The sequence below is a fragment of the Chlorocebus sabaeus genome, chromosome 21 (assembly GCF_047675955.1).
Source record: "Chlorocebus sabaeus isolate Y175 chromosome 21, mChlSab1.0.hap1, whole genome shotgun sequence".
NCBI lineage: Eukaryota > Metazoa > Chordata > Mammalia > Primates > Cercopithecidae > Chlorocebus > Chlorocebus sabaeus.
The window spans coordinates 82,383,729-82,672,086 of NC_132924.1; the positions used below are offsets into that span (position 1 = coordinate 82,383,729).

The 288,358-nt window shown below is 34.6% G+C and overlaps 1 non-coding gene and 1 pseudogene across 1 annotated transcript; both read right to left on the minus strand.

The window, feature by feature from the left end:
* Positions 1-56,580: 56,580 nt before the first annotated feature.
* Positions 56,581-234,639, minus strand: LOC140709594 (small ribosomal subunit protein eS26 pseudogene; annotated as a pseudogene).
* On the minus strand, positions 106,226-106,332 carry LOC119626368 (U6 spliceosomal RNA). Its single transcript, XR_005242538.2, has one exon. It is a non-coding gene; the product is annotated as a U6 spliceosomal RNA (small nuclear RNA).
* Positions 234,640-288,358: the final 53,719 nt, after the last annotated feature.

Genomic DNA, 288,358 nt, shown 5'->3' on the forward strand with positions numbered 1-288,358 from the left:
CAAACTCCTGACCTCAGGTGATCTGCCTGCCTCAGCCTCTCAAAGTTCTGGGATTACAAGTGTGAGCCCCATGCCCAGCCTAACAGCTTTATTATCATCACCTCTAACTATAAGCTCATATAAACATTTGAATGTAGGACATTATTTTTTAAATTGGGTAAATACCTAGGAGCACAATTGCTGGATTATAAATAAAGATTATGTTTAATTGTTTAAGAAACTAACTGTTTTCCTAAGTGGGTGTATTATTTTGCATTCCCACCAACTACAAACAATCATTCCTGTTACTCCATATACTCACTAGCAGTGACATGGTCAGTTTTTAAAATCTCTGTCATTCTGACACATGTGAAGTTATATCTCGTTATTGTTTTAATTTATAGCTTGCTAACAGCAAATACTGTCGAACATATTTTATATGCTTATTTGTTATCTGCACATTTTCTTTGGAGAGGTTTAGGTTCTGGTATTATGCCCATTTAAAAATTGTGTTTCTGTTTTCTTTTTGTGAATTTTAAGATGTCTTGGGCTTGGTGTAATGGCACATGCCTATAATCCCAGCTACTTGAGTGGCAGGAGCAGAAGGATCACTTCCCAGGAGTTTGAGGCCAGCCTGGGCAATGTAGCAGGACCTCATCTCAAAAACAAAAACAATAAAATGAATAAATAAACAAAAACCAGTTCTTGGTATATTTTGGTTACAACTCCATATCAGACATGTGTTTAACAAATACATTTTTCCAGTCTGTGGGTTGTCTTTTCATTCACTAATACTGTTTGATAACGAAGAATTTTTAATTTTAATAAAGTCTACTTTATTTGCATGGAGTAATGTCTTATTTTAAAACTCATCACCAAAACCAAGGTCATGTAGATTTCCTTTATGTCTTCCTCCATAAGTTTTATAGTTTTGCACTTTACATTTAGGTCTATTTTTCATGTTGAGTTAATTGTTAGGTAAAATGGCTAGATCAGGGTTCTTTTTTTCTTTTATATAGGCATCCAGTTGTTCTAGCACCATTTATTGGAAAGACACATATTGGATTTGCTTTAATCTGTTATCAAATATCAGTTGATTATATACCTGTGGGTCTATATCTGGTGTCTTAGTCCATTTGGGGTGCTATAGCAAAGTACCACAGACTGGGTGGTTTATAAACAATAGGAATGTATTATTTACAGCTCAGTAGGCTGTGAATTTAAAGATCAAGGTGCCAGCAGATTGGGTGTCCAGTGAGGGCCCACTTTTCTAACTCATCTATGGTGCCTTCTTGCTATCACTTTACATGGTGGAAGGAGCAAACGAGTTCCCTCAGGCCTCTTTTTTGGGGACACAAATCCAATGATCTAATTACCTCCCAAAACTCTACCTCTTAATAGCATCACAGTGGGCGGTAGGACTTCAAAATACAAATTTTGCAGTGACACAAACATTTGAAAACACAATCTTGGTTCTTTATTCTATTTCACTGATGGATGTGACTATTTTTTCCACCAGGAAAATCTTAAATAATGTAGCATTACTTAATGTAGCACTAAATATCTTAAATAATGTAGCATTACAGTCGGACTTGAAATCAGGTAAAGGGAATTCTACAACTTCCTTTTTCTTCTCCCATGTTATATTAGCTCTTCTAGGAACTTTTCCTTTCTATATAAACACTATTATTAGTTTGTCAATATCTACAAAAGAGATTGCTCAGGTTTTGTCTGGGATTACATTTAATCTATAGATCAAGTTGGAAAAATTTGGCATCATAATGATACTGAGTCTTCTAAACCACAAACACAGAATATTTTTACATTTCTTAAAATTATTCATTTTTATCACTATTTTGCACTTTTGTTTATGAGTTCTGTGCATATTTTGTTGGATTTATGTGTATTTCAACTTTTGTGTGCTATTTTAAATATTATTTATTAAAATAAATACATTTTATATTCCAATTGTTCATTGCTGCTATATCAGAAAGCAGTTGACTTTTGTATATTAACCATGTATGCCACAATCTTGTTATTCCCATTTACTAGTTACAGGAATTTTTTTGACAATTATTTGGTACTTTCTACATAGACAATCATGTCATCTGTTAATAGTGACAGTTTTATTTCTTCCTGTCTAATCTGTGTAATTTTGTTTATTTTTATTGTCTTATTGTACTAGCTAAAACTTCCCATTTATTCCTTTTCTACTCAAGGACATTGAGTAGGAGCAGTGAAAGGAGGCATACTTGTCTTGTTCACAGAATTAGATAACCAACATCCAGTTTCTCGCCATTAAGTAGGGTATTCACAATAAGCAGTTAAATGAGTTACTGTATCAAATTAAGGAAATTAATTCTGTAGTGTTGCGATGGCTTCAGTGGTCACAGCCTTGTAGAAAATAACAGTCAGTTGGCATACAATCCCTGGAATGGCCTCTGAAGAAGTACAGGCACAAAGTCAACTGTGGAGACTAAAATAAATGCCTAATCCCTCAATGCACAGATATATACTTTCACAGGCACCAAGAACATTTAGGGAAATATTACCTTACAAAATAAAAAAAGGTGTCAGAATGACTGTAAAGTGATGGAGATTTATGATCTCTCAGGCAAATAATTAAAGGTGTCTGTTTTATGGAAGCTCAATGAGTGTCAATGAAAGACAGAGAATCAATCCAGAAATCAAATAAAAATGTAAAGCTATCCAGGGACTAGAAGGTCAAGTCACCAATCAGATTCAACTCAAATGAAACCACCCCACAGCACATTATAATCAAACTCTAAAAGACGAAAGACAAAGAGAGGGTCATGAAAACAGAAAAAACAAACAATATATAAATGGGATCAGATCATCCTGGTAGCATACATCTTAGCAGAAATTATACAGGCCAGGAGGTAGAGGAACAATATATTCAGAATGCTGAAGTGAAAAAAAATAAAGCCAAAGAGTAGTAATTTAACCAACAAAGTAAATCATCAGAAATGAAGGAAAGGTAAAGATTTTCCTAGACAAAAAACAAAGCTGAGGTAATTTATTCCTACGAGACCTGTTTTACAAGGAATGTTAAAGGGAGTTCTTTAAAACAAAAATAAAAAATGTTAATGTAATTGTATGATTGCTATACTAATATTGTAATCATAGTGTTTAAACCACTTCTATGTTTAGTAAGAAGTCTAGAAAATACATTAAAATAATAACTACAATAAATATTTAGGAGATAGGCAATGTAAAAATGTAAATCATGGCATCAAAAGTTCAAAATGTGGGAGGAGAAGGAAAATAATAGGTGCAGGGTGTTTTTTTTTTGTTGTTTTTTTTTTTTTTTTTTGTTTTGGTTTGGTTGTTTCATTTCTTGTGATAAAAAAGTTGGTATCAGTTTTAACTATTTGCTATAACTACCATATATTTTTCTCTAAGCTTCATGGTAACTGCGAAGCAAAAATCAATCATAGATGCACTGAAAAAGCAACAAATTTATACCAGTGAAAATAACCACAAAAAAAGACAATAAGAAAATAAGAGAGAAGTTAAGAAAAACAACTAGTAAACAAGTAATAAAATGGTAGTAGTAAGACATTACCTATCAGCAATAATATAAATGTAAATGGACTAAATTATCCAATAAATAGACATAGAATTGGTGAATGGATAAGAAAACAAGATTTAAAAATATGCTGCCTAGAGGAAACTCACTTCATCTTTAAAAATACATATAGTCAAAGTGAAGGAATGAAAGAAGATATTTTATGCAAATAGAAACTAAAAAAGATCAAGAGTAGCTATAATTGCATCAGATAAGATAGACTTTTGGTCAAAAAATATAAAAAGAGACAAGGTAATTATATAATAAATGAGTCAATTCAACAATGGGGTATAACAACAGTAAAATATATATATATTTAACCCTAATCCAATTATTTGCTCTCTCTATATATATAGCAAATATATATATATATATATATATATATATATATATATAGAGAGAGAGAGAGAGAGAGAGAGAGAGAGAGAGAGCAAATAATAATAAGTCTGGGATTTAGAGCCAAGATGACTAGACACAGCCAGGAAGTATATCTTCAATCAAGAGAGACAGGAACATCAGTAATACCAGCACACTGCAGACAGATCTTCAGAGGGAAGGTACTGACAGTGGATGGAGGGAGGATGTAGATCCTTGGATGAAGGGGAAAGAAGGTGGGAACTCTGTACAGGGCTGCTGATCACTGGAACTCATTCCTGGCCCCTCGAGGTTCCTGGGGAAAGGAGTGGCATGCTTGTACCACAGAGCTCCAGAATCCTAGCTGCAGGGAGCCCACAACTCCTCTGGTCACTTGTGCTGGCAAGGAGAGCTGCTTGGAGAGTTGATAGAGGGAGGACACAAGTCTGTGCATAGCCCAGAGGGTTTGGTGTGGAGCACAGCCAGGGACTCCTATCCCCCAAGGATCACTGTGCTTCTAAAGGTGGCTCTGGCCTTTGATGACCTTTCAACCTAGAAAGAACTGGAAGATTTTTCCTGTGAGATGAGGCGACTCTGATCTGAGAATACCCCTGTCTTCTGGCTTCTGGGGCCACAGTCTGGCCACACCTGCTTGCAGTGCATCCCCAGATGCCCAACCAGTGTGCTTCCTGAGCATCATCACATAGCTCCTTTACTGATATACTGCACCTAACCATCAGAGAGCTCCAGCAGACAGCCCTGGCTGACATGCACCCACCCACCTGCAGCCTCCCTCTGACACTTTGCCAGTGCGAACTTGGAGACAGCCCACCTCCACTACTTTGCTGGCCCACACTCACAGGTGGATCTTTGCTAACAGCCCCTGTCATGTTACTGCTAAGGTGCAAGCACACACATGGACACCACAGTACTCTCCTCACCAGCATGCCAACCCCCAAAATTTGTGAGCACCCTGCCATGCCACTGCTATTGCTGAAGTGTATGAACAAGCACAGATCCTGCTGCCACTGCCCTTATGAAGTGCATTGGCCAGTACCTCCCATTGAAGTGTTGTTGCCAATGAAACAGGAAAGGTCCTTCCAATGTAGCAGGTTCCTAACCTTGAGGGGCCAGAGAACAAAACTGGGGGCCTAGCACCAGCCTCCCAGTGTTAGAGCATGCAGCCCAGTAGTGCTGAGTTGAGGTTTGGTCCCCTAAAATCTTCCAGAAATGAAGCCAGTTTAGTGAACTCACCTTATACCACAATCAAACCCTCGAGGGCATCAAAGAGGATAAAAGCAAAAATACCCATTCAAAGGACAGCAGTGTCAAAGACTAAATGAATATCAGCCCACACAGTTAAGAAAGAACAAGTATCAGACCTCCAGCAGCTCAAAGTCAGAGTGTCTTCTTACCTCCAAATGACCACACTAGTTCCCCAGCAAATAGTTCTTAACCAGACTTAAATGGCTACAATTACAGAAATAGAATTCAGAATCTGGATTGGAATGAAAATCATCAAGATTCTGGAGAAAGTTGAAACCCAATCCAAGGAGTCTAAGGAATCCAATAAAATGAAATAAGAGCACAAAGATGAAATAGCCATTTTAAGAAAGAACCAAATTGATCCAATCAAGCCAAAAACTCATTACAAGAATTTTATAATACCGTTATAAGAATTAACAGCAGAATGGATCCAGCTGAGGAAAGAAACAGAGCTTGAAGACTAGTTCTTTGAATCAATGAAGTCACAAAGAAAGAAGAAAAACATATAGAAGAATAAACAAATCCCCCCAAGGAATAAGATATTATGTAAAGGGACTCAATCTATGACTCATTTGCATGCTTGAAAGAGGGGAAGAGCAAGCAACTAAGAAAAAATGTTTGAGGATATTGTCCAAGAAAATTTTCCCAACCTCACTAGAGAGGCCAACATCCAAATTTAGGAACTGTAGAGAACCCCTGAAAGATACTATACAAGACTACCACCCTTAAAACACATAGTCATCAGATATACCAATGTCAACATGAAAGAAAAAATATCGAAGGCAGCTAGGGATATGGGGCAGGTCACTTACAAAGGGAAACCCATCAGGCTAACAGCAGACATTGCAGCAGAAACCTTACAAGCCAGAAGAGATTAGAGGCCTATAATTCAGCATTCTTAAAGAAAAATTCCAACCAAGTGTTTAATGTACAACCAAACTAAGCTTCATAAGCAAATGAGAAACAAGATTCTTTTCAGACAGGCAAATGCTAAGGGAATTTATTACCACTAGATCTGCCTTACAAGAGGTCTCTGAAGGAATGTAAAATATGAAAAAGAATGATCATTACCAGTCATCACAACAAAAACAATAAACTAACAAAAACACTTAAATACATAGACCATTAATACTATAAAGCAACAACAAATCAAGTTTTTATAATACCCAGCTAACAACACAATGACAGAATCAAATCTGCATATATAAATATTAACCTTGAATGTAAATGGGCTAGATGCCCCAATTAAAAGACACGGGATGGCAAGTTGGATTAAAAAAAAAAAGCAAGACCTAATGGTATGCTGTCTTCAAGAGACCCATCTCAGATGCAATGGCATTCATAGTTTCAAAGTTAAGGGCTAGAGAAAAACCTACTAAGGAAAAGAAAAAGAAGAAAACAGCAGGGATTGTTCTCATAATTTCAAACAAAATAGAATTTAAACCAACAATGATCAAAAAAGCAAAAGAAGGCCATTACATAATGATAAAGTTTTCAATTCAACAAGAAGACCTAATTATCATAAATATATATGCACTCAACAAGGGAGCACCCAGGTTCATAAAGCAAGTTCTTGGAGACCTATGAAGAGACTTAGATAACAAAACAATCATAATAGGAGACTTCAACACCTCACTAACACTATTGACCTGATCTTCAAGACAGAGACTAATAAAGATTGTCAAGACCTTGACACTTAACAAAATAGGCCTAACAGAAATCTGCACAACTCTCCACACCAAAATAACAGAATGTACATTCTTCTCATCTGCAGATGACACATACTCCAAAATAGGCCTAAAAGAAATCTGCACATCTCTCCACACCAAAACAACAGAATGTACATTCTTCTCATCTGCAGATGACACATACTCTAAAATTGGGCACACATTTTGCCATAACAAAATTCTCAGAAAATTAAAAAAAAAAAAAACTGAAATAATACCAACCACATTCTCTGACCCCAATCCAAGAAAAATACAAATAAATACTAAGAGGATCACTCAAAACCATGCAATTAAATGGAAATTTAACAACATGATCTGGAATGACTTTTGGGTAAACAATGAAATTAATGCAAAAGTTAAAAAAAAATATTTCCAAGTAATAAAAACAGATACAACATACCAGAATCTCTAGAACACAGCTAAAGTAGTGTTGATAGGGAAGTTTACAGCACTAAACATCCACATCAAAAAGTTAGAAAGATCTCAAATTTACAACTTATCATCATGCCTAGAGGAACTAGATAAATAAGAGCAAACCAACCCCAAAACTAGCACCAAAATCAGAGCTGAGCTAAATGAAATTGACATGGTAAAAAACACACAAAACAGCAACAAAATCAGACTTTGGTTCTTTGAAAGAATAAATAAAATTAGTAGACCACTAGTTAGACTAATAAAAAAGAGAGAAGATAAACACAATCAGAAATAACAAAGATGATATATCCCTGAACCCACAGAAATACAAAAAACCCTCTGAGACTATTACAATCCTCTCTATGCACAGCACACAATATGGAATACCTACAAAAAAATGCATAATGCCTGGAAATACACAACCTTCCAAGATTGAACCAGGGAGAAATTTAAACCCTGGACAAACCAATAATGAATTCTAAAATTGAATTGATAGTAAAAAGCCTATCAATAAGAAAAAGCCCTGGACCAGACCGATTCACAGTTGAATTGTATAGATGTACAAAGATGTAGTACCATTGTGACTGAAATTACTCCAAAAATTGAGGACAGGGAATTCTCCTTAACCCATTCTATGAGGCCAGCATCATTCTAATACCAAAGCCTGGCAGAGACGCAATGAACAAAGAAAACTACAGGCCAATATCCTTGATGAACACAGATGCATAATTTCTCCACAAAATACTAGCAAACCAAATCCAGCAGAACATCAAAAAACTAATCCCCCATGATCAAGTAGGCTTTATCCCTGAGATGCCAGATTGGTTCAACATATGCAAATCAATAAATATGATTCACTGCATAAATAGAACTAAAAAACAATAACCACATGGTCATTTCAATACATACAGAAAAGGTTTTCAATACAATTTAACATCATTCATGTTAAAAACTCTCAAAAAACTAGGCATTGAAGAAATATACCCCAAAATAATAAGAAACATCTTTGACAAACCTACAACTAGCAACATACTGAATGGCAAAGGCTGGAAGCATTCCCCTTGAGAACTGGAACAAGACAAAAATGCCCACTCTCACCACTCCTATTCAACATAGTACTGGAAGTCCTACATGGAGCAATGAGGCAAGACAAAGAAATTGAAGGCATTCAAACAGACAGGGAGGAAGTTAAACTATCTCTGTTTACAGATGATATGATTGTATACCTAGAAAACCCGATAGTCTCTGCCCAAAAACTCCTAGGTTTGATAAAAAACTTTAGCTGAGTTTTAGGAAAGCAGTATTAATGTTTAAAAATCAGTAGCATTTCTATACAACGATAGCATCAAAGCTGAGAGCCAAATCAAGAACAGAATCACAATAACAATAGACATACACAAAAATATAATACCTAGAAATACAGCTAGCCAGGGAGGTGAAAGATCTCTACAATGATAATTAAAAAACACTGGTGAAAGAAAACAGAGATGACACAAACAAATGGAGAAACATTCCATGCTCGTGGATAGGAAGAATCAATATTGTTAAAATTGCCCTACCATTCAAAGCAATTTACAGATTCAGTGATGTTTCTATCAAACTACCTACAACATTTTTCACAAAATTAGAAAATCTGTTCTGGAATTCATATAGATTCCCCTGCCCCTGACAAAGCTCAAATAGCAAAAGCAATCCTAAGTAGAAAGGATACAGCTGGTGTCATCACATTCCCCAAATTCAACATATACTACAAGTCTACTGTAACCAAAACACCATGGTACTGCTACAAAAACATGCACATAGACCAATGGAACAGAATAGAGGCTCCAGAAATAATCCCACACACCTACAACCATCTGACCTCAGACAAAGTCAGCCAAAACAGGCAATGGGGAATAGACTCCTTATTCAATAAATGGTGCTGGGATAACTGGCTAGTCACATGAAAAATATTTAACTGGATCACTTCTTTTTACTAGGTACAAAAATAAACTCAAGATGGATGAAATAATTAAATGTAAAACTTAAAATTACAAAAACCCTAGAAGAAAACCTAAGAAATACCATTCTGGAGATTGGCCCTGGCAAAGACTTTATAATAAAGACTCAAAAAGCAATTGCACAGCAACAGAAATGATCAACAGAGTAAACAGACAACCTACAGAATTGCACAGAAAAAGAAACTATCAGCAAAGTAAACAACCTACAGAATGGGATAAAATACTTGCAAACTATGCAACTGACAGGGGTTCAGCAACCATGATCTCTAAGGACTTTAAATACATTAACAAGCAAAAAACAAATAACTACATTAAAAAGGGGGCAAAAACATGAACAGACACTTCTCAAAAGAAGATATACACATGGCCAACAAGGCCATGAAAAAATGCTCACCATTGCTAATCGTTAGAGAAATGCAAATCAAAATTACAGTGAGATGCCATCTCACATCAGTCAGAATGGCTACTATTAAAAGTCAAAAAGTAACAAATGCTGACAAGGTTTTAGAGTAAAAGTAATGCATATACACTGCTGGTAGGAATGTAAATTAATTCAGCCACTGTGAAAATAAGCTTGGCTATTTCTCAAATAAACACCATCTGAAGGAGCAATCCCTTTACTAGGTAAAAATTCAAAGGAATATAAATAATTCTATAATAAAAACAGATGCATACATATGTTCATCAAAGCACTATTCAAAATAGCAAAGACATGCAACCAACCTAAATGCCCATCAATGATAGACTGGATAAAGAAAATGTGGTACATATTCACCACGGAATACCACAGAGCCATAAATTGAATAAGACCATGTCCTTTGCAGCAACATTAATGGAACTGGAGTCCATTATCCTAAGTGAACTAATGTAGAAATAGAAAATAAAATACTACATGTTCTCACTTATAAATGGGAGCTAAATGTTAAGTATACATGGACACATAGAAGGGAACAATAGACACCAGGGCTTTCTTGAGGGTGGAGGTTGAGAGGAGGGTGAGACTTGAAAAGCTACCTGTTGGGTACTCTGCTTATTTCCTGGATAACAGAATAATCTGTACATCAAACCCCTGTCACACACAACTTACCTATATAACAAATGTGCATATGTACCCCTGAAGCTAAATAATACTAAAAACAATAATCACGATAAATCAAAGGAGAGAGAGAGAATCTACATTACAATAATAGAAGAGGACTTCAGCACTCCAGCTGCTAGCAATGGACAGATCATCCATGCAAAATATCAGCAAAGAAACATTGCAGTTAAACTGTACTATAGACAAAACAAACTAATTTTTTAAAAGAATATTCCATCCAACTGCTGCAGAATACAGTTTCTTCTCATCAGCACATTGTATATTCTTCAGGATAGACCATATGTTAGGCTACAAAACATGTCTGAAAAAATTCCAAAAAAGTCAAAATTGTATTAAACATATTATCTGAGCACAATGGAATAAAACTAGAAATTAATAACAAAATGCACTTTGGAAACTGTACAAACACATTTTAACAACATGTTCCTAAATGATTACTAGATCATTGACAAAATTAAGAATTAAAAAAATTTCTTAAAATAGAAATACAACAGAACCTCATACATCATAAGTGCTATTAAGAAGGACATTTATAGCAATAAATACATATATCAAAAAGTAGAAAGGCTATATAGAAATAATGATGCACTTTAAGAAAGTAGGAAAGCAAGAACAAACCAAAATCGAAATTAGTAGTATAAAGGAAATAATAAAGATCAGAGTATAAATAAATAACGTTGAAACTTAAAACGTAAAAAAAAAAAAAAAAAATAGAATTAAGTTGTTTTTTTTTTTAAAAAAAGGATAAACAAAATCGACAAACCTTTAGCTAGACTAAGGAAAAAAGAGAAAAGATCCAAATAAATAAAATTAGAGATGAAAAAGGATTCATTACAACTTATACCACAGAAATTCAAAGGATCATTAGAGACTATTATGGGTAACTATATGCCAATACATTGCAGAACTTAGAAAAAATAATACATTCCAGGAGGCGTAAAACCTGCCAAGGCTGAATCATGAGAAAATAGAAAACTTGAAAAGACCAATAATAAGATACAAAGCAGTAATAAGTCTCCCATCAAAGAAAAGCCCGTGACCTCATGGATTTATTGCTGAATTCTACTAATCATTTAAAGATGAATTAACACTAATTCTACTCAAACTATTTCAAAAAAGTAAAGAGGTGAAAGACTTCCAAATTTATTCTAGGAGGCTGGAATTACCCTGATAAGAAAACCAAAGACACACACACAAAAAGAAAACTACAGGTCAATATTCTGAAAGAACACGAATGCAAACATTCTCAACAAAATATTAGCAAACAGAATACAAGGGCACATTAAAAAGATAATTCACCATGATCAAGTGGGATTCATCCCAGGGGTGTAAGGATGGTTCAACAAATGTAAATCAATAAATATGAAACAGCATATAGGCAGAGTCAAAGAGGAACGTCATATGATCATTTTAATATGAGCTGAAAAAGCATTTGATAAAATTCAGCATCTCTTCATGAGAAAACCCTCAACAGATTGAGTACAGAAATAACATAACTCAGCAAGATTCAGGACACATGTGATAAGTCCACAGCTAATATCCTACTTAACAGGGAAAAATTGAAAGCCTTTATACTAAGATCTGCTACAAAATAAGAATGCCACTTTCCCCACTTTAATTCACCATAGTACTAAATATCCTCAACAGAGAAAGTAGGTGCGACAAAGAAATAACCAGCATCTAAATTGGAAAAGAAGAAGTCAAATTATCTCTGTTTTCAGACAACGTGCTCTTGTATTTACAGCAACCTAAAAACTCCATCGAAAAATTCTGAGATGAGGTCAGGTGTGGTGGTTTATGCCTATAATCCCAGCACTTTGGGAGGTGGAGGTGGGCGGATCACCTGAGGTCAGGAATTCAAGACCGGCATGGCCAACCTGGTGAATCCCTGTCTCTACTAAATAATACACGAATTAGCTGGGCGTGGTGGTGGGCACCTGTAATCCCAGGTACTTGGAAGGCTGAGGCAAGGAGAATTGCTTTAACCTCAGAGGCAGAGGTTGGAGTGAGCCAAGATCGTGCCACAGCACTCCAGCCTGGGAGACAGAGTGAGTCTCTGCCTCAAAAAAAAAAAAAAAAAAAAAAAAAAAAAAAAGAAAAAAGAAAAATTCTAAGATGAAAACAAATTTAGTAAAGTTACTTGATATAAATTAACATATGAAAACTTCCGTGTTTCTATGTGGTAACATCAATCTGTAAAAACAAATCAAGAAAGCAATCTCGTTTACATTAAGTACAAAAAACCTCTAGCGATCAATTTAACAAAGAAGTGAAAGACCTATAAAACCCTGATGAAATAATTGAAAGATGGCACAAAAAAATGAAATGATATCTCATGCCCATGGGTTGGAAGATTTACTTAATATTGTTACAATGTCTATACTTCCTAAAGTGGTCTAAAGCTACAATGCAATCTTTATGAAAATGCCAATGACATTTTCCACAGAAATAGAATAAAAATCTTAAAATTTACATAAAACCCCCAGAGATGCCAAATGGCTAAAGCAATCCTTAGCAAAAAGAAAAAAGCTGGAGGTATCACGCTATCTGATTTTAAATTGTACTGAAAAGCTATAGTAATCAAAACAGCCTGGTACTGCTCCAAAATAGACACCAATGGAACAGAATGGAGAATCCAGAAATAAATTCATACACTTGCAGCCAATTCAATTTTGACAAAGGTGACAAGAACACATACTGGGGAAAGGCCAGTTTTTAAAATAAATGGTGCTAAGACTGGATATCCATATGCAGAAGAATTGAACTAGATCCCTTTCTTTCACCATACACAAAAATTAACTCAAAATAGATTAAAGGCTTAAATGTAAGACCTGAAAGTATGAAACTGCCGGAAGAAAACCTTGGGAAAGCACAACAGGACATTGGTCTGAGAAAAGTTATTTTTGGTTAAGACCTCAAAAGCACAGACAACAAAAACAAAAATAGACAAATCAGATTGCACCCAGGTAAAGAGCTTCTGCAGAGAAGGGAAGCAATTAGCAAAGTACAGAGACAACCTATGGATTGAGAGAAAATACTTGTGTGCTATCTATATAAAAAGGGATTAATAACCAGCATATATAAAGAGCTCAAACAATAGCCAAAAAAACTAACATGATTTTAAAAATTGAGAAAAGTTATGAATAGATATTTCTCAAAAGAAGACATACAAATGGCCAATGGGCACATGAAAAAATGCTTAACATCACTAATAATCAGGGAAATCAAATAAAAACCACAATGAAATTTTGTCTCATCCTAGTTAGAATTATTTTTATCAAAAAAATGAAAAATAACAAATGTTAGTGAATATGTAGCGAGAGTGGAATATTTTGTACACTGTTGGTGAGAATGTAAAATAGTACAGTCACTGTGGAAAATAGTATGGAAGTTCCACAAAAACTAAAAATATAACTATTATATATATCCAGCAGTCCTCTGCTGAGTTTTTTTCCAAAGGAAAGGTAATCAGTATATCCAAGAGATATCTGCACACCCACATTTATTGCAGTATTACTCACAACAGCCAAGATATCAAATTAACCTAAGTATTCATCAGTGGATGAAAGGATAAGGAAAATATGGTATAAATACACAATAGAATATTATTCAGGTATAATAAAAAAATAAAATCCTGTCATTTGTAGCAACATGAATGGAGCTAGATGTCATGCTAAGTGAAATAAGACAGGCACAGAAAGACAAATATTGTACGGTCCTACTCATGTGGGAAACAAAAGTGGATCTCATGGAGGTAGGGAGTGTAATTGTGGTTATAAGAGGCTGGGAAGAAAAGTGGAAGGGAAGAATAAAGAAAGGTTAGTTAAAGCGTACAAAAATACAGTTAGATACAACAAATAAGTACTAGTGTTCTAGAGTACTGTAGAAAAATTATTGTTAATAATTCAATGTTTGTTTCAAAATAGCTAAAAGAGAATTGTAATGCTTCTAGCACAAGGAACAGATAAATGCGTAAGCAGTGGATATCCCAATGACATTGATTTGATCGTTAAAGATTGTATACAGGTATCAAAATATCACAGATACCACAAAAATATGTGTACTGTAACATACCCATAAAACAAAACAAAACAAAAATGTTTGACTTTTTTCTACAGCAATTAATAAGAAATGAGACTAGGGTCTTATTCCTTTTTTGCTTTTTTTATTTTTGATATCACATAAAAAGTACAAGGAATTTTCTACTCTACTTGAAGTTCCTACTCACCTGCTCATCCATTTTACAATATCAGTTGGCACATATTAAAGTGTCATGTTCAAAGTAGTGTGCTGCTGCTGACGTTTATAAGTGTGAGTTGATTGGAAAAAGTCATTATTCAGCTTCCTCTGAAAATCACCTATCAAGATGCAAGAAGCTAAAGCTTTCCCTCAGGGAAGTCATCTAAATTCCATCTTTGCCTGTCATTTTTTTCTCAGTTCCTGTCATTAAAATATATAGTACCTATTGATCATTCTGCCACATTTTTAGAGTGCTTTTGAAACTGGAAATCTGTGAACTTAATTTTATTATTTAGAGTATTTTGAAAAAGGTCTTCATTCAGCTTTGCTACATGTACATGGAAGTTACCTTCAAAGGCAGAACCAGCCACCCACTAGGTAAAGTAAGTGGATTAGGGATCACACACTTGGTATGATTTGAGGAGTTCTGGGAAGTCCTGTCTCCCCTAGTCAATAATGCAGTTTGCTTATACTTAGAATTTAATTCCTAGAGTTCCAAACTTTTGGGCTTTGTAGATAAGAATTTGTGAACAGTACTCCTGGGAGAAATAGCAGAATACCTAAAGGTCATTTATTCTTTATAGATACATGAAAATTCCTTTTCAGAGAGCAAATTTCCAGAGGAAAAAAGATGAGAAACTAAAAAGATCTTAAGACTAGAAAACAGGATAGAGAAAATGGTTTCCCCAAGGATATAAAGAATAAATATTTCTGGAATATTGAAATGTTACCAACTTTACCTACGTCACAGATTTGCTTTATACTAACCTCAGAAGAGGGCCACTTCCCTTGAAGTAGACCATTTCTTCTGAAGGGCTACATTTCTGAAAATGTTTGCAATGGTAAAAGTGTCTATTTTGAGAGAAGAGACATTCTTAGATGTTATTCTCTGATTTAATTAGCCAGCTGGAAGAAAAGCGATCTTTAGTTAATGCCTAAATTTCCATGCTAAGCGTCTTTAAGAACAGAAGAAATACCCTCAATGATAGAGTCAAGGCTATGTCTCATTCACCCAATGGTAGGAAACAACCAACCACAACTTCAAATTTACTCAACAACAGCGCTAAGCCTCACAAGACGAGTCATGCAAAACAATTTTCTCTTACCTTTATCTGGCTACTTGTTTAGGATTCTGTCAGGCTGCTGGAAAAATAAACCGAGTAGCTTATAAAAAACAGGGATTTATTTCTTATAGTTCTGGAGGTTGAAATTTCCAAGATATAGGAATTAGCAGATTCAGTGTCCGGTGATGGCCCACTTTCTGATTCATCAATGGTGGCTTATTGCTGTGTCCTCATGAGGTGGAAGGGGAAAACAAGCTCCCATTGCCTCTTTTATAAGGGCGAAGGCCTATCTCTAAATACCACTACCTGGGAGGTTAGGATATCAACATATGAATTTTTTGAGGAACCCAAACATTCAGACTATAACAGGTACCACTTCTGATCATGAATTGCTGAATGGAGTTGACACTGCTCTGTTTTTTCACTACTAAACTCAGCTAACTTCAACCATTTCATAACTTGATGCTGGCAATTACAAGATGAATAAAGAATTAAACAACAGAAACTAATAAGTAAAATGAGACTGCACACCTGAATTTTTCTATTAGACTATGACTAATGAGATGACTTTGAAAAAATCTTTCCATTTTTCCAGGTTTCAGCTGTTCTCTTGAGTAAAAGAATAGGGTTGCTCTCAATGATATCTATAATTAGGGTGAGGTATATCTTCCAAGGAAGTACTCTTTTGAGAGCAGAAGGAAGCAGTATTAATAACTACACCAAAAACACAGGCAGAAACAAGGTATACCTCAGGAAAACTAATATGTTATGATTACCCCACCTAAAATGTACAGAAACCTCTTGGAAGTTCTTATCCGTGTAGGGTCTAGGAACTTGTCTCCTCCTCATAACAGTGATGAGCACTCAAAAGACATTCTACACAAGTTACTCTTATGTGTAACCATAATTAGCTGCTTCAGTGGTAAACAATGGAGTTCTTCATCTGGCAAGCTAGAATTGGAACTTAAACATTATGGTTTCCATCTGCCTGTTAATTTTAAAGGAGAAGTTTTAATACTGGAAGTAAGTATTCAGAAATAAAAAAAAATAGTCATTCTGAATGTGAGAGTAGAGTGAAGCTGAAGCAGGTAGAACATTTATCTCTGTCACATTTACTTAGCATAGTGGCCATCATAAAATAGACACTCAGCAAAACTCTTTTAAATGAATCTTCTGTTTCTTAGCTGATCGTTAGTGTTTGACAGATCTCAAACCCTAATTTTCACTCTTTGATCATTATAAGTAATCCAGAATGGAAAACCTGTTTCCAATAAAGATTCAAGGTGACTCATAATATTAACATATTTATTAATTAAAGAAATAAAGTGCTATAAAACCTCGATGGTAAGAGAGAAATGTATAAAGAGCTTTGTTTCAATAACTTGTGGATTCTGAACATTAAATATTCTTTTTTTATTTTACTTTTTGTGGTTAGAGAAGGGAGGAGAGAGGCATTTCATGAAACAGAAAACAATTCTTGGAGAGAGATTTATTCAGTAGTGTTGCGAAAGCATCATAGAACAGAAGGAAAGACACTCAGCCTTGGGGAAAAAGAGAACAGGGACAGGTGTGGGGACCTCAGCAGAGGAGTTTATAGATCGTCTCTCTAGAACATGGCTATTAACATGCCTTAGCCCAGTCCGGTCCTGTGGCTCTTTCTTCAGATTTTTATTCCTTGGAAGAGATATAATTGACAGAATTTCATTCTATTGCTTTTATTTCTAGACCAATCATCTGTAGTGGGAAAAGAAGAATCAGTTTTCATAGATACAGCCATTGAAGGATTTACTGTGAGTCAAGTAGCTATCTAAATATATGTGCCAAATACAGTGTTGCATCTCAAATTAAAATACATTAAAATATGGGGGTGTTACAGCCAACTAAATATGGTCTGAGAAGGACTCCATACTTCTACATTTGAGTCTTTCTGGACGAGCTGCAACCTAACTTAGTAAGTAGACAAGATTGGGCTGGGCGCCATGGCTCAAGCCTGTAATTCCAGCACTTTGGGAGGCCAAGGCGGGCAGATCACCAGGTCGGGAGATCGAGTCCATCCTGGCTAACATGGTGAAACCCCGTCTCTAATAAAAATACAAAAAAAAAAAAAAAAAAAAGCCGGGCATAGTGGCAGGCACCTGTAGTCCCAGCTACTCCAGAGGCTGAGGCAGGAGAATGGTGTGAACCCGGGAGGCAGAGCTTGCAGTGAGCAGAGATCGCACCACTGCACTACAGCCTGGGCAACAGAGCGAGACTCTGTCTCAAAAATAAATAAATAAATAAATAAATAAATAAATAAATAAATAAATGAAATAAAATAAGTGACAAGATTGAAAACCTAACTAGGAGTATGCACCTGTAACAATAGCTGAGTCTTGGCCAATCCCAGCAGCCGTACTTCAACCACTCATACACTGCTGAGTGTTCAAATAAGGCAAATGCAAACCTCTAACCAAACCAGCTTGTTTCTGTACCTCACTTCCAATTTCTGTAGGTCACTTCTCTTTTTTTTTTCCTATCTATAAATCTTCTTCCATCACATGGCTGCACTGGAGCCTCTCTGAACCTGCTGTGATTCTGGGGGCTGCCTTATTCACAGATCATTCTTTGCTCAATTAAACTCCTTTAAATTTAATTTCTTTGGGTTTTACAAGGACAGACCCTGAGAAAAGTATTTTGAGTATAAGAAATTTATTTGGAGGACAATCCTTGAAAATGCCAGTAGAGAAATGTGGAAATGTTAACAGCAAAGTAAGAGAGGCCAATGAAGAATATTTTATCAAGCAAGTTACTGCTGTTGTGTCTGGAATTGGTGGGTTCTTGATCTTGGTGACTTCAAGAATGAAGCCGTGGACCCTCCGGGGGAGCATTACATATCTTAAAGGCAGCTCCTCTGGAGTTGCTTGTTCTTCCCGGTCTCGCTGGCTTCAGGAGTGAAGCTGCAGACCTTCACAGTGAGTGTTACAGCTCATAAACGGCAGCGTCGACCCAAAGAGTGAGCTACAGCAAGAGTTAGTGCAAAGAGTAAAAGAACAAACAGTGCAGCGGGGAACCTGAGCAGGTTTCCACTGCTGGCTGGGGCAACCTGCCTTCATTCCCTTATCTGACCCCACCCACATCCTGCTGATTGGCCCGTTTTACAGAGAGCTGATTGGTCTATTTTACAGAGAGCTGATTGGTCAGTTTTGACAGAGTGCTGATTGGTGTGTTTACAATCCTTGAGCTAGACACAGAGTGCTTGCTAGATGGAAAAGTTCTCCAAGTCCCCACTAGTTTAGCTAGACACAGAGTTAGCTAGATACAGAGTACCCATATGGTGTATTTACAAACCTTGAGCTAGACACAGAGTGCTGATTGGTGTATTTACAAACCCTGAGCTAGACACAGAGTACTGATTGGTGTATTTACAAACCCTGAGCTAGACACAGAATGCTGATTGGGGTATTTACCATCCTCTAGCTAGACATAAAAGTTCTCCAAGTCCCCATCTGGCTCAAGAGCCCAGCTGGCTTCACCTAGTGGATCCTGCATGCCTGTTGCAGGCGGAGCTGCCCGCCAGTCCTGACCTGAGCCTTCACTCCTCAGCCCTTGGGCGGTGGATGGGACATGCGCCAGGAAGCAGGGGGTGGCACCCATCTGGGAGGCTCAGGCCGCTCGGGAGCCCACCTCCAGTGGGGGAGCTCAGACCTGGCGGGCTGCAGGTCCCGAGCCCTGCCCCACGGGGAGGCAGCTAAGGCCCGGCCAGCGGGCCGGCACTGCTGGGGGACCCTGTGCAATGTCCGCAGCTGCTGGCCCAGGTGCTAAACCCCTCACTGCCCTGGGCTGGTGGTGCAGGCCGGCCGCTCTGTGTACGGGGCCCCCAGAGACCGCGCAAGCACCTGCCGGAACTGGCACTGGCCTGGGAGCATCGTGCAAGCAGCCCGGGTTCCGGCGGGCGCATCTCCCTCCACACCTCTGCGCAAGCAGAGGGAGGGGGCTCCGGCCTCAGGCAGCCCAGAGAAGGGCTCCCACAGTGCCGTGGCGGCCTGAAGGGCTCTTCAAGTGCTGCCAGAGTGGACGCCGAGGCCGAAGAGGTGCTGAGAGTGAGGGCTGCTACCACATTGTCACCTCTCACTGTGAGCAAACAGACTTTAATATCACTAAAAGGTTCTGAGAAACGATGTAGAACATACACCAACTCATCGGTGTTATCAGTGGAGCCATGCTTCTGGGGAGAATTCATTCTCTTATACTTCTGTGCTGATTGTGCAAAGACAGTAGGTATCAGCAGTCAGGGTAAACAGCTTGAGCAAAGAGAGATTGTGCTATTGGTTGTGAGTAGTCTTGCAAGCAAGTAAATAAACAACTGAGGAGGGAATATTGGTGCAATATAATAGCACAGTCTTTGGGACAGGTACTGGGAAAAATAAAGTTAGATCCTTAACCCAGGTATTTCATTGAAAAACATTATGTGGCTTAATGAGTAAATCATAAAAAATAAAGCTGTGATGATCTGGTAATAAGATATATCAGGTTATTTATTTAACATCAAATAAAATGTGATTGACAAAAACAGAAATAGAGCATGTGTATATGTAGCTCAAAGTAAATAAAGTTAAAGGCATGCTATGAACCAGGAAATATTTGTAGCTTATATGATGAACAAAAGCAACATTATGTTTAAAATTTTTTTTTTTTTTTGAGATGGAGTCTTGCTCTGTCGCCCAGGCTGGAGTGCAGTGGAGCCATCTTGGCTCACTGCAACCTCCACCTCCCAGGTTCAAGCAATTCTCCTGCATAAGCATCCCGAGTAGCTGGGACTACAGGTGCCCGCCACCACCCCTGGCTAATTTTTGTATTTTTAGTAGGGATGAGGTTTCACCGTATTGGCCAGGCTGGTCTCAAGCTCCTGACCTCGTAATCCACCCACCTTGGCCTCCCAAAATGCTGGGATTACAGGCGTGAGCCACCGCGCCCGGCCTAAAATTATGTCTTAATAAGAATACATTGATCACCCCAGTGGAAAAATAAACTGTGGACACTAAAACTGAAGTGCAAATGCCCAATAAAATTATGGAAGAAATGTTTAGTTTTTCTTATAATTAGACAGGTACACCAGTTTTTGCCTACTGAATTAGTAAATTTTAGAAAGTCAAATCTTAAATGGACCTATAAATCAGTCAGTTCTTTCTAGATTTACTTTGTAAATTTCACTCATCTTCTTTTGTGGTATCTAAAATAACTATTGTATTAATTATTCTGCCAGTTTTTCCATTTTTGATTCTCACAAAGATCCTTCCAAAGTAAGCATTCGAACTGACATAAATATGCATAGGATGTAAGTGTTGGCTCCCAAACACCATAGAATTTATTTTGTAAAGTTCTGCTTTCCCACATTTCCTAAAATTGCTTCTGCAACAAGCAAATAGCAAGGTCTGTATTTGAGGAGATAAATTTGATTGTGGAGGCTTTAGAAATCAAACAAAGGAAATTGTTTATCAGTTTATTATCAGGCTATTTATCTGTTTGTCGTCCCACTCCATGAAAAGGAGAAGTTATATAATGAAAATCATGTGAAGAAAAAAAATGTATTTTGGCAGGTTTTGAAGGATTATTTGGCATGGAAAGAACCAGAAATAACAAGGTAACCTGGGAGTGTGACTTAGAATGATGGAAGTGAGAATTGAGGGTGATAATGGTCAGAGAGGAAAAGATGTTTTACAAGCTATATATATATATTTTATATATATAAAATATATAGATATATTAATATGTATTTTTATTATCAATTTTATTATTTTATTAATTGGTTTCCCTTGTATATCCTACATCTTCAAGCAAATATATATATGTGTGTGTATATATATATATATAGAGAGAGAGAGAGAGAGAGAAAGTTGAATATTCAAACTGTGTTCAAATAAAGCAAATGCCAACCTTTAACCCAGCTGTTTCTGTACCTCACTTCCAATTTCTGTATATATATTTATATATATATACACACACACATATATACACACACACACACACACACACGTTAAACAAGGGAAATCAGTTGATAATAAAATGCCTATAATTAATCTACATTTAGAATATGTCAGTACATTGACAACATTAATGAGGATATGCATTATTCTGGAATGAACATGTTCCTCCCCAAATAGCTTCAAAAGAATGGAAAGCATAGCAAAGCTTTGGATGAACTAAATTTCAGAGACAAACTTTTTCTTTCCTTTTTTATATATAGAATTTTCTCAGAATGTAGGCTTAAAATCATAAGGATAGAATGGCTTGGCTTCTATATTCCTTCCACATATGAAAAGGCTGATATTAGTATTTCTAAAATACAATTTGCCAAGACACCCCAAATAAAGCTGAAAATACTAAAAGTAGGAAAAGTTTACTTAAGGGATACTTTTCAAAGATTTTATTTTTTATTAAATGTGCAATGTCCAAATTGTAATTTTTATAGTAATCTAGTTTTTAGTGTATTTTAGTGTATTCAACTCTGCTGAAGTATACATATTTATTGGGAAATTATGGTTATAATGCAAAATAAGAATGAAAATTTAATTTTACATGGCCTTAAGATTATTCATAATAATGAAGATGAAAGCTTATAAAACATAGGACATTGAAAATGCATTTTAACATTCATTGTGCAGTCATTAAATTTCTCTCTATACCTCTTTAAACTGTATTTTAATCAAGAAGTGTTAAAGCTTGAAATTACTGCTTCATATTCCAGAGCATCTGTATTTTTTAAGCAGGACTCTAATTTCCATCACATAAGAGGCAGACAGGATATATCAGCAATCCAGGAAGGACAGAAACAAGGAAGAGGAAGGGGCTCCACAGAATAACAGAACAGCACGAGGCACCAAGTATATATATGTTGCTCTGAAAAATTGAGTAGTTACCAATAAGATAATAAATAATATATTCATTAATATAGTTAAGAAGAAAATAAATGGTTTTACTTATATGTGACACAATTGGTACAGTAATCAAGTTATTGGCCATTCAACTTATAGTTTGCTTCAAATTAAAGACTAATTTCCAAAGTAGAAAGGATATTTTGTCAAATGGTGACCTTGTGACTAACTCATGTGTATTCTGTTCTTTTTTTTTTTTTTTTTTTTTTTTTTTTTGAGGCGGAGTCTTGCTCTGTCGCCCAGGCTGGAGTGCAGTGGCCGGATCTCGGCTCACTGCAAGCTCCACCTCCCGGGTTCACGCCATTCTCCTGCCTCAGCCTCCCGAGTAGCTGGGACTACAGGCGCCCGCCACCGCGCCCAGCTAGTTTTTTGTATTTTTAGTAGAGACGGGGTTTCACTGTGTTAGCCAGGATGGTCTCGATCTCCTGACCTCGTGATCCGCCCGTCTCGGCCTCCCAAAGTGCTGGGATTACAGGCTTGAGCCACCGCGCCCGGCATATTCTGTTCTTATAAATACTTTTTCTCTATGTTAAGAAAAGTGACAATTTTTTAGCTGGCTCACTTCACTCCCTTTGAAGGCAGCAAGAATAGAGCTGACATGACTGGTGTGTTCAAGTTGTATAATCTGCTTAGGGAAGTCAGGCATCTGGGATGGTTGTTTTTAAGAAGCCATCAATGAATGCAAAGTGTTTTTGTTTTGTTTTGTTTTGTGAGCTTTTTCATATATTCAAGGCAAGCCAATCCTGTTTCTGGTCTCCTCTGTGTTTGGAGCCATGGTTGTTTTTGTTGGGAGTGGCCATTTAGCTCTGGACATAAATATCCATTTGTCGAGCCCAGTTTGGTGTCACCCTTTCCTTTGTTTACTGACTGGACTTTTATTTGGGTAGGCCTTGGTGAAGTCCTGATGTGGTTGTCGGGTGATCTCTGTATGTCAGCTCAATCTTTGTTCAGAAAAATTCTTTTAAAATTACCCCCAGAGAGGAATCTAAATGAAGTCCTGCTCAATCCAAATGTGGGAAACTAAGTAGAGAGATACATAGGTAGATACAGGTAGAGACAAATAGGCAGATGAATGAAATTCAGCAAGTGAAGGTGGTAAAATATGAGCATACTTGTATGTCTGATAAATAAAGTTAGTAAGGAAAAATTTACTTGTCAGTTGTCTTTGTAAGAAGTATTTTATTAAATTAGGTAGTTTCTCTAATTATCTTACTCCTGTTTGTTTTTTTTGTTGACTGCAGGTCTATAATTTCCAAGTGCCTGTGGCTCAACCACAAGCATCCCAAGCACATATTAAAAAGTCTACAGATAATATCTCCGACACTAACAATGTATTTTAATGTCATTTATTAGGAGGTTAGTATTTACATATAAACTTACATACAAATTATTTCAATGTTAACAAAATCAGAGAAGGTAATTTACTAAATCCCTTATTCTACTTCTGCGTTGTCTAGGTGAGTTCATCTGTCTAGGGTAGTTATTTGTGTGAGTAGCCACCTTGAGTGAGGAGGGAAGGCTGACTAGACATCAGACATTACATAATATTTGGGGTTAGCAAACTCTTTTGGGAATTATTTAAATCTATTTTTATTCTGTAGATATTAGCTATGGTGAATGACTAATTTTTGTTTGTTTCTTCTTTATTTTTACTTGCTAAAAAGGAGATTTGGACAAAATGGAAATTTTGGAATGAAGGCTGGATCTGATTATCTTAGATAATGGAAAGTCTTTGTAGATAAGAAAGGGAAAGAATTACACTGTTGCTTGGGGGTGTAAATTAGCTCAACCATTATGGAAAACAATTTCTCAAAGACCTAAAAACCATTCGACCCAGCAATCCCAAGACTGAGTATATACCTAAAGGAATATAAATCATTCATGTATCATTCTGTCATAAAGATGCATGCATATGTATGTTCATTGCAGCACTGCTCACAATAGCGAAGATATGGAATCAACCAAAATGCCCATCAATGGTAGACTGGATAAAGAAAATGTGGTTCGTATTAACCATGGAATACTATGCAGCCATAAAAAAGAATGAGATCTTGTCTTTTGTGGGAACATGGATGGAGCTGGAGGTCATTATCCTTAGCAAACTAATGCAGGAACAGAAAACTAAATACTGCATGTTCTCTTTTATAAGTGGGAGCCAAATAGTAACTTACACAAAGAAGGAAACAACAGACACTGAGGTCTACTTAATGGAGGAGGGTGGGAGGAGTGAGAGAAGAATAAAAAATGACCTGGGTGAAGAAATGGTTTGTACAACAAAGCCCTGTGGCATGAGCTTACCTATATAACACATCTACACATATAACCCTTAACTTACAATAAAAGTTAAAAAAAAAAAGAAACTAAAGGAATTGGAGTATACTGAAAAAGGACTTTGCCTAAATTGCGTTATGACGCTGAAGTGGAAAAAAGAAAACTGTGTGCATAATTTTGATTTCTTGGAGTTAAAATGTCTGCACTTCTATGATGGCAATGCTCTATCAATTTTGGCTCATATTATTCTTTTATTCCCAGTTGTGTTTAGTGACTACAGTTCCTGTCTTATATTCCTTTCCCCTTTATGCCTCTCTATGTCACCTTCATCCTCACTCACTTCCTTCACAATCTCTCTCTTCTGTCTCTCTCTCTCTTTCACACACACACACACACACACACACAGAAGAAAAGGTGATGAAGAGCAGTGGCTCTCTCTGTCACACACACACACACACACACACAGCAGAAAAGGTGATGATGAAGAAAAATGAGGAGACAGATTTATAACAAAGAGCTATTTTTTAAAATGTAGTTCACTTCCTAGCAAAGTGCTGGGTAAAGCAGTATTTATAGTTATCTTATGCTTTGCATAATTTTCACTTTTTCCTTCTTTCTCATTAAATGTGTTTTTTCTTGCAAACAGGAATATCTGTAATCTCTCGCTCATAGATATCGATGGCTTCCTATATACATATAACCACAATAGATATGGTCGTCTCTTTTTACCTTAAATTTTTTGCTTCCTTCTTCCTTTCTTCTGGTTTTTTTTTTTTTTTTTTTTAACCATCCAATAGTCAAAACAGTATGCATATCTAGATACCTTGACAGGTGGCTTTTTTTTTTTTTTTTTACCTAGTCAAATAATTATTCTTTGGTTGTTACATAAATTGCTTCAATTAAGAGATTGTCCCTTGATCTATGTGAAATATTTTCAAATGATCATATTTCTAATAGTTTGGGGAGGGGCTAAGGAGAATATTGCAGAGGCCAGCCAAAAACTTGGGACTATAGCTATAGAGTCAGCTAGTAAGCTAATGGATAAGATTGACTTAAAAAGGGCATGAGAAAAACTGGTTTACATTGACCTATAGTACTGGATCAGGAATCCAGTTTTTCCTTTCTTTTTTGTTTTTGGAAGTCACATTGTATATAATAGCTAATGACTCATAAATGTTTAATATATTTGAAGTTATTATCAGCCCTTAAAATTTCTAGTAAAGAGGGAAAAGTTATTGTTGGTTTTACCTGTGATTGTTTTTGCTTCTTGAGAACAAACTTCATAGTAATAAATTATGACTATAATTATTACGAGCTATAAATTGAAACATTTTATAGATTAAAAATTTGCTAAAGGACTTTTTATCCTTATAAAATTTATGAATATGTTAATATTCTACTGAAAAATTGCTGAGAAGACAAATTCATAATTATAAATGACTTAATGTAATAAAAATGTTGGTTCAAGTAATTATTTACTTAAAGCTTAAGTTTGCCGAAGAGCTTCTAGCAAATTTTTTATTAATGTCACATAATAAAGTAATTGTGTTACTTTTAATTAAGTTCTCAGAGTAGTTGCAGTATACTAGTATGATTTTTCTTCCTTCTGGGCTTTTGGAAAAAAAACTGGCTTACCTAAGCTCTTCATTCAGGATGTCAGAGTGTGAAGCATTTAGAAATACAAGATATTTGCCTATTAATACTCAAGTTAGAAAAATATAGTTATGTTTTCAAGGTACTGGAGAGTACAGGGGAAGGTAATTAAGATATATCTCTTCAGTACTAAATTATTTCTGGATGATACATTTCTCAAAGAATAAGATTTACCTTTTGATTGAGAATTCTCTGGTGAGAACCAGGACAACTAATGACTTGGAAATATAATCATTAGATTGAAAATAGGAAGTTAGGAAAATATATTTTTAAAACATTAAATATCACACGTTCATATGACCTTAATGGATGTTTCCAATAATTTAAATTTACAGAGTATTACTGAAAATTCCTTTCCTTTGACATGATGAGATTTCTATTCAACCTTCTAAAGAAGAATGAAATACGTCCATTCTCTACACTATATCTGCATCCTTAGAAACTCATAAAACACACTATGGTGAAAACCTAACTAGATTCGACCCAGGATACTAATTTTCCTGAACCTCCTAAGTTTTCTCCAAATCACCATCAAAGAGTAAAGTTACAATGTGCCTTATGAAAAGTGGTGATTTTAAATGCCCTTGAGTTTAATAAATCTTTGTTTAAACAAAAATGCATAAAGAAAGTAAACATGAAACCAGAGTAACATTGAGCTGCCCTCCTTAGATCTGGCCCTCTCGCTCTGAATTTTTCTCTCTTCACACATGTAAGGAACTCTAAAGGAGCATGTGGAGCAAAGTTTATGTAAAACACTGGCCTACAGGACTGTTAAGAAATTATGTAGAAATTTTGCCATTTTAAAAGGCATTATTAATTTTCCTCTTAGAAAATAATCCATGAACAATAGCCCTCTCAGATTTTCCTCTCCCCTCTTCTCTCACTGCTCACCTTTGTCATTTATACTAGCATGATGTAAAGTAAAACAAATGGCAACCTAGGTAAATCGGTTTTCTTATTTATGCTTTGTTAATATTTCTAAAATTATCTTAGATCATAAAACAATTCATAACTCACAAGAATATTGCATAGGTTACATAAATTAATATTTGAGTGAATGCTTTTACAGTCATTTTAATAAAAGAGTATTATTTTTGTGATTTTAATTGCATAGGTGGGCCAGAACCCAGGCTTCTACCTCTTGATTTACTGTGCTTTCTTCTAGAGCAGTCTGCTGAGAATTCCACCAGCTTATTTAACAGTGTCCATGGAATACGTGAAAAGACCAAATCCAGTTCTGGGAGCAAATACAGCAATGTCTTGAAGCACTGACGCAATCACCATCTTGGGAATTAGAAACAAATGGCAGCGTTCTTTTCTATTTACTTATGTTCTTGTATATTCCATCATTTCCAGGAAGGCTTATAATCCAAGGATTCCCATATGGCTTTATTTTTGTTAGTTATGTTGTAATGCCATGCCAGAGTTTTAAATTTAAATTCTGGAGCCAACCACCAAATTTGAAAAAAAAAAGCTATTTTAAAAACACCATTTGGGCTTCTCCAACACTGCAGAGGCAGCTTGACAGCAGTTAGTCTTCCTCACCTTTCCTTTCTTCCTGCGTTCTCCTCAGAGAGCTGCATTGGACTGACGCTTCTGACTCACTTTCCTGGAACTGTTCGAAAGGCATCACATAAAAGCTTCAAGGAAAGTGTTTAAACTTGTAGAAAACTAAAATGAGTTTAAATATAGTTCTTTAATGTTGCTCTTAATAGTTGAAGAATTAATGGTATATAGATGTGATCGAATGCCACTCAGAAATTAAATAGGATGTTAGAGTTTAGAATGTATCAACAAGAAAAGATAATCAAGAAGAACTTCCAACTGAAAAACAGATTATTTTCTTTAACATTATGTATGCCTGTATGTATCTATTTACCTATCTATCAATCTATCATCTATTTATCTATCTAATCTATTTTAGTCTCAAATAACAAAAACTAATATTCCAGCAAGTAGGATAATTTTTTAATTTTCTTTTTTCTTAGAATTTTTATTTCTTTGCTTCTTCTTGCCTTCTTCTCCTCTTCCTTCCTTCTTTCTTCTCTTTTGTCCTTCCTTCTTCCCCTTCCTTCCTTCCTTTTTTCCTTCATTCTTTCCATCCTTCTCTTTCTTCTTTTATGATGACCTTTACCACTACACATTTTCTGCAATGAATTGGTGTCCCATGTATAGTAAAGCAGTATAACAAACATTTACATAGAAAAATAATATTTTAAACTTGTTCATAAGGTAACGTCAGTGAAATATGGATTAACCAGACTGCTCTTACATAGCCATTGATTGTTTGCTAGTCTCATTGGCCTTTATATTTCTTCTTCATTTATGAAAGAGATGGTGCTTCAGAGATTAATCAATATTAACAGCTGTATGACGGGTTATCTACTTGCCTGGCACTTTTACTAATTCTTAGGCCTGATAATAGCTTTTCTCCCTTATGACACAGAACAATTTCTAAATGATTGACACTAAATGTTATTACAGTATTAATGGACTCAGGATTAATTTTAATCAAATGTCAAAGCAAGGGCTTTAAGTATGAATCAAGAACAATGCTTAAATATTGAACCATGTTTTCTGTAATATAACAAACTAGTAACTTAAATTTTATTGTATTTTGATTATTGTGTTCAGTTATATATTCCACAGAGCAAGAGATAAATTTAGCTCATTGCATTTCAAAAAGCAGTTCACAAGATTGTTAACTATAAATGTTTAAGGACATCAAGTAACTTCAAATATACAATGAATGGATAATTTCAGAAAGTTTCTAACACTACCCTTCCTGTCCCTCTCCTCCTTCTCTGTTGTTTTATAATAATCATCAGAATAGGGGTTGTCTATGCTTAAGGAATATATTTCTACAATTTTAAGTTTATTTTCACTTTTGACATGTATTAAAACTCATGCACATATTTTTCATGCTTATTATGTTATACACTTCTCTTAGAAGTTAATTTTTTAATGGAAATACAGTATTTATTTGATTTGTCATTTTCTTTTCTTTTCTTTATTTATTTATTTATTTTTGGGACGAAGTCTCGCTCTTGTCCCCCAGGCTGGTGTGCAATGGCACGATCATGGCTCACTGCAACCTCCGCCTCTCAGGTTAAAGTGATTCTCCTGCCTCAGCCTCCCGAGTAGCTGGGATTACAGGTGCCTGACACCACGCCTGGCTAATTTTTGTATTTTTAGTAGAGACGGGATTTTGCCATGTTGGCCAGACTAGTCTAGATCTTCGGACCTCATAATCTGCCCTCCTTGGCCTCCCAAAGTGCTGGGATTACAGGCGTGAGCCACCGCGCCTGGCCTGTCATATTATTTTCTTCAGATTTTACAGAAGGTACATATAATTTTTTTTTTAAATACAGAAATCAGAATTTTCTGTCTTCTGTAAAATTCATTGTACTATAATTAGTGGATTTAGTAAGAAACACCAGAACAACAAATTTCACATTGTATAGCTAATAATAGATAGTGCTATTTATACAAAGTAAGTCACTATAGGAAAGCCCGGAGTCTCCTGGAATCCTAAAACGTTTTAAAGGAAATAACAAAGACTTCTCTTTATTTTAATGTTTTTTTATCTAAAACTCTTTATTTCCTGTATTTAGCTTATAGCACAGTAAGGGAAATTTAAGTATGTTTTTAGTATTTAAAAGGAAGTACAAATATTAAATATCAATTTATTGTATTTAAATAATTTCTATGTGGAAATCAAGTGAGTAATGAAATTTAATATTAAGGTTTCAACGTTCAATTTTAATCTTTAGCTCTTTCATCAGACAGTAGGAACACAACAGGCAACATATGCAATGTTTTCAAATTTAGAAAAAGCAAATTTACTTAAGCAAGATTTTTAAGATTATTTACTTTAGGTAATCAAATTTTATTCAGAAAAATTCTGACTCAAACTTAATGCCCTATGAAGTCCTACAAAAAATGAATTTTTATGTAAAATATATTTTCTTAAAATGAGCTTTTAAGTAGTTTACAATAAGTTTGTTTTCTGCAGATATGTTTCTATAGTACTATAACTTTGGGTTATTTTAATGTTAACTAAACTAGACTAAAGATTTGGATTATTTGCTTTAAGTTGTGTGCAAATATGACAAATCACTCTTTAGGATGTTACGATAATGCCAGTAAGTTAGACAAAAGGATTGTTTAAATCCTGCAAGTGAGTTAAAAGCTAAGGGGAAGTCAAAGTATACCAAAGCCTAATATGTCAAAGTTGAGGTGCACTGAACTCATTTCAGTGAACTCAGTCACACTATTCAGAATGGTAACACCAACAGGAGTACCCCATGCCTGCTGTTTGGGGACTGAAAATTGTTACTTTCCTTTTTAAAAACAATTTCTATGACTCTCAAAATACATTATTGACAGTTCCTTCTTCTATTTAAGAAACATAGAGCTTGACAAATATTTCACTTACTTTTAGTAAGTTCACTTACATGGCATAAAAAGAATAGGTGCAAATAGAACAGAAAGACAGAATCAAGCTCTGCCTAATCATACACAAGTAAAGTGCACACAAATTAAAATATCTGAAATACAAAGTAAATAACTCAATGCTATCAGTTTCCCAACTTGCTTTCAAAGTACCTTGATTCACTTTTAAATCAGTTATTGTAATTATAAATATGTTATCTTTTCTTTCTTGTTTTAGAACTGAATTGCAACATATTATTTCCATGTGATCCTCTAGTGCTTAGCACACTTGCACAAATAGGGAAATTTCAATACAGGCTTATTTAGTTAAGGTGATTAATGGCATATTCAGTCAAGAGCTTTTTAAAATGAATTTTGGGTGGTACAACTCCAGTGAAGTACTGGCTGAATTTCAATGGAGTTTGTTGATTGTTTGCAATGATGCACAGAGACACATACACACACAGAGAGAGAAACAGACAGAAGGAGACAGACAGAGATAGAGACAGAGGGAGGAAGAATATGTACAGGATTTCCTTTATTTTTCTCTATCAATTTTAAGATTCTCCAGGCAAATAAGAGCTTTGTTCATAAACTTTAAAAAAAGAGCATATATATTTTTATTACTTTGTGCTTAATGACTTGCTGAGTATTGCATAGTAATTATTGAGAAATATTGTGCTTTTTCTAATGGAACTTGAGCAGTCATGGGTTAGAGTTTGTGTATATTTTCTATGCATTGAAACAATATTAAATTATACCTGATAATATTTTTAAGCCTTGCCTTGAGAGCCATCTGCAACATCTGAATGGTAGGCCTCAGCTTTATACTTTCTAAATTCTATTGCATGAGACTATGTTAAAGCTGACATGTTTTTTAGAAAATAACTTTTTTTCTCTGGAGAGTAGGTGTCAAGTATGTCATCTATGGCTGGTTAATTTACCACTTCACTGATCTTATTAGCTAAGTTAATTAACTGTTTTAAGCATATCCTTCATAGTACTGGTAATCATTAGAAATGAATTTTTAAAGGTACACACAAACTCAAGACTTACCAATAACAACATACACAGACATAGACATAACTTTTCAAATCAGAGGCTTTAAATTAATTTGAGATGAACTTGAATATTTTCAAATACATTGCATTATACTTATCCCCTCATAGACATTAAGGTAAGTAAGCTAAATAGATACTCCAGGGTATAGAAAAAATCAGGGCACACTTAATCAGAGAACAAACTTTGTGAAAAAATTACCTAACCCAAAATGCTTCCTCAGATCTAGAAAATAGAAGCTTGAGATTGAGGAGAATACTGGTGGGGGATGGGGGGAGGAAAGAAGAGAACATTAAACTATTGTAGGTAAGAAAATATGAGGAAAGGAGTGTAGGACCTACACTAAAGACAAAGGAATAGAAAGATATTGAGAAAACAAGAGCAAGATTTGATCTTTCAGAGGAAAGAAATGAAATACTGCGAGCAGTTTACTTAGCTTTGCTCACTCTCACTTTACTCTTCTAAAAATGGAATTAATAATATCTAATTTCCAAGAAATGTTTTGAATGTTAAGAGGAATGTTCATAAAGCATCTATAATATTACTCGACACACAGTAACTGTTGACTGTATCTAGCTCACAAAAGCACATATTAATAATGTTGAGGCAAGCCTTGTGTTTGTAACATTTGTAAGCAAAATTACAACAAAATTATATTTCATAAAAACAATCTTGAAAATTTTCTACTTTAGCTGATCCAAAACTCAATGAAAACCTAAATTCCTTTTGCATTATTAAGAATTAATAATCTTAAGATAAAGAAATTTTAAAACTGGAGATGTCTACACAGGAATTTTACACATTAAGTAGTTTTCCAGGTTGTAATATCAATCCTGTACAATGTCTTGAATACTTAATACAAATCTAATATGTATGGATTTTGGCCAGAACTTTTTTTTTTTTTTAATTTGAAAGAATTCAATATGCAGTGACATAGTAGAAAAATAGGGCAGTAGAGTTGAAATGGCAAGATGATCTATGGGCAGACTTCTTATCAGTGAAAGAATAAATTAACTTAAAAATATACTACTGATATTACTTATGTAAGTGGTTACTCCTTGTTATGGTTAATATTAAGTGTCAACTTGATTGGATTGAAGGATGCAAAATATTGCTTCTGGGTGTAGCTGGATGTTTCTGAGTGTTGCCAGAAGAGATTAATATTTGAGTCAGTGGACTGGGAGAGAAAGACCCACCATCAGGAAGGCCAACCCACAATATGGGTGGGCAGCATCCGATAGGCTGCTAGCTTGGCTAGAAAAAGAAGTCAGAAGAAGGTGGAATGACTTGACTTGCTGAGTCTCCCAACTTTCATCTTTCTCTGGCACCAGGTGCTTCCTGTCCTCGAAAATCAGACTACAAGTTCTTCAGATTTTTGACTCTTGGACTTAACATCAGTGATTTGCCAAGGGCTCTCAGGCCTTCAGCCACAGACTGAAGGTGGCACTGTCGGTTTTCTAACTTTTGAGGTTTTAGGTCTGGGACTGAGCTACTACTGGCTTCCTTGCTCTTCAGCTTACAGATGGCCTATCGTGAGACTTCACTTCATGATTATGTGAGTCAATTCTCCTTAATAAACTCCCTTTCATATATACATGTACATATATATATATCTCCTATTTTAGCTCTGTTCCTCTAGAGAACCTTGACTAATACAATCCTCTTCTTGGCCCTATCAATAACTCTCAGAATTTTCACTTGGATGTACCTTGATGCAAATGGTTTACAAATCTATCTTCACCTTTTACTGTCTTCAGACACATCTCAGTTCTTTTGCTTTAATAGTCCTCTGAAGCCTGGATAATCTTGCCCAGGACATAGTTAAAGGACCACCAAAATAAGTATCTGAATTTTGCAATTTTAGATTCTAATCTCCCTAATTCACCTTCTCTTCTCTTTCTTTACAGTTGATTATGTTTCTATCTCCTGTCCCATCCTACTAGCTCCTGCCCAAATAGAAACCGAGACTTTATCTTTACTTTCTGTTTATACTCTCACTTATACACTCCAAAACATGGATTTGATATTTTCTGATTTCCAATTCCGGCGTGATTCGTGATTAATAATCAAATATTTCTCCATCTGGACAAGAATTAAAATTATTTGGCTAAGACTACTGTTTTGACAAAATCCTGAGACTTCCACTCAATCATATAGTATCCATATATACAGCTCATATATATCTTGCTGAGATTTGGACAGTTGTTTAAATGTCATTGCATCTATCTGCAAGTATTTTCTTCTCAATTTATAATTCTCTGCATTATGAGGAGCCTAGATAAGCTGTATTGGGAACTTCACTGAGTAGGCCTATTTTAGGAGTCACATCTCAGAAACAAAACCTAGGACAAGGAATCTTATCTGAGGCAACCAAAAATAGAGAAATGTGTAGAGTAGTCCCCCTTCATCCCCAGAGATATATTCCAGGACTCCAAGTGGATGCCTGAAATCGCAGATAGTACTGAACCCTACATATACCATCATTTTTTTCTATATATACAGCTACCTACAAGAAAGCTTAATTTAATAAATTAGACACAGTAAGAGATTAATAACAATAACTAATAAAAATAGAGTTAATATACTAAATAAGAGTTATGTGAATGGAAGCACGCTCTCTGCCTCTCTCTGACTGTCAGAATATCTCATTGTACTGCACGCACCTTCCTTCTTGTCATTTGTTGATCTGATAATCAAGATGGCTACTGAGTAACAAGTATGGGGGTATCATATTCAGCATGGGTATACTAGACAATGGAATGATTCATGTCCCAGGTGGGATGGTGCAGGATAGCACAATATTTTACCATGTTCCTCAGAAGTGTGCAATTTAAAATGTGTGAATTTTTTGTTTCTGAGTACCACACAATCTTGATTACTGTAACTTTATAGTAAGTCTTGAAGTCCAATAGTGCCAGTTTTCAAACTTTGTTCTTCTTTAATATTGTGTTGACTATTCGAGGTCTTTTGCCTCTCTATATAAACTTTAAGAATCAGTTTTTCAATCACACACACACACACACACACACACACACACACTTACTGGGATTTCTACTGGGATTTCATTGAATCTGTACATCAAGTTGGGAAAAACTGACATCTAGACAATATTGAAGCATCCTATTTATTAATGTGGAATATCCCTCCATTTACTTAGTTCTTCTTTGGTTTCTTTTGTCAAAGATTTATAGTTTTTTTCATATGGATCTTGTATATAATTTTGCTAGATTTATCCATAAGTATTTTATTATGGGGTAGGGGGTACTAATGTAAGTGATTTTTTTATTTTCAAATTCTATTAGTTCATTGTTCATGTGTAAGAAAACTATTGGTTTTTGTATATCAACTTTGTATCCTACAACCTTGCTATCATTGCTAATTAGTTCCAGGATTTTTTTTTTTTTTTTTTTTTTTTTGGTCAGTTCTTTTGGATTATCTACATAGATTATCATGTCCTCTGCAAATAAATACTGGTTTATTTCTTCTTTCCCAATTTGTGTATCTTTTATTTTATTTTTGAATTGTTGTTTTATTGTATTAGACATTTCCAGCATGATATTGAGAAGGTGAGAGTAGCATCCTTGCCTTGTTTCTGATCTTAGTGGGAATGCTTGCATTTCTTACCATTAAGTATACTAGCTGTAGGTTTTTTGTAGATATTCTTTATCAAGTTTGGGACATTTCCCCTTATTCCTAGTTTAGTAATTTTTTTTTTTTATCATGAATGGACATTGGATTTTGTCAAATACTTTTTCTACATGTATTGAACTCATCATTATTTTCTTAAGTCTGTTGACATGATGGATTATCTTAATTGATTTTAAACATTGAACCAGTCCTGCATATCTGGGATAAATCTCACTTGGTTGTGGTGCATAATTATTATTATACATTGTTGGATTTAATTTTTTAATATTTTGTGGGGGATTTTTACATCTATGTTCATGAGAGATATTAGTTTATACTTTTCCTGCAATATCTTCATCTGGTTTTGGTGTCAGAGTTATGCTGGCCTCACAGAATGAGTTAGAAAGTATTGCCTTTGCTTCTATCTTCTGAAAGAGATTGTATAGAACCAGTACAATTTCTTCCTTAAAAGTTCACTTTTAGAATTCACCAATGAACCCTTCTGTGCCTGGGGCTTTCTATTTTGGAAGGTTATTAATTATTGATTCAATTTCTTTAAAGGATCTAAAAAAGTATGTAGTGACAGTATTATAAACCAATTAGAAATATGGGTTTTTATGCTTATACAAACGTGGACCATTCTCAATTATTAGGCAGAAATGAAGTTTAAGTTATACTTTGAGATGCAGACTTACATTATATTGTGGAATTTCATTGATGTTCTGTCAGTATATTGTTTCAGCACTTAAAGAAACTTCTGAATGATTTAGTTAATGAATTTCATTAAACAATGTGATAGGTTACTGTATCTTCTTTACATTTGAAGAGTGATATTTAGCTCCCCTATTTTGATTATTGCTTATTTATGTCTTTTTCCAGCCGGAGTATCAGATGTGCACTTAAAACGTTTCATTTTAAAGGTGGCATGAAGACTTTCTCTAAGCTCAACTGTTGTATTCTTCCAGCTGGAGATTTTGTTGGTTCATGCAATGTTAGAATAGTTGGTAAACTTCCTTAAGTGCCTAAGTGTTAAGTGCTTATTTCTCATAGAACCTTAGCAGTTACAACCACCTATGTTTTAGAAAGTTATGGTTCAGTGAGGGAAAAAAAAAATGCAGTGTAATCATGAAAATAAGGAAAAAACATAGTTATGTGCTAAATTCTTAATGACTCCCTAAATATAAGATTTATATTTCAAGAAGATGCCTATGTATCCTAATAAATTCAACAGTGACACATGAGAATAATGTAAGAAAACAACTTGGGTTTTTGAGGGTAGGAGATAAAAATATCATTTAAGAAAATGTAAAATTTTTAAATTTTGTTATTAAGAATGATCTCAAAATATATAAATATAGGATGAAGTGAGACATTATTTTAAATATATCCCTCTATTATTTTGCTTCTATTTCTCAGGAAAGACAATGTTAAGCATTACAAAGAAAATGAATTAAACTTTAGACATAATTCCTATCTGTTGTGGGCATTACTTGGCAGTAAAACAACTTACTACTTTTATATTTTATGCATGAGATTGTTTTTATTTGATACAAAATGATATAAAAAATCAAAAGATCATAAACTGGTAGAATTGAAAGAAAATTTGCAGATTATTTAGTCATTATATTGTAGCCCAGTGTTACATTTTGTATTAATTTCATGAAAAGGATGACAACACCAAATAAAAACGTAGTAGATAAATTCCTTTTGCTTTTAGGTGGAAAATCAACTAATTCACTAATAAATGTGTTTTGTACTTTTTACTTTTCACATTTTCTTTCAGAATTGGAGTATAAAGAAGATGTAATAAAATACTTTTAAAATTATAAACTGTGAAATTGTTTGATCTAAGTTTCCAGACTAAATTCTGCTGTAATTGAAACTTCATTTTTATGCCTAATGATGTCTGTTTTAACTAAATGGAACTAGCAAATAATTCCCAAATACTCTGGAGACCATTAAAGTAGTCACTTTCTCCTTTAGAAAGATGAATCCCCAAGGCAAATGAATCATTCTTCCCACCTCCTTAGTCAACCTGCAGTGTACTTACCTCTTTCCTAGGCCTCAAGTTTGCCCAGTTATCTGTGCCACTGATTTTGCTTGGCCAGTTTTTATTTTTATTTTGTTGGGACTATTTGAATTTCTGCCTCTCTGAACTATCAGAAAGCCTGAAAATTGAAGCTATTCTCAAATAATGTTGAAAAAAAAATATGGAACTATGATTCTAAAAGTCTCTCAGTGAATGTAACTATAAAGCTACAGATTAGTTTTTTTAAAAAGAACAACAAAAACAACAAATCCATTGAGTTAAATTTATTCCTGATTGAAGAAATGCATTATTTTCTTTAAAAAATAGGAAAAATTTTAAAGCTAAAGTTGAAAATAATACAGGAGGTTTTAGGTATAATCATTTTTTATTATTATGTCTGTGGCTGATGAGCACAGTGGGTCTAAATTAATGGCCAGAAAAATGGTCACAGAATGCCTTAAAGCTGATAGCTGATGTTGGCCTAATATTGACCTTACAGTGTTCACTTATCATTATGTATGAAGAAATCACATAGAAGCAATTAAATTTGACAAAGCACTTTTTTTCTATCATTTTCTTTGTGAATACATAAAATTGTGAATACATACACATAGTGAATTTGAAAATGTATTTTTATAGACAATGATGACAATATTACATCTTTTAGTTTTCTTTGTCGATATTTAGCTGATGAAAAGTACAGGAAAAAGTATCCAGAAGGTTTTTAAGGCTATAGTTAGTCCAGTTCAGGGCAAATCAAAAGTACCACTAAATGACAAATATTTTCTTTTGATTTAATCCTTGTGAAATAAGTCAACTAAACTATACAATTGTGGTTTCAAATCATCCTTCCTCAAAGAAGTTTTCTCATTGCAGAACAAGGAAACATTAATAGATAAGGAATTTTAAGACCAATTTAGTTGTTTTTATATATGCACACATGCATATATGTGTATATATATGTATATACACACACATATATACACATATATGAATGTCATGCTTTAAAACATGCTGACTACTTGTTATTTCTGTTTTTCAAAATTTCCTATACACGTATAGATATAGAAAATTCATGTATGTTAAAATGAGTATCCGTGTTTCTTAAATGATTTTTGAAAGAATTGTAATCACTATAAAGAGAATGTCCCTGAATCTCTTTATAGAATTGCTCTTACATAATGTACTTCCAGTCCCTCCAAAATGGTTCTACTCCCATACACAGATGTTTTTCTTTCTTAAAGTAGGAAAAAATACATAGTATAAAATGCACACAGGCTTATTTTAGAAAAATTTTAGGATTAAATTTCTGAATTAAGCTTTATTTTTAGCTTGTCACAAATTCCAAACAGCACATGCTTTTACAGATTTTTAATGCTTCTATCAACAAACATGATAAATTATACTTTTAGCATTTCATAGAGAAAGTGGATCTTGATCTATCTGTCTCAGCCCTTCTTAGCTTCAAGGTAAACATTTGCTTTGTTGCCTTTCATTGGATGGTAATAGTCGACTATTTTAGAAGACAGCATCAAGTGTATCCTGGAAATTATGGATTCTGCCTACAAACCTTTGTTCATTTTTCATTAGATTTGGACCTCAGGTCCTGTCCTCGATCTGAAACATCTTGTATGTCCGTGGCTACATGCCCCGTACCTCTCTTAAGAAGGTAATTCTCTCACCATCTGACTTCAAGACTTTGCCTATCTTTTGCTGCCCCTATTAACTCTTGTTTTTCCTCATTGCCTTTCTAAAACTTCTTATTATTGAATGATTTTTTAAAACACTTAGAGACTTTGTCTATCTTTTGCTGCTTCTATTAACTATCTCTGTTTTTCCTCATTGCGTTTCTAAAATTTCTTTGTTATTGAATTACTTTTTAAAAAACACCTCCCTTGCCTCCTTTCCAACATCCACACAAAAGTTCTGTAGGTTCCAAAAACATTGCCATCTGCTTAGTAAGTGTCTTTTAATCCACATTGATGCCATACATTCCTGTGTTGTTCTCTCTTTAGTGCCACTATTAAGTATAACCAATTTAAGGCAAACTTTACCTCCTGTGATAAAGATAAGTCAAATTAGTATCATTCTAAATCTGTGTATTGCAAGATTATACAGGTTTCTGTAGCTGTAACACCAGTCACTTTCCACTGAAATTCCAACATGTGGATGTTCTAAGGTCCTTTAGGGTCTTAAATCTTCATGAGGATAGAAACCTGGAGGTTTTGTTTTGTTTGTTTGTTTTTCTGCTATATCATCATTGCTCATCAGATTTCTACTCTTAGTAATAGTTCAACAAATACCTTATAAAAGAATGACTGAGTGTTTGTATTTCTAGGGTCTCAGCTGCATGGGTGGTCTCCATAGCTGGAGAGCAGAACAAGCCTGTGTGCGTGAGCATTCCTTGGCTCCCTAAGCTACGTTGCCATCTACTACTCACATTTGTGGCCTTTCATGGTGGCAAACAGATGAAGCTCCCTCTCTCTCTCTCTCTCTCTGTGTGTGTGTGTGTGTGTGTGTGTGTGTGTATGTGGAGAGAGAGAGTGAAAGAGAGAGACCGACTTCGTTGGCTTTTATCTACACATTTTATCCACTTCTCTGTCTTTATGCTTTTATTTTGTTTAGTTTTTGTCTGATGAGAGTTCCTCCAGCCCCCACTACCATCCCACAGATTTCTTTCTCAGGACTTTGTTCTCCAGTGCTCGTATTGTGAAATATAAATGTTACTGTGTTTTTTTAACAAAAGTCTTTAATCGATATGGGTGGAGTGAAACATTGTTTAGAAATTTGAAAGTAAAACTGCCAACTAAAAATTAAACATTATTACTATTTTAATTTCTCACATTTGAATCCATCTTTTCTTCAAATGAAGGTGTTTTAAATTTCTATTAATTTTAGTGCCACTGTTCTGTCAGAAAGAGAAAAGATAAAATAAAATCACTTATGTGCTTATTTCAAAATCCCAATTTTCTTTTAAGTCAAAGTCTAAGTGAACGTAACTTGATTTTCTTTCCTAATAATTAGTTAACTAATAACTAGTTGTGATACTGTATTCTCTCCTTTATTTGCCCTATCTGTGGTCTTTTCAGATTCTCACAGCTATTTGTGTGATAATCTCCCCTTTGACACTCATGTCAAACAGAGATGTCTTCCATTCTGTTCTCTTTTTTTTTTTTTTTTTTTTGAGACGGAGTCTCGCTCTGTCGCCCAGGCTGGAGTGCAGTGGCCAGATCTCAGCTCACTGCAAGCTCCGCCTCCCGGGTTTACGCCATTCTCCTGCCTCAGCCTCCCGTATAGCTGGGACTACAGGGGCCCACCACCTCGCCTGGCTAATTTTTTGTATTTTTAGTAGAGACGGGGTTTCACTGTGTTAGTCAGGATGGTCTCGATCTCCTGACCTCGTGATCCGCCCGTCTCGGCCTCCCAAAGTGCTAGGATTACAGGCTTGAGCCACCGCGCCCGGCCTTTTTTTTTTTTTTTTTTTTTTTTTTTTTTTTTTTTTTTTTTTTTTTTAACAGTCACCCAGTCTAAGACAGTCACTAGAAAAAATATTTATCTGAAAGAGACTTTATTTGAAACATTGATATATGACTAAATAAGTGCTTAAATATTAAATTTTCAGTATATTCTATTTAGAGGACATATGTGTAGGTGTGGCTTTCCTTATTTAAAAAACACTGCTTAGAAAGAGGACAATAGAATCAATATTTATTATACACTACAATTTTGATGGCATACAAATACCTATTTTAGAAAGCAAATGAGTAATGAATAATTTTCATATTGGAATTTCATTCAAAGGGTGAAAACTTGTTTCATATCAATTATTCTACAATGAGTATATTTAAATGCAATTGTTCTGCTATCTATTAATTTTTTTACTTTTAAAACAATGTTTGTCATAGATGTGAGCAAAAGACAGAAGATTTGGAAAGAACACATCGATTTATATATAACAAAACAATTTAAAATATATTTGGAACTGTCTTATGTACAGTTTTAGTCACATATTAGATCTGTGTTACTGTCAAAAACAAAACCACACAAAATAACAAGAAGCTATACTCTATTCTGAAAATAGATCATAGGCTAAGGGAATCTGTCTCTGATATATTCTGTGTTGTAAAGTTAATTTCAGGGTTCCAAAGAATAAGTGGACTCTAAGAAATGTGTGAAGTAGTGATCCCCCTCTGCTAATGTTCCTATAGCATTGTTAAATATATGTGTGTGTGTGTGTGTGTGTGTGTGTGTATCTATGTACCTGTCTATATTAACTTCTTATAATCACATCACTTAAACCAGTAAACTTTGGCTACCCACTAGAATCACTTTTCAAAACACAAAGTTTGGGTCTCATCTTGGAAAAACTGAATCTAAACCACTAAATGTAGGATCCCGGCATTGGTATCTTAAAAATTCTCCATGATGATTCTAATGTAGAGGCAGAGTTGAGGACCAGTGAACAAATAAGTAGAGAAACAACCCCAGTGCACTCTGAAGTATGTTAGTTTCTAGATTTCTGTGGCTGCAGGATGGCAATCATTATACAACATGGAGAAACTACAGAAAAAGGGCATATTAGTAATTTTCAGCCCTAGAATTGGTTATCTTATTGTTCATCACATATGCACCCTTCATAAAAAGTACCATAAATACATTCCTTCAACAAGTGCAACAAAGGGAAGCAAATTCGGAAATCATTCTCTTGTTACTTCCAATATGTGTGTACACCTTAGGCAAATGTCTAGGTTTCCACGGTGGGTTCTAATACGACTATCCTGTGGCTTCACCCCATGGGGAAGCAAAAATTTTGTTTGCTGAGAGAGTTTACTTTTGGAGCAAATCAGAGAAGATGTTTCCCTCCATATGAAACCGGAGTCTAAACCTTAAGTGGACAACAGAGGTCTACCTTGAATAACCATGAAAGAGTTGTCTTAATTAGGAATGTTAATGCAGATGAATACAAAGATTCCTTATATAACTAAAGGACTAAATATCCTTTTACATACTTTCTTCTTTATATAGCTACTTATTTCCAAATAAGTCTGGGAAAGAATCATTTATATTCTCAACCACCATTCCCTAACCTCTGTAAGATCAGAGGGTGGCACAGAACAGTCTCATATTTAAGCAGATTCTCCTTCTTTAGCTTACTGTGAACAGTTTTACTCCCATTATCAGGACATGGATGTGGAAAGATCAAAAGGGAATTTTAATGAGAAAGTTTAATTTAAAGGTTTGAAATTACTTGTTTCATGAAATTACATAAAATGGGGGAATCCATAACTAGAGAAGACAGGGAATTTTCTAACTTTTAAAAACAATTTATTGTGAATTAATGATTATTTTTACATTAGGGTATGTTGTACTTTTTTTATAATATATACATCTTCTCTTTTCCCATAAATGTATGCCTTCCTATAATATATCTGAAAAGAAATATTTAATTGAATGCTAACTTTTGGTCAGGGCTCTACACAATAACTGTCAGCTTTGAGATAACTATGTGTAAGCATCTTACTTCAAGTTAGAAGGTAGGGGCACTTCAAAATTATTGAGATTTTCAGTTTTGATTTTAGCAAAAAAGAATGAGCAAATCAGTTTATTCGAATTAGATCCATAATATCACACTTATGCTTTCTTCTGGATTAATTTATCATTTCAGTTCAGCAGTACCTGCCTTTTATATAACTTAGCTCACTTTTAAGGAGAAATGGTATTACAATTAGTTTTGAATGACCTTTATATTTTCACCAAAAATGTATTAGACATCCCTGACATACCCTTTTTGAATCAATCCCTATTTGTGAATGAGATTGTTTGAAGATATGGGCTGTAACATTACACAAACAGAAAATAGAGGGAAAAACTTTTGCCTTCAGGGAGTTTACCTTCAGTAGGTGATTGTCATCTTGAAGCCATAGTAGGGTAAAATAGTTCTAACATTTTCCTTGATGATGACAGCTTCAAAAGAAAATGTTTAATTTTTGCTTAAAAATATTTAATATTTGTTTGAGTAAATTTTTTATTAAATTGTTTGTAAAATGCTGTCTCTTAATTTGCTATCAGAGTTATAGTCAGTGTAAAACAGTAATTATTAGAGATATGTGACTTAGGTAAGTTTAGGTTACAATTTTGACTAAAGCCCATCACAAAACTCTGTAAAGCAGGTAGACTGCATTCTCAGACAGGAAAAAGTTACGAGGGATAAAGAAGAGCAGAATTAGATGACTTTGTGAGTATATGAGTACATAAATTGGTTAAATTGGCATAGAGAGTGGATCAGTTTCAAAGTTTATATGTAGGGCACTTGTCTTAAATGTAAAGAATATTTTTTTGGTAGCTTTTGCTTTTAGATCCAGTAAAGAATGTAAAAAGCTAATGTTAAACACTATGATGACTAGCTTCCAAAGGAGATAAGCTGTTGAAATTAGAATTGATTTAAAAAATAGCTTAACCAATAGCAGATTTAGCATTAGAATGAACTGTTGGACCAAAGGAACAGCTACCATTGCTCCATCTTTAAAATCCAGTGTCTCAATCATTTACAAAACACGAATGCTCCTGACCTATTGTAATTTCCTGTAGGGGAAAACTAAGATTATATATGTGTATGTGTGTGTATGTGTGTGTATATATATATATATTTTTTTTTTTCTCAATTTTAAGTCATATTCTGATGTATTCAGTATTTGGAAAAATATTAAGATTATTCATTTTAACAGAGACAGAAATTGATGTCAAATCTTTATGATGGACCTATAATTTATTATGTGAGTTCTGAATGTTCCTAAGAAAAAATTGCTCCTGATATTTGAAGATCTACACAGTAAAGAATCATCCAAAGAAGAAGCAACAGTATAAATGAAGGCTGTATTTACAAGGGCTCTGGGCTAGTTTGCAAAAGTCACATTAATAATTTGTACTTTGTTTTCTGTCCCCTTTCATTTATATATCACGTTAAAAATGACCATTTTCCCGCTTTTAATTTATAGATTAGAATTCAGATATATTTGTAGGTATTATATTTCAAATAGAAATCCACTCATCAAGTCTTAAATGTATTCTGTGTATTTATAACCTGATTTATTTCTTAACAAATGTGTTTCTAATGCTATTCTTGTAACTAAAAACTTAATATATTTTGGGAATATGATTTATATTGCAGATTTTAATGTATTTTATAGACTATATAATATCAGTCTAGTTCTGGTGATAATCTGTTATTATGTTTTTATTGCATATTTATTAAAGTAATGTAGAAGTTATTCATTAAACATAATAGAAATACTTTTGAGAACATAATTATAATTAAACCTTACAACAAACTTCTAGGGGGGCTAATCCTTATTTTTCAGATGAAAACAACTGAGACTTAGAATTAGTTAAAAATCCTTCCAAGGTTACGTACACAAGGGGCAAGAGTTAGATTTAAATCCAAGTTTCCTTGACTTTTAAAATCAGTGGCTTTCAATACTATAGCATATGACTCTGTACTGTGTTGTATATAGGATACAAAGAAATATGACAATTGTATGTTTTCAGGGAACACAAAATATAGTTGAGAATTTAATTATTGAAGAAATATTTCTTCCATTTAAAAAATTGCCAACTTTCTTGATTACCGTGAAACCATCTTGTTTATCTAACGTGTTACATTTAATTTCTGTGTGCCAGATAAAGGAATAGCATTAGATGGTATGGTCTAAAAGTTTATGATTAAGTATTGAAAACAAATTCAATAATTCATTTAAAGTAAGTGTATGCTAATTAGAGTGTCATATAGGTTACTACTCAAATATAACCCTCTCAGAGGGGCTGTTTCAGCCCACACCTTCTGAAATTGCCACTTTCTAGGCAAAGAGACAACTTTCAGAAATGTTTCAGAAAGGAATGCATAAATAAGTTTAAAATTCTGAACAAAAAGTCACTAGTCACTATTATAATTTTAGTTTTTATGCCAATGAAAGAGTATTCATGTAGGTTAAAAATAAAATGTTTAGGCCAGGTGTGGTGGCTCATGCTTGTATTCTCAGCACTTTGGGAGGCTGAGGCAAGCTGAACACCTGAGGTCAGAAATTCGAGACCATCCTGACCAACATGGTGAAACTGTGTCTCTACTGAAAATACAAAATTAGCCGGGTGTAATGGTGTGTGCCTGTAATCCCAGCTACTTGGGAAGCTGAGGCAGGAGAATCCCTTAAACCCTAGAGGCAGAGGTTGCAGTGAGCTGAGATTGTGCCATTGCCCTCCAGCCTGGGAAGCAAGAGCAAAACTCAGTCTCAAGAATGAATGAATGAATGAATAAATAAATAAATAAATAAATAAATAAATAAATAAATAATTTTTTAAAATAACAAGTTTATCTGGAGCAGAAAGTATATATGGTTGCATATATTTTTTGTCACACTTGCAGTTTGTTACTTCCCTTAATAGTTACATTTAAACTAACTAGGATTTTCAAGATGCTATCCTTCAGTATCTTTAAAGCAGACCAAATATGGATGATTTTTCAGCTAATTTGGGTTTTGGGAAATCTTAATTTTAAAATTTATATGAAAATAATCATAATGGATTTTGCACAGATGTTCTGTTACCATAACTTGATAGTTTTAAAACATTTTTGTCTTTAGAGAATTGCTTTTTACTATAAGAGAATAATAAAATTGGCTATTTAAATTGGTAGTAAGGCAATTTTGTTCATAATCCTTAATAGAGAAATTTCTGCATTATACAAAATAATAAAATGCTTTCTTGGTTTTTGGACATTACTTAATGTTTATTTACTTTAAGACATAAAGTTGTTTATGCTTAATTGTCAATTTTTATAACATTTATGTTCTTTGGTTTCTTTTATTGTGCATATGGTCTATAAAACTTGCTTTATCTGTAGATCTTACATAACAAAGAACCAGAGTTTAAAGATAATAAATATTTAATTTTAAATAAGACGTAAATTATAATTATTTTGGAAATATATGTCATATTTTTAATATACAGTTTGTAAATTTCAAAGAAAATTTAAGAAATAGGAAAAGCAAAGAGAATGTTACCAATTATTTCATCACTTATGTAAGAATATTGTTAACATGCTAACACTAATATAAGCCCATTATGATTTTTTTCCTTCAGCTGTTTTTTATGCATAGTTTTCTGTGTTGTAATTTTTTAATAGCAATACCTGAACATGTGATTTTTCTAGCACAGTATTAAATTATAATAATTTTTTTGATATTTGAGCAACCATAATTTTATTAACATAATCATATCCAATGGATTTTGGCTATACCATCATCTACCTATGATTTATCCATTGAAATTATTAAACTCTTAGTTGAATATCTGTAGGTCTCAGACATTTTTCTTGGTTCCTGAAATTCTGCAAGAAAGATCATAAATTTCCTTATCTTACAAAGCTTACCTTCTATGGAATAAGATGGTCAAAAACTAATACTGCTATAATATACGTTAGATGATTATAAGGACTATAATGAAAACAATAAAACAGAATAGAATTTGGAGGGGGGTGATATGCATTTACAATATTCATGGCATGAGAAGATTTCTGTTTTTCTGGTTTTACTTTTGCTATTAGAAAAAAAGAATCAAGAAACCAAACTTAAGGCAAATGAGGGCCAAAAACAAAATAGATACATAAATATTTGATGAATAAATGAAAAATATATGAGTTTAGTAATTCTAAGGAGTTTGGACTTCATTCTAAAGGAGATGGAAAACAACTTGAATATATTTTCTTTATTGAATAATGTCATTAATGAATAGAAGCAGAATGAAGCTGGGAATAAGTAATTATTAAAGTAATTTTTTTTTTTTTTACGGAAGAAATAAATACAAGTAACGTCGTGAAAATAGGAACTGAGGCTAAGACAGAAAAGCAAGAACCATAAAATAGCAAAATCTAGTTATTGATTTGAAATAGAAAGAATTATAATCGTGAAATAATATTATTTTTTCCAGTTTTTAGAAGGATGTGATGTAAGAAATCTCTTATTCCTCTGTGGATTTTATTAATACATTAATAAGATGTATCAATATAGTTCTTAAAGTTGATCTGGACTTTCATTCTTGCAATGTGATTATACATTTATTAGTTTCAGAAGCACTAAGATTTTTTGTTAATATTTTCATATGTAATATAAATTTAAAATAATTTAGAACTTTTAATTTATGTATTTATTGTCACCATGTTTCATTTCTCATTCTAATTCACTTTATTTCCTATTTTGTTTTTAGCAGGCTTTAAAGGGTCTATACAATTATTCATTTCTTTCCTTGAATGTAAGTATTGATTGCATTATCTTTCTGTAATCTAATTCAAATATTTCTGCTTTCATCTTTTTTTAAAACTTTTTAAATTTTTTTTATTTATTTATTTTTTTGTTTTTTGAGATGGAGTCTCGCTCTGTCACCCAGGCTGGAGTGCAGTGGCGCTATCTCGGCTCACTGCAAGCTCCGCCTCCCGGGTTCCCGCCATTCTCCTGCCTCAGCCTCCCGAGTAGCTGGGACTACAGGCGCTGCCACCGTGCCCGGCTAATTTTTTTGTATATTTTTTTTTTTTTTAGTAGAGACGGGGTTCACTGTGGTCTCGATCTCCTGACCTTGTGATCCGCCCGCCTCGGCCTCCCAGAGTGCTGGGATTACAGGCGTGAGCCACCGCGCCTGGCCTCTGCTTTCATCTTTATTAGCTCATTATTCTGCTTTTCTTTGGATATGTTTGTTCTCCTTTTAAATTCTTAAGATGAATAGGTAGCTCAATTCTTTTCTTTCTGTTATTTAAAAACACCATATTAGGGTTTGGATATTGTTTGTTTGTCCCACCAAATCTCATATTGATATTTATCCCCACTCTGGTGGTATTGATAGGGAGGGCCGATTGGCAGGCATTTGGTTCATGGGGGAGGATCTGTTATTAATATATTAATACTCTTGCTCAGGCATGAGTGACTTCTCACTCTATTAGTTCCCAGGAGGCCCGGTTGTTAAATAGGGCCTGAATCCCCTCTTCTCTCCAGCTTGTTTCCTCCTTGCAGTATGATCTTTGCATATGCCCTCTCCGTTTCTCGTTCCACCAAGAGTGGAAGCAGCCTGAGGCCCTCACTGGATGCAGTTGCCAGTCGTGAACATTTTAACCATCAGAATAATAAGCCAAATAAACAACTTTTCTTTGTAAATTACCCACCCCCAGGTATTCCTTTATAGCAACACAAAACAAAGAAAGACGGGATATACGTTTGTGACTTAATGTAAACTTACGCATTTGTTCTATAATTATTTTATCACTATTTTCTAAGGAGTCAGTTTCATATTTTATTTACATATTAGTTGATAGTTGATAGTTATTAAGGACATAAGCAGTTCAATATGATTCCATTCTTTTAATTTTTTTCCTTTTAATTATAGAAAATGTTAACATTGACACAAAAGCAGAGAATTAATTCATCTACATGTCCTCAACTTCAAAAAGTATCTGCTTATGGCCAATCTTATTTTACCTATATCCTCTACTTCTCCAAAATAAGAATAATAATTATAAATATAATAAATATATAATATACATTATATTTAATAAATAAAATAAAATAATAATAAAAGTAATATAATAATCATAATAATTATTCTTTTTGAGGCAAAGTCTCACTCTGTCACCCAGGCTGGAGTACAGTGGTATGATCTCGGCTCACTGCAACCTCTGTCTCCTGGGTTCAAATTATTCTCTTGCTTCAGCCTCCCCAGTAGCTAGGACTACAGACATGTGCCACCACGCCTGGCTAATTTTTGTAATTTTAGTAGAGACAGGGTTTCACCCTGTTGGCCAGGCTGGTCACAGATTCCTGGCCGCAAGTGATTTACCCACCTCCAAAATTATTTTTAAGTGAATTTTGGAAATCATATTTTATTTATAAATTGACAATGTTTGATGTGTTTCTAATTCTGTATTAAAAGTTGTTCTTCCTCCATATCATTGTAAATTTTACATTTAATTTTACTGAAGAAACCAACCGGTAAATTGTTAGAAAATTTCAATCTAGATTATGCTGATTGCATTTCCAAGTGCCTATTAGCATATTTCTCTCTGCCCCCCGTTTTTTTTTTCTTAGAATTTGAGAGGTAGATCTGGAAGTTTGATTACAGCAAAGTTCAAGCTTTTGGCAAAATCACTTTATATATAGTGGTTCATAGTTATATTTGGAGGTAAACAATCTTCCTCTATCTGTGATGCAAGTAATCATTGATGATTATTGCCAATATCCATCACTTCATTGGGGTAGCAAAATGATAGTCTAATTTAATTATTCTTCCTAGCTGTGATGATTCTACAAAAAAGAATTCCTCATCAACAATTGAGTTACCTTCAGTAATAATTTTGTACAATTGATAGAAAAATACTAGATTATCTACTTTTGTCAGTTTTCAAAATACTCAGTTGGTACACTTACATCATCTAAATGTGACTGAGGATTTTGTTGTGGTTTTGTTTGTTTTTATCATTAAAAATTCATGTTTAAACATCTTTTGTTAAAATGGTTGTGATTGTTATTTCAGTTACATTTTAATTCTTATTTAATTTTATTGTGAGCAGATCAGATCAATATGTTGTGTTTTTGTTATTTTAAGAATAGAAAACAAGAAAAATAAAGCAACATGTTTGTAAAGTGAATCATAGATGGTAAGCAAGAAGATCCGGAAACATGTTAAATATAGATAAAATGAGTAGATCATTTATATGCAGACACAGACAAGAAGAGATAGTATTAACATGTATTAAATATTCATGAAGCATCAAATTTTTAGGACAGTTATATCTCCCTTAAATCAGTCACCCATTGGTAGCACCCATCTGGCACCATATCTTACCTATCTGAGGTATGTAGAAACAAGCTACGGTATTGCATAGCAAATTACAGAAAATCTAGCTACTGATCACGAATTTTTCCCCTGCATCTCTTCCATAAAATAACATGTGTATTGGTTACTGGCATCTTCATTCTCCTAAGCCAGTTTGACCACATTCAATTGTTGTTTCTTATAGCCATATTACAGCAGGGAAAGCTGATGCAGAAGAAAGTGAGATAGTAGTTCAGAAGGAAAGGAGGGAATGAGGAAGGGAGAGAAGGAGGGAGGGAGATACTGTGGTCCTTCTATCCACACTGCCATGGCTGTATAAACCTACATTGCTTTGCTGATGTTTTAAGTGGATTCAATAAACCATGTAGTTTGGGGACCTCTAGTTCATTTTTGAGACTTTCTATCCTGTGACTTTTTGGATAGAGTACCGAATAGTGCACTTGACAGGTAATAGCATTACCGTGATTTCCCACTGCAAGGGTAGCCCAAACCCAGAGATGAATTGTGACTTTCTTTGGTCCCTTTCTTCATAAAACATAAGCAAATAAAATTTATATTTTATGACTATACTGGTATAAATATGATTATATTATGTTATGTTAAAATATAAAAGTTCATTTTTTCTTGTTTTAAGAAGATTAAAATATGTTATGGACCCCCTAAAAGTATTGCAGGCCCTAGGCACTGTGCCTACTGTATTTTATGAATATGATGGCCCTACTCTATCCTTCCTTTTTGCTATTTTTTCATAGTGTTGTTTTTCTAATTTTTTAAAAAAACTTAGGTTATAGAAATATTGCAATAGAAAGTAAAGATTTATCCTATTTCAACACATGGCTATTTTTTTACAGTTATATATATATATACACACACACGTATATATACATGTATATACTTACAGGTTATGTTTTCTTTTTATACTGGCACACACCATACTCTATGATTTTATACTGTGATTCCTGTTCTTTACCTTGAACTTTTTATTAACAATGTATTATGGACATATATAGTGTAGAGATAATATCTTAGAGATCAGTTACAGTGGATATCATTTGTATTTGCAGGATTATTATAGAATATTCCATTGTGCTATAGATAATAAGAGGAATAAAACAATGAGGAAGAGATGAAATCATAGATAGCAGACAATTTGGTAGTGAGTTGTGTTGTCATAAAATTCAAATGAGGTGATGTCTATTAAACCACTTATTAGACAGAAAATGCAATTTATATTTATTTCTATATCTAACGGTAATCTAAATTCAACAATGTAAGATTTAGGGGTGCTATAGTTTGAATGCGTCCCTGCCAAAATTCAGATGTTGTCAAAGTGATAGTATTAAGAGGTGGGGCCTTTAAGAGGGATTAGGACATGAGGACTTCCTGTTTCTCCATTGTAAATGGTAGTAAGGCCTTTATAAAAGAGGCTTCATGCTGTTTTGGCTATCTCCTGTCCTTCTACCTTTGACTATATGAGGATGCAGCACGAAGGCCCTCATCAGATGCAGTACCTTGATTTTGGATTTCTCAGCCTCTAATGAATTTTTGTTTTCATACATTACCCACACTCAGGTATTCTACTATAGTAGCACAAATGGGCTAAGAGAGGGGAGGTCCTTTAGACAGTCCTACAACTAGCACCAAAACCCCTAGTTACTAACAAAAGGAGACAAAGCTTTATGAAGTATGAAAATTCTCTACAGGTTAGTTCTAGTTGATGGCAGATTGAAAATATCAACTGGGCGATGTTATTGCCAAAATTAAACACAAACTAGTCAGCCAGTAAACAAATAGATAATATTCATAAGCCTCTGCTCACAATGAAAATCTTAGTAATTAGAACATACCTCTGGCAATGGTCTAATTCAGGACACTGCGATATTTTTTTCTGTTACGATTATAGTAGGTTTTAAACTGATTTCACTTTATGACAGATATTGATCATCTAAGATGGTTCTGGAAAAGATCAATCAGGAATTTGGGCATAGTCTGATTCATATCAAGTCATAGATGTCTAAAATAATTTATAATATTAGTCTCAAGGTGACAAGATTTTTAAGAGATTTGAAGTAACATATCATAGAAGTATGAGAATACATGATCTCGAGAGTTAATGAATTCCCATCGCTGGATTTATCTAAATTTGGACTCAATCTTGGCTACATGTTAGACAAAACAAAAAGACTGAAAAAAATACCAAAGTTCAACCCCATACCAGAAAAAAAGTTAAATCAGAATTTCTATGGCTGAGAGCTGGTATTTTCTTAAAATATCTCAGACATTTTAACATATATCAAGGTTGATAATCCCTAATTGAATACATGAGTTTGATCAGTGTGCAAATGAGTAATAGAGTGTTTAAGAACTGGCTCTATAGTCTTTGAAGCCATATTTGAATCTGAGATTTTATGTAATAGTAACGCTATCCTTGTTATTTAAAATTATAATTCATTTTCCTCATTGCCAGCCGCAGCTGACATAATACAGTAGTCCCCTTTTTAGTCACAGTTTTGCTTTTTATGATTTCAGTTACCCATAGTAAAGTACAATAAGATACTTTGTGAGAGAGAAAAAGGAGTATATTCACATAGCTTTTGTTACAGTATATTGTTATAATTGTTCTATTTTATAATCAGTTATTGTCATTAATCTCTTACTGTGCTTAATTTGTAAACTAAACTATCATAGTTATGTATGTAAAGGAAAAAAAAAACATAATGAATATGGGCTTTGGTACTACACCATCTGCAGTTTTGGGCATCCACTGGGGGTCTTTGAACATATCCCCTGGCAATGGAGGGGACTGGTGTACATCATACACTTTCTTTACCTGTGTGCTTCACTGCACCATTGACTTGCTTCCCCTCTCTCTGGCTGGTTGCTCCTTCTTTCTCAGGATTCAATATCTACTCTTTTTTGTTTTTCTATTAGTAATAATCACACTAACTTTCTTAATGTTATTGAAGCATAGCAAGAGCATGCCCATGTCTGGGACTTTAAGTTTATTCTTCCCTCTGACTCTGTTTCACGTAGATTTCCCTGGATATCTTCATGGCTCCTTCCCTCAATGTCTTTAGATTTCTGCTAAAATGCTAATTACCAGAAAGCGTCTTCCTGATGATCCCATTTAGCACATTCCATTCCACTTTTTTGCTCTATTTTTCTTCACAGCACATATCACCACTCTGTAAGTGTTTATTTGTATGTATGTTTGCTATGTCTTGTCCATTAGATTGTGCATGCCAGGGTTCTATATCAAAGTGAGACTTTGTCCACTACCAAATTTACAGCATCTAGAACATTGCCTATATGTTGTAACATGGCTGATACAATGTCTGTTGAATGAAGGAGTGGATGAAGAAAAATTAAGACATATTTTATGTTTGCTTTTTCTTTGTGGTATTTTCTAAGTAAAAATAAAAAAGTATTTTTTTCTTTGCAACAGTCTGTATTTTAAGTATAATTACATCAAAAACTTTAATTAAATGTACCATTTTGACATTTCAACAGAGTTTTGACAACGGTATACACCTATGTAATCCATTAGGGTTACATCACCACTGAAAGTTCCCTTATGTTCCTTTCTATCGGGAGAACCCACTCCCAATGGTTAAGTGGGTTCTTTTCTATTTCCTGGGTGTCTCTGCTGGTTTGAGAAATAAAGGGAAAGAGCACAAGAGAGAGAAATTTAAAGCTGGGTGTCTGGGGGAGACATCACATATCAGCAGGATCCCAGATGTTTTCTGAGCCGTAAAACCAGCAAGTTTTTATTAGCAATTTTCAAAAGGGGAAGGAGTGCACAAATAGGGTGTGGGTCACAGAGATCACATACTTCACAAGGTAATAAAATATCGCAAAGCAAATGGAGGCAGGGCGAGATCACAGGACCACCGGATGAGGAGAAATTAAAATTGCTAATGAAGTTTCGGGCACACATTGTCATTGATAACATCTTGTCAGGAAACAGGGTTTGAGAGCAGACAACCCGTCTGACCAAAATTTATTAGGCGGGAATTTCCTCCTCCTAATAAGCCTGGGAGCGCTACAGGAGACGGAGGCTTATTTCATCCCTTCGGCTTCCACCATAAAAGATGGCACACTTCCAAGGGGGCCGTTCATAGGCCTGCCCTCAAGGCGCATTCTCTTTCTCAAGGATGTTTCTTGCTGAGAAAAAGAATTCAACGATATTTCTCCTATTTGCTTTTGAAAGAGGAGAAATATGGCTGTGTTCCGTCTGGCTCACAGGTGGCCAGTTCAAAGTTACCTCTCTTGTTCCCTGAACATCGCTGTTATCTTGTTCTTTTTTCAAGATGTCCAGATTTCATATTGTTCAAACACACATGCTCTACGAACAATTTGTGCAGTTGACACAATCATCACAGGGTCCTGAGGCGACATTCATCCTCAGTTTACAAAGAAGATGATGTGATTAAGAGATGAAAGTAAAGACAGGCATAGGAAATCACAAGAGTATTGATTGGGGAAGTGATAAGGGTCCATGAAATCTTCACAATCTATGTTCTTCTGCGGTGGCTTCAGCCAGTCCCTCCATTCGGGGTCCCTGACTTCCCGTAGCACCTTTCCACTCAATCCCTTCACTCACACTGAATTAAATGCTTCCACATTTCTTCCATAGGTTAGTTTTGCCTTTTCCATAGACTAATTCCATAGATCAGCTTTGACATTTTTTACTTATTGTTAATGGAATCATGCACTAGGTATTATATGTGTACAGTTTCTTTCAACATTGTATTTTTTAGATTAATATTTGTTGTTATATGTATCAGTAGTATATTCCTTTTAAATACTGAGTTTTATTTGGTATAACAATGCATCATAGTTTATTATTTTGTTAATATTTTAGCTGTTTCTGGTTTATGGCTATTATTTTTTTTTTATTTTTATTTTTTATAGAAACCAGTAACATAGTCATTTATTATCAATATCAAGTATTATGTATTGCACATAATAGTATGTGCTGTACTTTTATACAACTGGCAATGTAGTAGGTTTGTTTACACCAGTGTCAACACAAACATGTGAGTAATATGTTGTGCTACAACGTTACCATGGCTACTATGTCACTAGGCAATAGGAATTTTTCAGCTCCATTATAATCTTATGGGACCACCATTGTACATGTGGTCTGTCACTGACTGAAACGTTGTTATGCGGTTCATGATTGTACTTTTAAAATTTAAGTGATTTGCTAAATAATAACATACCATATATTCTAGTCTATACCTTCTGTGCATATGATATCAGCTATTACAGTATGCATAGAAGGTATAGACTAAAATGCATGGTATGTTATTTGTATATAAATAAAAAGTATAAATAGATCTCTTTGCTTATATATGCAAAGGCTATCTCTGAAGGATATATAAATTGATAACATGTATGCCTCTGGGGAGGGAAGCTGGATCAGGAATCAAAGATGGAAGCAAGAGTTACTTTTCAGTTTAAACCTTTAGGTTTCATATTACTTGTTTTTGATGCCAGGAATTAAGAAAATAATGCAGCTGGGTGCAGTGGCTCTTGCCTGTAATGCTAGCACTTTGGGAGGCCATGGAGGGCAGATCACTTGATCCCGGTTTGAGACCAGCCTGGACAACATGGTGAAACCCCATCTCTACAAAAAGTACAAAAATTAGCTGGGCATGGTGGCACATGCCTGTAGTCCCAGCTACTCGGGAAGCTGAGGTAAGAGGATCACTTGAGCCCAGGAGGTCAAGACTAGTAAGCCAAGATAGCGCCATTGCACTCCAGCCTGGGCGACAGAGTGAAACCCTGTCTCAAAAAATAAAATAAAATAAGAATTAAACTACAGCTGGTAAAAAAGGTAATACTTGCAAATAGGATATGCTTGAATTGTTTTCCATAAGTGTGTATTACCTTTTAAATTAACAAATAAAATATAATATTAAAATAGATGGCCTGTTTTTTAAGTACAATTTCCATTTTAGTTTTCTCCAGAGAATAGTCCATCTTCAGTCTTTAAGGACTCAGCTCCTTACATGGGCTTTGGTGGGAGCCGTACGGCAGCACCCGCAGGTCTAAATCCGGGTGGGGGTGTTTGGTCCTTGCAGACTTCATGAGGCCGATTCCTGACTACTTTGCTGTGAATTGCACAACTCACACAGTAATGTAGCTTCACATACTGCTTGGGAAGCACATAGGCATCAAAGACGCTTGCTTCAGAAATGTCCCTGACTGCTGTGGCCTCCACTATGTTTTGAATGACGAATTTCTTAATGGCCTTGTCCTTGTACACACATTGGGCACATTTCATGCAGTGAATAGGCTGCACGTGGTTGCGGGCCTTTTTTGGCACGACCGTTGTTCCTTCTTTTCTTTTTTTCTTTTTTTTTTTTTTAAATTTATTTATTATTATTAAACTTCAAGTTGTAGGGTACATGTGCACAACGTGCAGGTTTGTTACATATGTATACTTGTGCCATGTTGGTGTGCTGCACTCATCAACTCGTCATTTACATCAGGTATAACTCCCAATGCAATCCCACCCCCCTCCCCCGGTTTATGGCTATTATAAATAAGATTGCTATGAGTGTTGCTATTCAAGTCTTTTGATAGATCTATGTTTCCATTTCTTTTGAGTAAACACAAGTGGAATTGATGGATTTGAAATTAGGTGTATATTAAATTTCACAAAAAACTACTAAGCACTTATTCAAGTGATTTACCATTTTGTATTCTGGGCAAAAATATATAGTTTCAGGTGCTCCACATCAGCAAAATTTGGTTCTTTCTACTTTTAGCAGTTTTAGTAGGTGCAAAATTGTAATTGGTTATAGTTTTATTTTTCATTTCTCTGATAACTAATGATTTGGGGCACTTTATCATGTAATTATTGACATTTTTGATAAAGAGTTTGTTACAGTCTTTCTCCTCATTTTTAATTAGATTATTTGGCCTATTATGTACTTATTTGTATTTGTACATAATCTGTCAGTCATTTGTCAGTGTATAAGCTACAAACATGTATTTTGTAATCTGTGGACTTTCTTAATGCTATTTTTAATGAGAAAGTATTTTAAATATAGTAACACATAATTTATTATTATTTTTTACTTATGCTTTTTTGTATTGCATTGGAAAAGTTTTCCCGATCCAAACCACACCTATAAAGGTTGTTTTCTTCGTAAAACCATCCTGGGATGTTGACAGGGATCTCATTAAATGTATAGATTGGTTTGAGGAGAGTAGACAAATTAATAGTCTTGCATCTTTCAATTCAAGAATATGGTATATCTTTTCATTTATAACTTTTTATTTATCTATGTCTTTGAAAATTTGCCTCAAATATATATCATATTTTTAGTATGGAAGTCTGGTATAATCTTTATCAGACTTAACACTAAGCATGTGACATATTTTGGTACTCTCTTCAGTGGTATGTTTTAAATTCAGTTTTCTAATTGTTCATTGCTGATATGGAGAAATACAATTCATTTTTATAATACAGCATTTTTTTCATGTAACCTGGCTGGATTCACTTATTTGTTATAGAATGTTTTAGAAGATTCCATAGGGTTTCCATGTGCATGATTATTATGTGCGAAGAAAATGGCAGGCTTATTTTTAATTATTTTGCTTTTTGTTACCTTTCGTTACCTTAATTAACTGGCTAGTGTTTGTGTTATAATTTTGGATGTATATAATGGTAGACATCCTTCCCTTGCTCTTAATAAGAGGAGGAAAACTTTTAATTTTAGATCATTATGCATGATGATAACTATAGCCTTGTGTGTTTTGAGTTTGTTTGTTTTGTTTTACTGAAGGCCTTTATCAGCTGAAGGGACTTTTCTTTCATTCCTCATTTGTTGCAATTTTATATCATGAATTGGAGTTCAATCTTATTGAATTCCATTTCTGCCTTCATTTTTTCCTCCTTGTATTAATATGGTAAATTGCACTGACTGATTTTATTAAGTTAAGTTAGCCTTGTGTTCCTGGTATAAACATTGTCTCAGTTTTATATTGCTGTATTCAATTTGGTACTATAATATTAAGGATTTTTGTGTCTTAGCTCATAAGATATTGGAATGTAAACTTCTTTCCTCTTTTTATTTTCTTCTTCTTTTCTATTGTTTTATTTCTTTTAAAGGACTTTTGAGAATATCTCTTCTTTGAAGAATGATCTTAGTAAAATTGAATTTGATTGTTTAAACATAAACTCATTTTTGTGCATACTAGTATTGAAAATCCTCTCATGCCTTGGAGAATTGTAACCTTTAGCCAATTACTAAGCTTCAGGAAGTTAACTTAACTAAGCCTATTCTGGTAGAAATATTTTTCTTCTTTTTTAAAACATGATGAAAGGATTTAGAGATGCTGAGAGAAATTATTTGAGGAGATGTGTGTAGTGTGTTTGTGTGTGTGTGTGTGTGTGTGTGTGTGTAAGGCGGAATAAAATAAGCAAGCATGATTATTTAAGGAAAGTTAAGCTGTAGTTTTGTTCCTGACTTGGCCTTTATTCAGAAAACTCTCCAACATTGATATGAGAGTAAAGTTGAGGACTGCATTATGGAAACATTGGAGATAATTTCCTACACTTGCAAGAAAAGACATATGGGAATGAGTTGGTCAATTTCTGAAGGTATTCTGGAGTTTCCCCCACTCTACAACATATCACTGAAATCCTCAATTTTCCCCTAAAACCGGTAAGGGAAAATTAATCAGAAATGCTCTTTTTACAAATGGCATGGATTTGGGGTGGGAAAAATCAAGATTTGCTATTTTTTAGTTTTATGATCTTGGCATGGTGTTTTATTTCTGCATGCTGCTATTTCTAATATAAAAAGAGAATTATGATACTTATGAAAAGAGTAATGTAAAAGTAGATAACATTATGTATACAATTCCCTAAATAAAACCTGGAACCTGGCTTTTACTTTCAAGCAAAACCTGTTAAATAAATAAAAAAAATAAAGATGGCCAAAAGAACATTTAAAAACTATTTCTACATTTTTTGAAATTCTGCTTATTAGTCAGATGATATATTAACACCAAGGGATGATTTGGGTCGTGTGATTTATACCTAAATAACATAAATTTAAACAATGCCAGTCAAATACACTTAATTTCATATTCATAGGTTTAATAGTATGCTCTAGTGCACATTTCTACTCTTATACTATTAAACTTAATAGCTTCCAAAAGTTTTCTAGTTTCTCACAATGGTTTTGTTAAAGTTATATAAATATATTTAGTATCTAGAAGTAAATTTTAAATATCAATTCTAAGTTAATGGGACACCAAACATAACTTTCAAAAACAGTTTTAGTACCTTATGTTTTGCTTTTGATAAAACTAAGATATAATTATATTTTATATTATTTCTATGAAAATTATCAGCAACGCTTTTTTTTTAGCCTAATTGGTCAGCCACTGTAAGTTTTTCTTATGGTGGTCTTAGGAAATGTGTTTATCTTTAAGAGTGGGAAAAGTAAACTCTACAATATATTTTTTAAGCTCAAATTCAAGTAGCTATTGCTCTATGTACTTTCTTCTGATTATTACTCTCCAGGATTTCCACATAATCCTTAAAAACTGTTACTACTTACCTTTTTGTATTTATCAAAAATATTTTCTCTTTTCTATTGAACTCCAAAAAATACATTATTTCTAACTATGAAGGAAAGATAACTGTTTTGAAGATAAAACTAATCACATTAGGTCTTCAACAATCTGCTTTCCATTCCACAGTTATATTTATATCTTCAAAAGGTCTAATCCAGTTCAAGGAAAAGGAAAAGATGTATGAAATCAGTTTGATTCCCTAAGGCAAATCCAGGGAGAATCTTATATTTATTTCTTTTAGTAAACTTATGGCTGCTGTCTAAGCTGAAATTAAAAGCATAAATAACAAATAGAAATGGACCAAAAAGCTAGATAATTTGACTTCACAATTAGATTTACATGTTGAATCATCAAAAATTTCCCCATCCAAAGCCTTAATTTATGAATGCCATCTTCAGTTTGAGCCTTCCTATCCTTTCTTATTGTTCCCCAGTCTCTGCATTAAAGTGCCTTGAGTTTCCTCTGATATATAATTCTCCTCTGACAATAATATAATAAATAGAAAGGCAAAATTTATTACATTTCTTCTGCTAAAAATCTCTCATATGTACCTTTCCCACCCTTCTAAAGTACATTCTACAAAAACTATCCTAAGCATTAATGATAAGATAAAACAAAGAGCTATTTAGTCTCACATGCATCCTTATGAAAAACGAAATTTAACAATGTATTTCTGAAATTGACATGATGCCATAGCTTGAATGTATCTCCCCAAATGCATGTGTTATAAACTTAATCCCAAGTGCAACAGAGTTAAGAAGTGGCACCTTTAAAAGTTAATTAGGTCATGCTCTGCTTTCATAAATGGACTAATGCTATTTTCAAAGGAGTTGGTTCCTGCTAAAATGATGTTTGCTCCTCTTTCTTTTCTCTCTTGTGCACACTCTCTTGCCCTTCTGCCTTCTGACATGACACATATGACAGCATGAAGGCCCTCATCAGATGCCATCCCCTTGATCTTAGACTTTGTTGCCTCCATAACCATAAGAAATAGATTTTTGTTCACTACAAATTACCCAGCGTGTGTATTGTGTTATAGCAGCACACAAAAGACTATAATATATATTAAGCTTTTCCTATGAGTTTGGGACAATGATAAGTGCTTTAAATTGATTTAATCTTCACAGGCACCTATTTTAACTGTACACACCCACAATAATATGAATAGTTTATTGTAAAAATATTTGCTATGTACCTGTGTGTCTTATGAGGTTTATAAAGACTCATACAATCTTGTCAATGTCTAGTTTTCATCATGTTCTTTTTCCTAGTTTTTCAAAAAAAATCAATATTCTTTAGTAAGACACTGCTTTTTCTTCTTCCACAAAAATATCGACATTCTGTGTTAAAGTTCTAGCTGTTTCACACATCAGACTAGAAGGTTATTCTCTCTAAATATGTCCTTATTGCTAACAAAAATACCAAAATTAAAATTTGATAGACACTAAAATTAATTTCTTAAGCAATTAAAACATCTCTATACAATCTCTCTCACGTTTGTTGTTTATTTCATCCTTTCTGTTTCTCTCTCTTCTCATTTTCTTTCTTCTCATTTTCTTTTCTTGTTTTACCTTTTAGTTGGGCATTAGAACTTTTGAGTTCTAGTCTCTGCTAAATTGAGTTACAACACTACAACCTTTAACAAGTCACAAAATGTACTTGTGATTCTTAATTTCTGTGTTTTAAAATGACAACATAAAAATAGATAATGTATAATCTTACTTTTAGACTTAAAGTTCTATCATTCAAGAACATAATTAAATACCACCTGGGGTTATGTAACATGGGCAATGATAAGTTTCAAATGAAGATTCCTGAACGTACATTTACTTGAAAAGCAGCATTTTACTTTGAGCTAAAATGTTACATTAACCACGTGTCTTAGGTTTTCTTTGTTCTTGAGGATAGAGGACTAACGATACCAGGTTTAGAAAGGTTTAATTTTTTGTAAGGAGAAAAGTAAAAAATAATGGAAATCCAAGAAGGGTGGACTTTATAGGGCCAACCCTAATAAGGCTTAGATAGGATATTAATGCTAAACTCTCAGCTGTGCTAGAGACTCAGCCATAGCAATCTCAGTGTTGGTACCCTACCCTGGACATGTCTCAGGTATATACCACATGAGCTCTTCTTCATAGTTAATGTTTTTTCCTCTGCTTACATATACTTTCTGTTCTCTATGCCTTCAATGTGTACATGGCTTTGGCTCGCCGTGACCCTCAATCTACCATCTAGACACACTTAACACTGACTGCCATTGCCAATCATCTAATTTGTTTTCTCTCAGTCCAGATTAATGAGACTAAATCCGATAATGCTTCCTTATCTTTCCAAACTAAGCCTTTTTGGACAGGACCAAACCCTGCCCCAAATAGCAGTGGTAGAGGATGAAGTTATGTCCACATATTAAAAAATATGACAATGAAGGCCATAACTTTTATCAAGGAGTGTGGGTTGCATACTTCCTCTTGAAGTAGCTATAAGCAGGCAGGTAACATAAAACATACTTGGCACACTGTAATCTTGGCATAAGATTATGACAACAACTGCTACTGTTAGACATAGGCACTATTGTAAGAGACATTTACATACTTCTTAAAGGAAGAACATCTTATAGGAAGTTTAGAGCTACAGTAAATAGGAAATATTTGAGGTTATTAAATATGTATCTCTTATCTAAAAGAGGGTAGACATTGACTTACCTTAACTAAGGAAGCTACTGTAAAGGAAATGTTATAATATGATAAATTGTCAGGGCTTATATGAAAGCAAAGGCTAATTGTAATATTTAAGTCAAGAAATGTTTCAGTTATGTTTTCAGAATTTTTTTTGACTACCTCTCTATTTTCCACCCATAATAAAAGTACATGTTTAAAAATTGAAACCTATGAACTATGAATTTGACCGAGGAGAAAAGACCCATTTGAAGAGAAATATGAGTTTGTTGTAGTTGGGTTTCTATGCTAGTGGTGATAACTGTGTCAAAATTATCTTATATAAATAATGCAACAAATATATAAAGTGTTCTGAAACAGCTACTAACAGTAATTATTTTATGTTAATATTTTGTTTATAAATGGGGCCTTTTAACTGGTTTGAGACAATAACCAATTTTTATTATATATAAAATTATCCCATAAAGATATACTGTACCATAAAATACTGGAATTGAGCTAAAATTTATAACTCATTAATCTGAGGGATTTTTTTTAGTACATGCAGTGTATAAAGATATGTTTTATTCATCTAAGTTGCTAGCTTATTTGCATTTTCATTAAACTGTATAGACTATATCACTGTAATGTGAGTAGAATTTTAACCTTATTCTGCCTTGTACATGCATAGCCAATTGCTTGTGTTTAAAATCAGTGATTACTAGTAGGCATCTATAAATGAATGCAACCATGCACATTTAACCTGCATATACATGTGTATGCCCATAAGTAAGGACAAAATGCATGAAAATAAAACACCTAACATCTTATTTATCTGTTTTTATTTGAAGTAAGAAATTTTTCCATACAGGTGAATTTTCTAGATAAATGAAGCATTCTCTTAAGAGCTGAAACACTCTCAGAAATATTGTTTAAACTATATTACAACTTTTTTCTTTTGAAACCAAATATAATAAATATACTTTTTAATATTGATGAACCAAATAAATACATTTTAGAAGCTCTTAAAACGATAAGGATTTCTAAAAATAAAAGACCACTAATGCATATTTTTATGTAGATAATTTTATGGGCTCTAACCTGTTGTGAAGAGGAAAGAAGAGGAAATGGTTCCTTTTCCGTGCAGGTTGTCATCTTCTACTTTGTTTCTCCAAGTTTACTTAGTAAGCAAATATTTATTAATGTTTATGAATAGGCACTTGAATTATGGAGGTAAAGAAATAGGCAGAGGTTTGTTAAGGAAAGATATATAATAAACTGATGAAGATTAAAGTGAATAAAGATGATTTCCAGTATTACTAGGGATTGTATTATGCTGCTGATATGATTTGGCTTTGTCCCCACCCAAATCTCATCTTAAATTGTAGCTCCCGTTATCCCCATGTGTTATGGAAGGGACCTATTGAGAGGTAATTGAATCATGGGGCAGTTTTCCCCTGTTATTCTAGTGATAGTAAGTTCTTATAAGATCTGATGATTTTATCAGGGGCTTCTCCATTTGCTTGGCTCTCATTGTTCTCTCTCCTGCCACCATATGAAGGACATGTCTGCTTCCCCTTCAAAAGTTACAAAAATGATTGTAACTTTCCTGAGGCCTCCCCAGCCATGCAAATTTTGATCAATTAAACCTCTTTCCTTTATAAATGACCCAGTCTCAGGTATGTCTTTATTAGCAGCATGAGAACAGACTAATACAGCTGTTATAGTAACACTTAATAACTATCAAACACTTTCAGTGTACCAAGCACTGTTTTTTAATGGTTTAAATTCATTTGTCTCTCTAAAGAAACTTGAGTTTTTATTAGTACCAATTGCTCATATGAGGAAAATGAAATGTTACATAACTTGCTAGTGTGCAACTAGTCAGTGTTGGAAATATAATTAAAAATAAGATATTCTGCCAGTCTAGAAAACCTGTGCACAAAGTTAGAAGAGAAAGGGAAGAGTTTTATTATTGAATAAGCATTAAATCAGAATATGATACCCCTCACAAGTAATCTTCTAAGAGGTTACAAAGAAAGAAATCCCACCTTTATATATAGTCAAACAGATAGAACCTATTACATACATGCTCTCAGAATAAGCTAATCTTCATGTAAGAAAACTTGTCAGTACCATTTGTCACACAGAGTTCATTTTCAATTCACGTAGTAATTGTGGTGGCCGTCTGTGTGAGCTAATTGTCTTTATCCAAAGGAGCAGTAAGATTCCCGTATCTTTATGATAGGACGTAGTCTTCTAACTTGGAGTGAGGTAGTCACCAGAGTTAGTCTCTTACTGTCCCACCAAAACTGGGAGATACAGACGCTATCTTCCTTTGGTATGATTGCATATCAAAGAGATGGTTTCCAAGTTCTAGAAAACAACATTTCTGGGTTGTAAGTCTGGCAAGAGGTTTGACTTTGAAAATATTTACATATGTTTTAAAGAGGTAAAAAGAGCACATACAATTACAAGTTTTCTGAATAAATAAAATGAAAAGGTTTCATCCCTTATATGCAATCAGGAAAATTCAGTTTCTTATTTGTTATATAAGTAAATAACAATTAAAATTTAAGTTCAGGAGATGTTGGCAGAACTCACGCTGGTAATTACTGCCATAATGTGACATTCTCCTGTGTGCATGCTTGCCATGTGCTTCACTTGATTAGAGACTTACATAATAGAAGGATGCAGTCATGTAAACTCCAGGAGAAGAACATTCATAATAGAATAAATGACAAGTCAAAACCCCTTAAGATAAAAATAGGTTTCATGTTTTCAAAAGACAAAATTAAAAACAGTGTCCTGTGGGTCCGGAATTGGTGGGTTCTTGGTCTCACTAATTTCAAGAATGAAGAAGCTGTGAACCCTCATGGTGAGTGTTACAGTTTGTAAAGATGGTAGTCCCGAGTTTGTTCCTTCAGATGTTCAGATGCATCCACAGTTTCTTCCTTCTGGTGGGTTCCTGGTCTCACAGGCTTCAGGAGTGAAGCCACAAACCTTCACAGTGAGTGTTACAGCTCTTAAGCCTGCGCATCTGGAGTTGTTCATTCCTCCCAGTGGGTTCCTGGTCTTGCTGGCCTCAGGAGTAAAACTGCAGACCTTCGTCCTCAGTGTCATAGCTCAAGGTGCCACAGACCCAAAGAGTAAACACCACCAAAATTTACTGGCGCCACCATGCTTTCAAAGCAGACCAGAGTATGTTGCCGCGCCTGGCTCTGGCAGCCTGCTTTTATTCCCTTTTCTGGCCCCCCCCCACATCCTGCTGATTGGTCCATTTTATCGAGAGCTGATTGGTCTATTTTACAGAGAGCTGATTGGACCATTTTGACAGGGTGCTGATTGGTGCGTTTACAATCCCTGAGCTAGACACAGAGTGCTGATTGGTGCATTTACAATCCTCCAGCTAGACATAAAGATTCTTCAAGTCCCCCACTAAACTCAGGAGCTCAGCTGGCCTTTATCTAGTGGATTCCACACTGGGGCTGCAGGCGGAGCTGCCCACCAGTCCCTAGTCAGGCCAGCACTCCTCAACCCTTGGGTGGTGGATGGAAGGGGCCGCTGAGCACCGCGCAGTCTCGGTTCCCTCCCGTGTTTCTCCCGCCACACTTCCCTGCAAGCAGAGGGAGCCGGTTTGGTCCTCGGCCAGCCCAGAGAGCCTGAGGGGGTTTCCACAGTGCCCTGGCGGCAGAAGGGCCCCTAAAGTGCCACCAGAGTGGACGCCAAGGCAGAGAAGGCGCCGAGAGTGAGGGCTGCTAGCACGTTGTTGCCTCTCACCTGGACCCAGTGGATGGGGGAACAAAAGCGTGGGTATTAGTTAGGGGTCAAATACTATAGCCCTTCTGGGCCATAGTAAAAATTTGGAATTTATTTTGGTGGTAGTGGAGAGCCCTTTGAAAACTCTCTTAAGCAGAAAATAGTTACAATATCATTTCTGATTTAAAGAAATTATTTTCATTGTCTTGTGAAAAACTTGTGTTCTGTTGGGAATTAATGACGGAGGCAAAGTAATCCCTGAGAGGCTGTTGCAGTAGTCCAGGTCATTGATTACATCAATAGAGAGTTGGGTGAATTTTTTTCTATTTTTGGACATAAAGAGAAGGAGCTTTGCTAATGTTTGGGTGTGAAGTGTGAAAAAAGGGAAGACTCAAGGGTGATGTCAGGAGTTTTGTCTTAAGTAAAAATGATGGTGTAATAAACTGGGATAGGGAAGGCTTCAACTTAAGAGCAGATTTAAGGATGAGGTTGGAGATTAGTAACACTTTTAGCCATATTAGGGTTGTGATGACTCTTAAATGAAGGTTCAAGTGGAGATGTTTAATTAGCAGTTGAATATTGCAGTCTGTGGTTCAGGTTGAGTGGTCTGAGTGATAGATGCAAATTTGAGAGTCATTAGCATGTGAACAATATGCATATAACCATGGGGTCAGCACTGAATAAAACTACTTATCCTGTGAGGACAGACAGAGAAGAACACTGAGGTAATGAAGGTTTTTGGATGTATGTGTAAATTAAAGTAATAAAAGTATATGTAAACTAAAGTAATAAAGTAAGAACATTTGGCCTGAGAATTATTTGTTCACAAATTGTAGGGAAAAAAATTGCATAGTAAGATAAAAAGAGACTGGAAGAAAGCCACAAAACACTGTTATTAAAGAAATAAAGGAAGGTGATAAGACCTATAGAAAAGTAAAATTTGATAAAAGGAATCATCTCCAATGCGTTTAAAACTAAAATATATTGAGTGCTTGTTCTATTTCTGAGACCTGTCTAAATCCTTTACACATATTTATTCATTTAATCCTCACAACTTCTCTCCTCTCCTAGATATAGGAATAAGTAGTACTGAAATTTTTACAGATAAAACAGAATTAACTTCTTCAAGGTGTTAAAACAAAAACTGTAGACAAAGTAAATTTAACAGAGTTTATTTGAGCATTTAAATGATTCATGAATTGGGCGGTTTTGAAAACCAGAAGAGGTTCAGAGAACACTGAGACTGTGGACAGAGATTTTATAAGTTAAAAGCAGAAGTGAGATAAACAAAAGATATTTGAGTATTAAGAGTTGAAAGACCTTAGTTAAAAGTTAACTGGAGATTTCTGATTTGCGAAATCTCTAATTTCATTTTATTGTTTACATTGGGCTTCTGCTTGCTTACATAGGAACCTAAAATACTGGCGCCATTCCAAAATATCCTCCCAATTGAAAGTATTTTAGTAAAGGGTATACAATTTGAAAGTGATGTAGTGGCATTCAAATTCAGGAAGCGGGACTCAAGAGCCTCTGCTCCTAATAATTATGCTCACTGAAGACTTTTTGAATGCAGTTACACTGGGGGAGTAGAGAAATTTACTGTTGCCTGGAAAACTCTTCCCCAATATCTACACATGCCTCTCTTACTTCCTTAAGATCTCGGTATGATATCACATTATTAGAGATTCCTTCTCGAAAACTCAACGCATTGGCTGTCTGCTTATTCCACTTAATTTTTCTTTTTAGAACTTGACAATTCCTGAAATTATTGTATATTTGTTTGAAGAATAGTTATATCTGGAAGCAGGGACTTTATCTTCTCCACTATAATATAAGCAGTGACTAGTCTATTGTGTGATTCAATAAAAAGGTATTAACCAAAGAACCCAATGATGAGTTAATACATAAATGAATGAATAAACATACTCTTGGTTGGAGTGTGTAGCTGACATTAAACATTATGGGTCTTCAACTTCACCAATACTGAAGTTCATGTGATTTCCTCCAACAGATATCAGTCGCCAAAAGGGAAGAAGATTTTGAGAATGGATCAGAATTGGAGTAGCCAGAAAAGAAAACTGATTCAGGAATCTTAACTGAAGGGAAGAGAGTGGTTGGAATTACAAGCCTTAGGATAGCAGGTAAGTAGTGAATAAGTAAATCTTGGAGGTTGTTGAATTGAGAAAGAAAGGCTGGAGATGAAAACATGGGAAGATTTCAAAAAGAAGTTTGAGTAGGATAGGGGATATCAATAAGTGGAACAATGGAAAAGTGTAGTAACATTGTGGAATGTTAGAATTTTAGATGTTTGTAAATTGTTAAGATTATGGTAAAAAGGAGTATGAGTCCAAAACTCATAAAAATGTCTTAGCATTTCCCATCAATCTTTACATCAATAAGGTCTAATTTTATTAAAACCCTATCTCTGTAGGAACACATTAATAGCTATTTTAAAATTAAATGTCTTCTGAACTGAACAAAATATGCATATGTTTCTGTAATCTCAGACTTTTTCCAACTTAAATTTTATATTTTAATATTGTAGTAATCAGAATTCTTAATTAGAGCTATCAATCTGTCTACTTGCAGACTGATATGTAGAGGACAATAGTTTTGAATTTTTTTCATAACTGATTCTTTGAAAAATTTCTATTTACTATATCCCCTTCTAATCAGTAGAATTATTTTAACTAGCTAGCTGGAACTATGGCTAAAATCTAGCCTAATGATACCTGCTTTTCTCTGTGTGAATCTAAATAGGTTTTCTGAAAAACTGCAACAACCAACAACGTGAAAAACTAGAACAAAACAAATAAATGTCTTAAGCTTTAGTATCAATGTGAACAATTGTCCAATACAGCCCTACAAAGAGCTTTGAGGCATACATATTCATAATTTCAAAATAACTAATATAATTGTATGTGATGCATGGATTCAGAGACAATATAAGAAGAGGAACCGTCCTGGCAATGTTTAGTTTTTGTACTTGAGAAATAAATATTTTTTCTATAATATTTTTCTGTGATGGAAAAAGGGAGCAAAAGTTGTCTCCAATTTCTCAAATGGAGATGACCATTTAGAGGCAATTTTACAATCTTAATAAATAGGAAAACCCATTAACATCTGATTTACTGGAGTGGTCAGGATTTGTAGCATGGTTTATTGCAGTTCACTTAGCATATAAGACATGCATATTGTTTTCAATTTCCTTATACTCCCAGCTGAGTAGTAAAACTATTCTAAGTAGTATATTAGTAACAGTAATAGAGTAAAAGCTGGAGGGGCTTCTGAAATATCTTGAGAAATTTATTTCTACTTCTGTTGTAACAACCACTCAAGGCATAAAGTTCTTAATGTGGCACTTACACACTTCAAAGATCATTTAAAATAAAATCTAAAACAATAAAACATTAGCATCATTGCAAAGCAGAAAATCACATTAAAAATCTACATTGCTGCATATTTAGACATTTGTATGTATCACCCTCCCTGTCACAACCACCTTCCCCTTATCTTAAATGGGAATATTTTATTTGAATCAGAAGGAAGTCACAGTCAAAATACTAAGTGTTATTTTATATTTAAATTATATTTTGAAGGATTTAATTCAATAATGTTCAAGTGTAAACTGGCTCCTTACAAGAGCAATCTGAGAGCTTTATTCCATACTAAAAGAGGATATACTTACTATTTATCCTGTTAGCCTGACCTCTGAGCTCTCTACAGCTCCACATAGATCTAAGGAAACAACTGAACTTAACAGATATGGCAGTGGGTCAAGATAAAAAGATTATGTATTCTTCTACTGTCATAGAAAAATGTGGGAATATAGATTATTTACTTGGTTTATCCCTGATATAGATTCTGAAACCATTAATTCTGGGATGGGGAAGTCCTGAAATAATATGATTGAAGCATTCTAAGAGATAAAATGGAAAATTAAAGCTTTATTTATCTACTTAACTAGTTTTTATTGGTATCCATCTGAGCTAAGAACTGCTGGGCCCAGGATTGTCACTGCTGTACATGACCTGATTCTTTCATTTCTAATGCTGACATTGCAGTATGAAAAATGGACAGCATATAAGTGGAAACAAATATAAACTCTGTATTTTTATAAAGGAAGCAGATAGGAACCGAGGTAGTAACTAAAGGGAGTGCTACATTTGTTGCTACTGAGGACACAGAAGGAGTCTTAGAAGAGAGACATTGCATTTCAACTGAAATGTGAGAAGAAATATAGCCATTAAAATAACAGAGAAAAAGTGGTTAAAACAAACAAAAACCAATGCAAGAACAACAACAAAAAATGTTCTGAGGCAAGAAATATTTAGGTTCTAGAAATAAAAGCAATTTAACTGCAGTTAATTAGAGCAGTACACAGGGAATCATGTGCTGAGAAGTTAGAAAGGGAGACAAGGCAACCTCATGGAAGGACCTTCAGAATCTTTGATTTTAGAATAAATGCAGTGGGAAGATACTGGGGTGTTTTGACCAAATAAGTAATGTGATTTTATTCACATTTTTTGGTCAGTGAATTGTAGGAGGTAGCAGTGGACTCAGGAAGACCAACTAAGAGCTACTTGCAGCTTTTTGGGGGACTCTTAATAGTATCTCGGTCCAGATACTCTAGTAAAGATAAGTTAGAGAGAAGTAAACATTCAATGTGTATTTTGGAGATAAAACCTGTATGAGCAACTGGTTCATTTACTGGAGGATATGAATGTAAAGAGAAGAATCATGCGTGATTCCCTAAGTCTTTGGCTCAAACAACAGGGTAGATGGGGGCATGATGGTGCCCTTTATTTAGATGGAAAAAATGGACAAGGGGAAAATTATTGAGAGCCTAGTATGCTTTTTTCCCCCCATAGGTTATAGTGGAACAGGTGGTGTTTGGTTACATTAATAAGTTTTTTCGTGGTGATTTGTGAGATTTTGGCACAGCCATCACCTGAGTAGTATACACTACACCCAATCTGTAGCCTTTTGTCCTTCACTCCCTTCCCGCCCTTTCCCCCTGAGTACCCAAATTCCTTTGTGTCATTCTTATGCCTTTAGATCCTCATAACTTAGCTCCCAGTTATGGGTGAGAACATATAATGTTTAGTTTTCCATTTCTGAGTTACTTCACTTAGAATAATAGTCTACAATCTCAATCAGATTTCTAAAAATGCCATTAACTTATTCCTTTTTATAGCTGAGTAGTGTTCCATTATATATGTATACCACAGTTTCTTTATCCACTTGTTGACTGAGGGGCATTTAGGTTGGTTCCACATTTTTGCAATTATGAATTGAGCTATACTATAAACATGTGTGTGCAAGTATCATTTTTTATAATGACTTCGTTTCCTATGGGTAGATACCCAGTAGTGGGATTGTTGGATCAAATGGTAGTTCTACTTTTAGTTCTTTAAGGAAACTCCACACTGTTTCTCATAGTTGTTGTGCTAGTTTACATTCCCACCAGCAGTATAGAACTGTTCCCTGTTCATTGCATCCATGCCAATATCTGTTATTTTTTTAATTCATTTTTTGATTTTTTTGATTATGGCCATTCTTGCAGGAGTAAGGTAGTATCGCATTGTGGTTTTGATTTGCATTTCCCTGATCATTAGTGATGTTGAGCATTTTTTTCATATGTTTGTCGGCCATTTGTATATCTTTTGAGAATTGTCTATTCATGTTCTTAGCCCACTTTTTCATGGATACACAAATCAGTAGATCTCCTATACACTAATAGCGACCACGCTGAGAACCAAATCAAGAACTCAACCCCTTTAACAATAGCTGCAAAAAATTAAAATACTTAGGAATATATCTAACCAAGGAGGTGAGAGACCTCTAAAGGAAAACTACAAAACACTGCAGAAAGAAATCATAGATGGCACAAACAAATGGAAACACACCCCATGCTCATGGATGGGTAGAATCAATATTGTGACAATGAAAATGTCTGATAGTCTTTGACTCCGTGTCCTTGCCCAAATCTCATCTTGTAGCTCCCATAATTCTCATGTGTTGTGGGAGGGACTTGGTTGGAGGTAATTGTATCATGGGGAAAGTCTTTTCCAGTCTGTTCTGGTGATAGTGAATAAGTCTCCGGAGATCTGATAGTTTTAAAAAGAGGAGTTCCCCTGCGCAAGCTTTCTCTCTTTGCCTGCTTACTTTCATGTAGGATGTAACTTGCTCCTCCTTGCTTTCCATCATGATTTTGAGGCTTCCCCAGCCACATAGAACCGTAAGTCCAATTAAACCTATTTCTTTTGTAAATTGCCCAGTCTTGTGTATGTCTTCATCAGTAGCATGAAAACAGACTAATACAATGACCATACTGCCAAAAACAATCTACAAATTCAATGCAATTCCCACCAAAATATCACCATAATTCTTCACAGAACTAGAAAAAAAATCTGAAAATGTATATGGAACCCAAAAAGAGTCCGCAGAGCGAAAACAAGATTAAGCAAAAGGAACAAATCTGGAGGCAACACGTTACCTGATTTCAAACTATACTATAAGGCCATGGTCACCAAAACAACATGGTACTGTTATAAAAATAGGCACATAGACCAATGGAACAGAATAGATAACTCAGAAACAAACCTAAATACTTAGAGCTAACTGATCTTTGACAAAACCAACAAAAACATAAAATGGGGAAAAGACACCCTATTCAACAAATAGTGCTGGGGTAACTGGCAGGCCACATGTAGGAGAGTGAAACTGGTTCCTCATCTCTCACCTTATACAAAAATCTACTCAATATGGATCAATAACTTAAATCTAATATCTGAAACTATAAAAATTCTTTAAGGTAACATCAGAAAATCCCTTCTAGACATTGACTTAGTCAAGGATTTCATGACCAAAAACCCAAAAGTGAATGCAATAAATCAAAGATAAGTAGTTGGGACTTAATTAAACTAAAGAGCTTTTGCACAGCAAAAGGAACAGTCAGCAGAGTAAACAGACAACTCACAGAGTGCGTGAAAATTTTCATAAACTATACATCTGACAGAGGACTAATATCCAGAATCTAGTACATCTAGTTTTAAGGACTCTTTTTTTCTATCCCCAAACTTTCTCTGAAATATAAGTATAGCCATGTGGTTAAGAGTGGAGATACTGGGAGTCAGGAAAAAACTCCCACAATCCTCTTGTGACCTTCAACAATGTACTACATTTTCTGAGACTCAATTTTCTCATCTGTAACACAGGGAACATAATAATACACCTACTGACCTGGCATGGTGGCTCACACCAGTAATCCCAACACTTTGGAAGGCCGAGGCAGGCGGATCACAAGGTCAGGAGATCAAGACCATCCTGGCTAACAGGATGAAACCCGTCTCTACTAAAAAATACAAAAAATTAGCTGGGTGTGGTGGCAGGTGCCTGTAGTCCTAGCTACTCAGGAGGCTGAGGGAGGAGAATGGCGTGAACCCGGGAGGTGGAGCTTGCAGTGAGCCGAGATTGCGCCACTGCACTCCAGCCTAGGCGACAGAGCGAAACTTCATCTCAAAAAAAAAAAAAAAAAAAAAAGTAATAATAATACACCTACCTCCTGGGAGTTGTTTTTAGAAAGTACCTCTTAGATTAGATAATCTTATTAAATATTAGCTATTAGTGTCAGAGACAAACTATGGTGTCTGGAATTCCAAGGTCTTTTTTGTTTTTTTGTTTTTTGTTTTTTCTCCTTGCTTTAAGTCACTGGTTTGTACTGTGCAGTTTGTCTGCACGTACTGTGATATTTGCAAATTATTTCTATAGCAGGTGTGAAATCCTTTACATGTCTCTCCAGAAAGTGTGGCAGCTCTGCGAAGACCATGGGGAAGAAACAGAATGTTTATCTGTTCAAGTGTCATTAATACAAATTCACCTCAATGGTATATGTACCAGTGAAGTAATAGCTTCAGGAATGCTAGTGAACTTGACTTTGTATTTCCCTTATCATTAACTTATTCTGGAACTTGATCTAGTTTGGAAAAGCAAGAAATTCTATTTTCATATTTTTCTTAAAATGCATTTTAATCATTAGGGCTTTTATGAAATTTGCTAACATTTGTGTTTGCATTAAGCTAAACTCACTTCTTTTTACATACATAGCCTCTCAGTTTCAGACAAGTGAATTGTGTACGTGGCATGCTAGTCAAAAAATAGAATGTCATTGTTACCCCCAAAATTCCTTCATACTTACCCTTTCATACCACCAAACCCTGGCAACAATTGATTTGTTTTTTGTTCCAAAAATTTTGCCTTTCCCAGAATGTCATATAAATGGACTCATTCAGTAGCTACATATGATTCTGATTAACCCATGTTAATCTGATTGGCAAATGTATATTTAACTCTATAAGAGCCTGTCAAACTGTTTACCAAAGTGGCTGTACCATTTTGCATTCTCACCCAGCAATGTAGGACGATTCCAGTTCTTCCCTTTCTTCATCAGCTCTTGATATTGTCAGCTGTTTGTTTAGCCATCATAGTAAGGGTAAAGTGTCATCTTTTGTGCTTATAGCTAGCATTTCACTAACGACTAAAGTTATTGAGTCTTAATGTTCTTCTCTGCCATCTGTATAATTTCTTTGGTAAAGTCTTGGGTAATCTGTGTCAATCCAGACTTCTAGCTTTAGTTTTACACCCTTTCCCAACGCACACACCCCCCACACACCATACCTGACTACTGCTTACCACAATACTTAAATTTCTGCATTTTTCCGGTTTGCTGAACCAGTTACCACTTTTTCCATTTCAGTTTCCAAGAATATGTTGACATCTCCTATCCAAAAAGAGTTACAGATACACATGTGTGTTCAATCTGCTGAGTTTAACTGAAATCTCCAGTTTTTCTCTAATCATTTTGTTAGCAGGGCATAGAAATGACATAGAGAAGATACTGCACTGTAACCGACCCAGCCAGAGACACTGGAGAGCACACATCTGATACCTTCTTGGACATACAGACACAACTGGGAAGCACTTTGCAAGGAGATTTGGAACTTGCCATTTTGAGGGTGGCAGCTTAGTTCACTGTTTCTTGAACAATGAAAGTTAAGTAGAATGATGCATTAAAAATTTTAAACTCTAGAATTATGTGACTAGGCTCAATTCCATCTGTGCTATTTGCTAGGTGGCTGACATTGTGCAAGATTGTTAACTGCCAGAGTTTGGTTTACTCGGCCATAAAATAGGACTTAAAATAGTCCTAAATTGATAGAATTATTTTAAATATTAACAAAATGAGTATAAAAACCTTAGAAGAATGCCTGGGCAAGGTAAATAATTCAGTATTTATTAGTGATCATAATTATACTATTACCAATTATTATTTTTAATGTGTGTGTTCTGTGTTTGCTGGCTGGTGATAATAAGACAAATAGTACATAAGTTTAATTCAATACAATAGCGTTTAAAAACTTTAAAATTTGACCTTTTATATTAGTCAAAAAAAAATCTAGGTGATTACCTTAATGCTCAAAATGTATAAGAAGTAACATAAATTTCAACATCATTTTTTATTATTTTCATGAAAAAAGTTAAATATACACTTTTAAAATAAGACATAAAGATATGATTAAAATACCTATTTGAGAATAAGAATGAACATCATAATACAAAGTTAGAGCCATCTTAATTAAAATCAGGAACAAAAATTTTCTCTTAATTACCATATCTCAGAGTGTTCTGAAAATTTAGTTATTTAAATATCTAGGAGAAAGAAATAAGACTTGTAAGAACTGGAAGAAAGAAGATTAATTTGTTTTTGTCTTTCTTGTGAAAGAAACTTCAGGAATTCAATAATAAAATTAGTATAGCAGCCGGGCGCGGTGGCTCAAGCCTGTAATCCCAGCACTTTGGGAGGCCGAGACGGGTGGATCACAAGGTCAGGAGATCGAGACCATCCTGGCGAACACGGTGAAACCCCGTCTCCACTAAAAAATACAAAAAACTAGCCGGGCGTGGTGGCGGGCGCCTGTAGTCCCAGCTACTCGGGAGGCTGAGGCAGGAGAATGGCGTAAACCCGGGAGGCGGAGCTTGCAGTGAGCTGAGATCCAGCCACTGCACTCCAGCCTGGGTGACAGAATGAGACTCCATCTCAAAAAAAAAAAAAAAAAAAAAACCAAAAACAAAAATAAAACTAGTATAGCAATAGAATCCAAGAAGTTTGCTAATTGAAAAATACATGGATTTTCTAAATATGAGAAATAACTAGTTTAAACATTGAATTGTTAAAATTCAGATACTTTTCATAATGTCATTAAAATTTAAAACTAACCAGCATCTGAGTTTATAAAAGAAGAAATGTAATAGCAAGTGGTTAAGTAGAAGAAGTTGGCATTGTATGGAACTGGGATTGAATCTCAAATTATACCACCAAGAGTTCACATTTATTAATGTTCTCTCTGAGGCAGATGCTATTATAAACAATTACTAGGTAAATAATTTAATCTTCTAAACAACTCTGAGCTGGGTAATACAATGCCTATTTTACAGATAAGGAAATTTAATTCTATACAAATTAAAAATATTTTTTTCTAAAATCACAGCTAGTAACTTGTGGAACCTAGACACAAACATGGGCATATTTTCTTTTATTATGCTTCACTGTATTGCACTTCACAGCTATTTTACTTTTCATAAATGGAGAGTTCTTGGCAATCCTGCATCAAGTAAGTGTATTGGCGAAATGTTTCTAGCAGCATGTGCTCACTTGCTGTCTCTGTGTCACATTTTGGTAATTCTTAAACTATTTAAAAATTTTCATTATTTTTATATTGGTTTTGGTGATCTATTATCAATGATCTTTGATGTTACTAATGTAATTGTTTTGGGGTGTCATGAACCATGTCCACATAAGATGGCAAATTTAATTGATAAATGTCATACATGTTTTGACTGCCCCCAACCAGACATTACCCTGTCTCCCTCTCCTCAGGCCTCCTTTTTCCCTCTGAAATACTCATATTGAAATTAGGCAAATTAATAACCCTTCAATGGCCTCTAAGTGTCCACGTGAAAGAAAGAGGTGCACATCTCTCACTTTAAATGGAAAACTATAAATCATTAAGTTTAGTGAGGAAGGCAGGTCAAAAGGCAAATAGGTTGAAAGCCAGACCTCTTGTGCCATGTAGCAACATTGTGAATGCAAAGGAAAAGTTCTTGAAGAAAAGTAAAAGTGCTACTCCAGTAAACACATAAATAAGAAAGTGAAACAGCTTTACTGCTGATATGGAGAAAGCTTTAGTGGTTTGGCTAGATCACATTGGCCACAACATTCCTTTTAGCCAAAGCCAAATCCAGAGCAAGGACTTATCTCTTCAATCTATGAAGATTGAGAAAGGCAAGGAAGCTGCAGATGAAAAGTTTGAAGCTAGCAGAAGTTGGTTCATGAGGTTTAAGGAAAGCAGCCATCTCTGTAACGTAAAAGTATGTGGTGAAGCAGCAATTGCTAATGCAGTAGCTGCAGCAGGTTATCCAAGAAGATCTAGCTAAGATCACTAATGAATGTAGCTACACTGACAACAGATTTTCAATGTGTACAAAACAGCCTCATATTGGAAGAAGATCCTCCTTAGGACTTTTATAGTTAGAGAGAAGTCAATGTCTGGCTTCAAAGTTTCAAAGGACAGGCTGACTCTCTTGCTAGGGGCTAATGCAGCTCATGGCTTAAGTTAAAGTCAATGCTCATTTACCATTTCAGAAATCCTAGAGATCTCAAATATTATGCTAAATTTTTCTCTGGCTATGTTCTATAAATGGAACAGCAAAACTTAGATGATAGCACATTCATTTACAGCATGATTTACTGAATAAGGCCACTTTTAGCACCTACTTCTCAGAACAAAAAATATTTCAAAATATTACTTCTCATTGATAATATTCTTGGTCACCCAAGAACTCTGATGGAAATGTACAGGGAGATTAATGTTATATTCATACCTGCTAACACAAGATCCATTCTGCAGCTCATGGATCAAGGAGTAATTTTGACTTTCAAGTCTTATTTTAAAAATACATTTTGTAAAGCTATAGTTGCCATAGATAGTCATTCCTTTGATAAATCTGGGCAAAGTAAACTAAAGTAAACCGAAAACCTTCTTGAAAGGATTCATCATTCAAGATTCCAGTAAGAACATTTGGAATTCATAAGAGGAGGTCAAAATATCAATATTAACAGAAATTTGGAAGAAGTTGATTCCATCTCTGATGGACTTCCAGGGGCTCAAGACTTCGGTGGAGAAAGTACCTGCAGATATGGTAGAAATAGCAAGAAAACTCGAATTAGAAGTAGAGCATGAAGACATGACTGGATTGCAGCAACCTTGTGATAAAACATGAACAGATGAGTTGCTTCTTATGGATGAGCAAAAAATAAAGTGGTTTCTAAAGATGGCATCTACTCCTGGTGAAGATGCTAAGAACATTGTTGAAGCAATATTCACAGCAATGTTCACAGCAAAGGATTTATAATATTCCATAAACTTGGTTGATAAAGCAGCAGCAGAATTTGAAAAGACTGACCCAAATTTTGAAAGTTATACTTTGGGTAAAATGCTATCCAATAGCATCATATACTACAAGAAATATTTTGTGAAAGGAAAAGTCAATTGATGCAGCAAACTTGATTATTTTCTTATGTTAATAAATTACCAAAACGACTCCAACCTTTAGCAAACATCACCCTGATCTGTCAGCAGCCATCAACATGGAAGCAAAACCCTCAACCAGCAAAAAGAATATTGCTCCCTGCAGGCTCAGATGATTGTTAGCATTTTTTAGCAATAAAGTATTTTTAAATTAAGATTTGCATATTGTTTTGTACATAATGCTCTTGCACACTCAATAGACTACAATACAATATTAATATAACTTTTATATGTTCTGAAAAACCAACTATTTGTATAATTTTCTCTATTGCAATATTTGCTTTAATGGGGAGGTCTGGAACTGAATCTGCAATATCTCTGAGAAATGCCTATATTATGGTTGTAGAGCCCACGCTTTTAGAACTCTCAAATGTCTGGTGTGATTAGCTTTCTCATATATAAAGTGGAAATGATTACAGCATTGTTATGTGATTTGCAAACGTTGCCTTTAGTATACTGCATCATTTATGTCAAGTACATTAAGTGGTATCTCTAATTTTTATTAAAATATATATTTTATATTTTCCTGATATAAAGATATATAATAGCTCTTATTTTAATTAACAAATAAAAACTCTATTTGTCTGATGCAACATGTTTTGAAATATGTATTACATTGTAGAATAGCTCAATTGAGCTAATTAAATATGCATATTTGATAGCTCTTAATTATCTCCCAAGTTCAGGTACAATAGTTGTGCAATTTAAATTTAAAAATAGATGTAATGTTTACTTATAGGTATAAATGCCTTTTACTTCTGGTGATGACAGAATAATTAGTACTGGACTGACCAGTGCAATATAAAGAAATATAAAAGTAGATGAAATCTATAAGACCATAATTTTCAGGTTTTGAATGACAGCCTATTAATGTAATGTATGAGAGAGGGGAGGTGAATATAATGCACCCCGTGGTGCCCACAGCTCTTTGATTGAGGACATCGAGCTTACCTTGAAACAGTAAGTTGGAGCCCTGGTAGACAACAGCCACCCCACTGAGCTGGGGAGGCAGGCATGGCACTTTAGGCATCTGAAGCAGGTTGCAATCCACAGGATGAGGCAGAGTAGAAGAGGAATATATGCATGTGGAGGCGAGCAGAAGTCTCTGTGGGGGTCTTCTGTAAGAACTTAGCTAAGGATGAGCTGCATAGTATGCATAAAGACAAGACTCTCTGAAGCTTACCACAGAGCGATTGCTATGGCAGTGAAAGTTGAACTGAGCTTTGTGCAGTGCTTGGAGATTTGGAATTCTGGCCCAATGGGGTAAAGGAAATTCATAATTTACAAACTTGTCCAGCCAAATGTGTATCTCTAGTCTTAGTATCACACTATTTCCTTAGCAGAGCCCTGACTTTGACAGAATAGACCTCTTGAAGGGCCTGCACATTTAGTTCAGAGTAGGGCTGCAAAAACCATGCGGCCTGGAGCCTGTGTATGCACATGTTGGTCTGGTGCCAGACACCAAGGGTGCTGCTGACCTAGTGCCTGGGTGGGCCTGTAGCCTGGGGTTGTGTTGTCCAGTCTGGCTCTGGACTGGTCTGGAACCCGGGGTAGGACTGGAGGCTGAGTCTGTGGATCTTGGCCTAATAAGTAAAGTGATGGGGGCAAGACTAGTACCTGATGCAGTCCAGAGCCTGAGACTGTGGGGGCTGGCCTGGTGCTAGAGCAGGCCTATATGGCTCAGGGCCACTGGGCTGACCCATTTCTGGGGCTTGCCCACTGGGGTTGCACTGGCAGTGGGACAAGCCTGAAAGCTGAGTTGTTCAGGTTGACCTAGTCTTTGATGTTGTGGGATACTGCCTGGAACCAGGGCCAGCCAGGTGGCTCAGTCTGTGGGTGCTGGCCTGGAGTCAGAGACCATGGCGGGTATGCTCAGTCGCAGATTTTGCTATCGGGAACTCAATGTTGGTGTTCAAAACAAAGTCCTAATCTTATGTCCCTCTCTTTCCTCCAAGCAAAAGGTATCTTCTCCACACTGTGCTATTTGGGATGCTGGAGAGATGACATGGATAATGTGAAACTCCTTCCTCTTCTCTTCAATGTGTCTTTTCTTATTTCTGTGCTACATCCAGGTGTTATAATCTCTCATCTGGATCCTTAGCTCTTGTCAAAGTATTTCCATGCATCAGTGATTGTTCAAATTGATGTTTCTACAGGGAAACAAGCACTGGAAAGTCTTATTTCATCATCTTGCTGATGAGACTCTCCTTTGTATGGATTTTTTAAACTTAACATTTCTTGATTGATTATGTTTCAAAAATAAGGTTATTTGGATATTTTCTTAATTCTAAGGTTCTCATGCACTGTATATACAAACAATAACTGTATTGCATGAACTAATTATATGCATGTTAAACAACCTTATTATTTTTTAACTATATTAGTTTGTATTTGCTCTGTATTTTTTGTAATTTATAATTTCCTTACATATATATTTTGTTCATTCTCTCTTTAAATGTGTACAATTTCCTTAGTGTTTAATCTGAACAACTATAGCCCTCTCCACAGTCTAGTTTTGATTCATATTTTATGTTGTACTTTAAGAACTGTTTTTATTTTATTTTATTTTTTTGAGACAGGGTCTTTCTCCGTCACCCAGGCTGGAATGTTGTGGCATAACAGGTTACTATAGTCTTGAATTCCTAGGCTCAAGTGATCCTCCCACTTAAGCCTCCCAAGTAGCTGGGACCACAGGCATGTACCCCCACACCCAGCTATTTTTAATGTTTTTTTTTTTTTTTTTTTTTTTTGTAGACATTGAGTCTCCCTATGTTGTCCAGACTAGTCTTGACCTCGTGGGCCCTAGCAACTCTCCCACCTCGGCCTCCCAAAGTACTGGGATTACAGGCAAGAGCCAGCATATTCAGTCATTATTTTTGGTAGTATTTCCTCTGAAAATACTTCTAGATTAGGTATTTCCTTTCTGGATGCTCATAGCCTTGGTGTATACCTCTATATAGTAATTTAGTCATTACCTAATCAAATAAGGTGGAAATGCCTTTCTCTCCTATTATCTCTAATTCTTATAATCTTTAGGAAAACTTTAATCACTTAGTATTTCATACCTTGCTTCTTTATAAAGAGATGAGAAGGCTTATTACTACTCTTCTATAAATTGTGATTTTGTTAATCATAATTTAATGAAATGTTCTCATCCATCATTATATAGTGAAACAATCCTAAATCTGGTAATGTAAAAATAATGATTTATAATTATATCTCAGAATTTTATGAGTATCGCAGTCTTAGCTGGCGAGTTCTCACTTAGTGCCTTTCATGCATTTGTAGATAGTGACTGCGGCTAGAGTCCTTGAAACCTTTGATTAGTCTGAACATCCACAACGGCTCACTTACACTGCTGGCAGTTGATGCTAGCTGCTAGATAGTATCAGATATGGTTGCTGACCAGATCACCTATATGTGGCTTGGGTTTCTCAAAGCATAGTAGTTCGTTTCTGGTAGGAATCGTTCCAAAAATGAGCATTCAGAAAGACCCATGCGAGTATTGTGAAGCTTTTTACAGCTTCATTTCTACTGCATTCTGTTGGTCAAAAGTGAGTCACAGCACCTAAGACCAGGAGAGACTCAAGGGGAATGGGTTACACAAAGGTACAAATGTCATGAAGTTATGGTTTATTGAAGGGCATCTCAGGAGACCAGATACTACTGTTTTCTCCTCAGCCCCTCATCATATGCATTACAGATGCAATATATTCTCTCTCTTTCTTAAGAATCCCAAAGATATATTCCTTTATAGCATTAGTTTCAAGGTTGAAGTCCAGGATTTAACATTCAAGTGATAGCAAGGTGGTGATAAAATTCCTTAGGGGTAGGGTATTGACTTCTTGTTGCTGCTAGAATGCATCACGACAAATTTAGTGGTTTAAAACAACACAAATTAATTCTTTTATAGATCTGGAGGCCAGAAGTCTATAATCTAGGTTATAAATCTATAATCAGAAGCTTCAAATTGAGGATGACTGAAGTTATTCTCAAGTCTTTATGGAAAAATGAATTTCCTTGCCTTTCTAGGCTTCTAGAGATCATGTGTATTCCTTGGTTTCTGGCTCCTTACTCTATCTTCAAAGCCAGATGCTTAGCATCTTTTCTCTTGTCTGGCTTGTGGTCTCTTTTCTATAAAAACACTTGTGATTACCCTGGACCTACCCAGATAGTCCAGGATGATTTCCCCATGTCAATATGATGTACATCTATAAAGTCCCTTTTCGCATGTAAGGTAGCATATTCATAGGTTCTGGGGAGTAGGACATAAACATCTTTGGAGACATTTTCAGCCTAACACAAACAGTTTCTGGTATATTCTTTCTAGAATATGATTTTTCTCCATCTGAATTTTTCTCAATGACAAGGCTATACTTCCAATGTACAATGGTGATATAAGGATAAAATAAATGCAATAGTAATTATCATATAAGAATAGTAGAAACAATCACGCATACCAATAAGCTATTCATGACAATTCTCACATCTAACCAGACCCAGATCACTGTGTCCTTGGTTAGAACTCGGTACTATTACCTGCAAGTTGTTCTCCATGGCTCTTAGCCAGTTGTTATCTCTGTATAGACTCTTAGTTCCACCATCTGGACTCTTGGCTCTACTTTCCCATTCAAAGTTCCTCTTTTTTACAAGAAATGGACAACACTTGCCTTTTAGTAACTTCCTCAACCTGATGTCTACCCATACGTGGGGTTGGGCACAAAGAATTTGTTTCATTTTGAATTTTCTGTCCATTTTTACTACAACCTAAGAGTGTTTTCTTAAATATTATACTTTTAAAAATTATTGTGGTTTTCCTATGAATGTCATAGAATTCATTCATTAGATAAAAGTCATGGCTTTTCCAGGATGCAATGGTTTTAAAATTCTTAGAAACATTTTTGTTTATTTGAGTGTATAAAATGCTCCTTGAATCTTTCCCAAACCTTAACAAAGGGCTCTACAGTCACATTGTTGTAATGGCCCTTACTCTAAGGACATTTCTTTCTTTGATAGCCTTGTGATATTTAGGGAAGCTGAGAATATGACACAGGTTTTTATGGTTTGTTTGTTTTTGTTTTTTTTAAACACATGAACTTCTGACTTCTTTTTGTCTCTTGTATATTTTGCTTGGAAATAGAAGAGTTTGTTTTTAACTTATTTCATTCTGTCCATATCTTATCATATACTGCTATGGAAAACCAACTGGCATTTGCAACTTTTGTGTGGAAGTCTGGGTGGTCAAAAGTACCAGTTTAAAATGTCTGTTTTTCATGTTATCACGGGCAATGGTTTTCCTAAAATTTCCATCTTTATATAACAAGATAATCTTTCTTCCAGCCTCCAAGGAAATTTATTTTACTGTCTTTCTAGCTTCCACTACCAATCTTCTTGATGCTTCTGAGACCTCTAGTAGTCAACCAGTCTTACAGGTAATGTCATATAGTTTTTAAGATTTTTTTTCAATTGTAGCACCCCATTATGGGTACCAATTTCTCTTCCAGTTATTACTGCTTTATAATAAATCATCTGAAACTTTATTGCCAAAAATATTAACAAGAAAAATTTTCTCATGATTTTGTGGCTTAACTGTGGCAGTTGAGGAGTTCTCACTTGGGTTCTCTTCTGAAGTTGCCATCAGATAGCATTTGGAGACACTAAAGACTAAGTTGAATGTCCAAGATGTATAATTCCCATAGCTGACAGCTAATATTGATTGTTGGTTCTGGTCTCAGTAAATGTACATAAGCTATAGACCATGGGACCTCTCTATTGTCTGGGCTTTGCAGAGAATTGTGACTGGGTCCTGAGAAGCTGCATTACAAGTGACCCAGTTAGAAGTTACAAATCTTCTTATGATTCTTATGACATAGCTTCACTGTGTTCACTGTCCTCATTGTCGTCGTCCTCCTCCTCCTCTTCCTCCCCCTCCCCTTCCCCTCTCCCCCTCCCACTCCCTCTCCTCCTCCTCCTCCTTTTTTTTTTCGAGACAGAGTCTTGCTCTGTCACATAGACTGGAATGCAGTGTACAGTCTTGGCTCACTGCAATGTCCACTTCCCAGGTTCAAGCCATTCTTGTGCCTCAGCCTCCAAAGTAGCTGGGATTACAGGCATGTGCTACCATGCCCAGCTAACTTTTATATTTTTATTAGAGACAGTGTTTTTCCATGTTGGCCAGGCTAGTCTCAATCTCCTGGTCTCAAGTGATCTGCTGCTTATGCTTCACAAAGTGCTGGGATTACAGGCATGAGCCACCATACCTGGCCAGCTTCACTGTGTTTCAGTGTTCAAAAGCAAGTCACAAGAGCAGCCCATATTGTAGTGGACAATGCTACACAAGAACATAATAATTAAGTGTAGTCAACTGAAGAACCATATTGGGAAATTACCATAAGAAAATTACTAGTATCTTAATGTCCTTTATTACAAATATTCTTTATCAAGTGACTTAAAATTGTTCAGAGATAGATGTGTAAATTTTGATGTAATTTTATTGGGTGGTTTAAGTTTTCCAAAAATAAGAGCATACATTTTGTCATACCCTTTGTGTAAATATCATTAATATATTCATTGATCAGATGTACATGTCAACTTTTCCTTTATATTTTCAACCATAGTTTTAAAAATGATAATTTGTATCATTGATTTCAGAGTCTTCTTAAAATAATATAATCAATTTTCTTAAGATTATCTCAGTACATATGGCTATATTTTATTAAATAAAAGCATAGAAACAAAATAACATGAAAGCAAGTATCATGGTTAGGTAAGAATACTTCTTAAATTAAGTAAATGAACTTTTTTCTATTTTCTAAATGTTTTAAAATTTTTCTTCTTTTTATCTAACATTCACTATTCATTAAAATGCTGGAAAGATTAATAACTTAATTAACAAACAGATGGAGGGCATTTTTAAATTCTCAAAGAAAATGTGATTTAAATGGCAATGGTGTAATGATTATTTTCAAAGGGAATTAACCTTTTTTGAGGTAATTGATTAATTGTGCCTAAAATTAGTCAATTATTTTTTCTTCTGAAAAAGTAATTTCATTCTTTTTTTTTTTTTTTTTTAATTTATTTATTATTATTAAACTTCAAGTTGTAGGGTACATGTGCACAACGTGCAGGTTTGCTACATATGTATACTTGTGCCATGTTGGTGTGCTGCACCCATCAACTCGTCATTTACATCAGGTATAACTCCCAATGCAATCCCTCCCCCCTCCCCCCTCCCCATGATAGGCCCCGGTGTGTGATGTTCCCCTTCCCGAGTCCAAGTGATCTCATTGTTCAGTTCCCACCTACGAGTGAGAACATGCGGTGTTTGGTTTTCTGTTCTTGTGATAGTTTGCTAAGAATGATGGTTTCCAGCTGCATCCATGTCCCTACAAAGGACACAAACTCATCCTTTTTTATGGCTGCATAGTATTCCATGGTGTATATGTGCCACATTTTCTTAATCCAATCTGTCACTGATGGACATTTGGGTTGATTCCAAGTCTTTGCTATTGTGAATAGTGCTGCAATAAACATACGTGTGCATGTGTCCTTATAGCAGCATAATTTATAATCCTTTGGGTATATACCCAGTAATGGGATGGCTGGGTCATATGGTACATCTAGTTCTAGATCCTTGAGGAATCGCCATACTGTTTTCCATAATGGTTGAACTAGTTTACAATCCCACCAACAGTGTAAAAGTGTTCCTATTTCTCCACATCCTCTCCAGCACCTGTTGTTTCCTGACTTTTTAATGATCGCCATTCTAACTGGTGTGAGATGGTATCTCATTGTGGTTTTGATTTGCATTTCTCTGATGGCCCGTGATGATGAGCATCTTTTCATGTGTCTGTTGGCTGTATGAATGTCTTCTTTTGAGAAATGTCTGTTCATATCCTTTGCCCACTTTTGGATGGGGTTGTTTGTTTTTTTCTTGTAAATTTGTTTGAGTTCTTTGTAGGTTCTGGATATTAGCCCTTTGTCAGATGAGTAGATTGCAAAAATTTTCTCCCATTCTGTAGGTTGCCTGCTCACTCTGATGGTAGTTTCTTTTGCTGTGCAGAAGCTCTTTAGTTTGATGAGATCCCATTTGTCAATTTTGGCTTTTGTTGCCATTGCTTTTGGTGTTTTAGACATGAAGTCTTTGCCCATGCCTATGTCCTGAATGGTACTACCTAGGTTTTCCTCTAGGATTTTTATGGTATTAGGTCTAACATTTAAGTCTTTAATCCATCTTGAATTAATTTTCGTATAAGGAGTAAGGAAAGGATCCAGTTTCAGCTTTCTACTTATGGCTAGCCAGTTTTCCCAGCACCATTTATTAAATAGGGAATCCTTTCCCCATTTCTTGTTTCTCTCAGGTTTGTCAAAGATCAGATGGCTGTAGATGTGTGGTATTATTTCTGAGGACTCTGTTCTGTTCCATTGGTCTATATCTCTGTTTTGGTACCAGTACCATGCTGTTTTGGTTACTGTAGCCTTGGAGTATAGTTTGAAGTCAGGTAGCGTGATGCCTCCAGCTTTGTTCTTTTGACTTAGGATTGTCTTGGAGATGCGGGCTCTTTTTTGGTTCCATATGAACTTTAAAGCAGTTTTTTCCAATTCTGTGAAGAAGCTCATTGGTAGCTTGATGGGGATGGCATTGAATCTATAAATTACCTTGGGCAGTATGGCCATTTTCACGATATTGATTCTACCTATCCATGAGCATGGTATGTTCTTCCATTTGTTTGTGTCCTCTTTGATTTCACTGAGCAGTGGTTTGTAGTTCTCCTTGAAGAGGTCCTTTACATCCCTTGTAAGTTGGATTCCTAGGTATTTTATTCTCTTTGAAGCAATTGTGAATGGAAGTTCATTCCTGATTTGGCTCTCTGTTTGACTGTCACTGGTGTATAAGAATGCTTGTGATTTTTGCACATTAATTTTGTATCCTGAGACTTTGCTGAAGTTGCTGATCAGCTTAAGGGGATTTTGGGCTGAGACAATGGGGTTTTCTAAATATACAATCATGTCGTCTGCAAACAGGGACAATTTGACTTCTTCTTTTCCTAACTGAATCCCCTTGATTTCTTTCTCTTGCCTGATTGCCCTAGCCAGAACTTCCAACACTATGTTGAATAGGAGTGGTGAGAGAGGGCATCCCTGTCTTGTGCCAGTTTTCAAAGGGAATTTTTCCAGTTTTTGCCCATTCAGTATGATATTGGCTGTGGGTTTGTCATAAATAGCTCTTATTATTTTGAGGTACGTTCCATCAATACCGAATTTATTGAGCGTTTTTAGCATGAAGGGCTGTTGAATTTTGTCAAAAGCCTTTTCTGCATCTATTGAGATAATGATGTGGTTCTTGTCTTTGGTTCTGTTTATATGCTGGATTATGTTTATTGATTTGCGAATGTTGAACCAGCCTTGCATCCCAGGGATGAAGCCCACTTGATCATGGTGGATAAGCTTTTTGATGTGCTGCTGAATCCGGTTTGCCAGTATTTTATTGAGGATTTTTGCATCGATGTTCATCAGGGATATTGGTCTAAAATTCTCTTTTTTTGTTGTGTCTCTGCCAGGCTTTGGTATCAGGATGATGTTGGCCTCATAAGATGAGTTAGGGAGGATTCCCTCTTTTTCTATTGATTGGAATAGTTTCAGAAGGAATGGTACCAGCTCCTCCTTGTACCTCTGGTAGAATTTGGCTGTGAATCCATCTGGTCCTGGACTTTTTTTGGTTGGTAGGCTATTAATTATTGCCTCAATTTCAGAGCCTACTATTGGTCTATTCAGGGATTCAACTTCTTCCTGGTTTAGTCTTGGAAGAGTGTAAGTGTCCAGGAAATTATCCATTTCTTCTAGATTTTCCAGTTTATTTGTGTAGAGGTGTTTATAGTATTCTCTGATGGTAGTTTGTATTTCTGTGGGGTCGGTGGTGATATCCCCTTTATCATTTTTAATTGCGTCTATTTGATTCTTCTCTCTTTTCTTCTTTATTAGTCTTGCTAGTGGTCTGTCAATTTTGTTGATCTTTTCAAAAAACCAACTCCTGGATTCATTGATTTTTTGGAGGGTTTTTTGTGTCTCTATCTCCTTCAGTTCTGCTCTGATCTTAGTTATTTCTTGCCTTCTGCTAGCTATCGAATGTGTTTGCTCTTGCTTCTCTAGTTCTTTTAATTGCGATGTTAGAGTGTCAATTTTAGATCTTTCCTGCTTTCTCTTGTGGGCATTTAGTGCTATAAATTTCCCTCTACACACTGCTTTAAATGTGTCCCAGAGATTCTGGTATGTTGTTTCTTTGTTCTCATTGGTTTCAAAGAACATCTTTATTTCTGCCTTCATTTCGTTATGTACCCAGTAGTCATTCAGGAGCAGGTTGTTCAGTTTCCATGTAGTTGAGCAGTTTTGATTGAGTTTCTTAGTCCTGAGTTCTAATTTGATTGCACTGTGGTCTGAGAGACAGTTTGTTATAATTTCTGTTCTTGTACATTTGCTGAGGAGTGCTTTACTTCCAATTACGTGGTCAATTTTGGAGTAAGTACGATGTGGTGCTGAGAAGAATGTATATTCTGTTGATTTGGGGTGGAGAGTTCTATAGATGTCTATTAGGTCTGCTTGCTGCAGAGATGAGTTCAATTCCTGGATATCCTTGTTAACTTTCTGTCTCGTTGATCTGTCTAATGTTGACAGTGGAGTGTTGAAGTCTCCCATTATTATTGTATGGGAGTCTAAGTCTCTTTGTAAGTCTCTAAGGACTTGCTTTATGAATCTGGGTGCTCCTGTATTGGGTGCATATATATTTAGGATAGTTAGCTCTTCCTGTTGAATTGATCCCTTTACCATTATGTAATGGCCTTCTTTGTCTCTTTTGATCTTTGATGGTTTAAAGTCTGTTTTATCAGAGACTAGTATTGCAACCCCTGCTTTTTTGTGTTCTCCATTTGCTTGGTAAATCTTCCTCCATCCCTTTATTTTGAGCCTATGTATGTCTCTGCGTGTGAGATGGGTCTCCTGAATACAGCAGACTGATGGATCTTGACTCTTTATCCAGTTTGCCAGTCTGTGTCTTTTAATTGGAGCATTTAGTCCATTTACATTTAAGGTTAAGATTGTTATGTGTGAACTTGATCCTGCCATGATGATATTAACTGGTTATTTTGCTCGTTAGTTGATGCAGTTTCTTCCTAGCCTTGATGGTCTTTACATTTTGGCATGTTTTTGCAATGGCTGGTACCGGTTGTTCCTTTCCATGTTTAGTGCTTCCTTCAGGGTCTCTTGTAAGGCAGGCCTAGTGGTGACAAAATCTCTAAGCATTTGCTTATCTGTAAAGGATTTTATTTCTCCTTCACTTATGAAACTTAGTTTGGCTGGATATAAAATTCTGGGTTTAAAATTCTTTTCTTTAAGAATGTTGAATATTGGCCCCCACTCTCTTCTGGCTTGAAGAGTTTCTGCCGAGAGATCTGCTGTTAGTCTGATGGGCTTCCCTTTGTGGGTAACCCGACCTTTCTCTCTGGCTGCCCTTAAGATTTTTTCCTTCATTTCAACTTTGGTGAATCTGGCAATTATGTGTCTTGGAGTTGCTCTTCTCGAGGAATATCTTTGTGGCGTTCTCTGTATTTCCTGGATTTGAATGTTGGCCTGCCCTACTAGGTTGGGGAAGTTCTCCTGGATGATATCCTGAAGAGTGTTTTCCAACTTGGTTCCATTTTCCCCCTCACTTTCAGGCACCCCAATCAGACGTAGATTTGGTCTTTTTACATAATCCCATACTTCTTGCAGGCTTTGTTCATTTCTTTTTCTTCTTTTTTCTTTTGGTTTCTCTTCTCGCTTCATTTCATTCATTTGATCCTCCATCGCTGACATTCTTTCTTCCAGTTGATCGAGACGGTTACTGAAGCTTGTGCATTTGTCACGTATTTCTCGTGCCATGGTTTTCGTCTCTTTCATTTCGTTTGTGAGCTTCTCTGCATTAATTACTCTAGCCATCAATTCTTCCACTTTTTTTTCAAGATTTTTAGTTTCTTTGCGCTGGGTACGTATTTCCTCCTTTAGCTCTGAGAAATTTGATGGACTGAAGCCTTCTTCTCTCATCTCGTCGAAGTCATTCTCTGTCCAGCTTTGATCCGTTGCTGGCGATGAGCTGCGCTCCTTTGCCGGGGGAGATGCGCTCTTATTTTTTGAATTTCCAGCTTTTCTGCCCTGCTTTTTCCCCATCTTTGTGGTTTTATCTGCCTCTGGTCTTTGATGATGGTGATGTACTGATGGGGTTTTGGTGTAGGTGTCCTTCCTGTTTGATAGCTTTCCTTCTAACAGTCAGGATCCTCAGCTGTAGGTTGTAGCTGTAGGAGATTGCTTGAGGTCCACTCCAGACCCTGTTTGCCTGGGTATCAGCAGCAGAGGCTGCAGAAGATAGAATATTTCTGAACAGCGAGTGTACCTGTCTGATTCTTGCTTTGGAATCTTCCTCTCAGGGGTGTACTCCACCCTGTGAGGTGTGGTGTGTCAGACTGCCCCTAGTGGGGGATGTCTCCCAGTTAGGCTACTCAGGGGTCAGGGACCCACTTGAGCAGGGAGTCTGTCCCTTCTCAGATCTCAACCTCCGTGTTGGGAGATCCACTGCTCTCTTCAAAGCTGTCAGACAGAGTCGTTTGCGTCTGCAGAGCTGCTGCGTTTGTTATTATTTACTGTGCCCTGTCCCCAGAGGTGGAGTCTACAGAGACAGGCAGGTTTCCTTGAGCTGCTGTGAGCTCCACCCAGTTCGAGCTTCCCAGCAGCTTTGTTTACCTACTTAAGCCTCAGCAATGGCGGGCGCCCCTCCCCCAGCCTCGCTGCTGCCTTGCCGGTAGATCACAGACTGCTGTGCTAGCAATGAGGGAGGCTCCGTGGGTGTGGGACACTCCCGGCCAGGTGTGGGATATGATCTCCTGGTGTGCCTGTCTGCTTAAAGCGCAGTATTGGGGTGGGAGTTACCCGATTTTCCAGGTGTTGTGTGTCTCAGTTCCCCTGGCTAGGAAAAGGGATTCCCTTCCCCCTTGCGCTTTCCAGGTGAGGCAATGCCTCGCCCTGCTTCAGCTCTCGCTGGTCGGGCTGCAGCAGCTGACCAGCACCGATCGTCTGGCACTCCCCAGTGAGATGAACCCAGTACCTCAGTTGAAAATGCAGAAATCGCCGGTCTTCTGTGTCGCTCGCGCCGGGAGTTGGAGACTGGAGCTGTTCCTATTCGGCCATCTTGCTCCGCCCCGTAATTTCATTCTTAATGGTATACAGGTTCATCAGATCCATACCTTGGAAACTTTTACTTTACATGGTGTCTTAGTCTATTTGTGCTGCTGTAACAAAATACTTGAGATGGGGTAATTTATAATGAGCAGAAATTTAGTTTTCATAGTTGTGGAGGATAGAAGTCCAAAGTCAGTGTTTGGTGAGGCTGGTTCTATATGTTTTCAAGGTGGTACCTTGTTGCTGTATCCTCTGGAGGGGACAAATGTTATGTCCTCACAGAGCAGAAGGGACAGAGGGGAAAAAGGTCCTCGACTAGTTTCCTCCAGCTCTTTTATAACACACTAATTTATTCATGAGGGTTCTGCCTTCATTGCATAATTATTTCCTGAAAAGTCCCACCTCTTAACCCCACCACAATTGGGATTCATTTTCAACAAATGAATTTGGGGAGCATTCAAGTGAAAGCACTGAGTTTTTGATGAAATCTTGATGGTTTTCAAACCTTTCTTCATTTTTTTTTTTTTTTTTTTCTGAGACTCAAACTAAATGATTAAATAGGTTCAGGAATAATGCAAACGGAAAACAACGTATCTACTTTTAGAAAACAACATATCTACTTTTAGACCACATAATATTTTCACTCTTCACATATAAATTGAAATTACCCACCCATTTTTACATGCTTTTCACCTTGCTGATGAAGGATCTTTCATGGTAAAGTTACAAAATAAAGGAACAGAGAATGCCAGTGTCCTGAGTACAGATTCTCTAAAAGAAAGAAAAGTCTCGGCCACCATTTACTCAGATGTTTTTCTCTAAAATAAACAGCTAAGTCATAACTTTTTCCAAGGTCGTGAGTGAGTGAGTAAGTTTAGGAGCTAGAAGATATTCTTTCCAGTACTTGCAAAGGAGCTAATGTCCATGTAGGATAGGCAACATAGAAATAGTAGGAGAGGAAGAAAATGGTCTCTTCTGCTAGAATTATGCAGATAATTTCATATGATCTGCTTAATCTTTCTAGATATTTAATTTTTATTAATGTTTTAGGAGATAATAAAAAATATAAGGAAAAGACAACACATGTAAAACTAAAATATACTTTATATATACAAATTTTTAGGTTAAATACTATCTGTGAAGAAAAAAATTGATGTGTGTAGTAGATCAATTTAAATATTTAATGCTAAACACTCTAAGCCTATTATAGGATATTTGATAGTTTTATCAGAAGCATGTTGTTTTCATATTTCTGTATAAAGTGTTGACAAAATATTTTTGAACACAGTCAATTAATAATTTGAAAAACCAAAATTAAGTAAAATTCTCCCATGATTGTACTTGAAGAAGTAACATTTAGACTTTCTAAAACCATTTTCCTATGTAAATTGTCATGTTACTTATACGTTTAACTTGTATGTGAATTCCTGAAATGAATAACTGCAGAAGAATTTTACAACCATTTTAATTAAAATTATTTTATAACAAAGAAGAACATTTATTTTTTGCATGAGTTATGTTTTGATTAAAAGAAACAATTCAGAACCAAAGAGGCTTCATGGGAATGTCTTCATCCATAAATATTATTTTTGCTTATAGATGGATTTTTTCTTCAGTAATTTTTAAACAAAAAACAAAATATTAAAAGTAAGCTATGAATTTTTTTTCTTGCCATTGGCACACCTTGGCTGCAGATTTCTTTTTATTATGTGCATTTTATATCCCTTTGAAATAAGAGATTTTTGAAGAAAATATACAGCAAATGAACTGAATCAGAAAATAGTCATTTTCTTTTAGTTAATTTCTGCCTGGGAATTTAGATACAGGATATTTTTCTACATGGTTTCTCCCACAAAATATACTGGCTATAAGAGATGTAAATTCAATCTAATGGTTAAATGTTAACTTTGTGTATATTTACAAATCATTTGGATTTAGATCTTTGTATTATCGTATTTGGTATGATAAGTGTAATGATTTGACATAATAAATATAACGAAAGAGTAAATCACAATATTTTTAATATTGAAAGCATCTTAGAGATCATTAGGACACTTTATTCACTTTGCAAAACAAGTGATTTTTCCAATATCATGTGGGTATTTCCCAGGAGAATAAGGGTTCAAAACCAGATATTTCAGTCTAGGTTTATTTCCCACCTTTGTTCAGTGATTCTTTGACCAAGGCCCTGAGGATTAAGAACTTACCAAGTTTTAAATACCCATTACAGGAGAGGAGTTGTGGAGCTCAAGGCTGAAAGGGAAAATGTAATAATGGGAAAGATGAATTACTCATCTATGATTTAGGGAATATATGATCATCCAGTTTCTCATGGATCAGGGATGTTAATAGTTTCCAAAAGATGCATGTTAGGTTTTCATTAAGATTCTTCACATATTTTTGGTTATTGGGAGTTTGAAACTTGAGAACACAATTGAGAAAGAAAATCAGCTAAATTTCAGCTCAAATATCGTTTTCTCTAATTTGACCTTCATCACAAATATAAAGAACTTGTGATGCTCTGAGGATCTAGAAACCTGTACCTATGAGGGCAGATTTCAATTTAAAAGGATTATGCTCCCAAATGCCAGAGCTGCCAGCAGCTATCTATGGGAAGCTGTTTTGGGACATTGTTCCTAAAATTATTGCTTTTAGCAGATGGCTTATTCACAAGTGAGGATGATTCAATACTTAAAATGATGAAAAAGATAGGACTTTTGGGGGTGAAAGACACAACACTCATCTTGTTGGAAACCATACATTGATGTAAAACCTCAAGTTAAGACACTAATGGGAAAATACTTCTTCACCTCTTCTCACAAGATGCTTTTTTTCCCACAAGAATGGTATACATTGCAAATCATTGAGGGCACTGTGAACCATGATTGAAATAATTTTCTAATTTTTTCAAATGCTACACTTTATGTTCCCTTATGGGCACTAATTTATTAATTTCAGATTATAATATATTTCATGACAAGTGGTTTTGAGATAATGGTTTGTTCTCTCACGAATGCTGGGTAGCTTATTGAGACAGTATCACCCTAATTAAAATGCACCTAGGAAAGTTTCACTGTGGTCAGGACTTCAAAGATGGTTAAGATAAATTAATGTTGTTGAACCCAAGAGATATATTATAAATTCCTCTTTATGCTTCCTTTATTTCTTTCAAGGACAATTTACCCCCTACAGACATAACTAATCTTTTGTTTCTTATTGTCTCCTCCTGAAAAGTACTTGAATTTACTGCTTAAAAACTTCAGACTTTCTTTCTGCTGCATTATAATTTTTGAACCCAAACAACAATGACATAGCATCAATTTCCAAAATTATGTTGGGGATTAGAAATTGGAAATTTAAAAGGAGTTATATTTTTTTTTAAATGGGGTAAGCAAATCAAAATCATGACTTTTGATCACTATATTTGCCAAATGAATTTAAAATATATTACTCATGAATATAATTACTTACATTAGAAACAATGGAAGAAATGGCTATTAAAAGAGGGCAATTCAAGGATTTCTTATTTTTTCATAGTATTTTTGAACTATTCTATGTGTAATATAAGTAAGAGGAGCTTATACATTTGTAAATGAATGATTATTAATTTTTGGAGAAAATATAGCAGATAATAAATGTGTGCTTCTTACTCTCATAACTTGTCATACAGAGCAGTCCATATTACCAGAGTTGAAGAAAGTATATAAATGAGGAAGAAAAGATAATAAGTTAAGAATTGGGCTATGAAATAATATGCTTCAGTAATTGAAACAAGTAAGGCAGTGCTGTTAAACAGTTATGTAGTCAGTATCTGGAATCAGATTCCCTCGCTTTCTTTATCCTTTACAGATGGGCAACCACAGGCTTATGAGTTAATTTCTTTAAGACTCAGTTTCCTACTTGTAAAACAGTAAATATGAAAACAACTGACTTATGGGATTGTTTGGAGATTAAAGTAAAATCAGTTATATAAAAGGCTTAAATTCTTGGGACCAAGTAAAGGATTAATAAACATTCGTTTTATTACAAATAATTGAGTGATTTTTTGATTACTGATATTCTTCCATTTGGCCATGATAAATTTTCCTGAAGGACATATCTGGTTTAGTTATTCTCTTCAGAAAATTAATATTTAAGGCTTTTTATTAATTAAATTGAAGTTGAAAATCATGTATTAATAACCTGAAGACTAAATATTATCTTTTTCATATATAGTGAATTATAAATATGTAAGAGTGGAACACTACGAAAAGTCATTTTTGTCACAACTGGCACCTTAATGGGTGTACAGAAAAGAGCTATTATTGAAGGCTTGATTGTTAGAAGAGCCTACTTACAACATTGCCTGGGCTGGCTTTTGAGATGTTCCCTGAGTGATAAGGTTGTTCTGTGTGCCTGTGAATTCTGTTGTACAACCTGTCTAGACAGTACACACACACACTGTGATGAACAGTGAACACTTGCTTTCCTTCTGAGAGTCTAGGATTTCTATGATGGTTTATTACCCAGGCAGAATGTGTCTGAGTGATCAACCCACAACAAAAATCTTGGATTCTGAGTTTCAAATGGGCTTACCAGGGCAGAAACTGTCCAAGTACTGCAACGTTTTGTTCCTGGAGGAAGTAACACATAGGCCTGGGTTCCTCTAGACTGTACCTAGTAAGTCTTTTACCCTTTTTGGTTGCTTTAATAAACCATAGCTATGAATACAATTGCCTTTGAATCTTGGGACTCTTTCTAGCAAATCACCAAACCTGTGTTGGTCATGGAGACCCTGAAATAGATGTCCTCAATTACATTGTGTAAAATATCATTCAGTTGGGGATTGTGTTAGGAAAGATTATAACAATTTTTATAAAACAGGATCATAATTATTGGTTTGGAGTGTGCGAAGGTAGTAGTTTATCTGTGCTTAGGTCTAAAGAAGGGGCTCAGAGATAAACTAGATGTTGGATATAGAGTTGCACGTAAGAAAAGCACATTTCTTTTTCTCCTGTGTCATCCAGCATGGTGGCCCATATCCACAAGCAGATATAGGCGACTATATTGAGTAATGAAGATCTATAACTTTTTAATATTTTCTGGTTGACATATTAGGAGATAATTTATGTTTTAGCATTCGCTGCCAACTGAAAATGAGTTTTTCCTGTTATTCTGCTGGGTGACATCATGCCTAAATTTTTTTGTAAGTTAAAAACATCTTTGCCTTGTTAAAAAACTGTTCTACAACTTTTTTTTTTTTTTTTTTTTTTTTTGGTTAAGAACTTTGTAAGTCTTTTAACGTGATCTCCAATATATGTTTTGTTTTCCCATTATATGCATGCATCATTTTACTAATAATGTATTGTGTACATTAGAAATCTTATGCTAAAATAAATTTTTCAAGAATCAGTTAAAATAATACATCCTAATTGCATTCATCACCTTCCAATGGTTGCTTTGAGCATGACTGAGGTGTGTAAACTTCCCATTAGAGAACTTTACCCCTTGGAGATCTCGGTTTTTAAATCCTGTTCTCCTCTGAAAGGAACCAGATAGTATACTGGAGAAACATCTGACCCTGTTGATGGTACAGGGAAAATACAAGGTGATCTTCACCCCTTGGATAACTTTTCCCTTTGGAGATCAAGAATAAGTTAAGATAAATATGTTCTAATTTTAATTCTCCACTTTACCGTGGTTACTTTGAGCACCACTGAGATGTGTAAATGTTCCACTGGAGAACTTTTCTCTTTGCAGATCTTGGTTTTTAAATCTCCTCTTAAAGGAACCAAATAGTATGTTCGAGAAATATCTGACTCTATTGATGGTGTATGGAAAATGCAAGGTGACCTTGGAGCATGTTTTGGAACTAGAAAGTAAGATGTGTGTATGTATGTGTGTGTGTATATATATATGTTTTATATATAGAGACACAGACAGAGAGAGAGAGACATAATAAAGCAAATGGGAAGATTTGAATGAAGAGTATAGTGGATGGAGTTCCTTTTACTATTTTTGTACCATCTCTGAAAATTTAAAGTCATTTCAGAATAAAAAGTTCTAAAAAAGCCAAAGTATTCATCTTGAAATTTAGGGTATATGGCATTTGCCTCACTAAGAGGTTTTATTTTCTGGCTAGAAATTACAAACTTGTATCTCCAGTATTGAAAAAAAAATATAGATACGTTTTATCGGAGTGTTTTTTAAAAATAAGATAAGAGTTTAAATGTTTTTAAGTTGCACATACGTTCTGCAGTTCCAACAGGATCCATCTTTATTGTCTTAAAGTCAGCCTCAGCCATAGATAATAAAATCTAATGCGTAGTCCTTACTACATTCAAGCACTGTTCTAAGTACATGTGTTAGCTCATTGAATTTGTTAGCTCAACACATTCTGTAAGGCAGTTTGCAAGGCAGCCTTTAAAATGTCACCTGGTTATCCCCAGCTCCTACATTTACTCTCTTGTGTAATCCCCATTCTTTGAGTGTAGGCTGAATCTAGTGACTCAGTTATAACACATGCAATAGAAAAAAAGTGATGAGATGTTTGTTCCAAGATTAAGTTATATAAGACGGTGACTTCCTCCTTGTTCTCCTGCTCTCTTTCACCTGCTCATTGGAGAGAAGGCAGCTGCCATGTTGGAAGCTGTCCTGAGGAGAGACTCGTGTCAAGAAATTGAGGGCAGCCTGTTGCCAGTGAGCAAGGAGAAGCTGAAGCCCTCAATCCAGTAATCCCTGAGGAACTGAATTCTACCAACAACCACAAGAGTGAGCTCAGAAGCTTCCTCAGGGAAGCCCCAGCCCACACCTTGATTGCAGGTTTGGGTAACAAATAGAGACAGAGATTAGAGGATTTATCTAAGCCACACCGAGGTTCCAAATCCCCAGAAACTGTGAGATAATAAATTTTCTCATAAGCCACCAAGTCTTGGGGGTAATTTGTTATTCCACAGTAGATAACTATTAGAAGTAGATACTATTATAATTTCCATTTTAAAGATGAGGAAACTGAAATTAAGTTTCTAGCCCACGTTTTGGAAGATTCTTTGCCAACACTCAGATTAAGTATACTACTGCCTCTCTCCAGTTAGTTACCTGCCTGAGTCATGTAGGAATTTGTGTTTGTAATCTCCATAGTATCCATTCTTTAGCAAGTTTGCTTCTCCTTAAGAAGATTGCAAGCAATTCAGGATGCAACATATGTTTTTGTAGCTAGGAGTGTTTTTCAACATAACTGAAATTGGAAGATCAAGCTGTATTAAAACACATTTCGGAGAAGCAAAAGTTTCACTATTAAGAATATAACTTAAATAATGACAATGGAAAACATAGACATAGGTAAGTAGCTGGATAGTTTAGGTAGGTAGGTAGGTAGATAGACAGATAGATAGATAGATAGATAGATAGATAGATAGATTGATAGATAGGTAGATATAGATACACAAGCAGATAGATGAAGGACAGACAAAACAAGATTAAAGGAAAGAAGATATCTATATCCAAATATGGCCTTTACATTTGTGTGTCCTGAGTTGTTCACTTTGTTAACAATCTGCATGTGTCCTATGTGTTCAAATCAGTGCGATTCTGAGTCTTCCCTTATTCGTATGACAAATAAATCCTCACTGCTTGCTTATGAGACTCTTACCAACTTAAACAAAGGAAAATCACTGCTATCTCCTTTCTCTCCTTAGTGCACAGCTTAATTTGCATGTTATATATTTCTGCTTCATGGGACAATTTCTGTTCTAGGTCAGAAAATTTGCAATGGTACTGGCTCTAAAGAAAAGATTTTACTTTCTGAACATTTAGATATTTGCTTGTTTTTTATAACAACTTTATTGATACATAGTTTACGTGCCATAAAATTCACTCTCTTAAAGCAACTCGCTGGTTTTTAACATATTCACAGTATTGTGCAGTTGTCAGCACTATCTAATTTTGGAATATTTTTATCACCCCCAAAATAAACTCCATACCTATTAGCAGTTATTTCTATGTCTCTGCAACCAAAGTCCTGGCAAACAGTCATCTACTTCCTGCCTCTGTAGATTTCCATATACTGGCCATTTTATACAAACAGAAGCATATAAGATGTGCTCTTTTGTGACAGGCTTCTTTCACTTAGCATTATGTTTTCAAGGTTTATCTCTACTGTAACATGTATTAGTGCTTCATTTCTTTTTATTGTGCTTTATTCTTTTTATTTATCCATTATGCAGATATGCCACATTTTGTTCATTCATGAGTTGATAGACATTTAGATTGTTTCTACTTTTTGGCTATTATGAATAATGTTATTAGCATTTGTGTTTAAGTTTCTGTATTTTCAATTGTCTGGGGTACATATGCTAGGCCATATGGTAACTCTATGTTTAACATTTTGAGGAACTGCCAAACTGTTTTCCAAAGTGACTACACTATTTTACATTCCCACCTTGAAGGTTCCAATTTCTCGACATTCTCACCAACATGTGTTAATGTCTGTCTTTTTTATTTAGCAACCTTAGTGGGTGTGAAGAGATACCTCATTGTAATTTTGATTTGCATTTCCCTAATGACTAATGATGTTGGACTTCTTTTCTTATGCTGATGGCCATGTGTATATCTTCTTTGGAGAAATATCTGTTCAAATCCTTTGTTCGTTTTCGTGTAGTATTTTTATTATTGAATTATAAGAATTCTTTATATATTTTGGATGCAAGTCCCTTATCAAATGTAAAATTTTCAAATCTTTTCTCCAGTTCTTTGGGTTGCTTTTTCACTTTCTTGATGCCTGTTGAAACATAAAAGTTTTTAATTTTGTTTAAGTCATATTTAGATTTTTCTCGTGTGCTTATAGTTTTGGTCCTGTATCTAAGAAACCATTGCCTAATCTAAGATCATAAAGGTTTAGTCCTATGCTTTTTTATAAAGAACCATATAGTTTTACCTCTTGTATTTTTATCCATGATCCATTATGAATCCACTTTTGTGTATAGTATGAGGTCAGTATCCAGCTGAATATCCATGTGGGTAGTCATGAGAATTCAGTTCCCCAGCACCATTGAATAGATACTTGATTTTAATAAAATTGTTAAAATCATATGTAAATAATAAACTATCATTACTGACCTTTTAATAAGCACTACTTTTTTTTTTCTAATCTGATCTTAACAGCTCTATTGTCATCCCCTGAAATGTCTTTTGCTTATGTCAAGAAAACCCAAGAACAAAGGTTTTTAGGGATTTTGAGGTTACACTAATCAAACATTTTAGGAGAATTTTCTCTACATGACCTATTTGCATGTTAGTTGAGAATGTTACACTTTTGATAATAATGTTCCAGACTCAGACCTTCTAGTTTGGACCTCAGACAATTTCTAAGATTTCATAGAAATAATTCCTTGGTGAAACTATACTAGTTTATATTATTTTAACTGGATTTACATTCCTCTGAATTCTTTGTATTGTACACTTTTGATTAGAGGTTCTTATTAGAGTAGTCTTAAGCAATTAAAAGTCACAAGGGAGTGCTCAATATTAATATCTTTATTTACATAGATACCAATAAAAGTCTCTGTGTGTGTGTGTGTGTGTTTGTGTGCATGTTGCTTTCTAAACCAGATGATTTTATAGTTTTCTTTCCATTGCTTGTAATGTCTGTTGAAATTTGTATAAGTAAACGTATTTGCAGATTTCATTATTTGTTACAAGTAAAAATACAAGATAGAGAAAAAGAATAAAATTGCAATAATGTGTGCTCAGTAAAACGTTATTTATGTAAGATTTATAGGCCTACTCTACAACCACCTGAATTGTCACTACCAGTTATGATTAGTTTTGCCCAAAATCCCAGTCAGCAAAGTTTACCATTGTATGGAGTCTTCTCCCAACTAAAGGCAATGGCAGTTTAGTCATCTCTTTATTAACATACCTTTGTTCTCATGACACTGCCTCCCATCTTGCTTTTTCTCTCTCTATTTTATTCAGTGACAAATATGTTAAGCAGGGATCTAAATTTAAAGAATAAATTAGCTGAGGCCAATACTAGAAGAAAAGTAGTTTAGAAAATTATAAAACAAATTTAGCAAATAGACACAGAAATCTCTGGGAGATCTGGAGAGTCAGGATATAAGACTAATCAAAAAGATACAACTTTCAATTTTATTATGCACTAGGACTGACTGATCTCACAGCTGTATACAGATACCATAGTCTACATCAACAACACCACTGATATCACTAATGCCATTTATCCCTAGGTTCTTAATTGTGTGTCAAGGACTGCTCACCTCTTGCATAGAGAAGGAGGATGTACCTGCCATTGTGACCATCTCCCCTAGCATGTATGCCCTATGATTCTCACTTCTTCATATCACTAGCTTCCAATGAAGGCTTAGGAGCAGGTGCTCGATCCAAGCTTCAAGATAGACTAGGCACATAAGTGTCTCCAGTATTCTGTGTGGGAGGAGTTTTTGCTTCTGAGATAGGAAACTCTACACATATAGGAGTCTTGTTTACATGCAGAGCAACCTGAAACGATGACAAATGTTGCTGTAATCAACAACTTCCATGAATCTATTCAATAAAACAGCCAAAAATGAGTCATTTCGGAATGAGTTTAAATTATAGAAAATAACAAAAATGTATTTAGAAGTTTTTTCTGAAGATGATCACGAAGTGCTCAGACATTTAAGTAAAATGTATTCTGTTTTAAAGTCAACCTTCGGAACTAAGTTCCGTTAGTTCTAAATTTGAAATGACACAAGTAGGATTTTTAATTGTGGGAGTTATTTGCTATTATAGGGTTACTATTGGTGATGTTTCATATTTGATCTCACAATAGGAAGAAAATCAAAGTGAATTAAATGAGTGAAATTAAATAAGACGTTTCCTCTCTTTGCTTTGTTTATATTTTTAGTCATACATTTGTCTATAAATTATTGTTTTGTTTACAATAGATTAACAAAGGAGTTCAATTTTAGCCATTTAATTTACAGATCTTCTAAAAGAATGTGATGAAGAATTTGACTTTCATATCTGAATAATTAAATGCTTATGCCCTAGAAAAGGTTACCATTCCCACACCTTCAGAGCAACGTATAGTAATAGGTTAAAAACTTTTTTGGGGGGCCGGGCGCGGTGGCTCAAGCCTGTAATCCCAGCACTGTGGGAGGCCGAGACGGGAGGATCACGAGGTCAGGAGATCGAGACCATCCTGGCTAACACGGTGAAACCCCGTCTCTACTAAAAATACAAAAAACTAGCCAGGCGAGGTGGCGGGCGCCTGTAGTCCCAGCTACTCGGGAGGCTGAGGCAGGAGAATGGCGTAAACCCGGGAGGCGGAGCTTGCAGTGAGCTGAGATCTGGCCACTGCACTCCAGCCTGGGCGACAGAGCGAGACTCCGTCTCAAAAAAAAAAAAAAAAAAAAAAAAAAAAAAAAAAACTTTTTTGGGGGAGAGAGGAGGGGATGTACATTATGAGATAGCAGAATTATATAGAAATGCTTAACTCCTGTCATCAGTGCATTCTAAATTGAGTGATTCAACTAATGAGCCATGGAGCTTCCCCATAATCTGAGCTCTTAAGTGTGGCTGAATGTATCCTAGGCTATAGCCCTATTCTAGTGTATCAGGCTGCCAAAATCTGCTTAAGAACTCTGTCTTCCATTCAGTGATTACTTTGAAAAACTCCACAGTGAAATATTCTAAACTTATCTTTCAACATTTCACTCTACCCTACCTGGACCGTGTGTGTGTGTGCACGCGCACACACACATGTATACACACACACACATCAACTGGGACCAAAAAGAGTGAAACCTGTGTTTTACTATTGAATTTCAAAAGAAAATAAGTCCAAACAAAACACAATTCTGGAGCTGAACTCAAGTGCTGAGCAGTAGATGGGTGAGTTTATAATAATTTTCATCAGTATTTGTCACTAGCCAATACAATTACAAGACCTGGATATATAAGAAACAATGTGTGGCAGGTAGGTAATGGGTGAGTAGTGAGGAGCAGTCAGTGAAAGCAATAAACTTGTAAATGATATAATTTATTTCTTTTATTTGGTTTTAATAAAATATTTTAGGATCTATTCTGATACAGAAATATTGGCCCTTGTCCCCTGAAAATTCATTCAAGGCATTGTTATTTTATTTGTGCCAATACTCCTCCTGCTCTTAAGGCATGTATAATCTGAAACAGTGCTGGCAGTTGTGCACCTTGGGGATATAAAGATAATAGAATAAAAATCTAATTAATACAGAAGTACCTAGTATGCTGTACCTGCTAAGGCAAAAAAAAAAAAAAATATATATTTCTCTCCCCTAATTAGAATCCTTTTCCTGTGGGCTGGGTATTACTGTAAAGAAACAGAATATTTTATAACAGTAGTTATCCCTTTTTCAATTTTAAGAGAAGAAAGCTAAATTATTAGATAACAGTTATCAAAAAAGTTGTCTTCTTTTGTCTTTCTACACACTAAAAATGTATTTGGTAATCATTTAATATTCTTCTGAATTATCCTCATGAGACAAAGTGTGACACTCTGTTGTGAGCATGTGTGACATAGAATTGGTGGCTATTAACACAATGACGGGAAGGTTAGAGTGATTAATGAGGAGTGGGGGTAGGAGGCACTTACAGAATGTAACATTTTCTTAAATTGTATGTTCTCCAAGGAGCTGCTTATTATGATTCCTTCAGTACCAATCCTATCATTTCTCGTGGAACATGCCACACTCTAAATTAGCGCCCTATTCCCAAGGCAACTCTCTTCATTGCAGCTGTTTTCTGTGCCATGGATTCTTCAGACAAACTATTTCATCAAATGACAGTTGTCCTCTAATTCCTCCTTCATCTCATCATAGTTTTGCTCATAAATTTCAAGTTCATGTTCTCTTACTTTGGGGGAGAAATTCTGGAAGTGTTAGATCACTGCTTACTGGACAAGTGCTTAATTTCAACTCTGTCATCCAACAAGTCTTTCCGGGTTTTAATAGTTTTGTTTTTCTACTTCCACCTTCCTTCACATTGTTATACTCAAGCCAATGTTATTTCTAAGATTTTACCTAAGCACTACTGAAATAGTCATAACACAAATAACTCTGTTCTTGAAACCTTTATGAAAAGCAGTTGCATATAAATTAATATTGTCAGACCTCCACTTCTGGAGATGTGGTTTTCCAGAGAGGAGTCTGGACGGGAGAGGCTGCAACAGGGAGAGAGTGTACATGTGGACTATTGTATATGTTGATAAGGTAAGGGTGACAGAATTAACATTTTGTTGAGAAAATGAAATTGAATTCCAAGGAGAACAAATAACAGGAAAAACATGAATACCATCAAAGAAATAAATGGATAATTCTTTTTCAAAAAATTTATAAAGAAAAAGAGTTTTTTTTTTTATTATTATACTTTAAGTTCTAGGGTACGTGTGCATAATGTGCAGGTTTGTTACATATGTATACCTGTGCCATGTTGGTGTGCTGCACCCATCAAATCATCATTTACATTTGGTATATCTCCTAATGCTATCCCTCCCCACTCCCTCCACCCTACGACAGGCCCCCGTGTGTGATGTTCCCCTTCTTGTGTCCAGGTGTTCTCATTGTTCAATGCCCACCTATGAGTGAGAACATGCGGTGTTTGATTTTTTGTTCTTGCGATAATTTGCTGAGAATGATGGTTTCCAGCTTCATCCATGTCCCTGTAAAGGACATGAACTCATCCTTTTTTTATGGTTGCATAGTATTCCATGGTATATATGTGCCACATTTTCTTAATCCAGTCTATCATTGATGGAAAAAATATGGAATGCTTCCTGAATTTGCGTGTCATCCTTGAGCAGGGGCTGTGCTAATTTTCTCTGTATTGTTCCAATTTTAGTATCTGTGCTGCCAAAGCGAGCATGATAATTCTTATAAGAGTTACTGTCCAAAGAAAAGATGGTCTGGAGGAATTCTGTGTGTCAGAGGAATTTGGTCAGAGGCTTTTTACAGGTGTCTATAACTCTTTGACTCTGGCAAAAAGTGAGCTCTTAAGGGCAATGGGCAAATTTGAAATGCTACCCTTCCTTTAGAAACCCCTAATCCCAAGCAGAATAAAAATGGGTTTCTTTAGGTTTTCCCAGTGGGTGGTTTAAATATTTATTTGCATACTCCACAGTGGAGAAATGAGTCCTGACTAGTGCTCCTTTAGAGATAGACTTTCCAGTTATATAGGATTGAGGTTGCCAAGGTACTAATAAAAGCCTGTCTCTCCATTCATTTTGTTTTCAAAATTTATAATAATAAAACAAGTGCTCATCAAATGTCAAAGGCTATGCTAGATGTTGGGGCTAAAGTTAGAATAAATATAGTCCTTGTTATTATGGAGCTCGTAGGCTGAACAACTTACAAGCTCAGCCCACTCAATCCTGGCTCATCGATTTAGAATTTGATATACTTGTTGGGAGGCTACTATCCATTTGCTGCACATACAGAGGGCAGAGTAAATCAAGTGGAATATGCATAGGCCAGATCTTTATGAAGCAATAGTTTTCTGGAGATCCTCAGAGGAACCTATAGGAACTGCGATTTTCCTCAAAAGACTGCAACAAGCAGGGAAGAAGTCTGTGATATCTATGAAAGCAGATATTCTTGATGGGGGAAGGGGGTCAGGTGCACAAATCAATATAAGGGGATGTTGCTGTGAAATATGGGAAGTCTTATGGGAAATATGGAATTCTCTGAAAGATGCAAATGTGGTTCTTTTTCTCATGAAGCTCATATAGTAACTGGAGATACAAACTTTAAGAACCTAATTACACAATTACACAGTTTATTATATTATTAACATCAAGATTACTGTGAAGAGCAGCTTTGGGATGTAAGAATAGTATATGACAAGGGGCATGTAACTTAGTTTAGGGCATTTGGAAATGCATCTTTAAGGAATTTATACAAAGAGTAAGTAAAAGTTTCTAGAAAATGGGTAAAGAGGGGTAGAGAAATACAGGAGTCAGAAGGAGCAGTCTCTCTGGGGCTTTGTGGGGCTCACGAAAAGAGCATGGTGAGTGTGAGTTACTGAATTGAGGAATGGTACCTGCATGAATGGGATGCAGACAGTGATAGGCAGTAGGCATTTTCTGCAAGTTCTAGTCAGTCACATTAAAGACCCCATTAGAATGGGCATCTATTGAAGATTTGGGGTCAGTGGAATGTCATGAATAGATTAGTCTTCATATAATCACTTGTACTATGCAGAAGTGTTGCAGTGAAGACAATATTTAATTTAAGAAACTAGTTAGGAGAGTATTTTTATAACCAGCAAAATGGAGTGTAGATTTACAGTAGGGTGGAGGCAGAATTATGTTTGGATGGATACAGGAAGTGACCGAGAGGGACAAATCAAATTTCTGTCTTGTATAAGTGGCTAACAATCATGCTAATCACTGAAATAAGAGACTTGAAATTATCTCCCTTTTCAGGGTGAAATTGTTATTTAAATTTTATGTATAGAGAGATAGATGTGGTTCCACAAATAGAGATGCCAAATAGGGAGCTGGCTATGAGGTTTTGTAACTCATAGATGAGGTCAAGGCTAAAGGCTTCAATGTATGAGTCAGTATTTTTTGAAGGGTAATTGAAATTATGGAAGTGGATGAGCTCGCCTGAGAGAAAGTGGGAAGTGAACAAAGAGTAGCACATACCATCAAACTTGGAAGAACTACAACATGTAAAGACCAGATGAAGAAGAGTCTGTAAAGGAGACTGAGGTCTTACCAGAGATGTAGAAGGAAAAGGAGACTATCTTGACAGATCTGACTGTAAGAATCTCACAAGGCTTCAGAAATCAGGCTTCTTATCAGGGCACTGCCACTACGAACCCTCTAGGAGCTCACTTTATGAACTCTCTGTGTTTCAACTTCCTCTTGTATAAAATAGGCGATGAGTATACTTAACCTGTGTCTCTCAGGGGGTTTTGAGGAACCATAAAATGATGTCTGAAGGTCCTTGGATACCGAAACCCCCTATATTAATATAGATTATAATGAAACTTCACTGTTTTCCTTCTTCAGCATGCCACTGGCTTTCTCTGTGTTTCTGACAGTCAGTGTACAGGAAAAGATGCCTCTGCCACAGGGCATTTGCTCAGCTTTCCCAGCCCCTCACCTCTTTAGATAAAGTTCTACTCATTTTTGTATCTCAGTTCAAGACTCACTTCTTCAGAAATGCTTGGTCTCAACTTTCAATGTGTGCTAGATTCCACTTGAGTTTCCTTTCTTAAGAGGACTTATTTTGGATGTTAATTAAACATAATTTTATGATTATTTGTATAGTATTTGACTTACACAGTAAAACATATGCTTGATGAGAACATGAACCATGTCTTTATTGATAACTGCTTTATTTTCATTGCTTAAAATATTGTCTGCGGAAGGCAGACACTCAACAATATTAGTAGAACAAACCAAATACATGAATGAATAAATGTTCTTATCCTTTTCAAGACAAGAAAGAGGGATTGATGATAAAAAATAGTATTTGATTTAGCAACATGCAACTCATGTGTGAAATTAGGAAGAGCTAAGTCAGTAAAGCGTTCGTGATGAAAGATTAAAGACATTGAAGAGTAAATAGTTTATGATATGCAAAAACAGAGAACGGACAACTTGTTCAAGAAGTTTGTCTGTCAAAGAGATGGGAGAGAAGAGTGGAAGTAGTCCTCCAAAACTTAATATATAGGCATAGAGGGGACAATTTTTTATTTGAAAAGGGCACCAGCACAGAGGATGATGAAATGCATCAACTTTTGTAAGATATCTGTCTTTGTCTTATTAGTATAGCATTGAAGTGGGCCTGCTTGAACATGATTTTTTACTGCAGAGTGAAATGTCCTTCAGTGAGCTTGCTGCAGTGGAGTCTGTGAAGAAAGATCAGTTGGTGTCCAAATATGCAAAGTTCAGATGAAGATACATGTAGCTCAGGCTGCTTAGTGCAAGCACAAAGAAAGTAATCATGTATCACATATTCAAAGTCCTTGCAGGTCTTGTGTGTTGCTTTAAACAGACTAGCAAATAAAGGTAGGACAGCACCTCACCAGCCTGGATAAAACACTTCCAACATTCATCACATACCAGGTCTTCCCAAAAACCTCATCTACTCACTTTCGTCATCTGAGTCAGTTTTTGGTTAGATTGGAGCACTGTAAATTTCCCCATTTCCCCACAATAAAACACTTTCCAAGGATGATGTTCCATTGTACTTCAGACCACAGGTTAAAACATATTTCCCCAAATTTTCCTGTTTGATCCATAATGAGTGGAACTGCAAACATCCCCCAAGAGGGCTGCCCCTTTACCTGTAGCTTGGCTGACAGGGAAATTTCATGTTTTTCTCTAGGCTGCTGTCATTTGTTTCCAAGCAACTGACCTTTCAGATAAAGTCTCTAAAGCTTGGAGGACAATTTGACGGCTAGAAATTTCCTTTCCTAAAGAGAAAAGTTGGTCTCCTGCCTTCCAGAGAAGACCCAGGAGAGATAGCTTGTAGAATTAGATAATTTTAGATTCAAAGCCCTAACTAATTGCTGGAGGCATTGATTGTAATATAAAGGAAGGGGAATGCATTTTAAGATGTAAAGTTCCATCTCAATGTTAGACAAATATCTACGGTAACTAAAATGAACTCAAGTATCATCATGACACACTATCCACCCAGCATTTCATTCTATGACACTTCATGCCTGTGTCTAAATGTAAAAACATTTAGATCTTCAGTGCCCCTTGATGTTTACTCTCTTGAGCAAACAAGAAAAAGAAAGTTATTGACAATCCTATTTCTTTAACTCTTAGGATTTTATAGAAACTTCTCTGAAACTTCTTCTCTCTTGTCTAAATCCTGAAAAATTTCTTATCTACTCAATCTGAGCCAAATTTTCTCTTCTTTCTTCTCCAGTCTCCTCACAGGCACCAGCCCCACCAGTAGATTTTTATCCTTCCAAAATAAACAAGATAAAGTCAATTTTGTGCCTCTTAATTTTCCCAGTCAGTCATCACCCCAGTTCTACACAATGAAGAGACAAGAAATTGAGCAGGGAATCAGAATACTCCTTATTGGAGAAAGAAGAGATGTGTGAATTCTTTACATTCTTGTCACACCAGCTAACCCCCAGTTTTCTCATTTATTGAGCAAATGAATATATTGTATACCTATTGACACTAAAGTTGCACCAGCCTCATTTGAATTCAAAGCTGCTGATACTAGATATTTGACTTCAGGCATGTCAGGCAATTTTCTCCTCTCTCAGTGGAGTTATTAATAGATACCATAGGAGGATTTTGAGAGGATTACATGGATAATATTAAAATGTTTCTGAATGGATCATGGTAAGCTTGCAACAAGAACTAGTTCCCTTTGAATAGAACTCTACTTGTGACCATAAAATAACTGGCACAGTAATAATTAAGATGATTATGATGGTTAATTTTAATACTTGTACTTTTTTTTGGTAAATAAGGAAATAAGGCATGTTCAAAAGTTTCTTAGTCATTCTTTTTTTTTTTTTTTTTTTTTTTTTTTTGAGATGGAGTCTGGCTCTGTTGCCCAGGCTGGAGTGCAGTGGCCGGATCTCAGCTCACTGCAAGCTCCGCCTCCCGGGTTTACGCCATTCTCCTGCCTCAGCCTCCCGAGTAGCTGGGACTACAGGCGCCCGCCACCTCGCCCGGCTAGTTTTTTTATATTTTTTAGTAGAGACAGGGTTTCACCGTGTTTGCCAGGATGGTCTCGATCTCCTGACCTCGTGATCCGCCCGTCTCGGCCTCCCAATTCTTAGTCATTCTTACATTTGACCTTGAATTGTTGATGCTCATGCTGTAAATACTTTCAAAAGGTTCAATATTCAAATAGCAGGGGAAAATTTCAGAGAATAGATTTTTAGCATTGTTATTGGCAAATTGCTTACCTATCATAGTAAAGCTGAATATTTTAAAAAGGTGTTTTCTTTTGTTTCATCACAATTAATTGCACTGACAAAGACCCTATGAACACAATCAATGCTAAAATCTCATTTTAGATACTATTTAATACTATTACCCTCTAAAATTAAAAATTACCTTTATTTCTACTGACTTTCACTTGACTTTGCCTATTTTTGTAGTTAATCGTGAAAGTGATTTTCAAAACTGTGACATTACCATTAAGATTATTTCAAAACATTTTTGATTGGTGTTTACCTTTGCTTCAAAGGAGACAGCCAAGTAATTGTAGTGTCAGCCTAATCCTCAAGAAGAGCAATCCCAGTGTACTTTTCATTCATGTGTTTATATCAAAAAATGAAACAATAGTATGCTGAGTCAGTAAGAAGAGAAGAAATAGTAAAAGCCTTTGGGAGATTTTTACTGCATTGAGTTTCTTTTAATTGAATTGGTGTTTTACTTGAATAATAATTGAATGTATAACCTAGAAATTCTTTTAAATCAAGACTTTTGTATTTTTTAAAAGGATTGTAGTTTATGTTAAGGTATCTCTAAATTACATTGGATAAACTATTGGATTCTTATGGATTAACTGCATCAGTTTTAATACATGCTTTATTCACCAAGAACTGATGGCATTGTTTCACTCAGGGATAAGAGAATACAAAGTTATTTGCTTAACAAAACACTTCGATACAAAAATAGCAAACATATCTCAGAATAAATACAACCTAAACTGAAAAGTGGCCTTCATAATTGAAAATGAGAAGTAACTAATCACTTCTTTTAAAATAATGTGAGGGACTAGCAGGAGTGAATGCTATCCATAGGGATTTGAGAGTGGAGAAGTAGAGAGAGAATACATGCAGGTAGCTTCTCATGCCTTTGAAAGTTGTTCTCAGTGGTAACTTCAGGAGAGGAAGACAGAGAGAAGAAAGGTTGTAGTAGAATGTATTTGAATATGCTTGTAAGCTAATTGGAAGAAAGAAAAATTAATATTGACTCATCCACATAGATTAAACACTCAACTGATGCTTGACATTTACCTTAGATAAATCAAGGACTTAAACCTATTGACCTATGATGACAAGGTCTATGTGGTCATCCAGCCTTCCACAAACCCCTGTCCTGCCCCCAGGTGAAAGAGTGAGGAGAGAGAAAAAAAGGAAACTGGAGACAAGGCTGGTGACTGGATAAGGTGCCACTGTTAGTCCTAAAGTGATATACTTTCCTTAGTGGCAAGGAAAAAAAAGAGAAGCATTGATAAAGTTATAAATGAGATTGAAGAGGACAATTTTTTTGCCAGGTGCTAACAGAAGAACAATAATTATAAACCCTTATCACTCTTTATTTTATTTATTCATTCTTCGCTATTCTCATTTTCCCACTTCAAAAATGGATTTTGGTCAACTTACAATGGAAGGCACAGTCAGAAAGCATATCCTTTTATTCGACTGCTTCAGACTCCTGAAATCACCTCAGCTAAGTCATGTCTTTCCTTACCTGGCTTATGTAAGTCACCCAGGAGTTCATTTTGGGAAAATTGTCTGCTATATAATGTTTGCATGGTAGTCCTGGATAAAACTGTGATTTTTAAATAAATGTTTTCATTTTCAAAAATGGTCTTTTTTATTATAAATTCAGCATAATCTCTATATTATATTGTTAACATTTACATTTCCTGTTTGATTACTAACAACATTATATTTTTATATAAATTAGTGAATTCTACTTCCAGCCATGATGGAGTAATATAATCAGATTTGTTGCCTCCATCTGAAACAACTAAAAAACTGGACAAACATTTGAAAACAAAACAAAACAAAACCTTTTCAGAAATGTTGTAACAAGCAGCACAGACTCTAAGTTCTATGAAAAGGAAAGTAAATAGGGTGGTTGATCCCTGAAGGCACATTCTGGACCATGAAGTAGAGAAGAGTGTATTAAGAAGAGCCAAAGTATTTCTGAGTTCAAGAAACAGAAATAAAACCTTTGTTCATTTCCCAGAAAATCTAAAGCAGAAGTAATTCATTGCCAGGAAATTTCATGGGGGGAGTTGTTAAAGGAAGGTTTTTTAAGATGAAAAATGGTAACGAACAGAAATTAGGTCTACATAAATGAGAACAAGAAAAGTTAAAAATATGTAAAATACAAACTATTTTTCTCACTTAAAATACTCCTTTATAGGATCATTGATTTTCTAACAGAAAATAAATACTGTATTGTGGAGGTTGTAACACAGACAGAAGTATAATCTATGATAATAGCACAAAGGACATGATGAGGAAAATGGAAGCAAATTGTTGTCCTGTTCTTACTGTATGTGAAGAGGCATAATATCATTTGAAGGTGGGCTGATAATTTAAAGATGCATATTTTAAATGCTCAAAAAATGCCTTAAAACAGGGGTACAGCTATTGCACCAAGAGTGGAGATTAAATTTAATTATAAAACCCATAAAAAAAAGAAAAAGGACAGAAAACTTAAACAAAATAATTAGTAAGATGGTAGGAAGAAAGCCAACTATATCATTAATTATATTAAATGTACAGCAAATATACTAAATGCTCCAAATAAAACACAGAATTTGTCAGACTGGGGGAAAAAAAGGCAAGGCCTCACTACATATTAGGTACAAGAAACCCCTTGTAAATATATAGTAAGGCCTCATTAAGTTTGTGGATATGTTCTTGCAAACTATGACTTTAAGGGAAATGATTAACAACAGATCCTCATAATGATGTTTTCATTCAACATTGTTTCATTATAACATTGATGAGAAAAAATATTAGTCTCATATGTCATATTCCTTAAAGTTATACAGTTTCCAAGAACCTATATATGACATTAAGTGAGGACTTACCATATAAAGAAAAAGATAGTTTAAAAGTTGAAGGGTGAAAAAATACGTACCATATAAACTAAACATAAGAAAACTAGGGTGGTTGTATTAATATCCGACAAAATAGAATTCAGAATAAAGAGAATTACCATAGATAAAGATGAACATTTCAGGCTGGGTTTGGTGGCTTACGCCTGTAATCTCAACACTTTGGAGGCCAAGGCTGGTGGATCACTTGAGCCCACGTTTGAGACCAGCCTGGACAACATGGTGCAGCTCCATCTCTAAAAACAACAACAGCAACAACAACAAAACACAGCCGTGCGTGGTGGCACATGCCTGTAGTCCCAAGTACGCAGGAGACTGAGGTAGGAGAATCAGTTGAGCCCCAGAGGTGGAGGTTGCAGTGAGCTGAGTTCCTGGCAAACTGCACTCCGGGCTGGTTGACAGAGCGAGACCCTGTCTCTAAAAGCAAACAAGCAAACAATACCAAAAAAATCTTTGAAAGTATTGAAATAATGTGGCGTATGTTCTCTGATTATAACAGAAGCAAATTAGATACCAATAACATACATATATAGAGAAATAATCCAAATAATAGTTAATTCATTTACTTCTTAATAACCTATGGGTCAAAAAGAAAATCAGAAAGGAAATTAGAAAACATTTAGAAATGAAAGGAAAATAAAAGCAAATCATATTAAAATTTTTGAGTTGCAATTCAAGAAGTGCTTAGAGGGATAACCATAACTTTAAATATCGATATTAGAAAAGAAGAAATGTCTCAAACCAGTGATATGAGACTGTACTTGAAAAAATGAGTAGAGAAAGCAAATTATATTCAAAATAATTAGAAGGGAAAATCTTACAAGATAAATGTGGAAACCAATGAAGATGAGTACAGATGGTAATAGAGACAATGCAACCAAAATTTATTCATTTTTTTGAAATCTTGGGAAAAATATCTAGCCAGATTTATCAAAATAAAAGGAAGACACAAATGATTAATATTTAGAATCAAAAAGAGGCATCACTGTAGTATTTTTAGACATGTAAAGAAGAGAATATTATAATGTATTATATAAAAACATAAACATAAATATAAATAGAATATAAATTAGAATGTTAAGCATTTTCTAGCTAATCCAGAATACTTATAACACTTTAGCTCCAATTATCCTCCTCAATCCTTTTTCCTTATTATTTATATGCATTTTATTAACACACATATTTTAAACTCAGTGATACATTTTTATAACCTTTGATACAATGTGATACGTGTGAAGTGTTATTCTTTCCATTTCCTTTATTTTTCCAGCATATTCGTTTTTCTTTGTGGGTTCATTTTCCTTCTGTCTGATAAATTCCCTTTTGTATTTCTTTCAGTGCTGTTCTGTGGGTGACTATCTTAGCTCATGACTAATAGCCTGCATTATTGGCTGTTCACTCCAAGATCTGTACCACTTATCTGGCATCATGAAGGCATCTTGGTTAAAATATACAGCACAAAATTCTAAACTGAGATGATTCAGTGTGATGCCCCTGCACCAAAAATTTTGATTTGACCCAGTCCATGAGAAAATAAGATAGGTGATAACCTCTTTCTCCAGAAGTTTGTGCTCAACCTCATTTATCAGTAATAGTAAAATAATGTATTTAAAATGTCTATTTTAAAACTGTTTTTGTTTTATGCAATTATCAGAAATATATTACAGAGTTCCCATATATGCCAAACTGTTTCCTATATTATTAACATAATAGTATAGTAAATTTGTACCATATTACAATGTATCATACAATATAGTACAATTAAAACAACACTATTGACACATTATTATTATTAAAGTTCATATTTTATTCAGATTTCCTCAGTTTTTTTCTGTAATATCTCTTTCTCTTCTAGGATCACATACAAAATACCGAACTATAGTTAGTAACCATGTTTTCTAAGCCTTTTCTTAGTTGTGAAAGTTTCCCAAATTTTCCTTGCTTCTTGGTTTGGTATTTTGCATAATGCCCCTCAGTGACAATTTATTTAATATTTTTTTCATCATTAGAATAGGGTAATGCATTTCTTGGGAGGAAGATCAAAGAGTAAAGCATTATTCTCAGTACATCATATCGAGGGTACATGTGATCTCCACAAGTTATAACAATTGATGTTATCCCTGATGACTTGGTTTAAAGTAGTGTTTATCTGGTGTCTTCCCGGTAAAATTAGTTTCATTTTTTCCCTCATTTTCATAACATACTTTTTGGAAAAAGTCACCAAACATAGCCCAGATTTAAGGAATGAGGATGTATGCTCCATCTCCTAATGGCAGAGGAACTATATAAATTATTTAGAATTTTCCGCATGGAAGATTTGTGTCTTCTCACAGATTTATTTGATCAGTCACTTATTTACATCAGTATGATATATCAGTGTATCAGAATGGACTCATGGATATTTATTTTAAACTTTGGGTTATAATCAACAGTGTATTTTGTTGCTGTAATATTTTCAGTGTTGGTTAGCAGTTCTTTAAGTTGACTACTGTGTCTCTTTGACATAGCCTCATCACTGTGGATTGTTTTTTTAGCATCTTCTTACTTTTTGCTAATACAAAGTAGTCCAAGATTATCTTCTATATTTCCTTCACAATTTTACAATCACTTGTAGAATCATGGCTCCTATTTCTTCAAGGAGTCATAGTTTCTTTTTGGGAGAATGATATTAGAAACGAAGATCTAGGTGCTAAGTATACTCCTTGTTTCTGGGTTGCCATTCTTTCTAGGTCACTTCAATTGACAGAGCAAGGAGATATATGTATATATTAACATCTATACACACAGATGTGTTACTATTTATGTATGGAACCATCTATTTCAATTTTATTTTCAATATTAAAGTAAACATGAGTTCATTCAGTGGTATTATACTCTAATCCATTGCTACATGAATCACTCATACTTCTTTCTCTTGCCTATTTGTAAACTCCCACTCCAAAAATTCGAAATCTGGCTCCCATGATCTATTATTCTATGTGTCCCTTCTTTCACCAGTGACATGCTATCTTGATTACTGTAGCCTGGTGGTAACTATTAAAATTGGGTATTGTGAGTCTTCCAACTTTCTTCATCTTCCACAGAATTATTTTGGCTATTCTAGGTACTCTACTTTTCTATACAAACATTAGAATTCATTTGTCAATATATATAAAATAGCTTCTTTACACATTATAATTAAGATTACACTGAATTTATAGATAAATTTCAGAACAATTGACATCTCGAGAATATTTCATCTTCAGTCCATGACCATGGAATACCTCTTCATTTATTTAGATAGTTTTTGTTCGTTCATCAGTGTTTTGAGATTTTCTGTATATAGATCCTGCATTTATTTTGTCAGATTTATACCAAAAAAAAATCATTTTTAAGTTGCTATTAAAATGGTATTTTTAAAATTTCAAATTCCAATTGTTCATGGCTGGTACATAAGAAAACAATAGACTTTTATGCATTATCTCTGTATCCTGCAGTCTTGATATATTGATTTTTAACTCTTAGGGTTTTGTTGTTGTTGTTGTTGTTGTTGATTCTGTGCAGTTCTGTATATAAACAATCATATTATCTGTGAATAAAGACAGTTTTACTTCTTTCTTTCCAATCTGTAGATCTCTTCTTGTTGTCTTATTTATTTTATAATATCATTGTTTTATTGACTTTACATTTAATAGGAGTGAAGAGAGAGGGCATCATTTTCTTATTCCTGATCTTAGAGGAAAACTATCCAGTTTCTCATGATTTGGTATGATATTAGCTTTAGGTTTTACATAGATTTTTAAAATAAAATTGAAAAAGTCTCCTTGATTCCCAGTTTGACAAACTAGTGTGATAAGATTTTTATCATGAATAGATGTTGGATTTTGTTAAGTGTTTTCCTGAATGAATTAATATGATCATATGATTTTTCTGTTTGACTGTATTGATTGATTCCCAAATGTTGGACCAGGCTTGCATACCTGAAGTGGATCTTACTTTTTTATGGTGTATTCTTTGTTATACATTGTTGAATTTAATTTGAAGAGTTTTTAAAATGATTTTTTTTGCTATGTTTATGGAAGACATTGGTTTGTAGTTTTCCTTTCTTGTAATGTATTTATCTGGTTGGATGTTGGTGTAATGCTGCTTCCAGAGAATGTAGAAATTATTCCCTTTTTTTCTGGAAGAGATTCTTGAGGATCGTTATCTTTGTTTCCCAGTAATTGCTTGCCGGAATTCACCAGTGAAATCATCTGTGTCTGGTGATTTATTATTTTTCTCAAAGGCTACTTTTTAGTATTCATGTTTTAAAATAAATAGAATGTTATTTGGATAATTTATTTCATCTGTGTGCATTTGGCAGTCTGTGTTCTTCAGGGAATTAGTCCATTTTATCTAATCACCAAATTTGTTGACACAGATTATTCATATTATTTTTATTATCATTTTAATATCAATGGAATCAGTTGTAATGATCCCTCCTTCATTTCTGATATAATAATTTGTACCTTCTCCTTTTTAAAAAATTAGTTAGCCTAACTATAAATTTAATAGTTCTTTTCAGAGACAGAAATGTCTTTGTTTTTGTTGATTTTTCTATTGTTTTCTTGCTTTCAGTTTTATTGTTTAGTGCCCTAATTCTAATTATTTTTCTGTTTATGTTAAACTGATCGTTATTATTATTTTCTGTTTTTTAACATAGAAACTTAGATTATTGATTTTAGATCTTTTTTTTCTATTATATGCACTAAATGTTACACATTTTCCTTTAGGTGTTACACTGTTTGTAGAGCATGATAATACATTTTATAAGTTGTATTTTAATTTTAATTTAGTTTAAAATATGTTTTGGTTCCTCTTGAGACATCTAATTGAACCCATGTGTTATTTAGAAGTTATTTAATTCCAAATATTTGGTGATTCCCCATCTTAGTTTCTGTTACTGATTTCTAGTTTAATTTCATTGCTGCCTGAGAACATGCTTTGTATAATTCATATATTTTTTTATATTTGTTATATGTTTTATGTCCTAGTTAGTGGTTTATCTTGGTGACTGTTTCATGTGAACTTGAGAAGAATGAGTACTCATCTGTTATTGAAGAGGGTATTCTATAATTGTCAATCAGACTAAGATGACTGATAGTGCTTTTCAGGCTCAGTCTTATTATTACTGATCTTCTACCTACTTAATCCATCAAATACTAATAGGGAAGGTGTTTTAATCTCTGACTATAATAGTGAGTTTGCCAATTTCTCCTTTCAGTTCTATGTGTTTTTGCATCATATAATTTGTTGCTCTGTTTTTAGGTATATACCCCTTCAGGATTATTATGATATCTTTGAGAATTGACCCCTTTATCATTACGCATTCTCTCTTCATTGCTATTTTTTTAATTCAGAAGTCTGTTTTGTCTGAAATTCTTGTTGCTCTTACAGCTTTCTTTTGATTAGTATTAACACTGTATATCCTTCTCTCTTCCTTTACGTTTATCCCATCAGAATCTTTGTATTTAAAATTAGTTTATTTTAAATGGTGAATAGTGGAGTTTTGTTTTATTATTCATTCTAAAATCCCTATCTCTTAATTGGGTATATTTAGAACATGCTCATTTAAGGTGATTATTGATATTTTTGGATTCTTATAAATCATGTTTGTAATTGTTTTTATTTTTTGTCTTGTCAGAGGCTCCTTTTTCTAGCTTCTCTCATTTTAATTGAGCATTTTCTATAATTCTGTTTTATTTTCGTAGCATGCCAAATATATATCTTTTACAAATAATTTATTGTTGCCCTAGAGTTTACAATATACTTTTTTTTAAAAAAAAATAAGTCTACCTTCAAATAACAGTATTTAATTCCCTAATTCCTATTTAATTCCCTAATTCCTTGCTTTTGACCCTATGACATTGCTGTTATTCACTTTTGCCTATCCGTATGCTGCCATTAACCAATGATTTGTTACTATTATCACTAAACAAAGTTAACTTTTGGACAAATTAAGAATAAGAAAAGTAAAATATTTTACTTTGCTTTCATTTATTCTTTCCTTAATGTTCTTCTTTCTTTATCTAGATCCAAGTTTCTAATGTATATTTTCCTTATTCCTGAGAAAATTCTTTGAACATTTTATATAAGGTAGGTCTGGCTGGTAATAAATTGTCTTTTGTTTGTTTGTTTGTCTGAGACAGTATTTCTCCTGTATCATTTTATGATAACCTTATGGTTATAGAACTGTAGGATTTTTTTTTTCTTTTAACAATTTAAATCACTCCACTCTCTTCAACCTTGTATGTTTTGAGAGAAGTTTTTACACTTTTTAAACTTTTTCCTCAATAGATAATACTCCCCAACACCCCCATTGTCTTCTTCCAAGATGATCTCTCGGTATTTGGTGTTCTGCTGTTTGAATATAGTATGTCTACATGTAATTTTAATTATTTACCTTCTTGGTCTCCTCTGAGCTTCCTGTATTTGTGGTGAGGTGTTCATTAATTTTGTTGTTATTTCAAATATGTATATATATTTTGAATTCTGCTTGTTCTTTTTCTTCCTTCTGGTTTTTCAAATACTTACATATTGCATCTTTTGAAATTTCACCCAAAATTCTTAAGTGTTGTTTTCTTTATTCCATTTTGTTTTTCTGTTTACATTTCAGTTTTGGAAGTTTCTAATGCTGTATCTTCAAGCTCACTGATTCTTTCCTCAGCCATTTAAAGTCTACTGTTGAACCCATCAAAGACATCCTTTATTTCTGTATCAGAGTTTTGATGTTGTTTTGTTTCCAGTATTTCTTTTTGATTTTAACTCCACATTTTCAAACCCCTGCTTGTATTATTTATCTGTTCTTGCATATTATCTTCTTTTTTTCCAGTAGTAACCATAACATATTTTTACCATTATTTTATATTCCCTGCCGGATAATTTCAACATTTGCATTATGTCTGATCTTCATTCCAATACTCAATTTGTTCCTAAAGCCTATACGTTTTTATTGCTTTTTAGTGGGTATTGTAATTTTTTGTTGAACGATGAACATGTCATTTTTGGTAATAGGAATAGAGGTAAATAGGTCTCTGGTGTGAGAATTTATGTTAATCTGGCTAGGAATTTGGCTGTTTAAGGTTTATTGTTCCTGTTTGTGCCACAAGTTCCAAATTCCTTTACTGTCTTTGTTTTTGCATCTCCTCTTGAAATTAGACTTATCCTCTTCATAAATAATTTGCATTTTGCAGCTCTTTCACTTATAACCTATGGTGATTATACTGGCACCTGCTAGTATGATGATAAGGTAAGGAGGACGGGAAGCACTGGAAGATCTTATTATTAAATCCCATTTGTTTAATGGGTCTTTGTCTCTTGTGATCTCCACAAGTCTCCCTTACATAATTTCCAGGTTATTATACTACCCCCAAATAATCTAGTCCATATTTGTAAGGAAAATGGCTGTGCTTCAGTCAGGAGTAGGCCAAGGAAGACATCCAGTACAGCATGACACAGTGAGTTTTGAGTGCAGGCGTACAATCCCGGGCACTATGCAATCACATTTACATAGCCATTTCATGTACCCTGTTTGTGTAAGCTCATATCTGGCTTTGAGCCACTGTTGTCTATAAGAAATATAACTGCATTGCTGACTCTGTAGGAGAGAGAGAGAGTAAAGCCATGTCTCAACTGCCTGCAATCCCTGGAGTGTTCTTTCAGCTACCTGCCCACCTCGGACCCCCAGCTTGGGCTAGAACCTGACGATATTACACAAGGAAATAAATACTAATAATAAGTAGCACTTACATAACTCTTACTATGTGCCAGGCACTGGTCTTGTTACGGTAGGTAGTCAGACATGAACAGGACAGGAGAGGCTTCTCCCAGTCAACCAGGAATATTAGGCAACCATCAGGTGATGGTCAGATGGTTGTTCATTGTCTCTTTAAAATAATAATTGATTGCAGTCAGCACCAGGGAAAGACAGTCTCCCAATATATAGAAAACACTTGAAACTGATGATCTGCAGCTTCCTTGTAAGATCTCAGGAACTGGGCAAGTGGTCTTAAGTATGCACGCTAAGAGGCAAAATTGCTGAGTTTAACTGGTATATGACGTTGCTCTAGGAACACTCAACTGGTAAGTGGAAAACGCCCCAATTAAGCATGTGTACTATTTCAGTAAACACACTGTGCATGTAGCCCCTCCCAAGTGCTGGCAGCCCATTGCACAAGCAGATAGCCCACCCTAAGGGAAGAATCAGGGCAGAAAGGATGCAACATCCCAGAAACATGCCAACGTATAAAACCCCAAGTCAAAAGTCAAACCTTGCACATGAATTTCTCAAGTTGCCCTCTTGGCCGTCTTCAAAGTATACTTTACTTTCTTTCATTCCTGCTCTAAAATGTTTTAATAAACTTTCACTCCAGCTCTAAAAGTTGCCTTGATCTCTCTCTCTGCCTTATGACTTTCGGTTGAAGCCTTTCTTATGAGGAGATAAGAAATGAGGTTGCTGCAGAATCCTATGGATTTGCTGCTGCTAACAGTCTTAGTACTATAAATTTATATATATACATATCTTTGTAAATACATATGTATTTACAGGAGTATATATACACATGTGTTTACAAAAGTGAAGATATATATTTACAAAGGTGTATATATAAAAATATATGCTATATAAAATATATAAATATATGATGTAGATATATAAAATATATGGAATATAAATATATATAAATACATATGTTTATATAACAGACATATGTATACATATACATAATATATCTTATATTTTTATATAAAGTATATATAATATATATGTAATATATAAGTATATATAAATATATATTATATATACAAAGGTATATATAATATCTGGTATATAAATATATAGTATATATAAGTATACATATTTATATACTTTATATACCTTTATATATGTATACATATACATTAAAATTTTTTTTTATTATACTCTAAGTTCTAGGGCACATGTGCACAATGTGCAGGTTTGTTATGTATGTATACACATGCCATGTTGGTGTGCTGCACCCACTAACTCGTCATTTACATTCGGTATATCTCCTAATGCTATCCCCTTCCCTCTTCCCACTCCCCACAATAGGCCCCGGTGTGTGATGTTTCCCTTCCTGTGTCCAAGTGATCTCATTGTTCAATTCTCACCTATGAGTGAGAGCATGCTGTGTTTGGTTTTCTGTTCTTGCGATAGTTTGCTGAGAATTATGGTTTCCAACTACATCCATATCCCAAAAAAGGACATGAACTCATCCTTTTTTATGGCTGTATAGTATTCCATGGTGTATATGTGCCATGTTTTCTTAATCCAGTCTGTCACAGATGGACATTTGGGTTGATTCCAAGTCTTTGCTGTTGTGAATAGTGCTGCAATAAACATATGTGTGCATGTGTCTTTATAGCAGCATGATTTATAATCCTTTGGGTATATACCCAATAATGGGATGGCTGGGTCAAATGGTATTTCTAGTTCTAGATCCTTGAGGAATCATCACACTGTCTTTCACAATGGTTGAACTAGTTTACCATCCCACCAACAGTATAAAAGTGTTCCTATTTCTCCACATCCTCTCCAGCACCTGTTGTTTCCTTATTTTTTAATGATTGCCATTCTAACTGGTGTGAGATGGTATCTCATTGTGGTTTTGATTTGCATTTCTCTGATGGCCAGTGATGATGAGCATTTTTTCATGTGTCTGTTGGCTGTATGAATGTCTCCTTTGAGAAATGTCTATTCATATCCTTTGCCCACTTTTTGATGGGGGTGTTTGTTTTTCTCTTGTAAATTTGTTTGAGTTCTTTTTGGGTTCTGGATATTAGCCCTTTGTCAGATAAGTAGATTGCAAAAATTTTCTCCCATTCTGTAGATTGCCTGTTCACTCTGATGGTAGTTTCTTTTGCTGTCCAGAAACTCTTTAGTTTAATGAGATCCCATTTGTCAATTTTGGCTTTTGTTATCTTTGTTTTTGGTGTTTTAGACATGAAGTCCTTGCCCATGCCTATGTACTGAATGGTATTACCTAGGTTTTCTTCTAAGGTTTTTATGGTATTAGGTCTAACATTTAAGTGTCTAATCCATCTTGTATTAATTTTTGTATAAGGAGTAAGGAAAGGATCCTGTTTCAGCTTTCTACTTATGGCTAGCCAATTTTCCCAGCATCATTTATTAAATAGGGAATCCTTTCCCCATTTCTTGTTTTTCTCAGGTTTGTCAAAGGTCAGATGGCTGTAGATGTGTGGTATTATTTCTGAGGGCTCTGTTCTGTTCCATTGGTCTATATCTCTGTTTTGGTATCAGTACCATGCTGTTTTGGTTACTGTAGCCTTGTAGTATAGTTTGAAGTCAGGTAGCGTGATGCCTCCAGCTTTGTTCTATGGACTTAGGATTGTCTTGGCAATGCGGGCTCTTTTTTGGTTCTATATGAACTTAAAACAGTTTTTTTCCAATTCTGTGAAGAAAGTCATTGGTAGCTTAATGGGGAGGGCATTGAATCTATAAATTACCTTGGGCAGTGTGGCCATTTTCACAATATTGATTCTTCCTATCCATGAGCATGGTATGTTCTTCCATTTGTTTGTGTCCTCTTTTATTTCATTGAGCAGTGGTTTGTAGTTCTCCTTGAAGAGGTCCTTCACATCCCTTGTCAGTTGGATTCCTAGGTATTTTATTCTCTTTGAAGCTATTTTGAATGGGAGTTCATTCATGATTTAGCTCTCTGTTTGTCTGTTATTGGAGTGTAAAAATGCTTGTGATTTTTGCACATTAATTTTGTATCCTGAGACTTTGCTGAAGTTGCTTATCAACTTAAGGAGATTTTGGGCTGAGATGATGGGGTTTTCTAAAGAGACAATCATGTCATCTGCAAACAGGGACAATTTGACTTCTTCTTTTCCTCACTGAATACCCTTTATTTCTTTCTCTTGCCTGATTGCCCTAGCCAGAACTTCCAACACTATGTCGAATAGGAGTGGTGAGAGACGGCATCCCTGTCTTGTGCCAGTTTTCAAAGGGAATGCTTCCAGTTTTTGCCCATTCAGTATGATATTGGCTGTGGGTTTGTCATAATAGCTTTTATGATTTTGAAATACGTTCCATCAATACTGAATTTATTGAGAGTTTTTAGCATGAAGGGCTGTTGAATTTTGTCAAAGGCTTTCTCTGCATCTATGGAGATAATCATGTGGTTTTTGTCTTTGGTTCTGTTTATATGCTGGATTACATTTATTGATTTGCATGTGTTGAACCAGCCTTGCATCCCAGGGATGAAGCCCACTTGATCATGGTGGATAAGCCTTTTGATGTGCTGCTGGATTCGGTTTGCCAGTATTTTAGTGAGGATTTTTACATTGATGTTCATCAGGGATATTGGTCTAAAATTCTCTTTTTCTGTTGTGTCTCTGCCAGGCTTTGGTATCAAAATGATATTGGACTCATAAAATGAGTTAGGGAGGATTCCCTCTTTTTCTATTGATTGGAATAGTTTCAGAAGGAATGGTACCAGCTCCTCCTTGTACCTCTGGTAGAATTTGGCTGTGAATCCGTCTGGTCCTGGACTTCTTTTGGTTGGTAGGCTATTAATTATTTCCTCAATTTCAGAGCCTGCTATTCGTCTATTTAGGGATTCAGCTTCTTCCTGATTTAGTCTTGGGAGAGTGTAAGTGTCCAGGAAATTATCCATTTCTTCTAGGTTTTCTAGTTTACTTATGTAAAAGTGTTTATAGTATTCTCTGATGGTAGTTTGTATTTTGATTCTTCTCTCTTTTTTTCTTTATTAGTCTTGCTAGTGGTCTATCAATTTCGTTGATCTTTTCAAAAAACCATCTCCTGGATTCATTGATCTTTTGGAGGGTTTTTTTGTGTCTCTATCTCCTTCATTTCTGCTCTGATCTTAGTTATTTCTTGCCTTCTGCTAGATTTTGAATGTGTTTGTTCTTGCTTCTCTAGTTCTTTTAATTGTGATGTTAGGGTGTCAATTTTAGATCTTTCCTGCTTTCTCTTGTGGGCATTTAGTGCTATACATTTCCCTCTACACACTGCTTTAAATGTGTCCCAGAGATTCTGGCATGTTGTATCTTTGTTCTCATTGGTTTCAAAGAACATCTTTATTTCTGCATTCTTTTTGTTATATACCCAGTAGTCATTCAGGAGCAGGTTGTTCAGTTTCCATGTAGTTGAGCAGTTTTGATTGAGTTTCTTAGTCCTGAGTCTAGTTTAATTTCACTGTGGTCTGAGAGACAGTTTGTTATAATTTCTCTTCTTTTACATTTGCTGAGGAGTGCTTTACTTCCAACTGTGTGGTCAATTTTGGAATAAGTGCAATGTGGTGCTGAGAAGAATATATATTCTGTTGATTTGGGGTGGAGAGTTCTGTAGATGTCTATTAGGTCTGCTTGGTGTAGAGTTGAGTTCAATTCCTGAATATCCTTGTTAACTTTCTGTCTCGTTAATCTGTTTAATGTTGACTGTGGGGTGTTAAAGTCTCCCATTATTATTGTATGAGAGTCTAAGTCTCTTTGTAAGTCTCTAAGGACTTGCTTTATGAATCTGGGTGCTCTTGTATTGGGTGTATATATATTTAGGATAGTTAGCCCTTCTTGTTAAATTGATCCCTTTACCGTTATGTAATGGCCTTGTCTCTTTTGATCTTTATTGGTTTAAAGTCTGTTTTATCAGAGACTAGGATTGTAACCCCTGCCTTTATTTGTTTTCCATTTGCTTGGTAGATCTTCCTCCATCCCTTTATTTTGAGCCTATATGTGTCTCTGCATGTGAGATGGGTCTCCTGAATACAGCAAACTGATGGATCTTGACTCTTTATCCAATTTGCCAGTCTGTGTCTTTTAATGGACCATTTAGTCCATTTACATTTAAGGTTAATATTGTTATATGTGAACTTGATCCTGTCATTGGGATATTAGGTGGTTTTTTTGCTCGTTAGTTGATGCAGTTTCTTCCTAGCATCAATGGTCTTTATATTTTGGCATGTTTTTGCAATGGCTGGTACCAGTTGTTCCTTTCCATGTTTAGTGCTTCCTTCAGCATCTCTTGTAAGGCAGGCCTGGTGGTGACAAAATCTTTCAGCATTTGCTTGTCTGTAAAGGATTTAATTTCTCCTTCACATATGAAACTTAGTTTAGTGGGATACGATATTCTGGGTTGAAAATTCTTTAAGAATGTTGCATATTGGCCCCCACTCTTTTCTGGCTTGTAGAGTTTCTGCCCAGAGATCTGCTGTTAGTCTGATGGGCTTCCCTTTATGGGTAACCCGACCTTTCTGTCTGGCTGCTCTTAACATTTTTTCCTTCATTTCAACTTTGGTGAATCTGACAGTTATGTGTCTTGGAGTTGCTCTTCTCAAGGAGTATCTTTGTGGTGGTCTCTGTATTTCCTGAATTTGTATGTTGGCCTGCCTTGTTATGTTGGGGAAGTTCTCCTGCATAATATCCTGCAGAGTGTTTTCCAACCTGGATCCATTCTCCCCGTCACTTTCAGGCACACCAGTCAGACGTAGATTTGATCTTTTCACATAATCCCATATTTCTTGGAGGTTTTGTTCATGTCTTTTTACTCTTTTTACTCTAAACTTCTCTTCTCGCTTCATTTCATTCATTTGATCTTCAATCACTGATACTCTTTCTTCTAGTTGATCAAATCGGTTGCTGAAGCTTGTGCATTTGTCACGTAGTTCTCGTGTCATAGTTTTCATCTCTATCAGTTCATTTATGGACTTCTCTGCATTGATTATTCTAGTTATCCATTCTTCCATTCTTTTATCAGGGTTTTTAATTTATACTGGGTACATAGTTCCTCCTTTAGCTCTGAGAAGTTTGATCGACTGAAGCCTTCTTCTCTCAACTTGTCAAAGTCATTCTCCGTCCAGCTTTGTTCTCTTGCTGGCGATGAGCTGAGTTCCTTTGGAGGGGGAGATGCGCTCCGATTTTTTAAATTTCCAGCTTTTCTGCACTGCTTTTTCCCCATCTTTGTGGTTTTATCTTCCTTTGGTCTTTGTTGATGGTGACGTAGTGATGAGGTTTTGGTGTGGGTGTCCTTTCTGTTTATTTTTCCTTCTAACAGTCAGGACCCTCAGCTGTAGGCCTGTTAGAGTTTGCTTGAGGTCCACTCCAGACCCTGTTTGCCTGGGTATCAGCAGTGGATGCTGCAGAAGATAGAATATTGCTGAACAGCAAGTGTTGCTGTCTGATTCTTGCTCTGGAAGCTTCGTCTCAGAGGTGTACCCAGCCGTGTGATGTGTGAGTTGTCAGTCTGCACCTCATGAGGGATGTCTCCCAGTTAGGCTACTCAAGGGTCAGGGACCGACCTGAGCAGGCAGTCTGTCTGTTCTCAGATCTCAACTGCCATGCCGGGAGAACCACTTCTCTCTTCAAAGCTGTCAGACAGGGACATTTACATCTGCAGAGGTTTCTGCTGCTTTTTGTTTAGCTATGCCCTGTCCCCAAACATGGAGTCTACAGAGGCAGGCAGGCCTCCTTGAGCTGCAGTGGGCTCCACCCAATTCGAGCTTCCTGGCAGCTTTGTTTACCTACTTAAGCCTCAGCAATGGCGGGCGCCCCTCCCCCAGCCTTGCTGCAGCATTGCAGTTAGATCTCAGACTGCTGTGCTAGCAATGAGGGAGGCTCTGTGGGTGTGGGACCCTCTGGGCCAGGTGTGGGATATAATCTCCTGGTGTGCCATTTGCTAAGACCCTTGGTAAAGCACAGTATTAGAGTGGGAGTTACCCGATTTTCCTGGTGTTGCGTGTCTCAGTTTGCCTTGGCTAGGAAAAGGAATTCCCTTCCCCCTTGCACTTCCCAGGTGAGGCAATGCCTCGCCCTGCTTCAGCTCTCGCTGGTCGGGCTGCACCCACTGACCAGCACCGACTGTCCGACACAACCCAGTGAGATGAACCTGGTACCTCAGTTGAAAATGTAGAAATCGCTTGTCTTCTGTGTCACTCACACTGGGAGCTGGAGGCTGGAGCTGTTCCTATTCGACTATCTTGGGTGCCCCTAAGAAAAAAAAAAATTAAATAAAAAACTATATACCTTTATATATGTATACATATATATATTTATATATCTTGTATTTATATATGGTATAATTATATAGTATATAAATATATATTTTATATATACAAAGGAGTGTATATATAAATACATGGTATATAAAATATATGCTTATATATAAAAACACCTTAAATATATATCAGTATACCTTATATACCTTTATATATTTATATACCTTATATAACTTTATATAGGTATATACACATATACCTTATATATGTAAATATTTATATATTACATATATTTACATGTAAATATTTATATATTACATATATTTTCATGTAAATATTTGCATGTTTATATGTGTAATTATATATAATTTTATATCTCTATATACTTTATATGGTATGTATATAAACATATACATAAATATTTAACATATCTATATAAACATATAAGGTGTATATCTACCTTATATACATTTTTACCGTATATATCTTATATGTATATAACACACACATCTTATATAAGGGATATTAAATATAAGGTATATATTTATATGCATATAGTTTGTAAATACATGTATATATATTTACCCTTGTAAATACATGTATTTATATTTACCTTTGTAAACATATATATATTTACCTTTGTAAACATGTATATGTATTTACCTTAGTAAACATATGTGCATGTATGGGTGTACATATATATATTTACCTTTGTAAGCACACATATAGGTACTTACCATTGTAAATATATGTGTGTTTGTGTGTGTGTGTATACATATTTGTATGTATATAGACACACATATATATACTTGTTTCTTCCTCTTACATAGTCTGAGAGAGGTATATTATTATCTGCATTTCACAGTTGAGGAATCTGAGAAGCATGTTAAATAACGTGCCCAGAATCGGTAGCTAATTGGTGGCAGGTGAGGATTTTGTGGCTTTAAAGACCACCTTTTAAGTAATTAGAAATGTGGATGGATGAAAGTTGGATAAATGAAGCTTTTTTGCCAGGTAAAAGCATGATTTTTGCTTGTTATCACTTTCTCATGTCGCCATGAAAGGGTAATAGCAGAGTGTTCTATAGCCACTTAGTATATTGTTTATCAGCCGATTCTGTGATTGCTACCTGACAGCAAGTCAATACTTGTTACTTGTAAATGTTTTCATTTGTTTAGTGATCCCAAAATTTACATTCCTTCAATGCCAAATATTGAGGTATAATCCAGTCTTTACCATTAAATGAATTAGCTAGAGGGATCTGTAAATGTTTCTGATGAAATTAGATTCCATTTTCTGTGCAGTCTGGTAGAGGAAATTATGGCATTTAATTCAATGAACTGTGAGAACACAGACTGAGTTTCATTGACTTATTCACCATTTTTTTTTCAGTGTGGATTTTGAAAACATATTTATAGCTATTATATTTCCAATAAAAAACATTGAATTTTCAATGCACAAATTTGTGTTAGTTTCTTTATAAATAATTCTTATATTTTATATTATAAATTGCTTATATATAAATAACCTATTTGTATATTTTTGACATAATCAAATATATCTTAGATTTTTAAGCTAAAAAGTTGAGTACAAGGCTACTAAACATTCCACCTTCCTGCTCATACTATATTGGCCCTCATGTATAGTTTAAAATTTTATAAAATTTGAAAATCAAATGTACCAGTGTACAAGAGGCATCTTCTGTACACTTAATCTTTGGATTTGTCAGGATTTACTGTATTTCATACAAAGCATAAGTATGAGAATTTCATTTGTAAAGTGTATTTTGATGAAGATACTCAATTCAGTCAAACAATTATAGTGTCCCTTGTTATAGCTTTATTACTATATTTTCTTCTTACAGATTTGCATATCCAAAAATATCCAATATTTGTTAAAAATGATGAGTTAGGACTCTAGCTAATAATAATGAAGAAAGATAAAGAATGCTAATCTTATTTTTTGTAGTAGAAAGATAGAATTTATGAAAATCTTTGAGCTTTGTTAAAAAATATATAGTTGAGGAAAGTTTCACAGCTCATTCATGAGTTTATTATAATTATGATTCTCAAACTAAACAAGGTCAGTTAGAAAATTACATATTAATCTCAATTATTCTTGTAAAATTGATAAGTAACATCAAGAAATTGATTATATCATACATAAAAATAATTATTTTGGTAAAATAGGAGCTATCTTAGGAAAGCAAAGGTAGTTTATTTTTGTGATTGGTATTAATATGATATATAATAACACCAGATTAAAGAAAGAAACAATGTACGATATCTCAACAACTAAAGAAAAATGTTTGATGAAATTCTTCACTCGTAACAAAACATCTTAGAAAATAGTTAAAAATCTCCTTAATTTGATGAAATAACATCTACCAAAATATATAGCATATCATACTTGATGACATACATAGTATGGATTAATCTTAACTGACATGGAATGATCTCATGCTCATCTCCAGAGACATTTACAAATGCCATAGTATGTATTAACTAAAGATAAATGATGTTTCATAAGCATGAATCTGTGAATTGTTCCCAGGCAAGATATATTCTCTTTTGAGCATTTGGTTTGGGGGTAACATTGATTACAGCCTTGAGGAAGGGCATTCAACACTGAAGGCTGGAATTAACCACCTGCACAGGTTATCAGAGACCACCACCACTAGTATATTTTGGGGCCTCTTGGTACCTAGGTGTTTTGAATGCATGCAGATAGAAGTTTAAGACTGGAGGACAAGGGTGCAAAGGCCTTGAAGCAGAAGAATGCTTAAGGTATCCAACTGTCAAGCACAACAAAGGTTTGTGAGAATGAAATTGAAAGGGAGAATTGAGAGAGGTGGTAGTGTAGGTTTTTGAAATAGATAGGATTTTAAGATTTACTCAGAAAGACAGAAATCACTGGTGCATGCTATGTGATAGAGCAGTAGGAAGTCAAAGAAGCCTGTGCCTAAAATTTCATGATCCCTTTTATGAATAACCTACGGATACTATTGCCTCTACTGTGTCCTTTGCTGTGATGTAACTATTCAATGAGAAAAGAACAAAGCTCCAAAACAAATTAAATAATCAAAATCTCTACAAACTTTTGAGTCCTGTGATTTCTTTTAGCAATCAAACACTTAAAGTGGTTAATGCATAATTACCACACAGTGAAAGTATAGAAATATTACTTTTATGGTTAGAACAAAAGGAGGTTTCTTTTTGTCTCAGTTAAGAGTACTTATTTGCAGAGAATGATATTTGGGTTTGATAGATAAAGAAAATAGGTGTTTATATTTCTCACATAATGAAAATTATGGAGTCAAACATTTGCTGGTATAAAGTAAGAGGCTTAAAATATCAGTGATGCATCAAAAAACTTACCTACCACAATAAAATAGGCTTCATCCCTGTGATGCAAGGCTGGTTCAACATACACAAATCAGTAAATGTAATCTATCACATAAACAGAACCAATGACAAAAAACACATGATTATCTCAATAGAGGCAGAAAAGGCCTTCGACAAAATTCAACAGGCCTTCATGCTAAAAACTCTCAATAAACTATGTATTGTTCCCCTTCCCAAGTCCAAGTGATCTCATTGTTCAGTTCCCACCTATGAGTGAGAACATGCAGTGTTTGGTTTTCTGTTCTTGTGATAGTTTGCTAAGAATGATGGTTTCCAGCTGCATCCATGTCCCTACAAAGGACACAAACTCATCCCCCTTTATGGCTGCATAGTATTCCATGGTGTATATGTGCCACATTTTCTTAATCCAGTCTGTCACTGATGGACATTTGGGTTGATTCCAAGTCTTTGCTATTGTGAATAGGGAAGGGGAACATCACACACTGGGGCCTATCATGGGGAGGGGGGAGGGGGGAGGGATTGCACTGGGAGTTATACCTGATGTAAATGACGAGTTGATGGGTGCTGACGAGTTGATGGCTGCAGCACACCAACATGGCACAAGTATACATATGTAACAAACCTGCACGTTATGCACATGTACCCTAGAACTCAAAGTATAAAAAAAAAAAAAAAAAACAAAAAAAAAAACTTCATTGAACATTTTTAGATATAATTTCGACTCTTGGACCATGCAAATGTTTTACAGAGTCAAGAAATAATATTGAATTTAAAAATAATTTACAATAAAATTAAAATATCTGTAAAAAAAAAAAAAAACTATGTATTGATGTAACATATTTTAAAATCTTAAAAGCTATTTAGGACAAATCCATAGCCAATATCATACTGAATGGGCAAAAGCTGCAAACATTCCCTTTGAAAACTGGCACAAAACAAGAATGCCCACTCTTATTCTCGCCAGGGCAATCAGGCAAGAGAAAGAAATAAAGGGTATTCAATTAGGAAAAGAGGAAGTCAAATTGTCTCTGTTTGCAGAGGACAAGATTGTATATTTAGAAAACCCCATCACCTCAGCCCCAAAACTCCTTAAACTTGTAAACAACTTCAGCAAAGTCTTAGGATACAAAATCAATGTGCAAAAAATCAAAAGCATTTCTATACACAAATAATAGACAAGCAGGAAGCCAAATCATGAGTGAACTCCCATTCACAATTGCTACAAAGAGAATAAAATACCTAGGAATACAACTTAGAAGGGATGCAAAGAACCTCTTCAAGGAGAGCTACAAACCACTGCTCAAGGAAATAAGAGAGGACACAAGCAAATGGAAAAGCATTCCATGCTCATGGATACGAAGATCAATAAAGTGAAAATGGCCATACTGCTCAAAGTAATTTATAGATTCAATGCTATTCCTATCAAGCTACCATTAGCTTTTTTTAGTTCTCCATGGAACTAGAAAAAACTACTTTAAATTTTATATGGAACTATAAAAGAGCCCACATAGCCAAGATAATTCTAAGCAAAAACAACAAAGTTGGAGGCATCATGCTACCTGACTTCAAACTATAGTACAAGGCTACAGTAACCAAAACAGCATGGTATTAGTACCAAAACAGATATATTAGTACCAAAACATATATATTAGTACCAAAACAGAACAGAGCCTCAGAAATAACACCACACATCTACAAACATCTGATCTTTGACAAACCTGACAAAAAAAAAAAAAAAAAAAAAAAAACAAAAAAAAAAACAATAGGTAAAGGATTCCCTATTTAATAGATGGTGCTGCAAAAACTGGCTAGCCATATGCAGAAAACAGAAACTGGACCCCTTCATTACACCCTATACAAAAATTAACTCAAGATGAATTAAAGACTTAAACATAAAATTTTAAACCATGAAAACCCTAGAACAAAACCTAGACAATACCATTCTGGACATAGGTATGGGCAGACTTTATGACTCAAACACCAAAAGCAATGGCAACAAAAGCCAAAATTGACAAGTGGGATCTAATTAAGCTAAAGAGCTTCTGCTCAGGAAAAGAAACTATCATCAGAGCAAATAGGCAGCCTACAGAATAGGAGAAAATGTTTGCAATCTATCCATCTGACAAAGTTCTAATACCCAGAATCTACAAGAAACTTAAGCAAATTTACCAAGAAAAAAATTAAAAAACCTCATTAAAAAGTGGGTGAAGGATATAAACAGACACTTCTCAAAAGAAGACATTTATGTGGCCAACAGACATATTGAATGAAAAGCTCATCATCACTGGTCATTAGAGAAATACAATCAAACCACAATGTGATACCATCTCACACCAGTTAGAATGGTGATCATTAAAAAATCTGTAGGCCAGGTGCGGTGGCTCATGCCTGTATTCCCAGTACTTTGGGAGGTGGAGGCGGGTGGATCACAAGCTCAGGAGATCGAGACCATCCTGGCTAACATGGTGAAACCCCATCTCTACTAAAAATGCAAAAAAAAAAAAAAAAAAAATTGCCAGGTGTGGTGGCAGGTGCCTGTAGTCCCAGTTACTCGGGTGGCCGAGGCAGGAGAATGGCGTGAACCTGGGAGGTGGAGCTGGCAGTGATCCGAGATTGCACCACTGCACTCCAGCCTGGGCAACAGAGCGAGACTCCGTCTCAAAAAATAAAAAATAAAAATAAAATAAAAAAGTCTGTAAACAACAGATGCTGGCAAGGATGTGGAGAAATAGGAATGCTTTTACACTCTTGGGAGTGTAAATTAGTTCAATCATTGTGGAAGATAGTGTGGTGATTTCTCAAAGATCTAGAACCAGAAATACCATTTGACCCAGCAATCCTATTACTGGGTATATACCCAAAGGATTATACATCATTCTACTATAAAGACACATGCACACTTACGTTTATTGCAGCACTATTTACAATAGCAAAGACTTGGAATCAACCCAAATGCCCATCAATGATAGACTGGGATAAGGAAAATGTGGCACATATATACCATGGAATACTATTCAGACATAAAAAAGAATGAGTTCATGTCCTTTGCAGGGAGATGGATGAAAGTGGAAACCATTATCCTCAGCAAACTAACACAGAAACAGAAATCCAAACACTGCATGTTCTCACTTGTAAGTGAGAGTTCAACAATGAGAACACAGGGACACAGGAAGGGGAACATCACACATGTGGGCCTGTTGGAGGGTGAGGGGAGAGGGGAGGGAGATCATTAGGACAAACGCCTAATGCATGGTTGGCTTAAAACCTAGACGATGGGTTGATGGGTGCGGCAAACCACTATGGCGCATGTGTACCTATGTAACAAACCCGACCATTCAGTACATGTATCCCAGAACTTAAAGTAAAATAAAAATAAAAATATCAGTGATGAAGGTTTTGCAATGGACTTGTCCTTTTTTCATGGCTTCTGTACCCTCCAAAAACTGTATCTAGACTGGAGGGTTTCCATGAGAGCAAGAGGAAGAGCAGTAGCAGCCACAGTATAGGAATAAGACAAGAGAGGTAAGAAATTATCAAGTGAGAGTGCAAAGAACTCACTTTGTAACACACACAACCAGGACTAAACTCAATGAAAACAGCTTCTTTAGGAATCAGGAAGGCAAATGTTCACCTGGGATTTCCAGAGTGGTACAAGGACTTTGACCAAAATTCAAGATTCTTACCTTTATTAATGTAGGAAGATTTTCTTTTACAGAAAAAGACAAATAGAATATACTATGGAATAGGAGCTTTAGATTTTTCCTTTATTATATATTCTAAAAATTCTCTTCCCCGACCCTAGAAAATGGTTTTTCTTTCTGTGTTGCTCTATGATGCTTGGTGCAGTTATGTCTACTCTCCACTGAGCACCTAGAAGGGTCATTTCCCAGTAGTAGTCCAATCTTGCCACTCATCTGCTCAAAGCTCACCAGTGGTTTCCATCACTCTAAGTAAATCTCAAACTCCTATGTATTTTCAAAAAACTACACTACCACCTATCTGAATTCTCCCCTTCCAATTTTATCCTCTTAAATTCCTGTGGTGCTTGGAAGTTGGATAAACAAAGCATTCTCCTGCCTCTGGCCCTGAGCAGCTGCTGTTCCCTCTATTTCGGATATTCTTCCTCCACAGAGCCATAGGGTTCATCATTTTCTGTTTGTCATTGCTCAAATGTCATGTTGTCATAAAGGACTTTTCTAACTACCATATGTAAAATAGTACCTGCCCTCTTCCAGCCAAGAGTAATGTCTGTTTCCTTTACCCTGCTATAGATTTCTTCACCATCTGACATATTATACATTTATTTACTTGTTTATTATCAATCTTCCTCTACTAGAGTTAAGTTATATTCAGACACGAGCTTGTTTAAACATTTAGCATATAAAATGTCCCACATGTAAAAGATGCTCACTGGCAATTATTATTAAAAATAAAAGGAAGGAAATAAGAAAGTAAGAAAGGAGAAAACAAACAATGAGAGGAAGAAAGGAAGAAAGAATGACTTGTAAACAGGCAGGGACAGGTAACAGTTTGCCTCCCTAAAAATAAATAAAATTCTGATTTGATTGTTCACTGAAATAATCTCTTCTTTTTAAAAAAAATTTCATTATGATGATGTAATCAGTGATATTGTACAAAATAACAAATATGTGAATTCTGTATTAAAAAGGACTATAGCTGGATGTGTTGAAAATGCCAATTTAGTAATCATCAGTAGGCTACTTCCTCAAAATTTGAGAGCTGTTATAGGGCAGAAACTGTTAATTCTTCTTGATCCTGCTTGAGTATGATGTTTTTCCTCAAGATTTTGATACAACAAGAATACTAAAGCATTTGTGCTCAATTATTTTTAATTATGATTTCCCTTTATATTGGCTAGAGTCTTTACCAACAGATACAAAGCTTACAAATGCTTGTTTAAATATGTCTGATATCAAGTGGATTTTGAGTAAGATCAAAGCAGGCTGACATGACTTAATGGCCATGTGTAGTCAGCAGAGCTCACCAACATCATGTGAGACAAACACCAAATTTCTGAATATATTAGTCCTGGAAGCACCCTTTTATTAATTTGATGTGTAACTTTCACTGTGCTATTCAGATCAAAAATGTCACTTCCTATCTTTTATAAAGTAGAAATGGCTTTAAATTTTTACAATGTAGGATGTAAACCTACATCTAAGTCTTGAAAAATGTGTAACATTATGCTTTATTTGTATTAATCCTGAAGTGAAATACAAAAATCATAACTTTTGTCACATTATGCCCTGTTTTTTAAACAATGTACATCAGAACTGCTCTGAGTTATGAATATTTGAAATCTACAAGCAAACAAGAATGACAATAAAAAGAAAACAGGGTCATATTGGGCAAAGATTTGTCAGTCTGCTGGACAAGATGTTTTTGAAAAAGATGAGAAAGAAGTTTCTAGGAGAAACCTAAAAATCAAATCCAATATTCTTAAGACATTTTCTAAACTCAATTTAATATAATGAATATTATATTCGATTCTTTGAGGCAACTTCTTTATATATTCTTATTTTGAAATGAGGGGAGCAACTTCAAGTTTTGTACAGCTACTTGCACTTCATTATAAACTTTATATTGTTTCAGCTCTGCATTCTTTCAGTAAGCATTTATTGCTTATTACAACCTGCATAAGCATTAAGTTTCACAGGAAATCTCTCCTATTTAGTAAGTGGATTATGCATTCCACTATTACGATTCACATGCATCAACTTGGGATCTGTGCATACGATAGGGTGATCATCAAATACGAAAGTGAAGACATTTCTGTTCCTTTGCTCTTTTTGAAAGTTCCTAGGGGAAATAATGCAGCCAGCTGAGTCACTCCTTTTCTCCTGTGTGCGAAAGGGAGAGGGGCTTATGGGTGACTGTGACTGTATCTAGGTCCTCTCATATTTAGCCAACTATGAAAGTGGTAGGCACAGAGCTGACAGGCAGGCAGAAAGAAGTTCTCTTCCCTTAACCTTCCAGAAGAGTTTGGGATCTGCTAAAATTGAATTGGTCAGTTTGATGTAATTGTAATCCAAACCATGCTACAAAATTGTTTAAATTTGAATGATGGAACACTAAAGGTGTTATTATTTATAAAGGGCATCATACTTATTATCACCTCATGCTAAACTGCCCGTTTGTTGACAACTTAGCCGAAAGTCACACTTCAATGTATTGGGCTCATTTAGTGAGCAACATGTGATGGGACAAATACTTTCAAAGATTATTTCTCAGTATAATTTAATACGGAGTTGGCTATACATCGTTAACAATGGTGACATGACTATAGCATTTATTTTTATAGAGTTTTTAAAATTTAAATTAAGGGAAAATGGTCTGTGGATACAGAGGAATAAATATGTATTAATATGTGGTGGGATTCTTGAAAAAGAAAGATTGAAGTAAAAACAGATTACTTTTTAAATGAATTATTATGTTGCAGCTTCTACTATACAGCCCTGTGAATTGCTGCAAGAAGATAGTAAACAATAATTCACTATCTATGGCTCTCTCTCTACATATGTGTAATATGTGTGTGTATTTGTGTGTAATGTGGTTGGATAAATTGTTGGCCATATAATATTGGGAATTCGTGGTTAAGGTATAACTGTTTACACAACCAAACAATGAATGAATTCTCTGTAAAAACAAGTATGTTGAAAGACTAAACATTTGCTAGATTCAAAAAATCAAAAAATAACAAGTATCAATGTGGATAATATAGGTAAAGATGGAAATTAGTATATCTATTATGGAAAACAGTATAGAGTTTCCTCCAAAAATTAGAAATAGAAGTACTATATGATCTGGCAATTCCATTTATGGGTATATATCCAAAGAATATGAAGTCAGTCTGTTGAAGAGATATCTGCACTCCCATGTTCATTGTAGCATTATTCATAATAACCAAGATATGAACATAACCCATGCCCATGAAAGGATGAATGTATAAAGAAAATGTGTTGTACAGTAATCACTGGATATTACTGTAATTTATAATAATGCATTCTATACTTGCAAATTGCTAAGAGAGTAGATCTTAATGTTCTCACCACCAAGAATGTAAGGTAATGAATGTGTTATTTAGTTTGATTAAATTATTTTACAATATATATGTGTATCAAAACATCACATTGTACACAGTAAAGATATGCAATTTTTATTTGTCAATTACATATCACTAGAACTGGGGGGACATTTTTAGATTTGATAATAAGACATAAGAAATCTAATGATTGCAGATGAAAGTAGAAAAGTCACTATTTTTTTGAATTTCTAGAGATTAAATACAAATCAACAGGAATTTTCTTCAGGTGTGATGAGAAAAAATTGCTGAAAGCATAAGTGAGACTTTTAAACAGTATCTGTTTATCTTTCAGAGGGATTATATTTTCTCTAAACTAGGAAGGGGACAAAAGATCACTCTCTTCCTCAGACTGTACCTCAGAAGCCAACAGAAGTCCTGGGTGTGAGAGGCATCCCTAATGTCATAGCACAGTGATGCTAGACAAGGAATATCATGCCGGGTACCAACTCCAGTTCTGGTGGACTTTAGGACAACACAAAGTCCTCTTCCAAAAGAGCAAATTAATCTTAAATGATCACGACTTCAAGGAAAGGAGGTTGGATTGATGGTTGCAACAGGCAGAAGAGGGGAGTTCCCACCTCCATGGTGCAGCAGTGGCTTCCTAATTGTCCAACTGCTGTGCAACGAGGAACATCTACACATAGGAGACAATTTAGATAGAGAAAAAATGTTTCCATTCCCAACTCACTTCCTCTCAAATGACATGCAGACAAAGAACCTACGGTGGGAATTGAAACATATGTTTTGCTAACAGACCAGAAAGATAGCAGCACCAGGATTTGAGCAATAATTTCCTTCTGTCAGAGTCAGATGATAATGATCTACCCAAGTTACTTACAGACAGCAAATATATCAGTGAGAAATTGCAGAGATATCAATAACAGGAATCTGATCACAGTACATAAAATAAAATGTAAGATTATTCTCTCTTACATGAAATAAGTTTAGATGTAAGCAGTCCATGACTAGCACAGGGACTCTACAGTGGTTTCAGGAAGTTATCCTGCTTCCATTTCCAAAGTTGTTCTGTGGCCCAATATAGTTTCTGATGCTCCAGCCATTATGTGTACATTCTAAGCAGAAATGATGAAGATGGAAGGAGGAAAGATCTTATAATTTAGCAAGTCAGTTTCCGTCAGGCAGCCTTCTCAGATGTCATATACAGCATCCCCACTTACATACCATTAGTATGTAAGAACTTAATGATATGGACATACTTAGTGGGAGACTAAGAAATTGATTTTGGCCAGGGACCTGTTGTCCTGAATAAAAATTATGATCTTTTATCAAGAAGAGGTATGTGGATACCTGGTAGTCAAATAAGGCTCTACTACAGAAAGTAAGATGAGAACAAGATATATAGTGTATGTAGAGGTTGGGGCAGCTAGAAACAGTGTTGAGAGGTCCAAGAGGACCAAAAAGTCCCTGATTATTTCATGGCAAGAACCAAGAGTTCTGTATGAAAGATAAACAATCAATAAATATGGATGTGATAGCATATTATTAAATACCAATTGGGAGTTAAAACAGATTTCCTCTCTAGATTTGATGATTTTATAGTCTTCCTCCCTAAGTAAAATCTAATGTCTGCATGGTTAAAAACTGAAGACTTTTGGAAGACCGGTTAGACAAAAGGGTAAGAATTTTTTTTAAGTTAGGTACAGAGACATAAGTTAGGTACACAACATAATTCATTGCTGCAATTTGATGAAACAATGGTCAGTGGTTTGCCCTATAAAATCTATTTAGTTATTAGGATGACGGGTATCTTCACATTGTAAAGAGCAGTACTTTAAAAATATGGCCCCTCTCATCTGAGGAACTTAATACTGGAATAATAATGTTGATTCCTGAGCCCTGCTTCTGGAGATTCTGAGACAATTCAGCTGCAATGTGATCCAGTACTTTTTCTGTTAGCAAAACCTTGAGGAGGTTCCATTGACAATTTAGAGAGTTTTCATATCTTGGTGATTAGATTTTTGCAGGGAGAAGAGTGAAGTGGACAGGTCAATGTCATACACTAGGTATGTGAGAAGAGTGAAAAGGGACATTGGAAAATGTATTACCACAGAGATAATTTGTTTTACTTAAAGGAACATGATGCCAATAATGGCCTAAGCCAGTTTCAAACCACATACCTTCTAAGTACCTGTTACTCAGTTACAATTTTTACTACTATTTTGCTTTTGTCCAACTTTCTTCCTTCATTCAAAAGTTGGTTTATTGTTTTGTCTTAGTTGCATATGTTTCCAAGTATTTTATTATAATGACAAGCTAAAAAATAAAATTTACCCATAAAAAGTATTTTGGACTACCTAATTTTCTTCTCCTACATACTATATTTTATTTTCCTTGGTACAGTCAATCAAAATTAAGAGCTTTTAATTTAAATGTTATCATCATTTCACAGTATATGTTATTTAATTGTTTATTGTTTTGCTTAACAACCCCACCACCCCATTCACATAAACATATCCTTGGTAGAACGTGAAGAGAAACTTACATCTATATAATGCTTTTCTCTTACATATTATAGTATTTTGTCATTTTGGAGAATGGGTTGAAAGGCATATCTTAAATATACGTGAATTTTATTTTTGCAATAAATAATACATTTTTAGCAATTCTTCATGATGGCCTTATAGGGTTATCTGATATTTAAGTTAGCTGTCATTCTCCAACAGATGAGATGTCAAAGTAAAGGGTAGATGTTTAAGTGAAAATTGTATTTCATTATCAAAAGCATAGCAGTCATATCATTGTTTTGCCAGAGTAACTGTTATTTTTTATTTCATTTTCTTGATTATGAAGTTCAAAAACTGAGCTTTTTTGCCTGTTTATACTTATCGTAATTCCAAAAGCTTATGGGGTTGAAAATCATGAGCTATTTTTCTCTGAGTCTAACAGTATACATTTTTACTAGGCGTAGACTAAAGAAACTCCAAATATAAGAACCCTAAAAAATAGGTAACAATACAAATGAACTGTTGTTAAAGTTTCTGTTACTATGGGAATAAAAGCTGAGTTAGTTGTAGATTATTAGTATGAGTTATTTTTGAAACAACTTTACACTTAATTGATGAAAATATGTAATAAGTTAATGTATATAAAATTAGTTGCCTCAGCTTATTGACATATAATCACTCTAGGAGTATGTTCACAAGGAAACAATTTGCTTTCCCTTTCAAAAATATTTTTTTTCTTATCAAAATGATCCCTACCCTCTCTTGAATGTTGTGGTTTTATCTTTAACCCTTGTATAAGAAGTTCCCTGATCTTTTCCTTACTCCATATACGAAAATTAATTCAAGATGGATTAGAGACTTAAATGTTAGACCTAATATCATAAAAACCCTAGAAGAAAACCTAGGTAGTACCATTCAGGACATAGGCATGGGCAAGGACTTCATGTCCAAAACACCAAAAGTAACGACAACAAAAGCCAAAATTGACAAATGGGATCTAATTAAACTAAAGAGCTTCTGCACAGCAAAAGAAACTACCATCAGAGTGAACAGGTAACCTACAGAATGGGAGAAAATTTTTGCAATCTACTCATCTGACAAAGGGCTAATATCCAGAACCTAAAAAGAACTCAAACAAATTTACAAGAAAAAAACAACCCCATCAAAAAGTGGGCAAAGGATATGAACAGACGTTTCTCAAAAGAAGACATGCATACAGCCAACAGACACATGAAAAAAATGCTCGTCATCGCTGGCCATCAGAGAAACACAAATCAAAACCACAATGAGATATCATCTCACACCAGTTAGAATGGCAATCATTAAAAAGTCAGGAAACAGCTGCTGGAGAGGATGTGGAGAATAGGAACACTTTTACACTGTTGGTGGGACTGTAAACTAGTTCAACCATTGTGGAAAACAGTATGGCGATTCCTCAGGGATCTAGAACTAGAAATACCATATGACCCAGCCATTCCATTACTGGGTATATACCCAAAAGATTATAAATCATGTGACTATAAAGACACATGCACACGTATGTTTATTGCGGCACTATTCACAATAGCAAAGACTTGGAATCAACCCAGATGTCCATCAGTGACAGACTGGATTAAGAAAACATGGCACATATACACCATGGAATACTATGCAGCCATAAAAAAAGATGAGTTCATGTCCTTTGTAGGGACATGGATGCAGCTGGAAACCATCATTCTCAGCAAACTATCGCAAGAACAGAAAACCAAACACCTCAAGTTCTCACTCACAGGTGGAAATTGAACAATGAGATCACTTGGACACGGGAAGGGGAACATTACACACCAGGGCCTATTGTGGGGAGTGGGGAGGGGAGAGGGATGGCACTGGGAGTTATACCTGATGTAAATGACGGGTTGATGGGTGCTGACGAGTTAATGGGTGCAGCACACCGACATGGCACATGTGTACATATGTAGCAAACCTGCACGTTGTGCACATGTACCCTAGAACCTAAAAGTATAATAAAAAATAAAAAAATTTAAAAAAGTACTCTGAGACTTTGATCATTGCCAATAATGCATTTGTTGTTGTTTTTTCTTCTTTTGACATCTAAGTCATGATTTTCAGAAAAATAAATTCATTTACATGAGATTGTGTTATCAACTTTAGAATCATCCCCTTTTATCAACAGATAGATATTTAATTTCAGGTTCAATTAGAACATAAAGCAGAATAAAAGCAATTAGCAGAAAAAGCATTAGCATTGAGGTAGAAATTTAGATTTTGTAGCTGCTCAAGTAATGCAACTGTCCATAAACTCCACATTCCATTATTGATGGTAAATCCTTGGCTCAAAAGACATCCTGTAATTCACACAACTGGTAAATACAGGAGGTGTTTCAATTTCATTTGGATTGAAGCAACACAAATGTCCTTCAACCAAACTGGTGAATAAACGAACAAATTTTGGTACATTCATAAAATACCTCACATATATATAATGTTTAATATATATTATATAGCTGTATAACTTTAGCTATATATGATATAGCAATATGTTATATATTTATAGTATGTATATAGCTCTAACATATTCTATATATACACAATAAAATGTTATATATTTTATATATATTATATATATATATTTTAACATAAACTCTAAAGGCTACATAGAGTGTGATTCTATTTATATTGTTAAGACAACCTGGAGATAGAACACAAATCAATCAGAGGTTACCAGAGGCTAGGGCTGGAAGAAGAAGTTGATTTAAAAGGGTCATGAGGAAATGATTGAACTGCTCTACACCTTGATTATGGAATTTGTTTACACTGAAAAGAGTGAATTTTGGAGTGTATAAATTACACCTTTTTTAAAAAGTTCTAAAGAAGAAAAAAGGGCAAAAAAGTTTGACCTCACATAGTTAATATGTAAATAATGATGTGGTATTTGCAAAGCATGTAACATAATAGTATTCAGTATATATAAATAACTACAAATCAATAAGAATAGCAGGAAAGAACCATCCAATTAGAAATTCTGTGAATAATGTCAATAAAAAATTAACAAAAATGAGAACCTTAATGGTCAAGAAACGAAAATATGTTCAACTTCATTTCTGAGTATTACAAAATATAGAAATAATGGACTTATTTTGCTAGAATGGCAAAAAATTAAAGAAGTATAATCATACGTGTTAGAATCTGGAGGAAAAGATACTAGAGGAAAATACATTCTTACACAGTGGAGCATTTCAAAATTGATACAATCCTTTTAGGCAGATATCTATCAGTGTCCTGTAAAACTGAAAATAAGCACACCCATTACTCAGAAATTCTACTATTTATTCTAGACAGATTTTTACACTTGTATCAAATGATATGTGTATACAAAATGTTCATCAAAGAATTGCTTATAACAAAGAAATAGAAGCTATATCAGGAAAAATTAGAAGCATCAAATATGGTGCTATTAAAAATATGGCTGATTCTGGTAACCTTAGCATTGAGTGAGTTTCTTCATCTGTCATCACAGAATTGTACTTTGTCTATCTCGTGGTGTTAACTGGAATAAAATATTTAATCTGTACCTGGTATAATATAGGATTATTGATTACAATCATTGACACTCATCTTTATAAACCAGATATATATGTATACATATATATGTTTTGTAATGACTCTATATAATTTAAGAGATACAGAAGAAATAAAAATCAATTTCTACAACACTTAAATCTCAATCAAAACATCTTCCTCAGATTTTCACATTGTTAGAGTAAGAGAATATATTTCCAGACTTATTCAAATAAATATTCCAATTTTCACTTCATTTTGTGTATACTTATCTTTTTTTTTTTTTTTTTTTTAATTTCTACAGACAGTGTCTTACTGTGTCATCCAGGCTGGAGTGCAGTGGTGCAATCACAGCTCACTGCAGCTTCGACCTCTTGGGTTTAAGTTATCCTCCCACCTCAGCCTCCTGAGAAGCTGAGACCACAGGTGTGCATCACTAAGCATGGTCAATTATTATTATTATTATTTTTTGTATTTTTTGTAGAGACAAAATCTTGCCAGGTTTCTCAGGCTGGTCTCAAACTCCTTGACTCAGCTATCTGCCCACCTCAGCCTCCCAAATGTGTATACTCATCTTGAGAATTTTAAACTTTTCCATATACCTTTTAGATTGAATTTGACCAATTTTACTCCTTCCTAGTTATTTGCAACTTTCACATCATTATAAAAGATATAAGTATAGAAAGAAAAAATTAATGAGTAGACTGGAGAGTATAGCTATAAATACACTGAATATACAAATTACTGTCAAAGCAGATATACTTTTGAAAATGAAGAGTGGTGCTTACTAGATCAGGAACAAGGACAACTGATGTGAAACCCTGGGAAAACTGAGATAAGTTTCATAATAAATAATTACTCTAACTACACACAGATCCAGTAAATGTATTGCAACATACACTAGCTAAAATGTCCCTCATTGTAATAAATATATTTTTACTTTTTCTTTAAAGTATTTTTCCATTCTTTCATTGTTACATCTACTGAGTGTCAGGACAGGAGTTAGGTGGTCTAATGCACCACTAAAGGAAATAGATGACATGTTCATTCTTGGGATATCTAATCTCAAGCTTTCCTATTTTATAGGGATGTCAACACTTTTCAGTATTTTAAATGATTTACCATGAATCATGCATAACCCATAACTAAGTCATCCTATTTAGGTAGAAATGTGAAGTGAAACCCATAAGAGAAGAACATTATTTAAAGGAAAATCTATGCTCCCAAATTCCTGATGATTTCCAAACTAATTCCTTTTAGAGATCATCTTCAGGGAAGAAGTAGTGAAGTGTAGGAAAATATCTATCTATCTATCTATCTATCTATCTATCTATCTATCTATCTATCTGTCAATCAATGAAGTTGTCAGTCTGTGGGAATATCTTTTAAAGACAGATCATTTATCATAACAAGTGATTGAAGTAAAGAATATATTGAAATAGTGATAGGAACTTAAGGGACAGAAAATAAAAAGCAAAAACAATAACATTTTAAGGTTCCTTAAAGTCAGTTTTACATGATTTTTAGACTATCTCCTTTTCCTCTCCAAAATAACTTTTTATGATATGCTACATAGCTTCTGGTTTTCTAAGTCACCAGGAATAATAGTTTTCCAGATTTATGTTTACCAGTGGTAATAAATACATCATTTCAAATAGTCCTTCCATATTTTATAGGAAATATTGGTGTCCCCTCAATAATAGAAGTTTAAAAATTTATTTTTTATTTCAATAGCTTTAGGGGTACAAATGGTATTTGTTTACATGGATGAATTGTATAATGATGAAGTCTGGGATTTTAGTGCACTCATCACCTGAGCAGTGTACATTGTGCCCAATAGATAGTTTTTCATCCCTCACCTTCCTCCCACCCTCCCCGCTTCCGAGTCTCCAATGTTCATTTCTATTCTCTATGCCTTTGCATGTCATAGTTTAGACCCCACTTTAAGTGAGAACATACAGTATTTCGTTTTCCATTTCTGAGTTACTTCACTTAGAATAATGTCCCCCAGTTCCATTCAAATTGTGGTAAGACATTATTTCCTTATTTTTCGTGCCTGAGTAGTACTCCTGTGTGTGTGTGTGTATGTGTGCGCGTGTGTGCACGCACACCACATTTTTCTTTATCCACTTATGGGTTGATGGGCACTTAGGTTAATTCCATATCTTTGCAATTGTAAATTATGCCACAATGAGCACACATGTGCCAGTGTCTTTTTAATACATTGACTTCTTTTTCTTAGGGTAGATACCCAGTAGGAGGATTACTGGACTGAATGATGGATCTACTTTAGGTTCTTTATTAAATCTTGATTCCGTGTCCCATAGAGGTTGTACTAATTTACATTAAACATCCACGCCAACATCTATGTTTTCTTTTTTTTAATGGTCATCTGGCTGGGGTAAGGTGTTATGGTGGTATCTCATTGTGGTTTTAATTTGCATTTCCCTGATAAATAGTAATATGAAACATTTTTCAATTGTTGGCCACTTGTATATCTCTTTTGAGAGATGTCTATTCATGTCATTTGCCCACTTTTTAATAGGATTATTTGATGATTTTCTTGCTAATTTGAGTTCCTGGTAGATTATGAATATTAGTCCTTTGTTGCATGAATAATTTTCAAATATTTTCTCTCATTCTGTAGGTTGTCTATTCTGATGATCATTTATTTTGCTCTGCGGAAGCATTTTAGTTTAATTAGGTCCCATTTATTTAGTTTTATTTTTGTTCCATTTGGTTTCAGGGTCTTGAAACCAAGGCAAACAATTTATGTCCAGAAGAGTTTTTCTTCAGTTTTCTTCTAGAATTTTTATGGTTTCAGATTTTAAATTCTTTGATTCAGCTTGAGTTAATTTTTGTATATTGTGAGAGATAAAGATCTAGTTTCATTAATCTACATGTGGCTATTCAATTTCCTCAGCACTATTTATTGAATAAAGTGTCCTTCCTCCCATTTGTTTGTTTTGTCAAAGATCAGTTGGTTTTAAGTATTTGACTTTATTTCTTGGTCCTGTATTCTATTTCACTAGTCTATGTATCTACTTTTATACCAATACCATGTCGTTTTGCTGACTATAGCCTTGTGGTATAGTTTGAAGTTAGGTAATGTGATGCTCTAGATTTGTTTCTCTTTGTTTATGATTGTTTCGGTTATTTGGGGTCTTTCTTGGTTCCATTTTAGGACTTTTTTTCTAATTCTGTGAAAAATGTTGGAGTTTTGATAGGAATTGCATTAAATCAGTAGATTGCTTGAAGGAGACATCAAGTCATTCTCAGACAAGCAAATGATGGGGGAATTTGGCACTACTAGACTAGTCCTATAAAATATGCTAAAAGGAATTCTAAATCTTGAAACAATAGGTCTATACATATCAGAATAAAAACTCCTGAAAGCATAAAGTTTACTGGGCTTATAAAACAATAACATAAGCAAGGAAACAAAACCACTAGGAAACAATAAACACTATGACAGAAACAGTACCTCATTTCTCAGTATTAACATTGAATATAAATAGTCTCAATGCTCCATTTAAGAAATATACAATGGTAAAACGGATATAAAATTTAAAAAATCTACTCTCTTCGATAAGTTTCTCTTGACAAAGAAACTTTACCAAGTGTATACTAAGCAGAAAAGAAATAGCATTTTTTAAAAATATTTTTTATCTTTTATTTATATATTTTAACTTTTATTTTATGTTTGGGGGTACATGTGCTGGTTTATTCTATAGGTAAACTTGTGTCATGGGGGTTTGTTGTACAGATTATTTTGTTACCCAAGTATAAAGGCTAGAACATATGAGTTATTTTTCTTGATCCTCTTCCTCCTCCCTTCTCCCTCAAGTAGGCCCAAGTGTCTGTTGTTCTCCTCTATGTGTCCATGTGTTTTCATCATTTATCTTCCACTTATAAGAAGAACATGTGGTATTTGGTTTTCTGTTCCTGCATTAGTTTGTGAAGGATAATGACTTCTAACTCCATCCATGTTCCTGAAAAGAATATGATCTCATTCTTTTTGATGGCTGCATAGCATTCCATGGTGTATATGTACCACATTTTCTTTATCCAGTCTACCATTGATAGGCATTTAGGTTGATTCCATGTCTTGCTATTGTGCATAGTGCTGCATTGAACACACAAGTGCACATGTCCTTGTAAGAGAATTATTTACATTATTTTGGTATATACCCAGTAATGGGATTGCTGGGTTAAATAGTTCTTCTTTTATCACATTGAGAAGTTACCACACACACTGCTTTCTGCATTGGATGAACTAATTTACCCTCCTACCAACAGTATATAAGCATTCATTTTTCTCCACAATCTTGGCAACACCTGTTATTTTTTGACTTTTTAATAATACTCATTCTGACTGGTATGAGACGGTATTTCATTGTTGGTTTGATTTGCATTTCTCTAATGATCAGTGATGTTGAGGTTTTTTTCACATGCTAGTTGGCAGCATGTAAGTCTTTTGAAGTGTCTGTTTTTGTCCTTTGCCCACTTTTTAATGTTTTTTTTTTTTTTTTTTTTTTTGTAAATTTGTTTAAGTTTCTTATTGATACTGGATATTAGACCTTTGTCTGATACATAGTTTGCAAAACTTTTTCTCCTATTCTGTCAGTTGTCTGTTTACTCTGTTTATAGTTTCCTTTGTTGTGCATAAACTATTTAGTTTGATTAGACCCCATTGGTCAAATTTTGCTTCTGTTGCAATTGCTTTTGGTGCCTTCATTGTGAAATCTTTGCCTGTGACTATGTCCTGAATGGTATTACCTAGGTTGTCTTCCAGGGTTTTTTATAGGTTTGGGCTTTATGTTTGTCTTTAATCCATCTTGAGTTGATTTTTAATATGCTGTAAGTAAGGGGTCCAGTTTCAGTCTTCTGCAAATGGCTAGCTAGTTATAAGAGCACCACTTATTGATTAGGGAGTCCTTTCCCCATTGCTTGCTTTTGTCAGCTTTGTCAAAGATTGGATAGTTTAGGTGTGTGGCCTTATTCCTGGACCCTCTATTCGGTTCCATTTGTCTGGTGCCTGCTTACGTACCACTACCATGCTGTTTTGGTTACTGCAGCCCTGTAGTATAGCTTGAAGTCTGGTAGTGTGATGCCTTAAGCTTTACAGAAAAGGGTTTCCATAAAATTCAACATCGCTTCACGTCAACAACTCTCAATAAATTAGGTATTAAAGGGACATACCTCAAAATAAGAATAATAATCTGTGACAAACTCATAGACAGCATCATACTCAATGGACAAAAGCTGGAAGCATTCCCTTTGCAAACTAGCACACGAAAAGGTTGTCCTCTCTCACCACTCCTATTCAACATACTATTGGAAATCCTGGACAGGTCATTTGGGCAAGAAAAAGAAATAAAATGTATCCAAATAGGAAAAGAGGAATTCAAACTATCCCTATTTGCAGACAACATGATCTAGAAAAACCCATAGTCTCAGCCTGAGAGCTCTTTCAGCTCAGATATCCAACTTTACCAAAGTCTTAGAATATAAACTCAATGTACAAAAATCACTAGCATTCCTATACACTAACAGCAGTGAAGCAGAGAGCCAGACCAGGAACTCAATTCTATTCACAATTGCCACAAAAAGATAAAATTCCTAGGAATACAGCTAATCAGGGAGATGAAAGATCTCTACAAGGAGAACTACAAACCACTGCTCAGAGAAATTAGAGATGACACAAGCAAATGGAAAAACAGTCCATGCTCATGGATAGGAAGAATCAATGCCGTTAAATGACCTTAATACTCAAAGCAATTTATAGATTCAATGTTATTTCTTTCCAACTAACAATGACATTCCTAACAGAATTAGAAAAAAACTTAAAAGTCCTATGGAACTGAAATAAAGGAGCCCAAATAGCCAAGACAATCCTAAGCATACATATATTTTTTTATTTTTTATTTTTTATTGTTGCAGGTTTTGTTTTGAGGACATCTGTTCTGGTCCTGAATTGGTCAGTAATTGACAGTCATTATATATCTAAATACATTTGTCTCTTCAGACTTTAATTATGTGAGCAAACAGATTGGCGTGAGCCTTTAACATTTCTTCTAATTCAAATACTTGGTTAATATTTTATTTTAATATTGTAATACAACCTCCCATATTCTATCTCTTTTATTATTTTCATCTCTTAAATATTTCCCCTATGTAGTTTTCTAGTTTTCTCCTTCTTTTTCTTCATGGAGAAACTTCTGAAAGAATAGATTTTGTCTGTTTCTCTACATCTAAAACTCCCATTCACTGACACCTCAACTCTCTAATATGGTTTCTTCTCTTGTTCCTTAGCTGAAATTACTACTTTTTCGTTCACCTAGGACCTTTGCATTACTAAACCGAGATAAACTTATGAGTTCTTATCTCACTTAAACCCATTGCAGGACATGACGTTGTGGAGCACTTTCTCTTTTATTATGTTCTCCCTATTGTGGTCTTCCATGATAGTACCATATTCTTTTTATTTTTTCCTACTTCTTTAGGTACTCTAGCTTTTTACTTTCTGTACCTTTTTCTTTGGTACTGGTATTCTCCAGTTTCATCTTCAACTCCTACTTTACTCAATCCTGTAAAATTTTATGTTTACATAGAAATAAGTTAATATCTATAAATTCAGTTACCACTTATCCTTATGTTTCTAAATCTCTATCACTAAATCAAATTTTTCTTAGGTTCTGTTTTACCACATATAGAATATTTATCTGAATATCCCAACAGAAAGCTAAAATTTAACAAATCCAAAAAAATCATTTTAGTTCTCTACTCTCCAAATTTATTTCTCCCACTGTGTTCTTTATCCTTGCATATTGCACTAGTTATTTAGTTGGCTATCTTTAAATTATCCTCAATTTTGCTTACAAATTTTTTTTTCTTTGTGTGTGTATGATGCAGACATTTAAAATCTGCTCTCATCACATGTCTATGGATGGTGCTAGGTGTGTTAATTCGATTTTGTAATTATTACACAATGCAGAAATGTACCAAATTATCAAATTGCATATCTTGAATGTATACAGTTTTGTCAATTATACCTCATTAAATATGGAAACATTATCAAACTATTTTATACCTAATATAATATCTTGGGGGGACTAGCCCTGTGATTTTTTTGTGAGTATATATTAATAATCTAATAGCTTGCTGAGTGTTCTCTTGTTTTCCACTCCAACCTTTGTTTAAAATATTGGCATAGCTTGAGCTTTATAAAGCAGAAAAGTTATTCGAGTGCTTGTCCCGTTGGAATCCTTCAATATCTTCTCTTTGATATAAAGATATAGTCAGAATTACTTAACATGGGGTAAAAACCCTTTCCTATTTGCTCCTGTCCATCTTTTCTGACTACCCCACCACAGAGCTGTCTCTGGTGCGTGAATCTTTGGAGTCTATGAAAAACCTCCTGAGCCCCAATTCCTGGAAAAGTATTTCATATTGAAAATATTTTCATCTAATCAACAAGAAATGTAGGCAAATTTTTTTTAAAAAAGAAGAAAAGAAATGGTGGGAAGATGTTAATTATATAAGTCTTTTTAAATTGAAGGATAGCTTATAAAGTTTAATCAAGGTAATATAGAATTATATTTTCTCAACTGTATAGAATAACGCTTTCATTTAAGAATCAGAAACCTAAATTCTCGTCTTGAATCTCTTATTAATTAGTTGTGTGACTTTCAACAAATTGCATAACTTTTCAGGAACTCAGTTTCTTACCTGTAAAATAATTTCATAGTGTTGTTAGATTATTTCTCCAGCCTCTTCTAGTTCTGACTTTCTATGCAGCCTGGTACTGTTCCATGGTAGTGATTTAATGAGACACATTAAGTTTTCAGGCCTCTAAGGAACAATTTCCTTAGCACTCAAACATAGTGTTTCACCCTAGTGTCTGTCCTATATCTAAGTATGTTTTGCCCCAGGGAAAATAGACTCAGAGTGCTGTGATGACAGAGAATATTTTCTCATTTCCTTTGGTCTTATATAAAAGGGAAAAAATAGTGTCATAACTCTGGTGGATTTATTTCTTGCTAACTATAAAGCTAAGAAATGCTTGAAAATATATCCCCAATGTCACTGATTAGAACGTCCTGTGGAAAAAAATTAATTTTATCTAAATGACTTCTGAAAACTTGTGAAGGGCAAAGAACAGGTGAATACAGCTGTCCAATGAGTCATTTTACAATTTTAGGATGAAACTGACACCAATACCTTGTATGGTATTTGTGGAACACACAGTACAACATGATTTTTCCCCAACTATGAGCAAAGTAATTCTTACTAATTGAGAAAAGGGAGGGATAACATTCTTAAAAATTATGGGTCCATTTAAATAACTAAATGTGCTATAAAGATATATGCCAAGATTTTGGCAATAAGACTTGAATGATTTATGGATAAGTTAATACACATAGACCAAGTTGGATTTATGAGGCATGATATAATTAAGACAGTTTGAAAAAGAGTTTTATGTTAATGCAAATTGATAATGATACCGACTCCAGTGTTTGCAAATTCTGATAATGTTCAGAATGTATGTAATAGAATGAAGTAAAAATAGTCAAGCAAATATTAAATCATGTAAGTTTATAAGAATCTTGTCTTTGAAGATGATACTATTACCATAGCAAAATAGTTTGGATGTTTTTGGCATGAGACACTCAATTTAGAGAATGAAAAGAATCAATGAAATGCTGCCTCATTTGGGGGACATAGATATATGATTGAGATAATGGCTTTTTTGTTCTTGTAGAGTGGCTACGTGTTGATAATCACTATTAAGCAGTTTGTACTTATTTTGCTCTTTTTTAATCTTATATTTTGTGGTTAGAATAACTTGAGTCACTGGTATGATATGTTTTATATAATACATTCTTAATCACAGGGATTTGAACCAATTTAAGAGTTGCAAATTTAAAATACTGATAGTAATATATTCATACAAAGCCTAAATAAGTTTTGAATAAGATGCACATAATCTTTTTGACCGAAGAAACTAATATTTGAAATTTTATAATACGAAAATGTTTGAAACATTTCTACTCTCAGCAGAGTGGTGAATCAGACCCTTTGTAGAGTTTTTCTTCTACAAAACACTAGATCTTGGATAGAAATGCATTAGTGAGTCTCAAGAAATAAGGGAAATCTTCAAGGACCCAAACAAGCAAACAGTAAATCTCTGAGTTGAAATCTGAGCAGGAAGCAGTGAAGAATAAGATAACCTGAAAGTTATTAGTCTGAGGATCAAATTCCCATACCAACACTTGGATCAAAGACCATTATGAGAGTCTATCACAGTGTGAAGACCAAATAAAGCTTCCCTTTCTGTGAGGGCCTTTGAGTGGTTACGAGAATCTCTTGGGTCATACCAGAAGCAGACATAAATCCTCTGTAGCTTAAAGTTTTTCACATTTAGGCCCTAGATTCCCACAGAGGAAGATCAGGAAAAGAAATGCTCGTAATCAGAGGTCACAAAACATAACAAGGCAAAAGGGTTGAGCATCAGGAGCATCAGCATAGAGACAAAGAACATTGGGTATTGCATTCATCATTTACAGAATTAAAATAAAAACTAGGTGTAGCGTGTAAAAAATTAAAAAATGAAATCACAGCGTAATCTACCAACAATAATTAGCAGATTTAAAATAAAACCTATAATTCAGAATTAAAAACTTAGCAGATAATTTGAACAAATGACTAGACACACTGAAGAATAAATCAGTAGTCAGAAAATCATATCAGAGAGAAAGAGAGAGAGACTGATTTAGACTTAGAGAGTCAAAGAAAGAAATTTACTTAGAGTTTAGAGTGAGAAGCTCTAACATATGTCTAATAAGACTTCCAGAATATGGGACTAAAGGTAAAATGAGATACATGAAGAGATATTTCTATAAATTGTCCAAAACTGATGAAATGCATGAGTCTACAGATAAAAGAAAGTACAAAGTATACTAGGACAGACACCATCTCCACCCCCTACACACAAAGTTAGATACTTTAGTAAAACTCCAGAATATCGAGACAAAGAAGAGATCTTTCAAGCCACCAGACAAAATATAAAAATAAAGAAAATTGTACTAATGCAATTTTCTTACCAGCAACTGTGAAAGCCAAAACAGTGAAATAATATTTTCAATGCCGAAAGAAAACAACTGTCAAATGAGACTTGTATTAACCAGAAAATCATCTTTCAAATATGATGGGCTTATTAATCTTTACCAGTTAAATAAACCCTGAGTAAATTTACCAAAAAACCTTCATTATCTCATAGAAAGGAAAATGACCGTATAAAGAAACTCTGAGATGCAAATAGGGATGGTCACATCAGATATTGCTAAACATAAAAAAAGTGTCACATGCACAAATTAACAGTTACATTAATGAAATAATAATGTCAAAATTGTAGACTATAATTCAAAGAAATAGGTAGTGAGATAACAATGCTATGCAAATGAAGTTATTGTGGTTGAAGTAAAATATCATAAAATCCTGATTTTTCTGGGAAAATGTTGTGATATTGATTGTTTCTAGATTTCATTATTTCAATCACATGTTTAAAGATAACTATTAAAAGAAACTATAGGCTGAGCGTGATGGCTCATGCCTATAATCCCAACACTTCAAGAGGCTGAGTCAGGAGGATTACTTGAGCCCAGGAGTCTGAGGCCAGTGTGGGAAATGTGCAAAATCCTGACTCTACAAAAAATACAAAACATAGCTGAACATGGGTGCTGCCTACATGTAGACCCAGTTACTCATTAGGCTGAGTTTGGAGGATTGATTGAGCCCAAGAAGTTGAGGCTACATTAAGTCAAGGTCAGATCCCTGCACTCCAGCCTGTGTGACAAAGCAAGACCCTATTTAAAAAAATAAAGAAAAGAAAAAATATATATAATTAGCATATGTAACATCCAAATAGTGAGGAAAATGGACTAGGAAAAACATGACAACTAAACAAAAACTAAATCCTCTTTTACAAAGTAGCTGCAAGGAAAGAGAAAAAATAATCATAGAAAAAGTGAGAAAATAGAAAAAAAATTGAATGGTGAAAATAGGTCCAAATATTTCAATCATCCAATGGCTAAAAAAATGATAATGAAGTAAATAAGTCAATTAAAATATGAAGCTTATCAGATAGTATAAGTACAAACTAATAACAAATAAACCACCACCAAAGCAAACTCCAAGTAAGGGAAATTTACAAGTAAAGGTAAGGACACTGATAAATAAAACAATAGAAAATGTTATCACAAAGTTGTGAATGAAAATTATTTTGGTATCATTGAAGAAATCAGTTAAAATGATTTTTAAAGTGAAAAAGTGTCTTTAAAAACAAAGGGAATCTCAACATAAAGGGAAAACAACTTGAGACTTATCTGTATATAATAAATTAGCCTCAAAATATGTTATATTAGTATAAAAACTGTATGAATCATAGCATATAACTAAGAAATCTCCAACCTAGTAAAAGGTTTCAAAATGCCTTTTACCTTTGTTTGATAGAATAAGAGAAAAAAAAGAGGAGGAAAATGAAAATATTTGAGGAATATTAACATAAAAACTGTAACCTGTACCAAGATTACTCTTTCTAAGATATGTAAATTGTTCATCAAATTATTTACATAATAAAATCGAAACAAATTTCAAAGAATAGATATCATACCAATTATTCTCAACCTTCTAAACATTTAGATTAGAAATAAATAACAATAAAACAAATTTAAAATTATCATTATTTAACAAGACTTTTATTGCACTGGTCATGTTTCTAGGCAATAAAGATAACACAGTGAACAAGACAAAGCAAAGCAAAATCTCTACTCTCGTGGAGCTCACATTCTATTGGTAGGACATACAATGAAAAAGATAAATAAGAAAAATTTCTAATAAGACAGCAAAAAGTGCTAGAGAGAAATATTCAGTGGGGATGAAAAATAAGAAATGAACCTGGGTTGGGATAGTACAACCTGCAATATTAGACAACATGGCGCAGGAAGTACCCACTAAGAAAGTGGCTTTACAGGTGAGATTAGATGGAAGTGAGAGTGAGCTGTGTGTCTCTTTGAAGAGCATTCATTCCAGGCATTGGGAACAAGTATAAGTGTCTTAAGGCAAGAGTCTCCTGGTATGTTTCAATAATAGTCAAGTCCTGGTGTGACTTCAGTGGAGTAAGTAAAGGGGAATCAAGTCGGGATGAAATAAAAAAAGAGTAGGCAATGGTAGAATGTGTGTAGGCTTTGTAGGCCACTGCAAAGTTGTTGAGTTTATGTTGAGTAAGACAAGAATCATAATCCTATTTAACTATTTTAAAGATCATTCTTGATACTGTTTTGAGTGTATTAATAGATTATCATGCAAAGACAGAAACACGGATCTGCAAAGAACAAACAGGGATGCCAATTAGAAGTTGCTTGCATGGTTCTTTCAAGAGTCCAATCTTTCCAAGTCATTCTGCAATGCCACCTCTACCATTTATCCACTCTTTAAATGTATGGATTGCTGCTGCACTTTCTATTCAGTTTCACTGTCGAATTTATCTGGTTTTGTGCTACACTGTACTATATTGTCTAAATTATCAGAGCCGTTACGGTAGTTGTTTAATGAGGTAAGCACTAGCCAACTCCCTATGTAGGCTCCTTCTTAGAAAGTGTCCTATGTATTCTGGAATCTTTCTTTGGGCCTGATGCTGATTACTTATTCTTAGCCAATAATATACTTTTCAACCACATTGTCATTACCATTTAATATTACATTTGACAATTAATTCAACAAATACCTATTAGACATGTATCATATGTGTTGACATGAGCTATTTTTGGGGCTGTAGTACTGAACCATGATGTTATGGCTCCTAACTTAGAAGAGCTTATAGTCTTCTGGATTTCTTTTACCATCCTCAAAGATACCAAGCAATATACATTTTTTAAATGTAGAGTTCAAAGTTGAAGAAGAAAATATAACCATCTTCCCCCAGATACTGAGATATGTAAACTGAGACTGATCCTAAGGAGTGTGCATCTGAGTGTAACTGATTTCCAGCCAGTTACCAATGTGTGTCTAAAGTGTGGAAGGTGTGCACATCTGTATGTTTATTTCATATTGGTGAAAGTCTAGAAAGTCGGTAAAAATCTGTTAAAGCAAAATTAGGAAGCCTGACCCTCAGGGTAGGCAGAAGAGGTGTTACTATCATATAATACATGTGCTTCTAAGAAGTTCCTGCCCTATTAAATAATCACCATCCTGAAATTATGGCTAAGTTATAACCATTAGATGATTAAATCTTTAGGTAACAGAATTACCAACTGCTATAATGCAGCTAACTCTTGCATTATTGATAACAGTAGGGTAGGGAGTATTTTAATTAGGTAAAGTAAGATATTTAGAGGATTATGTAATTTATCAGTTACCTTCCAAAATGACAACCCGCCAACTGAGAAAAAAAAATTCAAAATGAAATAGGATTAGGAACATGTCTAGAAATTATTCCCTTTGACGCCAGGTGACAAATAAAATGGGGGAGAGAGAGGATCAATAGAAATAAATGACGAATCAGGACTCCCACTTTCTTCTTTTAAAATTTTGTGGGTATATTGTAGGTGTATATATTTATGTGGTACAAGAGATAGTTTGACACAGGCATACAATGAACATGCACACTTTCATCCAGCCTATCTCATTCCTGCTGTTTGAACTTGTCCTGTGAAATTATGGAGGGTTTTGTTCTGAAAGACTTTGCCAAGCTGGGCAACACTGCACCTGAAGAATGTAATGAAAACCAGAGAGCACATAAACTAGAAGAGCGCAGGTGAGATAGCAAAGACTTGTCAAAAGATAATAAGGTTTTCTTAATGTTTTTTCTAGAGAAGGGGTGCATTCAAATATAGCAACAAAAGACACTAAGTTCTAGTTGAGGAAAATGTTAGAAGACAAGAAGTGCTATATAGTTCTGTATTCAATACCAATGGGAATGACCTGGCAGAATGAAGTGACAGAGAAGGTAATGGAGTTAAGTTCGAGTTAAAATGGAACAAGACGATCATCAATTGAATGACAGTTGCTGTTACCTGTTGCAGAGCAAATTTTTGAAGGTTTCTTTTGCATCCATAAGCAGGTTTAGGGCATCAACAGACCCAGCTCCCAATGACCACTGCCAAAGGAAATTCTCCATATGTAGCTGAAACATCATACTTTACAAAAATACATAAAGAGGATAGAAAAAGTGAGCAGAAGGAAGCCATTTTAATACTCTTCTGGTTGAGAACAACTTCTATTTTAATGCTAAGGTTTGTGAGGCTTACATAAAATAAAAATATATTCAATTTTTAAAATAAAATCCCTGTCTATGCCACCTAAGTATATATAAAGGGTCCTAGATGGCATAGACCTTGATGTTGAGCAATAGTAAAATTTGTTTTTTTGGGGAAAAAAGGTAGACATTTATTTTTATTTTTCTTCCTTTTTTTTTTTTCTTTTTCCCTCTTCTATTCATCAGACAGATTTAGAGCACAGATGAAGTACAGAAAGGACATACCATAAGGAACTTAAATGGAACAAGTAATGTCTAGCATCAGAACACATGGTTGAGTCTGTGATGTTTTCATTCTTTCCTTTAAATTTTAAATACAATCCCAATTTGAAAAAAGAAAAATGCTTCAGAAAGTTTACGTACCTGACTCCTCATTCTCCCTTGTTTTTATTATTTTCTAAATGAGACCATCTTTTAAGTGATTTTAAGGGGTACTTATGTTCCTTTATGAAAGAATAAATCAAGGATGTTTAACATCATAATTGTCCAGAAGGCTGATGTTAACCACATTTATTACATTGTTAAGGTAATGCTGAATTTCTAAATCAGATGCTGATTATTATTTTCTGCATGACTTTATCAACTGAAAATAATTACTGTTGCCTTTTAATTAGATTTATTGCCAAATAAATGAAATATCTTCCTGAGTTTTAAGCCATGTGTTCTTTATTTGAACTGTTTATGAAACAGAATGGTAGTTAATGTATGTGGTGTTTCCTCAAAACAATTTTGTTTACCACAGAACAACTGAAATATCCACAAGACAGCTTCACTTTTACTACTTCATCTGGTTTCCCTGAATACATTGTGTGTAGTAGTATTGTCCAAACAAATGGAAATATTATTCTGCTTATGCAAAAATAATTTTGTATATGTTCATTTGTATGTTTGATAGAAAAAAATTGAAATGCTTCTTATATTCATCATTTTAAAATTTTCCACATATTTCATATAACTCCAATATTTTAAAACAAAAATGGTTTACAAGGTTCACATAACTTTCAGTATAAAGTTAAGTCTATACAGCTGTCTTCATTCAGCCTGGAAAATATTATTTTTTTTAATTAATCACCTACTCTCATAGCAATTTATGTTGGGTATATGACCTTGGTAAGCTAATATGAAACAGCCACAAAATGGCAAATGAATTACAGTATCAAAGGTCATTTGTAAAATTTCTGACAGTATAAAACATTAGAAGGTCAAAAATCAATGGCACATTGTCCTGTGCTGGAAAACATCTTGATCTAATCAAGACATTGTGTAGGCTTTATAATCCAAAATAATTGTGCTTTCTGTAAAGTCAGACATTCAGATGTATAGCTACCATTTTAGTAAGAAATGAATCAAAGAGTAAAAAGAGGTTGCATTTACATCTTTATTTTCTTATCTTTCTGGTTTTTTTTGTTGTTGTTGTTGTTTGTTTTGAGACGGAGTCTGGCTCTGTCAACCAGGCTGGAGTGCAGTGGCGCGATCTCAGCTCACTGCAAGCTCCGCCTCCCGGGTTCATGCCATTCTCCTGCCTCAACCTCCTGAGTAGCTGGGACTACAGGCGCCCGCCACCGCGCCTGACTAATTTTTTGTATTTTTAGTAGAGGCGGGGTTTCACCAGGATGGTCTCCATCTCCTGACCTCGTGATCCGCCTGCCTCGGCCTCCCAAAGTGCTGGGATTACAGGCGTGAGCCACCGCACCTGGCCCTACGTCTTTGTTTTCTTACAAGCAAAGATAACTTTCCAATGCAGACATTTTCTGCTTGTATTTACACTTTAATATTATATTTGTACAGTTGATGTATATTTTAATCATTAAGAAAATGCCTATCAAAATGAATAACAACATACACGTTTAACAATTTCAATTTCAAGGATAATCTAAACTTGAGATTCGGGTTATTATCTTTCATTTAATGCAAATTTAAAATGGGGGATCATTTTGATTACAGTAACCACTTGTATTCCCCTAAATACCTTTATTTTAAGATTAGTAATTGCTTTATTTCAAACATAAAAAATTCCAGCAGTTTGGGAGGTCGAGGCAGGCGGATCACCTGAGGTCAGGAGTTCAAGACCAGCCTGGCCAACATGGTGAAACCCCGTCTCTACTAAAAATACAAAAAATTAGCCGGGTGTGGTGGCGGGTGCTTGTAATCCGAGCTACTTGGGAAGCTGAGGTGGGAGAATCGCTTGAACCCGGGAGGCAGAGGTTGCAGTGAGCCGAGGTCGCACCATTGCACTCCAGCCTCGGCAGCAAGAGTGAAACTCCATCTCAATAGTAATGATAATCATAATGATTTTTTTTTTCGCTTCTTCTTTTCATCCAGGAAGCAAAAGAATTTTAGGGTAAAAAACCATCATTGGATTGCCAGTTTCATAATATTAACTATATTCTTGGATGTGAAAATCAGGAGCGAATTTTTTAAGAGATTATATATTGAAAAGTATTAGAAATTGGAGCCAATAACCATGACTTTTAATTCTAATTCCACCACATTCCAGCGTTGTGGGAATAGCAAATCATTCTTTGAATTTATTATTTTTTTTTAATCTGTAAGAATTTAAAAATAGCCTCATTAAAAACTCACATATTTTTGTAAGGAATGAATGAAGTATTTATTCAGACATAGTAATGGACCACAAAATGCCATGTACATCTATGTTAGCATATGGACCAAAAGATAAAGCACTCTTGATTATTTAGAAATTAGACATATTAGATATCATTTTACTCTGAGAACTACATAATCAAATCAGCATATCGCAGCAGAGCTAACTGAAGTCACCAAACAGACACAAGGACTCCTTTTAGACAGAGAAAACCAAGTAAAAAATAATGACATAAAATAATTAAAAATAACGTGATAAAAATTCTTATTCTAAAAGGGTATTGATAGTAAAAGATTTTAAAATTTTAAAAGATTTTAAGATTTTAAAAATCCAATTATCGACTGTAAAACCTCCATTTGACTCCAGGTTGATAGTTTACCATGACCTTTAAATTCAATTAGTATTTAATTAAAACTGATTTCACTTTGGTATACCATGGGAGCTCAGTTGTCTTCCCCAGATCTCCAGGGTTTCTTGGGAGGAAGAGGGCTATTCCAAATATTTGTAAGTCTGAGTTCTCAATTCTTCTTGTGCTGCTTTTACTGTCCTTCTTTATCGCTAAAAAAGCCTTTCTTTAGTTTTTCCATCTTCCTATAGAGCTACCCAGATGAGAACGAGAGCCTAATGATGTGAAGTTTGTGGCAAAAGTCCCGCAGCTTTGCTGTGGTTACCAATTATACAGCATAGAATAGCATAAACCTTCAACGTCACTCAGCAGCCCGATCCAATCACTAAATAATTTCACAGTTCATCTCTCCTTAAAATGTCTCAGCTTCCTTGGCTGCTTGTTCCCCCTTTTTTTGTTTGTCTCTCCTTAAAACAAAAGTCAATGATGTTGAACACCTTTTCATGTACCTCTTTGCCATTTGCATGTCTTCTTTTGAGAAATGTCTATTTAGATCTTTTGCCCATTTTTATTTATTTTATTTTATTATTTTTATTTCCATAGGTTTTTGGGAAACAGGTGGTGTTGGGTTACATGAGTAAGTTATTTAGTGGTGACTTACAAGATTTTGGTGCACCTGTCACCTGAGCAATGTACACTGTACCCAATTTGTAGTCTTTTATCCCTCATTACCCTCCTACCCTTTCCCGCAAGTCCTCACAATTTTTGTATCCTTCTTATGCCTTTACATCCTAATAGCTTAGGTCCCACATATCAGTGAGAACATACGATGTTTGGTTTTTCATTCCTGAGTTACTTCTCTTAGAATAATGGTCTCTAGTTCCATCCACGTTGTTGTGAATGCCATTATTTCGTTCCATTTTATGGCCAAATAGTATTAGTGTACACACACTAATTAAATATAAATATATATATTTATTATATATATTTAAAATATAATTATAAAATATACATATTATTATGTATATATATTTAAAATGCCCTTTTAGAATAAGATTTTTTACCACGTTATTTTTAATTATTTTGTGTCATTATTTTTTACTTGGTTTTCTCTTGTCTAAAAGGAGTCCTTGTGTCTGTTTGGTGACTTCAGTTAGCTCTGCTGCAATATGCTGATTTGATTATGTAGTTCTCAGAGTAAAATTATATATGTATATATGTAAGTTTCTTTATCCACTCGATTGATGGGCATTTGAGCTGGTTCCATATTTTTGCAATTGTGATTTGTGCTGCTGTTAGCATGAGTGTGCAAGTATCTTTTTTGTATAATGACTTCTTTTTCCTCTGGGTACATACCCAGTAGTGGGATTGGTGGACTTAAAAAAGTAGAACTATCATTTGATCCAGCAATCCCACTTTTGCCCATCTTAAACAGATTGATTTTTTAATGTAGAGTTGCTTGAGCTTCTTACAAATTCTGTTTAAGTCTTTATCAGATGAGCAGTTTGCAAGTATTTTCTCTCATTCTGAGGGTTGTCTCTTTGCTTTGCTGATTTTATCCTTTGCTGTGCAGAAGCATTTGAATTAGATGTGATCCCATTTGTCCATTTTTGCTTTGATTTTCTGTGCTTGTGGGATATTACTCAAGAAATTTTTGCCCAGACCAAGTCCTGGAGAGTTTCCCCAATGTTTTCTTGAAGTAGTTTCATAGTTTGAGATCTTAGACCTAAGTCTTTGATGCATTTTGCTTTGATGTTTTGTATATGGTGAGAGATAGGGGTCTAGTTTCGTTCTTCTGCCTATGGCTATCCAGTTTTATCAGCACCATTTATTGAAGAAACTGTCCTTTCCCCAATGTATGGTTTTGGCACCTTTATCAAAACTTAGTTCACTGTAGATGTACGGATTTATTTCTAGGTTCTCTATTCTTTTCCACTGTTTTATGTGTCTGTTTTTATGCCAGTACCATGCTGTTTTGGTTACTACAGATGTGTAGTATAATTTCAAGTCAGGTAATGTTATTCCTCCAGTTTTGTTCTTTTTGCTTAGAACAGCTTGGGCTATTCTGGGTCTTTTGTAGTTCTATACAAATTTTAGATTATTTTTCTATTGCTGTGAAGAATGTCATTGGTATTTTAATGGGTATTGCATTGAATCTGTAGATTCCTTTAGGTAGTATGGACATTTTAACAATATTGAGTCTTCAAATCCATGAATATGAATTTTTTTTGGTGTCTTCTTCAATTTTTTGCATTAATGTTTTATAGTTTTCATTGCAGAGATCTTTCTTTGATTTAATTTACTCCCAAGCATTTTATTTTATCTGTATCTATTGTAAAAGGTAATGCTTTCTTGATTTCCTTTTCAGATTATTTACTGCTGGCATACAGAAATGCTACTGATTTTTGTATATTGATTTTGCATCCTACAACTTGACTGAATTTCTTCATCTGTTCTAATGCTTTTCTGGTAGAGTTTTTAGGTTTTTCTAAATATAAGATCATATAATCTGCAAACATAAATACAATGAATCCTTTTCTTCCAATTTGGATACGCTTTATTTCTTTCTCTTGTCTGATTGCTCTAGTTGTCACTAGATGAAGGTGCCCAGGTTCTTGGCGTTTTGAACAAAGAATTGAAAAAAATGCACAAATAAAACAAAGAAAGAATGAAGCAACAAAACTGATTTATTGAAAATGAAAGCACACTCTTCTCCCTGAGCAAGCTGCTCAAGGGCCCTGATTACAAACTTTTCTGGGGTTTCAATACCCTCTAGAGGTTTCCCATTAGTTACTTGGTGTATGCTCTATGTAAATGAAGAGGATACAGTCAAATTACAAAGTCATTTACTCCATATAAGTTCTATGTGAATGGAGTGGATGAAGTGAAGTTACCAAGTGTAAATAGAGAGGATGTTACTCAGTGTGTGTGGCTTATGTAAATGGAGAGGATGAAGTGAAGTTACAAAGCCATTCACATTCCTGTCATTGCTGAAGTGTTTGCATTTTATTTAGTTCTAGGAAGTTAGCATGAATTGGCCTTATGTTCCCTGCCTCTAGATCCTATTCTCCTGCCTCATAACTAGGACTTCCAGTGCTATGTTGAATAACAGTGGCAAAAATGGGCATCCTTGTGGTATTCCAGGTGTAAGAGGAAAAGCGTTAAGGTTTTCCCTATTCAGTAATACTAGCTATGGGTCTGTCATATATGGCTTTAATTATGTTGAAGTATATTCCTTCTATGCTCAGTTTTTTCAGGGTTTTTATTATGAAACTATGTTGAATTTTAACAAACAACTTTTTCAGCATGAATTGAAATGATCATATGATTTTTGTTCTTCATCCTATTGATTTGCTCTTTTACATTGATTGATTTGCATATGTTGGACCATCCTTGGATCCCTGGGATAAATCCCACCAGGTCATGATGAGTGATCTTTTGTTATTGTGTTATTGAATTCATTTTTTTAGTATTTTATTGAAGATTTTTGAATCAATATTCATTGATGATATTGGCGTTTAGTTTTGTTTTTTTGATGTGTCTCTGTCTGGTTTTGATATAAGGATAATTCTGGCCTTGTAGAATGAGTTTGGAAGTGTTCCCTCCTCCTCTATTTTTCAGAATGCTTTAAGTGGGATTGTTATTAGTTTTTCTTTAAATGTTTGGTAGAATTCAGTGGTGAAGCCATCAGATGCTAGGCATTTCTTTGCTATGAGACTTTATATTTTGGATTTAATCTTGTTACTGGTTATTGTGCTGTGCTGTGCATGTGTTGGATTTCTTCACGGTGCAATTTTGGGAGGTGGTAATTGTCTAGGGATTTGTCTGTTTCTTCTAGATTTTTCAATTTATTGGCATTTGGTTGCTCATGGTAGCCACTAACAATCCTTAGACTTTCTGTAGTATTGGTTGTAATATCTCCTTTCATCTCTGATTTTATTTTTTATTTGGGCCTTTTCTTTTTTTTTTTTTTTTTTTTCCTTTTTTTTTCATAATGAGTCTGGCTAAAGGTTTGCCAATTTGGTTTATCTTTTCAAAAAACCAGATTTTTGTTTTGCTGATCTTTTATATTGTTTTCTTCATGTCAAATTCATTTATTTCTGCTCTGATCTTTATTATTTTTTCCTCTACTAATTTGGATATGGTTTGTTCTTGTTTTAGTTCTTTAAGATGCATTGTTAGATTGTTTATTTGAATTTTTTATTTTTTTGGCTTTTCTGATGTACATGCTTATAGCTGTCAACTTCCCACTTAGTGCTGCTTTCACTGTAGCTCATAGGTTTTGCTATGTTGTGTTCATTATCGTTTGTTTCAATACATTTTTCAATTGCCTTCTTAATTTGTTCCTTGACCTACTGGTCATTCAGGAACATATTATTTAATTTCCTTGTGTTTGTATAGTTTCCCAAATTACTCTTGCTGTTGATTCCTACTTTTATTCAATTGTGATGAAAGAAGATACTAGATATTATTTCAATTTTTTGAAAGTTTAAAAACATGTTTTGTGACTGAACATATCATCTAACTTGGGAATGATCCATATGCTCAGGAAAGAAATTTGTGTTTTGCAGTAATTGAATCAAACATTCTGTAAATACCTATTTAGGTCTATTTGGTCTACACCACACGTTAAGTCCAATATTTCTTTGTTGATTTTCTTTCTGGAAGGTCTGTCCAATACTGAAAGTGTAGTGTCAAAGTCACCAGCTATTATTGTATTGGGCTCTCTCTCTCTCTAGCTCTAATAATTGCTTTATATATCTGGGTGCCCCAGAGTTTGTGCATATGTATTGTTATATCCTCTTGCTGAATTGACTCCTTGTTTTGTGGTTTTCTCTTCCTTCTTTTCTCCCTTTCAATCTTCCTTTTAGTGAAGGTAACTTTTCATTTGTCTTGGGATTTAATTTATTGCTTTTTATTTTGTGTGCATCCATTGTATATTTTTGATTCGCTATTACCATGAGGCTTATAAATACGATCTTATAACCCATTATTTTAAGTGGATAACAACTTAAAACTGCTTATATAAAGAAATACACAAACTAAAAAGCAAAATGAAAATGAATAAAAACTCTGTAATTTAATATTATCCCCCTGCTTTTTAACTTTCCATTGTTTCTATTTATATCTTATTTTACTGTCTATGGATTGAAAAGTTGTAGTTATTCTTTTTGATTAGTTCATCTTTGATTCTTTCTACTTAACATTTAACTAGTTTACCCACCAAAGATACAGTGTTATAATATTCTTTTTTTGTGTGTGTGTACTTACAATTATTAGTGAGTTTTATACCTTCAGATGATTTCTAATTATTTATTCACATGCTTTTCTTTCTGATTGAAGTACTCACATTAGCATTTCTTATAGGATAGATCTGGTGTTGATGAAATTCCTCACTTTTTGTTTATTTGGGGAACTATTTGTTCTTCATGTTTGAAGTATATTTTCACAGGATATACTATTCTAGGGTAAAAGGTTTTTTCTTCAGTACTTTAAATATATCATGCCACTCTGTCCTGGTCTGTAGAGTTTCCACTGAAAAGTCTGCTACCAGACATATAGGAGTTCCATTGTATGTAATATGTTTCTTCTCTCTTGGTGTTTTTAAGGTCCTTTCTTTACTCTTACTCTTTGGGAGTTTGATTATTTAATGCACTGAGGTAGTCTTCTTTGGGTTATATCTGTTTGGTGTTCTATAACCTTCTTGTACGTGGATATTAATGCATTTCTTTAGGCTTAGGAAGTTCTCTGTTAGTGTTCCTTTGAATAAACTTTCTGCCACTATCTCTCTCTCTCTCTTTAATGCTAGTAACTTTCTCTTTAATGCTAGTAACTCTTAAATTTGACATTTTGTGGCTATTTTCTAAATATTATAAATGTGCTTTATTCTTTTTCTTTCTTGTTTTCCTTTGTCTCCCCTGCCTGTGTATTTTGAAATAGCCTATCTTCCAGCTCAGTAATTCTGTTTGATTCATTCTTCAATTATGAGACTCTGATGCATTTATCAGTTTGTCACCTGCATTTTTCAGCTCTAGAGTTTCTGTTTGATTTGTTTTAATTATTTCAATCTCTTTGATACATATATCTGGTAGAATTCTGAGGTCCTTCTCTATGTTATTTTGAATTTCTTTGAGTTTTCTCAAAACAGCTATTTTGAATTCTCTATCTGAAATGTTACATAACTCTGTTTCTCTAAGATTGGTCCCTGCTGCGTTATTTAGTTCATCTGGTGAGTTCATGTTTTTCTGGATGGTCTTGATGTTTGTTGAGGGTCATTGGTGTCTGGGCATTAAAGAGTGAGGTATTTACTCTAGTCTTCACACTCTGAGCTTGTTTGTAGCAATTCTTCTTGGGAAGGCTTTCCAGGCATTCGAAAGGACTGGAGTGTTTTGATCTAAGCCGTATCTGCATTAGGGGGCACCCCAAGCCCAGTTACACTGTTCTTGTGGACTCACAGAAGTACCACCTTGATGGTCTTAGATATGATGTGGAAGAATTATTTAAATTACCAGGCAGTGACTCTTGTTCTCTTTCCTAACTTTCTCCCAAACAAATGGAGTCTCTCTCTTTGTGATGAGCCATCTGGAGCTGGGGGTGGAGTGCCACAAGCATCCCTGAGGCAACCACCACTGGGACTGTTCTGGGGTCACACCTGAAACCAGCACAGCATTGGGTCTCACCCAAGGCTGCTGTAACCACGACCTGGCTACTGTGTATGTTCATTCAAGTCTCTAGGGCTCTACAATAAGAAGGAGATGAAACCAGCCAGGTTTGTGTCCTTCTCTTCAAGGTGATGAGTTCCTCCAGGCCTTAGGTCAGTCCAGAGATGCCTTCTAGGAGCCAGGGACTGGAGGCAAAAACTTAGATATCTACCTGGTGTTCTTTTCTACTGCAGCTTCGCTGACATTCAAACCATGAGACACAGCCTTTTTCACTCTTCTCTCCCCTTCCCACAAGCAGAGGAGCCTCACCCCATGGCCACCATCACCATAGGCCAATGGGGAGCACTGCCAGGGTACCAATGATGTTCACTTAAGATCCAAGGACTCTTCAGTCAGCATTTGGTGAATGCTGACAGGCCTGGGACTCACCCTTCCAGACTGTGGGATCTCCTCTGGCCCAGGGAAGGCCCAGAAATTCTGTCTAAGAACAGAGGCCAGAGATCAGAGACCCCAACGTCCTGCTTGGTGCTCTACCTCACTGTGACCAAGCTGGTACCTATGGTGTAAGAGAAAACCCCCCTTTTTTCCCTTTGCTTTTCTTAAGCAGAAGGAGTCTTTCCCCATTGCCATTACAGCTGGGAATTTCCTGGGTCTCACCTTAAGCTGGCAAGTCTTAGAGTCTCACCCAAGGCCCATGACATATTACGTGGGTATTGCTGCTGGTTATTCAGGGCCCAAGGGTTCTTTCGTCAGCAGGTGATGAAACCTGTCAGGACTGGGTCCTTCCCTTCAAGAAAGTGGATTCCCTTCTGACCCAGCGTGTCTCTAGAAATGTCATCTGAGAGCTAGGGCCTCGACCTTTTGACTCTGCCCAGTGCCCTATTCTACTGGGGCTGAGCTGGTAATCCAGATGTAAGGCAAAGTTGTCTTTCATCCTCCCTCTCCTTTCCTCAAGTGGAAGGAGAAGGTGTCTTGTGGAGCAGAAATCTGTGCTGCCTGGGGTTGGAGAATTGGTGGCACAAGCACTCCTTTCGTCACCCTGACTATTGTCTGAGTAAGTCACATACCCCCAAGTCCACTGGCACTGAGCAAAGTTCAGCACTAGGGCTTGCCCATGATTTGCAGTCTTTGTGGCTTAGATTACCTTTTAAGTTTGTTTAGAATCCCAGAGCACTTTAGCCCACAGTGCTCAGGGTTACGGGAACTCAGTTTTTGACCACTGGGATGGGTGAATCCCTCTAATTAGAGCTGGTCAAAATACTCCCGCTCTGGGCAAGTGTCAGGTGAGTTCAGTCCAGTTTGGCTTTCTGCTGTGACAGGGCAGCATTGAGTTAATGCAGGGTCCACCAATCACTGCGCTCTCCTTCCCCCAAAATACAGATTCTCTGCACCACATGGCTGCTGTTGGGGGATGAGGGAGGGGTGGCACTGGAAATTCAAGTCTGTCTTTCCTGATCTCTTTAGTGCCGGTTTCAGCAATATGAAGATAAAACCAGGTAGTGTTAGTTAGTGCTTACCTGATTTTTGGTTCTTACGAAGGTTTTTGTTTTGTCAAATGTGGTGTTTCTGCAGGAAGGACCATTGGTAGAGCCTTCTATTCAACTGGGTTGCTGTGGCTCCTCATTACATTATTATTATTATTATTATTATTTTGCTTTTACCTCTTCATGCCTTACCTTCCACTACCTATGAATTTACTCTTATTTTAATTATATTATCTTTATAAATTGGACACTTAGCTAATATATTTTCATTCTCTTGTTTTCTAATAGAATTATTTGCTCATTTCCTGTAAGAAATATTTTAATGTAATCATTTTATTATTGTTCTATAATACATACATTCTGGTTTCTATATGATTTATACTGGGACCCATAATTATTTGAAACATGATTTCAAAGTTTCTCTAACATATTTCTCTCTTATTTCTTGTTTAGAATATCTAGATTTAGTAATTTTGGTTAGAGAATAAGAGCTACATAGTTATCTGTTCTTTGGTATTTTGGTTATTTATTTCAATCTTAGTACATAATTATATTTTATACATGTTTCATGCATTTTGATAGTAGATATATACTCCTTCATAATAAGACTTCAATTAAGGTATTTGGATAATATTAATGAATGAATGGTTACATGGATAAATGAGTGCATAAGCTGCATGTCACAGAAATAAAAAATCAGAGTTAAAATGGTGAACAGGTAATGGTTATCCTGTCAACTTTTAAAAATTACTTGTTTGTTTTTGTATTTTGTTTGGTTCCAATTGATTTTTTTTTTTTTTTTGAAACGGAGTCTAGCTCTGTGGCCCAGGCTGGAGTGCAGTGGCACTATCTCGGCTCACTGCAAGCTCCGCCTCCGGGGTTCACGCCCTTCTCCTGCCTCAGCCTCCGGAGTAGGTGGGACTACAGGCGCCCTCCACCTTGCCCAACTAGTTTTTTGTATTTTTTAGTAGAGACAGGGTTTCACCGTGTTAGGCAGGATGGTATCCATCTCCTGACCTCGTGATCCGCCCGTCTCGGCCTCCCAAAGTGCTGGGATTACAGACTTGAGCCACCGCGCCCGGCCGGTTCTAATTGATTTTAACATGTAAACTTGATATTCTAAGCATGAGACGTCTCTCAGATATCAAAGTGTAGATAATACATAGGCAAAGGGTCTATAAATATGGAATTCAAGAGTAAAACTGGATTAAAATATAAAGTTAAGCATCATTAGCTTATTAATAGCAGGATTCAATGAAATAATGTATAGTTTACATAAGGTCTTAATCAATGTTTTTAAATGATTTATTAATTGGTAGCATGTGGGGTGTTCTGAAAAGAAAAATGAAGAAGACTTTCAACTAAGCCCTGAAACTGTCCAATGTTAGGAGTCAGGTGGAAAAGGAGAAGGCGGTGCAGAAAATTAAGTTTGAGTGTCAACACGAAAAGAGGAAAACCATGAAAAAGGGAGAATGTAAGCAAGGGAAGAGGGAACGGTGTTTCTAGAAGGATTGAATCCTAAATTACAGAATTGTTCTAAGATGTTAAATTTTTAAAAATACTGAAATATTTCTTATTAAGACGCACTTGATTCCTCAGTAGTGGTTGCTTTATTTGCCTACTGTACACCCTAAAACCCTGTTGATAATAAATCATCTAAATGTGTGTCTGTATACCTGGAGGAGATTTTTCTAACCATGATGTGACCTCAAATTACTGCTGTAGTATAATAAGACAAACAAGCCACCAGAAAAATCTTTAGCTACAACTTCACTAATCAAACTTCAGAGCAGTAACTTCAGAGCAGTGGGAGAATTTATTCTTCTGTGAAATATAACACTAAAGGAAGAAACCTGGCCATGACCATTTGCAAATAAAGACCTATGTCAAACACACATAGGATGAATGTCAGGAAGAAGAACACCTGTTTGGTACATGTGCACTATCTAATTAGAGAGAACATCAACTGCTGTTGAAAATGTCATATTTGAAAAATGTTTTTAAAATTCTACAGACAAAGGCAAATTTAGGAGAAAAGCAAAAAGTCATTTTAAGTATTTCTGAAATGTATTAAATGGTAAGCTCTTTGAGAAGCTAAGTCTGTGTGTTTGTATATTTATAGACATATTTTTATGTCTGAGTATTAAGATTTTCAAGTATTAGAGAGTTGACAGGACATGAATGTTTCTGAGAGCAATAGGAATTGAAAAAAGGATGGTAAAATAGTACAAAAATACTTTTTATTTGGACAGGATCTCTGTAATTTGAGAGTAATTATAGACTCAACATTTTAGAAGTATAAACATGAGTCCTTTTATTAAGTTATAAGTTTTACATATATGTTTTACACATATATACATGTGTTTTATACGTCTGTGTACATATACATACATTTACATATAAATGTGTATTATATATAAAATACATGTGTATTATATACACATATACATGTATATATAAATGTATGTATATAATATATACATATATAAAGGTATGTATATAATATATACATATATAAAGGTATGTATATAATATATACATATATAAAGGTATGTATATAATATATACATATATAAAGGTGTGTATATAATATATACATATATAAAGGTATGTATATAATATATACATATATAAATGTATGTATATATGTAAAAGCCACTTAGGTTTGGGTCTAAACTTAAAAACTTGGATAAACTTTTGTTAATGAACCTGTTATCTCCTTGCATAAATTTGCAAATATTTTTTAAAAATGAAACTATTGATGAAAAAGTACTTTCTTTGTGAGATTTGAGCTAAAATATGCCTAATTGCTAAAGTACAATGAAAACTTTTTTTCAGTCTAGAAGAGATATATACAAATATTTAATTTCACACTCAGTTATTAGCATGCTAGTTCAGCCTTTGAATAAGTGAGACCCAGTCTATAAATAATTAGACAAAACATGAGAATACTGATAATATAGTTCATTTCTTATGGACAGTAAAACTCAAATGATAATATTTGATCTTTTAGTCAAGTCATGCATGCAATTTTGTTTATCTGAATATCATTTTTATTAGTGACATTTGCTCTTGGTTTATATGTAATCTACTTCCAAGCTTATAGAACTCAATAATTGATATGAGAATAAAATACTTAATCAGGGCAAATTTGATGCATTTACCATTATTTTTGTAAGTAGGCAATTCTATGTGTGATGTGAATAAACCAAAAATGGGAATTGTCTTTGCTCCACATGCTTACCAGAACAAGTATTGTTAGACTTGTAAAAATTTTTTCCTTCTTATTTATTGGCCATCTAGTTTTCCCTTCTGGGAAACATTTCTTCATACATTTTATACTTTTATTTTCTATTGTCAACAGCTTTCCTAATTTTTAAAAAATTCATTATATGTTTTTAATGTAAACTTTTAAAAATAATTTTTGTTGCAAATATTTTCTCATATATTTGGACATTTTGCTTTTAGCTTATGGTGGTTTTCATAAGTAGAATGTTTTTATTTTAATGTAATCAAATTTGTCAGCATTTTATTATATTATTTACTTATGCTTAATTATTTTTAAATAAATATTGATCTATTTCTAGATAAATATGTCTAGCATTTATTTGTAAACCATTTATAGTCATACTCTTCACATCTAAAACTTTAATACATTTGGAATAGATTTTTGCCTATTTTGATAGGGATCAGTTATCCTCCAGTAACTATTTCTAAGTTAATTGCATTGTCATCAGAGATATATAATCTATAAAATATTGATTTTTCAAACTGTGAAATTTTAATTATTGTGCATTTGCAATAGTCTTTAATTGTTACTAGTACAATCCTGTATATGTTGATTAAATTATGCTTCTTAACTGTACCGTCGAAATAATTTATAGTCTTACTAGTTTGTATGTGGTATATTGAAGTACTGTGATCACAGATTCATCAATTTCTGTTCCTTTATATATGGTAAAAGTTTTTAGATGATTTTAAATTTAGAATTTTAGTTTCTTCCAAGTCAATTGAAACTAATATGTCATCACCATTATAAATCTCTTAATAATCCTTCTTGCCTTAAAATCTATTTTGTTTTATATTGATAATGCTACATTAGATTCTTATAATTGCCATTTTTTTCTCTATGTTACCAAGACTTTACTTTCATATTATCCGTATTCTTGTATTCGGAAGATATATTTTATAATGAGCAAAGAGTTAGGTTGAATCTTTAAGTCGAGCTAACAATATTTGCCTTTTAACCTGTTTATCTCACTAGCATGTAAGGTAACTTTGAATATATATATTTTTAAATATATATATTTAAAACATACATGTATTAAAAATTAACAGGTGAATTTCAAGTATTACCAATTGAAGAACATAAATGGAATTTTAAAATTCAAATCTAGTACAGGAAGAAAACTTAAATGGGAAAAATGTATTAATGACAAACTAAGAAAGGAACAGATTGAAAAAGGAAGATAAAGTGTAAATTTATATATTTTATATATATATATTGACAAAATATATATTTTATATGTAGCATATTATTTCTAATAAGAAAGGAACTTTATGTATAATAAAGTAAGAATGGAATAGGGTGGAAAATGGAAGATAAAGTATAAAATTGTGTATTTTATATATATTAGAAAAATATATTTTATATATTAAAAATATATATCTTATGTTTTAAGTTATATATATAATATAATTTTATACTCAATCCTGTTCCTTTCTTACTTTGTCATTAATAAATTTTTCCCATTTAAGTTTTCTTCCTGTACTAGATTTGAATTTTAAAATTCCATTTATATTCTTCAATTGGTAATATTTGAAATTCATCTGTGAATATTGAACAGTACTATTTCTAGAGTGAATTTAATGTGCTTTAATTTGGATCACATACACACACACCTTCTTAATAGTGGAATTATTGTCTAGTATTTAGTTCTTTTATGTTTATGTCAAATAATATTTGTCTAATTTACAACCACTATGGAAAAGAGTGGAGATTCTTAAAGAACTAAAAGTAGACCTGCCATTGGACCTAGCAGTCCCACTCCTGAATATGTTCCCAGAGGAAAAGAAGTCATTATATGTAAAAGATACCTGCATACACATGCTTATAGCAGCGTAATTTGCAATTGCAAAAATATGGAGCCAGCCCAAATGCCTATTAATGAATGAGTGGATAAAGGAAATGTGATATATGTATATCACTGTGATATACTACTCAGCCATAAAAAGGAATGAAATAATAACATCCGCAGAAACCTGAATGGAATTGGAGACCATTATTCTAAGTGAAGTAACTCAGGAATGGGAAACCAAACATCATATGCTTTCACTCCTAAGCTGTCAGGATGAAAAAGTATAAGAATGATACAATGGACTTTGTGGACACAGAGGAAAGTGTTGGAGTCAGGTGAGGGAGAAAAGAATACACATGGGGTACAGTGTACACTGCTTGGGTGATGGGTTCACCAAAATCCCAGAAATCACCACTTATTCATGTAACCAAACAGCACCTGTTCCCCCAAAACCTATTGAAATGAAAATAAATTTTACAAACAATTCCATCTTACCATAAAACAAGGATGCTTATGGACTAATTAGCATTTGTTTATTTTCCCTATTAAAGGTCTTTATACCATGATGGAATGGAATCTGAAATCTGGATACTAAATAATGCTGTTTCAATATATTGTCCTAGTAATCTATTAAGGAGAGGGTGTCATTCAGGGCTTATCTAATTTACAGGATGAGTATTTAACAATCAGAAGTTATAAATATAATTTCATTTGTACCTGACAAGTGCTCTCTTTTTTCCCATTTTTAAAAACTTAGGTAAAATCAACATACTGAAAATTTTAGCATCTTAACCATTTTAAAATGTAGAGTTTCATGGTATTAAATACATGCATAGCATTGTGCAGTCATTACCGTCATCCATCTTTGTAAGTCTTCATCTTGTAAAACTGAAACTCTATACCCACTAAAGAGTAACGCCCCATTTTTCCCACCTCAAGCACTAGCAAGCAGTCCATTTTGCCTTTTTTCACTTTTTAAGCTTTGGTTACTTACTGGAAGGTACAGAATTTGTAGTTATTCTACCATGATACTTTTCTTACAATTCAGAACCCGACTCTCTCACAAGCATTCTGCATTTCTGTAGCTTCATTGCTGTGACACATTTTCTATGAGATCTAATTCATACTTCTCTTTCTTAAAGAGAAGGTAGAGATCTGAAAATCAAGCTGTCCTTTTTGATTTGATTTGATTGACAACACTTGTCAATGGCTGTGATTCCTTTTATTTTCTGTACATAAAAGAAAAGATGTAAGAACTCCTCATATTTGAAGGCAGAAACTGTCCTCCTTTGAAAGTAGAGAGCATCCGGCTTTTGTAGTGGGTTTGTCTTTTGTAAGGCAGCAAAATTGCCCTATTTGTTTTCATCACAACCGATAAATGTCAAATATCCTCAGTGAAAATGATAAACATGTAATTTAGCTGTCATATATATGCTCATAAAGCAAGGACATATGTTTGCTCAAACTTGGAGATGAAGTTTAACTTGGATTACACTATTGCAAAGTCAGGAATATGTTTGTAATTTGTATGCATCAATCCTCAAAACAGAATTATTTGTTATTTAATTATTAATACGTTTTATAAGGAATCATTTATGTTCACTATTCCCTAATAAAAGGAATTTGTACTTTTTTGAAATATGTTACATATATCTGTATGCAATTATGATATTGGGTGTGAGGCCACAATCAATCTTTATACAGGATATGCTATAACATTGAATGTAATCAATGACTTAAAATTATATGTAATCCTGAGACCACAGTCAAGCTTTATGCAGGGTATGCTAATATATGGAAAGTTACCAATGACTTAAAATTATATGTAATCCTTGACAGGGTGTGAAGTTGAGTTAGAATAAAATACTAATAGAAATTCAGTCCATATACATACTGTCAGAGCCTTAAGGATGAACACAGGTTTATTATTCTACAAGCATTTGTTTTTCAGAAATAAATGGTGAATTTCTTCCACTGCCATTCCAGTATATTCCTGTCTTTGTAAGAAGCACCAGGGATCATATATATATATATATATATATATATATATATATATATATACACACACCCACCCACACACACACATATATGTATATATGATGTTATATTTGATGTTAGTCAAAGAAAATATATCTGGCATATGTTAAGGATTCACTAATATCTGTAGAATTATTTCAGTTTATTCCTCTTTCAAATTGTAACAAGAGAAGTTTTCTAACATCCTTTAAGTTGCTATCATTATATGATTCTGATAAATGGATTGACCTATGCTTCTACAATAAAATAATTATATGGGTTCTGGAGAGAAAATGAAGTCAAATAAGCTTTGTACTTCTTTCTCTTTTTTTTTTTTTTTGAGATAGGGCCTCGCTCTGTCTCCCAGGCTGGAGTGCAGTGGCACGATCTTGGCTCACTGCAACCTCTGCTTCCTGGGTTCAAGCAATTCTCCTGCCTCAGCCTCCTAAGTAGCTGGGATTACAGGTGTGTGCCACCACACCCAGCTGATTTTTGATTTTTGTATTTTTAGTAGAGATGGGGTTTCTACCATATTGGTCAGGCTGGCCTGAAACTCCTGACCTCAGCTGATCCACTCGCTTTGGCCTCCCAAAGTGCTAGGATTACAGGCATAAGCCACTGCACTCAGCAAAGCTTTGCACTTCTTCAAACAGAGGAATAATTATAAGTATATTAAAAACCGTGGTCATCTTTTAATCAGAGTAGTAGCTGTTTTCCAAACATTAGTAAAATAAACCATGAATGCAAAGGCACTGCCTATGCCCCTCTCTTGTTTAAAAATATTTCTTCCCAATCTAGTCATCTCCATGCCCTGTAACTCAAATCCCAGGCTAGAAATCTGTTATTCATCCTTTTGACCTCCCTCTCACACCCTCTCTTACAAATAATCAGTTAATGGTGACGTTCACTACACTTTCTAAATATTTCTGAACTCCATCATGTCTCACTTCCGTCATTCTGTCCCTCTTGCAAGTAGACATCTCAGCTCTCTATGTATTTTCAGTGGAATAGAAAAGTTCACTTCCCATGTCAATGCACTTCTACTTGTTCCCTCTTCAGTCCAATCTCCAGGATGTCCATGTCACTCCTTTTTTTCCAACCTTAAGGGTGCTATAAATATCAAGCTGAAGTCCATGTTAAAGTCTACGAGCCTGAATGGCCTCATCCACATCTAACTTCCCACCTTCAGTTTCCACTGTGTTTCTCTCTTGTCTTTTGTGTTCCAGCCTTTTTTACAATCTATTCTTCCTGTCACATTTTTTTCTTCCACAGAGAGCCTTTGTACATTCTCACGGGAATATGTACAAAGTCCATAATGCCTGGAGTCTATCATGCATGGCATAGTATTTTCTCCATTCTCATTTAGTTGATATCTGAAAGAGAAGTATGAGACATTTTCAAGTTTCAGTTCTAGCATTATAACTTTGCCTGAACTTCCCGACAAATATGTCCTCTTAGAATTTTCCTTTTTATTCTCATGTATGACAATAACAGTTTCACATTTGGGTAATTATTTGGTTAATGTCTACTTTTGTCATTACACTGTAATTCCATGGGGACACGTTTGTGTTATTTTTCTCATTGTTTCATCCCCCTTCTTTAGCATAGTATCTGTCTGCCACCTAACTGTATATTGATCCAATAAACGCCTATGTCAGTGAGAAAAATGAAAATATATATTAAGATACTGAAAAAAATTAGAAGAAGATAATTTTAGAGATGGAGTATCTTGGGAAGTAGATCATCCTAAGTAGAGTTTGAAATTGGGTTATATTCCCCTGGTTGCAGATCCTACTTAAAATAATAGTAAATCTGCTCTTATAATAATAATAAGTATAAAAAGTTTTATTTATTGAATAAAACTGTATCTCAGGAACTACACTATGTACTATACACAGCGTTTTTTAAATTGAGCTTTGATTACAAAAAGTATCTACAGTATGAGAAGATGTTAATGTTCCCAATTTCTGTAGCATCTTTGTTTCCAGCAGACAAAGATATTTGCAGAAAAAGTTAGCTCTGCTGCAGCAGAAAAGACATCAATTTAAATAAATATATAAAGATAATATTTCAAGATGTAGACAAAATAAATTTTCTTCATATTTTCAATGATCCCATATGGCAGAATAATTACATTTTTTGAACAGTGTCAACATTTTTCTACGCCAGAGGATAAAGTTTCTGTCCTGCTTAAGATGAAAGAGAGACAATGGAAAGAGAAGTCTAAAAATTAAAAGCTGTTCTGCCTTAGGGTTCCCAGGGGTAAGAACCTAGAACTCCTGTGCAACCAGATCGGAAGACGACTCATGTCACTGTTGTCTGATGGAGCCAAGAATGCAACAAGATCCCAGAGTTACTTCCCTTTCCTGCATGATGTGGAAGCAGAAGAAATGTCTGTGTCAGTTATCTCATCATGTAATGTTCATAAAGGTATATTGAGTTAGTAGACCGTATCCACTAGACCTTCTCATAGTTGAACTGTTGTTTGAATATCTCAGTTATTCACTTGGCTGTTTATCTTGTGCAGATGAGACCACATTTGCAACTAGCTTTCCTCTTGAAAATGAATTATTTGTATAACTTTATGATCTTGTTTAAATAGAAAATTCTAGCTCTCAATTTCCAAGCCTCACAGACTACAAAATTGGCAATGTACTACTTAAGGGAGGGCCTTTTCTTATTTATTCTAGTAAACTGGGTAAGAAAATCATCTGTGACTGGGATCAATTCCACTAGAAGACTCTGAAAAACTGTGTGAAACATGCTTTATAATAGCCCTATCAGCAGGTGGGGATTCTGGGACATTATCCCTCCACTCCTATCTGCTGTTGGTTCATGGTTTTCCCCAAGACTTTATATTCCTCATACTTCAGGGTTATGCCTGTCCACTGCCTAGCAAACTTCCCCAAGCCACAGAACACTAGCCCTCAGGCAGATTAACAGAGAGCTGCAATTGCTTGAGATACAAAGCTATCCTTGTTTGAAAGCTACCTGTACTCTTTCATCTTCCCATTACATGCCACACAGAGTGGGTCAAAGGGACACAGACGGGGTGAAAACAGTGTCTACTATGCATCCTTGTTGCTCCTGTCCCTTTAGGTTCAGAGCTTCAGATTCCTGGCCTGGCGTCTTCTCAATCTCAAAAGTTACATCCCATCTACTTATATGAGGGGATTAGGCATAAGGAAAGGCCATACCTACCTTGGCAATTGAAATAAATTCAGCCACTCCTAGCCTACTTAAGATGTTAAACATATTTCATATTGGATAAGAGACTAAAGATGATACTAACATTGTTTATATGCTGAATAGACTAATTTGAGAAAAACATTTACGTTATATTTCTTTTATATGACATGCTGAATACTTAATCATTAAGTATAAACCTGTATACTAGAATAATTTTTTTTATTTCTGAAAAACTAAGAAAAAAGAAACATAATGAAGAAAAAATTTACCCACAAACCAATTCCTCAATATAACTACTACTAAAAATGTGTGTCTTATGCTTCCAAATTATTTGCCTCCCTATCTATTTATCTATGCAATTCCATGCTGTCTATTATTTCAGTATGCAAACAGGAATGGAGCAGAAATATATTATAAATCTAATCTGTGAGTCCATTTTATTTCTGGTTTTACTGTTGCTGTAAGATAAATCACATAGACCTAAAAAGAATTATCCATGCATTTCCTCAACCATTCCTACTGTACTTTCTATACCTTTAAGTTTTAGCCTATTAAGCTGATGTTAAAAGAATTTTGCAAACTGTGGCATTAAATGAGTCACTAACAAAATTCACTTTATAAGAGTAACATGAAGAGAGAGTGTGAGAAGACAGGAGAGAAAAATAAAGGAGAAAGGAGAAGAGGGGAGGGTAGAGAGAATGGAATAGGTTAAAAATTGCTATTAGCCAGAGGGCTCCTACAGAGAAATGAGAGCTTGAAAATGTAGACTGACTAATGCTCTTCAGCATCCTAGAAGCAAGGTGTCTTGTATAAGGTTAAGTAGTGGATGAAACTACATTACTCATAAGGCAAAACGTATTTTGCACAGAAGTCCATAGGCCAAGAAGGCAAGGTTGCTTAAAAGGAACTAGATTTGTTACTGCCTCTGGGAAAAACAGAAATCCTATTGACTATGTAAAAGCAAGCATTTCCTGCAGTCTTAAGATTTTACGGCTATTCTCTCAGGTTTCAGAGAAACTAAATATACATGTATTTTGAACAATAGAAGTTAAAAAATAACTTATTTAGAAGAGCTTTTCTTTCCTGAAATAGAATAAATATGCCAAGCAAGCATCTTTAGGGGTGTAGGAGGTTGGTTTGAAAGCATTAATGCTCATAAATACACATTATAGTCACTATTATTATTTTTTTTCACAATAGCTTAATTTACCTGTTCAAAGACACTTTTCAAAATCTGTATCACTAAAAGAAGAACATGATATGCTTCAGAAATAAAATTTATCTTGTTACTTGTTTTTTTACTTTATTGCTGACAACTCTACTGGTTACTATGGAATAAAAAATTTGATTGCAATAGGGAAACTTCATAGATTGTCCTTCAGTAAGCATAGCTATGGGTCTTTTTTTATTACTATGTTTAAATTACTTGGTGAAAACTAGTGAAAAGGCCATTTTATTATTTAACATGTTCTGAGCTGGAATCAAAAGTCTAAATTCTTCTCGGGGTTTATATATGGATGCTATATATCATTTTCTAAGAGAGACCTATTAACATATGTTTTTCCAAAAATAACAAAATGCTATGCACATCAGACCAAAGCATATTTGAATTTAGCCATGACTTGAACTATTAATCTTTGTTCTTCTTGCTATTTAGAACACACTGGCTGTCCATCAGGAAGGCCAACAGGCAAAGGGGCAGCATGATGCCTTTCAAGAAGCACTAGTCTGCAAGACAGGAAATGAGGGACAAGGGACTCCTTGACTCTATTCCTAATAATGTTGTCTTTATTGAGTGTACCTACATTTTGCTTCACATTAGTTCTGAGCTATATTAAAATTTTTTTCTTTCATACCCAGAAACAGTATAAATTTTGTGTACTCCTCTACCAAGTAAAACAGAAGTATATTCAGCTTTAACAAATTCCAAGTTAGCAAGAATGAGAGATGGTTGTGTATGCCTGTGACCAATAAGCATGAGACTCAATCCATAAATATTAATTAGTTCTATAATAATTACTGTGAAAGGCAATCTGCTATCATTGGAAGTAGAACTAGATTTGATAACAACCAAACCTAGGTTGATTGCAGTTTTCATACTTTCTGGGTGTAAGCTTTGACATATTCCTCAAATTCCTGGGCCTCACCAGTGGTACAGACTTAGCAGTATCTACCTTCTGTATTGATATAATGATTAAATAAATTATTTATGCAATATGCCTCACACATAGTAAGTGTTCTAAAAATCATTATTTTTGTACTAGAAAACCTCTGAAGCCTCACAGTAACTGATAGTTGCATGGTCTTCTTTCAAAAAAAAAAACCTCAGTTACCTGCTATTTATTTCGTCCCCTTTGGAAATTTGCGAAGAACTTCGTGGTTGTTCATTCCACCACTGAAACAAGAGGCTGAAGAACAGCCGTTTATACAGAGATTATCATACCTTATGTCTTGTGACTCTGCCACTCTGGCTAGCATTTGATTGGTCTATAACCATTTGACTGTGCAAAGAGTTAGTAGTCTATGGCTGAGTGTAGGGATATACCAAGAGCACAAGAGAGGCAGTTATATTCCTTTTTGAGTAATTTTGAATATAATACCCATAGCCATGTTTCTTTTTCATCCTATTTCCCATTATATCCTCATAATAAGTCCCCATGCATTGAATTGCCTGAGTATGTCTCTGTTCAGTACAACCAGAAAGATAATACATAACACAGCTTTCCACTTTACCAATAAGATGGTATCTAAGTGATATTGTTCACAGGGAACATTTCTCCTGTAAAGAATCATGTATAAGTGACCATCATCCACTTTATTTCCAAGAAATAGAACTGCACCATTGAGAATTCCCCCAGAAGCACAAGAACTAGGAATGTGAAGGATAAAACTATCCACTGGACCAACTTCCCGATAAAATTGCTATTTAAATATCTAATGCTTATCCTGTTGATTAGCATAGTAAATGGTTAATTGGGGAGAAATTGATGAACAGTTTAGTTTTGAAATGTAACGGTTGCAAAATTAAATACAATGCCACTAAGTAGAAATTTTAGGCATAATCACTTTCAAGGGAGATAAAATTTTCAAATAGCCACTTTAGTAGCTTACTTAATTCATGTTTATAAATTATGTTGAAGATGAAAAGCACCATTTAAATGTTAAACTATCCTCTAATGTGCCTCAAATAATTTAATTTATGTGCAAAATGACAATTATGATATTTCAATTAAATAGTAACAGAGAGTAATGGTCTAATGTTTTGATGACAGACACAGTCATTGATAGTAACTGGAACAGGTTCTTAAGTTGGTTGGTCTTGGGCAACCTCTTGTATTTTCCTGATCATATCGAATAAAATTTTATTTCCATGGGAATTTTAAAAATATGATCAGAGTGTTTTAATTTGGTCTAGCATTCTAAAAATCTGTGTTAATTGATTTCACTAGAGCTAATCAACTATCCCTTTTAATTGTTAAGTTAAAGAAGTTAGTCATTGTCTTCTTTAACTGTTAAGGCATGAGGTAATGTATACATATATGCATGGATAAGTTCTATTTTATCCTCAGAGTAAAATTACTATAGTCATTTATGTGCTTTTATGTACATGCATATACATCTATATACATACATATGTACAATACTTATGTACACATATATATGAATATGCAAAACAATGATTTAAAAATAAAATGTAAAGAGTTGTGTATGCTATAATGTTGTGTTTGTTAGTGGTAGATTTATCAAAAGATTCTTCAGTGAATTTCATGTAGACACTTAACTATAACATTAATGCATTGTATCATAAATCTGCAAGCCAATAATTATCTACATCCTAGTCTTACTTAACAATGCACTTGGCTGAGTGCGGTGGCTCATGCCTGTAATCCCAGCACTTTGGGAGGCTGAGTTGGGCAGATTGCTTGAGCCCAGAAGTTCAAGACCAGTCTGGGCAACATAGTGAAATCTTGTCTCTACTAAATAAATAAATAAGTAAATAAATAAGTCAGGTGTGGTAGCAAGTGGCTGTAGTCCTAGCTACTCAGGAGATTGAGGTAGACGGATCGCTTGAGCCTGGGAGGTTAAGGCTAAAGTGAGCTGAGATCACACTCCAGCCTGGATGACAAAGCAAGACTTTGTGTCTAAAAGAAAAGAAAAAGGGCCGGGCGCGGTGGCTCACGCCTGTAATCCCAGCACTTTGGGAGGCCGAGGCGGGCGGATCACAAGGTCAGGAGATCGAGACCATGGTGAAACCCCGTCTCTACTAAAAATAGAAAAAATTAGCCGGGCGCAGTGGCGGGCGCCTGTAGTCCCAGCTACTCGGGAGGCTGAGGCAGGAGAATGGCGGGAACCCGGGAGGCAGAGCTTGCAGTGAGCCGAGATTGCGCCACTGCACTCCAGCCTGGCCGACAGAGCGAGACTCCGTCTCAAAAAAAAAAAAAAAAAAAAAAAAAAAAAAAAAAAAAAAAAGATCCACTTAGAGGGAAACAGACCTGTATCTAAACTGAATCATTGATTTTTTTAATCCTTAGCTCATGATTACTGATTCTCAACTTCAGTGGTAAATCAGAGTCTTTACCAACCACCCATCTATCCATTTTCCATCCATCCATTCCCTTACTCAACAAATTATCATTGAAACCTTTTTTATGTGTCTAGATACTCTGCTAAATTTAGAGAATGCAAAGAAATTTATATCTCATCTTCCACCCAAAACAATTCACTCTCCAAGGAATAGGATCCATAAATAGATTAAGTAAACAATACATTAAATTGTGAAAATAGTACATGCACTGGATTTTATGGGAGAATTGATGAAATATTCCAGCCAAGTCTGGGAAAGAATACAGAAGGCTCTCTATAGTGTGTTTCCTGAATAAAGCATTGAAAGATAAGTAGCTCTTAGCCAAGCGAAGTGAGGAAAGTATGTAGTGGTTATATGCCAGTGAGATGGAGCAGTTTTATGAAAGATGAAGGGAAGACAGAGCATTAAGTTTGAATATACTATTGTGGTATGTGTTTTGGAAAAGGTACTACTAGGCAATAAGGTTAGGAGACAGGCAGGGACCATGTCATGATGGACCTGGCAGGCTAAGCTAAGGAATGTGGCTATAATAAAATAAGTCAGTAGGGGCCACAGTTTTTTCTGCTTAAATGACAACTTGTCCCATATTTTCTCTGTACAGAAACATTCAATTCCCTGCAATGATTGACATACATTTGTTTCCATGGCTATAATTAATAGACTGTGGCTCACCAGAAAGTGTACATAAAGGGATCTAGACATGAAGTTACTTTTCACATTTACTAAAAGCAATGGACATTGTAAGGGGTTATGTAGTGCCCTTAAGCAATGTCTCTAAGATGTCAATATAATGACCTTACCATTTAACTGTGTCAGTGCCAGTACATAATAGATACAAACATGCATACTTAACATGTACTAACAGATTCTTCAAACTAACTGATGGCCAACTTCAGTGGTAGAATTGAGACTGTAAATTATACTTAGATAAAATAATGATGTTTCTATCCTGAAGAATTAGGCATTATATATTACAGAAGAAGGACTCTTTTAGGACCTAGAAGTACATTTTCATTAGGCTACTTCCTCACTCACTCCCAAGAAAACAAAACTGTAGTTAACTTTCAGAATAACTTAACTGTAAAAATCCTTAGTGTAAGAGGAAAATTATAATAGTAATTGGCATCATAATTATCTAAGATATCTATACATTAAATCAGGATATGGGATTAGCAGAATAAAGGAAATGGAAGTTCATTCCAAATTATATCTCACATTCTGAGTTATTTTACTCTTGATTGGGGAAGCCATTGCCTTCTGTACCACATGGCATTCCAATTAATCTTCTGGTAGTGTGTAAGTAATGTGAATGTTAGTTCCACTTATGGGATGATAATATATCATAAATGGCTAAAATTGTCTAGAAATAAGGCAAGCAGCTCCATTTCATGACCTTTTAATTTCTGTCAAGCTAAAATAGCCTACAGGGAATTAATTCATTTCCATAACTGGAAAATGCTGAGTACATGTACCAGTTAATTTTTGTGGCGAGGAAACTTATTGAGATGTAAAATTGTGAGTGTGTGGGAGAGTATACTATGCTATTACAGTGTTTGGAACCCACCCCCCGCCCCCATTAATCTCCAATCCCCAAAAAGCTTTTCCTCCTCTTTGTTTCAGGAGCTCTTTCAAGCCCAAAGCATGGACTGTTAGCTATTGTTAGGACAACCACACATCTCACTTTTCCTGGGACATTTTAACAGTGCTGTTGATGACAGTTTTACCTCCCCACTCCCCTACCAGGTTTTCCTGGGAACATATCCTAAGAAGATGCTTTAATACAAATCAGAGTCTCTTTCTGAGGAGCCTAATCTAAGACAGACTGCTATATCTGTTGCATTGTCAGGACTGTTAATAGCTCCTCCCCGAAAAGGCCCTGATTTAAATAACTATTTATGCAGGCATTCAATCTATTACAAAAAGACAACTTTTTGAGGAAATTATTCTATGTTCCCAAATAAGATGTGGAAAATGATAAACAAGTGGGTATGGGGTAGGAAACCTAACATGATGATGGAGAAGAGATTTTTCAACCAGTGGGCCTGATCGAAGGTCTGTGATTTCCAAGACAAGTAGGATAATGTGCGGGGTCCGTGCAGTACCCTGGAGTAGATGGAGGATATTGGTTATTTACTGCGACTAAGGCTTGATGCTAGCTGTCAGGGTTTCTGTTCTTATAAAAATCTTCTATGTCCAAATACATCATGGAAACAGCAGAGAACAACCCAACTATATGGGCAATTCCAGTTTGGACAATGTTCCTGTCAGCAAACAGCCAGTACTGAAGCATGAAGCTATTTGAGACTGGGCTTCATATGGCCCCGAGCTGTGTATGTCTCAGCCCTAATAATGATCAACATTAAATTTCCTGTTAACACCAACAGATGGAAATAAGTCACGTTTAATTAAATTTAAATAACATAAAGTAACATCACCTTTTTCTGAATATCCAAGCTTTTGGCTACAGATTTATAACATCAAATTTTATAGAATTGTATAATAAAGCTAATAATTATTAAATTTCTCTTTAAGTTTTAATTATAACTTCTTAAGAACCCAGAATGACCACCAAGGAATTTTTGTATTTATTTGAAGCTTGTGAAATGAATCTTATTTCTAGTCTTAAAATGTGAATAATATTCAGAATCATTTTGATGTTAACTTCCAGTGATCTCAAAATAATATCCATGAAAGTGAGCCAAATACTTCAGGAGCATAAATGCACAGACAGAATGTGATTAGATTTGTAGGATTTCAAATTGAGTATTACAATTAAATTACAATCACCATGCTATCATGCATTCATAAATCAAAAAAATCACATATAGGGCTGAAGTAAAATATTAGATTCACCTTTATTTAATGGAAATATAAATTAAGTCATATGGACAGGATGATATTAAACATACAAAACAAAAGAGTATATTTTCTATTGTGTTAAAAAATGAGCTGTTAATCAATTTCCTTGGCTGAATTAGCATAACAAGACCCCAAATTTTAAATGCACTTAATTTTTTATTACTAATACTCCTTCAATGAAGAAATAAAATTGAGAAATTAGAAGACGTAATGAATAGCCTTTATTCTAAGGTCAGATATCATATACTCAAAGCTAATAGAAAATATCATTCTAAGCCATAGCAAATGAGCCCTACCAACATAACAAAGTGCTGATACCAGCCTGGAAACCATCTTGAATGTCAAGGGATATGGTCTTCATTTGTGGTGTTTGATTGTTCATATAAATATTTAATGGGAATATTATTAGACTATTCAGTTGAGTGAAATAAACTGATGGTACAAGTAGCTAAAGAAGCTTACTTAATATTCACTAAATGAAGTGGCATAATAATTTATTTTGCATATTATATAAGTCTTTTGAGAGGTTTTATACTTTTAAACTTTTTAACACTGTGTAAAATGTGTCATTACTGCCATAATTATGAGTTTTTAATGTATTTTTATGGTTAATGAATATATAGCACACATTTTATAGGAAAAATGAAGACTCTTATCCACATTATACCTGGTGGAAATAAGGTACCTCTAATTCTGAAGGTTGACTTACCTTTAATATAGCTTCATTGAATCTTACCATAAATGTTAACTTTATACTACATAAAATCTCTCAGGGAACTTCTCAAGAGTAGAACTTAAATGATTAAACAGATAAGGTAGAAAGCTTTTTAACTACATGTAAGCTTTGAATTTTTAGAAAAATTTAGTCACCTATTCAAGTCAAGCATATTTTAAACATTATTTTAGCATTTAATCTGAAGAAAATTTTGGAAACACAGATTTTTATAGAATTGTTGGTTTAATATATTTACATATAATACTCAAATTGTCTCTATAAATGCTGCATGCATTAGTTGTTTAAAACATTATTTAAGGATCCTGTAGCTTTATGAAGAATAGTAAAATACATAGAAAATATACAAAAATTATACTCTATCTTTTAAAGGTATGATTTTATGGATGATTTTTTTGTTAACTTGCTTTTGTTTTTGTTTTGTTGTTGTTGTTGTTGTTTTACTTTATCTCTTAATTTTATCCACTTGAAAAAAAAATATTCAACCTTAGAGCAATGGCAATCTAGGAAATTAGACCAAACTTGAGACTGAGATAAAAATTTATTAAAACTCAGTTTGAAGTCAGCACAGAGCTACCAAGGCAGTGAAGAATCATGGAGTGAAGACCTGGGAAATTAATAAAATCCAGGGAGGTTAGCTTCATACTTGAGGTTGCTGATTTCTGTAGGTAAATCTCAAAAAGACTAAGAATATAAGCAGAGTTTGGACAACCTCACAAGACCTGGAAACAAAAGTTGGTGTTCAGGGAGCATTAAGGAGAGAGGAGACTGGTGCATATCCCTCTCTCTGGATAAAAGGTAATTTTGAAGAGACTGACATTTCAAAATATTTTAGTTGTGGATCTCCTCGATAACTAAATTAGATCAAGGTGCTGTGAATTGCATGTGGCCCTGACCATTTGCTACTAGAAAGTATAAATATTCTCTGTGGGAATATAATATCAAACTTCAATTTATTTCACGAAGTCAAAAATAACTAGGCATATGAAGTAGCAAAATTTAAAAAGTATAAACAAAATTAGAAGCAGAAGACAAGAATAAGAGGAAGAGGAAGAAGGAGAAAAACAAAGAGGGAAGGAAGACTATGAAAAAGGGATCCATATGGAATCCATTTAATGGAGTTATCAGGCACAAATTATAAAATCACTTTTATTAATAGTCAAGGATATAAACCACGAAATTAGAACTTTAAAAAAGAATATATAAGAATTACATATTAACATATGTGTGTATTAATAAAATATATTAAAATCTAAATTGAAACTGTAGAACTAAAACATAAAACAACTAAAATTAATGGCAAAATAGAGCAATATGACTCTGTATTAGATACAATTGAAGAAAGCATAGTAAATTGGGAGGAGAGTCAGAAGAATATATCCTGAAGAAAGCCCAGAGACACAAAATGATGGACTTCACAGAAGAAAAGTGAGAAACATAGGACCAATAGTTGTGAGCTAAGGTATATACAAATAGAAACACAAAAGGAGAAGGGAGAAGTTAGCCAATAAAATTGCTTATAAACCTGACACAACAAAATAAGAAAAATAGTAAATCTATCTAATCTTATTTTAAAATTATTAAATATATCTTTTAAAATTTTTCAACAAATAAAATTATATTTTATAGTTGTTTTAGTCAGTTTCTGCCAAAATGGTTAAGAAAAAAAAAACACTCCAATGATATGACAGAGAGATCTTTTCATATTTTATGAGACAAAGATACTCTGTACCTAAACCCAAAATGACATTAAAAGGAAGATACTGGGGCAAAATTTTCACATTAAGCATAGATTTTAAAAATATCAGCAAATTAAAGCCATGTCAGATTTAGTAATAGATAAAAATTATGATATATCATGATCAAATTTGGTTGATTTACAGGTATGTAAGGTTTTCTTAACCTTCAATAATCAACCAATCAAATCATTCATTTTAACAAAATAAAGAACAAATGTCACCAATTTACTGAATTGAAAATGAAAATATATTTTATAACATTAAACATATTCATGATTTTAAAAAAACTTCTAACAAATTATGAATAGATGAAACTTCATTAATTTGATAATGGGTAGGCACAGAAACCACACACACAAAAAAACATACTGAACGTAGAAGTGAACTATTGAATACTTTCTCTTAGAGATTAAAACTGAAACAAAAGTGTCCCCCATCAACATGTCCATTAAGCATCATGCCTGAAATCATAGCAAATGCAATAAGGCAACAACAACCACAAAAATGTAAAATTAGCAGGGTGTGGTGGTGTGTGCCTATAGTTCCAGTTATTTTGAAGGTTGAGGCAGAAGGATTGCTTGGCACAGAAGCCAGGTGTTGGAGGCTGCAGTGAGCTATGATCATGCCATCGCACTCTAGCTTGCTTGACAGAGCAAGACCCTGTCTTTTAAAATTAAATAAATAAATCAATGTAAAACAGTGGAAAAGGAAAAAGAATGAGCATATAATTTTTAATAGTTAATATACAAATTTTACAAAGTTGTTGGATACAATGTAAAAAGGTTGAAAGAAAAGTATATGTATGTATAAATGGGCTATGCAATACCATCAAAATATTTCAAATACTTTAGAGTAAATTCTGTGAAAGAATGCCACACAGAGCATTAGAAAATGTTAAGGCAGATTTAAGAAGACCTAAATAAATGAAAGTGTATACCTGGTCCAAGAATGGAGAGATCGATTTACTTATTTGTTTATTTGTTTTTAGTTTAAAGCTTTTTTGTTTTTTTAATGTTTTATTAGTTTTTAACTTATTTTAAGTTCAGAGGTACATGTGCAGATTTGTTACATAGGTAAACTTGTGTCACAGTGGTTTGTAGAAGATGTTATTTCTCCCCAAATATATTGGTATACTCAATATAAAATTAAATATAAAGAAGCATGAATCCCAGCAAAAATACTAGCAGATTTTTATGTGAACATTGGCCAACTGCTATGGATTTGGAAAGGCCAGGGACATGTTCAACCAAGACACCCTTGAAAAAATAGAATAAGATGATAGGACTTGTCCTATCAGAGATACAGACTTAATATAAAGCAACAATAAATTGAGAGTAGGTATTGACTAGGATAAATAAATACATCAATACAACAGACCAGATAGATCAGCCTCATTAATATCTAATTTTATATGTGGCAAGGATGACACTATAGTAGGGGAAGATTGTTATTTCAAAATGGGACAGTACTAATTGGGTGTTTATTTGTATGCCAAAAAAAAAGGACCTTAACCTTTACTCATATCATACATAAAGTAACAATGGCTGGTGCACTGTAGGTCTAAATATGGAAGGCAAAACATGAAAAATTTTAGAAAACATTGAGGATTTTTGCATCGATGTTCATCAGGGATATTGGTCTAAAATTCTGTTTTGTGTGTGTGTGTCTGCCAGGATTTGGTATCAGGATAATGCTGGCCTCATAAAATGAGTTAGGGAGGATTCCCTCTTTTTCTATTGATTGGAATAGTTTCAGAGGAATGGTACCAGCTCCTCCTTGTATGTCTGGTAGAATTCGGCTGTGAATCTGTCTGTTCCTGCTTTTTTTGGTTGGTAGGCTATAAATTATTGCCTCAATTTCAGAGCCTGCTATTGGTCTATTCAGGGATTCAACTTCTTCCTGGTTTAGTCTTGGGAGAGTGTATGTGTCCAGGAATTTATCCATTTCTTCTAGGTTTTCTAGTTTATTTGCGTAGAGGTGTTTATACTATTCTCTGATGGTAGTTTGTATTTCTGTGGGGTCGGTGGTGATATCCCCTTTATCATTTTTTATTGTGCCTATTTGATTCTTCTCTCTTTTCTTCTTTATTAGTCTTGCTAACAATCTATCAATTTTGTTGATCTTTTCAAAAAAACAGCTCCTGGATTCATTGATTTTTTGAAGGGTTTTTTTGTGTCTCTATCTCCTTCATTTCTGCTCTGATCTTAGTTATTTCTTGCATTCTGCTAGCTTTTGAATGTGTTTGCTCTTGCTTCTCTAATTCTTTTAATTGTGATGTTAGGGTGTCAGTTTTAGATCTTTCCTACTTTCTCTTGTGGGCATTTAGTGCTATAAATTTCCCTCTACACACTGCTTTAAATGTGTCCCACAGATTCTGAAATGTTGTGTCTTTGTTCTCATTGGTTTCAAAGAACATCTTTATTTCTGCCTTCATTTTGTTATGTACTCACTAGTCATTCAGGAGCAGGTTGTTCAGTTTCCATGTAGTTGGGTAGTTTTGATTGAGTTTCTTAATCCTGAGTTTTAGTTTGATTGCACTGTGGTCTGAGAGACAGTTTGTTATAATTTCTATTCTTTTACATTTGCTGAGGGGTGCTTTACTTCCAACTATGTGGTCAATTTTGAAATAAGTGTGATGTGGTGCTGAGAAGAATGTAAAATCTGTTGATTGGGGGTGGAGAGTTCTGTAGATGTCTATTAGGTCCACTTGGTGCAGAGCTGAGTTCAATTCCTGGATATCCTTTTTAACTTTCTGTCTCGTTGATCTAATGTTGAAATACTGGCAAACCAAATCCAGTAGCACATCAAAAAGCTTATCCACCATGATCAAGTGGGCTTCATCCCTGGGATTCAAGGCTGGTTCAACATATGCAAATCAATAAACACAATCCAGCATATAAACAGAACCAAAGACAAAAACCACATGATTATCTCAATAGATGCAGAAAAGGCCTTTGACAAAATTCAACAGTCCTTCATGTTAAAAACTTTCAATAAATTAGGTATTGATGGGGCATATCTCAAAATAATAAGAGCTATTTATGACAGACCCACAGCCAATATCATACTGAATGGGCAAAAACTGGAAGCATTCCCTTTGAAAACTGGCAGAAGACAGGGATGCCCTCTCTCACCACTTCTACTCAACATAGTGTTAGAAGTTCTGGCCAGGGCAATCAGGCAGGAGAAAGAAATAAAGGGTATTCAATTAGGAAAAGAAGAAGTCAAATTGTCCCTGTTTGCAGATGACATGATTGTCTCTTTAGAAAACCCCATTGTCTCAGGCCAAAATCTCATTAAGCTGATAAGCAACTTCAGCAAAGTCTCAGGATACAAAATCTATGTGCAAAAATCACAAGCGTTCTTATACTCCAATAACAGACAAACAGAGAGCCAAATCATGAGTGAACTCCCATTCACAGTTGCTTCAAAGAGAATAAAATACCTAGGAATCCAACTTACAAGGGATGTGAAGGAACTCTTCAAGGAGAACTACAAACCACTGCTCAACAAAATAAAAGAGGACACAAACAAATGGAAGAAGATTCCATACTCATGGATAGGAAGAATCAATATCATGAAAATGGCCATACTGCCCAAGGTAATTTATAGATTCAATGCCATCCCTATCAAGTTACCAATGACTTTCTTCACAGAATTGGAAAAAACTACTTTAAAGTTCATATGGAAACAAAATAGAGCCCACATTGCCAAGAGAATCCTAAGTCAAAAGAACAAAGCTAGAGGCATCACACTACCTAACTTCAAACTATACTACAAGGCTACAGTAACCAAAACAGCATGGTACTGGTACTAAAACAGAGATATAGACCAATGGAACAGAACAGAGCCCTCTAAACAATACTATGCATCTACAACCATCTGATCTTTGACAAACCTGACAAAAAAAAAGAAATGGGGAAAGGATTCCCTATTTAATAAATGGTGCTGGGAAAACTGGCTAGCCATAAGTAGAAAGCTAAAACTGGATCCTTTCCTTACACTGTATACAGAAATTAATTCAAGATGGATTAAGACTTAAATGTTAGACCTAAAGCCATAAAAACCCTAGAAGAAACTCTAGGCAATACCATTCAGGACATAGGCATGGGCAAGGACTTCATGTCTAAAACACCAAAAGCAAAGACAACAAATGCCAACGTTGACAAATGGGATCTAATTAAACTAAAGAGCTTCTGCACAGCAAAAGAAACTATCATCAGAGTGATCTGCAATCTACTCATCTGACAAAGAGCTAATATCCAGAATCTACAAAGAACTCAAACAAATTTACAAGAAAAAAACAACCCCATCAAGAAGTGGGTGAAGGATATGAACAGACACTTCTCAGAAGAAGACATTTATGCAGCCAACACACATATGAAAACAATGCTCATCATCACTGGCTATCAGAGAAATGCAAATCAAAACCACAATGAGATACCATCTCACACCAGTTAGAATGGCAATCATTAAAAAGTCAGGAACCAACAGGTGCTGGAGAGGATGTGGAGAAATAGGAACACTTACACTGTTGGTGGGACTGTAAACTAGTTCAACCATTGTGGAAGACAGTGTGGCAATTCCTCAAGGATCTAGAACTAGAAATAATATTTGATCCAGCCATTCCATTGCTGGGTATATACCCAAAAGATTATAAACCATGCTGCTATAAGGACACACACACATGTATGTTTATTGTGGCACTATTCACAATAGCAAAGACTTGGAACCAATCCAAATGTCCATCAATGATATGCTGGATTAAGAAAATGTGGCACATATACACCATGGAATACTATGCAGCCATAAAAAAGGATGAGTTCATGTCCTTTGTAGCGACACGGATGAAGCTGGAAACCATCATTCTCAGCAAACTATTGCAAGGACAAAAAAGTCATACACCACATGTTCTCAGTCATAGGTGGGAATTGAACAGCGAAAACACTTGGACACAGGAAGGGGAACATCACACACCGGGGCCTGTTGTGGGGTGGGGGACTGGGGGAGGGATAGCATTAAGAGATATACCTAATGTAAATGATAAGTTAATGGGTGCAGCACACCAACATGGCACATGTATACATACATAACCTGTACATTGTGCACATGTACCCTAGAACTTAAAGTATAATTTTAAAAATTTAAAAAAGCATTGAAGAACATCTCGATGACATTGAGTAGAGAAATATTTTTAATAAGGACTCCCAAAAGTACTAACATTAAAAAATTGATGAATCATACTACGTTATAATTACGTATCAAAACATACTATTAAGACAAAAGACAGAATGGGGAAAAAATTGTGATCCTTATCATCTAGAAAAGGCTTATATCTAGAATATGGAAAAAACTACAAACCAACAAGCATAAGACAAAATCTGAAAGAAAAGAGGCAAGAGACTTAAGCAGGCACTTTACACAACAGAATTTCAAAATAGCTAAAAATGAAAAGAATAGAAAAGAAAATGTATACAACTTCACTAGTCATTTGGGAATTCAAATAAAAATCACTACAATGTATCATGACACACCCTACAGAATGGTTACACAGATTGACAATACCAAGTTTTCACAAGAATCTGGAGCAACAGGATTTCTTATTCATTGTTCTTAGAACTCAAAGCTAGTATGCCACTTTGTAGAAAACCATTTTGTACTCTTTACTGACTTTCAAAGTAGATAGCTATATGACTTTGAAATTCCTTACCTGTCCAGCATATAGGGGTGCACCAGCACAGAAAGACATGTTGAAAATGTTCACAGCAGCCTTATTTTTAATTGCTACAAACTGGAAATAACACAAATGGCCATCAAGAATGGAATAAATGGCTGTGATATAATCATTCAATGAAACCATATATGGCAATGAAAACCATCAAACTTCAGCTACATATACAACATAGATATAAACATAATACTGATTAAAAGATGCCAGACACAAAATAAAAACATTTTGTATGTTATGAAGGCATTAATTCAGAGGACCAAACATACATACAGCTGACCCTTGAACAACAAGAGGGTTAGGGGTGTCTACCCCTATGTAGTCAAAAATACATGTATAACTGTTGACTTCCCAAAAACTTAACTACTAGTAGCCTCCTTTTGACGGGAAGTCTTACTGATAATGTAAACAGTTGATTAACACATAATTTGTATATTAAATGTATTACATACTGTATTTTTACAATACATTGAGCCAGGCAAAATAAAACGTTATTAAGACAATTATAAGGAAAGGAAAATAGATTTACTGTAAGTACTGTACTCTATTTACTGATACCATAATTTTGTGCTATCTGTTTTCAAGATGAACGTCTGAAGTGGTGAGAATTGACGTCTGCAGACCTCAATCTATGGTGCATATCAAGTAATCAAACCTTTTCTTGTAATGCCATGACTTTTCTCTGTTTCTTGAGGGCACTTCCAGCATTACTCGTGGCACCTCCTGTGGTTTCCATGGTGTTATTCAAGGTTTATGATATTGCACTAAACATGATGAAAAATACAGGAGAAGCACAAGAGATGTTTTACTGAGATACGCAATTTCCTGGAGAGATGAGCCGCTTATGCAGAGCTGATTAACATCACAAAAGTGTTTTAAGCAGACACTCTCAACACTTGACTCCACCACAATAGCTACAAGAGGGGGCTACAAAATTCTTACAGTAGTTGAGTGTGTACTACAATTAATTTTATGCCAGTTATGACTTAATACTGCATCTTTACTTTCGTTTACATTTCTCTCAACTGCAATTGGTGCCATGTACAGTCTGTGTTTGTGTGGGTAAGTTTTGAAAAATATTAACTTTTTGTAATTTATTTGTGTGTATTTTATGGTAGTAAATGGTAAAACAGACTAGTGTCTCTGTATATTTTATGCATTTATGGCATACATAACTTTTTCTTAATTTTTGATATTTCTAGACTATACAGTTTGTCTGCAAGTTTTTTCAAATTGTCACGAATTTCAAACAAAAATGTTCCAACACAGTTATTGAAAAAAATCCATGTATAAGGGGACTAATGCAGTTGAAAGCCATGTTGTTCAATATGTTTAGGGTAAAACTGTTTTCCAACATATGCATTCTCTTACTAGAATTTGTGACACTGAGCAAAATGCACTGCATATAACATACTAAAGAAAGGCTTGCTATTGGATGAATTCATTCGTTGGATAAATGTTTTAGTGAGTGATTTCTATTATTCCAATTGGATTGGATCTGTTGTATAACTCAGAATCATCCCTCCTAAGCAGTTTTGCATTTGGGTTACATACAGTTAAACCAAGGGGAATAGAAAGGGTACAGAATAAAACAGAAAAGATCTTGTTACAAACCGTATGACATTATTGATCTCTTAAAATAATCACTTGGAGTGAGTTTCTACCTACCAGGCCAGCTCAAAATTTTTATTTGGTTAGAGAAAGTAAACTGATTTTCTTAGAACTGAAATCACTTGTCAGAAAAGAAGACTACAAAACGTGATGTGGACACAAGTACCAGTGACAGGTTTGATGGGACGTACCTAGAAGCTATGTTTCCAGGCTCTGATGATAATTTAGTTCAACTGAACTATAACATTAAGCTTAATTCTCCCCCCTAAAATACAGCAATTACAGGTATAAATCAGACCCCTATTCAGGATCAGTGTTCTATGGCAGTGGGGAATATTTAAGAGACACTGCTACTTTCTTTCTTCATGATTTTGAGAAGTCAAGTAGAGCCTTTAGAAAGACATTCCAACTTTTTTCTCTCCAAGTCAAACTTTTTAGCTGAATATTACTCTAGGGTTTTTCTGTAATACTAACTAACATATGGCCAAGGGTCGATCTCCTGAGGTAATGAGTCTATTGTCCTCTTGCTACAGAGAAAATTGAAACCAAAATGCTAAATAAAATCAATATGCTGAAATCTGGGTAAATAACTCATAACGTGTTTCTTAGAATGTCAAAACTGAAACAAGACACTGAACCTCTCTTGATTAAGCTTAAAAACAATAATTCTATAATATAGAATAGGATCTATGTGGATAAGTGAACATATGTATTTCTTAAAAGAGAAAATTGAGACTAGCCTATGATATAAATCTAATATTTGAACATTAATTTTAACATGAAAGGTATTTTTAGTGAGACTAAATATCTTGTGACTAGATATCATTCCACAGAAATCACAGATAAAATCCTATATACAATGTCATCATATTGCTCTTTATCTCCACTGGAAAAATAAACTTAAGCTATAGTAGCAGAAACTCAGTCACATATATTAAGGACTGTCTTAATAGCAAAGGTCATTGGATTCAAGAATGGACTTATTTGAAGTAGAATTTGTGGATTCTGCTACTGTGTAGTTATTGAATAATAAGACTCACCTGTCTAGCATGACTTTTATGCATTTTCAGCTGAAGCCAAAAGAATGAATCAGATACACTTTCAAGGATCTTTGCCATCATATAATTCTTCAAGATTGATTCAATATATTTTAAGAAGCATAATTCAAAGATCAGAAGGCAGGGGCATACATAGTATCGTTGTGAATACAAATCACTTCTGTAATATTTACAGATGTGGATGAATGGTGGATATTGAGCTTTTTGCTATCTTATCATTTGTCACTTTTTCATAAAGAAAACTATAAAATTATTGATATACTAAGCTTTCCAATGGTTGTATTTTATTATGTGAAACAAAGTTTAATACAATGAGGAAAGCATTTTTGATGAGTTTTATTTGGAACAAGCACAGTTTTGTAATAACATGAAATCCCATTTCTTTTGTAGACAAATGTGTACCATATATTGTTGTTACCAAAATACTGTTAATTTGATTTTTTAAAAATTGTTTTCAGTTACTCCAGATCTTATCAGAAGAAAAATTAATGAAAATCAAACCCTCTAAAAAGACTTTGTGTGGTTGAGATTAAATTATACCCTTTCCAAAGCTTGCTGTTTGTATACTAAATGTTATCACCACACAATTGTGGTTTTATCACCATATCTTTCTGGGCCCCATTTATTAGCAGCAAAAAGAAAGGAATTTTAAAATTTACATTTTGATGCATTATATTGCATTTCCTTAGTTTTCAAATATCTGTGCATTTGCCTTAAATTATCATTTTTATGATACATGACATTTCCTTTTTATTTCCTTTGAGTAAACATCATAAAAAGAATGATGAGAATACACAACATCAGAATATCAATGTTTAGAATAAAACATCAGTTTAAGAAGTACTGGTAATTTTCTTTATGGAATAAATTCAAACTTCTCTTTGTCTTTAGTAATAAAAGTTTGGAGTATCCCTTTGTGTCAAAAATAGATCATTTAGGGCAATCGGGTGATGAGGTGTTTATTGCACCAACAAAACATCACACCAGACACATTGGATGAAGACATTCACACAGGCTATGATCAGTTAGGAATAAAGGCAGTTATCACACTCTGCTTATTTTTTACCACTTTTGTTCACCTCACATTTCATAGAGAGCTGAATTATTTTAGCAATATCCTCTCTGCTCTGGTGTGTCTGTCTGTAATTTGAAGTCATTTCCAGTAGATGGCAAAATAGGTATCGTATCCAAGAATACAGTTCTATCATAGCAGACATAACTGCTATGATAATGGATACCGTAGAAGATCATAAGCAGTGGCATTTTTTAGAGCATATTAAAGAGTACTGTTTATTTTTAAATAAAATATGTAACGCAACTAGCAAAAGGAGGCTGACATGTACTGAAGATAATTTGGCAAGCAATAATTTTAACAATGACAAAATACTCTGAAATCTATTTCTATACCAGGCACTACAAACATTTTCAATTTTTCTCACTAGGATATATAATGTGTCATAGTTGAAGACTTTCCAGGTCATCTGCTTTCACAGATTTCAATCTAGCTTGTTACCTCTGTATATGGAGTTCCTACCTCTGATCTACCCTGGCCCTTTGGAATTTGATGCGTGTCTCAGCAGGCAAGACACTCCAGCCACACCTGCAGTAGCTTCATATCCTCTCTCTACCCTTCTCTTCCTATTTCTGAGATCCTGGCCTACACGTTATCTGCATTTTTCTGACCCTCTCTTTACATTTCTACGTTAATTTTGCTCTTTCTAGGCTTGATTGTTGCATTCTCTAAGGATGCAGGCTGGGCACAACCCTATTTTCTCTCTTAGCTCCTCGGATAGGATATCCAGCTCCCATATTCTCTTGACCTGTCACTGACTACCTGGCAGAGTCTATTCCACATCTTATAAGAACAAAGTCCTCAGTTCTTAGCTGCCTAAAACATAATACAGCTAACAAATGGTGACTTACTTTTATTTCTGGCAGAGTTCTTAGAAGACACTTTTGCTCCTTAAAGAGTTGACTGAGCATTTGCCATGTGAGCATAATCAAATATAAATGACCCTCGATATTTCAAATGTCTGGAGAAATCTGCCAATGGATTGCTATTCCCACTTAGGCACTTCTGATTTTAAATTCTGGGAAGTACCTACAGACTAGAAAGCTGAGAAAAGAGATAGCTTTGTTTTTTCAATGAAGCATTTCATTTTTCAACTTTAATTAAAACAGATGTTTTATGTGAAGATTCTTTTATTTACATAGAATACACTGCTGAAACACAGGCTTTCACTCTCTGAAAAGCCTTTATCGACCAGGAAAATGAGGCCAGGCTAACTCATCTTCATTTAACTACTTTGAAATTTCAAACATTTCAATTTCAAGTGCTCACCACAGCGTCTTTCATGCTAAGCTCTACGTATAGGTCTGCACAATGCCAAGCGAATTATCACAGAAGGAGTGAGAATGACAATTGACCAATCCTTGATTTTTATTCTTGAATCTGTCAAGACTCCTCAGTGGGAAGTGGGTTAATGTTTGTAGAAGCCTCTCAATATAAATCACAGCGGCTATAGGTCTAAACTTATGAGTGCCCATCTTGTGAATCCCCTTAATAGCTGTGTAACGTTCTGCCCTCTACAGTCTTTATTTTCAGATTTAAAATCTGAAAATTCCTAGAGTTATATTGTCAAGCCTGAAGGTGTGTGACGATTTGCTGATTTTGTGAAACAAACTTTACATACTTTTTTTCTCTCATCTGATAGGTTGATGACTTTTTTACTCTACGAAGAATCCCTCTACTTATATCCTAAGTAGATAATAATGAAAGTCACTTCCCCTCCTCACTTTTTGTTTTTAGATTTTCTTTCTTTCAATCAACTTCTCATTAATTTCTCTTTCTATAAGGGTTATTTCTTCTGACTAAGGTATTTGAAAGAGGTATTTTTTCTCTTTTTTTTCTGGCTCTGACCATGCCAGGATGTCACCAACTGCAATGCAAAAGCTATGAGAAGTAAGTTTCCCTATTTTGTTTCCTTTTAAACATGTAGTGCAGTGTTTTACATAAAATGAGTCACAGCATTTTTTTTTTTTCAAAGACTGATTGATTGACCTACCTTTTCAATATGAGGTGATGTAGCAGCCTCATAAAATGTTAGTATTCATTTCTCATGTCACTTTTCTGACAGAACATGCGTTATACAGGGCATTTCCTGCACTTTAATTGAAAACAGGTGTTATAGATCATCCTCAGAAGATTGTAAGTATGCATAAATTCATACATCCTTGGTGAGATTTCTTTCTTGCTGGCTAAAGTTGAAGAGAATGATTTCCATTTCTATAGGAAAAAATAAAACAGAAAAAGCACTGCATGCAACTTGGTGAATGCTCAGTAAATAATAAACATCAACAATAATCATTTATTTTGAACAAATACTTTCAATTTTACAATGTTAAAGGTAAAAAATTAACTGAGATTTTTCAAAATATTCAATATCAAATTGTATTTAGAAAGGAAATGTCCACTCATAACTACTAAAAATGCATGAAAAAATGGTAAGTAGATGATTCAAATATTACCAACCACGATGATAATCATAGTGACATACTAATAGAAATAAAGTTATTTACCACTTGGATGATGATGAGTAAAGTTTCTCTAGAGATCATTTCTTTCTTTGCAGAGGCAATACAAGTTTATGGTCAAAGAAAATTCATGATTCTACCATCCTTGTAAAAATACAAATTACTAATTTTAAATTATTACAGTTATCACTTTTCTAAGATATTTTTACCTCAGAATTGGAAATTATCAAAATTCAAAACTTAATTCAATTTAAAAAGAAATGTAAAACTTTCCCTGATATTTAACTAAAGTGACTAATATTAGATAGTTTAGGTATTTTTAGATAAAATAAGCCATTTTGACTGGAATAATTTAGTTCTCAGGTTAACTAGAGATAAGTTTATAGGGAGGGCTGTAAAAATATATTTCGCAAGGTATATATGGTAACACTCTACTTTTTCAGCAAACTCAACTCTATAAAATAAGCTTAGAACTGAAAAGGCTTCTTCTTATATAAAAGTATCTAACACTAAATCCTAGTGTTGCCGTTATTTAAAATCTATTTATAGCTACTACATTAAAATTATTTATTTGATGTCCAAGATGATAGTTGGCTGTAACTTCTTTTTTTCTACTCAGATTCCCCCAGCAAGGTGAATGTTCACTGCTAAAGACTTAGAGGCTCCTCTTTGACTGAAGAAATTTTCCTCAGCTAAATAGGAGCAAACTTGTCTGGGAGATTATAAATCTGTATCCCAACATTCCCACCTCTACTGCACAGAACAGTCATCCTAGACTGACATGAGGGCAAATAAACCTAGAGCATTTGCTTCAAGGTGCAGAACAACTCTACAGTTTAGTCCATGTTCTAGTACTTCTCATAGGACCAGGCTGAAGTTAGTTTTCAGCAAAACCACATTCTTGCTTGGCTTGTTCCCTTTTTTAGCCTGCTATGCCCATGTCTTCTCCTGAGAGTCCTCCCTTGATATATGACTTTAACAGAATCCTCAACTCAGCCTCTCCTTCTAGAGAATCAGGGCTATGAAAAAGTCCCAAAAATTTAGAATCAGAAAATTAGAAGATTATAGAATGCTAAATGAAGTCAAAATTTAAAACAAAAGCATGAAAGATGACAGTTTGAAAAAATACAATTCGAGAGAAGACTCAGGACTTGTCTTTCAGCCTTGGTAGATTAACTGGTATCAAACTCATCTTCATACTCCAGGCATTTGACAACAGACAAGAGAGATCGGTGATTCTCCAAAGAAGTAAAACACAAATTATGCCTCGTGCTCCTATTGGCTTTCTCCCTGGGGAACTCTGACAGTATAGCATGGAGGTAGTGCCCAAAAGTCTGAAGCATCTGAGGTGACTGCAGAGTGGGTACATGAGGAAGCGCTGCTGAGCAAAATAAGGCATTTGAGACCTGTGAGGAGTTTTCCCTACGGTGTTTGGTCCAGGGGTGGCCTGTACACTCACAGAACAAACCTCAGCAAGCTCTAACAAGCTGCAAGTAGCTCAGATATACAATAAGTTTGTTTATGGTTAAAAGATGTGGAGAGAATTGCTGAGTACCTCAGGCATCCAGTTGAGAAACCATACAAATTATACCTTAAGAGTAAGGACTATGCACCAGAATTAGGGTCATGATCTAGGGCTAAAGGATGAACCAAAATATAGTCCTCCTAACAAAGCATATAGCCAAGCCTTTGACAAAATCAAGAGAGCCCCCAAATAGGTAAGCTGCCTGCCATAACTAAACAAAATAACCTTTAAAGGAAGACAACATAATCAAGCCTCTATAAAATGTACATTTTCCAGCATACAAGTAAAAAGTATCAGACATGAAAAAAGAATGTGACAAGTAATCTATAGAAAGAACAGTCAGTAAAAACCAAGAACAAATTTTTTCAGATGATAAAATTAGCACAAGGACTTTAAAACAGCCATTACAAACATGTAAGAGATACGATGGAAAATATAGACATAATGTGCGAAAAGCTGAGGATTCTTAGCAGAGAAATAGAAACTGAAAAACAAGGTACCACATGGAAATTATAGAACTGAAAACCACCTCATCATAACTTAGAAAAAATGACTACATTATATAAATAGTAAATTGGGCATGCCAGAAGTAAAGGTCAGTGGACTTGAAGATAGATCAATAGAAATTACCCAAGTTGAAGAACAAAGAGAAGACTGAAAGAAAAATGGACTGTTACTTGGTTTCCTGTAAGACCATACCAAGCAATCTAAATCCAGAAATAAAAGATAGAATAAATTGGAAAAAAAATTGAAAAATAATGGTGAAAACTTTCCACATTTGATTAAAAGCATTAACCTTCAGAATTAAGAGGTTAAAAAAAATACATGCCAGTTAAAAAAACACACACACACACACATTGAAAACCAAATATAAGAGGATAATTTTAAGAGCAGCCATAGGAGGAAAATTAGACAAATTGTATATAATAGTATTACAAAAACAAATGATGGCTGATTTCTTATCAGAAAGAAAAAATGAATGCTATATTTAAAGTACTAAAAGGAAAAAAAAAAAAACAAAAAACAGGCTTAGTCCAAAATTCTATATCCAGTAAAAATTGCCTTAAGGAAAATGCTTGAAATTTTTAGCTAAGTTGAAAAGAGAGTTTGTTGGGAAAACAACTATACAACATAATATGCTAAATGAAGTTAAGTTGTAGAGAAATAATACTTGGTAGAAATTCAGATCTACTGGTAAAATAAATAGCAGAGGTTATAAATATGTTAGCAAACAAAACTATCTTTTATTCCTGTTCTTAAATTATGCAAATAATAACTGACTGAATGAAGCAAAAAAGAGCTGTATTGTACCATGTGGTTTCTACAGAGTGAAATGTTCACTTCCTACCATGTCTTGCTTCGTGTGTTGAAGCTCTACCCCCCAAGGTGATGTTGTTTAGAGATGAAGAGGTAACTAGGATGAGATAAGGTAGAATCAGAGGCCTTATAACAAGATAAATAGACATCAAAGAGCTTGTTCCCTCTCTCCCCATTATGTGAGAAGACAGTGAGAAGGCAGCCATCTACAAGCCAGAAAGAGCCCTTACCAGAACCTAGCCATGATGGACCTGTGATCCTGAACTTCCCAGACTTCAGGACTTTGAGAACAGATTTCGGTTGTTTAAGCAACCAAGTCTATGAGATTTTGTTATTGTGGCCTGAACAGATTAGTACAATTGTACATACAGGTTGAGTATCCCTTATCCAAAATGCTTCAAATTTCTGATTCTTTCAGATTTTAGAACATTTGCAAATACATAATAAGACATCTTGAAAATGGGGCCAAAGTCTAAGCACAAAATTCATCTGGGTTTTATATATAACTTATACACATAGCCTACAGGCAATTTTATGTAATATTTTGAATGATTTTGTTCATGAAATAAAGTTTGTTTTAAAGTACTTATGTGTGGAATTTTCCATTTATGATGTTATGTCAGCTCTCAAAAAGTTTTAGCTTTTCGAGCATTTTGAATTTCAGATTTTCAGATTGGGGCTGCTCAACCTGTATTATACTACATGATTTATGATATATGTATGGGTAAATTATGTTAAGTAATATCACAAAATATGGGAACTTAATGGAGGTAATAGGTTAAGGTTTTTCTATCTTACATGAAATAATATGTGAGAATTAAATTATAGGTAATTACTAGGTCTGCCATTATAAAAAATTCAGTAGTGAAAATATAATAAAAAGTATTCAAAAAGCAACAACAAAGCAAGAAACAATGAACAAGAAACAGATGGGAGAAATGGAAAATAGTGGATGGTAGATTAAAACCTAATCATGTCAATATTTGCATGAAATATATATATAAATTAATACTAAAATTATAAGAATATAAGAAGCATTTCAATTCACAGGAATATAAAATAACAGCATATACATATAAATCATAGCCTTAAATATACCCAGTAAAAATTAAATGAAAATCATAACTTTATGCAAAGTAAAAGATAAAAACAAGAAATAGAAACATTTATAACTGTCAATGGACATTTTAGCTTATTTTCCTCAATAACTGAGAGAACAAACAAGACAAAAGTATTAATGAGTGTATATTGAACCATAACTAATAAAATACGCAATTTGCAAGCAGAGAGTACTTTATCTAACAATTTCAGAATATTCATTACTCAATTTTCTTACTAAAACTGAAAATGCACATAGGATACACATAAATAGAAGTTTGAGGAGAGAGGAAAGTTATGGATAAGTCTAGAGAGTGAAGGAATGGTTGAATTAGGGAAACATGATCCTTTGCCAGGTAGCATTAGGGTTTATAGTGTCTCACATGTTTATTGTGTCTCAATCACATAAGATGTCAATTTATTTAATCCCAATATATGAGTATCTCTAAAGATGTAAAGTCAGGAAATTAAAAATATATATATTTTATTTCAAAGAATCTAAGATGGCATTAGTCGTAAGATGTATCAGTTGTATGTACTGCTAAGAAAAAATAGCTGCCAATTAAATTATGACACGATTTTTTTATGCAATGAATTTTAAGAAATATTGACTTACGGGTATTAAAATGTGGGGCAAAAAGGCATGTTTTTGATTGATGAAGTATATATAGTATGAGAGAATCTGATAGAATAAGCATTATAGAAAAGGATATTAATACCTGTTTTGTGATACTAGTGACAAGAATCTATACTCAGAAAAGATATATGCTACAGGAAAGTACTCCAATATTAGAGTGAGTTAGTCCAATAACAGATTTAGTCTGAGCAGCAATGAATGGACATTGATTCTCACTTTTTTTGGAGTGGGGGTGTATTTTAAGGAGGCAGATGTACAAAAATTTAGAGCATGAAGTCTGAAGTTGGAATTTACCACTTACTATGTGATTTTGAACAAGCCATTTAAATCTGTGTTTCAGTTTTCTTTCTGTGAGCCTTGGCTTAGAAACAACTACTTTAGAAACTTCTCTTGAGGATGACAAGAGAGACTATATGCTTACTATGTAATATATCAAAACTTTATATCTAGTAAATAATCAGTAAAAACAGTATGACTGCATCTCTCTCTAATAAAAATATACAAAAAGACCTGTTAGGTGGTTGTTGCAGAAGAACGAAGAAGGGATAACAATATTCCCTATCCAGCTCCTATAATGTGGTTCTTTTCCAGGGTTTCTTACTTTGTTGAATGGTTCCATCATCATCCACTAATACAAGGCAGACATCTGAGAACTATCTTCAGCATTCTACCCCATTCCTCACCTCTCCCTTATTCTACCTAAATCAGCGTCCTATATCTTTTTCTCCTTAATAAATTTCAAATGTATCTGCTTACCTGAATCTTTACCACACCAACTCTAGGCCAAACTATTAACCCTGATTGCAATCTCTTAGCCTAATTCAAAGGTCTCTACATTGTCTACCACAGGTAATTCTTACCCCCTCATCTTCATGACAACTTCTATTCTCTTATCAAACTCTTCAACTATTACCATTGCATATAGGACAAAATATAATTCCTTCGAGATTCTTCACAATCTGGCCCAAATCTGTCATCGGTTGTGGTAATTAGCTAGGAAGGGGAAAAAAGTACATTCGTTAAATCCAACTATATTTAAAATTTAGACCAATTCTGTGTTATTGAACTGGCAAAAGGAGGCCATTTTGTGTTTGTGGTGAACATGCACTACATTATTACAAGGATAAAATTCTTTATTAGGATTAGGAAAATTACACTACAACATTGAAATGAGCAGCATATCAGGTGGTGTGGGTCTCTAGAAACAGGAAATCAGGGACAGGATGAAAGGATACCTTGAGCAGTCACCTGGAGGTGAGTCTCACGTTGGCATAGGCTGAACTCTGTACATGGAAAGCCACAGGGAAGTTTGGATGGCGCAGATTTAAATCCAGGCCAGCTGTGCAGACATCTAGCAATTAATTAAGGTAAATGATGTGATTGGCAGAATAAGGTGGGGGTAGTACAAACTGGCTCAAGGAGTTATTGAATATCAAAACTAGGGATGAAGCAAGTTCAGGAGCATGACCAGGACTGGATTTTGAACACGCAAATATCCCCTACTGCCACATCCCCCTTCCCATCCTTATTCTGCCATTCTAAATATGACCTAATTACATAAAAATTCATTTTGAGATTATACATATTACTTTTTTCTATGTTGCTGCAGACTATGTTAAGTAGTTCTTAATTTTTGATACAATTAGAATCACCAGAGAAACTCCTAGAATTTCTGATTCAGTGGGTGTGGATTAGGGCCCAAGAATCTGCATTTCTAATGCGGTCACAGGTGATGCTGATGCTATTTGGAGACCACATTTTTAGCACCACTAGGATATATTTAAGTGGTGTAAAGATATAGAAAAATCCTAATTCATCTGAACTGCCTTTGGGGAGGGCGCACTACATATTAGGAGGAAATATTTGTGTTTGAAGTGGGGCATGAGACTCCAGAATGTATGCTTAATATGATGGCTTCTCATTCAGATACTATTGTTCATTAGAAGCCTCTTTGCTTTTCTGAGCTTTGGCATGAATTGGGATATGCATGTCTGTGGAGCAAAGCTAAGGCTGAATTTAATCTCTCAACATTAAAAAGAGACAAGGAATTAAAATATGTCAGAAATAGAGTGGAGAGGGGCCAGGAAGAATTCATGCAGAGAGGAGAAGAGAAGCAAAAATAAGTCTCTAAGCAATGGTAAACCTCAAGTGGAACTTAGCAAAAGGAAAATGTGTAAGGGATTTTTAAGCAATTAGTTCTGGGTAAGTGAGATTATAAATGATCAAAAATGCTTTGAAGCAAAAGAATCCTTTGCCCCAGTTGGAGCATAGTGCTGTGTGGACACAGGAATCAGAGGAAGAGGGGGAAGCCGATGACTGGTTAAAATAGTCTTATAAACTATGATTAAAATAACAATTTTACAATTTAAATTCAAGCTGGAATTATGATATTTTATCTGTCATATTTTAACATTTGCTATGTATGCACCCTTTCCAAATGAAATAAACATTTCAGAGCTTTCAACTAACAAGAAATTAGAATTATAAATCTCAAGAGCTTGTGGGAAAAGTAGATCAGGTAAGAATGAATATTTCTTCAAATGATGAAAAATAAACAAATTCCAACTCATTTAATATCCCATGTTTCTAGAGACACATTAAAGTCAAGGTCATAATATCTAAGAATATTCCCTTGTTCATAGTCATTAATTCCCAGATTTATTCATCTTTGCTAAAACAACGAAGTGCTGACCTGACTAGTTAATTAGACAAGCAAGAAGAGAAATATTTTACAAAAACAAAATAGTAAATGATCTGGAGATCTTTGTTTTTTAAAATAAAATCTTCACCTTTCTTTTTCTAATCTTAGAATATATACCTTTATGGAAAAGGAAAAATATAGAAAATTAAAAATCATAAAATAAAAATCAGCTGCACTGCAAACTGGTACAGATATTTTGGCATATTATTTACCTATATCTGTTCTTGTACACATCACAGAAAAAAACAAGGATACTCTACATTCAAAACTGCATTTACCTATCACTTTATTTTTATTTTTCACTTTTCAGCTTCAGATGTTTCTTATATAAGCAGTATATTCTTAAAACATGTATTGCTTTTATCCAAACCAGATAGATGTTCTCTCTTAGTGGGAAGTTTAATTATTTTACATGTGTTGTAAAATAACATGTATGTTATTTTTATGTATTAGTATTTATGCTATTTATTTTCATTAACTGTCACATTAATTATATAGGTATATATTGGCTTTCACATTTTTAAATGATTTAGAGTTTATATAGTAGAGTTTAAAATATTACATATGATTAAATTTATTTTCAAAGTTGTCATATTCAGGATGAATATCATTACTTACAACTCTCTCAATGTAAAATGAAGAATCTAGTATAGTATTCTCTTGCTCTCCAATTTCTCTCAATGGAATATGAACTGAGTACGTACACTCAAGTCATTATTATTGATTTTGGGGGGGACATCAACCTTTAAGAATCATTAATGATGTTTTCTTTTTGTGATTTCATTCCCATATTGTCAAATATTTTTGTTCTTCATACTAGCATTATGATATGCTAGTATATCCCCAGCACATTGGTGTGCAAAAGTATTTGTTGAAATAATAAGTAATCTAAACAATATAAAATAGCCATCACAAAGATGAAGAGATAGAATCAGGGCTTGTACCATTCTATAAATCCATTCTTCTCTATTTCATAGTTTATATTTTCAATTAGTGCATTTTCAGGGCAGATTACATAGATCATTTTTTATTCTGTGTTCTAATTTTGCATGTCCAAGAATCTTTTCACATTGCCCTTCTACATTAATGACAAGTTAAAAATAAACCAGGATTGAATGAGTTTAAGATGAACCAGGGTTACATTAATTTTACCTGAAAGTGGTCTCATTATTTATACATGTGTGTTTATTTTTTCTTTATAATCAAAATTCAAGACTTCATTAAAATATGTCAAAAGGGTGTTCTTTTAGTATTATTTGAACCGAGAGTACAGTGAATTCTTGTAGTCAACAGTTTACTTTAAAAAAAGTAAAACATCATGGAAATATTTTTGAATATCACAACATGTTTCTGTTTTCTTTATGTCAGTTTATGTCTTAAAATGTAGTTCATCCATGACTTAGAACTATACTCTCTCTATATTCTCTGCTTTTGATATTCATCATGTTTTTCATAGCTATTGTATTTAAGGATATTTTTGGTCTATTTTCCAAATTGTGGATTTGACTTTGTGTATGGTAGATTCTGTTCTTTCTTAACTCTTATGAAAATATGTTTTCTGCTTACATCTTTAGTTTCTTAGCATTTGTTGCATATATAAACCAGTTCTCTTTTTATTTAATCGTTGATACTTTATTTTAGGCAGACTATTATTTCTTAATATTTCTGAAAACTAAAACTGAATATAGTCTTACCTATACTGATGTATCCTGTAGTAAATATTTTTTATAGCTCTTCCTTCTGCTTATTTTAGGGAAACGGTTCCATGCTCATGTTACAGAATATCTTATAAGTCTCTATATTTTTCTTCTTAATTTTCATTTTCCCCACCCTCCAATGTATACAATTCTAAAGCAGTAGAAATCTATTTTGATTAAGAGGTGGCTGATTGTCCCTCTATGCTTTCTTTATTTCCACAGATGTTTATTTCTGAGATCTTAAGTTATATTATTTAGATAAGTTTTGCTCAGGCCTTACTTTCCCCACTTCGTATTAAGTACTTATATCATGTAGTTCTGCTGCCCTGACACGAGGATTTTACATTGTTTCATAGCCTTGTTCTGGTCATAATTTGAAGAAATCTGTACGTCTTTTTTTTTTTTTTTTTTTTTTTTTTTCATGTAAACACTGTTCTCTCTAGAGCATACAGCTGTCTGTGCTCATTTTGTTTTTCCTTTGTTTTACTTTACATGACTTAACTCAGAATAAAAGGCACCATGAGAGATCACCTTCTGTCTCAGACTGTGTGGCCTTACACAGAATTGTCTGATCTGGTATACAGTAAATAGTGAGGCCCAGAGGAGGAAACCGTTCTCTGGCTATAAATAGAGGCTTCCTTCAGGAGGAAGACTGACCTAGAATCTTTGGTGGCACGGGATCTAAGTCTTCAATGTGGAAGCGAGGTTGGGAGGAAGGCTTCTATTTTCCTTTTTGTTCCCCAGCTGTTTTGTTATTTCAGAAATCAGTGCGAGTCACTGTTTTACAATATCCAAATCTGACCCATTCATTTGTTTGAAAATTCTGTTATCCTGAGTAAAAGAAGCAGCATGGCTCAATGCATTGTGGTTTGAGGAACCATAGTGATTCTAGGAACTAAAACGTAGCCAGCTGCATCAGAGCATTTCAAGCAAGAGTATGATGCAAAACAAAGCTAGAGGATGCAACAACACAACACATCTTAACAGGTGTAAAATATCAGCCCTTTAAGAAATGTTGCCTTTCTCCTAAGAACAGTGGTGAGCCATCGATTTCCAGTGGTTTTCCATTTTTCCTAGAGTAAAAAGCAAACTCCTCTCCCCGACTCATGAAGTCCTGCGTTCCAACAGGCTTTGCCTGCCTCCCTGGCACCATCCACTCTATTTCTCCGACCTGCCCTAGCAGCACTGCCCCTCTCTCCATTTCTCAAAGATGCCAAGCTTGATCTCACCTCAGGAATTTTCCACAAATGTTCTATAACAAAATTTTTATGTTGATATTCATGTTTGCTCATTCTTGTCATTCATAGAGACATTCTTGGACTCCCTGCCCCATTCTGAATTTTTCTTTTGTATTAACTAGCTGTAATTTTCTCCAGAGTCCCTATCACTAATATATATATATGTGTGTGTGTGTGTGTGTATATATATCTCACTAATATATATATATATATATCTGTGTGTGTGTGTGAGAGAGAGAGAGTGTTTTCTTTGCATGCTTATTGTCTATTAGTCTATTATCTCCACTCACATAAGCTCTGTTCAAATGGAGGTCTTGCCTATTTTGTTTACTTTTTTTTTTAATGAAGGCAAATAAAAGTATATAAACTAAGTATGAACTCAACGATATTTATCATATGTTGAATGGATTCTTCTATTCCTGGCTCACATAACAGGATGCATATATGAAGTTTCACAAAAATAGAAAATATTAGAAGAGGCCCAGGTTTGCAGTGAGGAGGTGGGAGGGGAACGTACTACATTGCAAATGAGATACTATTGAGACAAATATGAAACAGGACAATTACTTGGACATGGGTAAGAAATACCACTTGAATTGTAAATAAATGATACTTAGGTCTTGAGTGAAGATGGAAATAACTAGGAAGAGATTATGGGTTCAGATCATGATATTGTTTTATAAAGCTTCTGCACACATTTTAAGTCAGTGATTTTCACAACGCTAGCAGTGGTAGTCAAGGTTCTCTTAAAAGATGATGATAATGATGACAATGATGATGATGACATGTGTGCATAAACTTGGAACTCCAAAACGAATTCCTAGGATTTGAATCTCAACTTTGTGTGACTCTTAACTACTAGTTAACCCTCTTGTCTCTTAGTTTCCTCATCTATAAAATGGCAATAGTGATGCTTTACACCTTATTGGTTTCTTATGAAGATTATCTAAAATAATAAGACATCTGAAAATAGTGCCTAACAAGTAGAAAATTTATGCTAGCATGGTAATTACAAGCATTTTTTATGCCTTTCTCTTTCTCTCTTTCACACTGGTATATAGTTATATATCGCAAAATGAGCAGTTCAAACTGAAATAGGCAATTTAATTGGAAATGTACATATAACTGTGTAATCAACACACCAATTTAAATATAAAACATGTCCATCACCTCAGAAATTCACTCAAGTCTCATTCTACATAATAACCTTTCTTCCTAAAGGCAAATCCTATTTGGAGTTCTGTTTTGCCTGTTTATGAAATTCATATTAACAGAATCTTATAGTATATCCTCTCTTGTGTTTGACTTTGGTCACTACAAAGGCTTTGAAATTCTTCCATAGTACATCCATAGTTCATTCCTTTTTATTGTTAAGTATCACATTATCATGTGAAATTATCAAAATTTGTCTCTTCATTCTTCCGTTGATAAAATGAGTTGTTTCCAATATATTGCTATTCCAAATAAGGCTTCAAAAGCCATTTATGTAGAAGGTCTTTAGTCTGATATATATTTTTATTTTACTTTGCTTAAATATATTAAAGGGCTGGACACAGTGGCTCATGCTGGTAATCCTAGCACTTTGGGAGGCCGAGGCAGGCTGATCACCTGAGGTCAGGAATTCAAGACCCGCCTGGCCAACATGGTGAAACCCCACCCCCACTAAAAATACAAAAGTTAGCCAGCCATGATGGCCGGTGCCTGCAATCCCAGCTACTTAGGAGGCTAAGGCAGCAGAATCTCTTGAACCTGGGAGGCAGAAGTTGCAGTGAGCTGAGACTGCACCACTGCACTCCTGCCTGAGCGACAGTGAGACTGTCTCAAAAAAACAAAAACAAAAACAAACAAAAAAAACCTTAATTAATTAATTAGTTAATTAAAGCAGAATTTAAAAATCATTGCATAGATATACATTTAACTTCTTAAGGTACTATTAAGTAATTTCCCAAACTATTTGTACAGCAATATATGAAAATTCCAGTTAATCAAAATTCACTCCTACATTTAGTATGGTAACATTAGTAAATTTAGCCATTCTAGTGGGTGGAAAATGGTATTTCACTTTGGTTTTTATTTGTATCTCAGTGATAGCTATTGAACATTTTTTTCCCATGTATTTATCGGCCATTTATATTTCTTCAAATATAAATTTCTTCATTTATATTTCAAAATCCATTAAGTGTCATCCAAGACATTTGTCCAGTTTTAAGTCAGATTTAATGTGCTTTTTGTTACAGGTTCAGAGGAGTTTTAAATAATATTTATTCTGGATATGAATCCCTTGTCATGCATATATGCATTGTGAATATTTTTTCCCTGTTTATGGCTTGCATTTTCATGTTCTTAATGATATCTTTTCATTGATATTTTTGTGTAGTCCACTTTATCAATATTTTATTTTACAGTTAGTGCCTTCTGTATTTTGTATAAGTAAGTTCTCCCTTTCCCTAGGTTACAAATATATCATATTAAGTTTACATTTGTGAATAATATAAAGTAGGAGTCAAATTTAATTTTTCCCATATCTTGTGGTTCCTAACCATTTGTTGAAAATAATCTCATTAAAGTCTATTTAGCTACACTGGTGACATTTCTTTCTTTAAAAACAAAAGCAAAAAAAATGCAATTAACTGCAGACCAGCGTGTTTATTTCAGACATGTGTCTTTATTTTGGGAACATCTATTCTATTCCACTAATCTATGTGTCTGTTCTTATGCCAGACCCAAAACAGTGTTACCTGTAGTTTTAGTACCATCCTATAAGTTATCTAACTTTATTCAACATTAGAAATGGTTTTGTTTATTTTGGGTCCTTTTATTTCTAAGTAAATTTTATTATCTAAGTACATTTATTATTTCTAAGTAAATTTTAATATCAACTTGAAAAGTGCAATAAACATCTGCCATTTTGAGTGAGTTTTCATTGAAAGATCAAATTGGGTAAAATATTTACAATATTGCATGTTATATGTTTATGCAGTTATATATCTATATATGTATTGAAGTCTTCAAACATTTTCTCAGAAGTAGTTCGTAGTTTTCAAATTTGAGACACTGAAAATAATGCTGTATTTTAAATTTCACTTGCAAATTTTTTCTTGTTAACATATAGACATGCAATTTTATTTTCTAACATTGTATTATTGAGTGTTCTTAAACTTAATTATTATAAACCTTTTGGATTTTCTATGTTTAATTATGATGTCTATAAATAAAAACTATCTTCTTTCTCTTTTCTCAAACAATATGCCTTTTATTTATTTTTCTTGCTTAACCAAACTGTCTTGAACCTCTAGTACAATATTGAGTAACATTGTAAAAGCAAACATCCTTGATTTTTCCTGATATAAGGGGAAAGGGACTAATGAATATTTCTCTAATAAATAAGATGTTACCTGTAACTTTCTAAAAATGTCCTTATTTATGTTAATAATGATCTTTTCTTATTTTCTGAGAGCTTTTATTATTAACATCTGTCAATATTTGCTAAATGCTTTTGTGTTTGTATGTATCTATCTATATAAACTAATGAATAATTATATCCATCTCAATGTTTTACTCCTTTGTTTGTAAGATCAATTATACCAAAAGTTTAATTTTTTTTTTGAAAAGGACTCACTCTCTCACCCAGGCTGGAGTGCAGTGACACAATCTCGGCTCACTGCAATCTCTGCCTTCTAGGTTCAAGCAATTCTCCTGCCTCAGCCTCCCAAATAGCTGGGACTATAGCCTCCCAAGTAACTGGGCCTACAGGTGTGCGCCACAACGCCTGGCTAATTTTTGTATTTTTAGTAGAGGTGGGGTTTCATCATGTTAGGACTCCTGACCTTGTGATCTGCCCGCCTTTGCCTCTCAAAGTGCTGGGATTACAAGCGTAAGCCACTGTGCTGGCCAAAAGTTTAAAAATTTAAACCAGTGTGCATTCCTAGGGCAAACCACACTTGTACATGATATAGATTCCTTTTAACATTTTGCTGAGTCTGATTTGCTAATATTTTGTTAAGGAATTTTTAATGCTTGTATTTATAAGAGATACTCACCAGTTTTTCTCTTTTTTGTAATGCCCTTGCCAGATGTTTATGTTAGGTTAATTTAGTCTCATAAAATAAGTTGGAATGTATTCAATCCTCTTTTATTTCCAAAAATATTTTGTTTAAGTTTGGTATTATTATTCCTTGAGGTTTTGATAGAATTTACAAGGAAATCTATGTACCTACAATGTCTTATTTGTGGAAAGTTTTGATATTATAAATTTATTTTATAAATAGATGTTAAACTACTCCATTAACTTTCTTTTCTTGTGTCAATTTTATTAAGTTATACCTTTCAACAAATTTGTCTGTTTCCTTTATGTTGTTGAATTTGTTGGCATGTGATAATTGTATTTTTATTTACTGTGTATCTGTAGGTTCTACTATGATATTCTATTCTTTTTTTCCTTGATCAATTTTGCTTGGAGTTATCGATTTTGTAACATTTTTTAAATCTTAGCTTTATGGTTTTTCTTACTGTTGTCTATTTTATATTTCACGAGTACTTTCTTTGATATTTATTGTTTTATTCCTTCAGCTTTATGTTAATTTTGCTCTTATTCCTACATTCTTAAAAAGTGTAATCTTGCCTTATTGATTTTAAACCTTTCTTTATTTCTGATATAGGAATTTTAAGCTATGAATTTTCTTTCTAATATTTTTTATCTGCACTCTACAAATTTTGATATGTTATGTTTTCATTACCTATCATTTCTAAATATTTTCTAATTTCCCTTTAACATTTTTCCATGATCCGTGTAATATTTGTAAATATGTTGCCTAATTTCCAAGTATTTTTTAAATGTTTAATATATTAGTTTTGTTATTGACTTCTGGGGAGGAACTATTTAACAGTAGGTCTCCATGTAAAATATTCTTTGCTGGAAGAAAATGTAGAAAGACGATCTGCTCAATTCCCCTTGTAAACACACTAGTGCTGGACTTTTTGGCAGACCCACTGATGATATTATTGGTAACAGAGTTTTTATATATGAGAAGCTTTTTAACAGTTCTGTCTATGATTGCCTATGACAAGCACATTTTGGAAGCTATAGATGTATGGGACATGCTTTCTGCAAGATGTTGCATTAGCTATGTAAATAGAGTGTAAAAAATTATATTTTACCTTTATTTATTCCTTCTCTGATGATCTTCTTTTCTTCATGTAGCTCTGAGTTTCTAACATATTTTTCCTCACTCTGATAAATTAAAAAAGGAATTCTTGCAGAGCAGGACTGCTGATGATAAGTTCCCTTAGTTTTTGTTCATTTGAGAAAGTTTTTATATTTTCCTCTCTTTTGATATATTTCAGTGACTATACAATTGAAGATTGATTTTTGCTTTCTGTATTTTATATATTTTATTCCACTTTCTTCTTGTTTACATAGATTCTGATTGTGATGTCTCTGTAATTTTTATCTTTGTTCCTCTATAGATAAGGATTTGGCAGTTGTGGGGTGGGGCGGATGTGTTTCAAGGTTTTCTCTTTGTCTTTAATTTTCTGCAGTTGAATATGATATGCCTATTTATCATATTTGCACATTTCTGTAGTTGTTATTTATCCTTCAGGTGTTCTCTTAATTTTCCAGATCTGTTGTTTGGTGTCTGCTGTGATTCTTGGAAAGACTATTTGGTACCATTACTTTAAATATTTTTTCTGCTCTGTTCTCTCTTTTTCAGGTATATCTATGTTACCCCTTCTGGAATTGACCGAGAATTCTAAAATATTCTATTCCATCTCTTTAAAAATGTTATTTTCTCTTGGCATTTAAGGCTGGGAAGTTTCTTCCCAAATTATTTTCACAGTTCACAAATTATTTTCTCTGACATGTCCATTCTAACAATTAGCCCATGAAAGACATTCTTTCTTTCTTTTACAGGGTTTTTAATTTCTAGCATTTTCTTTTGATACTTTTTCAGAGCTTCCATCTATCTGCTTACATTAACCATATGTTATTTCATGTTGTCCAGTTTTTCTATTGGATCCCCTAACAAATGAATCATAGTTATTTAAATTCTTTGTTATTCTAATTTCTATGTCATATCTAAGTCTGGTTCTGATACTTGTTTTGTCTCTTTAGATTCTTCTTTCTTGCTTTTTGGCATGACTTGTTATTTTTTGTTGGAAGCTGGAAACGTGTTGTTAATAAGAACTGAGGAAGATAGGATTTTAATATGAAATTTTTGTTAAATCTGACTAGGTGTTGGTTTCAAATACCATGAGAATGCACAACTCTACTCAAATTATCATTTTTTTCTTCAGGACAATTTTGGGTATATGGATGGATTCTGGTGATAAGCAAATTGTTGCTGTGTTTGATAGTCATTCTTACAAAATCCAGGCTGTTCACTCCCAGCAGCGCCAGTAGCTCTGCAGGCCTCTCCTTGATCTGGCAAGGTTTGTGGAAAACTAGCTCTTTCACTGGCCCAAACTCAAACATGATATTTGCCCCAAATCCCCAGAGAGTTATGTTGGATGGCTGTTTAACTATGAAATGCTCTTCTCTTTGTAAATTAACTTATTTAGGCTTTCTTGTATCAATAGCTCTTTGATAGTCTCATAGACATGATTTGTATTTGATTCAGTTATTTCCTGAACTAATTACATGAATAAAGGTATTTTGTGTTCTTTTACATCTTAATCATAACAGAATTTTCAAGAACTTAAGGATCTAAATATTTAACTATTTTCTCATCAAATGAATGTAAGTCATTGTGAGGAATCTTATTTCTTCTAATAAAGAGTTGTGAGAAGCGTGAGGTTTGATGTCAGACTATTTTAACTAAAATTTCACAAATGTTTATATGTATTTTATATAGGAAAGAAAAGTTTCATGTATTAAGCTTGCATTATACACTAGCTCACTTTTATGCATAAAGTATGCATAAAAATATGTATATGCATATGCACACATATAGATACATATATACATGTGCATGTGTATATATGTATCCATATCTATATGTATACCTATGTGTAAATGTATATATGTATTTATATCTATATGTGTGGGTATGTGTATATATATGTATCTATATCTATATATTTTTGTTAAGATTTTATTTGACAGAGGGATAACATATTATCCACATTTTGAGGATGAGAAACTGAGGCACCATGAAGTAGAATTGAATTCAAACCCTAGCCTGCTTGGCCTGTATTTCAGCCTAGATAAGCCTAAGTCACAACACTGACTTGGTAGACACTTAATAAAGCAAAGTATTATCATATTCTAGAACAAACAGCAAGACAGTTTTATCAATAAGATGATTCCTGTTGATTCATATGAATTATTCTTCAATTATTCATAAATAATTTTTATTTGAAAATATGTGGTTATGAACTGAAGAATTATAAAATCATTGATTTTTTATAATAGAAAAGATTTTAAGATTATGTAATCTATGTAATGATATGTATTACATACATTATGCAAATATGTAATTTGTAATTATAAGAATTACAAAATTATTGATGTTTTGTGATAGAAGAGACTATGATTATGTAGTTAATCTATGTAAAGTTATGCATTACATATATTATGCAAATATATAATTTGTAATTACAAGAATTACAAAATTATTGATTTTTTATGATAGAAAATACTTTAAGATTATGTAGTTAATAATTCTGTAATGTTATGCGAGAAGAAACTAAGACCTCCAAATTCCACAGATGAGTGGGGAAACATAATGGCATTGAAAATGATGAGTAAGATGGAATAAAGAAAGAAACTGCCTTATCTTACTTGAAAGAAAAATGTATCATTTTATCATAAACATTTGCTTCTTGGCATAAAAACAGTTGTTTTAGCCAGAAAATTTCTCGGAGAAGCCAGGCTTACTCTGATGATATGTATTGAACTGTAAATTCCTTGAGGGAGAAAATAAATCTTTCTCATTTTGACTCATCACAGTAGCCACCATTAAGTAAAATCTCAACAAATACAGACTTCATTGAAAAGCATTACATTGGATTGAACTGTGGAATTTTGAACATTTGTGAAATGTATGTTAAAAATGTAGTTTATTTATTTTATATATTGTTCTTCTTTGTCTTGAAAGTCAAATATATGTATGTTTGGGGTGGGCAAGGATTAGGTGGCAATGCTGAGAGAATATCTTATCCAAATTGGCCAAGCCTTAAAAGGAAGATACAGTAAAATCTGATTCCTTGGATAGAGGCTTACTGAAGTGTAGAAATTTGCAAGCTCACTAGTGGTGACAGCCTGCTTAAGAAACTGGCATGCATCCCCTGGAGTTTGGAGATAGACATGTTTTATTTTTACTGTTGTGAAGAATGGCCCTGTATATGTGTTCTTTTTTGTGATTATCCCCACAGAATAAATTCTTAGAATTGTTCATCCTAAAGTTATACTTTTTGGAACTCTACAGGAAAGAGTTAACATAGTAGGCCTGACTGGATAACAGTCTCAGTCAGGCCTACTTGTAAGGGTGCCTAGTGTCTGGAAACTTGGTTTTAGGGAGTGCTATGCTGCCCTAAAGAGAAGAATGGATCACTGCCTAAACTGTACAAACAAAGTAAACACTTGCTTTCTTTGTAAGAGTCTGGAAGTTTGATACATACTTAGCAGAGGGTGCCTATGTGACCAGAACCCAATAAAACCTTTGTGCACTTTGTTTCTTACTTATGAGCTTCCCTGTTAGACAGCATTTCCCACAAGTTGTTACAACTTTTTGCTGGGGAAATTAAGCAGGGCACTGCGGCTCCAGCAGGACAGGGCTTTTGAAATCTTTCCCATAGTTTCCTCTGTGTTCTCCATGTGCCTTTTCTCTTTGCTGAGTTTGCTCTTTATCCCTTTGTGGTGATAAATCATAGCTGTGGGTATGATTAGATGCTGAGGAAATGCTCATTTTGTGTAAACAATGAGGAATGTATTTTCTGTGTAGTAAAAAGGCTCATTACCAATGCATTTGGGACACAGTAGTTCATGTGTAATGATTTCTTTTTTTTTTTTTTTTTTTTTGAGCAGAGTCTCACTCTGTTGCCAGGCTAGAGTGCAGTGGTGCCATCTCGGCTCACTGCAATCTCGGCCTTCTGGGTTCAAGTGATTCTCCTGATCCAGCCTCCTGAGTAGCTGGGAGTATAGGCACCCACCACCTCGCCGGGCGAATTTTTTGTATTTTAGTAGAGATGGGGTTTCAGGGTAATTAATTATTTTAAAACATTGAATAAAGTTGGAAATATTAAATATGCATTAGTTTAAGTAATTTCATATTTTTCTAAAAATATTTAAATATATGCATTCATAAATTGTTTAATGCATAGACAAGGTCTTTTCTTTGACTATGGGTAACTTGGTTGGAATTTTTCATTGTTTTGCTTTCATAAACAACACCCATAGTACATTATCTACGATTCTCAATTTTATTTTACTTTTAAATAGGAGATAGAAATTAAGGCTTATATGATGTCAATTGTATGTAGAATCTTTCTAGATGGTTAATATTTTGTATTTTACTGCTCTCAACCGTAAATCAACAATAATTTTTAGCAATTATTTTCTTGAGGTTTTCATAGCAAATCAGAGTATGGATTTAATTAGGAAAGCCCCTTGTTTTACACACTCTGTTAATATACCATTACATTACAGAATTATATTAAGAAAATATGATGTAATATTGTTTGAGAACAAATACAACTATCTTCTGAGAAATGTTGGTGGGAGCAGAAGTGTTCTAGTGTACTGGTCATGGACATAAATCCATAAGTTTCACAGAGCAAATAAAGCCTGTTGGTCAGTCTAGAGATTTGGTTTATTAGAGAATGTTTTAAAAAATTCAACTATGTCAATAATAGACATAGACATCAAAAAATAAATATATAATAAAATGACTAGGCTTGATGTTACATTATGGTAAGAACACATATTGAGAAATTTGAATATTACAGAGATGAGGAAAACAAAATAAATCAAATATGTGCATAGGAATAAAATACATAATAAGGAAAAAAAGCAAGACAAATGATTTATTCATGCAATTAATATATACTTGCCGAGACCAGCTCGGTCGAGGAGACCCTAATGCAGCAGCGCTAGAGGAATTAAAGACACATACACAGAAATATAGCATGTAGAGTGGGAAATCAGGGGACTCACAGCCTTCAAAACTGAGAGCCCCAAACAGAGATTTACCCACATATTTACTGACAGCAAGCCAGTGATAAGCATTATTTCTATAGATTATAGATTAAAAGTATTCCTTACGGGAAACAAAGGGATGGCCGAAACAAAGAGATGAGCTCTGGCTAGTTATCTGCAGCAGGAACATGTCCTTAAGGCACAGATCGCTCTTGCTATTGTTTGTGGCTTAAGAATGCCTTTAAGAGGTTTTCCGCCCTGGGTGGGCCAAGTTTTCATAGCCCTCATTCCGGTAAACCCACAACCTTCAGCATGGGCGTTATGGCCATCACGAACATGTCCCAGTGCTGCAGAGATTTCGTTTATGGCCAGTTTTGGGGTCAGTTCATGACCAGATTTGGGGGCCTATCCCCAGCACATGTTGAATAAATAATACATGTTGGCAATGACAGACATTAGCAATAATGTGAACAAAAGAGAGAAGACTTCTGCTTTCGTGAATGTCATAGATTAATGAAATCAAAATGATAGAACAAAAAAACTAATAAAATTTTTAATATACATTATATTGCAGAAAGATAGACTATATAAATAACAATATTTACTACACTGGCTTAAAAAGCAAGTAAATTTTTAGCATTTTTTCTTACATAATTCATATTTGCTTAATTTAACTGAATGGATAATGCTCATATTAGCTGAATTTAATTCATTAATCATGTCTTGTCCTCAAGTTGCTATAAGGAAAATAGTCTTAATATATTAAAATTTTATTTTATTTCAGTTGACACATACATATATATTCATATGGTACAATTGGATAATTCATGCTTTGGTCTCCAATTATCAGGCATTTTAGTGTTTAAAATATAAAAGTGTCTATGTTTGCAGAACAGTGTTTTAAAATGAATAATAATAAAGTTTACTTATTAATCTCTTAGAGTTTCTTTTGAAAATCTTTAGTTTTTATCATTTGATCCTTCATAAATAAAGGAAACATCGAGGCTGGGTGTGATGGTGGCTCACTCTTGTAATCCCAGCACTTTGGAAGGCCAATGTAGGTAGACCACTTGAGCTCAGAAGTTTGAGACCAGCCTGACCAACATAGTGAAACCTCATCTCCACCAAAAACACAAAAATTAGCCAGGCCTGGTGGCACAAGCCTATAGTCTCAGCTACTCAGGAGGCTGGGGTAGGAGGATCACTTGAACCCAAGAGGTCGAGGCTGCAGTGAGCCAAGATTGCACCACCCCACTCTAGCCTGGTGACAGAGTGAGACTCCATTGCAAAAAAAAAAAGAGGAAAAAGAAGAATGAAAAACAACTAACGAACTATCGTGCAAGTTTTAAAATCTGACTTTTCCCACATATGCAAAACTATCAGGCTTCATTCTCTAGAAAAAAAATACATTTAATTCTAAATTAACGTAATTTTGTAGATTAAAGACATGATAAATTAATCAGCATTTATTTAGTGGCTTAGATGAGTTGAAATAGACATCAAAGTACCTCTTATAAAATCATTTTGCAACAAAATGAATTAAGAATCTTAATGCAGCTGTGCGGTACACGGTGGCTTATGCCTGTAATCCCAGAACTTTGGGAGGGCAAGGCGGGTGGATCATGAGGTCAGGAGTTTGAGAACAGCCTGGCCAACATGGTGATACCCTGTCTGTACTAAAGATGCATGGGCCTGTAATCCCAGCTACTTGGGAGGCTAAGGCAGTAAAATCGCTGAACCCAGGAGTCAAAGGTTACAGTGATCCCAGATTACACCACTGCATTCCAGCCTGGGCAACAGTGCAAGATTCCGTCTCAAAAAAAAAAAAAAAAAAAAAAGAATAAAAGAATCTAAATGCATACAGGAGTCTCTATGGTATTTGCATTATAAACTTCACTCCTTAACAACCAATCCCAGTTTATGGGAAGAAGCAACAACAATGGTATTATGAAAGCAAAACAAAACAAAAACAAGATGGAAATTCCATCTTTGGTTTGCTTTTCTTTCTAATGATTTTTTTAAATTTGATTAAAAACATCTGTATAAATTACATAATGTTTGAGTATATATGCAGTACTTTTTAAAAAAAGTATTCTTAATGCTATATTCTAATCTGATGCTTCTCTCAAGGGATAACCATTATAACCATTTGTAATGTTTCAAGACTATCTTTCTCTCCCTACTACCTCCACCCCACCCCATGGAACTTTTCTTTTGGTCCAAGAATTTTGTCCAATATCCACAGCTCAAAAAAAATGTTCCTTAGTACTCTGTTTATATTTTTAAATGAGCCATAAATAAAACCCCGACATTTGGCGCTAAATATTTATCCTCATAGTCTACAGATTAAAACTACAGGCACCAAAAGTAGTGAGTGATTCATCGAAGACCATGTCTAAAGCTAAGTAGCAAATGTAGGATACAAACCTAGACTATATGCCTCCAGAGCCAGTGGGTTAACTACTATAATATGCTCCTTTCACAGAGAGCCCATGCATATACTTTGTTTTCTTCTAGAGGACTTATTATATAACTTTGTGATGTGTCCATTTTTGTATATATAAATCAATGTAATGTTTTTATTACCTGACAGTATCAAATGTACTGAAGTGCCATGATTTATTTAGTGATTACTACATGAAGGCACTTCTGATGGTTTACAGTGTTTTGCTATTACGAATCAGGCAGTAATGAACATCATTGCATAGACATTTGTGCTTGGAATCTTGCAAAGTGTTAATTTAGAAGTTATAAGTACATGGCACTTTTATAGATTATGCCAAATTGACCTCTCAAATATATACATTAAAGTGTCCTCTTATAATAATGTATGAAAATACAAAATTTCCCACCTTTATCAGCAAATTCCTAATCATTTGCATTTCCATTTAATATCAGTTACAAGTTACATCTTATGGTTTTTTAATTTGTATTATTTAGGTTACTTATAATATTAAGGATAGATTTTAGAATTTTTTTATGTGTGCAATTTACATTTCTTCTGTGTTTTCTTCATATTTGAAACATTTTTTAATTGGTAACATTTTTTTCGGATTACTTTATTGGAATTTCTTATATGTTAAGGATGTCAATACTCCATTAAGTATTGTAAACGTTTACTCTAGCTATGTCATTTATGACCTTTATTTATGGTATATTTGGCTATACAGAACCTTTAAATCTTATATAGTAATATTCATCATTGGATTATAGTTTTCACAGCAACTTTGTGTGAAATTAAGATATTCTAAACTGGAGAACTGCATTTCTAAAAGCATTTTGTTTAAAATGTAGCCATTGCTAGTTAGCACTAGCAGAATTTCAGTAAGGATGCAAAAGTACTTGAAGTTTAGAAGAGCTGAGCTTTAACAAGCTTACTTTTGTTAGGATTCTATTGTACTGTTATACTCCCACATCTCTTAGATGAAGAAGTTCTCTTAGGATTCTAACAGGCAGCTAGAAAAGAGCTTCACAAAATGAAGACAATAGGTTCCTAATGAAGAGCTCTGGGGCAGCAAGGACTAATGAACAAGGAAGCAGAGCAGATAAATAGTAAAAAAAAATAATACTTATATTTCGGATGATAATAGGTAGGAGCATTTAAAATTTGAATCTGGTCAAAGTATCTGCAATCATGCTTCACTTAATGATGAGGATACATACCCATTGTTAGGTGATTTTATCATTGTGCGGACATCATAGAGTGTGCTTACACAAACCTAGATGGTATAGCCAAGAACTTGCCTCGGCTACAAGGTATAGCCTGTTGCTACAAACATGTATGACATGCTGCTGTACTGAATACTGTATGCAGTGGTAGCACAATGGTAAATATTTGTGTATCTAAACGTATCTAAATTATAGAAAAGAGAATGTGTTTGCCCTACAATGTTACAACAGCTATAACATCCCTAGGTGACAGGACTTTTTCAGCTCCATTATACTCTAATGAGACCACCATCATGTATGCGGTCCGTCGTTAACTGAAACATCATTATGCGGGACATAACTGTATTTAAATTTGTTGGTAAGGCAGCCGAAAGTCCTTAAGGGATAAGTGTGTAAACTAATGTTTTAAAACATTATTCAAATGCAGGGTGCAGGAAGATGAGACTCACATATACCTTTGATAATATCACCCAGTGTTAAATGCTATAAATCATAAGCTTTGGTGTGTGTCAGAGGAGTCTCTGCTCACTGTTCTCCTCTCCAAAATGTACTAAGCTATTATTGCACATTTTCTCTTCCAGATACATTTTAAGACTGACAAATTTCATAAAAGTCCTGTAGGGATTTATAGAGGAATTGAAGGAGAAATGACATTTTTACAATAGTGAATTCTCTCTTACAGGAATATGTTCTCTTTCAGTTCATCGAGGTCCTCTTTTATGACTTTCAGGAAAGCTTTATAGTTTTTCTTTTTCACTAGGACATGACCATTTTTTTTTGTTATGGTGGTTCTAAAATGATTTCTATGTGTGCTTATGGGTGTGTGTGCACTGTACTTTTTCTACACGTTTTGCCTTCACATTTTCTGTGATAAAAATGACACATAGGTTGAAAAATTATGTTCAATTTTTATTTAGTTTAGTTGCTTGTTTAATTATCTTATATATCTGAATATGGGAAATTAATTTCTTATAATTTCACTGTAGATGATTATTGTTTTGAAAATAATTGCAACTTTGAATTTTGCACACCAATATTTATATCTTAGCTAATAAGGTTGCCTTTTAATTCTAGCTCATTAATTTTTAATTATATAAAGTATTGAATTATTATTAATGTATTTGATTACATTAACATGTTTCCATTTTTTCCTAATGTTTTTGTTTGACTCGTTCTGTTGACTGGCCAGTAGATGCTGGTAGTTTGGTCAGAGCTTTCAGAAACTTTCAGATCCTTTCCATGTTAGCCTCTCTAGAAGGTAGCTTGAATGTCCTCATGACATGGCATCCAGCTTTTCTGAGATCCAGTGAGCCATGAGAGCAAGGCAGAAACCATGATGCCCTCTAAATCTAGTCCTGGAAATCATACAGTCAATTCTGCTACAGTTGATTTATGGGAAATAAATTACTAAATCTTCCTATATTCAATAGGAGGGAGATTAGGCTCCACCTTTTGAAAAGAAGATTGTCTGAGAACTTATGGACATACCTAAGTACCAGCATAATATAGTCCTACAAACTACATATTTTTGTATATATTAATTTTTGAGTGGTATTATAGTTTGTGTATTCATCTATTACTTTGTAAATCTAATGTTTTATAATTTATCTATAATGGTATATGTATAGAGATAATTCTAATATTTCAATCATTTAATAACTATTTTGTGAATATACCTTAATGTCCATTATCCTGTTGATAAAATTTAGTTTAAGAATTTTATTTTTCACTGTAAGCAGTGGTTCTATAAACACTCATAGATGTCTCTTCATACAACTGTGTGAGAATTTTTGGTAGAGTATATATCTAGAAAAGGAATTTGTGAGTAATTATTACATAATTTCATCTTTACAGACATAATCAAATTTCTCTCTACAAGCAGAATGTTAGAGACCTCATTTTTACATTGTCACCACATTTGATCTTTCTTATTTTTTTTTTCAATCTTAGTGTGAAAACTGTCTCATTATAGTTTTCATTTTGAATGAATTGGATTTGGATTTTCTCTTCTGAGGATTTTTTTTTTTTTTTGGCCCATTTTTTTCTGAGGGTTTTTTTTTTTTCAAATTTATTTACAGAAATTATTTATATTTTGTTGTACAACCATCTTCCTCTTATAAAATCAAAACTGATCCTTCCAGAAGTGACTTTATGATTAAAGTCAAAAGAGAAACAAACAAGCAGACAAGCAAAAGCACTTTCTCTCCAAGACTAAAGAAAATGCAAGCAAACAAAATGGATTCATTGTGTCTGGTTCTGCCCTCAAAATAAATGAAATCATTAACATTCCCTATAAAATGTTTTGGTATATAATCTTTAATCAATTAAGGGATTGCCGCTGTAATTCCAGTTGAATGGGTAATTTTTAATTATAAGTAGATGTCTTTTTGCATTTATATATGGTCACATTATTTTTCTCATTTATTCTGTTAACATTCTTTGATTTTTTTCATCAATGTTTTATAGGTTTCCTAATTTAAATCTTGAACATATTTTGTTAGATTTACATCTAAGTATTTCATTATTTTGGGGAGCTAATGTAAGTGGTATTATTATTTTTAAAGTAAGCTTTTTAAAAATTTTGAAATACTTTTAGATTTACAGAAAGGTTGTGAAGATGTATCCAAAGTCCTCCATCATTATAATGGAACATTGGATACATGGAGTATGTAGGAACTGATAATGTAATCATAATGATAATGTAATGTTATAATCAATGAAACAACAATGATACATTGTTATTAACTAAATCTGTATTAAAGTCCATATTTCTTGACTTTTTCCTATATTGTCTCTTACCAAATATCATGTTACAGTCATCATGTCTCTTAGATTCATCTCAGCTCTGAACAGTTTATCAGGTTTTTCTTGTTTTTTGATGACTTTTACATTTGGAGGAGCACTGGTCAGGTATTTTGTAGAATGTCCCTTGAGTTGGATTTCTCTGATACTTCTCATATGAGAAAATGGAGGTTATGCCTTTTGGGAAGAAAGACCAGGGAAGAAAAGTGCTATTCTCATTCCATTACATCAAAGATACATACTGTCAACCTGGCTTTTCATTGTCGATGTTGATCTTGAAGTTAAGGTAGTTTTTGTAAGGTTTCTTCATTGTAAAGTTACTTCCCACCTCACTTTTTCAAACCGTACTCTTTGGTCAGGAGTCATATGCATAGCCTACACGTAATGAGTGGGATGTGGCCTTCTACCTCCTTCGGGATAGACTATTGATATATATTATTTGGAGTTCTGCATGTGAATTTTTTCTGTTCTCCTCTATTTATTAATGCAATCATTTATTTATATCAGGAAGTACTTGGATATTTATTCCATACTATGGGTTGTAATCCATCTCTTCTTGATTTATTTCATTGCTTGGATTGTTCCAGCTTTGGTTATTATAGATCTTTCACTTAGTTTCTGTGTCCCCTTGACCTATCCCCATAGTTGTGTGAGTGCTATTTGTGTGGGGAGGAAAGGCATATCTGCACTTTCTGGCACTGTAAGATGCTCCAGGCTCAACTTGCATATTTTCTGCCTTAGTCCTAGCGTCAGCCATTTCTCCAAGAATTACTGGTTCTTTTTGTTGGAGAATGGCATTAGAAACCAAGATCTTAGCAGTAGATGTACTCATTGATTCTAGGCTCACTCATCTGACAAAACAAGAAAATACATGCATGGAAACTAACCCATGTGTACATACTTATAAATATTACTGTATGTAACCATCTGTATTAGTCAGGGTTCCCTAGAGGGTCAGAACTAACAGGAGACATATATAAAGAGAAGTTTACTAAGTATTAACTTCCATGATCACAAGCTCCCATAATAGTCTGTCTGCAAGCTTGAGGAGCAAGAAGACCCAGTCCAAGTCTCAAAACTGAAGAACTTGGAGTCTGATGTTTGAGGGCAGGAAACATCCAGCATTAGAGAAAGATGGAGGCTAGGAGTCTAGGCCAGTCTTGCCTTTTCAAACTTTTCTACCTGCTTTATATTTGATGGCAGCTGATTAGATTGTGCCCACCAGATTAAGGGTGGATCTGCTTTCCCCAGCCCACTGACTCATGTGTTAATCTCCTTTGGCAACACTCTCATAGACACACCCAAGATCAATATTTTGCATCTTTCAATCCAATAAAGTGGACACTCAGTATTAACCACCACACCATCTGTATCTATATTAAGCTAAACCATGAGTTCAAACTGATATTTGCAACTCTTACCCATGACAATAAGGAATATTTCTTTGCTTACATGAAACTGCCTACTTCAGCACTGAGAAAACTGGTTCTCAGTATCACCATCTATTTATTTAATTGTTTAATTCCAGTATAAACGTATAGTGTTTTTAGACTTAACCTCTACCCCCCGGGCAACAAATCTATCAGAGTAGTGTATACTACAGAGTAGTACAATATAAGTGCAGAGCAGACAACTAAAGTATACAGTACAGTGCTTATGAAAAATGTCTTTGCCTTTAGTCTTACAGACTCCATTCATTTCCAAAGTTACCTAGGTTGGCATCTTTTCCCCTAGTCCTTCAGTAAGATTGCTTCATACATTTTAATATATTCGTGTAACTTTTATGCATATTTTCCATTTCTCTGCCAAAATTATCCATCTTGTGTTTTTAAATCTTGATTATAATAACTAATCATAGTTTTGTGCTTTGTACGTATCCATGTTATGCTTCTCCTATGGTTCTTTCTTTATTTTCTATTCTGTTGTTGTTTTCATTAGAATTTTGTTTTGTTATATGCCTGCTTATTTTTCTTTGTAAGTTAAACACTGCATGTGAAATTTTTAGGCATAATTTGAGCTTCTGAATAGTGTTAACTGTCTCCAGAGAGGGATTACTTTTTCATCTGGCAGGCAGATGACAAATCTAATTAATACAATCAGCATTTGAAATTATTACAGCTGGCCTTTGCTCACTGGTTTATTTTCAGTTCAACTTTAATGACATGTTATAGCCTTTTAGGTTACCAAGCCTCAGCTACCTAGCAGAACTCTTAGTCACTGGCAGGTATGATTTCCATTTTTTTAATCCTGATCTCCAATCTCATGAGCCTACAAAGATTTCTACTGATTTTCGACCTCTCAGTAACAACTTTTAAATTACCAGTCAACACTGGTGGAAAAGCAACATTCAATATCATGTTTATTTCTTTTACTTCAAATTTCTTGTAGATATTGGCTCAAAATAATATTATTGCCTAGGTAACTCTCAGATGTCTTCAATGAGCTGCTTTTTAAATTTTTTTTTTTAGTTGTTCTAGTTCTCTCAGTGCAGGATTATTGCATACAACGTCTCTCATCATGCCTAGAATATAAAACATTTTCCAATCCTTGTATCTCTACCCTTACATCTGGGATGATGTTTCCTCTTCCAGAGCAATATTCTTACATGAAATATGAAGTTATGTGGCCTTCTAGATTTATGAATGAATAAGTCTAATATTGGATTCTGTATTTAGATAAGCCAAGGTGGGTTTTCAATACCTCTTGCCCCTTAAAGATGAAAAAATGCCTGAGACCCAGTTTATCAGGTTTGGTAAATGCCATCAGGAAAAAATTGGCTTCATTTTCCTCCATAGTTCTCTAGGCTCTAACTTTAACCAAACAAACTCTCAATATCTATTATTTCTTCAATAATTTGATAAAAATTTTTATCTCTATATGAGTAGCCATACTTACATTAATGGAAAGAAAAGAGCTTCTTAAATATTTTTTTTCTTATTTTGTATTTCCCCTTTTCATTATGAAAAAAAGGTAAAGATTTGCTGCTATTTAACAGAATATTTTATATTTTATTTTTTCAAAGCTGTTATTCTCTGCTCCCTTTTTAAACTTCTCTGTTAAATACCACTTAGTTTTTCCTTATTTTAAATGTTCTCTAACCAGTACTTTTTATCACATCATACAGATGCAGTTTCTTCTTAAATATCATTGAGAATAGCAAATATTTTTAAATTCCTTTTGTCCATTTTGTTACATTTCATAAGAAGACAATTTTAGAGTTTAAAATAATGTCAATTTATTTTTAATTAGAGTATGTTTCATATGTTTAGTGAGACTTTCTAAATGGTCATTTTTAAGGAGTTTTCTCCTTCAGTAGAAAACTGAGATAATTTCTGTCAGATTGCTTGTACTCTTGTTTTAGTATGTTCAAATAGTTCAGTCGTAACAAAACAAAGTGAAAACATTTAGATTCCTCATACCGTTACATTGCTAATTAAGAAACATATTAGCTTGTTGGGAATAGAGTGGAGGCCAATATTAGCTTGGCTTTTGTGTCAAATCGCTTTGTATTTGGCATTTTATGTGGTAGCAAGATATCATTGTGGCATTTTCCATTCATGCCAAATATAAACTTGTTCAAAGCTACCACAGAAGCCAAATTTTGTGTGACTCTCTTTGTCTGGAGTGCTTCCCAAAGGTGCTAGAGGGAATTGTGTATGTCGCACATGTCCCACAAACTGTCCTTGATTCTAGTTTTTATTAATTGATAAAGTTTCTAAGTGAAGCTCTTCCTCTCACTTTCATGTGGTGTGTTCCTTTGTATTATTAGAGAGGAAAGTAGAGTACCTCTTTTCCCCGATGTGGTTATTTCTAGCAGAAATTTATCAATGTTCCTATTCTGTGGGTATTTATTTATATTGCAGTTTTAAAACTTCTAATTTTAATGAGTTTTTTTTTAGAAGCATGGGCAGTAAAATTAGATAAGTGAGTTCAGGTGACATCTTTCCTAAAACTATTACTTTTTTTTTTTTTTTTAAATAAAAAAGCACTGTTTTTGTTCAAACTGAAGATTTAACAATATCAAAATAATACACGATAATGTTCTTTGAAGGAAATTAGATGTCATTATTTCTATCTTCATTAACTTAGACATTTTATACTTATTTAAAGAATTATTTTAAACGTACCTATACATACATAGACACACATAAAATCATATATTATTTGCATACATTAAAAATATTTAAGCAAAACAAATTAGCCAACATCTCCCTAACTCTCTCCTCCTGAAATTAATGTTATCTAAACATTCTGAGATTAATTCTTAATATCTTTGTAGGTCAGCTGCATGGTGACTTGGTTAAATATTTGATACTCTCTACTCGCATCCACTGGAATAGGTATTTGTCTAACCTTCACAGCTGCTGCTCTTCAATTTTTATCCCTACCTTTACTAGTTTTCCACAGACACTGGGGCTTATCTTGTATAACTGCCAAGGGAACTTGGAGAACTGGATTCCAGTTTGCCTCACAGCTGTCTACTGCTGATAGTGTGCCCATCATGATGCCTTCACCATCAGCCAATATAGAAGAGTATAATAATGTTTGCAGACGTCCTGCTACGAAGTTTTTATTTACAATATATATCCTGGTGTCTAGACTACACTTATTAAAGCAGAATACCTTGTGCAATGGTTCAGCAATCTTAACTATTTGCCAAGCTTACTGGTTGGTAATTATGAACACTGATGTTTGAGATACACTGCCATGATAACTAGGAGCAAATATCTTGGAATCAGGAAGATACGTGCTCTAATACAATCCTGCTTACTAGATGTAGGATAATGGCAATTGACTGAACATGTGAGGTTCAATTTACACACCCGAAAAATGGACTTATTAATGTAGTATATACTAAATGTGAGGATATATTGAAGTAATATTTATCAATTTCTTAGTACAATTTCTGGAATATTCTATGTTTCATCAAGTCTAAGATGCCGTTGATTTTAAGAAGTATGATTATTTAATATATAGTGGAAAGAAGGGGAAATGTTGGCAGTTACACTGTAACGAAGTACTTTCTAATTGCTTAGACATTTTATTTTATACTCGCTTCAAGAGTTCTTTAAAACTTATATATTATCATATAACATGAGATGTCATCAATATGAAAAGAGAATATAAGCAAAACAAATTAATGAAGTCATTTTCTAAAACTTCTAAACATTCTGAGATTGACTTTTCTTAACATCTTTGTAACTCAGAATTTCATCTTCTCTTCTACCAGCATTGTGGTGTAAACATTACTAAAAGGAGTATTCAACTATTACTTCTAAGTGTTTATTTTTCTAGCCAATGACTTAAAATTTTTATTTTTTCAGTTTGGGTGCTAAAAATCAAGTACAATTATTTTATCAGAATATTGTCAACAGAAAATTGTCAAATTATAAATATGACTAACATGCTTTCTTCAAATTTCTTATGAAATTACCTTTATTCAACTGTTAAGTAATTTAAATTTTCTAGTCAAACTCAAATGAATAACCAACAAGTTCACTCATGTAAAATTGACAAATGTATCACAAATGTGTGTGGCTGAAAGTGACTAAAATATTTATTTTAAGAGTCAGCTCAAATACAGATACTACAATGTGGGGGAAATGTACATTATTATTATTTTTAAAAAATCAATAAAAGACAATAGTATGTGTTCAAGAAAAATAAGAGGCAGATGACACCTGCTCATTTTCTATAGAATGTTATATTGTGGTCATCTCTCATACCATATGCTTGACCTATTTTGGGCATTTGAGTCTTGATTATTATATTTGTAGAAGTGTCTAATCTCCATGCTGCATAGTTCCTGTGAGGTTGTGTATCTGAAGCCCAGAACTTTGCACTTAGCACACTTTCATCAATGTTTGAGTCTGTTCTTTGCCACATGCTGCTGAGACTCTTTCGGAGTGACTTATTTCCAAGTCACACCCATTCCTAGAGTGGTCTCCACCAGCTTCCATAATCTACTTTTGGAAGAGGAGTAGAAGTAGAGATGCGTGTGTGGGTTTCTGAACTCCACCCAGAGATGGATTTTGTTTCTATAAATATATTATGAACCATGGAATTGGATATGAAAATATCAATGTAGCAATGCATTTCTTTCTTTATCTTTTTTCCCCAGGAATTCTGTATTTGCTGCTTCCAGATATTGGAAATCTGTATGAGCGTTTGGACCTTTTATGAATCTGGGTTTTGGGTTCCAAATTTAGCTAGAGGATTTAATATAAGGTGAAGATTGTATATAAATGTCATGTTCTTCTTCTGCTTAATGAGCAGTACGATATATATGGTAATCATTTTACTAAAACTGGGAGATGTGTTTCTGTTGGCCCTTATGTTATTTCTACTCTTTTTTTCTACAGATTAAGATAATCAGAGTTATTTAAATTGACTTTCAAAGTCCTTAGTAATCTGGCTTCACATTAATTATTCAACTCTCTCTCCTTATGCTTCCTACCGAAGTCCTCTGCTCCAGTCAGGCTGATCTCCTCATGGTTGTCTGAACACACCATGAGCGTTACTGTCTTCCCACCTTTACTCTTCAAACATCCCTTCAACTAAAGCAAACCATTCTCTCCTTTTGTCCTCGAATATTACCTTCATTATAATATCCTCTTTTGCTATTCTAATTCACACTTATATTTCTCTTCTTTAATTTATTCAACAAATATTTCTTGAGTATGTATTACTACCAGCCTAGTGAAGAACATAAATCCAGCCTCTGCCATCATGGAAAAATATAGGCTGTAGAAATCATCAAATAAGAAACATGCAACATTAATTTTTAGATAAGGTAGTTATGCTCAGGGAAATTATAATTATAAATGTAGTTTGATAGGCTTTGTCAATAACCTTCAATCCCTATCTATGATGCATTTAAATATTGTGCATTAGGCTATTTATTTATTTATGTGTCTATAGTTTGTCTCCTTAATTAAAGATGAAATCAAAGAGGCTAAATTCACTGATATTTGCAGTGGAATCTGTGACGATATGGAGAAGAAGTAAGAATGCTTTTTAAGCTTTGCTCCTTTTTCTCACAAAGTGACTTGCAATGGTCAGTTATGTAAACACATTAAAAGCTCACAGTAACACAGATGCCTGTCCCCTTAATTGGTCCTTGTGTTTGTCTGCCCCCTGCTATTTGACAGGGGAGTGGGGTGAACATTCTTAGGTTCTGCTTGGGGATGAGTAAGAGCAGGGGTGTCATGAGGGAAAAGATGAGACTTGATTCTTGCCAGAAAATTGACCATCAACTCAGTCTCAGAGAGTGAACAGACAGAGGACAGATTCCTATGTCCTCAGTGTCCTGGAGGCCCAACGACCCCAATAGTTAGAGAGTCTTAGTACTGAAACCATAGTTCAGAAAAGCCTAGCTAGCCATAGAACCAAAATATCTTCCGAGAGCACTAAGATGAAGTAGAAAAATTCCATCAAGTGGTGGCAAATGGTAGCTAGGTCCCAACAGATGATGAAACAGAGAAAATGGACCCTCATGTCTGTGACAATATGCACTAATACGTTATTCTAGAATTGCATGGGATGTCAAAATTGAAGTAAAGAGTTTTACCTTCTATTTTTGAAATCAAAGATATTGATAACATTTTTTTCTATAGATTTAATAAATATCTGATATTATTGTCATGTGCATAGTATTAACTTGTAATTCTGTAGATATCAAAGCTTTTAGCCTAATATTTATTTAGTTTTATAAAACATTTCACCTTCTTTTTCATGCTTATGAAAGTAAACATTAGCAGTGAATTCAGCACCTACGATTTAAAAATGTATCTTATACTCTTGCCTTCTTAATGACCTCTGTAAATAACTTTTGATCAAATCTGTGGGACTGTTTCTAGGTTTTTTTTTCCTGTTGTCTACTGACACCTGTGGAGTTCCCATCTGAATGTGAAAATCTGTAGCAGCTAGAGTTATGTGGCTCCACAGGACATGATAATGAGCTAGTTGGAATTGTAAATAAACTGTATTTTCAAATGTTTTCCTAAAACACCACACTGCTTTTTCTATAAACAATTAAAACCTCAACTCCCCTCCTGCTCCTGCTCTTTGGAATGTAAAAATCAGATATTACTTTTGGCAAATTACTTTTTTCACTCTTAATCATGAGCTCATCATTTCACCCTTGTTCATTAATGTTCAATTCCGACAGGTGTATTTCTTTGAAAATGCCTTATCATGTGTTATATCTGCCTATGAAAAGCAGATATGTGATCAAAATAACTTGCACGTAAGTTTATACTCAGACTCCTGTAATGAGGGATAAATAGCTCCAGTCACCTGATAAAAAAAGAAATCAAAGGTGTTAGATTTCACAATCACCAGGGGCGTCATTAATCAAATATCCTAATTGTTTCCTCCATGTCATTTTTTATTTCCTTATATTTCTATCGATTCAAACTTAGGGATTTTGGCTCTAGATTCCAGCCCATTTTTCCCACTGGAAGTTTTCAGAGATCTATGGGTAGAGCAGCATCTTGCTAAGTGGTTGAGCTCATTAATACTGCCTGGGTACTGTGGAGACTAAAAGGAATGGGAACATGAATTGAAATTGAACTGACAAAGGCTGAACTGAAACGCTGCTTTACAAGCATGAGTATCAGAGACTGTTGCTCTGTAGACTTTTCTAGAAGTTCTGAACCATCAGTGTCTTTTCAAAGATACCAATCTAAAAAATGACAATATTTACTAGTACTGAAAATAGACATCAGATACCCCCATACAGATTAATATAATATATGACAAGAGCTCTTTAAGGCTTAAATTGATTCATTCTATATGGAAGATTATATATTACTTTTGTTATGGGCTAAATGTTTGTGTCCCTCCAAAATTCTTATGTTGAAATTGAATTTCCAATATGAGGGTATTTGAAGGTGAGGCCTTTGGGAGAAGATTACGTCCTGATAGAGGAGGCTTCATGAATAGGATTAGTGCTCTTGTAAAATAGGCCCCGGAGAGCCCCTTCTGCCGTGGGAGGACACAGCAAGAAAGCACTGATGAATCTAAAAGTGTGCTCTTACATGACACCAAATCTACTGGCACCTTGATTTTAGACTTAGCAGCCTCCAAAACTATGAGAAATAAATTATTATAGTTTATAAGCTTCCCAGTTTATCCTATTTTATTAGTAGCAGCCCAAACTGACACACTACGATTGCTATTTGCAGACTGCAGTTATAAATTATGAATGTATTCCTTCTGGATAAATAGTCCCTATCTGTATGTCATTTTACTCATTAATATAATGAGGTTCTGTGTTATACTTTTATACCACACTACTTGTAAGTTAACTTTATCTATTTTAGACAAGCTTAGGTTTTCCACCCTGAAAAATGAAGGTGTTTAACCAGTCACCCTGCTTGCCACCCACACCCTTCTGTACTTTGCCTTTCTGTCTTTGGCGGTGCTCACTACTTCCACCTTCATTTTTACTATTTGAAAATGAGGCTGTGCTTTACTCTGACACTTGATGTCTAAATAAATCCCCAGTTTTAGCATGCCATGATTATATTGATATATTTCATGATCAATGACAAAAAAATTAAAGCTAACATTTATCTGTACATTGCTTCAAATGAGTGCTTTGGGGTGATGTAAATGAATAAAGTAAAGAGCCTTGTACTTCAGTTAAAAATAATTTTCTGCGGCCATAAAAAAGAACCAAATCATGTCTTTGCAGCAACACGGATGCAGCTGGAGGCCATTATTCTAAGCAAATTAATGCGGGAACAGAAAACCAAATACTGTATGTTCTCACTTGTAAGTGGGAGCTAAACCTTTGGTACAATGGACATAACATAAAGATGGGAACAATAGACACTGGGGTTTCCAAAAGGGAGAAAGGTAGGAGGGGGAATGGGTGTGAAACTACCTCTCGGGTACGATGTTTGTTGCTTGGGCAATGAGATTGTTAGAAATCCAAACCTTGGCATCATGCGATATGCTCATGTAACAAATCTGGACATGTAGTCCCTGAATCTAAAATTTAAAGAGTTTTTCAACATTTAAACATATTTTTACACAGAACACATATATTTATATAAACAGAGTCTATGCATCTTCATGCAGATGGGTTTTTAATACTAATTACAAACAATTGCATGTAAAATATTTTTAAAGGAATTTTACTTTGGAGAAAGAATTATGTTGAAGACAAAGATTTAAAAAGATTTGAAGATGGAAAGAATTGATATATCACCTTTGTAAGTCTCTAATTTTTCCACCTGCATAATTTGTTTGGGGATGAAAACAGGGTCTTTATTTTTGAGGAATTATGATACTGGAAAAAGGATAAAACAGAAACTCAGGACACCTGAGTGTTAATCCTAGCACTACCACTTATTAACTGGATGTACTGTAAATGTCAAAGGAAACATTTTCTGCCCAACTGCCCTGACAAGACAATTGTAACGATCAGATATGTAGAAGTATGTTATCAATTATGAAGTCCTATCTAAGTCTAATTTATTAGTATTTATTGCTAGATCCCTAAGTTACCAAGTGAGCCTTATTTATAGGAGATGAACAGTGAATTATTTTTAATTAAATATTTTTAAATTACAGAGTGATATATGCTCCTTGGAAGAATAGAAGCAATGCAATAATAAATAAAGACAAATTAATAATTTTCCTGTATACTCCTTTCATAACTTTCACAGATAAGCAACATTACAAAGCCCAGTATGTAATTTTCTACAATTTTGTCCATGCTTATAAATTATGTGAATATTAAAAGGGTTAACTCTTTGTTTTAAATTTGATAGTTTTTCTTATTTTTCCTAACTATTCTTCTACTTAGGCACATGTATGTTTTTCTGCAATTGTTATTTCACTTACTTTTTACTTAAAAGTATAATATAGTTTGTGTATACCTTGCGTAATTTCCACAAATGAAAGCTGGAAAATCTAACACATTAAAACAAAACAAAACAAAACAAATACAAAAACAAAAACAAAAAAACTTGATTTTGATTTGCATTTCTTGGATGGCCAATGATGATGAGCATTTTTTCATGTGTCTGTGGGCTGCATAAATGTCTTCTTTTGAGAAGCGTCTGTTCATATCCATCACCCACTTTTTTATGGGGTTGTTTGATTTTTTCGTGTAAATTTGTTTAAGTTATTTGTAGATTCTGGATATTAACCCTTTGTCAGATGGGTAGATTGTAAAAATTTTCTCCCATTCTGTAGGTTCCCTGTTCATTCTGATGGGAGTTTCTTTTGCTGTGCAGAAGCTCTGTAGTTTAATTAGATACTATTTGTCAATTTTGGCTTTTGTTGCCATTGCTTTTGCTGTTTTAGTCATGAATCCTTGCCCATGCCTATGTCCTGAATGGTATTGCCTAGGTTTTCTTCTAGGATCTTTATGGTTTTAGGTCTAACATTTAAGTCTAATCCATCTTGAATTAATTTTTGTAACCCAGCCATCCCATTGCTGGATATATACCCAAAGGATTATAAATCATGCTGCTATAAAGATACATGCACATGTATGTTTACTGAGGCACTATTCACAGTAGCAAAGACTTGGAACCAACCCAAATGTCCATCAATGATAGACTGGATTAAGAAAATGTGGTATATATACACCATGGAATACTATGCAGCCATAAAAAGGATGAGTTCTTGTCCTTTGTAGGGACATGGATGAAGCTGGAAACCATCATTCTGAGCAAATTATCTCAAGGACAGAAAACCAAACACCACATGTTCTCACTGATAGGTGGGAATTGAACAATGAGATCACTTGGACACAGGTTCGGGAACATCGCACACCAGGGCCTTTCGTGGGATCCAGGGAGGAGGGAGGGATAGCATTAGGAGATATACCTAATGTAAATGATGAGTTAATGGGTGCAGCAAACCAACATGGCACATGTATACATACATAACAAACCTGCACGTTGTGCACATGTACCCTAGAACTTAAATTATAATTTTAAATAATAATAATAATAAAATAAATAACTTAATAAGTTTATTTTCCATTATTAGTTTCATATGATGAGAGTATCATAAGTTATTCAACTAGTCCTTGATTAATATGCATTTGTGCTGTTTTTAATATTTTACCATTATAAAATATTCTAAATAAGTTTTCTTCTGTAGCAAAGTCTTAATTTCTGTTAGATAGATCCATAAAAGTGGGTCAAAAATGTGTACTTTGTAACTATAAAAGATAATATTAGATAACTTGATGAATTCACTCATAACAGCCATGAATAAAGAGAGCCAAATTTTTGTTTGGCTAATCTCATAGACTGAAAAAAAGTCATCAGTATGCATCAACTGTCTTTTACTTAATTATGAATTACGTTGTGCTTATTTTCATATGCTTGTTTACTATTAGACTTTGTTTTATTCTTGGTGAATCAAGAAAAATATCTGTGGTTTATATTTTACCTGTGTATTTGTATAAAATAATAACTATGACAACATCAATAATATTTTGATATTTACACATTGTTGAAGGATCTTATAAGACTTAATAATTTGATAGCCTTTAATATATTACACATAAGCTTAATTTCAGCCAGAGCAATTATCTAGAGCAGTGCTGTCCAATAGAACTTTCTGCTCTGATAAAAACATTCTATATCTGCACTGTCCAAGGTGGTAGCCATGAGCCTTTGAAACAGAACTAGTGTAATTGAAAAACGAAAATGTTAATGTTAGTTAATTTCAATTAATTTATGTTAAATTTAAATAACCACATTACTAGTGGCTACCATAATGGAGAATGTAGATCTACATATTTTTCATGTGTTTAGGACTGATTCCTTGGGGAAAAAGTGTGTGTGTGTGTGTGTGTGTTTTTAGCTTGAGAGTTTAAAATATAGCAAAATGGTTGTTTTGCATGGACAATGTATACATGTTACTGAAGAACTAGAGTAATTCAACACAATCAGCCAATGTTGAATGCAATACTATTCTTTTTTATGCACATTTTTCATTCAACACTATGTATTTTTATGTAATGTCTTATGTTACTTTCTAATCAGGAGGAAATATTATATTTCATCTGAATTCTGCCTCATGATTTTATAAACACAGGAATTTAATAAAATGAAAGTATTCCACTACTCTTCTTGAAGTTTGAATTTCGTACAATTAGTACATGATATGATTCTTTCTCTCTCTGTCTGATTTGATATCAGACTAAGTCCCATCTAATCATGAAGTTTCAAAGCAACTACTTAGAAGAAGGTTTTTTTGTTTTTTGTTTTTTGTTTTTTTGAGACGGAGTCTCGCTCTATTGCCCAGGCTGGAGTGCAGTGGCGTGATCTCGGCTCACTGCAAACTCCACCTCCCGGGTTCACACCATTCTGCTGTCTCAGCCTCCGGAGTAGCTGGGACTACAGGCGCCTGCCACCACACTCGGCTAATTTTTATTTTTTTGTATTTTTAGTAGAGACGGGGTTTCACTATGTTAGCCAGGATGGTCTCAATCTCCTGACCTTGTGATCCGCCCACCTCAGCCTCCCAAAGTGCTGGGATTACAGGTGTGAGCCACCATAGAAGAAGGTTTTTTATTTTATTTTTTTACTATTTTTTTTCTTGGCAGAAAGGAAAGTCAAGAAGAGTTCTCCTTGTTTCTGACACTAATCTGGCCATCCCAGTTTCTAAATCCTACCAGTGTAATATGCAGATATTGGTGCCTTGAGTAACAGAGTTATAGTCTTACATTTATCTGAGTCTTTAGAAATTCTGATTAGCCTTGGTAATCACCTTTTTTTCCCTTGGATATTGTTAGTATTTTTGGTGGTTTCCCATTCTGCCATGTGAGAAAATATGATTTTGGTTACAGCTATTTCCAGGATTCTCTTCTGTCAGAGAGCTATCACATGATAATCTCTTTTACTTCAATCTGAGTTTGAGTTTTTGTAAGAGTATCTAGATACATATTTTATTAAGCAGCGATTGCATTAAAATTGATCTATTTGAAAAGTGAATTCAGATTAAAACTTAAATGTTTTCAGTATCTGTTCTATTCTACTTCATTTATCATCGAACACTTTACAAAATAAGTATAAATGAATTCCTATTTTAATTCTAATTTTATTTATAGGTAATAGAATCATGAACTTTTCAAGTTAATAATTTTTATGGTGAAATGAAGACTGTGGCATACATGAGATCACACCCAAGATTATTTCTCAATCCATGATTGTGAAAAATATGGCATTGGGGGCATACTTTCCTGAGCTAGCTATCATTTCCCAACTTGGATCACATCTTTTTCATTTGTAAAAATCCATCTGATTACCCTAAGTTCTGTACTGTTGAAACAATTAAATAAGATATGTTATATACTGGTGGTAGAACTATGTCTACCAATCAATCCAGCATTGGCTTATAAATGGTACTTTTGTTTGTTTCTTTTCCTTTTCTGTTAGTTTCATCATGACAAGGTATTCATACTACCTATAGTTTATTCACAAAATCACTTAAAAATTTGGTAAGGTTAAGAAATGGGGGGTGGTGGGGGGAAGAGGTCTTTAAAGATCAAATTTACCTGAAAGTAAATTGCAATGATACCAAACCCCTGCAATATAACCATGTGTCGCTTAGTAACTTCTTGAGCATCCATCCTTTCATTCTTTATGTTTAAAACAACTCAGTGGGTTAGATCATTGAATTAGATGGTGTGGATGTTCATGGAGCCTAGCACCTACCAATATGCTCTATATGCTATTTCCCTCTTCCTCTCTTAGGCAAGGCTTATGGAGAGTGAAAAAAAGAAGCTGGTGCTTATTTTGCCTCCAAAGAATAATATAAGCTATTGTTTGAACAAGAAAAATGTAAAACCACAAGTGGGAATCTTTTTAAGCCTGAAATTAGTTTTAATTCAAAGATATGAAGAAAGGAAGTTGTTTGAACATAAAAGCCTCTTTGTTCATACTGTATGTGCTTCTCTTTGTTATGTTTTACAACAAAGCTGAGTTTAAAAAATTATCTACTTGATTACTAAGCAAATTGCAACAAGCTTTCAACTGTAAGTATAATTTTTACTTTATTTATGAAAGGCAGATTGTGTTGGAATTCCTGCCATTCATTCAGTTTTAAAAAATGACCTCTCTTACTGTCAAGTACAAATTCTAAAATGTAAATATTGTTATTTAAAATTATTTAATAAGTTTTAATAATTGTAAATAAATAATCATGAAGCATGAATAGGATAGGCTATCACAATGTCCCTATTGTTATGATTCTTTTAAATATTTCTCCTTTGACAATACATTTTATGAAAATTTATGCAGTAGCTAAAACTCTTTATATTCCAAAAATAAATAAATAAAATATTAGGTTAGCTTTTGGTCTCTCAAAGTTACTACCAGGCTACCATAATTTTCTATCTTCTTTTACAAAAGTATAAATAAAATTAAAGTGTGCCTGATAGTTTATAAATATATAAAAAAGAAAACTTTGGTAGTATTTCAACATATCTAACTTAGATATATTTTAGGATCAATATAAATTCCTATTAAACATTTTTCAAGAAAACATAAAATGTTTAAATCATAATAATAATAAAAAGATTCAATTAACCTTTTTACTGATAATGTATTGTGGAAGATTAAGGATAACTGTGAATGTACTGGCACTTCCCATCAAGGATTAGAGGTTACTTCCCCTACTACCTTAACAAATAGAGCATGGTAGAAGTGATATGATGCTGGTTCTGGTCTTAGCCTTTAACAGGACAGATTCCACCTCAATCTCTTGGGGACCTAGGGCACCATATAAGAAGTCCAGTGAGCTTGTTGGAGAGTCCATATGGAAAGTCCCTGAAGCTCAGTGGAGAAAGAAAATGACCAAGCTGAGTTCAACCTTCCAGCCATCCATGCCAAGAAATAAGCCCTCTAGGTAAAGCTGTCTTAGACTCTCTAGACCTATCATTCACCAGCTAAATAACATAGAATGACCTTGTCTTTGTTTTCTGTTACTTATAACAGAATACCTGAAACTAGGCCATTTTAGAAAATAAAGAAAAGGAATATCTCACAGTTCTGGAAACTGAAAACTCCAAGATCAAATGGCTACAACTGATGAGGACTTCTCGCTGGTGGGGACTCTCTGCAGGGTGAATCAGCTCAAGAAATCACATGATGAAAGGGGCTGATCATGAATGCCTGAATCCATTAGTCCATGAATGAATTCAAACATGTATGAGGGCAGAGTCCCTATGGCTCAATCACCTCCTAGAAGCCCTGTCTCTCAAATAATGCCCCACTGGGGACTAGGTTTTAGCATGAGTTTTGGAGTAGGCAAATATTCAAATCATAGCATTCTGTCCATGGCCCTCCAAAACTCATATTCTCAGATACAAATGCATCTATTCTATCCCTATGTCCTCAAAGTCTTTACTCAAGCTAATATCAACTCAAAAACTCAAAATCCAAATTCCCATCTCTTAAATGAAAACAGTTATCTACTTCTAAGATGCAATGGTGAGACAGGCATAGTGTGCACATTCCCGTTTGAAAAGTGAGAAATAGGCCATGTTGACCCGAAGAAAGAAACTGAGGCAAAATTAATATAAGTAGAGAGTTTATTTGGGCCAACATTGAGGAATGCAGGCTGGATAATTTACCAGCTAGTCTAGAAACCATAGAGAAGAAAATAAAAAACAAAATACCTTTAAATAATTACCCCCAGGCATGACTGCAAGGGAAGTGATCAAAGTCTCAGGCTCATGTCTCTCTGAGCCTCACATTCCTCATACTGCTCTGAGTCATTTTCCTTTCTCAGCTAAAAGAAAGAGGTAACAGTCCTCAAGCAAGTACCTATTGGAGTGGAAATTAGAGCCACACCTGAGGCCCCTTGAGCCGCCCTTGCGGGGCTGAGGACTACTGCACTGAAATGCAGGGAGGAGAGATCTGATGGGACCCTGGGCAGCAAGCTCATGGTGGGTACACTGGGTCTGTCCTCTGGAACCCTTCTGCTTTCCTAGGCCTCAAGGCCTGTGATGAAGGGGCAGCCTGGAAGATCACTGAAATACCTTCAGCGATTTTCTTCCATTCTCTTGATGATCCTTTCTCTCTATACAAATCTCCGTAGCAAAAGGTCTCTGGGCCACATCTTTGTTTTTCTCTCCTGAACATGCTTTTTCACTCTTCACATGATGAAGCCAGGCTGAGAGATTTTCAAATCTTTCTGCTTTGCTTCGCTTTTGATTATAAATTATATCTTTAAGTCCGTGTTTTCCTCTCACAATTTAATGTAGCAGTTAAAAGTAGCCATGTAGCAGCCTGAATGCTTTGATGCTTAGGTACTTCTTCTGCCAGATATTCTAATTCATTGCACCTAAGTTCTGCCTTCCATAAAGCACTGCATTCCACACAATGCAGCCAAGTTCTTTGCCAGTTTATAACAAGGAGGTCTTTTACTCCAGCTTCTAATACCTTATTCCCCAGTTCCGTCTGAAATCTCATCAGAATGGCCTTTACTAGCCACATTTCTAGCCGCATTCTAGTAACAACCATTTAACCAACCTAAGGAGTTCCAAATATTTCCTAGTCTTCTGGTCTTCTAAGTCCTCACCAGCATCTAGGCTTTCCCTATCCTGCTCCTCCGAATGATTCCAACTTCTAACCATTACCTAGTTTCAAAGCCACTTCCAGATTTTCAAGTATTTATTATCAGCAACACACCACCTCTCAGCATTGATTTTCTGTCTTAGATTCTTTTCTGTTGCTTGTTACAGAATACCTGAAACTGAGTAATATACACAGAAAACAAATTTGTTTTTTATGGTTGTGGAGGGTAAGTTCAAGATCGAGGGGCAACATCTGATGAGAGCATTCTTGCTGGTGGGGACTCTGCAGAGTCCTGAGGTAGCACAGGACATCACATGGCTAGTGGCCTGAGCGTCCTAGCTTAAGTTTCTCTTCATTTTCTTATAAAGCCACCAGTCACATTCCCATGATAACCTATTAATCCATTAACCCATAGTCCTTAAATTTATTAGTCCATGAATAGACTAATTCATTCATAAGGACAGACACCTCATGACTCAATGGTCTCTTAAGGGCCCTACCTCTGAATACTGCCACTTTGGATATTAAGTTTCAACATGAGATTTGGAGGGAACGACATTCAAACCAAAGCAGACTCCATTAAATGTTAGATGAAACAGAAGAGCAACCCATCTGAGCCCTGATCAAATTTCTGACCCATAAAATGATGAAATATAATAACATGATTTTTGTTCTCAGACACTAAGTTATAGAGTAACTATTGCAGTATAATAGATTAGAAAACATGTAGGGGTAAAGGAAAAGAGTTTCTTTCTAGTTGTATTTAAACACACCACTGTTTCATTGGTTTTACAGGTATTAATTGTTAATATAGTAGTTGCAAAACTTTGTTCATTTGGGCTGATTAACTGGCCAAGAATGAATTTTCTTTGCAATAATTATTTATCATTACTCTCTTTATTTATAGGAATAACCTGCTGTAAAAATTATAAGATAATATGGAAAAACAGAAAATTTAAGGAAGTAGTGTACTATATTTAGAGAAAAGATTGCTGGGCTCTTGTTATGGTTTGAATATGTTTTTTCTCCTCTGAAGTTTATGTGTTGGAATCTCAATCTACAATGCAATAGTGTTGCGAGGTGGGACCTTTTGGGAGGTGTTTGATCATTAGGGCAACACTCTTATGAATGGATTAATACTGCTACAAAATGGGCTTGAGAGAATGGGTTCTCTCTCTTCTGCTTTTGTATGTGAGGACTCAGTCCTCTCTTACCGTTCCACCTCTTGCCATGTGAGGATATCACAAGAGGGTCCTCACAGGATATTGGTGATTTGATCTTGAACTTCCTAACCTTTAGAACTATGACAGGATAAGTTTCTGTTCTTTATCAATTACCCAGTCTCAGATATTTTGTTATAGCCACACAAAACAGAGTAGGACAGCTGTTTATCAAAACATCTGAGATAAAAGATTTACTTTGTTATTTATTAGCTTGAAGACTTTGATCAAGTCTCTACCTTTATAGGTCTTAATTTCTTCATTTATCAAATGAACTTGTTGCATTGCCTGTGCATAAGGTAGCTTCCAACTCTATTTGAAAAATCTCTAAATTTTGACTGTGTCATTAATTTACAAATGTTTGGAAATTTTACAATTAAAATAGTTCCAAAACTTGGAGATTTTAGAGCAAATAACTTCCCTCCTCACCACTAAGTACTGTAGCATTTTAAAGATGCTTGGCTTTCCTAACTATTTCATCCTCCTAAGTGAACCCTTGATTGTTTTCCAGTAAGAACCACTTTTACAGAAAGGAGTCAATACTGCTGCTTGATCTTCAGGTGTTGAATTGTCAGGTCACTTGTAGCTTGGAGAGTGCTTACTTACATACCATTTATCACAATGACTGTATTTTCTTATACCGCACGTGAACATTCCAGTGGATAAATAATTTGCTTTTGCCTCTTAATTTGATGCCTTTTCTGCAGTTGCCCTGCTTTGAAGTTACTGTGATAGCATCAAGTTATAAAATAATATTTGGATAATTTTAAATATAGTTAACTATAGAAATTGTCTAACATAATTGGGCAGTGAGTTTAGGAAGGAATACTGTTAGTGCATGTGAATTTTACCTTTAGACTCATGTGAATCTGTTACATTGTGTATTTCACAGTAGCATTTCCTGTCTTCTTGACTTCATTTAAGGTGACACTTTGATCAAAAGTGGTAAAGCATGAAATTATGACCAGATGTAAGAGTGTCACTTGCTATTTCAAAGTCCCATTGCAGTTGGAACATTTTCTGATTATCTGAACCCACCATGGGAATTAAAATTTACTGTGCCTGACATTACAGTGTGTTTTAACAAGAGCACAATTATACTCCTACCCTGTTTCAATATAGAGTTGCCTAGTCAGAATTGTTAGACAAGTCCACAGAGGATAGAAACTGTCACCAAGCATCAGCTCACATGGGAGAGTAAAATGAAGCCAACTATTTCTTCCTTTATAAAAATCACTAATTGTATTTTGTTTAAAAATATTCACTCCTAGGCCAAGAGGAAGCCCTGAGAATGTAAGAAAAAATCAGGCTATTTCAAATTATATGGTGAAATCCATATATATACACATATATACATATATATACACATATATACATATATATATATGTAACTATTTCTTCTTTCTCTTAAAAAAATTTCTAGGACATCTGCAGCAAACGTCACAGTCATAAAAATAAGACATTTTGAAAATACGACTGCAAAATTACCAGCTGTATTTTTATCAAGAAAGGAAGCTTCTCTGTGAGGTTCATTTTTATTGAAAAATATTGATTGTGCACCTATTTCATGCCAGGCAATTTCTTGGGCTCTGGGGTACAAGAAATGCATAAATACAGTTCCTGCCTTCAAGGAACTCACAGATTAGCAAAAAAGACAGAAATGCAAATAAAATAAATTCCCTTAGTCAGAAAGAAAGAAAGATGAGAAAATAAACAATTACAAACCAAGGAAGATAAGGTTGTCTCCATAACAGGCTCGAACAAAGTGCCTAGTTTGAATAGCAATTGCAGAAAAATTGTCTGCAAAAAAATAGTTATCATTACTAAAACTGTTCTAAAAAGGCAAAAAGGTATGCTAATTCATTTATTTATATTAGTTTCTGATTAATGGGTATCTTTCCTCTAAATTCAGGGATCACTTATTTCACTAAACATATTTGACATAATTAGCAACAACAACAAAATTCACTGTAGTCTTACTGATGTTCGTTTGGTGTTTACACTTAAAGGGAAAAAAGGATAACAATTCTATGATAACCTTAGGACATAAAGCAATGGGAAAGGTAAGGGGGAAGGAAAAAGGGGTTTTGTTGAAATGTTTCGAGACTCCATGGAGGAAAGGTAGAAGTGTGCAGAGATGTCTAAGTTTTTCTTCTACTTCCATGGAGTGGCTCAGCGTTCATCTGCATCAAATATTGAGCATGAAAAAAGATTTGTTTGAAGAGTCATACTGATTATTCCTAATTTTAGTACAGTAAGGAGACATTTCCATTTCTCTGGCAGTCAGAACAGTTTAATTCCATTGAAAATTTGACCAAAATCTTTCACTTTACTTGTTTTGTTTCCTTTGAGTCTCATGGTTCTACTCATTTTTATGGTTAGAAGGATACCAAGTATTTTAAAGTTCTACTTTTTTTTTCTTCCTTGGTTTTTCTCTCCCTTCAATTTGACTGATCCAAAAAATTTCTTCTGAGTTTGTAAATATAACTCATTCCTGATAGTTAAATTTGATAAATCTCTCTTGTCCTATGGAACAGTTGGATCCTCTTAATTCACCTTTTGTGAATACTTCTTCCCCAATATACCACTGAGGATCAAGCAACAAAAGATAAAGAAAATTAGGTCACAAAAGTACCATCATGTGATAGTTTGGGGGATCACATTTCATGTTTTTAAGAAATGTTTAGTCTCATCAAGGAAACTGGTTAAACATGGGTTAGTGGATTACATGGTGTTTTGGTATCTCAATCCTGATTTTGGAAAAAGAGAGGTGAAAATATGTAGGAACTTTAAAAATGTTTGGAATGTACTTTTTGGAGTGACATGGAGAAAAACCCCAAAGTCAGCAAATGTCTTTTTCCCATCTTCATTCTTGGTAAACTTGCTAAACCAGGCAAAACAACACAGTTTAACCAAAAGAATTAGTCTTTACTTCTAAGGATACAGTCTTGGAGATAAATAAGCCAATTTTAAGTGAATGGTCAATTCTTCTCATGTGGCAAACTGCTTCTGAAACCAGAAGTGCAGAGGAGTCAACTGAGTGCTAGTCACAACACGACCTGGGAGTGCGCTAATGCACACTTGTGTTTTAGAAAGATGCTTTGAGACTCACAAGTTGACTGCCTTTTTCCTTCCTCCCACCTCGCCTAAGTTGTAGGCTTAGGCAGAATAAAGCCATGATTCATGTACTAGGAGAGGCATTAGCTTTACATCCATTGTGGTCAAGATCCATCTTGAGGGAAAATGTCTGAAATGTGAGAATATTCTGTTTAGTACTAAGGATGAGAGATTAAATGGACAGTTTAGAGATGCCAGTATTTCCTTACTTGTCCACTTACTACCATCAAAATAAACTCTGCTCCAAGATTCTACATGTTAATAGTGATTAACTTCTCTATGTATTTTGGGGACATCTGGCATGCTTTATTATTAGATCAATTTTATTGAATTGGTCGTTAGGTGCTGCTTTCTTTGAATATATAGTAGACAGAGCAGTGACTTGAAATATTAGGTTAAATAAAAGAAAATACAATGGGGTCATTAAATCTGTTAATCTTAGAGTAAATATTTTCACCACACATTTATTCTAAAACTATCACTTGGCTGAAGACAAACTTTCTGGTTAAGCATTTGTTTCGTGTACACTATACATCAAAGCAGATAGTTTCTTTCATTCTCAAAAATGGGATAATACCCACCTAAGCACATAGTGCATTTAAAAAAAGACATAAAACTGAGAAGAAAATACCTACTTCAAACAGTTGCTAATACAATGCTATGTACCTAGAATAAGGAATAATTTTTAGGAATAAAGCTAAAACCATTATTTAGTAAGTAATTTCACTAGAAATTCTCATTTTTCTCCTTCCACCCAGGTCTCATCAATGACAAAAGAAAGTAGAAGATTATTTTACCAAATATTTTGGTTAGAACAATTCTGTGAAACTTGAGTCATATAAACAAGACTTCTTGGATTTAGCACAGAAAGCAAATGAAGAGAACTTAGAAAATTTAATTAAACAATATATAATTTTATCAGCTATGATTTGAAATCCATTATTCTGGCTGGGATTTACTTTTAATTCTAAAATAACTAATTCTGATTCTCAATGGAAAGCATATGTACTATATAAAATGACAAAATTTTCGTATATAAGCTCAATTGTATTATTTCCACATTTCTGCTATTTTCTGTGACTAAGAAGACAATGTAGCATTTCACTGTTATGCAGTTTGTACTTCTTAGCTTTAAAATATTAGATTAGGGTATTACTGCTGAAAAAAAAAAGAATCAGGCTAATCATCTCCTGTATTTACTGAATGGAACTATCCTGATTCTACTATGCTTAATGTTTCACAAGAAAGTGAAACAAGAAAGAATCATGCATACTTTTTTTCCCTATTGATTTGTGAAAACTGAAACATTTGAACTGTTTTGGACAAAAATGAATTATATTACACAATAATAAGCATTTAAGAAACATATTAAATAATTAATTTAAAGGAATTGTGGTAAAAAATCACTATATAACAAACTCCTAATAAAAATGGTTATGTTATGTTATGTTATGTTATGTTATGTTATGTTATGTTTATTTATTTATTTATAAAATAGAGATGGGGTTTCTCCATGTTGCCCAGACTGGTCTCAAACTCCTGGGCTCAACTAATCTGTCCCCCTTGACCTTCCAAAGTGCTGGGATTACAGACGTGGTGGCCCATGGACCTGGCCAAAAACAGTTATTGTAATACTTGTTTTGAAAGCTTAACTAAAATGCTCAGATATTGGTTTCCAAACACCATTCTACAATAAAAGGAACATAGGCTTCTTGAAAAAGTTGATTCCAGGAGCAGGGTGAAAATAAATAAATGAAATAAATAAATCTAGAACATATTGTGATTCTAGAAAGTAAGGAAGTGTTTAAAAAATGACAGTTTATCAGCAGAACACAAGAGCTAATCCAAATGAATTCCTAATAGCCAAAGATCGAAAAATTTGAACAACAAAATACATGGTGGAAGGAGCATGTTAACCCATAGAATAAAATAAATATCCATGAGGCCATACTAATAGAATTTTTTAAAGTATTTGCATGAGTGAAAAGGACTGAGTCTTTATTATGGAAGAAGTACAATTAATAAATGCAAGAGGAAAAAGTAAAATGTGAAATCCCCATTAGGCAAACACCACAGTAATAAGTGTAAGGACAGATGGATACTAAAATTAGTGAGTAAAATTTTGCAGAGAAACAGGATAATCATAGTCTGAAAGTATTTTCCCCAAGCTACTCATTACTTCACATGGAAAGATAGTTGCTTTATGGTGAACAAACGTGGTAGGTATCACCTTAACAAAAGGGAGATTATTGATAATGACATATCAATGTAATAAATCCCTTATATGAAGAAATTAATACACAACACTCTCTTTGTGGTAATCTGGACAAAAATGTATCAAATCATTCTGATAATAAGAATATCAGGGAAATAATTTATAAACATACCAAAAAATAATTGAACAGCACTCTTTAAAAGTATCATCACTCAAGTAAAGACAGAACTATAATAGATTGGAAGAAACCATGGGGAAATAACAGCTGAATGTAATGTGGGAGCCTGGAGATTATTAGGAACAAAACTGAGGAAAACTGAAAAAGTCTGTTTAGGTAAAAGTATTGAATCGGCATTAGTTTCCTGGTTTCGTCAATTATACTATGATCATATAACATGTTCACCTTAGGGGAAGCTGAGTGAAGGAATGTTCTGTAGTTTTATAACTTTTCTGTGAATCAAAAATTAGTTCAAAATAAAATTTAATAAGCCTGTTGTATTTCAAGAATGAAATGAAATACCTGTAAAACCAATAAATTCAATAGAATAAAATTCCAAAAGAATAAGTGGGAGAAATTAAAGTGCAGTAAATATGTGGAGTGCAGTCATTGAGACAGATCACACGCATGGAAAAAGGGAGTGGTAAGTAAAGTAAATGAGAGGTTATTAGATTTAGAAGTGCATGGTTATTCAAAATGTAGAAAATAAAAAAGTTTAAAAAATAAAATGTATCCAATTAAAATTTGAATTGTTTAATATAACACTGTATTTCGTTACTAAAGCTCTGTATAAATGTTCGTTTCATTTTCACTATCATTCAGATGAAAAAAATTAGGAACTGAACAATATTATATTAAAATTTACATAGAGATAAAAATGACAGAATAGCTAACTAACCTTTTAAAGTCTTATCGAGGAACAACCTACACACTATAAAATTCACCTATTGGCCGGACGCGGTGGCTCAAGCCTGTAATCCCAGCACTTTGGGAGGCCGAGACGGGTGGATCACGAGGTCAGGAGATCGAGACTATCCTGGCTAACACGGTGAAACCCCGTCTCTACTAAAAAATACAAAAAACTAGCCGGGCGTGGTGGCGGGCGCCTGTAGTCCCAGCTACTCGGGAGGCTGAGGCAGGAGAATGGCGTGAACCCGGGAGGCGGAGCTTGCAGTGAGCTGAGATCCGGCCACTGCACTCCAGCCTGGGCAACAGAGCAAGACTCCGTCTCAAAAAAAAAAAAAAAAAAAAAAAAAAAAAAAAAAAAAATTCACCTATTGCAAGAGTGCTAGTCAGTAATTTTTAGTGAAGTTATGAAGTTGTGTCCTCATCACCATAATTCAGTTTTAGAACATTTTCAATATCCCAGAAAGTCCCCTCACACCCTATGCTTCCCACAGAACCAGGCAATTCACTGATTTACTTTCTATCTCTATAGATTTGCTGTTCTAAAAATATTGTATAAATGGAACCATACAACCTGTAGTCTTTTGTGTCTAGCTGCTTTCAGTTGACACGCTTTTGAGATTCATCCATGTTGTTGCTTGTATCAGGAGTTTTTACTTTTTATTGTAAAATAATATTCCATTGCATGAGTGTATATAACATTTTGTTTATTCACCTGTTTGTGGGTAATATGATGGTGTCCAGTTTAGGCTACTATGAATAATACTGTCATGAACATTTGTGTACAAGTCTCTGTCAAGATATATGTTTTCTTTTCTCTAGGGTAGGGGTTGCCTGAATAATGCTTTAAGAAACTGACAAGTTCTTTTCAGGATGGCTACAGACTTTTATATTTCCACCAGCAAGGTATGAGGATTCCGTTTTTGGTTTTGTTTTTTGTTTGTTTGTTTGTTTGTTTTTTGCTTTTTTTTTTTTCATCCTCACCAAAACTTGGAATTTTTAATTCTTTTGGCATCCATTCTAGTGGGTGTGTAGTGGTCTTTCATCATGGTTGGTTTTCATTTGCATTTCCTAATTATGAATGATGGTGGTCATCTTTTCACGTGCTTACCATCATATATATTCTTTGGTGAAATGTCTATTCAAATTTTCTTCCTTTTAAAAATTTGTTTTCTATCTTTTGTTGCCTTTGTTTTAAAGTTTTAAGTCATCTTTATACATTTTCTATGCAAGTCTGTCTGATCTGTGATTTGCTCAGACTGAGAACATTTATGTAATGGGCATAGTCTGTAACGTGCATTTATATTTTGTAATATCTTTTGAAAACCAAAAACTTTTCCTTTTGATAAAGTTCAAGTTATTATTTGTTTCCTTTCATTAAACATGCACTTGGTGTCATATATAAGAACCTCACCTTATCCAAGGTCACAAATAATTTGCAGTATTTTTTCTACAAGTTTTATAGATTTAGCGCTTACAGTTGAATCAAAAATACATTTTGAGTTATTTTTTGTTAATCGCTTGAGGTCAGGATCAAAGGGGATATTTTTGTATAAGAATATACACTTGTCCCAGCACAACATTTTGAAAAAACTATCCCTTTACTTATTGACATATCTTTGTCAACAATTAATTGACTAGAAAATAAGGACTTATTTCTAAACTTTTATTCTAATTCTGTAGTATGTACATTTATCTTTATGTTACTATCATCTTATATTTTTTACTTTAACTCTGTAGCAAATTTTGGAATAAGGCACTGTACATTATCTAACTTTAAATATAATTGTTTTCTAAATTTTATTTTGAAATTTTTTCCTGCTAATACAGTATAAACTTTTTGGGGGGAGCCGGGTTCTGTGGCTCACACCTGTAATCACAGCACTTTGGGAGGCCGAGGTGGGTGGATCATTTGAGGTCAGGAGATCAAGACAAGCCTGGCCTACATGGCAAAACTCCTTCTTTACTAAAAATACAAAAAAATTGCCAGGCATAGTGATGCATGCCTGTAATCCCAGTTACTCAGAAGGCTGAGGCAGGAATCACTTGAACCTGGGAGGCAGAGGTTGCAGTGAGCCAAGATCGTGCCTTTGCTCTCCAGCATGGGTGACAGAGCCAGATTCCGTCTAAAACGAACAAGCAAACAAAAATAATATAAAACATTTTGTATATTGATCTTTTTTTTTTCCATGACACGTTGCTAGATATAATTAGTTATGGTAGCTTTTATTGTTTCCTTTTGATTTACAAAATGCAGGATCATAGTGCATGTGAGAAAATAGCTATACTTCCTCCTTTCTAATCTGTATGACTTGTTTCTTTTTATTATTATTATTTTTCTTTCTTCCTTCCTCTGTCTCCTTTCCTCTCTCCCTCCTTTTTTTTCCTTTTGCTTTCTTGCACTTTATAGAATTTACATGTCAATGTTGAATGAAACTACTGTTGAGCTATCCTTGTTTCCTACACCCCAATCTTAGGAGGAAAACATTTTGTCTTTTACCAGTTTGTATGCTGTAAGCTGTTGGCTTTTCATAAATGACCTTTATTGGGTTAAAAAGTTTCTTTTAATTTCTAGGATGTGGAGGATTTTCTTTGTCAAGAATAGGCGTTGAATTTAGTCAAATGATACTTCTGTGTTATTGAGGTGATCGTGCACCTTTTGTCTCTAGTCTTTTAATATGGCATATTACATTATTTGTTTTTTTGGATGTCAAACCAGTCTTGAATTCCCGAGATAAATTCCATTTGGACATGATTTATTATCCTTTTTATATGTGTCTGGATTTGGTTACCTAATATTTTCTTAAGGATTTTTGCAAATATAATCTTGAGTAATAATAGTCTGTAGTTTTCCATGCTCATGACATCTTTGGCTGACTTTGGTGTCAGATAATAATGGCCTCATTGAGTAAGTTAGAAAGTGTTCTTTCCTAACATTTTAAAAAGTATTTGTGTAAGATTGGTATTATTTTATCTTTGGATATTTGATTAAATTTTCTAGTGAACTATTTAGGCTTGAGCTTTTCTTTGTGGGGAAATGTTTGATTCTTATTTTGTTACTTTTTACTGGTCTATTCAGATTATCTATTTTTCTTAAGTCAATTATAGAAATTTATATCTTTTACAAATTTGTCTATTTTAGTTTGTCTAATTAACACAACACAGAATTGACAAATTCCTTGAAATTTATATTATTTCCTTCTAATCTTTTAATTTCTATGGATTCATTAGTATAGTAATGTCTCTACTTTGATTCTTAATTTTTATAGTCTGGGCCTTCATTTTTTGCAGGGAGGGAGGACTGTCAGAGAAAACTAGAGCATAACAGAAGTTAAAACAGTAAAACCAAATTTTAACCAAGAACTATTGCAATAGGACAAAGGAGATCTCAGTATAGAACTGGGCTCAATTCAAAATACAGTGTAGACAAGTGGAAATGTATAGTCAAGGAACAAGATGGAGTTCAGTGGGTAGAAAATTACAAACAGGAAACATCAGGATTAAAGAGAGAGTCAGGTGAAACAGACTTAACAGGACTCTTGCTGAAGGCAGGTCAGGATGATGAAATATCACCTGTAGCATGTTGCAAGGTAAGGAAATTGATCAGACATTGAGGGTGGAGGATTCTAACAAAACAAATTTAACAATCTGTACTTTTTGACAAAATTTTTTATCTATCTAGATTTAATGTAATATTAAATGTATAAGATTAGAAAACCTCTGCCATTTTGCTACCTTGTTTTGTGATTGTTAAATAATGTTTTATTTTACAATTGTTATTCCTCCATTATTGTTTTCTTAGTAATTTTTACAAAGTTATTTTCTTAGTAGTAACTCTAGGGATTGCAATATGGATCTTAATTTATTACAGTAAACTCCAGGTTAATAACAAGTAAATTCTGGAAACAGACAGCAACTTTTCTCCAGTATAGTTTCATTTCTTTTTTGCTTTTGCACTATTTCCATACATATTTCATTTGTGCATGCAATAAACCCAACAATTCAGTGTTATATTATGGGCTTTTATAATATTTTCTTTATTGAGAAGGAAAGAAAAGTCTGTGTTTGCAGTTTTTTATATTTATTCACATGTTTGCCATTTTCAGCACTCTATCACTCTATTTTTTCTGTAGATTTGAGCTAGGATCAGGTGTCATATCCTTTAAGCTTGAAAGACTTCCTTTAATATATTTTAAGGCATGTCTGCTAGCAGTAAATCCACTTAATCTTTATCTCTGCATATGATTTTTGTTTTCATTTTTGATGGGAAGTTTTATTAGCTATATACCCTAAGTTGACAGGATTTTTTTGTTTGTTTTGTTTTTGCTTTCAGTACTATGAAAAAGGCTTGTCACTGCCTTCTGGATTCCATTGTTCTGATGAGAAGTTAACCATTAATCATATTGTTGGGGTTTTGTACATGATGAATCATTTTTCTCTTGTTGATTTAAAGAATTTTTTTGTCTTTTAGTAGTTTGACTCTGATATGTCTAGACGTAGAACTCTCATCCCATGTGAAGTTATTTGAGCTTCTTGGCTCTCTGTAGATTAATGTTTATAACATATTTGAAGAGTTTTACTTAGGTCATTATTTTTTCAAATAGATTTTCTCTACACTTTTCCTGGAGCTCCTACTCCATGCATATTAGTTTTCTTTGGAAACCATTCCACTATTTTGATGACAGAAGGACTTCATAGTTACCCTTCCATTAAAAAAGACATTAATTACAAAAACATGATCATAATAAATGTGAAAGAAATACAAATCCTTGGGAGGCCAAGGTGGGCGGATCACAAGGTCAGGAGATCGAGACCACAGTGAAACCCCGTCTCTACTAAAAATACAAAAAATTAGCCAGGCGCAGTGGCAGGTGCCTGTAGTCCCAGCTACTCGGGAAACTGAGGCAGAAGACTGGCGTGAACCCGGGAGGCAGAGCTTGCAGTGAGCTGAGATCGCGCCACTGCACTCCAGCCTGGGTGGCAGAGCGAGACTCTGTCTCAAAAAAAAAAAAGAAATACAAATCCTGAAAGGATGAACATAATAAATAGTTGTGTGAACCAACTGACCGTCTCTTGGTTAATTAGTACTCATCTGCCTATATTCAGGTCAAATCCATTCTTAGTATAGGTTGGAGACCACTGTCAAGTGCTGTCATATACTTTTTCTTATTAGAAGATATCAGAATTTGTCATTAAATCATAAATTTTGTAATATCCTAACATGTTGCTGTCTTACAAGAACATAAATTTCAAAAAAAGAGAGACTGTATCTCATTTTTTATTGATATACCTTTGTCATCTAACAGAAGACCTCACACTAGGAGATTCCCTGTAAACATTAATTAACTGACTGCATAGAAACATATGCAACGTAAATAGCATAACCATCTACATTTATGTAATTCTTTAAGTTTCAAAACATGCTAAGTACAATATTTTCTTTAAATTTCAGAATTACCATGTAATGGTGAGCACACTTATTCCCATTTTATAACTGAGCAAGTTGTGTCTCTTAAAAATAGATGGGCACAAACTAGTATTAAAAAGGGAGAAAAGGAGTTTTGCAATTAATGTTCATCCTCAGTTTTCTAATACTTGCTACTCAAAGGTTTGTCCTCAGACCTAAAACACTGGTGTTACCTGGCTTCTTGAAAATCCGAAGCCCCAGACAAGTTTCCTCCTCAAATCCACTAAATAAAAGTCTGCATTTTAAAAAACATTCCCAGGTGATTTGAATGCATATAAGCTTTGACGAGTATGTTTTTTGTTTTGTTTTTCGAGACAGGGTCTCACGCTGTCACTCAAGCTAGAGTGTAGCAGTGCAATCACAGCTCATTGCAGCCTCAACCTCCTGGGCTCAAATGATCCACCACAGCCTCCTGAATATCCGAGACTACCAGCACACACTACCATGCCTAATTTTTTTTTTTTAAATTTTAGAGATGAGGTCTCGCTATGTTGCCCAGGCTTGTTTAGCACTCCTGGGTTCAAGTGATCATCCGTTTCAGCCTCTCAAAGTGCCAGGATTGCAGGCATTAGCTACTGTGCCTGGCCTGACAAGTATGTTTTAAGGCATGTTATTCTGATCGTTTTGATGAGTGCAGTGAAGGATGTAGCTATGGTTGGCAAGGGTGGGTACAGAGCTAAATTACTGTGTATAAATAAGAGAGAGGAGGGACAGAAAGGATCAGACAAGGATTAGGAAATGTAAGACCTGTAAAGGAAAGAAAGATAAGAGACTGTGGTTTCAAAATGATGACTGAAAACTGAGAAAAGATGTCTACATAGACTTTCTTAATTAAAAATTTCAGTGTTGTATAATGTAAATTCTCTCTTCATGTCCATTATAAAAGCTCCAATAAAATACATATTATTTATACTTACGAGGAATACCAAAACAATAGCAACCATAGTGAGAGTAGTTTTTTTTTGTTTGGTGCATTTGTTGATTATTTTTGGCTGAATTGTATGCTACCAATTATTTTATTCACAAAACAGTAGGTTCCTTGAAAAGAAGGTACAGGAGGCAAATGAAATAATATAATAATATGCATAAAATGTTTTAAGCAGAGCAGAAGGTACTAGATGAAAGCATAGTATTATAATGATAATACTCATGAATCACCATAATTATGAGTGAAACTGCTTATTAATATTTTTATAGAACGATCCGTAGAAGGGTGTGAATAGAAGAATTTAAGTCTGGTGGACATTTTCTAATTGAATTTCTAATATTACCTTTTCACTGCCAACTACTGTGGAGTTATACAATAGCATAAAAACTCAGAAAAATGTAAGACAAAAATATACTGCAATGAAGATAAGAAGCAGTTTACTCATGAATATGGTAGGTACAAACAGTGTTCCTTATGAGTTTGCATATAATATTTTATAGGCAAGGAAACCAGTATTCAGTTACAGTTCTGTTCAGAAAGCCTTATGAGTTCTACACTATGGGGAGCAGGAAATGTGTGTGTGATAGAGTCTCTTCCTTCAAATATCCTAGACTCTCCAGACCACATATTTACTATTGTGAATGTGATTATTTTAGAGAAATTGTTCAGGAATGCTATTTACTTAGATCAACATAAATACCATTTCTTTTAAATGAATATATAGATAATTCACCTCCAATACACAGGTTCTTAGTGTATTAGTCATGTATTCAAGACGCTCTTTTAAATTAATGATAGAACCTAATAATTAAAGAGAAAATATTAATGGATTATATCATTATAAATTGTAAAGTTAGAGATGCTTTTAAGCAAAGCAGGAGCCTGCCTTAAAAACATTGCCATCAGAACTATGTCTGTCTTTTCCATTCACTTTTATCTCTGCTTCCTAGTTTTCCTTTACTCTTAGGCAGACTTTTACTATATGACAGTAATTAGCTAGCATGTTCTTTGGCACCCAGAAACTTCAGCAGCAGAGGGACCCTCTCCCAGCATCCATACTTCCAAAATCGAGGCTGACTGCTGCACTTGAGTTATATGCCCACTCCTAGATCAAGCACTGAATCCAAAGATGTGGAGTATTGTCACTGGGTCTCCCAAGGCAGGAGAGTTGGAAACTGTGTAACTGACAACCAGTGCAGATTTGAAAGCAAACTAATGATTTCCTACCAGAAGGTATGAGAGAGATGAAAGACAGACAAGGGAAGCAAATCCTTTAGGGAATATGTTTTTATAATACTTCCCATTGCTATCTGAGATAACAAGTGTGCAAGATTCTAATTCATCTTGAAATAGTAGTGTCTATAAATGAACATGTACAATACGTTTGTCTTGAAAAATAAATGTACTTTATGAGGAGTGTGTTTGCACCATGATTTCAATTAGTTCTGAGGAAATAGAAGTTTTATTCAGCAAAGTATTTTGTTCTTGGGTAAGATTAATTATATATTTTCCTTACTGAAACCAGTGATAGAAAACCAGTGAATCTGCACAGTGATCTCAAACCTTAGTAATATTACAACCATGCCTAGTACCTGAATATCCTCCTTTATCCTTCTCAACAAAAAGTTGCTAAGCTGTACTTTGCTGAATTTGAAGTCGTCACATGACAGTTTAATCAACTCTTCTGTTTCCTTTGCCAAGAAGCCATCTGGCAGCGTGTCTTTTTCACTGAAAATGTGTCCCTGATCCAATTTTCATTTGGTACCCTATCGAGAAAGCATTCATTCCAATGGGGAACTAAATTTTAGTACTGTTCTTTTATACCAACATTAAGGATGAATTTTCACTTTATTTTCAATCAGTAAATATTTTTTAAGGTTACAGAATGATTGGCAATTATTTTTTGCTACTTTTGTATGTTCTGCTGATGTTGCTCTCTCGCTACTTTTGTCATAAACATTCAAAGGCAGGCTCTTTAGTTCTAGTATGCTGGCATCTCTTTCTTTCATTATGGTGTGTGCACAAGTCAGTTAAGTAGACTCAGCTTTACAGACAATGCAGCTATAAAGAAATGACTGTGATAAAAATAAAATAAAAGTGCATATCAGCATAGGCTTTCAAAAGGATAATTAAGATTTCTGGAAATATTTCAGAAAGATAGATAAAATTTTCAAAATGTTCTTTCTTTCCATCCTATTGTCCAAAAATATGACCAAACTATAATTGATTTGTTCTTCTAACCAAGTCAAACATCTTTTCATAACTATCTTGGGTTATAACAGGCATTTTGTGATATTCTGAGTTAGGTCATATGAAATAGAGTTAATTAATACAACAAAATATATAAAGTTCCTGATTATTTGTTTAACTCGAAGAAGAGAGGTGACCACAGAAATGAACCGTATTATAAATAGGAAAAAAGAAAGTTAGATCGATAGAGTATTATTTTAAAAGTTTGTGGTTTGCTACATGGAAAAAAATGGCTAATGCTTAGTAAATGCAAATAAGTCAAATTGCCTGGAAAAGATTTTTCTTCCTAGGCCTGACAAACATATTTCTCAGGCAAGTACCTCCTCTGCTGTAAAACCTTTGTTAACCCTTCGTTTTACCACTGTATATGTCTCTATCACAACATTTAGCACACTGTGTTGCTATTATATGTTTAAGATCTTATGTGCTATCAAGATTTGAACTTCTATGGTTTAAAGTCTTTGTCTTGCTTTTTGTGCTAATGCCTAGCATGGTGGTTATCATGTAATATGCAGTGAGTGAACACAATGATAAGTAAATTAATAAAAGACAGCTTTCTTATAAGCTTTCAAAGAACAAAAACAAAACCATAGTCACTTAGAGCAGAGAGGAGAAAAATAAGAGTTAATCTAAAATCTCAGAAATACGTACTCATATAAACAGCCTGAGAGATCTGCAGCATTTGTTAAAAAAAAAAAAAAAAAAAAAAAAAAAAACAAGTGCCATAGTTACAAGCCATCCATTGTCTAAAAAAATGTGAAAGAATTTGAGAAATGGCAATTTACACTTGGTTTACTAGAGAGGATGAAAAGTTAATGCACAAAATGAGCCAAACAATAAAATCCGGAATTAAAACTGTTTTGAGCAGTTTTCAGGGAATCAAAGATGCCAGTTAGATTAACCAGCCCAAAGAAGAAGGAAGAGACAAACTAAACATTTAAATTAAAGTAAATAAGATAATCCTTGTATAGAATATTAACTAAAACCTTCAGAAGAAATAGTCATTAGATCATTTAAAACTTGGGGTGGAAAAAGAATGTTTACTGACACTAGGAAAAATTCTATTACTGATTTCTGGATAAAAGACCAATTTTATGTGAAAGATTATATAAGAATTATAGTTGACTTAAAGCTAAGACCAACCATTTAATTTAGGGGGGAAATTGGCTATTTCTAAAGTAATATATTTTGTTTCAAAAGTCCCATTTAAAAAAAGGAGTATGGGGGAAGGGAGGTGGGCAAGATGGCTAATTAGAAGCAGCTGCTGTCCATGGCGCTCACAGAGAGGAACAAAAGGGGTGAATGAATACAGCAACTTCATCTGAAATATCCAGGTACTCACATTGGGACTGATCAGGTAAACAACTCAACCCATGGAGAAAGAAGAAAAGCAGGGCGGGGCAAGGCCCACCCAGGAGCTACGTGGAGCCAAGGGAATCCTCACCGCCAGCCAAGGGAAGCAATGGCTGAATGTGTGACTCCAGGAAACCGGCCTCTGCCACGGGTCTTTGCAACCTTCGGATCAGGAGAGCCCCTGGTGAGCCCACACAACTAGAGCCTTTGGTCTGACACACAGAGCTATGTGGAGTCACGGCATTGCAGCTGCTCGGGCACGCATAGAGACCCCAGCCCTGGGATCCCCAACAAAGGTGACTGCAACTCGGGCAAGGCAGGAGGTCCATACATACCAATAGCAAGGGGACTGAATCCAGAGGGCAGAGCAGCCTTGGTCTGCAGTTCCCACAGCACCTCGGATATAATACCCATTGGCTTGAAATTCCAGCCAGCCAGCCAGCCAGCCACCAGCAACAGAATGGAGCCTGTCTGGGACATTTCTCCTCACTGGGTGGGACCTCCCAAGCTGAGACCTCTAGCCGTTACCCGCCTGCCCATAGTCTATGGACAGAGCTCTGGTCTCTCCCTAGGATGGGTTGCCTGGGAGGAGGGGTGAATCACCACCTAGTTTGTTTGGATGACTCAGACATTCCACTTTGCAGGCTTTGGAGAGTCCTAGCTGACCTGGGCTGAGGCAGTTCCGCAGCACAGCAAAGCTGTTTTGTCAGGGCATGACCAAGCTGCTTCTTTAGAGTGGACCTGGATGCATTCCTCCTCGCTGGGCAGGTCCTCCCAGCCAGGGCCTCCAGCCACCCCTGAACATCTTCTATGGCTGACAGAGCTTTAATATCTCTCTGGGAGACAGTGCCTGGGGAATGCGGCAGACTGCCATCTTTGCTGTTTGGGCATCTCAGCCAGTCCCGCCTGTGGGTCTTGGGGAGCCCAACCTCATCAGGGCTGAAAGGATTGCCAAGACAGCACAGCAGTTCTACCAAAATGCAGACAGACTGCTTCTTTAAGCAGGTCCCTAATCCCATTTCTCCTGACTGGGTTAGAATCCTTCCCAACCGAGATCTCCAGGCACCTCCTACAGGCATGTTTGGGCCAACAACAGATCAGTACTCTCTGGGATGGAGCTTCACGAGGAAGGGCCAGGTTGCCATCTTTGCTGTTTCACAGCCCTGGTGATCCCTCAAGGTATGGGAAAAACCAAGGTGACTAGGGTCTGGAGCAGATCCCCAGCAAGAAACAAAGAGACAAACAACAGCAACAAAACACAGACACACAGACACACAGACACACACACACACACACACATACCCAAAGGTCAGCAACCTCAAAGATCAAAGGTACATAAGCCCACAAAGATGAGGTAGAAAAAGCACAAAAACGCTGAAAATTCAAAAAAGCCAGAGTGCCCCCTTTCCTCCATATGACTGCCACACCTCTCCATCAAGGGTTTAGAACTGGGCTGAGGCTAAAATGACTGAAATGACAGAAGTAGGCTTCAGAATGTGGATAAGAATGAACCTCGCTGAGCTAAAGTAGCATGTTGTAACACAATGCAAAGAAGCAAAGAATCATGATTAAACAATACAGGAGCTGACAGCCAAAATAGCCAGTATAAGGAGAAACATAACTGACCTGATAGAGCTGAAAAAATACACTACAAGAACTTCACAATGCAATCACAAGCATTATTAGCAGAATAAACCAAATGGAGGAAAGAATCTCAGAGCTTGAAGACTGTCTATCTGAAATAAGACAGGCAGATAAGGATAGAGAAAAAAATAAATGAAAAGGAATGAACAGAACCTCCAAGAAATATGGGATTATGTAAGGAGACTGAATCTATGATTGATTGGGGTATCTGCAAAAGATGGGGAGAATGGAACCAATTTGGGAAACATATTTCAGGATATAATCCAGGAGAATTTCCCCAACCTAGCTAGACAGGTCAACATTCAAATTCAAGAAATGCAGAGAGTCTTAGTAAGATACTCCCTGAGAAGATCATCCTCAAGTCATATAATCATCAGATTCTCCAAGATTAAAATGAAAGAAAAAAAATATTAAGGACAACCAGAGAGAAAGGCCAGGTCACCTACAAATGGGTGTCTCAGCAGAAACTCTACAAGCCAGAAGAGATCAGGGGCCAATATTTAACATCCTTAAAGAAAATAATTTCCAACCCAGAATTTCATATCTGAACAAACTAAGCTTCATAAGCAAAGGAGAAATAAGATCCTTCTCAGACAAGCAAATGCTGACAGAATTTGATACCACCAGACCTGCCTTACAAGAGCTCCTGAATGAAGCACTAAATATGAAAAGGAAAAATTGTTACCAGCCACTACAAAAACATACTGAAGTACACAGACCAGTGACACTATGAAGTCATAAACATAAACAAGTCTACAAAATAACCAGCTAGCATCATGATGACAAATCCACACATAACAATACTAACCTTAAATTTAAATGGGCTAAATGCTCCAATTAAAAGACAGAATGGCAAACTGGATAAAGAACCAAGACCCATTAGTGTTCTGTCTTCAAGACCTATCTCATGTGTAAAGACACATATAGGCTCAGATAAAGGAGTGGAGGAGAATTTACCAAGCAAATGGAAAACAGAAAAAAGCAGGGGTAGCAATCCTAGTTTCTAAAAAACAGACTTTACCAACTAGATCAAAAAAGACAAGGGCATTACATAATGGCAAAGGGTTCAATTCAACAAGAGCTGACTATGCTAAATATATATGTACCCAATAAAGGAGCACCCAGATTCATAAAGCAAGTTCTTCGAGATCTACAAAGACACTTAGACTCTCACACAATAGTAGTGTGAGACTTTAACACCTCACTGACCATATTAGACAGATCATCAAGACAGAAAATTAACAAAGATATTCAGGAACTGAACTCGGCTTTGGATCAAGGGGACCCCATAGATATCTACAGAGCTCTCCACCCCAAAACAACCAAATATACATCTGTCTTATCAGCACACAGCACCTACTCTAAAATTGATCACATAATTGGAAGTAAAACACTCCTCAGCAAATGCAAAATAACGGAAATCATGAAAAACCAGCTCTTGGACCACAGCATAATCAAATTAGAACTCAATATTAAGAAACTCACTCAAAACTGTACAACTAAAAGGAAATTGAACAACCTGCTCCTGAATGATCTTGAGGTAATAAAAAATTAAGGCAGAAATTGAGAAGTTATTTGAAACTAATGACAACAAAGATACAATTTACCAGAATCTCTGGGACACAGCTAAAGCAGTGTTAAGAGGGGAATTTTTAGCACTAAATTCCCACATCAAAAAGCTAGAAAGATCTCAGATTAACAACTTAACATCACAACTAAAAGAACTAGAGAACCAAGAGCAAAACAAACAAACAAACCCTAAAACTAGCAGAAGACAAGAAATAACCAAGATCAGAGCTGAACTAAAGGAGATTGTGACATAACAAACTCTTCAAAAAATCAACAAATCCAGGAGCTGTTTTTTAAAAAAAGAAAATGAAAATAGATAGACCACTAGCTAGACTACTAAAGAAGAAAAGAGAGAAGATTCAAATAAACACAATCAGATATAAGGGGGATATTAGAACTGATCCCACGGAAATACAACCATCAGAGAATACTATAAACACCTCTATGCATATAAACTAGAAAATCTAGAAGAAGTGGATAAATATCTGAACACATGCACTCTCCCAAGATTGAATAATGAAGAAATTGAATCTCTGAAGAGACCTATAAGTTCTTAAATTAAGACAATTATAAATAGCCTACAAACCAAAAAAGCCCAGGACCAGATGAATTCACAGTTCGATTCTAGCAGAGGTACAAAGAGGAGCTGGTACCATTCCTATTGAATCTATTTTAAAATATTGAAAAGGAGACTCCTCCCTAACACATTCTATGAGGCAAGCATTATCCTGATACCAAAACCTGGTAGAGATATAACAAAAAAAAAAAAAAGAAAACTTCAGGTGAGTATATTTGATCAACATTGATGCAAAAATCCTCAACAAAATACTGGCAAACCGAATCCAGCAGTGCATCAAAAAGTTTTCACCACTATCGAGTAGGTTTCATCCCTGGGATGCAGGACTGGTTCTACATAAGCAAATTAATAAATGTGATTAATCACATAAATAGAACAAAAGACAAAAACCACGTGATTATCTCAATAGATTCATAAAAGACCTTCAGTGACATTCAACATCCCTTTATGCTAAAAACTCTCAATAAACTAACTATTGAAGGAATATAATTCAAAATAATAAAAGCCATATATGACAAACCTGCAGTCAATATTATACAGAATGGGCAAAAGCTGGAAGTATTCCCACTGAAAACTGGCACAAGACAAGATTACCCTCTTTTACCACTCTTATTCAACATAGTATTGGAAGTTCTGACCAGGACATTCAGGCAAGAGAAAGACATAAAGAGTATTCAAAGTGGAAGAGAGGAAGATAAATTATCTTTGTTTGCAAATGACATGCTCTTATACTTAGAAAATCCCATCAGCTCAGCCCAAAAGCGTGTTAAGCTGATGAGCAACTTCAGCAAAGTCTTGAGATACAAAATCAATGTGCAAAAGTTACTAGCATTACTATACACCAACAACAGGCAAGCCAAGAGCCAAATCATAAATGAACTCCCATTCACAATTGTCACACACACAAAAAAATACCTAGGAATTCAGCTAATAAGAGAAGTGGAGGACCTCTTCAAGCAGAACTGTAAACCACTGCTCAAAGAAATCAGAGATGACACAAACAAATGGAAAAAAACATTCCACACTCATGTATAGAAAGAATCAATATTTTGAAAATGGTCATACTGCCCAAGGCAATTATAGATTGAATGCTATCCCCATTAAATTACCATTGGCATTCTTCACAGAATTAGAACAAGCAAACCATTTTAAAATTTACATGGAACCAAAAAACAGCCCATATAGGCAATCCTAAGCAAAAAGAACAAAGCTGGAGGCATTACTCTCCCCAACTTCAAACTATAATACAGGGCTATAGTAACAAAAAACAGCATGGTACAAGAAGGAGAATAGACCCACAGATCAATGGAACAGAGTAGAGAACCCAGAAATAAGACCACACACCTACAACCATCTGATCTTCGACAAAGCTGACAAAAATAAGCAATGGGGAAAGGATTCTGTTTAATAACTTGTGCTGGGAGAACTGGCTAGTCATATGCAGAAAATTGAAACTGGACCCATTCCTTACACCCTGCACAAAATTCAAATCAAGACTGATTAAAGACTTAAAGGTGAAACCCTAAAATATAAAAACCCTAGAGGAAAATCAAGGCAATACCATTCAGGATATAGGCACAGGAAAAGATTTCCAGATGAAGACACCAAAAGCAATCGCAACAAAAGCAGAAATTGACAAATGGGAGCTATTTAAACTAAAGAGTTTCTGCACAGAAAAAGAAACTATCTTTTGAAAATGGCCATACTGCCCAAAGCAATTATAGATTCAATGCTATTCCCATTAAATTCCCATTGACATTCTTCACAGAATTAGAAGAAAAAAAAAACCCCATTTTCTATTTTTTTTCCATTTGTTTGTGTCATCTCTGATTTCTTTGAGCAGTGGTTTATAGTTCTCCTTGAAGAGGTCCTCCACTTCTCTTGTTAGCTGAATTCATAGGCTTATTATTTTTGTGTGTGTGGCAATTGTGAATAGGAGTTCATTTGCAGTTTGGCTCTTAGCTTGCCTGTTGTTGGTGTATAGTAATGCTAGTCAATTTCGCACATTGATAAACAATTTTGCACATTGATAAATTGGTAAACAAGCAGCCTACCTAATGGGAGAAATTGCAATCTATCCATCTGACAAAGATCTAATATCTAGCATCTACAAGGAACTTAAACAAATTTACAATGAAACAATACAAACCCATTAAAAAGTAGGCAAAGGACATGAACAGATACTTCTCAGAAGAAGACATTTATGTGACCAAGCAACATTTGAGGAAAAGCTCAACATCACTGTTCATTAGAGAAATGCAAATCAAAACCATAATGAGATGTCATCTCACACCATTAAGAATGGCTATTAAAAAGTCTGTCCAGGGATCCCATTACTGAGTATATACCCAAAGGAATATAAATTTTGCCATTATAAAGACAGATGCACATGTATGTTCATTGCAGCACTATTCACAATAACGAAGACATGGAATCAACCTAAATGTTCATCAAGGATAGACTGAATAAAGAAAATGTGATACATATACACCATGGAATACTATGCAGCCATAATGAGGAGTGAGATTATGTTCTTTAAAGGGAGATGGATGGAGCTGGAGGTCATTATCCTTAACAAATTAATGCAGGAACGGAAAACGAAATACTACATGTTCTCACTTACAAGTGGGAGTTAAATGATAGAACACATCAAGGGGAATGACACACCCTTGGGCCTGTTGGAGGGTGGGTGTCAGAGGAAGGAGAGGATCAGGAATAGTAGCTAATGGATGCTGAGCTTAATACCTGGATGACATGACAATCTGTGTTGCAAACCGCCATGGCACATGTTTGCCTATGTAACAAACCAGCACATTCTGTACATGTACCCCTGAACTTAAAAGTTGGAAATTTTAAAAAATAAATTAAATAAAATAATTTATTTTTAAAAATACCAAAGAAGTATATACAAAAGAATTAGGCTAATGAGAGAGGAGCTAGAAATTCTAATTTTCAGGAATTGAATATTTTGTGTCATTAGAATATTTAAGTGTCTAATAATTGAAACTACCTGTTGATATAAAGCAATATCATAAAAGAAAGTTATATTTCCATCACTGAAAAAAAAACACTTGATCGAAAAAGTATAAATAACTTTGTAATGCTATGGAAAGAATTTCTGCATCAGTGAGATACTCAACTGATGACTTTTAGTAGTCTCTCCCATTCTTAAGATATTTTGAGCAGCAAATATTTATGGACTTTTGCAAAATACTTTATTGCTACTGAATACAAAAAAGCTAGCAACCTTTCATCTAGCCATCCAAGGTAAAAACTTGATAGCCTTCATATCTCATCAATTCAGCCATTTTCTAAATACTATTAGTTTCACCATTAAAAAAAAACCCAAAAAACAAAAACTATAATCCTTCCTTTTCATCCATGATTCGTATTGCTTTTGTTCAAATTCTCATCTCCTCTAATGATTCCATGGCCACCAGGATTTTCATTCTCCACACTGTGCCATAACCATTTTTTTAAATAATATAAAACAGAAATCAGCTCATGCCTCCCTTGTACTTAAAAATATTCAAGGAAAGAATAATTTTTATTCCGATTTTGTATTAAGACGACTGACTGCTATACCAATATACCATAAACCAGGTAGCTTATAAATAACGAAAAGTTATTTCTTACAGTTCTGGAGGTTGGGAAGTCTAAGATCATGTTGCTAGCAGATTTGGGGGGAGGTGAGGGGTTTCTGGTTTGTAGATTTTCTAGCTGTTTCCTCCTGTGGTAAAAGGTGTGACAGGTCTTTCTTGCTTCTTTTATAAGGATTCCTACTCATGAGAGTTCCACTGTCTCTCATTCTTGAGATTTGTATATACTAATGTACCGCATGCACTTGGTCATGCGACTTGGTCATGCCACTTTCTCTGACCAGTGGCACATGAGCTTGTATGAAAGAAGCATGACCTACTTACCTCTCAAAGTCCCGACTTCCTCATACCATCACCTTGGGTGTATTTTAATAAATAAACTTCAGGGGGGCATGAACATTCAGACCACAGCAAGTCCCACCCATGGACATGTTCAGTGGATTAAAAGGGAAGGGACACATGAGATGACATATCTTGCCATGTGCTAGCTCTTCCTGGGTCAGTTTATCATGTAGACAGGATGTGTAAGAGCATCAGAGACAACGTGGTGGTGGACTGCATTTGGTAAGGTGTAGAGAATGAAGGAGTCACATCAAATGTCTGCCAAAAATATACACCAATAAAAGAGGCTTAATCAGTGCCCTGGAATGGGACTCCATCTAATTATTTTTCCTTCTTGTCATTTAAAGTAGAAACCAAGACAGGAGAGGTGGTTTGGGAGAAAAAAAAAAAAGTATCTTCAAAAGTTTTCTACTTGGCTGTACAATAAAATCCAACCTCATACTGGCAGCTACCTTAAAAGTTTCATTTTCTATTATATTGTATTGATGCATTATGTTACTGGTTGACAGATATTTTTCTCCTCTCTCCTATTCTTGAGATTTGTGTACACTCAAGGCCTCCATGGTTTTGGTCCTGTGACTTGCTCTGGCTAGTGGAATATGAGCATATTTGAAACAAACAAAGGTTTTAAATGTGCCCTCATAGTTTGTCTTGTTGTATTGCACTCATGCCATTCTCTACAATAACATGTCCCAGGTGGCCACTGATAAAAGGATAATGGGAGAAATATAGAACAGATCTCATTCCAACCAACAGTTTGGAGATATGCCCAGATGCTTCAAAACCTGTAGCAGTGCCACTAAGCGCAACCAAGGCTAGATCAGCTGAACTTGTGGGCAATAATTTCCTGATTTTTAAGCCACAGAGATTCTGCAATTGTCTCTTAAGTAGCAAAAACTAATGTGTGTGTTAATATACTGCATTATACTCATTCTACATGTTTACTTTTATATGTCAATCATTAATTCATCCAGCCATACTGCAAAGTAACATTTTTTTTTTTCATTTTCCATCTTTGTGACACCATTAAATAAAGCCAGTGGTAAGTACTTAGAATGAGGTGTGATATAGTAACAGAAGAAATCAAAAGCCAAAGGACAGAGGGAATATTTAAAAAATTCAAACTATGAACAAGTGTAAGCATAGAGTTATTAGTACAAGGTCTCTTTGACAAACATAAACCCAACTTACTTGGCAGCATTAAACTTTGATAAGATTTTATTCTCTATTGCCACAAAAGTCATTGGTAAAAAGTAGCCAGGTGTACATAAACTGCTAGAAATTTTTTAACAAGTTTTATTAAGGATTAAAAAAATCCCTACTATACAGAAAGCCCTAATTAATTACTTAGCATCCTTTATTTCTGATCTTTTCTTCAGTTATCAATCTATCATTTGAATTACTGTCCAGTTCTCATTTCTTCCCTACACAGATATAAAGTGAGGGTGCTAATGATTATTAAAGCACACTGTATTTAGAAAGCTGACATAAATGTCCGGATGAGAGAGAGATAGCACTAAAAATTGAATAATACCTGTTAAATCTGAAAAGATGGCATAGATATAATTCATATCAATTATTACAGGCTTTACAAGTGTGCAAAAGTAAAGAAAAAGAAAATAAATAAAACACAAACCTAGGGTTTTAATTCTGAGTGATAGAAAGATTTTGATGTCATTACCAAAAATTGGGCAGTCAGAAAGAGGGGAGTTAATTTAGAAAGAAAGATAATATTTTCAATATTCAGGTTAGTGGTTCCAAATACATTTGGTTGTTTGCTTTGTATTATTTATTAAGTAGAAATACTCAGTTTAATTATAACCACTATTTCCAATCTAACTGGCACCTGTATACAGAGAAGTTATGGCATGAATTAATTTAATTCGTTTCTCCACCCAAACTCCTAATTCGATAGATTAGACTTTAATAATAATTTGAAAGATGAGGAGAAAAAAGAGGAGGAAAAGGAAGAAGGAGAAAAAAGAATTGCCCCCAGATTAGTTGCCTATGTGCCAAGCATTATGTTACATATATTATGAATATTGTTACAATTTAGAAATTATCGTATTTCCTTGTGAGGTTGTTCATTTCTCTGTATTTTATTGATGAGTACACTGAGGCCAAAAAAGGTTGATTATTAGCCTTTTATGTAACAAAATTGGAAAATATTAGCTGTGAGATGAATTACTTCACCTGTGATTCTTCTCTGTTAGAAAACAGTCTAATTATAACAAAGGAAAGTTGTTCTTTCTGGCCAGAGATATAACCAAATGTCCCTTTGTTTCCCAAGAAATTGTGAATGTACATCAGCCGGGTGTGGTGGCTCACCCCTGTAATCCCAGCATTTTGGGATGCAAAGGTGGGCAGAACACTTGAGGCCAGTAGTTCTAGACCAGCCTGGCCAAGGTGGTGAAACCCCATCTCTACTGAAAATACAGAAATTTTCTGGGTGTGGTGCCATTGCACTCCAGCCTGGGAGATAGAGCAAGACTCCATCATCTCAAAAAAAAAAAAAAAAAAAAAAAAAAAGTTGTATATGTATATTAAATATCAATTCAGCTATGTTATAAGAAGGGGGTTACCCTAAGGAAAATATCTTTTCAGTGGAATTTTAACTTAAATTGAATTTGATTTCAAATCATTACACATGGATTGTTTTATACCACCACATATTTTAACTCATGATTTATGAGAACTTATGATCCCACATAAAGCAATCGTGTCTATATTCAGCAATGTTTGAGCAGTTTGTAATATAGAAAAAAGAAGTTGTGAAACCAATACCTATCACAAATTGCTATCTCATACCAAAACATATTTGCAAGCGGATTTTTGATGTCCTCTTGTAAATATTTTTTTGCTCTCAAATATAAAATATACTATGAATTCTGTGACCTTAGAGAGTTCTAGAAACTGCTAGCATTTGAAGAAAAAGTTAAAGATCTATTCTTGTCTTCTTCAATTATAGGCTTATCAAAAATAAACATATTTCATTCCGCTCTGAGAATCAAACACATTTTTCTCTTATTCAGGTTTGTGTTCTCCTTACCCTACCCTCAAGGATCCCTGCTTTAATTAGCCACAATTACTGATAGGATTCTGTGATTGTCACAAGCATGGTGGCATGAAGAACTTCTGATAACTGTGTAACCCCACTTACAACTGAGATTAAATAATGTGTTCATTGTTACACAATTAATTATTGCCAGAGATAAGAAAGACCTCATCCTGATACTCTTACCTCCAACCTCATGTGATTTCTACCACACTGATGGTATTTATGCCATGGGAGAATAGTGGATATAATTACCAACCTGTTAGAGAGTGATCAGCATTCCTCCTATTCTTCCCCAGTTGTTGATAGCTGGGCAGAGTAATTTCCTTTTTATTATTTTCCTCCAGCTACTAGGATTTCAAAGAAGAAAATAGGAGTATCCTGAAGTAAATTTAAAGTACCCAGAGACAAAGGAACTTTTTAACTTGATTTCTAAATATTGTGTCTCCTCCGACCCAGCCCCACATAATGCTTATGTCCTTATAAGTAGAAGCAGAGAGTGTTAGATGTGCAAACATATCAAATGATTCTACAGGGTACAATGGTGGAAATGTGTCAATTTTCAGATGAAGATGGCAATCTGAGAAGAATAAGACAAATTACCACAACACGTGTTTTAGAGTATACAAAGATACACTTTAAATTCAAGTTATAGTTACAAGAGATAATAGATAAAACTAATAACTTGTGGGTGATGGGCAACCAGGCCTGATGTTATCCATTAGATGTTCAGTAAAAAGTGTGTTAATCCTAAAAAGAGTGGTAATCAGAATGGCAAATTCTAGTGGTAATATCCAAGAGAGGATGCTTTAGCTGACATATTTCTCGACTGCCTATCCCCTAAGCAAAAGACTCATTGTAAAATGGGCATGTCAGGCTGTCACAAACCGAAGCCTTCACACTTGTTTCTGCCAGCTCTCCTTTTTGTAATTCAAGGACCACCAATCACCCTTTAGTTTATGTTTTGGTTTCCCATACCAAATCTTCTCTCAGGAAGAGAATGCAAAAGTCGCTCATGAAATACCTCATTTCAAATGAGTAAATTAGCATTCTGACTTGTGTAAGGAAGTCTGATTATCTTGGTTAGCGGGATTGGTCTCTGAGAGATTCACGCACTCAGTGTTTTAAAATAATTAGATTGCAGACTCCTCAACATTGATCAGTAGGTCTTGTATCATAAGAAATTCACTAAGGCAATGAAGGGCTCCATGAGGCCTCTTGAGAGACAATCTGTAGGCTTCAGTCCCTGAAGTGACACACTGATATTGTTCAGTGACTGAAAGAAAAACAATTATGTATGTTTTCACCTTCTATATTTATTCATTCAACAAGTAATTATTATGTGCCTACTATGTGCCAAATACATAATTTTGATAATATTTTTAATCCTGTTTAGATGCTTCATATTCTGGCATTTTTTTTTTTCATTCTGCTTGCATCCTTTCAAACTTTGCATGGTCTGTGTTCTTTCATTGGTACAGCAATCAGTTTGATCTGACCCACTGATGATGCCCATACATTTGGGTAGTTATTTGCATAAAAAGGAATACATTCTGCTTTTATTTTATTATGATAGGATCAATATGCTTTCATTTTCTTAAATATTCATACTTATATTTGTAATTAGACTTACTCTTCAATACATTGTTTTACTATTGCGCTGAAATAAAGAGACAAGATTTCATTAAAAAATTTATTTTTGAAACAAAGGAAATATTAAAAATGATTGATTTTCATGATAAAATTCGAAAACTCAAAAAATAACAAAGTAATAAAAATCAAAATTATGCTATGTAATTTTGTATTGTGGTGGTCATTGCATTATCCCTAAATATATCACTTGGCCTTTTACTTTGAAATAAACAATATGGTTAGATATGGAGAAGATGAATCTGACTAGATGATGTCTACCAGCAAAGACATCCTTCATTGTTTCTGAAATTAGTATTAGAGACTTATAAGATAAGATTGAATAGTAAACTAGTTCTTCACACTTAGCATTCTTCAAAACATTGTACAAATTGTATACCAGAGAGTGAATGGGCTCAGAGAGAAGAGCTCTTTCCTAATAGCACCCAGCTGTGTGATAAGAAGTACTGCCATTGAAACTAAGTTAAACATTAAACATGTAATTATTTCTGCTTTGGATTCTTCAATGATATTAATTTTATAAAGATATTCTTTTATACTTTCCATAGAAAGTTTTAGAGGGAAATATTTCAAAACCAAGACATGTATTAATCCTTAATCATAGATAGTTTTGTAATAGAAACATTGGTAATCACTCAGAAACCATTGTCTGTAATAACTTGTAGCCCAAATATTTATTTCGAACTTGATAAACCACATAAATAGTGGCAAATGTGAGCCTAATCTTTATTTATTGAATAGAAATAAGATCCTTGATATCTTTGAAATATATGTAGCTTTCTATAACACTTATTTTTAATTTTTATAATCAATTAATATAATTACATTGTAATGAGTTTAGAACTTAGCTAATTAATCATCAAACCAATCAGTTCATTATTCATTACTCACACAAATTGTATGTGCCTACTGACAGTAATACCTGAGCTCAGTAGGCACATGATGGCATGATGGCGATTCAGACATCCATCCAGACTTACCACCAGTTTTCTGCCCTGCTGCTTTCATAGGCAGCGCAAAATGGCAATTCGAAGTTTTGGCTTCAAAGTGTTTGAAGTTCAGAATACTTGCATTTGTGTTCTGGTGTCACCCACTGACTACTTTTTCTGACCATCTGCAATGTTTTTCTTCTTTTCAGCCTCAGTTTTCTTTTTGTAAAATGAAGATAGTGATTAGTACTGAAACCCACATTATAGTTATGAGGATATAAGAAGAAGCCTGGCAATGTAATAATAGATAAAACATAAAAAATAGATAAATAATGGCACACATTAGATGTTTTAATAAATGCACACTTTTTACATGTTGTTTACAGTTGTCTTCTGAAAAAAGTTAGATGTTCTATAGGCTAAACAAAGTAGATAACATCAACACATTGGAATAAAAAATGGAATATAGAAAATAAGAAAATTCCATAATACACCTGGGAAAAAATGGTTACCATAATTGGGCAATTAATTTTGTCTTTACGTTTCTTGGTGGTTAAAGCAATGCTCTGATTTTTTTTTTTTTTTTTTTTTTTTTTTTGAGACAGTCTCATTCTGTCACCCAGGCTGGAGTGCAGTGGCACAATCTTGGCTCACTGCAACTTCCGGCTCCTGGGTTCAAATGATTCTAGTGCCTCAGCCTTCCAAGTAATTGGGACTATAGGCCTGTGCTGCCATGCCCAGCTAATATTTTGAAGTTTTAAGTAGGGATGGAGTTTCGCCATATTGGCAAGGCTGGTCTCAAACTCCTGACCTCAAGTTATCTGCCCATCTTGGTCTCCCAAAGTACTAGGATTACAGGTGTGAGCCACCGAGTCTGGCCCTATTTTTTTTTTAAGTGTTCTGGCCCTATTTTTTATATTATAGATAGAGATTCACAGTCTAGAAGAGTCATTGTACAAAGTATTTTTAACATTTTTCATTGAGTTAGCAATATTCTGTAATATGGCCTAATTGCTAAGTTAAAATAACAGTAACAACTTGATGTCTCTTGGTATTACAGACAGCAATCAAGCTCATGCATCCTTTAGATGTGTCCTGAACATGATGACATTTTAGTAGTTGTGTCTGTACGAGGAATTGGGTCATCAATGTGTTTACTTTTTAATTTTTCATGGTGAAAAACAGAAAGTCGTTTTTACTGGGTAGTTTATATATGTGGTAGTTGAACTTATAAATATAGTAACTACAAGTTTGTATTCCAGAGGCCAAATAAATGTTACTACTAATTCTTTGAGTTCTTAATGAGTGGGCTCATTTCAGTGATGGTAGTGTTGAGGACAATAGATTTGAAGTTTATCACTTGAATTCTGGTATCACATTCAATATCTTCTAATTCCACATTAATTTTATGCCAAGTTTATTTTTTGTTTCTAAAATGCATTCAGTTTAGAATATTGCTTGAACATTTTGACACTTTTTAAGACAACAATTTACTCAGCACCATCGTTGCCATTTCTCCCCTGGTGGTGAATTGAATTTACATAGGCCCAATTCCATTTGACCACTCTCTCTCAATTTAGTGTAATTTTTAGAAGGCCAAATAGATGTTTTGAACTTCTCCCTGTTCTTGTGGAACTGTTCTTCACCTCACTTTTTAGCCTGAAGTTATTTCAGTAGTATTTAGTTTTCTGCTTAAGGCTGTTTCAAATAACTAATAAGTCTTTTTAAAATAGTACTTTTGGCAATTAATATTTGGTTGACATTTTTTAAGTCCTCTGTTTCATTTAAAAAGACACAAGTGGCTATCCTGTTGGTTGATCTCATATCTCCAGATATTAAGTCGTTATGGACCTGGTCTTATAATCTACAAAATTCATCATATGAATGAGTAGGAGATTAAGTGAAAATCATTTAAAATAGATATTGCATTTTTTGGGTCAATTTCTTCCGTGGAGATTTCCTAAGATGTTGTTTAAAATGTATACCCTTCCTAGCATCTATTTTGAAATCCAAAGTGCTTTCCATGGCCTGTAATACTCCATGTGATCATATGTTTGACTATCACTCTAACCAGTTTCTCTTTTTCTCTCTTTCTTTCTATGTGCTTTAATTACACTGACCTCCTTGCTACTCCACAGCCGTGCTTCCCATGCAGGGCCTCCTTTGTTTTGACTTCTGGAGTCTTCTCAAATAGTAGCACAGTTTGCTTTAGCATGTCTTCTAGACTTCTGCTCAAATGCCACTCTCTCAGAAAGGCCTTCCTTGACTACCTTATTAAAACTGCACTTCTTTTGATTCCATTTTCCCCTACTTTTATATTTTTCTTTATGTCATGTATCACTTGAAATTTCATAATTTGTGTATTCATGTATCTGTTTATTATTTATCTTGTGCAATAAAATATAATTACCAAGGTGTGTGGACCTGATCTATTTGTAATATAATGTATTGTAAGGGTTTATAAGAGAGTGCTTGGTGGACATCAGATACATATATTAAATTGATAAATGAATTAATTTATTTATATATTCTCCTTTGTCTTATCAAGTATAGAAAAAATTTTCATGAATTTTAAACCCAGTAAATATCCAGACTGTGGTATATCTCATACTTAAAATATTACTATTTGTAAAATGAGTACCTCTTTTCAAAAGTTAATACCATTATAACTGGTATTTAATAACAGTAATATTGTTATTCAAAAGGTGGAAGTTGGCATAATACTTTTATTATCAAAAGGTAGGTATGAAAGGAAACAAAAAAACCTCATAGCTTTAGGAAAGGTTAAGAGACTATCAGAATTTAGATGGCCCCTCCTAAATGAGTTTCTTCTTCTCTTTATTATGTACTTGGAATAAATATGTAAAGGTCCATTCTCTTCCTCAAAAATGGTTTTCTCTCAAATTTAATCATATATCAACTTTTGTCTGCAAAAGGCCCTTGTGTTTTCATTCTTTAGCCTCATTATGTTTTTCTTTTCAGGATTGTGTTTTACTCTCTTTTTATTATTATTATTATACTTTAAGTTCTAGGGTACATGTGCATAACATGCAGGTTTGTTACATATGTATACTTGTGCCATGTTGGTGTGCTGCACCCATCAACTCATCAGCACCCATCAACTCGTCATTTACATCAGGTATAACTCCCAATGCAATCCCTCCCCTTTCACCCCTTCCCATAATAGGCCCCGGTGTGTGATGTTCCCCTTCCCGAGTCCAAGTGATCTCATTGTTCAGTTCCCAACTATGAGTGAGAACATGCGGTGTTTGGTTTTCTGTTCTTGCGATAGTTTGCTGAGAATGATGGTTTCCAGCTGCATCCATGTCCCTACAAAGAACACAAACTCATCCTTTATTATGGCTGCATAGTGTTCCATGGTGTATATGTGCCACATTTTCTTAATCCAGTCTGTCACTAATGGACATTTGGGTTGATTCCAAGTCTTTGCTATTGTGAATAGTGCCGCAATAAACATACATGTGCATGTGTCTTTATAGAAGCATGATTTATATACCCAGTAATGGGATGGCTGGGTCATATGGTACTTCTAGTTCTAGATCCTTGAGGAATCGCCATACTGTTTTCCATAATGGTTGAACTAGTTTACAATCCCACCAACAGTGTAAAAGTGTTCCTATTTCTCCACATCCTCTCCAGCACTTGTTGTTTCCTGACTTTTTAATGATTGCCATTCTAACTGGTGTGAGATGGTATCTCATTGTGGTTTTGATTTGCATTTCTCTGATGGCCAGTGATCACAAGCATTTTTTCATGTGCCTGTTGGCTATATGCATGTCTTCTTTTGAGAAATGTCTGTTCATATCCTTTGCTCACTTTTTGATGGGGGTGTTTGTTTTTTTCTTGTAAATTTGTTTGTTCTTTGTAGGTTCTGGATATTAGCCCTTTGTCAGATGACTAGATTGCAAAAATTTTTTCCCATTCTGTAGGTTGCCTGTTCACTCTGATGGTAGTTTCTTCTGCTGTGCAGAAGCTCTTTAGTTTGATTAGATCCCATTTGTCAATTTTGGCTTTTGTTGCCGTTGCTTTTGGTGTTTTAGACATGAAGTCTTTGCCCATGCCTATGTCCTGAATGGTATTACCTAGGTTTTCTTCTAGGGTTGTTATGATATTAGGTCTAACATTTAAGTCTCTAATCCGTCTTGAATTAATTTTCATATAAGGAGTAAGGAAGGGATCCAGTTTCAGCTTTCTACTTATGGCTAGCCAATTTTCCCAGCACCATTTATTAAATAGGGAATCCTTTCCCCATTTCTTGTTTCTCTCAGGTTTGTCAAAGATCAGATGGCTGTAGATGTGTGGTATTATTTCTGAGGACTCTGTTCTGTTCCATTGGTCTATATCTCTGTTTTGGTACCAGTACCATGCTGTTTTGGTTACTGTAGCCTTGTAGTATAGCTTGAAGTCAGGTAGCGTGATGCCTCCAGCTTTGTTCTTTTGACTAGGATTGTCTTGGCAATGTGGACTCTTCTTTTGTTCCACATGAACTTTAAAGCGGTATTTTCCAATTCTGTGAAGAAAGTCATTGGTAGCTTGACGGGAATGGCATTGAATCTATAAATTACCTTGGGCACTATGGCCATTTTCATTGATTCTTCCTACCCATGAGCATGGTATGTTCTTCCATTTGTTTGTGTCCTCTTTTATTTCACTGAGCAGTGGTTTGTAGTTCTCCTTGAAGAGGTCCTTCACATCCCTTGTAAGTTGGATTCCTAGGTATTTTATTCTCTTTGAAGCTATTTTGAATGGGAGTTCATTCATGATTTGGATCTCTGTCTGTTATTGTAGTATAAAAATGCTTGTGATTTTTGCACATAGATTTTGTATCCTGAGACTTTGCTGAAGTTGCTTATCAACTTAAGGAGATTTTGAGCTGAGTTGATGGGGTTTTCTAAATATACAATCATGTAATTTGCAAACAGGGACAATTTGACTTCTTCTTTTCCTAACTGAATACCCTTTATTTCTTTCTCATGCCTGATTGCCCTAGCCATAACTTCTACCACTATGTCGAATAGGAGTGGTGAGAGAGGGCATCCCTGTCTTGTGCCAGTTTTCAAAGGGAATGCTTCCAGTTTTTGCCCATTCAGTATGATATTGGCTGTGGGTTTGTCATAATAGCTCTCATGATTTTGAGATACATTCCATCAATACCGAATTTATTGAGAGTTTTTAGCATGAAGGGCCGTTGAATTTTGTCAAAGGCTTTCTCTGCATCTATGGAGATAATCATGTGGTTTTTGTCTTTGGTTCTGTTTATATGCTGGATTACATTTATTGATTTGCATGTTTTTAACCAGCCTTGCATCCCAGGGATGAAGCCCAATTGATCATGGTGGATAAGCTTTTTGATGTGCTGCTGGATTCGGTTTGCCAGTATTTTAGTGAGGATTTTTACATCAATGTTCATCAGGGGTATTGGTCTAAAATTCTCTTTTTTGTTGTGTCTCTGCCAGGCTTTGGTATCAGGATGATGTTGGCCTCATAAAATGAGTTAAGGAGGATTCCCTCTTTTTCTATTGATTGGAATAGTTTCAGAAGGAATGGTACCAGCTCCTCCTTGTACCTCTGATAGAATTCAGCTGTGAATTCATCTGGTCCTGGACTTTTTTGGTTGATAGGTTATTAATTATTGCCTCCATTTCAGAGCCTGCTATTGGTCTATTCAGGAATTCAACTTCTTCCTGGTTTAGTCTTGGAAGAGTGTAAGTGTCCAGGAAATTACCCATTTCTTCTAGATTTTCTAGTTTATCTGTGTAGAGGTGTTTATAGTGTTTTCTGATGGGAGTTTGTATTTCTGTGGGGTCGGTGGTGATATCCCCTTTATCATTTTTCATTGCGTCTATTTGATTCTTCTCTCTTTTCTTCTTTATTAGTCTTGCTAGTGGTCTATCAATTTTGTTGATCTTTTCAAAAAACCAACTCCTGGATTCATTGATTTTTTTGGAGGGTTTTTTGTGTCTCTATCTCCTTCAGTTCTGCTCTGATCTTAGTTATTTCTTGCCTTCTGCTAGCTTTCGAATGTGTTTGCTCTTGCTTCTCTAGTTCTTTTAATTGTGATGTTAGAGTGTCAATTTTAGATCTTTCCAGCTTTCTCTTGTGGGCATTTAGTGCTATAAATTTCCCTCTACACACTGCTTTAAATGTGTCCCAGAGATTCTGGTATGTTGTGTCTTTGTTCTCATTGGTTTCAAAGAACATCTTTATTTCTGCCTTCATTTCGTTATGTACCCAGTAGTCATTCAGGAGCAGGTTGTTCAGTTTCCATGTAGTTCAGCAGTTTTGATTGAGTTTCCTAGTCCTGAGTTCTAGTTTGATTGCACTGTGGTCTGAGAGACAGTTTGTTATAATTTCTGTTCTTGTACATTTGCTGAGGAGTGCTTTACTTCCAACTATGTGGTCAGTTTTGGAATAAGTGTGATGTGGTGCTAAGAAGAATGTATATTCTGTTGATTTGGGGTAGACAGTTCTGTAGATGTCTATTAGGTCCGCTTGGTGCAGAGATGAATTCAATTCCTGGATATCCTTGTTAACTTTCTGTCTCGTTGATCTGTCTAATGTTGACAGTGGGGTGTTGAAGTCTCCCATTATTTTTGTATTGGAGTGTAAGTCTCTTTGTAAGTCTCTAAGGACTTGCTTTATGAATCTGGGTGCTCCTGTATTGGGTGCATCTTTATTTAGGATAGTTAACTCTTCCTGATGAATTGATCCCTTTACCATTATGTAATGGCCTTCTTTGTCTCTTTTGATTTTTGATGGTTTAAAGTCTGTTTTATCAGAGACTAGGATTGCAACCCCTGCTTTTTTTTGTTCTCCATTTGCTTGGTAGATCTTCCTCCATCCCTTTATTTTGAGCTTATGTGTGTCTCTGCATGTGAGATGGGTCTCCTGAATACAGCAAACTGATGGGTCTTGACTCTTTATCCAGTTTCCCAGTCTGTGTCTTTTAATTGGACCATTTAGTCCATTTAAATTTAAGATTAATGTTGTTATGTGTGAACTTGATCCTGTCATTATGATATTAACTGGTTATTTTGCTCGTTAGTTGATGCAGTTTTTTCCTAGCATCGGTGGTCTTCACATTTTGGCATGTTTTTGCAATGGCTGGTACCGGTTGTTCCTTTTCAAGTTTAGTGCTTCCTTCAGGATCTCTTTTAAGGCAGGCCTGGTGGTGACAAAATCTCTAAGCATTTGCTTATCTGTAAAGGATTTTATTTCTCCTTCACTTATGAAACTTAGTTTGACTGGATATGAATTCTGGGTTGAAAATTCTTTTCTTTAAGAATGTTGAATATTGGGCCCCACTCTCTTCTGGCTTGTAGAGTTTCTGCCGAGAGATCTGCTGTTAGTCTGATGGGCTTCCCTTTGTGGGTAACCCAACCTTTCTCTCTGGCTGCCCTTAACATTTTTTCCTTCATTTCAACTTTGGTGAATCTGACAATTATGTGTCTTGGAGTTGCTTTTCTCGAGGAGTATCTTTGTGGCATTCTCCGTATTTCCTGAATTTGAATGTTTGCCTGCCTTACTAGGTTGGAGAAGTTCTCCTGGATGATATCCTGAAGAGTGTTTTCCAACTTGGTTCCATTTTCCCCCTCACTTTCAGGCACCCTAATCAGACGTAGATTTGGTCTTTTCACATAATCCCATACTTCTTGAAGGCTTTGTTCATTCCTTTTTCTTCTTTTTTCTTTAGACTTCTCTTCTCGCTTCATTTCATTCATTTGATCCTCAATCACTGATACTCTTTCTTCCAGTTGATCAAGTCGGTTACTGAAGCTTGTGCATTTGTCACGTATTTCTCGTGTCATGGTTTTTATCTCTAGTCAGTTCGTTTATGGCCTTCTCTGCATTGATTATTCTAGTTATCCATTCTTCCATTCCTTTTTCAAGATCTTTAGTTTCTTTGCCCTGGGTATGTAATTCCTCCTTTAGCTCTGAGAAGTTTGATGGACTGAAGCCTTCTTCTCTCAACTTGTCAAAGTCATTCTCCGTCCAGCTTTGATCCATTGCTGGCGATGAGCTGCGTTCCTTTGGAGGGGGAGATGCGCTCTGATTTTTTGAATTTCCAGCTTTTCTGCCCCACTTTTTCCCTCTTTGTGGCTTTATCTGCCTTTGGTCTTTGATGATGGTGACGTACTGATGGGGTTTTGGTGTGGGTGTCCTTCCTGTTTGTTATTTTTCCTTCTAACAGTCAGGACCCTCAGCTGTAGGTCTGTTGGAGATTGCTTGAGGTCCACTCCAGACCATGTTTTCCTGGGTATCAGCAGCAGAGGCTGCAGAAGATAGAATATTGCTGAACAGCGAGTGTACCTGTCTGATTCTTGCTTGGAAGCTTCGTCTCTGGGGTGTATCCAGCCGTGTGAGGTGTGTGGTGTTGGTCTGCCCCTAGTGGGGGATGTCTCCCAGTTAGGTTATTCAGGGGTCAGGGAACCACTTGAGCAGGCAGTCTGTCTGTTCTCAGATCTCAACCTCCATGTTGGGAGATCCACTGCTCTCTTCAAAGCTGTCAGAAAGGGTCATTTGCGTCTGCAGAGGTTTCTGTTGCTTTGTTTTTTGTTTAGCCCTGTCTCCAGAGGTGAAGTCTACAGAGACAGGCAGACCTCCTTGAGCTGCTGTGGACTCCACCAAGTTTGAGCTTCCCAGAGGCTTTGTTTACCTACTTACACCTCAGCAATGGCGGGCGCCCCTACCCGAGCCTCGCTGCTGCCTTCCTGTTAAATCGCAGACTGCTGTGCTAGCAATGAGGGAGGCTCCGCGGGTGTGGGACCCTCCCAGCCAGGAGTGGGATATAATCTCCTGGTGTGTCATTTGCTAAGACCCTTGGTAAAGTGCAGTATTGGGGTGGGAGTTACCCGATTTTCCAGGTGTTGTGTGTCTCAGTTCCCCTGGCTAGGAAAAGGGATTCCCTTCCCCCTTGCGCTTCCCAGGTGAGGTGATTCCTCGCCCTGCTTCAGCTCTCGCTGGTCGGGCTGCAGCAGCTGACCAGCACCAATTGTCTGGCACTCCCTAGTGAGATGAACCCGGTACCTCAGTTGAAAATGCAGAAATCACCCATTTTCTGTGTCTCTCCCGCTGGGAGCTAGAGACTGGAGCTGTTCCTATTTGGCCATGTTGCTCCGCCCTCCTCCAGTTTCGTGTTTTACTTTTATAGTCAATTTCAAAATAGTTGCAAATCTTACACAAATTTTATTTAAATCCCTTGTGCTCCAGCAAGATTAAGCAATGCCTGTCTTGACCATGTATCTGGATATGTATGACACATGAGTTAATAAAAAGCTGATGAGTAATTTTTTAGTCTAAAATCTGTTTTGCATGATGGATGCCTGTAAAGCTGCCTATGAATCAGATGGCAGCATAATCTTAATATTGGCAAAAGTGAAAAGCAAAGTTATGGTTTTATGCTAATACTATGTATTTGATGGCTGCTCAAGGAAATAACTATAGTGAGATTAATCTGAAGAGAGCAGAAGCTAAACCTTTTCAATAAATAATTCTGAATACAAAAATTCTTCCTTTTTATTGGTTTAAAAAAAGCAGAATCCTTCAAAACTGAGAAAAGAAAATTTTTTATTTTGAAGTTTTTTTCTGAAACAAAATAATGAGTAGTAGCATAGAAAAGTAGGAATCTGTCATATTCAGAAAGTTTTAAATGTATTCTTTTTAGGAAACACTATGACATAAAATGTTTAAAGTGGCCAACAATCTAAATGGCTTGATTTAACATATCATTTCTTAAATAAGAGGTAACAGAACACATATTTTAATTTTGGTCTAACATTGATACCACAAAGCAAAAAAAAAATAGCATATTAATTATTTTT